This window comes from Anastrepha ludens, chromosome 2 (genome assembly GCF_028408465.1).
Source record: "Anastrepha ludens isolate Willacy chromosome 2, idAnaLude1.1, whole genome shotgun sequence".
Taxonomy (NCBI): Eukaryota; Metazoa; Arthropoda; class Insecta; order Diptera; family Tephritidae; genus Anastrepha; species Anastrepha ludens.
In genome coordinates this window covers 36,691,730-36,980,087 of record NC_071498.1, presented here as the reverse complement: position 1 = coordinate 36,980,087, position 288,358 = coordinate 36,691,730, and the positions used below count along the sequence as shown (strand labels likewise).

The following is a 288,358-nucleotide window of genomic DNA, read 5'->3' as shown; positions in this document are numbered from 1 at the left end:
ATTTCGAAAAATAATTTCCTTGAAGCAAAACTAGGAGGAAATTCGCCTCAAAATTTGTTTTTTTTTTAAGTACCTTATTCCGCGAATTTTTTTCCATTTTTTTTTTGGTTCATATACAAATTATGATATTAATAAACAAAAAAAATTTTGGATTTTTTATTCATGTCACTGACGCCGGTGCTACAATGCCCGCCGATTGAGAAGCCCCTCTGCGACCTTCCTGGAAGAATTGACATCCGCCATCTTAATTGATTAAAATAAAAAAAAAAATTAATATACATTATTTTGATGTATAAATAAACTTTATGCTAATTTTGAAAAAATATATTGACTTCTTCATTTTAAATAATTTTAATAAAAATCAGGGAAAATATGGCCGTTTACAGGTACCTGTTCCCTTAAGCAAAATGGTGCTTAGTATAGAGGAATTAGCCATCAAGTCAATTGATCGGAAAAGGTTATGAGACATTTTTTTAAACAAGAGGAGAAATATGGCATTTTTCCCAAAAAATGTAAGAGTAATACAAATGAACTCGGGAAATATATATATAGCTTTTAGTTGATGTATATAAATATATATATAATTGGCGCTTACACACTTTTTGATATTTGGCCGAATTCTTCGTCCTCATTGACATTTTCAACAGGACAGTGCCAGTATCTACGTTTTCAGAAAGTCAGGGAGGTTATTTTTTCCCGATCAATACCCCTGCTTGACTGGCAGGCCTGAAGTCTGGACCTAAGCTTCCATTGCAAATATTTAGGACATAATTGCAAGGGTAACAGTATTCAACGGTACGAGAACTAAACACCTCAATTCTGTAAAAAATTCACTGCGGAAATTAATTCACCTACTACCAAATATAACTTTTCAGATTGTAAATAACAATGTAGAAATAAGGTTCGATAACACATAACATACTGTAGGTTCATATCATATATAACTACATAGTAGGCACAATATATGCATATTTTCTATCTAAACGTGTTGTAGCTAGGTAGGTAGGTAGATAGGTATAGTGGTTGTCGTTCTATAGTCTCTTCTTCTTCAATGCCGTTACAGCTTCTGCAATAGTCGTTATAGGGCGCTCCCAGTCTAATGGCATGCCTGCCAATCATGCAATGCCCGGTTAGGACCCCGAGAAGATTTCTCATGTTTTTCCTGTTTAGTTTCAACAGTCGATTTGTGCGGCCCATGTTCCATTCCGGTCATGCCATTCTACTAGTTGCATGGTCAGGGACTGAGACCATAGCCTGTTGGCAGCACTGATAGTGTGTTTATCTATAAGCATCTTGCAAGTTGCTAAAGGTATAGGTATGTTCGCTTTATCTGGTTGGATCGGTAATGTGGTACCCAATCTCGCCAGTTGTGTTTTAGCTAATTTCGCGCACAACCGATTACGTAATTTTTGTTTCTCTTCCTCTAATTAATCTCAAATTGTATATTAAGATAAGTAATTGACTGTTCAAGAAATATTGAAAAATATAAGAGCAAGAAAAAGCAGAATGTTTGTTTGCCTATCCAAAGAATTGCATCAAAGAGTTCTAACTGTTAAGCCAAAGAAAATTCTATCGACAGTATATTCTTTATCACAAGAACAATCCGGATGTATAACTAGTCAAGCACTGTCACTTTGAAGTCCCAAGAATGTATTGGAAATATTTGATGTTATAACAAAAACGACAATTCTAATGCCAATTTATTCTTCTATCCACTGCACAACACAAGCTGGCTGAGCCACACTATAAGTTCATACGTCTGCGCAGAATTACCTTGAGCTTCACCAGCTATAAAAAAATTTGCCGACGCTCCCAAAGGCAAGAAATGATTTTCTTATGAAATCTTCAATTTCAACTCTTTCAATACTAGTGCGGATCTATTGCTTTTGCCTGCAGGGTATTACCTCGTAGGCATTTATATAAGTATACATGTATGCGTACTATGCACACTGCGTAAGTACTCGAGAGCTTATGTTCGTTTTTATCAACATGTGTTAGCCATGTTACCGTTGCGCTGATGTACATATGTAAATATATGTCTGGCATGTCGCACAAGTCAATGCAATTTACATGCATGCACACGCACGTGCATACTTAAGTGCATAGGCAAATATGTAATTAAATGTTAAAGAATGAGCGCACACACACATACAGGGTATTAAAAAGACAACATAAAATATTTAAGGATGTAATACTTTCTCCTTTGATATTCGCAGTCGGCTAAAGTTTTATGAAACTATTTCTGTTGAATTCGCAAAAAAAAATCATCCGTCATCAGGCACACCCGCCATCAGTAAGAGTTTTGAGTAGTTCTTCTAGTTTCACTGTCCGAAGAATTACTTCAAATTCCACAATTTGCCAATTGGATCTTTCTGAGGCAAATTCAGCTCATTTTTCGATTACCGCTAGATAACATTTACACCAAATTTCTCCGGGGGGTTGTATATGAAGGACGGACCTGTATTAAGGCCTGCATGATCGCCTGACTTAAACCACTTTAATTTCCTTTTTTGATAATATTATATTTTATATTATATTATATTATATTTGAAAAAATTAATCGTGGATTATCCGGTAAATTGCCTTGCAGCGCAGAAGCTACAAATCACTCAAAAAGCTGTGCAAATCGGAGTCGTTGAGGGAATTTAAGAAAGAGTTCGAATATCCTACAGCCAAAAATTTCATGCCTTCATGCAATTTGAAGAAATACACTGTTTTGGTTTTGCTTTGTTTGTTCTTACACAGGCTTTTTTGGTTCGTTTGTTCCCTACTACGAGTATATAATTGGCGCTTGCAACCTTTTTGCGTGTTTGGCCGAGCTCCTCCTCCTATTTGTGGTCTGCGTCTTGATGTTGTTCCACAAATGGAGGGATCTACAGTTTCAAGCCGACTCTTAACGGCAGATATTTTTATGAGGAACTTTTTCATGCCAGAAATACACTCGGAGGTTTGCCAGTGCCTGCCGCGGGCGACCGCTATTAGAAAAATGTTTTTCTTAATTTGGTGTTTCACCGCGATTCCAACCAACGTTCTCTCAGTGAATTCCGAATGGTAGTCACGCACCAACCCATTCGGCTATGGCGGCCGCAAGTATAAGTATGTATTAGCTTCTTAAATTTTTAACATTATTTTTTTAACACCCTTTACAATTCGAATGTAATGCTTATATCCATATGTGCATTTGAGTCCACAAGTAAGTAAATATAAATTCGCGTAAAATAATTTTGCACTCCGTATAAGAAATTAGCATTTGGCAGGGGGATTATACCCAGAGAACAAAAAACTACAAAAAATCACTAAAAAGGAAATGCATGACCTTAAAACCATACCAAACGCATTACATTTGGAACTTTCTAAAAGGAGACATCGAAATTTTCTTCGCGTTCGCAAAATTTACTGTAATGCCCCTAAAATTTAGCAGCTATGCAGATTAGACCTCCGACCAGCAAAGAAATGTGAAATGTTGTTTTGAGAGATAATATTTAATAGGAGGTAGGTATTTCGATGAATGATCAAAAAATGGTTTTTGCTTGACACTTTTGTTTTTATTTTTTTCCATCCTCCACTATTTGTTGAAACATATTCTTTAAATTAAATATTTGTTTCTTCAGTGGTACATAAGTCCTACCAAACTAGGCTCTGAATTTCCCCCCTTATCACAAGTCAACTCATAGCCGGGAAGTGGTTGAGCTCTTATTTTCTTACAAGACGGGATCAAATTTAGTTGGAATGTCCTGGATGACACTTAAGCTTTATTCTTATTTATTCAATAATTTCTTACAAACTAGATTCAAAAAGTTAGAGATCTCAAGGAGTAACTTTTTGTTTCTAGGATGGCAAAGTAAATTACAAACTAAAAGATGGCAATGAAAACCTGAAGTAGGCCAAATGACTAATTACTTCTACAGGACCTACTAATGTTAAACACAAATAACTTTTGCAATAATGATTTATTTTGGTTAATTGTTTTTATACATTGAATCTATTTTATGGAAATTCTGTATGAAACATTACATCAGACAAATCTCCACCATTTTTCTCGATACAAAGATAGGCTATTTTTAACGAGTTTTCCATTACACCACATAATGTTTCTGGGAGAAGGCTCAGTATTTCGTCTCGAATATTTTGCTTCAGCTGTCTAATAGTCTCTGATTTATTAAGAAATATAAAAGAAGTCGGGCGTAGTCAAGTCTGGTGAACGAGGTGGCCAAGGGAAATCTGAATTTTTGGAAATCAAACGTTCGCCAAAAATTTCACCCAGCAGGCCCATAGTTTGCCTAGCAGCATGCGCATGCAGGATACTGCTCCGCCATTGACCGCAAAGAGTTTTCAATAAATGTTCTGTAAGAAGCCCCTGAAATCGATACCGGCGTTTCATCCTCATTTTCGAAGAAATATGGACCGATAACTCTAGTGGCCATAACACCGCACCAAATAATACATTTAGATGGGTGCAACTGATGTTGGTGTGTTGCCCTTGGATTTTCAGAGCCCCACAATCTACAGCTTTGTTTGTTGACATAACCATTTAAATGGAATTGCGCTTCATCCGACATATGCCAATATTGACGCTGCGTTAAAACAATTGATCGTTGACAAGAATAGAAAACTTAATAATTTTAACGCCTTGTGTTGTACTGTAGGGTTCCATAATAAATTTCCAGCAATTCATTTATAACCTATAAAAAGAGAAAAATAGATATGTCAAAAAATAAAAAAAGTTATTTGTGCTTACATTAGTAGGTTTTATTTAGCCCACCCTGTACTTTGAATTTTAGCACAGCGACTTTCAGTCCGATGCATACTTTAAGCGTCTTTTTCTTTATAAAGGGTTTTTGAATAAGGGCGGGTAGATGTTGAAATCGTCAATCGTGGCGTTTGCTGTGTGGCACATAGCGCCGTCCTGCTGGAACCACATGTCATCTAGGTCCATATGGTTCAATATGGGCAATAAGAAATTGGTTATCATCGTTGTGTAGCGCTCGCTGTTGACGGTGACCGCCTCACCAACGTCGTTTTCAAAAAAGTACGGACCAATGACGCCGCCGGCCCAAAATCCACACCAAACGGTAACTTTTTGAGGATGCATTATCACCTGGTGAACCTCGTGTGGATTGGTGTCGTCCCATATCCCGACGCAAAATTCGCCAAGTTGAAGTCTGCGAAAGGCCAAGTTTTTGTGCACGGGGAGGAATAGACTGCCTCGGGTTCTGCTGTACACTTTCACGGATCGCGGCAATGTTCTCGGCTGATCTTGCGTTTCTTGAACGTACGGGTGTTGGCTGATTGTTTACTGACCCGGTCGTCTCAAATTTGGCCACCAAACGTTGAAGAGTCGACTTTGAAGGGCCACCACGTCTACCGAAAAATGGGCGCAATGCGCGTTACGTTTGCGTTAGTGAACACTCATTTTGATAATAAAGTTTTATGATTTGAACGTGCTGTTCAATCGTCTAACTTGCCATGATGATTTGGCATAAACAACTGAATAATAAACAAAAGATTTGACAGATGTCACCAAAACAAAATGGCTGGCACAGGGCGCCAAAATCGACCCGCGCCAATTGAAAAACCCTTTACTATATTCCCTGAGTCGACGCTGTTCAAAGCTTAAACAAATTGTAACCAATTGAGTGGAAATTTTCACTCTCATTTTCATAGTGCACGTAGGTACGGGCGGTTTATTTGATATATTATCTAGTTTTAGGTCGTGTAAAGTTTTTGATTTTTTCCTTAATTACAAAGTTCAAAAACTTTGTTTAAGTGCAAATCTCGATGTACCAAGGATATTTTTCTAATCTTTTGTGGAAGCTGTTTTCAAACGATTTTTGTTTTTTGAAAACTTAAGTCTTTTCACAGCTTTTTATAGAGGATTTTCTACCGATTTTTTTTATTTTGAAGGTTTTTAAAACTCACCATTTTAACCGAAAACAATATATCACTTTTCAGACGATTCGTTTTTTTTTTTTTTTTATTATTTAATTTTCAGATTTTACAAAACTGATATATCAATAAAAATGTATATTATATTTCAAAGCTCTTGTTCTAAAAATTTTTCGAATTATTATTTTTATTTTTCGGTATGAAACTATAATTTTTTTTAAATCCTATTTAGGAAAACTCGATGTTTAAATAAAACTATATGTTTCAAAATTCGTGTATTTAAGTTCTGTTTTATTTATTTAATTTTTGGTATGCGAATTTTAAGTTTTTGAGTGCAATATAAGGGCAATAGAAGAATGTATTGTGTTTGTCGTAAATTAATAATTATATGATGTTGAAGCAGACATTCAGAGCAAAACAGACATTTGTGCAGCGTCATATTCGTTTTTATTAGTTTGACAAAAAAAAACAATAACAGCCTCTGAAATTTAGTAGATACAGTAAATGAGTATTTTCATAATTTTAATTCCTTTGGCTTCTCCATTGCAGGAAATTTGTGAACAATGCTACCGCTAGAGTGGTTTACACAATGAAAAAGTTCCTACACAATGAAAAAGTAACCAATATATCGTCCCCTTAGTATAACAATAGCCTATGTGCTCATAGGCTATTATTTTTTTATTGAATATTTGGATTCTCCATCGTCGACTTTATATGTGGTCAAAATTTTGTCAAATTCTAGTTCCACAAAGTGGGTCAAAACGTCAGTCAAAAAATAATAAATATTTACAGACAAAGAGATTTGAGTGAGAGCTACTTTCGAGAAAAAGTTTGAAATTCATTTTCTCAAAACATCAAAAAATGTATAGGCTATTTTAATACTAAGGGGACGATATAACCCCACGATTTCCATTATTTATCGATTTGATTTTCAAAATTGACCTACGAGAGCGTGCCTTGTCGTGAGCGTCGATATTACCAGGCCATTACTTTGCTGTAGCTTTCGATATTATAATATGTTGGGTTTGTAAAAACGGCGAATTTTTTGGTCGCCTGATTAGACATTCCCACTTTGTAGCGGTACTGAAAATATACACCGAATTATTACTTTTTTTAACTAAGGACAAAAAATGTTCACTTTTTTACTTTAACTGAAGCATAAAGTCGGCTTCAAATAATGCGATATAACTTACTAACTCACCATTTGTGGAACAACATCAAGACGCACACCACAAATAGAAGGAGGAGCTCGGCCAAACACCTAACAGAAGTGTACGCGCCAATTATTTATTTTTATTTAACTCACTAAAGACATTGAACGGATAATGGTTAGATATTTTTACTTCAGCATCACTTACATATTGGCATAATGCTGGTTCGCTGTGATTAAGGGAATTCATCAACATGCATTTGATCGCATTCGGCCGCAATTGGTATGAATATGACTACCACCATCCAGAGCCAAACTTATGGATGTACGAGCATGTTAAAGCAGGGAAGAAAGTGATGGGGATATTTATGGAAATTAAAGTATACCAAAAAAACTTGATATATATATTATACTGGGCATATTCTATGTAAGAGAGTTTAGCTTTAATAGGAAGGCACAATTTGTGGTATCCAGGGACTTGACAGAATTTTTAATAAAATTTGGTTGAAGAGCCAAATAACAGAGGTCTATGATTTTCCCAAAGAAATATGAGTGTTTAATCAGTAGATAGCCTTAGTTAGTGCCTTTTTTCTTTTAACACAAATATTTATAATTTGTACTTGTAATTGCATTACATTTGAAAATAAAATAAATAATTAAAAACTATGAAATGTTGTAACCTTTGCCTTGTTATTTGTCTCAAATTTGGGTCAATCTTGTTATGATGCGACTGAATTCGTCGAGTACCAGTTTTCATCGTCGAAATCTAAAATGTGGTTAAATATATCAAAATAAAAAAACGTAGGGGTTTTCCACCAGTTCTGCTTTAAGGGAAGGACACACTTTTTTTATTCAAGAATATCTAATTCAACTCTTCTTTGAATAATAACAAACATTTTGTTTTTTTAAATTTGCACTTTATCCGTCCATAAGTTCTGCCAGAGTAGCTTTTAAAATTTTCATGCTAACTATTGACAATAATCGAATAAAACCATATCAGCATGCGCTGAGTATGGACGCTTATGAAACATTTTGTATATTGGCAATATTTTGTAATAGAATTTGACATATTTTGTTTGAAATATGTAGTGATTAAACTATTGCGCAGCGTGCGAGCCTAGTTTAGTGTGGAAAATCTGTGAGCTTAGCGGTTTATCTGCAAGCGGAAAATAGTTTTAAATATGAGCCATACATGTTTTTATATGTATTTGTTGGCATACATATTTATGTATAGTGGTAGATATAACAATTTAACAGGCACATAGTTAATGTGCAGTGGATGACCATGCAATGCCTAATACTTTTTCTGGGTATAAATGGAGGTCTTAAACTCTAATTAAATTAAATAATTTTATAGGTTTTAACTAAAAGTCCTAATGGATTAAGTGAAAAAATGCTAAGTCATCAAAATACACCGAAAGCAATAAGATGCACTATTCTTACACCGCGAACGGAAATTTCGGAGTGTTTTTTGGAAAAACCTGGAATAAGCAGAAAAATAGGTGCAGAACGAAAATGAAGCAGAATTAACGAAGTAGGCTTATTTGCGCGAAAACCTGCCTAAAAGCCACATTCTTCACTTGGAATGGACGAAAAAGTGTGCAATTAAACGGAATGCAACTTTAGAAAGGCGGCTGTTGTCGTCGTTCTCATTGTTGTTGGTGTTGGTGATGCTACTGCTGTCGTTACTTTTGTTGTTGGTAATGATTACGACGATGTTGATGACCAAGGTGTTGTTGTTATTGCCGTTTTTGTTGTTAAAGTATTCATAGTCTTTATATATTTTTATGGATTGTGACTGAAAAGCAGAGCGACTTCAAAAAAAGTATCAAATGAAAATTCAATTTGCTTGAATTCCGATGGAAAAGCATGTAGTGAACACTTTTTGAATTTTTTTGGAATTGAGTTAGAAGAACTATTAGAGAGTTGGAGTTCGATATGCAGCCGTATGATATACATAGCTATGACGTGACGATGAAGACTGGCAAACGGGACTGTTTTCAAAAATATTTTAGGTAACCATCTAATTTAATTAATAGAAGAGTTTCAGTGCCGAACTTATATTGCAATTTTCGAAATGATTAGGTGCTCTTAATTTCTTTGCTTTTAGTCTATTAGGCAATCAGACACTATAATAATTAAATAAAATATCTATTTAGTGTTTTTCTAGTGCAGGAATTTTTTAGCAGAGGTCAGCATTTCTACGACAGACTCAGCGCATGATAACTCTAATATAAACCCTATCAAGACATGTTGCCATATCACAAAAATGCAGATAACGATGTAGGCACCCAACTGCCTTGCTAAGACAAGGTGATCAAAGATGGAAAAATTACGCTACTGCTTTACAAAAATTTTATCCATAGAGTGTTGAAATTCAAGCGTTCATTAAAAGGAAATAGACCGCAAAAAGTATTGAATGCTAAATAAAAAACTATTGCTTAAATATATGAATATGTATGTACGCTCATAATAATTATGTTTAATAACTCAAAATAATTTAATAAAAAATATTGCTGAAATTGTAATTAAAAAAAAATTTTTTTTTCTCATACTGATAAATTCTGCAGAATTTATGTTGTATTATTAATGTTTTAACGTAGTAGTGTTTCAACAGTAGTTATTGTCTTTAACATTAACATATATTTTCAATATTTTTTAAGTTTTAGCATAAATATTTTTATTTGGAAAATAACAGAAATCGTGATTTTTCACAGCTATTAACATTTTTATGCTTGCCTCTGAATTATTACCAATTTTGCTGCGCTTATTTCATTTTAATAGTAAAGGGTGGTTAAATTTCAAGGACCGATGTTGAATGTGAACCACACCTAAACGTAAAACGACACCGTTGGACTTCTTTCTTTGGGGTTATTTGAAAGAAAAGGTGTACGTCGATAAGCCAGCAACAATTCAAGAACTAAAAGATGAGATAATTCGGCACATTAAAGGCATAGAACCCCAATTATACCTCAGCGTCATCGAAAATTTTGACCGTCGGATGAAGGTGTGACGCCAAGGCCGCAGCGGCCATTTGGCCGATAGTTCGTTCCATACGTAATTGAGCCATACCAATATTATCATAATGAAGAGAAATGACAATAGTTTCGTAAAAGCATTGTATTTTATTCAAAATCAACACCGGCCCTTAAAACTTAACCACCCTTTATATGTGTGCGCATATTTTTTCCACACATAAATTTTGAAAACAAATTGGCATGCGTTGCTGCTAATGCCCGCCAGGTACAACACGTTTGGCGTGTTTGCGGCAAGTGGCGCTTGTAGTGAGGCTGCGCGATATTTTATCGAACTGCATAGATGTGGATACGTATGTACATATGTAGGCCTTTAACAAGCAGAACAAAACAAAACCAAAAAAACAGTTTGGTACTTTATGAGCCAAGCGCTTGTGAATGTAAGAATATCAGAAAAAAAAAATTAAAAAGTTGTTGAAAAATGTTTCGCTTTGATTTTTGTTTTTTCCGCATTTTTTTTTTTTTTTTTTTGTTTTGTTTTTGCTTGCAACGTGCTGACAACCAAAGTTATGTTACTCATACATATGCGCGCTGAAATTTTTAACATGAAAACATCTTTTTTGATATTTATATGTTCAAACATACATATTTATATGTTAGGGTGGTGCACAAAATTTCGAAATAGTGAATTTTTATTGCGTATCGCTCCAAAATTGTTCTGTATTGAAAAAGATACATTCATTTTTTAACTGTCGACTTAGTAATATGAAGGAGCAGCAAAGCTCTAAAGTAGTTATGTATTTTATATTTAATATAATTTTGTAAAAAATAATATGGTAGAACATATTTTTTCTTTAGACACAATAGAACTTTGACGTACTAATAACTGTTATTGAGGAAATTATTTTAAATATTTTTTCAAGTTATACAAAGGCTTCGTAAAACATGAATCCATTTTTTTTTAATAATTTTTTTTTAGAATTCTTGTATTCGTTGTTAAACAACAACAACTTCTTGTTTGTCATTGTTTATTTAATACATAATTCATTGTTGTTATTCACAAACAAAAAAAAAAAAAAATTTTCTCGCGTCTGAAGAAGCATATCCTTGGTTGGTTGGTTTAAGGGTGACCCCGCATCGGAGTACCACATAGACCGCAAGTTGGGTCCGTTGTGTTGCCCTAGAGCTCATTATTTTAAATGATTTCCCCACCTAACCGAGATTTTTATTGTAGATTTTGATCAAAGATATTAATTCGTTTCGAAAATTTGATGAGAGATTCGATTTTCAGGTCCGAGAGTACTGAAAGATTGTCAATTGTTGGAGAGCCTAGAAGAGCGAGTCGACTTCTGGCTAGACCCGGACAACTGCACAGCAAATGTCTGCTCGATACTTCCTCATCTTCGTCCTCGCAGTATCTGCACAGGCCGTTCTGAGGAACCCCGAGCCGACGTGCGTGAGTGCCCAAAAGGCAGTGGCCGGTGATAAGAGATGTTATATGCCTTAGTTCGTGTTTCGAAAGACTTATAAGGGTTTTTGTCTGTTTCAGATTGTAGGATGGCCAGATTTGTCTGGTCGTAACGCAAGTAGTTTCCACTCGCCACCTCCGATCAGCAATGCTGTGAAATTCTCGATCGATGAGCATTTTACATGTTGAGAGCGGAATGTGGATTGTGGGTAAGTCACTAACATTTGATTGCGCAGCTCCAGCTCTTGCGAGCTCATCAGCTTTGCAGTTCCCTTACTGGCCATATCCTTACTGGCCTAAAAATTAAAATTTTTTAATTAATATCGAATTTTTTGTTGTTGTTTTTTTTCAACACTGAGTTTTATTTACTAAATCGAGTGTAACTAAACACAAGCCTATCAATAAGTGTTTAAGCCTTAAGGAGTGGGGGGTCAAAAAAGAGTAGATTTTTGAGAATTTTTTTTTTAAGTAGAAATGATTATTCGAGGATCGGACAAAAAGCAATTTATTACATATGTTTTAAACTATGTTTGTGTAAATGTTTACTAAAAAATATTGAAAATTGGTATATTTATGTCAATAAAAGTAACGAGTTAAAAAAAAAATGACGTCTTCTGGTGGCAGCGACACAACAATGAATGATCATCTGAAATCAGAAACCCAAAAATTTTATTAATCTACACAATAGTGGCTATTTGTTCAAGCCGTTGTACGCAGCCGTTTCTTGTTTTTTTTTTTTTGTTTTGACAAATTGGTGGTGATTTGAATTTCGATGTGTGTTTTTTTTTATTTTCATCAGGCCCAAGAAAATAGTTATTTTCAAAATCTTGAAAATCGGGCTTGTTTTTGTCTGCGTATCTCTTCTTAATGCGGAGTGATACTTTCTTTGGAGTCGTGATATGCCAATTGTCCGTGTGAGAGCAGTAACAAAAGGGTTTGATTGGGTCTCTAATTTTTTCAGATATTTTTCTCACCTTTTTTTCAACTGAAGCCGCTATTTTGAGATCTCTATGGTACTCCTGATAAAGTTGTTAGCACCTTAGACGGCACCTATTTATGATATCGATGTTAAGGGAATGCCACAAAATTGTACACCATACATCCCTATTGGTCTCACAATGGCATTATGTAGCAGTTTTTGCTCTATTTTTCCTGTAAATTACCTGTTCTTTAACCAATAGGAGCTTCAAATTTTCGAATTTATTTGTACTTTTTTGGCAAAAATATATCGAATACTTTTTCTCAAATGACTTACATGATGCTTTGCTAAACTTTTAAATATCAACCGATTTAAAAAAAAAATGTCGTTTTCTTTTCAATATAAAAGCATTCTAGAGTCTGTGGTAATAAATACTACATTCAGTAGTTCGACTATGTACGCACCACCCTAGTATTTGTATATTTATAGTTACATGTATGTTCTTATGTTCGCATTAGTGTTCTTATGCTTGTAAAAGTTATATGAAAAGGCCATGATGAAGTGGCACATCCAATCATAATTCAACTTTGACAGTTTTCCAAACGACTTTGTAGCGTGCAATTTAGATTTTTTTATTTGTTGTTACATTTTTTTTGTTTTTTTAATTTTTTGCTTTATATTCGATTTTTGCGCAGCAAGGACACATGTGCTAAAGTAGATTTATAAATCATATGTACACATTTAAATGTAGCATCTACATACATATGGCTGTGTAACAAATGTAGCACAAGCTGCTCAACGCAAAAAGTTACTCATACGCCCTGTCGACTAGCCAGCAGCCGTAACAAATAATGGCAGTAGACCATGCAGATGCAAATACGCATTATCATTCGCCTATGAAATGAAATTATGTATAAATCATATTTGCAGGAAAAGTTTGGCGATAGCTCAGCCTAACTCATGCCAGCCCCAGCACGCTGCTACTTACAGCCTGAATGTCAGCTAAGCTAAGTTGGATGTGACACCCATTGTTAGAGTTTTTTTATTATTATTATTTCCTTGATGTTTTCCCATTTCATTTTTTTCGCTCCCCATAGACCGCTGTTTGATTTTTCGGCTTTTACTGTCAGAGTGTTGTGCGCAGAAAAAAATAAAAAATAATAAATTATAATCAAAAGAAGGTAGCAGAACCGTCGTCCACTTGGCGCTTTGGCATAGATGGCCAGTATAGAAAAGTAAAAATATTAATGTTACTGTTCTGTTGTATTTAGACCCAAAGGGTTGCCATATTTTACATGCTGTGCAGTTCACATGCTGGCATGCGTCGTTTTGGTTTGCTGCTCCTTTGCTAACCCTGCACATCGCAGCGTTTCACAACCTTTAATGTGTTTCAGCTACATCTCTGTATATATATATATATTTTTAATTTTTGGTAGCTGTTAAAGAAGACACCAATGGAGTTAGCGCCATGGAAACAGATACATACAAATAACCAAAATAATATATTTATGCAGCTCTTATTCCCATTTTCCACCAAATGCTTTGCGGTCGCATTTTTGGTTATTAAAAGCAAAAATGTGCAAGCTAAAAAATGTTAATCCTGCCGAGAAAAAAGCTAAATCTGTGGAAAAATGATTAATGGCTCCAGAAGTTAACAACGAAAAATGAATTATGAACGGTGACTGCTACAGAGCCTCGGTGCTTACTATTCTGCTCTGCTCATTTATTTACACCGGCACCTTTGTGTCACTAAACCAAGTACTTGACTTGTCTATTGTCCTTTATAACTGTTCTTTGCAGTTTCTCTCAGTTGTAGTCATTTTTCTAGGCACGCTGAAAGCTTTAGTCTTTTCACATTTTTTAAGCTTTGACTTAATTTTCCAATTATATTTTAGGTGTAAGATTTATTGAAGTCGTGGCGTTAAAGCTTAAATTGAAGATACGAAGTGGCTAAACTAAAATGCTTGTTGGCACAAGTGAGCCAATTTAAAAGATTTCTCTGAAGTTTTTTTCTTTTAATAAACTTTATTAAATTAAATACCAGCCATTTCTATTGAAGATTCTCTTTTATTTGCAAAGTCAGCAAATAACTCCTCAGTGTAGATGTTTTGGGCAGTTTTGCATGAAAAATTGATGCAATTGTGTTTTACTTGACTTCACTGAGTTCCACTATATTCTGTTCCAAAAGTTGTTCAGTAATCGAAGCTAAAATAGTCCAATGTGTGACAGAACCTATTCAAACTTAGTTAGATTCTGTCAGGTCATCAAAGTGATGGATAGTCTAGCATTGCCATAATGGAAAACGATGCTATTGCTGTTAGTTAATTCTCGCCATTTCAATGCAAGTTAAAGTTATAAATGTCAGCATAGGTTAGAGACAAGCATTTGGTCAAAGGGAAATTTGGCCAAGGGGCAATAATGCACTAAACATTACCAATCAGTCCCATTGCAGGAAACGAAATTTTAGATAAGATTGCCAAAAGCGCTGTTTACAGACAATTCGAACAAGAAAACAATATACTGAAACCTTTAAATACTTTATACAAAGGCATCGCTGCGGACATAAAAATACGGATAAATAGGAGGTAGAGTGCAGATAAATACGTCCCTATTCGTACTAGCTCTGTCTAGAAAAGAAAGCAGAACTATCGTAGGAATGCTGACAGGCCACAATTTGCTAGCGGCGCACGCATACATGGTAGGAATTACAAACAACGATAGCTGCAGATTTTGCAATGCACTAGAAGAGAGGGAAATGCTAGAACACCTTCCATGTTGTTGCCCTGCATTAGCTAGAACCAGATTAAAATGCTTAGGAGCTTTACAATATGAGAAGTTAGAGTACATCTCGGGGATAGAGCTCCAAAGTTTACTTAGATTCGGAAAAGACGCAGACGTTGTACAAGATGTCTACAACAAAGAAACGTAAAGGTCTAGCTCCATCTGGTAACACTAAGGATCAATAGGTCTATGTGATGGCTTTCAGCCAGCCAGGTCAACCTAACCTAAGCTAACCTAACTAATCAGCCCCACTAAGCACATAGTGAAGCATTCGATACATACTTTTCGAGCCTACTTCAATTTACCAGAGCAGCGCAGTACTAAATAACCCTGATGCAAATACGGGATCTCAGTAACTTTCTGTTAATTATTTTTTACTAATTCTGGAGTAATTTATTAATTGTTGAAAAATACATTTTTTCATTTCGCGTTTTTTCAAATAGAGAAAATGTCATTTGATACCATTTTAATAGCAATTTTTCCAAGAGGCTTATTTAAAAGTCACAGATCGAACCACGGTTCTGTGCTGTAAATCAACTGTTAAATGAGTCAAAATAAAGGCATTGAAATCAAAAAAATTATATATTAATAGTAGTGCACGAGATTGGTTATCTAAAACCAAGTAAAGAAGACGAACTGGTTAAAATAAAACAAACTCTAAAATTTCTTGAAAACTGTGGGAAACATTTCTGAATCCGTGGTGGGGGCGCAACAAATCTTTCAGGTCGCAGTGATAATCCCTTCATAATAATAATATATCTCAACAGTATGATTCGTTTGCCTGCAATTAATTTTTGGGCTCAAATAAAGTAGGTTTTTTTAGTAAATCAGTAGGAGTGCGCAATGTTGCCAAACAGAATATAAGCAATTTAAAGATATGCGCCATTCAGATTTATAATTCAGATTTATTTCATATTTATTTATCATTCTGATTTAATTTTTTAACTGAGTGATATTAAAAAGGAGTTGAACCTCATTCTGGTTTTAAATTTTTTTAACTTTAAATATTCCATTTCCATTATTCTCTTTTCTTTTATCTATCCCGGAAAATGTCTAAAAACTATTGTAATTTATGCCAACACCAAAGTTATTTTCCCCTATAGACTAAGCGACTTCTTTTGTTTTAAATAACGCGTAGTGCGCTGAATAATATTTATGAAACTAATTAGAAAAATGCAAATTAAACCCAAATATTAATTTGGTATTCTTCCATTTTCCTCTTTTGTCTTTGCAGGTAAGTTCAGCTGCTTTGTACTAAGTTCATTTGAGCTGCCACTAATATTTCGTAAGTATGCACACGTGCGGAAGTTTAAAGGAGCACATTCATATTCGTTCATTTCTTAGCACCGTTGCGCGAAAGCAAAGTGAATGACCACACTCACTTCCAGTGACAATTGATTTTTAAAAAATTTTTCCATTATCAACATTTTCAACCCCGCTGTCCATAATCATAGAAGCCGCAGACACAGAAATCACACCAAGAAAGCTGTACCGTCCAATCAAAGAGAGGCGAATAAATATAACTGCATCATACTTTCGAAAAGTATTTTAATAGAAATTCAATCATGCGCTTTTGATATATTATGTCTGTATACTCGAGAAAAAACTCGAGATATGTGTGTCTAGGTGGTGCTCGAGTCAGCACTGGGCGAAAACACTGATAGAAGAGATTGCGAAATTCGTCTGACCATAAATTATGAGTAGCAGTCGAGGGAACATCTAAGGCAATCCAAGCACCACATCTCGTTAGTGCTAGGAATTTTAGCTAGTCTCTGCTCCCAGAGTGAGTATCTTCTGCGGTAGTTGTCTGGTGGAAGATGAGCTGAAATCATATCATAATCTATTACTCTGCTTTGGCGAAATAAATAATTCGCAATATTTGAATTTTCTCACTATCGCGTAGCTTTTATTCGTTCACAACGTCTTATCGTGATCGCTTGATCGTATCCTTTGAACTTTTCTCTTTCCCCGCCCTCTTTCATGTTTAATTGTGTGATAATGGGTGGTATCCTGTTACTCGTCCATTTGAGTACTCAGCCAATATGACACTCAAGTAAGGGTGACAATACATGAAAATATAATGTCGACTTTCGAATACTCGCACCATTCAAAAAGTTGGTTGTGTGTCCTTTACTTTGGCTACGACATGAGGTCGAAGAACTATGAAGTTGTTAGATAGCCACAATCAATATAAATAGAAACATTTCAATTTGTCAAGTAAATGAACTTAAACTCTTGCATTTGTATGCTGCATATACTTGTGTATTATGTACTTGTATACTTGTACTCAATACGATACAGAATTACAAATGAGACTGAAACTGCTGCTGCAGTGCAATCAACTCGGAAGTAAAATGCGCAGGCAAAAAAAGCACTAAAAGTATTTCTAGAAATAATACAGAATGCAGAAAAACGAAAACTACTGCAAAGAGTATCCGAAAAATATATTAATAGAGTAGACATACCAAACAAAAGGAAATGTTGCCAATGTAAGCAGCGATTTTGTGCTGAAAGCAGCATGCAGCTGCTGCTGAGTCAAGTCCAGTAGAGTAATTCTGCTGAAGAATAGCGCTGAGGCATACTAAAATGCTACTACAAAAGCAATGGGAGCTTACTAAGCGTAAGAAGAATAGATTAAGAAAAGAAACGTACTTGTGCAATTGCAGCCAACTTCTCTTCCCTTTGTTATCTCAGAGCGCTTGGACTGTCAGAGTTTCCGACAAACTAATAATGAGCACCAAAAAGCTAATAGAAAGGACGTGTAAAAATTACATAAGTGAACGAGAATGAAAATGTGCAAGAGAAATGAAGAAGAGAAAAGCGAATGCACTGTAAAGGCTGGCAGTGGTCATACCAAATAGCGGAACGCAATGACAGGTACCAAAATTATTGGCTTTAAAGTGTTTGGATTTTTTACTGAGATTGGCTATAACCAATACGTAAAATTTAAACTGTAACAGTGTCACAATTATTCAATCAGTTATATGTAACTGTATATACATAGAAGTGTATATATATATGAACATACACCAATGTAGTGTAAAAGCATAAGAATCACCGTCTCTTTGCTGGATTTACACACACATTTAGCTTTGGCACAATTGCCCGTCGATACATTGACTATAGCTGCCGGAAGTCGACGAAAAATGCTGAAAGGAAGCGCAATGTAATGGCAAAAACGAAAAATACAAAATACGGATAACCAGCAATACAATCGTCGTAACGAGGTAGCCAGGCAACCTGCCAGCAAGAGGACTGAACGAAATAAAAATAAAGTACCGAAAGAAATCAAAGGACTGAAAAAAACTAGTGTTGAACGGGGACATGTACTCTTACATGATGAAAAAAAAAACAATCTTTTTTATTATGCTACCCCTTAAGTTTGTTCTGTGGCCTAACAAATTAGTCGCCTATAGTTTTATCTTTTTTTCATTTCGTGTTTCCTCCATGTCGGTAGCGCTTTGAAAACTACCAATGAATTTTCATAGCAGAAAAATGCACTTTCTAATAAATTTAGTCTAAAGTATTTTCAGATTAATATTATTTCATCAACTCTTTTAATTTCCCTTCAAAAAATACCAAAAGAAATAAAATAAACTGCAAATATTTTTTTTACTTAAACAATTTTTTTTTCATCGTTAGTGGTTTCAAAGTCACTATAAAATATTGTTAAATTTGAATTCCTTTTAAATTTTAAAGACTCGGGTATAGTTTTCTGAAATAAATAAAAGTTAGTTTTGAATTAAAGTAAAATATAAAAATATAATTAACTAATTTTTTTTGGTCGCAGAACAAATTTTAGGGGTAACATCCAGAAATAATATAATCATATACATACTACTTATAAAGGGTGGTTAAACTTCAAGAGCCGATGTTGAATGAGAACCACACCTAAACGCCAATGACACCGTTGGACTTCTGTCTTTGGGGTTATTTGAAAGAAAATGTGTACGTCGATAAGCCAGCAACAATTTAAGAGCTAAAGGAAGAGATAATTCGGCACTCCATCGGATGGAGATGTGCCACCGATGCCACGGCGGCCATTTGGGCGATATTTTGTCCCATATAATTGAGCCATACCAGTATTATCATAATAAAGATAAATGACAATAATTTCCTACAAAAATTGTATTTTATTCAAAATCAACACCGGCCCTTGAAACTTAACCAACTTAACTTATATTTTTGTTTTTTTTTTACGAGGAGGAAGCATCGAAAGTCTAACCCCGTCAGTGTGGGACTTTAACCAGAACTAAACCTCCTACCGATCCCCCCGGTACAACCGTTAAGTATTCGTCGGGAGGCGGTTTGAGCACTAAGCTCAATGTCCGTTATTGTCCTGATGCAGTACGTCGAAAGTAGCATCTGCTTGTTACCACCCACTGTTTAGGTCATCTGATGAGAGAGCCACCCCTGTCATAACAGTACTCCCCCACCCACCATGTCTCTGTCCATACCACAGAAACGTAAGTTTTTATGTCTGGTATCGTCAGTTTCCCTGCATCCAAATAAATTTATCTAGCAAGTGGTCCTACAGCACAACCATAAGTTACTAAATTTACTACTACAGGAAAAGTTACTACATCTACTACTACAGGAAAAGGTACTACATCTACTACTATGGAATTTCAGCTATTGCTACACTTTCGCTTTTTCGCCTTCTCTCCATTTGTCTCAAATCATTGAGTACGAACGCTAACAAATTTTTGATACCATGCCATACTTCTTTAGATTGTAGCATATGTGGAACAACTTTGTCCGGTGTTATTCTTCTGCTACTTGGTTCTCCAACAACTCTCGTTCTTTACTATATCTTTGGCAGTGAAAGAAAATATGCTCCGCATTTTCATTAGCCTTGGCACAAAATGAGCATATAACTCCATCATCATGGCCATATTTATGGAGGTACTCTCTAAAGCAACCATGTCCTGTCAGGAATTGCGTCATATAAAAGTCGACATTACCGTGTTTTCTATCAACCCATGCCTGCACATCACTAATGAGCCGGTGTGTCCATCTCCCTTTGGTTGTTATATCCCAGCGTCTTTGCCATTTAGATAGACTCTCGTATCTGATTTATTTGCGCTCCTCAGCTATTAACGACCTGCCAAGGCTTCGGCTTTTGTCATATATTCTCTTACTTTCCAGAGCCATTTATATCTGGGGGCATTATGCCAGAGATTACCCCAATAGCTTCATGGGATACAGTGCGAAAAGCGCTTGCGACTCTAATAGCGCTCAGTCGAAACAGAGATTTTGTACTCTTGGTTTATATATGTAGAGAGCGGTTTGATTTATATGTAACAATTTTATCCCATATTGATCCATGAATTCGGATTCTACATTTAATTGTAAGAAATACATCATCCTCAAAGGCTTACTCTCTTACTTGCTATTTTGCTCACTGCGACTGTGCTTCTGATATACCCGACATGCTTTTTGAGGTTTCTTCATAATAGACACTACTTTACTAGAGCTCCAACGATCGAGAATATATCCTACCTTCTCAGGGAATTCACTCGCAGTTAATGTTTGAGTGAAACTCTAGCACGTAATTTTCCATCTTTTACCAGTTTCTATGTGTGTAGCATCTTGCAAATAGTAGGCAATTCATTCTTTCCCCCTTAATAGTGTGCTTTGTAATAAATTACCTCCCAGTCTATCTCTCAATCTCACTATTTCTGTCTGGTCCGTCACAATAGTAAGACGAAAATTATCACGTATCGTGCTTAATTATCGGCGAAATGGCAATTGAATTGACATGATGAAAACTTTAGCTCAACAAACTTCAACTCTGTAAAGTAAAAGTTGATAAAAAAACGGGTCTTCGCTTCCAAGATATAAAAAAGTTACTAATATATATATTTTTTTTTTAGTTTTATTTTCGTTCTGCTCAGTACCTGTCTCGCCGTTTCACTATCCCACTGCTTTCGTTAGGGTGACAACATTTCCAGAATGCACAGCTGCATCAAATCCATTAAGGATGTGCGCAACATTTGAACATCGATGCAGCGAGTAGCTAGAAAACTATTAATATTCATAGACGCAAAGGCTGCAAGTGTGTCTGTAAGTCGTCTATTTATGCCCTTATGTGCCTATGTAGTATGTGTGTAGGCACAGATATATTCACAAGTATAGAATCCTCCATTTGAATTACAGCGTTCGCACAGCACTGCCCTTCGTATCCCATTTCGAATCCAAGTGCTTGGGTTAAATGGCCTATGCATTGTGTAATATGCGGCTGCTGTGCTTAAAAAACCTATATTGTTGAAGTTTTTACAATATACCTTCATTATAGTTTTTGTTATTGTTAGTCTGCTTTTTTATGCCATTACTGCAGGTTCATTTCTTCTCGCTGCTTTTTCACCCTCTTTTTTCTGCTTGATAATGGATATCGATTACTGGTTTGACTGCTCGACGACGAGTGGCTTTTATTATTGGCTGTAGAAAGTTTTTACCTACTTTTTGCCTTTGCTGCAACAATTGTGCAACTACGGCTAGGTCATGCCAGCAGCCTCTGCAAAGTGCCATTGTACGGTAGCCACCATTGGCTGTTTTGATTGCATTGATTTGACCTAATTGAAGGTAGCAATGAGATGAGCTGAAAAAAAATTATAAAATCAGTAGTTGTTATTGAGGTTAAATGAAATAATAGGAAATGTGAAAAAGAAAGAAAACTAAATTTAAGTAGGTTAAATAAAAGTATGGGTGAAATGGCAAAACAACGCTGAAGGTTAAAATTAATTTTAAATGCTGCCGTTAACGGCACTGTGCATTAAAAAGTTGGTCTTAGACTTAGTATATCTGTGCTTATCTAATATATATGCTCGTATATGCCGAAAAAATTTTGGAAGCGCAAAATTTAAGTTGTACGAAATTTCAATCTTCGAAAAACTGCAGCAAGGCTTTACAAGTTTCTTGTATTCCCGCAGTGAGCGGGATTTAGAAAAGTAAATTAAGGGTTATTCAGAACTGAACATATTTTTAATTATATTTTCTTTCCTTTTAATTATTGCCAAGAAATATAGTTTTTAAAAACTAACACGTCATATTAAGGGTATATTTTAAGAGATCACATATTTTTCATGCTTTTGTTTAAGAAGATATTTCTCCTTGCGCAAACAGCTGTTCAGATTATGAAGTATAGATTGGATGTTCGCGCGTGGTGCAATTTGGAGATTTCTGGTCCTTCAAAAGGTGCTGGTGGGTAATCTTCATAGTCGTAAACGTAGTCGTATGAATACCTGTATATGCTGGGAAGGGGCTGGATTTGGTGGAAAGGATTTGAAGCGATTTGAATTAATGCATTCGTAATTTTTTTCACTGTGGGTTTTTTGTTGCTATTTTTAATAGTTTAAAAATGTCGAATTTCATGAAAGAGTTTAATATGTGAATATATCTTCAAATTACACTGGGCACATAAGAATTCATTTGCACTTGGAAGTGAAGTCGAGAAAGAGAAAATTCACTAAATGGGATCTCATATGTGTGCTTATATTTTATAAAAATTCAATTAAACTAGGTAATTAACTTTTTATGAGCATTCATAATCACTTTCCACCCAAGCCCAAAGCCGAAAATATTTCAAAAACTTATAAAAAAAGCACGAGCTGGTGCGTCAACTGGCCCAAAAAGGCTTTGCATCACTGCATTTAGGAAGTTACCTCTCATTTGAAAATAATATACCAGTCTAATCTTTCTTATCATATTTTGAAAAAAAAAAAAATAGTTGCGTAACTGCTTGTCATATGCATTGAAGACTTATTTTGTTCCGAAATGTTAGGTAAGTAGATGAAATGGTTGAAATATGTTACTAGTCTGGCAGTCCCCAAGTAGCATTAAAGCAGCATTTTGATAATATTTCGAGACATCCAACGGGCAGATATCGATAGCCAACCAGAGCTGCTGATTTATTTAATGGAGAAGGTTGATGGTATTTAGGTTGGGCACTACCCCAGGCTGTCGATGAAAGGAGCACTCAGTGACTTTAATCGTCAAGCAGCCAAACGCGAACATTTACAGAGAAAGTACCCTATAGTCTTTTGATATGAAAGGTCGCCATGGCTCCTCTAAAGGTTATTCTGGAGATTCTTTTTCATGGATGCTATTTCCTTAACAACAGTGTAATTGATTTTGAATTTTTGATTTTTCGAACGCACGCGCGATGAATGGTAATTAGGATTCTCTCGATTCATCGGCCAAGATGTTCTTTTTTTCCGAGGGTATACAAATGTTAGATTAAAACAAAGTATCTGAAAAAAAAATATGAAATATCAATTTAACATTTTTTCTTCCGTTTGGTTTTAAATCATTGCTGCAAAATTACTCACCCTATCGGAAGATTTATAAATTTTGCAAATGGCGTCATACGTCAGTCATACCTTGAGGCTTATGAATTAGACAGCTGCGATATATAAACTGAGCGCGTGGTCAAAATAAAGATTCCCATCACTCAAAATAGTTTTGATACAAGCACCAAAAGTGTTAAAATTACCTCTCAACGGTTCAACCCAAGAATGATAGAATCAAGACTGCGCCCGTCAGAGAGTGCGTGACATCACATTTACCGAGTTGTGCAGTGTTGCCAACCATTTGCTCTTCGCAATAAATTGAGTGCTTTTTTGTACCCAAAATGCGAAAATTTATAAAACTTTATTAATAAATAAAAGAAGGTTAAAAAAGGTCACTCTGAGAAGATTTTAGTGCTAATGAAAATTTGATGATTCGTTTAAAATTTGATATTTGGAAGTGCAAACTGAATTTTTTTGCTCCTTTTGCGGTTAGGCAAAAATATTAGATTTTTTTCTTTCAACTCTTCTTAATATTGAACACCTTTTTACACATTTTAAAAAACGTTTTAACTTACTGAATGCGAATTAAAACCATAGTGGTGTAATCGTTTCTTCCAGTTCTCAATCCTTAGTGGGGCATAGGGCATCAAGAGGTGTATTCACAGTAAAAATAATCAACAAACTACCAGAAAATACTAAAGAAACCATATTGACATTTTTACAAACAGACTATCTTATCTAGTTACATAACTTCAAATATAGCAAAAAAGTCGTTCTCTTAACACAAAACTCATTAATTAAAATGCACATAACCATAACACATTTATTAAAAAAAACGCACATTTTAAAGGTATTTTGTCACGCATTCAAAATTCTTTAAGTAATTCAATAAAAATTTGGTATTTTATTTTCTTTAAATGGGCATTTTAGTGCGTTTTTAATTATATCCAAAGCTAGTCGACACTGCAGTAGCGAGAGAGAGATTTGACTGCTGAAAGGAGAAGAACACCAACAATAACCGCAATGCGGGGCAATGCGACCAGATGTTAAAAAAAGTACAATAAAGCTAAATAAAACAGAGTGAATTATTGAACTAATTATTAGAAAATGTATATTTCACAAAACTATAAGATTACATTTTAATTAGAGCAGGTTAGAAAAGTGTCATGAAGAAGGAACTAAATAACAAAAAAAGACTAAATGAAGTTACGAAAATGGTAATCTGGCCATACTGGTACTAAGACGACGTCACTCATTGTCAAATTCGCTGCGTGCAAAGTAACGATATCACGAAAGGCGTCATCTCATTATACTTTCCATCAAAGGTTCTACCTAACTTTACTTTTATCATACTGATTACTGTTTACTGAAAAAAAGTTTTTTCACTTGCCATGAAATTTTTTTTAAAAACTAATTTACTCGAAACTAATTTAATGGGCGATCTTAGTGCGCAAGTTGACAAATGGAACCTACGCCGCGAAAAAACGATGGGTGGCCACAGTTTAGGCACACTCAGGCAGAATGGCGAGATGTTCATCGAGCTTTGCTCGAGTAACAACCTAGTTATTGGCAAATTATTATTTGACCACAAACGCATACATAAATATCACAATACCGAAAACCAAATCGATAACATCGCTATTAGCAACAGGATGGATGTACGGAATAAGTGAGGGACTGACATAGCGAGCGACCACCATCTACTCATTGCAGAAGTATGACTTAAAATTGCTGCTGATCGCTAATTCCCAACTTAAAACACAACGGAGGTTCAACATAGAAAAACTGAAGGACGAAAGAACATCTATCAAATTCATCGAGGCATTGATATCATCCACAGCCCCAACTTCATCATCAACGGATGAATTGAAAAGAATTAAGCAGGTGTTCTTAAGCTCAGCAGAAAATCGTATAGGCTGCAAAGTTAAAACGTAAGTGCTGGATCTCAGACAATACTTGGAATTTGATAAACGAGCTTAAAACAATAAAAAATCAATTCATTTGTGCCACGCCCAGATCCTCTAAGGCAGTCCTGAAGCAGCGCTACAGCGAAGTTGATAGGCCAATTTAGAATATCGCGAGTACAGACAAAAGAATCTAGAATGCCAATCTTGCCAGCAATGCGCAATCAGTGGCGAAGACACATCGCACTCGTGAGGTCTACCACACAATACACAGCTTTACAAATACCTCACTTATAGCCACGAAACCGCTTAAGGCTGAAAATGGTGAGATTACGACATCTAAGGACAAACAAATTCACATATGGGAGAAATATTACAAGAAGCTGCTATCTTAAACATCTTCGCCACCCACTCAATACTGCGAATGTCCTCGGTATCTTGTAAGACGTGGCATTCGTATTTCCAGCCCTGATGAAAGCCGAATAATAGGCGCCATCGGAGCGCTTAAAGCCCACAAAGCCTCAGGGCCAGACAACATCAGTCCCGAATTCCGCGAAGCCGATCCTCAAGTAAGTGCACGATGTTTGCTTCCTCTGCTGCAAAATATTTGATACTCTGAAAATAATCCCACTGAGTTAAAGGAGGTCGTCATTACACTCTTAAAGAGAAAGGGTAACTTAGACGAATGCAAAAACTGGAGAGACATCACACTGCTCAGCATGGTGAACAAGATCATATCCCATATAATCAATAAAAAATTATCTGATGCACTGGTAGGTGGCCTGAGGAGCGAACAAGCAGGCTTTCGACCACGACCATGTATCAATCATACAAACACGCTTAGAGTGATTGTGGAATAGTCGAAAAAGCGTTTGATTCTATTAACCACGAAGCTATTTGGAAAGCCCTCGTTTGCAAAAGTGCACCTAACAGAATCCTCAATCTGATAAAAGAACTGTACACAGATGCCAGCTGTCGAGTGAGGCATGAAAACATCTTGAGCAGCGGCATCCAAGTGCACACAGGAGTAAGGCAAGGATGTGTGCTATCTCCACTCTTGTTTAACCTGGTCCCAAACATAATTATGCGGCAAGCTTCAGCTGATATAAGAGGCATCTTCTGCACTTGCATCATGGTTGGTTGGATGGTTAGAGTGGTGATTCATCCAGAATTTAACTAGCGCTTCCGCACTATTTTGTTGCCACATCCTCGTTACCAAATTGTTTAACAGTTATTTGCAGCATAACTCTATCCAGTCTGTGCGGTTTAGGAACCTTATTAGGTTTGACGTCTAAGCCAGACAGTTGCTCGAGAGTCTCGAACAGCGGTTTGCCCAGGGTTAACATTATGCCCTTCCATAGGGCAGGGCATTCACAGAGGAAATGGAATATTGTTTCTTTTTTCTCCGGTTGTTTACAACTATGACAGTATGTGTTGCGAGGGATGCCCATTTTGGCGGCTTGTTCTCCGATAGACCAAAAGCCAGTTACTTGCATCATAGGCAGAGATGAAGATGATGTGCATTAACACCACAGGAGCCACACCTTTTCGAATATGCGGTATTAACATCGAAGAAGTATAAAAATTTTGGTATGTTGGAGAAAGTATGGAGGTCATAAGCACTCGAAGCTCTGAATATTCGAGTCCAATGTCAAGCCACTATACGGATGCGAGACTTGAAACGCGTTTGTGCGAGACACACATGACTTACAAGTTTTTCCCAACCCCAGCCTTCGTAAGGATCATGCGCATTTTTTAGCCTAACACTTTCTCCAACCACAATCTCTAAGCTATGAAAAAACCAACGCCCATCCACCTTGAAATTCAGAGTCAGAAATGGAAATGGATTGGCCATATTTTACGAACACCCAACAGAGACATCACCAAAAAAGCTGTAGACTGGAACCCGCAAGGAAGTCGCAGATATGGCAGATCGTCGGCCACGTGGAGACGACTAGTCGAGGCAGAAGCGTTGCAAGCAGGCCGCTGATAGCGGCAAGTAAATTTCCCAGCATTACATAAATCTAGTTTTAAATTGATGCCCTATGTTCCATATAAATATATATATATATATATATATAAATGAGTCCAACGATATATTCGAGAAATTAACTTCCTTAAATAACTCTCTGATTCGTTGAGATGCCACCTCCGTGTTTGTATTTATTGGACTATTACGTATTTTTCATATGAAAAAGTACTTAATTTTTACTCAGAGTTGGCTTATATTGTAGTAGGCACGCATATAACATACAAACGCGTATAAATATGTATAAGCATGTTCATTTGCGACACATTAGCGCAAAATACTACATAAAAATATTGAAATTTAAGTGAGTTGAGTCGATTTGAAAATAGTACCCAACATTCCGACATTATAAGCAAACTTTATTTTTTAAACTAATTTTGCCAAAAGATCACCCTAGATAATAGAAGGGTATAAGCTTATAAACCTTCATAACATTTTTTAAAATTTTGTCAACAAAACCAAAGTACTGAGACTTTTTGAAATACTTCGAATTCGATCTTGCTGGCTTAAATGAAAATACTTTTCCGAAGCATTTTCGCTGAAATCTTAAAATATAAACAATTTTATTATGCCGATGGAAAACAAATACCAATTTAATTTTTATGTATGTATGTAGAGTGCTACACCCTAATGCACACATGTATGGCATAGTCAGCTGCGTAGGACTACTTCAAATGTCCTTAAACTATATAAATATGTATCTCACTCGCACGAGAATGCTCAAGCAAACATAAATTAGCAGTTATGAGCGAAACATTCAAATATGACACGAGTGCAAGTCTGCGAGCATATCACGCGCATACACTCACTCACACGAGCTGCTATAAGTATTCACTGGCAATGACACTTTCCTCTCATAAAGCCGTCTGCTATTGTTACGGTCTTATTTGCCCCCGCAGCTACTGCAACCCTCAACATTGATGCTGAGATGTAACACACTTGTGCTTATTGCCTCTGGCAATGCTGTTGCTCCATCGCTACTTTTCTCATTTTCATGGAAATTAACTTGTTGTTAGAGGTGTTGGGCGGTAATTTTATCTTCATACAAAATCTTATGTAAAACAATACTTAATCACAAGCCAAAGTAAATAGATAGTGCAGAAAGCTAAGGGAGCAAGAAGCTGTGCTAATGATGTCGCCGTTGAATGAGAATACGTGCATATATACATATTGTAAGTATGTACATACATCGCACATATTTATTTAGATACATACAAATATGATGATCCCATTTTTTATACGCCTTACAAGCCAATGACCGCTGTTGACACTAGTTACCAGAGTGGGGTCGCTGCTGAGCGTGGATGTTGCTGCAAATAGAAACTATAGCGACATGTCGCTTAGTAGAGAATTGATGTAGGTTGAACAGCATTAATGGTATAAGCAGCCAATGAAAGATTTAAAAATCGATTTAGTTCTCTCTTTACTCAGAAAGTGCTGTAAGCTTTTTTTTATTTTTTACGGTCATCTAAAATGCAAAATGCTATCGGGTGAAAAAAAACTAGCTCATTAATCATAATAAGCTGTAAGGACACTTCAAGGCAGGCTTACTTTGAAATGGCATTAAGGCCGCAAAAGAACCTTAGTCTCTTTGAGAGCAAGTCTAATGCGACACACTGCACCCTTCCACAAAAAACTTTCTAAATTTACGAAAGAAATTCGTTTTTACATTCGTTTAAAAATAAATTAGAGGTTTTCATAAGACGTGCTATTTGTCGCTTTTGTGTTACCTACTTTTGTTGTAAATTGTAAACCATTTAGCAAATAGTGCAAAGCAAATGTTTTTTTTTTCTTTGTTTCACGACTAAATTAGGATGATTCTCTACCTAATCTTTAATTACCAGACAATGGAATAAGTGCTCAAATGTCGGCCCCACTATTTCTATGATTTGCACAACATTTTTTAACTTTTAGACATATCGTTTGATGAAATATCACATAAAATTTTATTATTGAAACTAGCGTCGTTGAACTTTCACTTGGTTTTTCTTAAATCATTAAAATCATATTTATTAAGCAACCAGCGCTGTCAGGTTAGAGTTGATAACGTTTGCTTAAAGAAGTGTTTCAAGTGCACTACTCTTTCGGTTGTTCTTCAATAACATTGACAATCTGTTTCCATTGCCAATTTTCTACCAAACGCCAATGATCTAAATAGCGTGACCAAAGCTGCTGAAAAATGTATAGACCTTTGTGCGGTCACCGTAGCTGAATGGTGAATGGTAGTTTCAATATGGAAAAACTTCCAAAAAAGTATTAGAATAGATTTTGCAAGAAATAAATCAAATAAAAATAAGTATGCAATAGAAAAAAAGTCTTGTTCGACCCTTTGGAGTCAAACATACCTTCGGCTTACGCGATTTTGACCGATTTTATATGTAAATAACAGAACAAAACAGCAACAAAAAGTATATAGCAATCGAAGTACTTCAACTTTTGGCGAAACTCAACCAGCATCGGATGCTCTTCTCTTAAACGAGTAGAAAGCGAAAGTTGTACGGTTTGTGAAATGCTAATATAATAAAGTTTAAAGTGCGCTTTGACTGTTTGTGGTACCTCAAACGCCTGACAAATATAAAATTTGTTAGTTCCGATACCATATCGAAGCTTCGATGACACTCAATTTTTTCTTTTTTTTCAACTATTTCCAAGCAGCAAATGTTACTCTGCTTTTCTTTATTTACATGGCTGCCGTAGCCGAATAGGTTGGTGCGTGATTACCATTCGGAATTCACAGAGAGATTGTTGGTTCGAATCTCGGGGAAAGCAAAATTAATAAAAACATTTTTCTATTAGCGGTCGCCCCTCGGCAGGCAATGGCAAACCTCCGAGTGCATTTCTGCCATGAAAAAGCTCCTCATAAAAATATCTGCCGTTCGGAGTCGGCTTGAAACTGTAGGTCCCTCCAATTGTGGAACAACATCAACACACACACCATAAATAGGAGAAGGAGCTCGGCCAAGCACCTAACATAAGTGTACGCGCCAATTATTTATTTTTTTTTTAATTCACTTTTGCTCAGTGATCATTTAAAATAACCGCCTATAAATTACACATCTTTTAATATATCGCCCGAAAGATGTTAACAAGCTTTTGAGAAAATGAAACAATGTATCAATATGTCTTCATTACAAAACGAGTTTTACTGAAAGAAGTTAGTTGAAAAACAATTTTTAAAAGTCTCTCTTTATAAAAGACCTGCAAAAACCTATTCATAACGAATCATCTCGGCAACTTGACATAGACATGCATAGTTTCAATATCATCAACATCGTTTTTGCTACAATGGATGGCTGGCGTTTTATTCACATACACACACACATACATAGCTGACGTGCAAAGGACACTTCATTAATTAACTCATTAAGCGCAACGAATATCAAATGATAACAGAAAAGCAAGAAAGGAAAAACAAAAGCTCTGGTAACGAACTTGAGCAAGAAAAATCCCTAAAGGCGGAAATTTGACCAACAGTTACTCATCGGGCGGCAAATTTGAATCAAACTAGTGGCAGGCGACTATATCTTCTTCATTAACGATTCTGCGCGTGTATTTGTTAAAAACAAAATACGAAAAGCAAAATTATGCCCTCATTTTTCACCACGTTAGAGACCCAGAGGGAATCAAAACGAAATGAAATTTAATATTTACCTGAAATTCAATAAGAATCTGTTTGCAGGATGAATAAAAGAAAAGGTTCAGATTTAAGTTGTTTGAAGGCAATTATGTATTATACTTAGAAGTATATATGCACACATACCCTGTAGCGAAATGTATTACTACTGAGTTGCCCATATTCGACGGACCCATGTGTTTTTTTTTTAAATCAAAGAAAAACACAATTTTTTTGATGTTGACGATAACAATCATTTTATTTGGTTCAAGTAGATTTGTTGACATCACTTTTTCAATATGATATCTCTCAAATGGCCGCCTTGAGCGTATTGGCGTATTGTGCCCGTTTTGCAGCATTTTCCATAGTTTTAGCTAACATTTCGGCTGGAATAGCGGCTATTTCCTCACGGATGTTGTTCTTGAGCTCTTCTATGGTCTTCGGCTTATTAATATAAACCTTTGATTTTAAATATCCCCACAAGAAGAAGTCAGGTGGCGTTAAATCGGGCGAACGCGGTGGAGGAAACAATTTATTCAAAAAATCTATTCTGGCGCGAGCTGTGTGGTAGAGCGCCGTCTTGTTGAAACCAGAACTGTCTCATACGCTTTCGACGAATAATTGGCATCACAATTTCCTTGTTTTCTTCTTCTTTTCACAATTGACTTCTTTTGTTGAATGTAAATTTCAACAATTTGGGAGCGCTCGCGTGGCGTGTACTGTTCCATGGTAAAAATCTGCTTGGACTGACGCTTCCAACGCGGTATGTCAAAAGATACAGGGTTGCCAGATGGGCCGTCGAATATGGGCAACCCTGTATTATAGAAGAAACTATTTCAATAAGGAATTTGTCTAGTATTGAACGGGTTCGCTTATAACGAGTGTGGATTTTACACAGCAATGTTCTAGAAGATATCAATTCTTCGTCGCCGCTTCCTTTTACCGACAGTTTGGGACTGGTACTAAATGGCACAGATGAGGTGTAGTTCTCATTAGGCGTTTTTACGACAGTTTTGGACAACTTAGTATTAAATTTGGAAAATGATATCACATAGGGTCGTTTATTTGTATAGTTTTTTAGTGATCGAAATTATACAATAAATTGCGTTTCTAGAAACTAACATATTTTTGATAAAGGTAAAAAATATACTTGCAGTTCAGGTATAGTTTCTGGAACTACCTAACCGATTCTAAAAATTTTGGGTATTACAACTCATAACCTAAAATTTTATAATGATAATTTGAAAACTTTCATTTCAGGGGTTCCCCCTTCTTTTTTAATATCGTTAAATTTTAGTAAATTTAAAAGTTAAACCGCCGTATTTCAGAATGGCTATCGGGCGGAGAGTGTAAAAAAAATTGGTCCAGAAATATTTTGGACCCACTTTTATTTTGTCAATTCGATTATTCATGATTAATTAATTAAATATTTTAAGTGCAGTATTACAGTGTGATTACTAAGCAAAAAGTTGTAATATATTATTCCTTTGTAGCAGGGTTGCCACCTTATTTTGTCTTTATATTACACTTACATAAGCGACTAGTCAAATTGATCAAATAAGCATATCATTTCTATATCCACACTGGGTTGGTTTAGGGTTGCCACCTAAATTCAAACACAAATTTTATTCAATGTTTGGGGCAACTCACTAAAATGTGAGTTTCACATGAAAGGCTAAAAAAAATTACTCCAGAAATTTGTTTGAATACAGTTGCCATCTGTCTAAAACTAGTAAGCTTGCCTATAGCTTTATTGGAAATTGCAATTTGAAGGTACTCCTTTTTTTATTTATTACATTGGGGAAAACAAATTCATTATTTACTCGGTAGATGGCTGTATTGATCAATATCTCGTAAAGTAGTGATCAAACAATTTAAGGTTTACGCTCGTTGTCAAGGTGACATTTCACACTAATAAAATTCTTTTGCTGTTTTGTTTTTGTTTTTTTTTTTTTTTTGGTTTCATTCAGTTGTAAGTTACAGAGTGTTAACAGTGGAAGTCACCAAAAAGCTGCTCATAATGAGAATAAGACCAATTATTGACCAACACAAAGGGATCCCTGACCATCAATTTGGTTTCAGACAAAAACTCTCGACAATACAACAAATACACCGAGTATCACATAAAATATTAAGTGAGCTAGACGCAAAGAAATTCTGTGTTGGCATTTATTTGGATATAGAAAAAACATTAGACAAGGTTCGGCACAAAGGACTGATTACTTAGTTAAAACTAGTGTTTCCTAAGAATATATGCCAGCTACTGTAAAGTTACATAACGGATCGACATTTCTACGTTAAGTTTCACGATAATACCTCATCACTCCGAAAAATTACAGCAGGAATTCCACAGAGTAGCGTTCTCGGACCACTGCTTTACAATCTATACACTGCTGACATACTAGTGCCCACTGACGTAAATGCAATATTGGCTACATTCGCAGATGACACAGTTTTACCTTACAAACATAGAAGCTTAGCGAAAGCTACGAAGAAGATGCAACAGGTATTTAACAAAACCAAAGAATGGTTCGATTCGTGGAATATTAAAATAAAGTCTCTGAGAACGCAGCAGGTTATATACAAAAGAAAAAGGAACTTCATACCAAGAAACGTCACCATAAATAAAACTCTTATTCCTAAATCCTTATCTGCGAAATACCTATGTATACATTTGGACAGCAAACTACTTTGGAAGCATCACATTAAAAACAAGAAGGACCAAATCAAAAATAGATTCAAACAACTATACTGGCTGCTAAGCAAAAACTCAACTTTGTTCTTGTACAATAAAGTTTTAATGTACAATAAAGTTTTAATTTACAACAAACAGTTTTTTGATACAGACTAATATGTTAGCTAGGTTAGGTTAGGTTTGGCAGCCGCATCGCACATAGGGTCAGCGATGCCACTTGGACCACGAAATGAGTCCGCAGGGGCTGGGTTGGGCTACATTTGCCTTTCCAAATTGAACCATCCTGAGCTTTGGACAAATCGTAAAAGGTTGTTGATACCTCAAGTGTATAGGTTATCTATATTCATTAAGAAGTAGGATCTTAAATATCGGTTCCTGCTTCTGGCTAGATCCGGCCATGTGCAAAAAAGGTGTTGAATTGTTTCCAACTCCTCCTCATTCCTGCAGCTACGAAAGAAATCATGCATGTAAGCGCCTATCTCCGTGCATAATTTCCTATGAGGGCCCCTACTAAGGTCCTAATTTGAAGTCTACTTGATTTTATAATATTCTTGGATAGACGTGGATTTAGCCTTGGGGATGTTTGCCTGGCAATTTCACAGGTATTGGCACTAATCCAGCTTTGATTTACAGAATTGATTAGTGGGGCCGTGACAAGAAACTTGCAACATGCGCAAATGATTAATAATAAAATTTCAAAAAAAAATTATTTATGTTCGGCATACAGGTACCTTCTCTTGCAAGTTGGTTGGCCCTACACCTCCCTGGTATATCGCTGTGTCCTGGAATCCGGGATAGGATAATACAATACTGTTTAGCCATCTCATTAAGAGATTGAGGCAATGTAAGACACTCCTTGATGTTATTTGGAAAGCATCCAGAGCCCGTAGGGCAGCTTGGCCTCTAACCATCTTATGGCTTCTTCAATAGAGTTTATTTCCGTTTGAAAAACACTAAGTGATCCGATAGTTTAAAGGAGTCATTGATAAAAAGCTCTTTGCAATAAAAAATGCAACAACTAATTAACAGCGCTAGAAGGCATCGACTTTGAGGTGAACTTAATTTTATATTCATTTTTTATTTAATTTTTTTTCCTTATATATTAAAAATTTTTTAAATCTCTATTCTACTCATTTCACGAACTTACATGGTATGTGAGAAACAAAATGTAATGTTTTCAAACACCAGACACCCGCTTTGTACTCGCAGTCAAGTTGATAGCGAAGTGGTACTAGTGTTTTCACTAGTACAGGTTTTCCCTGCAGGGCTGGTTTAAGTATGTATATATTTCTATATACTTAAAAGTAGATGTATGTATGCATAAATGTATCCTATACATAGTATAATGAAAGGACGTTGCAAACACTCATCTATTTCCATAACGTAGCATGTACATGTTAGCTATCTTTTCACATTTTTTCTTGTTGTTTTATTTTTTTTTGATGCTTCTAAAACTTAGTTAGCCAAACACATATTCACGCATACATTCACGCACACAAACAAATGCGTAAAAACATTTTCAGACGCATATTAATTTCATTACCCAAACGCAGCTCGTGCTGTTTTACTGATATCGCTGTTACTGCCACTGCCACTGCCACCACTTTTTCTTGGCTATAATTTATTGCAGATGTTCGCTGTTGTCTTGAATGTCTCATCTGACTCATTTATTCTGACTACATAACTGATAAAGCATTACTGTAACATCTGTCAGTTGGATTCATATGTTACAATGTGTGTATGTGCTCATGAAGTCCGCTGAATTGCATGTTAAATTAACTCAAAAGTACGACTAATGAAGATCTTCCGGTGTTTGTTAGGCGTTTGTAATTTAATTAGTATTCAGTCAATTTGCTGGTAGTGAGGCTATTCTCACCAGCTGATAGTATGAGTGGGGGAAAAGGTTTGAAAAATATTTACTTAGAGCGTGAAGTGAATAATCTCAAAGCAAAAGGTTAACAAGTATTGAAGACGACGCAAATTCAAAAATGGAGAAGGGCAGCACGTGTTTGTACATATCCGATTTTTGTACATAAATTGCTTGACTAGGCTGAGCTGCTTCTTGTCAAGCCATTTTCCACACCATTTTTCAGGTCACCAATGTAAAAGCTGGCATACAAAGGCATCAGATAATATTTTAAAGGGAGCAAAATCTAACAGATATTTTCATATCGCAGGAACTGTGCGTAATACAAGTCAGCCAGAGTCAAACATTCCCCTCCAAGCGCTACAAGTATTCAGTCATAGTGAGGGGCAAACCAAACCTTTAGGATTTAGCGGCCAGCCAACATACAGTGGCCTGGAGTTGATAGAGGGAAACTTATTGGAATAAAGGCTAAATAGGACTTGCGTACCAAGAAATTTAAGCGGTGGGAGTTAGAAAAAATTTTACTTAATTAGTTTTAAGAAGACTTGGATAATTTTATGGATAGCATTAGAAAGCGGCAAGGAATGTTGAGTGGTTTGCGCTTTGACTAGAGAAGAAGAGGTGGTCTATTTATATATATATATATATGTAATTGGCGCGTACATCCTTTTTGGGTGCTTGGCCGAGCTCCTCATTCTTTTTGTGGTGTGAATGGACCTACAGTTTCAAGCCGACTCCGAGCGGCAGATATTTCTATGAGGATCTTTTTCATGGCAGAAATACACCCGGAGGTTTGCCATTGTCTGCCGAGGGGCGACCGCTATTCAAAAAATATTTTTCTTAATTTTGGTATTTCATCGAGATTCCGAACCTACGTTCTCTCTGAAAATTCCGAATGGTAGTCAAGCACCAACCCATTCGGCTACGGTGGCCGGCGGTGGTCTATTTGAGGTAAAGTTCAAAGAGTAAAACTCACGTAAAGTCAGGTATTGCTCACCGCGAGGATATATAGCTATTCTCCTGCTGCCGTTTCAAGCTGGAGTTCGTACATAAAGATAAGGACAAAATTTTTAAATTACCATATATGCATTGACAGGTTTCGACTACTACTTTATTAATGTAATCAGCTAGCTTATTGTAGTACTCGTGTCGTTCCACGTGATTCCGTATCCATTAAGGATGCCAACATTTTTAATTTTTAATATCCCGGTAATTTCGGGATCACGTTATTACAATATCGGCCCCTTCGGATTCAGATATTTCTTATTTTGCAACCACTTATCTCCAAAAAATTGCATCAATAAAATATGAGAAGATTCTCATCATATAATAAGTAATTGATTATTTGATTAGAGGATAATTAATTTTTAAATCAATTTGTTTTCCTTTGCGTAATATTTGGTTATTAATAAGTCAAATCAGCACTCACTCCTGTATGCTTTTCACATTTTAATTCCACGCCACCACATGGTGGCGGAGTTTTTGCTTTTTCCAGCAGCTACTTGTGGTTATGATTAATTAAATATTCTATTTGCAAAACACCTATGCAATTTACTTTGCCAGTTTTTTTTTTTTGAAAAACCATATTGTCATTGATTGATTTGCTTAATAATTACAATTTAGTATGCAAAAATATTCAAGTCATAGATTCTTTAATCGCCAACTAAGAGATAAAGTGAAATGCAAGAATGGAGAATTATATTAAATAATTTACAATAACATATAATAAATGGTGTCTATGTTAGGGCGGCCGCCGTAGCCGAATGGATTGGTGCAAAACTACCGTTTGGGAGTGCGTAGGTTTGAATCTCCTTGCATCAAGCAGCAAATTATTGAAAAAGTCTTTTCTAATATCGGTCGCCCCTCGGCAGGCAAGGGCAAACCTTCGAGTGTACTTCTGCCATGAAAAAGCACCTTATAAAAAATCTGCCGTTCGGAGTCGGTTTAAAACTATAGGTCCCTCCGCTTGACAACATCAAGACGCACGCCAAAAATAGGAGAAGGAGCCAAGCCAAACACCTAACAAGAGTGTACACACCAAGTTTTATTTATTTATTCTCTATGCTCTGTTACTCTTTTCAACATTGTTCCCAGCAGATTCGGGATTTAAATAGAATTATAAGAAAAAAAGTCAAAAGTTTAGGAAAAGCTACACGTGTGCTCACATTATTAAATCACTGAATCTTTTAACAACATGCGAAATATGTTTCAAACTGAATTTTTTTTTTGTTAATTTTTAACAAAAGTATGGTTCATTGCATAGCAAAAACCTCATAAAACAAAGTTAGAAACTATGTACAAAATTCACAAAAATTAAAAAAAGTTTAGGAAATTATCACAAAAATTAATCAAAATTACTAGACAGCTTTTAGGTACATAGTTTTGTAGCCCGTTTAATTTTATAATAATAAAGTGGATGTTTAAAGTTCTTTTGAAAAAAATGCTCTGATTTCTGACAATTTCCTTTTTTGCGCAGGATGTGGAGTATTTTCTTCCATATAAGGCACATATGCGGGAAGTCTTTTGAATAGAAGAAAATTCTCGACCTTGAAGGAAAAAAATTTGGTATCTAGTGGTGCTACAAAGTAAATGATATGCAATTTTTTTATACGCAAATCGAACTAACTATTTATTCAAAACTATTTAAAATAATTAATTTTTAGTAATTAGCGGAAGTCGAAAGTAAATAGAAAATTAAACATGGATCCAAAAAATAAATTTCTCGTACCAAAAATTTTCCAAATACAAATTTGTATTATAAAAAAAATTACATTCATAGTACTTTAGTAAATATTAATATAGTTCCATACTAACTTCGGAATAATTAAAGATATCTTTTTGACTGGCTCGTAATTGCTTCTTTTAATGTATGTAGCATCCGTCTGCTTCGAATCTGCCAGGAAGGATGTCGAAAAACCAAATTGACCCACCTTAATCTATATTCTGATAGTTTGTAATAATGAATTGTTCAGTTGACTATTCAAGTTTTCAAACATGTTGAGAGAGAAACTGACTTTTACATAAAAACTAAATATTACACATAGAATATATTCTTGGAGAAACAATTTAAAATTAATATTTTATTGGTAGCTTAGGAACTTAGATATGTGAATTAATTAATACCACAAATAATTCGTGATGCTTTCTTACTGGTGACGCTAAACTAATGCTTCAGATTTCAAAGAGTAAAAAAAAAATACTATCGGATTTAGCTACTACGATTTGCCAAAGATAAATAAGCTAATGGTGAAGCGTAGGATGATACTGATGAATTCAGTCATCATGCACCCGATAAGATCTATCACAACAATGAGAAACAGAAAAATAACAACACTCGATTTATCATTTTACTGTAGAATGAATGATATTGGTCATACTAAAAAAAAGGGGAGAGGGTCCTGGGAGAGAAAATTGATACATTTTGCTGCTTTTTATTTCTTTATTTTGAATGTAATCTTTCTCAAGTGCACACATCCTGATTGTAATGCATTTACGATACTCATAAACTATTCCTTAGATTTTGTCTTCATAGTGGTTTTCTACGGTCGCCTTCATCAAACTGTTGTCGGAAAATCTTCTTAACTTTTTCCTTATAGTTAAAAGGAAACAAAAACAAAACAGGAGATCAATAGTGTAGTTCTCAAGCCTATTCGTTTCTGAATATTTGTTTTCATATTAGTAGGCTCTAGTAGCATTGCGTTTGTTCGCAGCAGAATGGTATCAATTGTTTTGCGCAAGGGTAAATTTTTCTATGACCTAAGTAGAGCTGCAAGCTGCAAAGGAAATTGTTTATTGAGTTGCTCGGCTGTGGCTCGGCTTCTTTTAGGAACTGACAATGTCATCATAAAGCCATATACCTATGTACAAAAAGCTTGGCTAGTATTCATACATTAGTCCTTTTCCTTATTCGATATTCCTCTATCAGTTTGAATAAAAAGAAGAAGACAGACAATAAAAACTAATTTCAAACAAAAATGTATGGTGTTTTCAATCGTTCATCCTGTAGTAGTCAAGAAGTATTTTGCTAAATTTAAAAACAATTGGTCCAGTAGATTTTTAGTTATGGCGTACGCTGAAATTTTCAAAAAATTCTTTAAAGTAGAGCAGGTGGAGGTAATGGGCACTTAAATACTCATAACATAATCAGTTTTGATCGGAACAAGTTGACATTTTGGCAGAATATTTTTAAATATTTTATATTTAAAAACGAAAAATAAAGAAGAGAAAAGAGAAGAAAAACTTAAATAACTAAGTATCCCGCCATTAAGCTATGTTAGCGTTTTATATATTGTAGTATAGGCTATTGTAATTTTAGGAATTTCTTAATAAATATATGATTAAATAACAAGAAAATAACCATAATTTATGAATTAGCTATGTGTTCTTGACAAAACCGCTTGACAGGTATTATCAGCGAAGGTCTTATAAGTCTTAAAAAGTACCCTATCGGAAAGTTTATAATTTTTGCGAATGGCGTCGTACATCAATCATATTTGACACTAGCGAACTAGACAACTGCAGCATACAAACAGATAAACAATAAAGTGCGCAGAAGTCAAAATAAAGATTTGCATCACTCAAAATACTTTTTTTTATTTATTTACAATAGTAAAAACGATATTAAAAACCAATAAAGAGTCTCATCATTAAATATAAATATTTTTTTTTATTATTTATTAAAAAAGTTTGGTTATTCAAAAACAAAATTGAATGATTAATTTTGAGTCACCTTCTACAAAGTGACAGTATATAACATTTTGTACTTACCACTGGTAGTTCCTTCAAAGCATGGAAGGATATGTGGGCGTATCTTATTTTAAATTAAACTTTAGCTCTTATCAAACTTTCAACAAAGTAAAAAAGTAGCACGTAGCCACTGCGTGAACTTCCCAAAAGCCTTCGAGACATTTAGCTAACTAAAATGGAGATACAAACAAAGTTCAAACGCGGGTAACTACCACTAAATTACCCAGCATACATGCAACACAAACGAATACATTTTCCAAAACACACAAAGACAATGCAGGGTAGGAAGTGAGGAGGTAAAACTGGCATGTTCCCATTGCTACTCTTATACTCGTACACAGCTCAGATCTCAGACTTCATATGATATTGTTGTTATTGTTGCTGTTCTCCCATTCATTTGTTGGAGCAAGTTTGCCAAGCTAATACCTTGTGGGCGCTTTGAGTTTGAAAGCTTTGTTCATGTTCATGTTGCCCATACGACATATCGAAAGGAGCGATGTTGGGATCCGAAGTAGATACGAAAGAACTAATGACGGTAGAGGGAGAGATAAAATGGCGCATGCAAGTTGTGTGTAGTTTGGTCATGTAAATATGGTGTGTGTAGTTGTTTACTAAGAGACGCGCTAGAGCGTGTGCGCGTGAGTGTGTGCGGTAGTATGCAAACTGTTTTCTTAGGTGTCTGCTAGTTAGCCATAAATTTGCTAAGATTTTGATCTATGAGTTTGCCCGATACGCAAGCAAATAGTGAAGGTTATATGAGGAGAGAGTAAGACAAGTGGCTTTTCGTTTAAGAATAGCTAACCGAAAATTAGCAAAGTGTAAAATAAAACTAATATAATAAGATATGCGTGGGAGAAATTTCATCCATTCAGAATTTGCAGCTAAAATGTCAAAAAAATTAGTTTCATACATAAGTAACAATTTTTGTATTTGTTTAAATGAAATTACATTAAATTCCAGAAATTTATTTGCAGTTAATGCAGAAATAAATTCCAGTTTTAAGCTGAACACAAATATACTTTGCGGAAGCCCCAAGCGGGATACTCTTTTTGATCACTTTCTTTGTAAAGTTGGCACCTAGCAAAGGTAATCCATAGTACAAGTTTTTTGGTAACATGAGAGAGAGTTCTTATTGGTTGTTCGTTCTAGAGTTCTGCGTTCAATTTGAAATCGGACCAAGCCTAATCCGAATTTCCCGCAGATAAACAATTCTCCCCAATGTGGAAATCAATTTATACTGTCAATTCCAAACGGGTCGAAAGTGAGCAATGAGTATTGTCCGGTTTCCCTGCAATCCCTTGATTTAAAATAATCTCTTCTCATTAAAAGAGCCTCGTTTGTCTTGTGGCATAGTTTTATGAAAATAAATTTAAAATCACTTACCTCATTGCGTATTATACGCTCTAACGCAGTTTATCAGTGGACACGCATGCTTTTGGTCGTATATCCACCGTTTGAAGCTGGAAGCCAACCCTATTGCCCACACCACTCCAATACAATCAAAGATGTGGAGCATGTTATGCTCCAATCTGATCTAAGCCAATCGCCTCTGCAGCTAGCGCAGAAGTTAACACAAAGCTCAAAGACGTGAAGCTATTATAGCTTATACATTTTATTGAATATATTGCGTATAACAAAAATTATAAGCCCATGCAATGCAGTTTGTTAGCATTGATTTGCGCAAATGGTATCTTCGTTATGACGATCGCGCTTATGTCAGGTAGGGTGAACATTTCTTCCAATTAGTAGACCCTCCATATCTGCCTATCTCACTCTTTTTCAATCGCTCTTCTTTTAGTCCGCTTTAAATTAACCATGTAATTCGGTTTACAGCTGCTTATTGTTCTTTCTGCGAATTTACCGGTAAACCTGCATATTTATATTCCACTTTCTATTTTATATATTAAAAAAATGGGGTTACTTATCGAAACTTCCTTGCATTGGAACATCGTGATTTTCCCCTGCTAATAACCAATGGCATGCAAGTTCAACTTTATCTCGATTCTGTATATCGCCACACGCCTCCCTACCCATTCGTTTTGTTAATTTCTTTAAAGCCATCAATTATTTGGGTTTTCTCTCGAGTTAACATCTATCTTGCGGGTTTTAATTTTCATCCTATAGATTATCTCAAAATCTCCAAACCCAACACTTATACAAAAATTTTCTTTCCGACGCACTCATTTTCCCTGACAATCGCTGGCACTTTATTGCAATCGATTTTTTCGATTTCCAACGTTATTTATTGAGATTACACACTAATGACTCTTCAAATTTATTGTTGATACTTTTAAATTGCGCACACACTCGTAAGCAACCATATCGCGGGTTCTCTGCATTACTCGCACACATACGCACGCATACATTCAAGAAAATACTGCGGTCTTGATAGCTCCACCGCATTCAATCCAAAAGCTCCTTTACAGCTGTGGCTTACCCTCTTGTCTTGCCGCATATATGTCGCTGCCACTTTGGTGCGCGTGAGACTTTATTGATTGAGATTGTGTGGGTAATTGCTCACTTGACGCACATACACACACACATACACACAGCTGCCCAGTCAATGCTTTACTTTAGTGCCATATTACCAACATTACGGCTACTTTAAACCGGTGCCCTTTCCCATAGATTGTCACTCCTCCCATTTCTTACAATTACACAAACACGTTCTGATTGCGCATTCTCTCGCTGCTGTGTGGATAATCGATTGTTTATGTAGTTACGAGACTTCGACGCGCACGTTGTTAATCATACGACACGGTGCACCCAATAATGAAATGCAATTAATTCATTAATATATTAATTCAATCAATCAAAAAATTAAATAATACACAAATAAATGCATTGCATAAAAGGGAGACAAATGTAATTAGTGAAAATCAGCGGAAAATTACTTCGTTTATTTTATTTAAAATCATTTTAATGAATAAAGTGTTCGGATGTAATATAAAATATTTTTTTATTGACAAACTAGCAAGCAATTTAATATTTATTAAATTAGCAAAGATGGCCATTTATATACTTTTCTGCGTTCGATTGTGAATTTATTGTACAGCCCTGATGATACTGATGAAAGTTCAACAATATGAAAAGAATTTTTAGACAAATTTTTTATTATGCTGTTTTTAGCTCAATTGCTATAAAATCACATTGATTTCTTATAACTTTTGTTTTGTTGGTGTTGAGCATTTGTTCGAACTTAAAACGATGGAGTTGGGTTAAAAATTATGTGGAATTTTTATAAATTTTATTTAAAATTTTAAAGAGGATTTATTTAGTTTTTGTTAGACTCAACTTTTTACAGAAATAATTAACATTAACAAAAGAAGGAAAAATTGTGAAAATGTTGATGTGCTGCTGTGTTGTCGCTGGGTGTATGATTATCTTCAAAGCAGAGTTGCCAGTTACTTAGTTATATTAGCCGCCTAGTGGCACTTAATCAGGTGGTAGATTGCCTAGGGATTCAGCAAAAGTCAAGTAAGAGAAAGCCTCCTTTATTATAACTATTACTAGACCTACGACACAATAATCACTATAATTAAAGCCCTAGATAATGTGTGCCTGAATCTGAATGATCTGCTCCCTTGTTATTTACATGAGCCATCAGCCGTTTCTTTAAATCGGATGACAAAAGCTCGTGACTAATCTCTTCTTCCAACTAACCTGGTATCAAATGTTTACCTCCTTGCATAAAAGCTGTACTCTTCTGGTATTCAGGTATTTTGCACTTTATCATATCTCTCCCGCCGTATGACTTCGTTCTTACGAGAGCATTAAACAGCAACCAAACGTAATTGCTCTCACAAGCGTATCTGTGGTCTAGGTGCTATATCGTGGGGACAAATACTTCATTGTGAAGGGAATGAGGGACCGCGAGTATGTATCGAACACACGATGTTAAAAGAGCTATTCTCCGGAAATATCAAATATCGTTGTTTGAAAAATAAAGTACTGGAAGAGTGGGAACAGTGTCGAAGCTATCATAGTTTCGGCCTACTTACCCAACGACTCTTTACAGCCACCTCCTTCGAGGGAGCTAAGAGGAGTAGTCAAGTTTGCAGAATCCAATAATCTGGGGCTAATAGTGGGCTGTGATGCAAATTCACAGAACATTGTATGGGGAAGCAGCAAATGTAACCCCAGAGGTTTTAAGTTACTGGATTTTATCCTGCCATCTGATTTGGTCATTCAAAACACTGGTAATGAACCAACTTTTGTGACCCAAAGGAGACAAGAAGTGGTTGACTTAACACTTACCAATAGGTCAGTTAGAAATCAAATCAACCGATGGCGAGTTTTAGAAGAGGACTCCCTTTCTGATCATCGTCTTATCGAATTCCGACTGGTAATTTATGCAATATCAATGCCTTCCGGTAGGAATCCTTGAAATGTGGACAAGGACAGGTATGGTGAGCTTTAACCGGAGCGATTACCAAACCTGAAAAAACTCAAATCAATATAAATGATTAAAGATGCTACTGAGAAATTAAAAGGTACTTTAATCAATTGCTTTGAGGAAAAGCCAAAAGTAGACAGGGGAAAGTTTATCTTTGGTGGAACCCTGAACTGTCGAAGCTTCGTGTATGGTCCAGAAAACTTCTTAAAAATCCCTTAAAGAGCCAAACAGAGGAAGACTGGGCTAATCATCGACTTACACAGAGAGAATAGAAGAAAAAAGTACGGAAAGCCAAGAGTTTTAGACAAACCAGCTTGACATCGTTCGTGTTGAAAAGTCTAGAACGAGTCCACTTAGTAGAAATCAACAGGCTTACCAGAGTGGAAAATTATGTGAATCAGCCTAACACGATCTTGTTAGCAAGATTGCAGCCGGGCTGGAAGCTGACGAATGGGCGTGTTCATGGACATTGAGCGGGCTTTTGATAATACCACTCTCGGCTCAATATGTTCTTCTGCCGAAAGACACGGAGTTGATTAAACCATTGTAAAATGGATATATTCCAAGCTCTCTGAGAGGCTGTTAACCGCTGGTGAGAACAGTGACGAAACACCGTCAGGGCCAAGCAAAGATGTCCCCAAGGGGGCGTTTTTTCTCCGCTGCTGTGGTGCTTCGTCGTAGACTCTCTATTAGCGGGGATGCAGGAACTCGGTTTTCATGTCCAATCATATGCGAACGATGTCTGTGCGCTAACATCGGATAAATCCCTAAGGAGACTTTGCACGAAAGCGCAGAGGATTCTGGACAAAATCGATGATTAGTGCATGAAACAAGTTCTTTGCGTTAATCCGAACAAAACCACCATAGTCTTGTTTACGAGAAAACGGAAATTGGATAGACTCAGTCTTAAAACCCTCAAAGGTGTGACACTTGGTCTTTCCAACGAAGTTAAATATCTAGGAGTAATCTTGGATAAGAAGCTGACTTGGGAGACCCATGTTTCACTGAAGGTGAATCGCACATTGAGGATTTTTCAGCAATGCCGCAGAGCCTTTGGTAAAACCTGGGATCTGAAACCTGCTGTGGTCTTACGGATATACACAGCACTTATCAGACCAATCATCACTTACGCTTCTGTGGTCTGGTGACGACGGAGCATGGTTAAGTCCACAATCCGGAAACTATACAGGCTGCAAAGAAGTGTATGCTTATGCATCACGGGTGCCATGAGTACAACCTCTGGTGATGCCCTAAATGATATGCTTGATTTGCTCCCCCTGGATCTTAAGATACAACAGGAAGCAATAAAAGCAATGTGTAGACTCCATAAATATGGTTTCTGGCACGTAGACGGAACTTCGTGACACAGAGAAATCTTAATGGTGCTACCTGAGCAGTATCCACTGTTTTTGGCACCTAAAGACGACCTGATACCCACAGTTTCATTTGGAAGGAAATTTGATGTCATTGCGTGAGCAATGGAGCAATCCAGAATGCATGCAGGGAGGTTCGACAGATGTTTTCTTTACCGATGGATCCAAGACTGAAATAGGGTCCGCAGCCGGATGGTACTTAAACGATAGTAATAAGTATCACTATGCTATTGGGGAAATGGTAGCTGTTTTCCAAACGGAAGTTTTTGCGATCCTGAAAGTAGCCGAATGGATAATCGCGAGGAGATGAAGCGGAAAACAGGTCTGAGTTTTCAATGGCAGTCAGGCTGCACTAAAGACCCTGAAGAACGCGAAGCGAAATCGACGATGAATTGGCCAACCGTGGATCAGCGGTTCACCACATGGGCCACAGCCAATAATCGGAATCAGTTCCTCAGTAATCATAAATTGGATAAGCGATTATGTAGGCAATCTACATAAAGAGCGATGGTCGGGTCTAGAAACAAACTCAAACTTTCCAATAAAACTTGGAAGCAAAGACATTCGGTTGATGGTCGGTATCATTACAGAACACAACTCATGGGGTCAGCAAATGACCACCATTGGAATCATTGAGAACCCAATGTGCCTGTCGGGCTTGGAGGAGGCGTAGAGACTGAGCACTTTCTCTGTGAGTGTCCTGTCTTTGCTAGAGCATGGCTACGAGTTTTGGGTTCCGATATCGTGAGAATGAGTAATATTAGTTCTCTAAAACTGGAGGATATTTACAGATTTGCCAAGGAATCTGGAAAATTCTCACACGACTAACTACCTCTATCTCTGTCTCTATTCTTTCCTTTCTTTTTCCCTGATACTTTTCTACTTCCCTCCTTGACTATCTACCCTCTATCTAGAGCTCTAAATAAAAAAGGCTTTTGAGCCTGAGTCCGAGAATTTTGAACCATCGAAATGCTGTACTTTTCTCTATCCATACGACTCTGTCATAACCTGTAAATTAATCCTGTAAACCGATCAATAAAATGTTTCACATAACCTCTTCCCGCCCTACATATTGATTGCAATTTGAATTTGCCTTGGAAATCAAATATTTCACATAAAACAAAATCATGTAATCACTTTAAAACTAAACATAATTTTATGAAAAACTCTTGGCATGAAAACTTTTAAACACAGAACTACAATTTTCACTTGTTCACCCAGGTAAAGTGCGTCATGTTTGCTCTCACCCTAATCATTTATTATGAAATGTTTCAAGGACTTTATACATATAACTTCCAATTAAAGGCTAAGACTTAACTCATTTTAATTTCTATATCATTCGTTTTGTGCTAATTAAAATGAAAATTCCTAGAGCAGCACATGACAATTTTATAAATTGTTTCAGTTGCAATTATAACTTAAAAGAGATGACTGCTATAGAAAATTTTCGCAAGAAAAATAACCGCAGGCATTGAAATGTGTAAGTAGCAAAAGGGAAAGAAAACTGAAAAACTCAACATGGATAGAATCATAAAAAGTAATGACTATGAGCAGAATAGTTGTGTTGTTGTAAAAGTAGTAGCAGCAGCAGCAGCAGCACCAGCAGAGGCAGTTAGAATCTTGCTTCTGTGGAAATACAAAGCAGAGATTCGTTGAATCGCGGTTAGACAAATGAGAAAAAAGAGAAATGGGCAAATAGAACCAAGTGTACGAGTACTTTGCGTCTGCATCCTAATAACATCTTTTACAATTTCTTACTTTTTTGCAACTGCAAGTACATTAAATGTGCCAACCCTGGAATGTATATGCAAGTATGCGTATGTTTGTAAAGATGCTTGCACTAGTAGGTATGAGCCTTGGCGGCGAAGCAAAGGGAGCCTATGTTAATGTAAGTCATTAAGCGTAAAGCAAATCTCGGCGGTGTTGGTCTTAAAACTAAACTGCAATGCCACACCAGGAATGAAGTAAAAGAACGCACAAATATATGTACATAGGTTTTTCAGATATATATTAGGGAAGTCAATCTCGAGGATCCATTTTTGGGCATCCTCGGGGGATTAGTCAAATCAAATCCTGAGATTGTTGAGCATACATTTTTTACATCAAATGCAATTAGTAGAATTTGCATCACTTGTCGAAGGAAATTCATTGAGCGACTTCATCTCAAGTGATCCAAGTATTTTTGATATTGTCGCATCGTTTTATGAAATTTGATTTATTTCTAGTCTTAAGTATAACCATAAGTGAACTTAACAGATTACTAAATCTGTGATTTATTCGATTTTAAGAAGCTTGTTAGCAAGGGTTTTAAACCGAAATATATCCAGTTTTTACATATCTAAAAAAATTCATTTCAATCTTTTAGAGTAAAATATACTTTTTGCAACAACATTTTTTGTTTTGTTCAACATTTTTGGAACATTTTTATTTTATTTCGTATATCTTGAAAACCACTGGTTGGCTCGCTCTACGTGTTTAAATTTGACTCGAAAGCTTATGGGAATTCAGAAGACAAAAGGTACGGCTATTGGGCATCTTACATGTTCAAAATTACCATGGGAATCCTACAATGAAACATTCAGGTACCACTGAGCAACACCTGAGCTATTATGGAACAAGAAAAAAAATTTGAAGTGTTTTCCAAAAATGACAAAAAAAATATTTTCCCAATAATAAGAAATAAATTTTTTTAAGTATTTACATAAGAAACAAAAAATAATTAATTTAAAAAATTTTGAGAAAAATCGGAAATATTGCTCTTTAAAACTTTTAAGGAAATTTTTCTGATTTCCTAGAAATTATTATTATTATTTTCCGCATCTTTTTCATTTACGTCTCATTATACTTAAGCCCACAAATAAACCAATATTAAGAAAAATTTACGATAATGTCCAAAGACTTGGATCACTCGATATGGAATCGCTCAATTGCCGCACTAGTTCAACTTTAAGGATTTGCAATATCCTTTTTAGCAGAGTTTGAAGTTGGCCGAAGAAACTAAAGCCAAAAAATACTGACACGCACACACGCAGTTAACCTGAAGCATAAATTGCTCATGACTTTAACTAGCACTTCGCATATTAATAGAAATTCCTATGATATGTGATCAATTTTGATTCAGAAAATGTATACTTTTTTCACTTTACATATCCTTTTTTAATTTTCTTTAATTTTTTTATAAAAATATTGCTCATTCTACAGAAAATGTCATATAAATCAAAGTTACAAACTTTTTATATGATTTGTAAAATTTCTAAAAATTTTAATCAAAATTTCTAACTTTTTAATAAAATATGTATAATATAATCTAATATAATAAAGTGTAAGTTTGAAAGACATGAAAATCGTTGTTACTTTTGCATGTTTTTCTCTCGAGAATGTTGCCTATATTTTCTATGTGACGAATGGATCAAATTTTTGTATCGCGATTGTATTATTTTGACCATAAGTGCATATGCCATACTTTCTAACAAATAGTTTTAACAAAATCAAGAGTCAAAGAAGAAGATTCTGGAGACTCTGGAATTACTAAAATCCCGCAAATTGAAATTTCAAGTACGTATAGCGAATGGCAACGTGTTGCCAGTATTTGCCCTGCCATCAAGCGTATTAACTTCCGAACTTCTTCATTACATACTAAGTTTTCTTTGCAGCTGAAATAGCTCGTCTTCTTTTTCTAGCAACTCTGATTTTTACGATGTTCTCCTAAGTTCAAGTTTTTAGCCTCAGCGTCAGCATAATACGATTTAACAAACTAGTTTATAATGAACAAAAAAGCAGATGATTGACTCCATCAACATTTATTTATATTCGCCTTTATCCTCACTAAAAGCATCCTTAACATTTGAAGTATTTCTATATTTATATTGTATTTTATTTCTTTATTGTGGGGCATCACTCCTCTTATAACAAAAATCGGTGTTGTTTTTCCATCGGATATATAAAACAAATTATTTTTAAGACCTATTATATTTTAAGACTTTCGAAAAAATATTTGTTAAGAAATGGTAAAAAATAATGTAAAGCACAAGTTTTCCTTGTTAAAAATAGCATCAAAAACTTTCATCATCTGAGGTGGTTTTTGGACTGTTTTTTAACAATTTTTATGTAAAAAAAAATCAATATTTATAAATATTTTGTCAAAGGCCTTAAAATATAATAGATTTTATAATTCCCCCTGGAAATCTCGTAACTTTTTGTTTGATGAAACACCATAATATCTATATGGTAATAGAAGAATATTTGTTTTAGAGACACCTCCAATTGGTGCTTTTGCAACTGGTTTGATACTAGTTGCTGAACTAGAATTTTTGCTAACTAGTTTACTTTTCACTGCAGTCTCATTGTCTGACTGGATGGCATGCCAGACTCTACACAGAGGTACATATGTGTGTGTGTGCATGGGTAATATATATATGGATGATTGTGAGCACACAGACTGACGTTAAGAAAATATGTTAGGGTTGGCTGTGGAAGAAAGAATTAATTCATAGTTCGTAGTTTTTACGCTGGTTGGCGCATATAATTTTTGTTTTTGTAAATGGCATTGTTTTGAATTATTTTTGTGTCAATGATCTACTATTTATGTTCAAGGAATATTTAATTCAAATTTTAATTGCGCACCAGTACACATTAAGAAGTCATATTGGGAGACAGTTGCGCAATTCCCAGACAGTTAACTCCCACAGAACTTCTTCACTGGCACATTTACGTAGTTTTCACAATTTATCTATTTATTGCCATAAGTCTATGAGCTCGAATGTTGACAGAAATAATTAACTATGACTACTTGAAATAATTAAATAAATTATAATATAACATAGAACTCAAAAGAATCCAAAATGCAATCCTTGAAAGCGAAACAGGACAGAACGACAGCAATTTAATTCGCGAATAGATTGAGCAACGGCCCCTTACGTACTCGGTTTTAAAATTAACGCCATTGAAGGCGTAGGAGTTCTGAGTTAATGTTAAGAAAAAATGGGAAGAACCAGACTATACAATTTTGGGAATCCGCTAGCCAAAACTACATCACCTTTATCCAGAGTCTGCAAAACAAAACCTTTCGGAGCATAGTAAACGAGCCATACTACATAAGGAAGATCAATTTTTGCATACCTACTGTGACTGAATTAACGAGGCAACTTGCCGCAAATCACAACCAGCGGCTGAAAAATCATGCCAAGACAATTAAACTGCACAGCGGTAGCAGACCCTATGGGGAAGAGTAACGATTATATTGTAAAATGCTTCTTAAACTAAATTAAATTATCACATAAAAATTACTTATGTGATTACCATTCGGAATTCAGAGAGCACCTAGGTTCGAAACTCGGTGAAACACCAAAATGAAGAAAAAGTTTTTTCTAATAGCGGTCGCCCCTCGGCAGACAACGGCAACGCCATAAATAGGAGGAGGAGCTCATCCAAAAAGGATGTACGCGCCAATTATATTACATATTTTGGGTGCAATTGCACTACTAAAAATTAATCAAAATCGTTAATAGAAAATAAAACTAAAATAAACAAACTTGTATACGCAAACGAAACCTCGGGCACCAGCTAGTATATATAAAAAAGAGTCGCTGCCTTGCTAGGAATATATATATTTAGTAGATCTTAAGATGAAATAAGCCAAACAGAGTAGTGCATAATTGACTATAACATTTTCAAATGACTTCGCTCAAAACTATTCAATCCATTTAACGAGTTTACATCCAATTAAAAAATTAAAGTTTTTCCCCACAATATTACCTTGGACGGCTTAGGGCTCTACATTGTAAAAAAAGACCGGAGGTTCTTAGAAGGTTTGTAGAAAAATCTGAAAATCCTTTAATCTTCCTTCAGAATCTATAGCCCTTCACTGGAAGAATAAAGTTCTTTTTGTTAAAGGGTTTCTTGAGAATAAGCTGTAAGTTCGATTTTCATAACTCTTGTGTAGAATCGTCAAGTGCATATCAATTTAAGTTATTTATTATTTTCACAGCAAGACTAAAGTAAACTCTGCTTACCGTCCTCACTCCACCACCCAACTGAAATTTTTTGTTTCCCCTAATCTATAGTTTTCCACATTTAGGCCAGCTGCCATGGCATCCATTTGTGAAAAAAAAATACAAAAACGTGCCCCAGCGTAGAACTATTATTATATATAATTATAACTTCAGATCAAAGGAAAAACTTTAGCAAAAAATTTTGGTAGTGAAAGGTGTGAAGGGGATGCGGAGATATTTGTTCTTGTAACTTAAGTTATACAGCTTAGTGGGTGACGCCTACTCACATACTTAATAATACACACATACTCACGGGATATTTGCAGGTAAAAATATTCTTCACTTATAGTGTGTGAATGAAACAAGGGAAAATAGGCAGCAAGAAAGGTGCAAGAAGTAGCAAAAAAAGTAAAAGTAAAGAACAAAGAGAAGCAGAAAGAAAATACCCAAAATTGATGAAGGAAAACACGCGAAGACTACCGTTGTTTTCTGCTGCAAGTTATTTTGATGAAAGACGTGAAAAGCATATGAACGCAAGGCAGTACCTACTCATATATACATACAAACACCCAGAAGCAACTACCATCCAAAGGTGATGCTGTTATTTTATTTTTGTTTCTGTTATTACTCTTGCTGCTGCTGTTATTTTCCCTTTTTTATTGTTATTGTTGTGTTGGTTTTCATTACTTCACTTGCCTTAATATTCCTTCGTTGTAGTTGCTGGCCGTTCTTTGTTGTTACTGTTGCCATTAGCGATACTGAGCTGGCAAGCAAAGTTTAAAAATGTTTTTCCACTTCATAACCAAAAGACATAACATTCTTTTGGCAAATATGAGTGGTAAGAAAATGTTGAATAGGCAGTTAGTCTAAGGGCACAAGAAGGAGGAATAACTGGAACAGGAAAATTAAATGTTTTTATATCACATAAGGTTCAGGCAATATACTTGGTAGTAGAAACAGAAGTAAAATAGTATAGATGGAAATAGAGAGCGGAAATATATTTAGTTAAAAGCAAGTTTTTCAGTAAGAGCGCTTCAACTTTTTTTTGAATAAAACTCAAACGGTTTGACTTTTTTAACTAATTTTTATTTTATTATCGAGTTTGAACATATACATTTAAGTATGAAATTCGATTTCCTTTGCATGACCACTGCGTGCACGTTTTACGAAGTCCAATCGTTGAACCCAATTTTCGACCACTCTTTTGCATAAATCGGCCGAAATTCCAGCAATTTCGCGTTCAATATTGGCTCTGAGCTCACAAATCGTCGCCGGCTTGTTACTGTAGACCAATGACTTCACATAACCCCAAAGAAAATAGTCTAGAGGCGTCAAATCACACGAGCGCGGCGGCCATTCGACCGGTTCATTTCTGGAAATAATGCGCTCATCGAACTTACTCTTCAACAAATCAATTGTAGCGTGTGCTGTGTGCTGTGTGGCTTGTGGCCCCGTCCTGTTGAAACCACATGTCGTCTAAGTCCATACCATTCAATTGCGGCCAAAAATAATCGTTTATCATGTCGCGGTATCGATTTCCATTCACAGTAACGTGGCGATCGTTCTCGTCAACGAAAAAATTTGGGCCAATTACGCCGCCGGCATGTAAACCGCACCAAACAGTGATTTTTTCGCGATGCAACGGTGCCTCATGAATTACGTGTGGATTGCTTTCTGGCCAGTAACGCATATTTTGCTTGTTGACAAAGCAATTGAGCCAAAAGTGAGCCTCATCACTGAAGATGATTTTTTGGAAAAAAATTGTATTAAAGTAGCAGCAACAGAACGATTATTTTCATAAAAAATTTGCACGATTTGCAATCGTTGCTCAAGTGTGTAGCGTTCCATGATGAAATGTATACTAATGAAGTTTACAAATGAAAGCGAAAAATAAAAAATATTGCGTCGTTCGCCCTCCCTATCGGAAAAAAGTTGAAGCGCACCTATTGAAAAACGCCTTATGAACCTCCATTCGTCTAGATAGATATGTCTTCGCTAGAGGACCAATAAACGATATTTCATTGTCCATAAGAAGATCCATGCCTTGGCCAAATCAGTGAAATTCATTCGGTAAAATAGTCTTTTTATACTTTTATCTCCAGACGCAGAATTCAGTGGCTCCTTCCTACATCCCCGCTCAAACGAACGCCAGATCCAATCTGAACTTGAGCGAATAGTAGGAAAGGTTGACGAGTACGTGACACCAGTCTGCATAATCAATCTTCGACTAACTTAACACTAGAAAACGGGTGGTGGTCAATTGAAAATATGGTTGAACTTTGTAGAGTTTGTTGAATGATGGTGATCCTCTTTTTGGCATTATAGAAGAGTCGCTCAAATGCAAATTGCTTAAAATCCAGTCAAATCTTTCCACGGGCATTATTTTGGATATAGGTATAGCTATCGTTCTGTTCTGGGCGAGATGACCAGTAATCTCGATAACTGACCCGATGCCTTATTCCCATCAAAAAGTTGATTCCAATAAATGTATATATTTCTGCCACACTTTTTGGAATATATGACCTTCCAGATTGCTGGGCATACAAATTAGTTTGGAATACTATATGCTCAATCACAGCAAGTTTGATTCATCGAATACTTCAACTTCATCAACAATTGAATCGGTATCCGAAGGAATCTCTGCTAAATCAATTTTATCATCGAAAGCTTCCAATATTTTGCATATATCACCCTGCTTAAGTGTTTTAGTCATTGTCATTTACATACGTAATTACCGCGCGGTGGCATACTTTTTGAACCAGGAACTTTAAACACTCTCCACACTAAGTCTTTTGATTATTTTTATTCCATTGGCTGAGTAATTAATTCATAAACACTTTATTTTATTAAAATTGTAGGAAACCGATGCTGCGCGTTCTTTTATTTACAAAATATTATAAATTCTGAGTAACACTTTAATACTTCAATATTCTACTCATTTTGCGCATAAAAAACATATACATATATATTTATCTCTTTCAAACACTTTTTATATTTTTTTTTATTTTTTGGTAAATATAAGCTTAAGTTTGCCTGTATAAGTGGTAAAAGAATTATGCCGATGCGCATAAAATACAGGAAAAATATTTAAATAAGTGGTATAAATTATATACCAGAGCCCCGGAAAGAGTTTATTAGTGGATATAAGTAGAAATATAAACAATATAAATAATGTATAAAAATTATCTTTGCTAAATCTGATAAAAATTAGAATTTTATTGTTTTATTGGGAGAAACTCTTCCTATGATTTACAAATGTCCGATGAAATTTTTATGTTAATAATAAAGCAGAGCCTTCACTGCAGTATACGCCGTAAATGCCAGTATTCCCCATATTATTTCTTAATGCATTAACGCAATTTTGTGAAACCTAATTTCTGAAACTTAACAGAGCTCTTCGCTGCAATTAAGTTTGTGCTAAAAAACCCCATTAGTGAAAAATTTTGAAAATAAATTTTCTAGTCTTTCTAGTTGTTGCGGTCAACCGCGCCTTTAAAATATGTCTCTCTGCTGGCTTTTTTATTGCAAATGCAACAGAATCTTACCATGAGAGTCATGAGAACGACCAGCAGATTGATAATTATATTAGCCACGGACGACATTGTTGATAGAAAAGCAACGATAAGGTAAATTATATGGGTTCAAGTTAGAGTTTGAAAACCGTGTTTATTCGACTATATATACATATGGTATATACATAACACATGGGCTAAGAAGTCTCAGGCCTAACACAAAGATAAAAGTAGTTTTATTACATCCTCCTCAGTTACTACTAACCTTAAAACGACAGCTGTTACAATTTCATGATATTCTATTTATTAGTTCGTGAATCATTGTGCTACTTTTGTTATTTGTAAAACAATAGATCAAGAAGAATTTTCTGTTTTACTTTTATACTACAATACATCTTGATTTAGTTCAAGAGCAATGGCTTGAAAAGTGTTATTCGCTCGAATGAATAGGTTATCCTTGAAGCTAAGACCTATTTTGAGGCAAAAGATGCACGAATTATCAAAAGTGGCAAGTTGAAAGGTAAGAGCAGCGTTGCATTGATTCGGTTGTTCTTGATGGAAATTACATTGACGAATAAAGCTAATTTTGCACAAAAAAACTTGTTTTCTTTGTTAGGCTCGGGACTTTTAAGCCCATGTGTTATATATTACTTAAAGTGTCTCAATCTTTTGGAGACTCTTGCTAAGAGTCAACAAAACTTGATACCTAAGTAATGTAAAGAAATGCAAAGAACAGCAATTTTGACAGCAGAAACTTATCTTCAATTGACCTGTACTTGGCAACAGATGGCTGAGAAAATTATACCCGTCTGTCGTAGCATTGCTAAAAGAAGTTTACTGGTTTGATTCAAAGCCCGCATTTTAGCCCGCATTTTAGCCCTCATTGCACTGAGATTACTCAGCCACATATAAAAATATTATCAACGGGGCTCCTCCTGGATTATGCGTAGGAAATTTCGTATCTTTATTGGACTTGTCTGTAGAGTTTAGTCTGTACACAATAAGTTACCACTTTTACTGTGGAAAATTATGCCAGCTTCGAAGATATTTTACTTGAACCCAAAACTGTAAGAATTGTAAACTTTAAGATTGCAGACAGAGTGCAAGCGAGGAGGAAGACGAAGACGAAGACGTTGCGCAAGCGGTCAGCTTGAAACTGTGCGGTACTGCTTTCAAAGGCGAACCGTTTGCTATAGTGAAGTGGTCACGTTTCATTTACTTGTTTGCAACTGTGAAATAAGCACGCGTTACTTGTGAAAAATTTATTAATGACAATATAATTAATTAAAATAAACTGTCTTTGATTAAAAAAATACTGTGAATGCGTTTCTGTTTCATTATCAAATGGGTCACCAGGTGTCGTATAGAGGAGGGGCTACTTTTCTTAAACATGGGATTGTGCTTTTATGCGATTTAAGGTGTTACACCTCTTTCCCTCTCCTCCATGGGCAAAAAAGCAAACATTTCTTAATTGAATATCTACTTCCGAGTCACAAAAAATCTTCCAGCGGTCATGAGTAAAGCTTTATTGAAATTTGGCCATTGTTTTTCAAGAAATGGCTCAATTTTTTGACAAATTGTAATCAAACGTATCAATTGACGTTCTTGAGTGGTCGAAAATTTTCCGTTTGCCTTATCGTTCTCTTCATACAATTGGTGAAACTCTTTAGACATTTATTTCGTGAATTGATTTTTATTTGTTTGAGTTGTAGCATCAAAAACAAAGAATTTAAAACAATTTTCTTTGAATATTTAGTCTCTTGAAATTTTAAACTCTTTTAAAAATTAAATAAATGGAAGCTAAAACTAGGTATACAGCATTATATTTATACAAGGTGGCGCAAAAGTAACGTTGCGATGTTTTTTGGCTGTAATTTAAAAAAAATGAAAAACTTTGATTCTTCTTGTGGATTATTTTTATTTGGTCTTTTAATTTTTTTCACATCAAGTCGAGAATATGATGTCATGTAAATGGCCGCCGCCACAGTTGATTGCCATTTGAGCCCTTTTTAATGCATTTTCCATCACTTTGGCCAAAACTTCCGGTGATAGGTCCTCACATTCTTGACGGATATTGTCTTTAAAAGCTGCAAGAGTCTGAGGCTTGTTGACATAAACCCGCGACTTCAAAAAGCCCCCTAAAAAAAAGTCTGGAGCGGTCAAATCAGGCGATCTTGCTGGCCAGTGCAAATCGCCAAAACGGGAGATTAGGCGCCCGTCAAATGTATCCTTCAGCATATCGGTTGTGGAACGTGCAGTGTGTGCCGTTGCACCGTCCTGTTGGAACCACATGTTTTCCAATCCCAATTCATCAAGTTGCGGCAAAAAGAACTCGTTGATCATTGCTCTGTAGCGCTCACCATTCACAGTAACCGTTTGGCCCGCAACGTCTTCGAAGAAAAAAGGTCTGATGACTCCTCCAGCGAAAACAGCACACAATACAGTGACTTTGAGCGGGTTTAATGGCTCTTTGTGGGTTACACGCGGATTTTGAGTGCCCCAGAAGCGTAAATTTTGCTTATTTACGTACCCGCTAAGATGGAAATGGGCCTCATCACTCATGATTATTTTTTGATGAAAAATCATCTTCCTCTTGGTGGTGATTAAGGACGGCTTGAGCGTATGTTAGACGCGATTGGCGGTCAGCAGCTAACAGCTGATGCACCGTCTGGACTTTGTACGGAAACATCTTCAAATCTTGTACCAAAATTCGCTGTAAAGACCGTCGACTGATACCCATTTGCGTGACACGTCGTCTGGTCGATGTCGACGGCGCTTCCATGACATCCTCGGCTACAGCAGCAATATTCTCTGCAGAACGGCTACTCCGGGGTCTGCCACGCCTGGCAGCATCTCGTGTTGGGCCAGTCTCTTCGAGGCGAGTGGCTAAACGTCGCAGTGTTTCACCAGTAGGCGTTGGACGGCGAGGAAATCTGCGATGAAATTCACGTTGTGCCAAAGTCACCGACCGATTATTGGTCAAATAAATAGTCAGCAATATTCCGCGTTCTAGAGCAGTGTAGCGTAACATTGTTTATTAAAGTGTATTTCGCATGTGTTTACTACACAAATGTCAAAACAGAACTGACATTAGGATTACTTTAGCGCCACCTGTTATATAATTGGCGCGTACACCCTCTTTCGGTGTTTGGCCGAGCTCCTCCTCCCATTTATGGTGCGTGTCTTGATGTTGTTCCACAAATGGAGGGACCTACAGTTTCAAGCCGACTCCGAACGGCAGATATTTTTATGAGGAGCTCTTTCATGGCAGAAATACACTCGGAGGTTTGCCATTACCTGCCGAAGGGCGACCGCTCCTGTCCAAGTCCATCGAAGTATTGGGTATGCAGCATTACTACATAAAATATGTAGTTCTACCAGCACGAAATTTTCCTTGAATGACTTTTACTGGCACTCGATGTTGTCAACAAAATTTAAAAAAATCACTAACGGCTTAGCAGATACTACGAAATCGTTTGCATGACAAGAAGTTTATCAAATGGCTGTGGCTTAACGCTACGTAGAAATATGTACTTTATATTGTGTTAGCAAAACGTACATGTACTTGTTTTTAAGTATTTCTAACGAAACAACAAAAACAAAAATGGTAAAACGACATTTTGTATTTTTAACTGTTGCACTAAAAATCCAGCGATTTAACCTAATGTGCCGTACTGTCTATCCAAATAATTTCCCACCAGGAATTATGGTTTCACGAGTATGTTTCAGTGTACATATGTACGTATGTCTACACACACATGTCACAAGCGTATGACATGCAAATGTCATTTGAAGCCACAATGACAGTGTCAAAACACACCTTCGTACAAGCAAACCAATGCTGCTAAATTTTTTGTATGAAATTCTCAAACGCCACCACATGTCAGTAGCAGGCAACTTTCATGTAAAACATCGCATACAGACAGACACATACATATATGCTGACACTTTGATAAGCATATAAGCACATAAGCATATCATGCAACAGTTTGATGTTGGTGCAATGCAAATAAGCAAAAAAAATTACAAAAACACAAATGGAATGCAGAAGTTATATTAGATGGTTAATGTTCGTTGCAAGTAGATTTAGTAAAAAGTTGTGTGCGTTTGCCGCTAGTGGAATTTAGTGAGGCCAACTCACCATTTACACACTGACCCGAGTCATACTATACGGCAATTGAATGACAATTGACAAGTGATAAGTGACATTACGGCTGATTTTGTCATGTGGCAAAGCGAATGGTTTGGTGAACGCACGTAAAATTTGAATTGTAAGCGGCGCATGAACTCACCGGGCATATGTCGTTGCCATTTAAGACAAATTTAATTAGTTCATCGTCATTTGACATTTGTGTAATTTATACTTGAAAATTTGTATAATTTCAAATTGAAATTTGAATAGCCGAAATGTTTAATAATGCGGATTTTTAATTAGAGGATAGTCACAATGTGCTGTCGAGATATAACCTCCTTCGTTAGCGGCATTTTATAAGAAATTACTCCAAAGTTTTTAAGAAAATTATGTTTTTGCATATGTATTTACTCATACATATTTGCATTTATAGATTCACAGCAAACTTTCTGTAAAATAAGAACCCGTTTATTTTTGTGCTGTACAAAGTTAAAAATAAATTTTAATGCTGCCAGTCATCGTACATAACGCCAATTTTAAAATTGTTTTGAACACACAGCAGTTGCCAAAAAACTGTAGGGAATGAATTTCAATCAGGTCTTGCGCAACCCATATTTATGCTTACTTTAAAGGAGATACTATCCATTTGAAATGTCAAATTTGCAGTACCATGATAATCACAGAAATGACCAAAGAAGAGAAGCGACAAACAATGAGGAAATATTTCTCTAGATCAGAAATTCCAAATGAAAATGCCATTGATACCAGGGGAGCGCCGTAAAAGACAAATAGCTGATGCTTTGTTGTAGGATGAATTATTGAATAAACTCAAACTTATTTACCTTACTTCTAGGTATTTTTTTATTTAATTTAAAACTTTTTAATTCTGCAATATACAGGTAAAATTAAAAATTATTCTGGCTTCGTAAACATTTAAAAATATCATAAATTAAATTCTTTCACTTCATAAAATATTAAACTTAAAATTAATTCAGTTATTTTTCGTTTCATTTGCATTATCTGGCGTTCTTAATTCCAAAACATATTTTTTGTATTTGAAGGCAAGCTTCTTTTGTTTCATTCCCACCTTTCCTTTTTGTGTTGTCTTTTGTTTTCTACATTTACTTCCATTTTGCTTTCTTCTTTTATTTGCATTATTATTAGTTCCTCCTTTTTAGTTTTTACCAGCATTGGTTGTTTGTTTCTCCAAAGCTTTAATGCGCATATTCTGCGGACCTCAATAGTCATTATTGGCCAGGAATTTGATGATGACTCTACCAAATTTACATCTTGTTGTAAATGCACCACCTGGATCCATTCGGTGTAATTTTCTTTTTTATTTACCGCAGTTGCTCCCATATTGGCTCAGAATGAAGAGCCCGTAGGATTAAATGCTTCCTGCAGGTGAATAGGCTCATCCACAGCTCGCCCTAATGGCGGTAAACTTCACTGCATGTACGGTCCTCATCCTGTAACCTCTGTATATTATAATATATTATATTGAGACTTTATTGTCACATAAAATAAACAGTTCATTAAACTTTTGAGTATATCATTTTTAAGGTATTAGAGCATCTGCAATCTTGCAGTATTTTTTCTTCCTTTAACTTCTATAGTGGTCTAAATCCATAAGTGCGAAATTTCGTGACATTTTAAGAATAAATTATAACAGTTCAGAATCTTTTTGCAACATCATTATCATGCATTTCTAAGTGGCAACCAGAAGCAGTTCTTCATTAAGGAACAGGTACTCAAAACTGTTAAAACAACTGCGCTGTTAATCTGTTAATCTGTTAGCTAACAGCTTAGCAGAGAAATCAATCGTTTACTCTGTTTATTTTATATTAACAGTGATCCTGTTAAAACAATATATATCTGTTGCTTTTGAAAACGCAAGTGGAAACTGTTTCAATAATAGTGATCTTTGTTGGCATAAAAATACCAATGTTAACTATTAAATATGACTTGAAATAACAGGCAAGGCTCTGCAAAAATAGCAGACACTTATTTGCTCTCAGAACTAGAGTAATGCCTGTTGAAAAAGCAAATACAGCTAAATTTTCTTCAAAAAGCTTTACTTATTTATAAAGTTTATGAGATTATAAAATAAAATAAAAATTTAATTTAATAACTCATTGTTATATTATATTATTATTTTAACAATACAATTAATTCATTTTAAGTAAGATGAAGCATCAAACATTATATGCATACTAAAAGGAAAACTAATAAACTTATGAATTTTCTTTACAAAAAGTACCTTCGTATTTTGTTTATTAAGAAGGTTTAGTAGTGCTCATCAAAATAAAGAACTAATATTTGTGATAAAACGTTTTCTTTTTACACTTGTTCTATTTAACCCTCCGTTGGCCACCTTTTTTAAAACCTCCGGTTGGGCACCCGGGTCTGGACTTTTTTCATCCTGTTCGAGGATCCTTTTAAAAGGTTATATCCATAAATTTAATTTTAAGAAGCTACCTGGACGCTCAAGTCGTTAGCTATAATCAAAATATGTTAAATTCACGCCCAAAGTCGAAAAAGCCTGGCCAGACAAGTTTGGGCAGGCCCGGGTGTTCAACAGGGGGTTAAATCGATTGTTACGTATTCAATTTTATGGCATGTAACATCCATTTTCAAATTACTAAATATCTGTACCCAATTTCTTTCATAGAAATAACACTGTGTGACAATAAAAAAAATTAAATATACTTTTATGGAGACCTAGCACAACTTATGGCTATAGAAAAACTAAACAAAATGGTATGGAAGAAATTTCCAATACACCCCCAAAATCTCATTTTATGGCCATAAAACCGTTTTTCAGTAGGTTTATGTGAAGAACCACTCCTAACATCGCCAATTTCCATCCGATTTCGAATTTGTTTTTTTAGTTCGGAAGAACAAGAACAAGCCTTTTTGACAGTGTGTTGACAATTTTTCTGAAATGACAACTGACGAAACTGTAGACGGAAGTATTTGGAATTTTTTTACTTTTTCTCTATTTTTCAACTTTGACATAATTTTTCGGTTTATCCGATGTTGAGGATTTTTTTTAGTACACTACTGTTATAGTAAATTTAATTTTGCGTTGAATGAGTTATATTTGACTGTAATTGAATTAAAATTAATAGAATTGTGTGAGTTTTAAGATGTTATTTCTTTTTCTAAGATGTTATTTCTTTTTCTAAGTTAGGAGTGATTCTTCACATCAACCTACTGAAAAACGGTTTTATGGCCATAAAACGAGATTTTTGGGGTGTATTGGAAATTTCTCCTATACCACTTTTCTTAGTTTTACTATACCTAGAAGTTGTACTAGGTCTCCATAAAAGTATAAAATCACTGTCGCACAGTGTAAGCTAATTGACATTGAGCTGCAGTTGTAGAAAAATGTGTACGCGTTCTGAAGTTTTAACATGCAGTTTCTTTCAAGTGCTGACTACTTCACTAAATTGAAATTGTACAAATTTAGCATAAAAAAAAGTTAAAAGTTAGACCCAGTCATAGCTGAACGCAAGCAATTAGCATATTTAGTCACTTTTGAAGAAGCAAAGTACGATTATAGAGATGTAGAAAGAAACAAACGAGATAGCAAAAGTTTGTAGTCAAGCAAGGAAGCGCAACCGAAACTACTTACAATCCGCTCATCTCATTTGTGTGCATCATTTAGCAAAACGCTGCTGCCATTGTAAGTAAAAGTACCAAAAAATAAAACAATAATAATAACAGCAACACAACCAGCTGTAAAATGCAATGGCCCTGCACGTACTGCAAATAAAGGGCCGCAACCAGAAGATGTAAAATGCGAAACAATTTGAACATCGTGAAGCTACATTTACGAAGGAGAAAAATAAAATAAGGGATGTTTCGTAAAATGCAAACAAAATCTTTAAGAATTGTCTAGCAGTGTGCGCAGAATTTCCACATATTAAGAGGTGTATTATTGTTGGTTGGTTCACAGTATTTTTACATTTTATTTCCAAGTTTATTTCGTGGCAATGTGGCGAAAACAATTGAGCAAATTGTACATGCAATTCCGCGGCATGTCAGTGACATATTTGAAACTAATGGCATTCCAGTGCATTTAGCTGGGTGGCATGAAGGAAAATGAGATCCGAAAGGGGAACGAAATAAATGAAGTCAGGTGGTAAAATGTTTGCCGACATTAGGAAAGTTTACCAGAAATGAAAGGTAATACAAAATAATGCAAAGCTGTGTTATTTCTATACGAGGTATTTTCTTTTCAAATGTTATTAAACCATATCGTCATTTGCACTTAAATTTGTCTTTACTTGTGGTTGATGCTGTAAATACTTGAAGTGCTTCCAAATAAATTTTAGATTTTTATTATTTATTATTTTTAGATTTATGCACAACTAGACTGAGCGACTGAGCTTTGGCCAAAAATGGTCAAATATTTCTTAAATTTTTTTTCGTTCGAGTTAGTTTTTAAATACTTAGAATGAAACCTACATTTGCGATTAAAAAGTGGGTTAAAAATACCCAACTTCCCAGCCATCAAGTATTACTAGACAGAAATTGTTCAGAAATTGTAGGTCAGCTATATGCGCGTACACAATTCCGCTTGCTCGGCATAAATGCCTACAAGTTACTGTTTTTAACCAATAGAAGGTAGTCTCTGCCTACTAACAGCAGGGTCTCTAAAGCACTCTGGCCAAAACTGAATCTTTAAAGGACAAAATGTCTGCTTGGATTCAGCAAGTCAACTACCAGTGGCTTCACAGGAGTTATACAGGGTTACTGTGCTGTTGGCACCCTAGCCTGTAGAATGGATGTACTTCACAATGACTTCTGCAGGATCTGTGGAGATGAAGAAGGAATTGAGCCGGTACAACACCTCCTCTGTGAATGTCCTGCACTACAAAGAAGCCGTGTCAAATATCTTGGCGATTATTTCTTTGAAGACCTGGACAATTTGCAAAATGTCTCACTGGAGGTACTAATTACCTTCTCTAGGTGGTTTAAGCAACTTAGTTAGGGGATGGAAAACAAATGCAGGTATCACAATGGGCGTTAGGGCCACTAAGTGTCTTATATTAAACAAGCAGCCTGACTAACTTAACCTACTGTTTTTACAAAACAATATAAAATTACTACATTTTTAGTAAAAATTAATTACGGTAATGTTGTAAAAAATGCATTTTCACAATTGAAAGTGGATAAATCAAATGTGGCTGATATTTGGGGGTATTTCAAATTTTTGCTTATATTTTGTGTGTTACTAAAACGCCATAACAATTTTTTCATCTTCGTATTCTCATACCTGACGTAAAAATCAATTATCGATGCTTTGAGCCAAATTTCATCAAAACTCTGACGCATTGAAAAATTTGTGAGCTCATATTCGGGTTCAGCGGTTAACCCGCTATGAAACGCAGCTAACCACTTTCGAGGTATTATCGATTAACCCGTGTATGATTCAGTTTTCTGTTGATATTTTCAAGTATCAGCTGAAATTAGTAGATCAATTCATAATTAAATGGAAATAGTCAGGCATCATAACAACTGAATGTCTTCAAACATACGACACGATAACTTCCAAACGCTATGACGCATGACAGCCATTTTCATAGTAAGTTTCAATAATTTTAACGCGTTGTTCTATCGGAAAAAATTGTACACCTCTCTACATGACAAATGTCAAAGATGGCATAAAATAGGGTACCGCCTAGTAATTATTTCCTATTCACTATTTAAACAGCCTTTATCTGGAAAAACATGCCTATCTAAATGGTGGTTAAGTTTCAAGGGCCGGAGTTGATTTTGAATAAAATACAATTTTTTTAAGAAATTATTGTCATTTGTCTTTATTATAATAATATTGGTATGGCTTAATTACGTCTGGCATAAAATATTGGCCAACTGGCCACCACGGCCTCGGCGGCACACCTTCATCCGATGGTCCAAATTTTCGATGACGCTGAGACATAATTGAGGTTCTATGCCGTTAATGTGCCGAATTATTTCATCCTTTAGCTCTTGAATTGTTACTGGCTTATCGACGTACACCTTTTCCTTCAAATAACCTCAAAGAAACAAGTCCAACGGTGTCAAATCACATGATCTTGGCGGCCAATTGACATCGCCGCGGCGTGAGATTATTCGTCCATCAAATTTTTTATGCAAATAGCCATTGTTTCGTTAGCTGTGTGACAAGTGGCACCGTCCTGTTGAAACCACATATCGCCCACATCCATATCTTCCAATTCGGGGCATAAAAAGTTCGTTATCATCTCACGATAGTGAACATTATTCACAGTAACTGCCTGATCGGCCTCATTTTGGAAAAAATACGGCCCAATGATGCCGCCGGCCCATAAGCCGCACCAAACAGTCACTCTTTGTGGGTGAATTGGTTTTTCGGCAATCACACTTGGATTATCATTCGCCCAAATGCGGCAATTCTACTGACGAATTCATTGAGGCGAAAATGTGCGTCATCACTGAAAATTATTTTCTTCGAAAATTGGTCATTCACTGTTACCATTTCCTGCCACCATTCGGACCATTGACGACGCTTGAAATGGTAAAATGGTCCAAAGGCTTTAGTTCTTGAGTCAGTTGCACCTTTTAAGCGTGTAAATGCAAGTCTCTATGCATAATGTTCATCAACGACGAGCGTGAGAGGTGCAATTGTTGGGCATGACGACGAGTTGAGGTGGACGGCTCTTCAACCACACTATCGCGAACAGCAGCAATATTTTCTGCAGTACGAGCTCTACAAGCATGCACTGGTGTTTTCACATCTCCTATAGATCCGGTTTGCTCAAGCTTTTGCACAATTTTTCCGATTGTACGCACATTTGGACGATTAAATTGACAGAAAAAATCACGAAGTGCGCGATATGCATTTTGATTTGAACTCCCGTTTTCATAATAAACCTGAATAACTTTAACGCGTTGCTCGATTATGTATCTTCCCATGGTTCTAATTGAGTTAGTTTGAAATTGAAAAGTGTGAAATGAAATGTAGAAAAGCACTTAACGTTTAGGTGTGGTTTACACTCAATATCGGCCTTTGAAATTTAACCACCCTTTATATACGAAAAACCAGTAGGTTGTTTCCTTTAGAAGTTCCTAGTTCATCGGCTGCTCGTATATAATTATCAATAAGGCCTGATGCTCATTTCAATATGATAAGAAATTAATGGGCTTCAGCTGCAGACGAAATCGCCTTCCCTGACTACTTGTAGTACACCGTTGTGAACTTAAGGTCTCGCTCGTCAGACTATAGAATTTTAATATTAGCGTTTAAAGAAAAATTATGTCGAAATTAAAACAAAAAATTACAAAAAACAAAAATTTCTATAGTATCGTTTTCATTCTTTCTGATAAAAATTTTAGCAAAACATAAATCTTATGTTTTTTCAATACCTTCCAATAAAAAATTAAAACCAATTCGAGCATTATTATTTTTGGCAAAATTTGTATTTTAATTTTAATTTTAATTTTTTTTTTTTTCAAATGCCACACTTTTTGGACTTAGAAGGCTTCAACTTTTTCCTATTAAACCATAAATAACATTTTGTGGAAAGAAAAAATGTCACGCCCAAAAATTGTTGGAATTTTTTTTTATTTTTATCAAAAATAGTTATTTAAGTTTTTTGACCGACATTTATTTGGCTTACAATTCAAAGAGAAAATACTTTGACAAACAAGTTGTTTTTGCAATCAACTGTTAACAGCAATAAAGCAGCTAAGCATTTGAAGCTATCTTTTTGCCAAACATAAATACGCACATATAAACACACGCGAAATACGTAGCCACATGCAAATGCACTTGTGCACATTTCCTTGACAGCCGCCGCGCACTAAGCACTCTCTGTTACCGTTGTTACTGCGTCTGTTACATCCGCCACTCACCCATTATTGTCAACGTAAATTTCATTAAAACACAACTCGGTGGCAAGCGTTGCATTGTTTTGCTGCTGGTATTGCATTGTTTTGTGGCAAGTGTGAAAACGGAAAGCGCAAAGAGCTAAACACAGCCAGGCAGGCAAGCAGTCAGTCAGTCAGCTAGTCAGCTAACAAACCATAGAGCCAGCTTGAGCTCAAAAGCTTATGTAGCAATTCGTTTCTACACCTATTTCACTTGCAATGCTATTTGTTCGATGTTGCAATGGCAAAGCGGCTGCAAAAACAGCATTAGCAGCGACAAAGTCTCAAGCCTCATAACAATTTGTAGGTGGGTATTTTTGCATTTCGTAGTTTCACATTTCTTATGTGTTTGTACCTATATTGCGCGCATGGATGTGTGTAGGATTGCATTGCGCGCATATGTCCCTGCAGTCAAATCTACTATTTCTGAACCAAATTACCGAGAGTTGGCTTTTCAACTGCAATAGTTCGTTTTCTAACCTTTTTCAATGCTAGTAACTGGTATTTTTAACATGGAGAGGCCCTAAGCCAAACTGTCCAGTGTCAGTATTTGCATCAGCTTTATATGGTACTATTTGATGAACTAATTCATAACAGAAAAAAGGCTTAACATAGGAACTATTTTACCAGCCTGATTGTGATTAATTACTTTTTCGTAATTATTATAGTTTCTATGCACATTAATTCAATAAAATGTTAAGTCGCCACACACTCTAGAAAAGTACAAAAAATCCAAAACAATAACTTATAAATACAGGGTTTTTCAGTAAGAGCGCTTCAACTTTTGAACTTTTTCGAATAAAACACAAACGGTTTGACTTTTTTAACTAATTTTTTTTTATTATCGAGTTTGAACATATACATTTAAGTATGAAATTCGATTTCTTTTGCATGACCACCGCGTGCACGTTTTACGAAGTCCAATCGTTGAACCCAATTTTCGACCATTCTTTTGCATAAATCGGCCGAAATTCCAGCAATTTCACGTTAAATATTGGCTCTGAGCTCACAAATCGTCGCCGGCTAGTTACTGTAGACCAATGACTTCACATAACCCCAAAACGGGACGGCTTGTTAAATGGACCGTAAAATGGCCGTAATGCTCTTAAAGTAGCAGCAACAGAACGATTATTTTCATAAAAAATTTGCACGATTTGCAATCGTTGCTCAAGTGTGTAGTCATAGTTTCCCATGTCGATTTACCACAAGAATGAGCCAAAGGAAGAACACTTTGACCCGGACTGAAATAAAGCTACTCCACTAATATAATTTTCAGTATTATTTATCAGAATCTATTGAAGAAACCTTTGGAGTATTTTTTTTATTTTATTTTAATTTAACCCTGGAAATAACACCTCTCTATCCGTTTATCTGAAATTAGGGCTGACTATCCAAATTGAAGTAATTTTAAGCCACCATATGCATCCACAGGAAGTCAGAAAGAAATCTGCTTATTGTTTCAAAGCTTACCAGCACTTTTTAACTACCTCTTCTATGTTTTAACGCAAAATACTTTCTTTAGAAATGGCGTGAAAAGCTGAGCAGCTCAACATGACGTATGAGTGACTTTAATGAAACGCGCATAACTTAACGAAAAGTGCAAAAAATAAGAGTCCCGCACGAGAGAGGAGACATAGCGGCAACTAAGCTTAGAGTAATATCGCTGGCAATGTGAGCAGAAAGCAATTGGAAATAGCAGAAATGCAGCCACATACAAGCTGCGCAAAAAAGGAATGATCCAACTCTACAAAAACAAAAAAAATCGAAAGAAAAACCAAAAACACAAAAAATCGTGAAAGCAATTTCTGTATTTTACTATTATACAGTATATTTGTTTGCCTAGGCGTTTGTTTGCTTGCTTGACTACAAGAAATTCCACTTGAGCAAACAAATTGCATTTCGAAATTGCAAGCCAAGTGACGAAAGTTGAAGCCATAAATGGAGCAAAGGAGGGCAACGGAGGGATAACGGTCGTGTGGAGATGAATGAGCGACAAACGAGAGTTGCACAAACAAGCAAGCGGAAATGGCAATACCAACACCAATTCCGGCTGCCATTAAGTGCCTGCAGTGCTGCCAAATGTGGCATCCTACACAGTTGGTTGTGCATAAAACATTCGGGTGTGTGTGCGTGTGGGGGGCGTGTGTACATCATCAACATCAGCCCTGCTGCAGTATCATTTGACTTTGCTACATTAACTTTGATTTATTTTATGTTTACTCTACCCTCTCCACCACTCGAAAATTTGCAAATCTCTTTCACTCCACTTTACCGCCACCGGCACATTTGCATTACAGCACTCGTGCAGCTGCCAACTGCTGGCGTCTTTGACTTTACTGAGCACAAAAATGCTGTCGCTATTTATTTGCATTAGCGTAAATGTTGCACGACTGCAATGAACTCAAGCAGCACAGGCTGGCCGTCTTTAAGCCATTTTCGTCCTCGTATTACAGTCTGTGAATACCCATTAGAGTAATATTACCAGCAAAAGTCGCTTTGTATAATTTGCTTTGTTTGTTCACTTTGATTTTTATTTAGTTTATGTTTAAAGCTTACAAATCAGGTTGCCAGAAATATTTAATTCTTTTCACTTCGCTTAAGGGAAATTAAATCGCCGATGTGCTTGCCAGAAAGGGGTCGACAGAACCGGTTTCAGCTGTCCCCCGCTCAGACATCGGCGTCTCTTTGTCCGTTGTTAAAGAGAAACTACACTATTTTTTTCTAAAAAAAAGCGCAAGACAGATGGAGGTCTGTCTCATCGTGCGCTATTTCGAAAACACTATGGCCTCAATACGATAGAAACAGAACGCTTAAGGTGATGGGAATCCCCCGCCATTCAATTTCCAAACTCATTGCGGTGCTCACTGGTCACTGGGTGATCGGTACCCATGCGGAGAAGCTTGTAATCCTGTACAACCCCTATTGCAGAAGCTGTGAGGATCCTACAGAGAAAGAGACTGTTAATGTTCTCTGCAAATGTCCGGCTCTGGCAGCTAGATGCTTGAGATTCCTTAGCGTGTCCTTTGGGGACGACTTGAAGAAATTCTCCAGCCTAGATCCCTTTTCTCTCCTCCACTACATCAACAGCACTAGATGGCTGTAGACGGTTTTTTCACTTAATCTTTTCACAGTTGGTATCCAACGGCACGTAAGTGCTACTTGAAGTGTACCTGGGGTACTCTTGCCATCTTACCTACCTACCTACTTCCCTTAAAAAACAAATACAGGAAATAAAGATAAGTGGTCCTGGTAACGCGAGAATATTTTACTCCAAACTAAAACACCAAAGATCAGAATACATACATACCCAGACTTAACACATGTAAGGATGCGCAGGAGACGATGGAAATGTTCTCACAAGATAAAAAACTACTTTCAAAATCTTCTAAATAATTTTTTTTTTTTTATTTCCATTATAAATTACGATCTGTTAATATTAACAATAAGTAATTGGTGTTAGGGTTTGGAATTAAAATGTCCCTTCCCTTTGAAAGAGAACATTATTGTCCTTGGTGGTATTAAGTTACAATTTTACTAATACATAGTTTTCTATAATTTAATATTATTATATTTTATTTTATATTACAGTACGGGCAAGATCTGTGGGTGTTTTGCGCTTTACTCTTCTTGGTTTAAGTTCCATTTCCGGTATCAGTCTCATCTCATGGTTTTTGTGCTCTAATAGTCGCAAGATGTGCTTACTGCTGCTTCTTTTTACTGCTTCAGTGACAGTGTCTATGCCGAGGTCGCGGTGAATATCGTCATTTTTTATGTACCAATTTGCGTTTGTGATTGTCCTTAGCATCTTAGATTGACTTCTCTGAATGATTTGTAGGTTTGATTTACTGGCAGTCCCCCAAATTTCTAGTCCGTAGGTCCATGTCGGTCTGATTATTGATTTGTATATCATTTGTTTATTAAGTAAGCTTAGGGTTGATTGTTTTCCTAGTAGCCAGTAGAGTTTGTTTTTCATCTCGTTTCTCTTGTTTAGTATGTGTTTTTTCCATGTGAGTTTTGAGTCAATCGTTATGCCTAAGTATTTTGCACTTGAGTGTATTTTTATGTCTTCCCCGTTAATTTGGATTAGATATCTTGCAGATTTTTTCTTCGCGTATATTACATGTTGTGTTTTCTCTTTATTGACCTCAATGCCCCATTTTTCAAACCATTTTGTTGTAGCTGATAGCGTATCTTGCAGTGTTTTTGTTGCTGCTTCTTCATTGTGGTTAGCTGATATTAAAACTGTGTCGTCTGCAAATGTAGCTATCATTGATCCTCGAGCAGTTGGCGTTGGCATATCTGCTGTGCATACTAAGTATAGTATGGGGCCCTGTACGCTTCCTTGAGGTACTCCAGCAGACGCCGTCAAGATAACAGAGCACTCATCCTCATATTTTATGAAGAAGTGTCTATCAGTCATGTAGCTTTTAAGGATATTAAATATGTTAAGTGGTAAAATTGTTTTTAGTTTATATAGAAGTCCTTTGTGCCATACTCTGTCAAAAGCTTTCGCGATGTCCAAATACACGGCAATGCAATATTTCTTCTTATCGAAGTCGTCTGTAATTTTGTTGACTACTCTGTGAATCTGTTGAACCGAACTGGTGTAAGGGGATAGCGTCTTTTTGTTTTAGAATCGGGGCAATTCTGTCAAGCAGTATTTTTTCAAACAATTTAGAGAGGATGGGCAGCAAGCTAAATGGTCTGTACGAGCTAGCAACAGTGGCGTTCTTGTTTGGCTTGGGGATCGCTATAACTTGTGCAACCTTCCATGCTTTTGGGAAGTATTGTAACCTAATTATTCCGTTGAAGAGGTCTCGTATGTATTTTATTATAGTATCGGGTAGTTCCTTTAGTATTTTCCCATTTATTTGGTCATATCCCGGTGTCTTTTTGTCTTTAAGTTTCTTTATATAATATTTGATTTCTTCTTTTGTCGTGTTTTGTATTGTGTGGTCTGCATTCTCAATTGTGCTCGGCAGATCAATGTCTTTATTATCCATGCTATTTGTAAATATTGTTTTAAAGTGGTCAGCTAATGTTTCAGCCTTTTCTTTGCTTGTTCTAGCCCATGTGTTGGAGTTTGTTTTTATTGGAGGCTTGTGTATGGTTGTTTTAGCGAGTTTTTTAGTTGCTTTCCATAGGGAATAGTTGGTAGCTGTAGTTGTTTCGAGGCTGCTAAGGTACTTCTTCAGTTGATTGTCATTATGTTCTTGGAGAATTTTTTTGAGTTCGTTTGATGATTTGTTTAGTTTAGCTTTATCGGCTGGGTGCTTGGAGCGTTGCCAGTCTTTCCTGAGTTTGCGTTTTTGTTTGATTTTGTCTAAAATAAAAGCAGGGATTTTCTTTGTTATTAAGGTGTCTAATATTGGTGTCGATTGTGTTACTGCTTTTATTATGTTATCGTTTAAGTATACGATTGCATTGGCCAGTTCGGAGGAGGATTTCAAAGAGACTCGAGTTTCCATGTTTTCTTTTATGACATCACGAAATATATTCCAGTTCGTCTTATGGTTATATAGCGAGGTGGTTATTATTAATGGTGAGTGGTCTGATGATAAGTCAAGGCATGATTTTATTGCAATGTTTTCGTGCGTCAGGTTTTTCGTAATACAGAAGTCGATTAAGTCAGGAAGTTTTTTAGTGTCAGTTGGCCAATACGTCGGTTCTCCTGTGCTTCATATGCTGTTGTTATTTGCCTTAATGGCCTCATATAGGTGTCTTCCTTTCGTGGTGGTTATCCTAGATCCCCATGTTACGTGCTTAGCATTGTAGTCTCCCCCTGCTAGGTATCGATTTCCAACTGATTTAAGATAATCAAGGTATTGGTGTGTTGTATTATTATACTTGGGTGGACAATAAACAGCTGATATATTTATTGGACCAGTCAAAGTGTTGATACAGACTGTAGTCGCCTGTATATGTTCTGCTTTATAGCCATCCATTTTTACGCATTTTATTGCTTTTTTTATTATGATAGCTGTGCCTCCATGAGCTTTGTTGTCAAGGTGATTTGTATAGTAAATATCGAAGTTTGGTATGTTTATAGAGGTCTTCTCAGTGGCATGGGTTTCGGAAAGGAGCATGATATCAGTTTCATTCTCGGTTAAAAATATTTTCAATTCTAGTAAGTGGCGGTATAGTCCGTTAGCATTCCAAATAGCGATTATTAATTTATTGTTCTAAATAATAAAAGGGATGACATTAATAGCAACAGCACTCAATTTAATGCAATTCAATCGGCAGAACCACCCACAATTGATGAAACTAGCCTTGCGATAAATAAACTAAAAAATGGCAAAGCAAGTGGGGAAGATGGCAAAATTGCCGAGCTCATCACAAATGCATCAACCGAACTGCAGAACGCCTTAAAGAATAGCAGGCTAGCATAATTGTAGCAACCTACAAAAAAGGTGACAGATGCGACTGCAACAATTATCGCGGAATTGCGTTGGTAAGTTGAACGTATAGCATTCTCACGAACGTTCTACACCACAGGTTGACTGATTATGCCGAACAAATATTAAGCTAGTACCAATGAGGTTTTAGGAATGGAAGTTCGACGACCGACCAAAACTTTGTGGTTTATCACATATTTGAAAAGTGTTATGAGTAAAAAATCAACCCGCATGCCCTCTTTATAGATTTTCTTAAATCGTTCGATAGTATTAAAAGAGACAAAATTGAATACGTGCTACGCGTGCAAGGTGTACTGAAATTAGCTTTGTGAGTAAGTCTAACCCTCGCTGGAACCTATTCAAAAGTGCTTAGACAAGGTAAAGCATCTGATTTTTTCAAAGTTGAGTCAAGAGTAAAACAGAGAGATGCGCTATTTACGCTTGTATTCAATTTGATTCTACACCATATAATTAAAGAAGTTGATCCATCAGGCATCATATTCAACAAAGCTTCGCAAATATGTGGCTTTGTTGATGACCTATTCATCTTCACCAGATATATAAATGTTCTGAGAGAAGTATTTCAAGCACTCCGATCAAAAGCAAAATTTTTCCGTTTAAAGATCAACGAAGTATCTCGCAAGGCGTGGAGGAAAGGGCCAGATCTTAGAATTGGCGATCACGAATTTGAAAGTGTGGATGAAATCAAATACCTCGGACTGCTTCTCAATAGAACAGATGATAAAACTATTGCTATCCAAGACTGTGCACAGGCTGCAAACAGAACATATTTTGCCCAGCTATTAAAAAGCAAACTCTTGAGTAGGAAAACGAAAATCAAAATATATAAAACACTAATTCGACCAGTGGCAACATACGGATGAGAAACGTGAACATTGGAAGCAAATACAATTAAACACACAATCTGGAAAGAAGAATACTGAGCAGAATACTGGGTCTAGTACGAGAAGAACTTGGGGTATATCGCATCAGATATAACAGCAATTTAGAAGAATTCCTACAAGGCGAAAACGTTGTGCGGTTTGCCAAATCGCAACGCATCCGATCTCTAGGGCACGTTTGCATAATGCAAGATGGAAGAATAAGTCGCAAAGTTCTAGATGCGCGCATGCTTGGCGAAAAGCGAAGAGGACGGCCGCGGCAACGGTGGTTAGGCGACGTTGAGGATGACCTAGGAAGCATAGGAGAGACCACCTATAGTAGTCTGGCTATGGACCGAGATGCGGAGAAAAATTATTCCTTATTGAAGGACTTGCGAATGGTGCCGTACGTCAGTCGTATTTGACACTTGTGAACTACACAGCTTCAGTATAAAAACAGACATGGAGCGAATAAAGGTCAAAATAAAGACTTCCATACTTCAAAATCGTATTTTTTGTTTTTTAGTTAATGGGCTATTCAAAACCACTATGCGATGATTAATTTTGTGCCACCTATAATACAATTGTGTATGTCGTAGTAAGGAATGTGCAATTATGGATAAGCTTCAACCGTTTGTGTGTTTACGCACATATAAATAAATATTGACATGACCTAACCTATGCATTCATTTTATATTTTATATTTGGTTTGCTCTCTGCATATTCAGCAGATTATGAAAATGTATCCAATTTATAAAACATTGAAATTAATTGGCATATTCACCATGGGTTTTAGTGTAATCAAATTTGTTTTATTTACTTTTTATAGAAAATCTAATTAATTTATTGCTGCACTAAACTTAGTTAAGAGAGATGAAAAAATGTAAAAAATTAAGTAAAAAAAAATAAAAGAATGTATAGCTCAAATGCAAAAAGTTATCTATCATTTGATGGCTCTCAGGTGCGAGGCGAAAATCCCCATTTGCCATAATTTAGCTGCATACAACTGTTCGCAGAAACATATTTGGGTAAAACTCCGTCAGAACATATGAGATTTGCAAGTGGTCTTTCGATTTCGCTCCATACACATGCAAATATGTAAATGGGTAAGACTCCGTCAGAAAATATGAGATTTGCAAGTGGTCTTTCGATTTCTTTGAAACTTTGGGAAATATTAGTTCTAGGTAAGATACATTGGAGCCTAAAAGGATTTTGAAAAATTTTCAAAATTGAGTCATCTACGCCATGTTGAAAATCGGGACCGTGTTTTTTTCAAAAATCAATATTTCTTGAACCGTTGGATGGATTTCAATGCAATTTACAGACAATATAGAAACAAATAAGTAGTTTAAATTAGTATTATGTTAAAAAAAAAATTTCGAAATTTTAACCAAAAAAAAGTCAAAAAAATTTTGTTAATCAATTTTTAGTTGATTTGGCCAGTTTTTTAGATTTTCTGTTATACACGTAACGATTCCTTATGATTTAACCTTTATTTTGAAAAAAAAAATTTTATGGTGTCTATAATAGTTCTCGAGATATTGCGATTTTAGTGGAAGCGCGCACGCACGGTTTAGGTAACAGGTGTGCAATGCGCGCTGCGTTATGTGTTCCTGTATGAAGTGCCTGGAGCAGACTGCTGCAGGTCTGTGCGCGTTTTTCTACTCCCGCGCTGCGTAACCGCGAACTTCACGGTGCGCGCTTCCACTAAAATCGCAATATCTCGAGAACTATTATAGACACCATAAAATTTTTTTTTTCAAAATAAAGGTTAAATCATAAGGAATCGTTACGTGTATAACAGAAAATCTAAAAAACTGGCCAAATCAACTAAAAATTGATTCAAAAAATTTTTTTGACTTTTTTTTGGTCAAAATTTCGAAATTTTTTTTTTAACATAATACTAATTTAAACTACTTATTTGTTTCTATATTGTCTGTAAATTACATTGAAATCCATCCAACGGTTCAAGAAATATTGATTTTTGAAAAAAACACGGTCCCGATTTTCAACATGGCGTAGATGACTCAATTTTGAAAATTTTTCAAAATCCTTTTAGGCTCGAATGTATCTTACCTAGAACTAATATTTCCCAAAGTTTCAAAGAAATCGAAAGACCACTTGCAAATCTCATATTTTCTGACGGAGTCTTACCCATTTACATATTTGCATGTGTATGGAGCGTTTTTGAAAAAGTAAATTGTACTTCGACTTACTTCTTTATTCCTTGAATTGGTGGCACCGTCACAAATAAAATAAAACGCGTGTTGATTTTCTTTTTATCGAAGCCATTTATTTTCTTATTTTTCCAAAGTCGCCCCAGAAAATACAAGTGGGACAAGTTTTCTACCAGCTTACGGTATTGGATATCGAAATGTCGATTCGGCGTCATTCTCAGCTTGTTGGTATTTATTCTTTGAGTACATGGAAAACTTTATCTAAGGATCTTGGCTATGTGCTCATAAAATACAACTCGTGCAATAATTCAGGCCAAATGACCATCGATTGCGTCGCGTCTTTGCTTATTGGGCTCATTAAGCTTTATTTTGCAGCTTGTATGAAAGAAGTAGTCAAAAATCAGGCTGATCAAATGGATCATGTCACTTGTAGCCGCGGCGAACATAAGCCGGATATCGTATCCCAGAAAAATGCCAAGAAAGCATTTACCAGATTATATAAAAAAAAACTTATTCTCACAATTCTAATTCTATTCTAGTTTCTATTATAACTCTAAGTTCTCAAGCTCTTACAAAAACACGCGATAAATGTTTTAGAAGGCTTGAGCGGGAACAAAAAATGTTTATAAATTTGATATATTGCTAGATCAGAGATATTCAATATGAACTCAGTGCATTGTAGAAGGATTCTACTTTTACTCGCCTTTAAGTTCGATACTATTTGTGATGTTCTAGACTAACCTATGCTAAGGAAAAGGGTTCAATTCCTCGCTCCCCAAAGAAATCTATGAACCACTGATTGCACTCAATTGAGAAATTAGGCCCCAATCCTTAGAGCTTTGAGAGAATCCAATCAGTCCTTAAGCTCTTTAGATACAAACTTATCCATGGATGAGGCTAAACGCAAATCGTTATTGAATGAATTCTTAACTTAGATTGCATTGGGATTTATTTAAAATTTAGTATATAGTTTTTAGGAAATACTGTATTTCATAGTTTACTATTAAGGAAGAAATAAATAAATAGTTAGCTTTAGGTGACTTTATGCTTTTCGTGATCTTTAAAATTACGAATTACAAGACTAACTAAGTATATGAACAATCAAATTTAATCACTATTTAACTCCAAGAGGTCTCAAAGAACTACAACTATATGGGTTTTAGACTTTTGAAATATATAAATAAACAATAAAAATATTGCTGCAATTTCCGTGAGTGCTGCTGAAAACCGGAATTTGTCGATTTCAAGGCATTCCTAACAGAGAACTCTATCTTTCAGTACAACCTGGTTTTAAGAAAAGATTGGGGCTTACATTCCTACAATACTTCTTTTAACTCCAGGGCATAACATACCGAATTTGCTGATTTTGCTGGAATAGCTTCAAAATTATAAGATGCCCTCAAAGAAGTTAACGCCACCCAGACTTAACACTACTGGATTATAATCCAGTAATTACTTATATGAAATCATTTATTATAATTCGTTAAAGGAAATACTAAAAAATTTGTATTTCATGCGGCCCATGAAAACGATTCGCTGTATTATTGCTATAAAAAAGTGTGTAATAATAACACAAAGCATGCAGATAATTACCATCGGTTTGTTACAAGACAAGGCACTGCCCGAAACAATACCGGACAACAACCTCACTTGACGTATGAGACACATGCGCCAACTAAGTGGGAAAAGTGCTCAGAAATGGGGTGCATCGGATTGAGTTCATTTCTGGATATAAGCTATGGAGGCCATTTGAATGAGGGCAGCACTCAGACATTGATTAAGTCTATTGTACTCGTACTACATTTGGATTCCCTTTTTATTTTCTTTAACTCTGCCGATCTCCGCAGAAATCTGAGTGGATCTAGAGCCAAGGTGGTCGCTTCTTAACACATCAGTGCCAAAGACCTCAAACCTGATTCGAGCGCAAGCGGGGCAGACGCGCAGGAAGTGGTCCGCCGTCTTATCCTCCTCTTCACAAGCTGGGCAGAGTACACTGTGTGAGATGCCCTCCCTTTCCACAGAAAGTGGCCCGTCACCAGTCCAACCAGCCGTCTGCACTCCCTTCTGCTTAATGACAGGAGTGTGTGCGACAGCCGATCGGTTATGACAGGTAACATCAGTATAGTCCATCTGCAGCATCTCTCATCCTGCTAAGCTCGCTTGTGGCTTGTAATAACCCATTTGCTAGCCGTCGCTTCGATGGCTGCAGAAGGGAGTGGCAAAACTGGCTCTGGGCGGAAGAAGTTGGCCTCAGAGCCTATCTAAGCTATGGAATTAGAGGTCTCGTTTCCCACGATACCCACGTGTCCCGGGACCCATGTTAGCATCAGGCTGTTATGTGTACCGACATAGTTCAGCCTAGATTTACAGGACTCGATTACCCCTGATGTGGTTGGGGGGGCAGTCTAAGGTCATGAGTGCAGCTTGGCTGTCGCTGCAGACACATATAGATCTGCCTCTCCATCGGTTTTCCACAACAAAGTTCATCGCTTCTTGAATTGCATACACCTCCACTTGAAACACAGATGCATGCATTCCAAGAGCAAAGTGCAGTTTTGTCCTGCTGGGTTCCACGTAGACCCCAGAGCCGGAGCCATGCTCGGTCCTGGAGACATCCGTGAAAATGCGAAAACAGTGTTTTCCCCGGCTCATTTTCAGAGTTTGAAAAAAAAAACTTTGTTGTACGTGTGTATAAGGTGTATTTTTCAAAATTTATGTGTGTATTTTTTAAGAAATAATGTTATGTTAAAGGCCCTCGCCTCATTTGAAATAGGGCATTGGAGGTTATAACTTCTTGATCGAACCATGTATGGCAAAAAAAAAATATTTTTGTTTTTAACAATAGACCAAACAATAAAATACTCGAAACAAAAATACAAAATCTTTTTTCGTTTCCATTTTTCACGCTTTTAAAGAAACACCAAAAAAAACACCATTTTAAATGAGGCGATCGCCTTAACAGGAAACTATTTGTCTATAAGCAACTATGGTATTTGTTCATCAAAAATCTAAATTTCAAAATTAAACAAATTTTAGCACAACTCAATAACAAATTTGTAGCACAACTCAATAACAAAATGTTAGTTTCCAAAGGAATTATCACAAAACAAAAATGTTTAAAAAAAAAAAACGAACGCAAAAAACAATTTTTAGTTGCCCATATTCATTCTATTTGCTAACTGAATATCAATTTACTCAATTTTATTTGCACTAATGGGATTTGTTGCCTCAACATAGCCTAGAGTGTTTACTTAGAAACCTGAAACATTTGATTGCTGCTTTTTACTAACAAAAACAATGCAACAAAAGCAACCCACAGCCACAAAATCAATGAATGCAAGTTTAAGTTATTTTTAGGTTTTCCCCCTCGCACTGTTCAAATAAAAGTGCTCGCACCAATATGGGCTATCAGTTGTACAGACTGATATTAGAATTGATTGGAGCACTACCACACATGCGTTGTGCATACATAAATATGTGCGTTGAAAACGAGTTGTATACAAATTGCCAATAGAAGCATAGTTTAAGTGTGAAATTACAATGCTTTCGTTTGTACTCCTACTTTTATAAATAAAGAAAGTTGCTACATTTTGATAGCTGCTGCTTTTATGGCAACACTCCCAGGCGCCTATTGCACTCACATAAGGGTGTGGATTTGAATTAGGGTACGATTTTTCACCAAATTTTTTAAAATATTACACTACTAAACTACATGAAATTAAAATTAATATTAAAATTAAATCATATTAAAATTACCGCCAAAATTGATGGTAAAACTATTAAGATTTACAGAAGCCGGAAACATTTTGAAAATGTCTCTAATATCGAGGTTTATAAATAAATAAATTTTTGTTTTTCCAAAAATTATCTTAAATGATATTTGTGCTTAAGCTAAAAGGTCTGCATAAAAAAAAATAAAAATTGTATGAGCGGAATCAAACTAATGAGATTTTCGATAGTATTTTTCACTTTTTGGAAGATAGTTAGAAAAAATTTGAATGACAACCAAATTTTGACCAATTTAGACTTCCAAAGTATCATTGCATTTTTAGATCATTTTCATTGCCTGGAAAATTTAGTCACTGATGTCATACATTATTATTCGCAGTAGTCACTATTTTGATTCCATTGATAAAATAAACTTTTCTGGAAGCTCTTTTTGGCTGAAACTTTTCATACGCGATGGAAATATGTGAATTTGGAAAAGTATTTTTAAGAACTAAATGAAATTTAAAACGAACTACCGAAATACAATATTTTGACGAAAGTTTTGAAGCAAAGAAGATATTTTACATATTTTTTTCTTATTGCGAGTGATGCACCCTAATGTGCATATGTGTGTGAATATAAAGTGCAATATTTGCTTTTCACCGCATTTTTGTGTTGCTGATTTTTTCATGGCCTCTTGCAAATGCATTTTAAGCTTTTAGACAAGTTTTATGTTTACTTTGCAACATCAACTGCAACCAAGAAGCCACCAATCACACTTGTACACTAAGCAACTAAGCTGATGTTCGTTGCGGGTCTACTCGTATGTACTGAGTGCAGGGTGAGTGAGTGGCAAGGTCCGAAGGAACTTTTTACACTAAACGCTTTCATCGGAAAGTCTGTAAAGTAAATATGCATACATACACATACACCTACACACATCAGCTATAAACTTGCATGTTGCTCTAAATGTCTAAAGTATATTGGTATGCACAAAACCACCAATTGCATGTTGCTGCCACTTTTGTTGCTGGCACTTTTTCACAAAAGTTTCGTGCAAAGATTTTACGTGTCAGCATTGCATACTTTTTAGCATAAACTTTTTATGTTTATTTGCTCTCGGCAACGTGGAATGCCTAACCACGATTGTTGCCTACGCTTAAGTGCTCATATTGCACACACCCATAAATGGATGTGTATGTTTATGTGCATGTATATGTGGTGCGTATGCCAGCACTCACACATGCACACGTGTCTTAGTCTACTCCTGTGCCACTTTTCACTTTCCTTAGCCTTTTGTGTCCTGGTACACCAGTACGTATACGCAATATCAACTATTTCAACTAAATTTGTATTATGCACACTTTGCTACGTTTTAAAAAGTGTACACATGTGTGCACTTAAAAGGTTTTGTGGTGCTGGCGTTAGAATGCACTTTTAAAATTGGCTTTTTGTTATGGTTGCAACAGCAAAAAAAGAAAAAAAAATTGGAAAATTTTAAAATAGTTTTCAAACTTTTGCGGTTTATGTCAAAATTTAGAATTTAGTTTAAATATTTCATTTTAAAGAATATGACAGCTTATGCGCAGATGTATGCTCACTTATTGTTGCAATTGGAGTTTACAAAATTTATTATATTTTTACTTGAAATGATGTCATCAAAATTTGCACACACAAGGTAATGGTGCAATACGCAGCTAGGTATGGAACAAGGTGCAAGGTAGTTCATTTCACTTTTGTGGAGTTTTCAATATTTTTTAATAAAAATTTACATCAACATAGTTTAATACATATAAAATAAATTGCCTTTTGTCCGATCCTCGAATAATCCTTCCTACTTACAAAAAAAAATTCCCAAAAATCGACTATTTTTTGACCCCCCACAGTGGCGTTCCCCCTTAATGAATTGGAAGACATCTCAGCAGCGGGTTGGAAATGTATCCTTAAATTCGCATAAACTGAAAATAGGCACCATGCGGGTGGACTATTTCAAAACGCATAGCTACTGAACCCAATTTGGTAGCGTTATGGAGCAAACAGGTCTATGCGTGACATAATTTAACCTAATGATTTTTACTAATGTTTTTCAGATGGATTTTGGTGCATTAATCCATACAAAAAAGAGTTTCTCATGGAACACGATCTAAACAATTTTTTTGAGAAATCAACAAAATTTTTATAAATTACACTTTTTATATGAAGATAAACCACAAGAACGGTAAGCACTCACCATGCACTCAGTTATGCTCGCGAGCGCATACATATATTTATATATATTTATACATACATATATGCTTGTATATGTCATATAATCGAAGTGCTTGAATTTTATCCTCCAAAGTGCGTGAGCTTCAGCTACATGGAAAGCGTTTTCTTAAAACATTAGTGCAAATCACCCCAAAAGTATGTTTGATAACGAGCGTATTCGCCTGAATGCGTACCCAACTCTCGAAAGTCGCCAATACAATTTTACTTTAAAAGTTGCAAGCAAAAAAAAAAGAAAAACAATAAACAATGAAAAACGGAAAACGAAAAACGAAAAATATCTCAATTCCAGATTCTCTACAAGCAGCACAGTGGAAATTTCCGACTTTAGTTCTACACGTTGTTGCTCAGGGCACACAAATGCAGGCGCGCCCAACAGCGCATCCAAAGATACCATATGCACAAATACATATATATGTAATTGCAGCACACACTTAGGTACACATAAATTTATATACGCCTTTTGCCAGATATGCCTTTAGCCCTCAGGCAGTCAAGCGGCAAAGATTAAGAGCCAACATTTGGCAATGTCGGAAATAGTTTTGACAGTCTTTTGCGCGCTGCCAATGAACGTTCGGTCACCCACTTGCTGCCAGTGGAAATGCACATACATACATCCAAACATGGTACGTAGAAAGCATTAAAGCGCTTGCATTTATCTGGATTTGTGTGCGGGGTGTGGCGAAATTTACGACTTGATAAATTTTAACTACAGTTAAACCTATAAGCGCCGATGGAGGGACCCACAGTCGTGCATAAATGCACTACTCAGCACTTTGCTCATACATACACACACGCAGACGAACACATGCATTCTGGGAGGAGCATTCAGCACACAGGCACTCATACATATATACATGCATAGCTATACATAGCAGCGGAGAGCACACACTTAGTTGTGTGTGTGCATACAAACTTTAAGGCATCTGCGTATAGGCATAGAAGTTTGTACATGGAAATGTGTGCCTTTGGTTGAGTTCGCTGTCATCGACCTTTGAAAATGCACAAAATAGCTCGTTAAATGATATTAAACTTACTTTTCCAGTACTTGGCGTAGTCAAATAAAATTCCAAACTGCAGCTTTTGTATTGAAAATCTATAGCACTAAAAGTGCTGCTTTTTAGGGCTTTTCTACTTAAGCCTAAAATTATGCTAATATGTTTTGCAAGTGTTCAAGTTGTAACTGCATTTTGAGGGTTATGGGTTCGAAAAACAAAACATGTATCTGAATGGCAGTTGAGAACGGGAAAGTTGAAAAGGAAATTGCACCGTCTCGGCATTGTAAAATCTATGACCAGTTGTGCATTTGTAGAAGTAACAACTTTAGCAAGATTAGTGTTGATATGAAAGCTTCTACGCATATTGTGTTTCGTACACTTAACTTGTAGAAAATGGGATTTATTTTAATGTCATGGTTGTACTATGGCAAAATATATCGTAAAATAGAAACATAAATATGAAAACTTTTATAAATTTCCAAAATTGAATATTTGAAATTTGAAATTGGTAATGGGGCTATTTTAACTGTATTTTTGGATGTCTTTAAAGCTTATAAATTTCTACCATAAGCAGGAAACCAAAGTTTGACTCTTTCGGTTACTTCGATCAACGAAACGTGAGAAATGGCTGTTGTTAAAGAAAAAAGAAGAAACATAGCTCGCAACCTGATGAAAGAAAAAAATTGATAGAAAAAAAAACCGATATTTATAAAAAAACTGTTAATAAAAGAAACTGATTAATTGCAAAAACAAATAAATATTAAAAAATTAATCGATACATAAAATATGGCTAAGAGAAATATGATAATAAGTTGACATTAAACATATTTGAATAGAAAACCAACACATCGATATTAAAAAAAAACATCGATAGTAAAAACACAGATTATACACCAAAAATTAATAAGTAATAAAAAATATATGCACACTAAAGCAAAGATTCGGTAGCATAAATATATCGATAGCAAAATAAATAGGTGCAATAAAGCCAATCGAAATAAAATACTGAATCAATAACAAAATCAATGAGTTGATATTAAGAAAGATATGACTAATAAACACAAAGACGTGCAAACGCCCAATAAAGGGTTTAGCACCTATTATTTATTTATTTTTTTAAAGAACAGATTGTTAACAAGAATAAATCGATATCAAAGTTTACTTACTGCTCTCTCTTCTCCCAGTGAGGTACAGGGCCCTTAGCGAAAATAAATTTATACAAACAAATTTCAGAAAATTAACAATCAAAGGCCGATTTTAAATACAATTTCAATAATAAAACCAATAACTCAACAGAAAAAATGAATCGTTATTAAAAAATTAAAATCTTATAAAAGGGTGGCCGCGTATCAATAATGAACCGATGATATCGATATCGATAATAAGATTAGAGATTGGAAAGCATAAATAAATGGGTAGGAAAATATATTTGTGTAAAGAACGAATCGATATTAAAGAATGTATCAATAATAACAGTAAAAATATAGATCGGTGTTACAAAATATCGATTATAAAGACAATAGAATTATAGAAAAAAAACCGATATTAAAAAATGTTTCTTTAATAAAGCCCGTAATTCGGTTTCAAAAATAAATCGATATTTTATAGTACATCGATAATCAGCCTATAAATCGGTGCTAAAGATATGTCGGTCTTACAAAATATACCCTAACATAATAACAAAATTAAATCGATAAAAACTCAATACTGCTTTTTTCACTTTGTAAAGGGTAATCAGATTGGATATACTTTTTCCAATAGGGGTTTTCTGACAAATCACGCGTGACTACTGTCCATCTAAATATGTACATAATTTTTTCCAGCATTCATTGACATTTCATCATGGAGAGACTTACACCTGAAAACCGTTTACAAATCGTACAATTGTATTATTATGTATGTATATTAAGAAAATCGAAGCTCTGGGAAAAGTGGTGCACATAACCGTCCTACCGAAGACACTATTCGGTAAGCCATCGGCAAAATTTGCGAATGATTTTACTTTACTTGATGAAACTCGACCAATTAAACCATGTACAGCCCGAAGTAGTGAGAATATTGCGACTTTAAATGAGAGTTTTGCGGAAGTTCCGTAAGAATCGATTAGGCGCCTATCTCAACAACTTGGCCTATCATATATTACTACTTGGGAGATTCTACGCAAAGATAGCAAGATATAGCAAATCCAAGATTTGTAGCCGGCCGATTTTCTCAAGCGTCATAATTTCAGTCGCTGGGCTCTTGAAAAACTCGCCGAAGATCCGGATTTTGGAATCCGAATTTAGTTCAAGGACTAGGTCAATTTTTGGCTTAATGCCTACGGCAATAAACAAAATTGACAAAGACGTTCTATAACAATCATTTAATATTGAAAACAACCCTTTTGGTGCGGTCTATGGGCTGGAGGAATCATCAGCCCATATTTCTTCGAAGACGGGGCTGGCGCCAATGTTACATAAATGGTGAACTCTTTGCTATTGATTTACGACTTTTTGAAGTTCAAGCCTGTGATCTCCACCAAATTTGCTTCTAAAAAGACGGCGGACGACGCTACTTTCCATATAAGCCGTGAAACAATGCATTTACTTCGTCGTCGTTTTGGTGAGAAATTTAACTCTCGTCTCGAAGTAGTGGATTGGCCACCAAGATCGTGTGGTATCACACTTTTGCACTTTTGTTTGTGGGGCTATGTGAAGTTTAAGTTAAGTTATTTTAAGTTTAAGTTATTTACGACATAGCGAGCGCAGTTCTCCAACGAGTCATTAAAAATTGATGTTTACCGATGGTCGAATTACGGCACAGTTACTGCCAACATTTGAAAAGGATTATTTAAAAAAAATAAATGGCATGAATTATACACAAAAAAATAATCAAAATTGCCCAATCAATGCGAATTTTCGTTGATTTATTTAAATTTAAAATTCGATATCCCTAAATTGATCACGAACAACAATTAGTGAGAAAGTTGTGGTAGGAAATGCTCCTACAGCGGTAAAAAACTCTTTACTTTGTATAAAGCTAATTTTATATACCTAACTTTCGATATACCTAACTTTCATTCTTCACTTGTTAATCTACTAAAATATTTCAAATTCATAGTAGTTAAGAGGCACTTAGAAACACTGAAATGGGAAGTCTTATTTCACCCTCCTTGTCCTTATCCTTCAAACACTGTTTCTGCCTACTAGCATTTATTTCGATCGATGACACATTCTCTGGCTGATTAACATTTTCATTTTGTGAAGAAGCCAAAAAATGGATCGCCTTAAAAGATGAGAAGATGGGAAGAGTTAGTGGCAACCAAGGAACAGTACTTCGAAGCTTAAATATGTGGTCACTTTTTTTAAATAACGCCGCAAATTTTGCAGAAAAAGTGAAGGAGGAGTTGCGCACCTATACATCTGAGTTTCCTACTTATTATTTTCATATTTACAACCGTCTGAGTGTTTTGATTATTTGAAGAAGCGATTTTTCAAGTCAAATGCCCTCCCAAGATATCTTTGAAATATTTTATTATCTATCTTAGTGAAGCCGTGCCCATACATACACGTATAGAAGTACATTTAAATACATACACATAATAACTGCAACTTACTCAATAAGCTTTACTAATAATTTTCTTCAATTTACTTTCTTTCTTTCATAGGGGTGGACCTGGCCTAAGATGGGGAGCGTGCTATTCACAGCTGTGTTCATAGCGTTACATTTTGCCACCGGCGGCCTGGCCAACCCAGATGCAAAACGTTTATACGACGATCTCTTAAGCAATTACAATCGTTTAATAAGGCCTGTGGGCAATAATTCCGATCGTCTAACGGTCAAAATGGGACTACGGCTATCGCAGTTAATAGATGTTGTAAGTACGCTAACTATTTAACCACTTGAATATACAGCAGGTGAATACTACATATATACACATAAAAAATATAAAAAGTAGTAAATAAAATAAAAGTGAAAAAAATGCATTCAAAAATTGCTGCAAAATTAGCAGCAAAAACCGAATTGTGGGCTAATAATCCACTTAGAGAGCCCTAACTTTGTAATTTGATAACCTCAAAGAAAATCATATCATTAAGCTTTACTCCTATAATTAAAATATAAAAGCTTTTAATTTCTGAATTTGCAAGCCATCGCAACTTTCATAGCCGTGAACTGCTGTGGTGGGGTTGCATATTTAAACGCAAACGAAAATAAAACCGAAAATGATGCTAGACGGTTTGAGTCCACTCATAGCGAGAGCACTAATGAAAAGCGTTCTTTTTCTCGATTTTGTAAATACCAGTTCATGAGTAGAGGCTTTTCGATGTATCTTGCATGACTGTACCGAAACCCCTACTCACAATATCAAGTAAGCTCGCACAGCTATGATTGTTGATTTTATATTTTGCGCTCAATAATGAAAGCGCAGTCAAATAATAATGAAAATGGCTTTATTCTTTTTTCAAATATTCTGCTTGGAAATCGATAGACTTTTGCCAAAGCAATTTCCTAAGCACTTTTGCCACTTAGAAGTGGATACCTGAAAAACGAGCTGCATATAGGCTTCAACTGCTTCTTCAGATGTTGAAAAACGTTGACGTCGCATTTTATTTTTGATGTTTTCCAAATCAGTTCTCAAAGTCTGATGAGCCATTAATTCGAACTTTCGAAATTTCAAAAGCTTTCTTGTGTGAACTGATACGTGACAGCTCACATTGTCTAGGAATCAGTTGATCTGTCTTCGGCGGCTGATTTCCTTCTTCTATTTTATGAAAGCTTCTGACAAACAAATTGTTGTGTATCACTCAGAATTGAATGAGTTGCGACATACCCGGATTTTTCGAAAGTCAGGCGACGATTTGCTTTGCGCTGTTCCTTTTGCGAATAACTTTTATTGGATTAAGTTCATCTTGAACCACTCACACGGTCAATTGTTGTTCGGTTTTCGGTTTGTGTGCATAGATCCAAGGTTTGCTATCTGTTGTGATATCATAGAAGTGATTTCAACCATCGGAGCTGAATTTCTTCAACATTTCTTTATACCAATTGACACGAATTGTTTTTTGGCCAATTATCAAATTATATCCAATGAGAATAAATATTCTTCCTCCTGTTCATGCAACTTTGAACGCACAACCGTGATTAGAAATGCATCTCGCAAGGATCGCCAGCCACGTTGGAACTCGTTGTACCAGCGTTTCACAGTGGCTAAATGTTCAACCCCAAAGTCGAAGTATGTTGATCGATACACGATAATAAAATATTAAAAAAATTGAAAAGAACACGAAAAGTCGTAAGTGAAACCTTTTATATAAGTTTTTGCAACAAAGTACCAAAGTTTTCGATTAAAAAATCAGTTTCATTCAGCTCGTCACACGCAGTGTTGCAAAGGTGCAAAACATAAAAAGCAACCCATTTATTGTTGACGAATCCTTCAACTTAATAAATGGGGCAAAGAACGTATTGTGGTATGTCCGAAAAAAGTCGAATTTACTGAAAACAAATTTTTAAAAAAGTTTTATAAATATAAATACAATACAAAAGTACATACAAGGTGAGTGCGTTAAAAGTTATATCGTTAGCTGACTTCCAGTGAAAGCTTGGTGACATTCGGTTTAGTGGAACCGAAGTTATTGCGTCTAAAGTGTCAGTATATATATGCCATCGGTACAAAAATGAGTTTCGAATAAAGAGCTGGTTTTGTTTCAAAATATGTAAAACGATTACAGAAACATTTGAATTGATAAAAAAAGTTTATGGCGATGATTATCTTTCTCGTGTCAGAGTTCATGAGTGGCTTACACGTATCAGAGATGGTTGTGAGGACATAAATAACAATAAACATACGGCCATCCAAACTAAGTAATCACCGGAAACTCCATTGAAACTCTTCGTAAATTTATGAAAAATGAACCGAAAACATCGTTGAAATTCATGGAATCGAAGTTGAGTATTTAAAAACATCGATTTATCGCATTTTATCTGGTCACTTGGGCTTACGAAAGGTCTGTGTACAACTGAGGACCAAAAATTGCTCAGAGTACAACTTTCGAAAGATCTCATTAAAGGGGCGAGTAACACTAGAACTTCTTTTAAAACATTGTAACTGGTTATGAAACGTGGTCTTTTCAACATGAACCTGAAACTAAGCGTCAAAGTGCCGACTGGAATGCCCCAGACGAGCCGGCACCGAAAAAATCACGTTTGGAGAAGTCAAAAATCAAGTCGATGCTTATTTGTTTCTATCATACGATTCCAAGGGAATTGTCCAGAAGAAGTTCGTGCCAACGGGCCAAACCGTTAATGCAATTGTCTATCTTGACGTTTTGAAGCGTTTGTTGCATCGCATTCGTCGGATTCGCTCTGAATACCGCGAAGGAGGAAACTGACGTTTATTGCATGACTATGCACCATCTTGTCAATCCACTCTTGTGACTGATTTTTTAACCATCAATCACTAACCGTATTCGCCTGATATGACTCCCTGTGACTTCTACCTATTCGGAAAATTGCACTTGGCCATGGAAGGAAAGCGTTTTGGGTCCGTAGTGGCCATCCAAAAGGCTTGTACCGACATCCTAAAGGACATTCCGGTCAATGACCTGAAACACTCTTTAAAATAAATTAACTCGAAGTTATCAGAACAGAACTGCTGTCGTTTTTATTTTAGCTCAGTCTAGTTTATTTTGGTCTTCATCTTGTATATGCATGAGCGTAACTAGGGAGAGTTGTGATAAATTAGGTTTTCATTTAAAACTATCATTGAGCGAAGAGGATTTTTTGGCAATCGATTTCTTGAAACATAATTAAATTATTGGCAAACACATTTTTTTACGACTCTTAAAAGAAATTTGAAACAAAAACAAACGGGAAATGTTGGCCTTTATCAACTCAGAGGGCTGCATTTAAGAAGTACCATATCACACAAGCTGTAGAAAGTGGATAGCAAATCTTTATACAGATATCTATAGAAACTCAAACTTTTACAGTAGAAAGAATTTTGGAGAAATTTGACGTAAACAAGCGACACGTCGAAATCAAATTTAAGTTTTTCTTAATTCTCACGCTGAGAATAGTCTTTATTGGTTCCTTTAAATGCAGATAAATATTGTATATTATATACAGGGTTTCATTGAAAAGTAATGAGCCTTCCCGCGCGGAGCGTCTGCCAAGCGATCAACCGAATCGGCTGGTGGAGGAAAATGATCTTTGGACCTTCCCCTTCCACTAGAAACCGGTCCCAGTTCACTGGCAACAGTGGTGCAGTCAACATCGCTGCGCGCGTGAAAGTTGTTTTAAAAGTGTTAGGATTTTGCAGGGGCGAAAATGCAGCGATTGTTGGAGCAACTTTACTCGATCAAATTTTGCGTAAAGCTAAACAAAACAAGTACCGAAACCTTTGGGTTACTCAAGGAGGCTTACGGGGACGAATCTCTGTCCAGTGCCCAGGTAAAACGATGGCACAAGTCGTTCAAGGAAGGCCGGGAGGACATCGAAGACGAACAGCGATCTGGAAGGCTTTCGACGACGCAAACAGACGAAGATGTGAACCGGGTTCGTGAATTTTTGAACATTGACCGTGGTGCTGGTCTGAAAAACCGCGTCGCTCGGGTTCGGCCCGATCTCGTCAACAATTGGACCCTTCATCACGACAATTCGCCGGCGCACACCGCCTTTCTCTGCACCTCTGCATTATCTAAGATGGGGGTTCCGGTGCTTCTCCACCCTCCCTACAGCCCAGACCTTTCCTCTCCGGACTTCTTCTTGTTCCCGCACCTGAAAAGAAAGTTGAAGGGGAGGCGTTTCGACTCCATCGTGGCGATCCAAAAAACTGTGACAGCCGAATTGAACGCGATTCCGGTGGATGAGTTTAAAAAATGTTTCCTGCAGTGGAAGGACCGCTACCAGCGGTGTATTGACGCTCAAGGGTCCTATTTTGAAGAATATTAGTTGTATAAGCCAAAAAATTTAATAAAACTACTTTAAAAAAATAAGGCTCATTACTTTTCAATCAAACCCTTTAAATAATTCGAAAACCAGCAAAAAATGCAGTTCAGGAACTTCGGTCAAATGAAAAATGTTATTTTTACTTTTTTAACCTTATAACGGGTCAAATTGGGATCTTGAATAAAAAAGCTTGTTATTATTATTTTTTTTTTTTTTTGTTTTGTTTTGTTTGTGTAAGAGGGAACAAAAAAGAACAAAGAAGCCATTATCCACTGCTTTTTGATTTTTTATGCCTAGAATTGAAAAAAAATGATGTCTGCTTCAAGGCAACCGTGCCGGTTTAGGCCAATAAAAACAAACCGAAAAATAGTCATATGTATGCTACCTTTAAAATTGAAAACAAATTTACAGTGATTTCGAATAAATGTTTTTTTATATCTAATGGTTGTAATAACACTACAAGTTTTGCTTGCATTTGGAGTAAATGAATGGTACATCTGAAGTTAAGAAAAGAACATTTTTTTTTTGCATATTTGGAAAGTCAGGCAGGAAAATGATTGTACAAATCTCGAGTCGCACATATGCAATGGGATGCTCAGCTATTTTCCCAAACGTAAGTTCTTTATCACATGCGCTAACTGTGGACGACCCACAGAACAATTGTTAGCAGAAGTCACAAAATCAGGAGCCCAGAACTCAGGCAAGTTCAATAATTTTGTTTCTTCCGCCAACTAATTTCAGTCATTTAGTTTTGCCGTATGAGGTCGCTGGTCTAATGGTGGTAATAAAAAAAACAATTTTTAAAACACTACAAATTTTGCTTGCATTTGGGGCAAATGAATGGTACATCTGAAGGTAAGAAAATAATATTTTTGTTTTGCACATTTGGAAAGTCAGGCAGGAAATCAGGAGCCCAGAACTCAGACAAATTCAACAATTTTTCTTCTTCTGCCAACTTATTTGAGCCACTTAGTTTTCCCGAATGAGGGCGCTGACACAAAATGTATGTATTTGCCACATATGGTAAAATGGTAAAAATTAGCTTTGTATTTCCATGCAATTCTTGGACAATCAATATCTACATATAAATGTGCTGTTTTACTTTTTGATCGTAGCGGTATATTTAATCAGTTTGCTTATTTTCGTTTGCTCTTTCAAGTTCTTGACCCCATAATAAGTTGATGCCAATCGACATGGTTTTATTGCCCTTCCACAACATCGTACTCACAACTAGCTTCATAAGAAGAAATACATATGAAACTTGTTCCTGTAAATCCACTAAAAGAAGGGATGTCAGAAGGACCAGCGTTTTGAAGAGACGGGGATTAAGAAAGCGATATTTTTGTAGGTTTTACTGCTGAAGTAGATGCCTCACTGTTGAAGTAGATGCCTTAATCCTGCCTAATATTTATGGAGTATTCAGCCGTTGGAATAAATGAGCTGGACCTTTCGTTCATTTCCCGCAGGTATACTGAGATTTTATTTTCGTCATACGAAGGCATTTCTTCTGGCTTCTAGTTTGGGTCTTCCAACTCACCAACGACTATGAACAACTTCATTATCTTCATTTAACTCAACTGATTCCATTAACTTTAGTAAATCTTCTTCGCTCAATTCAATTGAATTAAATTTTCTGCTATTAGCGTAACATAAACTGGCAAGGCTGTCTACAGACGGTCTAAAAGTATTTGTTTCTAAAGCTTAAATTAACTTTTTTTCTTCTTCAAACGATATACACATATAAATTCACTTGTTTTTCCGCAGAAAAATGTCCACTCTCGACTAACAATTTAAATACTAATAATACTCGGTTTAAAAAAACAGAACTTTCAGAGAGATTCTTTCGGGCTTTCACGTTAACATTTTCCAATCTACTGGCAATCAAAGTAAAACTAAACGCCGTGGTACACTTGGTGCTTCTGCCAAAATAAATGTGGATATATAAGTAACTAGCTTTAACCCGCGGCCCCGCTCGCGTAGGAGTAGTTTTGAGGGACTTAGGATATGTATATAAAAGAATTACAAACAATAATTTCATAGAAAATAATTTTTTATTAATAACCATAATATTACAATACCCGGCATCCGTTGCTATGCCTCGTTGAACAAAATCAAAACAACCAACCAGAAAAATATCAAGCAAAATTATCTTATTAATTTTCTATCCCAAACCGTTTATGAACTTTGGGTTTGGGTCATGGTTGAACAGCTTATGCGGATTATGAAGTCTAGAGTTTGCTGTAAATAGTGGGGAATAGGAAAAACTAAGATTTTTTAGATTAAATCTAAGCAAATATTCGATTATTGGTGACGAATGAGAGTGGTGGCGCGGCCTGGGGGTGTGGGAAGGGAGTTCCATCATAAAAACATACCTATAACCACGTACAGACATTCACCTTTATAGTATAGAAAAATTTCTAATGTTTCCTTAACCAATTTGAAGCAAACTTTATTTTTCTTTGAAAATAGAGTCGAATATGTCATAGCGGACTTGCCTGTTTGAGGGTTAAATGTCGCCCTGGGCCTAGAAACTTTCATCAGATTAAATATGCTAATTTACTCCTTCTTCTTCCTTGGCCCAAAACTCTATTACGAGTCGAGAAAGTCGGGAAAATAAATCGTATTCAGGTATCCTTTAATCTCGTTTTCCTGAGTTCCCGCCCATTAATTATTCTTGTGGGATGACAGCAAATTACATAACAAAACAAATAAGCGCATTTCTCATTGAGAAAAATCAGAGCAGCGCTCTCAAAACGTTTACTATTAGCACCAGAGCGCTGCATTTCTCTCACTACACAAGTGTTATTATGCGAATAATTGAAATGATTAAATATTAGCTGCCAACTGCGGAGTTCATGTAAAATACTGATCAGCCCTTTGGATTCAGGGTGTATGATACGTAAATTTACAAAATTACTCAAAAATTAATAGACTTAATTTTTAAAAATAAACTTTTATTTGGCTCATTACTTTCCTATGCTTAAAGTACTTGACCATTGAATTATGATCGATGATAAAAATTACATATTTATGGCTTTGAGAGTGAAAAGTTTACATATTTGTTTTTATTTAAAGCTTCTTGACATTTTTGCATTCAAGATATTTATTTCAAACTGATATTTCGTGGCTCCTTTGCTGTTAAGACGGCCGCAATTCGTTGCGGCATACTGGCTACGTACTGTGTTATCTTCATCTTAAGAGTTTGGTCATTTTACCACACATCTTCGATGTTTTCCTTAAGCTGTTGTATTGTGGTATTATTCCGCTGGTATCCTGCCGATTTGAGGTATGCCCAATAATTTTCGATGGGGTTAAAGTCCGGTGAATTGCTAGGCCATGGCAAACCCATTATTTCCATTGAATTCATACAATTCAATGCTTATTCTGGATGTGTGACATAGAGCTGCATCTTGCATAAAGGTGTATGTCTCTCGGACACTTCAGGGTTTCTAAATATGGCAGCAAAACGTTTTCCAGCACCTCCACGTACTGGACAGAGCGCATTGTTCCCTCAACAAAATGTAGTGGGACTGGTCCCTCTGAGGTTATACAGCCCCAAACCATAACACTGGGGGGGTGTTTGACCCTTGGAAGCACACAATCTTCAGAATATCGTTCTCTGGCTCTTCTGCAAACAAAACTTGCTATTTTTGTGACGCTTCCAATTGGCATTATTCGCTGAAGATGATCTATAAGAAGAAAAACAAAACCACAAAAAAACGGGAATATTCACATCTTCTTACTGCTATTTGACAAACGAAAAAACTGTTTTTTTTAACTTACTTTTTTCCAATATTCCGCGTCGAAGTCTCTGTGAAGTGGTGCCCAAGTTTCCGCCGATTTCGCATACACGGTAGTGTATGCTGGTCATCTGCAAAAAAGTTCATTTTCGTATAAGCGTCGTCGTAACGTTCTTTCCGAAATATTTACTCCAGATTCGTGAACCTCTCTTAAAATTCTCCAACTTGAAGCATTTCTGTTCCAGAGAATTGTTTGGACGATTTTTCGATCCTGCCAGGTTGAGGTGATGCGTTCTCGGCGACAATTTTGGCGATTGTTTGAAGTTACCGCTAAAACATTGTTGGTATTTCTCAACTTTTTGGCAACATTTACCACAGACGCCTTGGATATTTCAACGGTTCTTGCTATGTCTGCGTAGCTCAGGTTCTTGGCTTTCAAAAGAACTGCAATTTGTTGCTTTTGTCCCGATGTCAGATCCGACTTTCGGCCCATTTTCTAAAAAAAAAAAACTGGTTAAATTGAAAAAAAGGATAATCCACGTGACAAATTCAAAAGATATGTATATTTTGTACTTAAAAATAAATAAAAAATAATTGGCGCGTACACTTCTGTTAGGTGTTTGGCCGAGCTCCTCCTCCTATTTGTGGTGTGCGTTTTGATGTTGTTCGCAAATGGAGGGACCTACAGTTTCAAGCCGACTCCGAACGGCAAATATTTTTATGAGGAGCTTTTTCATGGCAGAAATGCACTCGAAGGTTTGCCATTGCCTGCCTAGGGGCGACCGCTATTAGAAAAATGTTTTTATCAATTTTGCTTTCACCGAGACTCGAACCAACGACCTCTCTGTGAATTCCGAATGGTAATCACCATCCAACCCATTCGGCTACGGCGGCCGCACTTGTACTTACTGTTGTTATATTTTAAATATATGAATATTCACTATTAAATTCTCTCAGTTTTCAGACGATCTCAATTCGTTTTTTTATGCTCTTCCCATAAGATCGAATTAATTTGCACTGGCACTAGCACACTTAACTTTTCACTTATCAGCAAAAAACTAATCCTTTTCTAATCGTAGCAGGCCAATTGACAGGAAATTCTTAAAAACATCTAAGAACAGTATAAAAAAACTCTTAATACCATTTTTTATTTGGAAAAGTCCAAATTAGATTGAAAATGTTACCTGATATTTGAAATTTTCAGAAAAAAATACCATCGGTCATAATTCAATGACCAGGTAATGTATATTAACTATCGCGTTTATGTACAGGTATGCATTATTTTTGAACTATTGGAAAAATGATAAAGAGGAAAGCAATTACATTTTTATAGAACACCGCTGTGCTAAATTCACTAGTTAGATATGTTATTTACACATACACGCACATACTCATCAGGTTTATTTGCACATGAACACAATTAATTCCGCAAACAGTAAACAATAATACAATACAATCTCAATTCACAAATGTGTAGCGTCAATGGCAACACCAAAATGATTTTGCAGCTGCAATAAAGCGAAAACGCTTCGAACTCCACTAACTGAAATGACCGAATATGTTTGCGCATCTACATATGCATTCTCAGCGTGTATGTGTAGATGGTCAAATTTGTGTTGTGTTATGTGCGCATACTGCTCATAGCTCATAAATTTGTTGGTGTTTGAGCTGCTGTTGGCAAATATGGTTGAACTTAAATGAATTTTGAACAGTGAATAATATATATGGATGAGTGCGTTTGAGCGTATGAGTGCCGCGGTTCATTTAGTCTCATTAATTATTATTAATTCTAACGCAGCAAATTAAGTGGATTGGTTTTGGCAAACCTACTATAAATTCGCCATTTCTCTCAAAGATATGGTATAGAAAATTATTCGGATTAGAAGCTTTTTGCGCAGTATTCCAGTCACTAAATTCGAAACTGAATATACGAAATTGAGGTGACAATAATTTTTTTGTTGTAAATGAACACAATGCTGCGGCCATTTCTATGATTTACATACATATTTAAAAATTTCTGAGTGAAAAAGGCTTGCCGGCGTGTTTTATTTAACCCTCTGCGACTGATGTGACTTAATTTTCACAATTCCACTGACATGGTAGTATATCAGACACCATTTCGACGACTTGCCTTTACCAAGTTCCGGCTTGTAAAGTGGGTGAAACTATTTTAATTTTCTGCCTAAAGACTTATATTTTTATTTATTAACATATTTATTGAACTTAAAATGGCAGTTCATGTTAAACAGGTTTTGTTCTGATTTCACAAATTAAATCTTAAAATCTATTAATTATATCTAACCAAACCAACGAAAAATATTCTATATACAATTTTTTTTCAACAAATGTTTTACATTTGCTTTTGTTTAAACTTAAACTCAACGATATATTAAAGAAAAAGATAAATTCAGTGGTTAAGTTAGAAATAATTTCATGTTGAACATTACTTAAAAATTCGTCCTCCAAAAGTTATGTATTTAAAAAAAACAATATTACATTCATTCATTCATTCATTAAAAAATTTTTTTTTCATTATTTATTAAGCTTAAACTTATCAGTCTAGTAGAAAGAGATCATATGAATCGTGCAATAAAAAGTTACAAATTTTGTTGGCAGGTCTCGCAAAGTGGCTTAGAGCATTGGAGGCAAATTGGAGGCTTTAAGCAAATTAACGAACAGTATCTAGTTACTCTATTTATTTTTGGTGGACGAATATTGCAAAGTTTTTTTCCCCTCGATGAGTTAGATCGAATGGTTGGTGGGGGAGGGGGAAAATCTTTACCGAGAACCCTGTTTATCATCATTCTTAGTTCTCTTGGCAATCTTTCATTACACACCCGAAATTTCATGTGATCTAACGCCAATTCTCTTGCCAGATTGAGTAAAAAAGTGTTTCCCCTCATTTTATCATCACTGTTTGAACACATTTGATTCAAAACAAAGCTATTAATACCAATCATATCTATTAGTCTTTGGAAAACTACCATAGGCCAACGACGAGTTTTACGGCTGCTTGAATATATCGAACATTTTTTGTCAACTTCGTCGACTCCTCCTTTGGTATGGTTGTAATCTGCTATCATAACTGGTTTTTTTGTGTCAGCATCCATTTCTTGATTGTAAGTACGTTGTTGCTTAGCCATGGACCTGACTTGATTTGAAACAATAAGTTCTTCATCTGCTTCATCATTTGAAACTTCGTCGTTTTCTAAAAGTTCAGTTTCTGGCTGAAAATTTGAGTCAGTGCCTTCGTCATCAAAATCGCTGAACTCATGCTCGATTTCTTCCTCCAACCACTATTGTATCAGATCATCACGGCTGTTAAAAGTTCCAGATGATGTTCTCTTGGAAGAGTGTATCCTCTGATTTGTATTTAACTGCTCCATCAAATCAAAACCGAAAAAAATATAAGGTAATGAAACAATTTCACTGATACGTTGTTCAGGAGACACTAAGAAAATATAAAAAAATACTGAGGTGGTTGTTTCTCAGACACCTACGTCAATACTGATGCGGTTGACTTGTAGACACTTTTTCACTCACACCAACGCGTGTGCTCGCTTCAACTGCCTTTTATACGCTAACGTACTCATGAGAACGTAATAAGAAGCTACTAAAAATTCGAGAGTATCTGCTTATAAAGGAACAGAGCAAAATAGTGTTTGTAGTATTTGGTGTCTGTTATATACCACATCAGTTGCAAAGGGTTAAAATAAGCGGTCCAGCAAATTTAGGCGTTTCTGAAAATCTATTTTTATTACATGGTGAAGTAAAAAGTTCTGGGCTTTTTCATCTAAATATCTTCCCTGGGTAACTGTAGTTCCGAAGTACGCATTGAGACCATTCAAAGAGCGTATCAAAATAAAGGTACACAAAATTGTGAAGTCGAAGTACAAATCGGCGATATAAATAAAACTATGTGAAATTTAAGTAACACAATTTATTGAAAATAATTGGAAAATAGACAGAAAATTCGATAAACTTTTCAATATCACTACATCTAAGAAGAAGTACAGAACTAGGCGTTCGCAAAAGAGTGAACTCTTTATGAGCCCAATAACATACATTATCAAGTGCAAAATATAAGCAATAATTCCATTCTGGTAATCCAATTGTCGAAAATTTTGGTAAAATCATGAAAACATGGTTGGCATGTGGGCACTTAATTCATTACCGAAGAACTAAAGATAATAAAAGGATAGTTAAGTTTCGAGGGCCGGTGTTGATTTTGAATAAAATACAAGTTTTTAGGAAATTATTATCATTTCTCTTTATTATGATAATACTACTATAGCTCAATTACGTATGAAATAAAATATTGGCCAAATGGCCGCCGCGGCTTCGGCGGCACACCTCCATCCCATAATCCAAATTTTCGACGACGCTGAGGCATAATTGAGGTTCTATGCCGTTAATGTGCCGAATTATCTCATCCTTTAGCTCTTGAATTGTTTCTGGCCTATCAGCGTACACCTTTTCTTTCAAACAAGCCCAAAGAAAGAAGTCCAACGGTGTCAAATCACGTGATCTTGGCGGCCAATTGACATCGCCGCGACGTGAGAATATTCGGCCATCAAATTTTTCGCGCAAAAGAGCCATTGTTTCGTTAGCTGTGTGACAAGTGGCACCGTCCTGTTGAAACCGCATATCGTCCACATTCATATCTTCCAATTCGGGCCATAAAAAGTTCGTTATCATCTCACGATAGCGAAAAAATACGGCCCAATGATGCCGCCGGCCTATAAACCGCACCAAACAGTCACTCTTTGTGGGTGCATTGGTTTTTCGGCAATCACTCTTGGATTATCATTCGCCCAAATGCGGCAATTCTGCTTATTGACGAGTCCACTGAGGTGAAAATGTGCCTCATCACTGAAGATGATTTCCTTCACGAAGTGCGCGATATGCATTTTGATTTGAACGCCCGTTTTCATAATAAGCTTGAATAAATTTAACGCGTAGCTCGATTGTGTATCTTCCCATGGTTCAAATTGAGTTTGTCTAGAATTGCAAAATGTCAAATCAAATGCAGAAAAAAGCTTGACGTTTAGGTGTGGTTTACATTCAATATCGGCCTTTAAAATTTAACCACCTTATATAAAATTGTTTGGTGCCATTTGCACAAAGCTGGTCTCAAACAGAAGCTCGATACCTAAGTGCCACTCGAATTGATTCAAGATAATCGAATCGAATCGAGACCTGAAACTATTTGTTGAAATATAAGGAAGTCGACCCATATTTGAAGCGAATGGTAACTTTGCCGGGTGCCGTAAAAGCCAGACCAAATTTTCTTCATTTACATATTTTAGGTTGCACTGAAAAAGACTATTTATTTTTACTTGCGTAGATAAAATATACCTAAAAAAACAAATTTTTTAGTATAAATTATAATTTAAAATGAATAATGTTTTTTTTTAGAAAAAAATTTGAAATTGGAAAAAAAAATTAATTTTTTTTGGAGAAAAGTTTAATTTTGTTGGTACACAATTTTAGGTGGACACAAATTTGCTTGTCATATTAGGAAAACAACAGAAGAACAGATTTTATTCTGCGTACCGATGTACGTAGCGACGGCTCAATAGATTTTCAAATGCGCTAAATGTATGAATGCGTATTCTAGTTCCTCGTTGAACTAATATTTTACACTAATTGCTGAGTGTATAGGCTCATCTTGGAAAGAAATCAAAATAAGTGCGTTTTTGAAAATGATAAGAAAACTTCCCAAAAATGTTGATCGAAAACAAAACTGCTTGTAAAAAAATTTTTTTAAGTAATATATATTTTATTTTAATATTATTTTTATTTTTTATTATTATTTTATTAAAAAAATATTTTTTTAATGTTAAGAAGAATCGAAGATATTCCACTTTAAATAACTCGATATAAAAATTGTCAAGAACGAATAAGTCTCAAAATGATAAATTTGAATTCTTATTATACTAGGCCTAACAATTCATTTGTTAGAAAAATTGACGACAATGTCCATAGCACTACGATCACTTGACATGGAATTGCTCAAATAAGAGATTCAAAAAAATAGATCCTCTGAAAATTCGATTAACTGAGTTCGCCCTACGATACCAGTGAAATAAATAGCCAGATTTTGGAAAAATCTCGATAATTTTTTTTAAGTTTAATTCTCATGCTAAACCACCTTAAAAGCCATATATACAGTTGCGAGATGCGTAAGTTGCTCTACAGCAATGGACTACTAAAAATTCAGTGAATCTGTCTATACAAGAGTCTTATAAAACTCCCCAGTTGAATATATGGAAGAGAAAAACAAGCAAGGAACAGTTCAGGGCTTCGAATTGCCTAGAGGGTCACTATGTAGTCAAATACACGTTGAAATCCTGACAAGGAATATATATGCGTACTGCAAGCACGTATACAGGAATATGTTATTGTAAGCCAACAACAATGCTTCCCAAAAATCATTAATGTGTCAATGGAGCGTCAGACCATTGGTGCCACAGTTGATTGAATGCTCGCACAGTTCTGCTCAACTGCATTTAGTTTCAGTCCATTACAGTTGAATTCATTTTGTGGGTGACAAATAACTGTATGTACGTACATACAAACTTGCTGCGCAGAGTGCAAGTTAGAGCAGTGTACTTCCACACCAGTGTCATTGTACGAGTATGTATTGTACCAGTAACTTTTCTAGCCGCCCATAATTTTTTTCATCCATTATTGCAACTTTCAACAGCAATCGTTACAATTTCAACATTTTCCTTTTGGCTCCATCGCCCAATTGACTTTTGCCGCCTTCGCAGCTGATTGCTCTGCTTATGCAAGTCTCTACGTTCAACTATCATACTACTCCCAATGCAGATCTGCTGTTTCTATTGGAAATTCGCAATGTGTTGCCATTTTCGTATTCCGCACTTTTTTTTTTTTTGATATTTTTCGCAGTGGTCAGCAGCAGAATAACTACTGAGAACTTTTTGTAGTGGCAGATTTCTCTGTTTGCTAAACTTCTCCTCTTCCCCTTCCTCTTTCTCGTCCAATTGTGTGTTGACTAGTGTTGAAAGAAATTTCATTTGGGTGAACTCAAAATGACGCTGAGCGATTAGAGAGTGATTTTTGTTGGTCTAGTCGATTTGGTCGATTTTCTCAATTCCTATTATGCTTTTTCTTCACTTGTGATTGATTTTGTTGCAACTCTAAAGTAAAATTTTAGATGCGGTTTTGTAGTGCATGCGCAAGCGATTGTGATTAAAATTTTATGTAAATATTTAATATATTTAGATTTACATTCCTTTCAGTTGATTGAATTAGACGATTGATTAACTTTTGCAAGCAAATAGGTGTAGACTTCAATTTGGGATAGTATACATTATTCAATCCAGAAACATATAGTTACGTGAACTCTGTGATGTACAAGGCGGCGAAAAATATATAACACTAGCGGAAGATACTACATTTTGTCAAATGGCGGCAAATATCAACTCCGTTTTGACATTCGTGAAATGAACAGATAAAAATTCACTGGCTCTTAAAATAATTTGCAGTATGGGCAAATTAGGCAGAATAGGCAAACCAGGCTTCCACTTGGCTTTCCTATTATGACTGATTTGATACCTGTCAAGTAATATCTCATTTATTGAAATTGGGAATGGTAAATCTCATACATTTATGTCAAATTCTGGAGTACTACGAAGTGGTATTCTTGGTCCTATCTTGTTTATACTTTTCATTAATGACGTTGGTCGCTGCTTCAAGTATTCTAAATATTTACTCTAATCAGACGATTTGAGACTTTTCCGCATTGCTATTACAGGATGACTTGAATGCTTTGAATGATGAGGCTCTGCAAAATAAACTGATGATGAGGCTAAACAATTAAACTAGTCGGTGTTATCACATGACATTTTCCAAGTCCGTGAACCCTCTTTTCTTAACTTATTATATTTCAAATGTTGCTCTTGTCTTAATCAAAGAAATTTGCAATATCGATGTTATTTTTGACTGCAGCGTTAAATCTCGTTATCCATATAAACTCTATTATTTCGAAAGCATATGTTAACTTAGCTTTCTTGCAACTTTTTTTTGCGCGACTTTAAAGACCCTTACACTAAAACATGTTATATAGTGCTTTAGTCCATTCGAGGTTGCAGTAAACCTCTATTTTGTGGAGTCCAGTGTAATCCGCACATTCTCATTGAAGTGAAAGAGCTCAATGCACGTAAGTTTTGTTTTCACACTCTTCACTTTGATAGCCCCTTGTCACCTAGAGTGCTAGATGCATGTTTATCAATGTTTTACCACCTGAGATTAGACGACTTATTGAAAGCCTAATGTTTATGTACAGTAAAATATTCGGGGCCATTGACTGTTCAGATCTGGTTGACTAATTAAGTTTTAATGCTCGTAATAGAGTACCGCATTCTAATAATCCATTTTATATTGAAGTTCTCAAATCAAATTACTTCAATTTCGTCCCTTTAGAAACGGCCTTGAAGAGTATTTTTTGATGTCAAAGTTTCTGTTAAAGTCACTTATTGAATCCGATTATTTGTCAAATAAACTATCGATTTAATTTAATATAGTTTTTACGTTATTGTTAAGTAATCCTATAAATATAGTCAATAATATTGTTACTATTGACTTAAAAAGTGAAATAAAGAAAGAAAGAATAGTCTTCATAAGATTTCCTTTTTTTTAATTATATCAAGTAGGATATACTTAGTGAATAATAATTTTTAACTATCAGAGTTCAGTGAAAATATTATTAAATATTTTTATTAATTGGTCACTAAGAGCACAAATTAACTAAAAATACACAAAAAATACAAAAAAAAATATATATTTTTACATAATCTAAAAAATTGAATATTTCAAAAACGCTTAAGTTTGGAACATCATGTCACAAAACCAAATTAATCAGAAATTATTTAAGTAATAATGTCCTAAAGTATCTTGGGAGAGTTTTCCAATAACTCTGTTCATATATGTATGTATAGCAGAACCGTGTGCACGGGGGATTTTGGGGATCGAACCCCCCCCTGGGGGCAAATGCAAATCACATAGTCAGTTTTGTGCTGCATTTAAAATATTTCATATGAAAAATTTTTATTCAAATTATTTTATATTTGAAGCTGTCGTTGTGATTTGTAATCAATACAAGTTTCCAATTGAAAACCCAAGAATTCCTCGAAGGCAGACGCAACGCTGCAACATCATGACCGACACCGTTGAAAATTAGCATCTACATCCCATACATGGATCAGTTCACTACACATCTACAAGATCGATTTTTGAAGCATCGGAACATCTTGGCGAATTTCGCTTGTCTTTTGCTCAAAAGAACACCAACTTTCGATGAAGCGTCTCGTAAAGATCTGTTCCAATCGTATGCTCCAATTTTGCAAGATACATTCTTGGAAACATGGATAAGTGAAGTTCAAATTTGGAGGGAACGAATCGCAGGTACAGACATCCATAGTCCGCTTGAAGCCCTAGACATTTGCAAAAAAGACGCCTTTCCAAATGTCACCAAGTTTTTCGGATAATTGCGGTTATGCCCGTTACCACGGCAGAAAACGAAAGGTCTTTTTCCACGCTGCGACGCTTGAAATCTTACTTGAGGTCTACAATGAGAGAAGATCGTTTGAGTGGACTTGCTTCTACTTGGTATAGAAAGAATTTTTTCCGTAGCTCAAAGACTCGCAAATTTATCGGCACATTGATCAGCATTGGGAAAAGTGCATGCAGTCATTAGACTTGGAATGAAACTATGATAAAATATTTTTAATAAGATTGAAATTAAAATATAATGACCTAAACCACTTCTTGAAGGTATGCGAGCATCAGAAAGATTTGGCGAAGTTACTTTTCATTCCAAAATATTTTTAATGTATATTTCTCTAATATATTCATTGTATAAAACAGAACCGAAAAAATATTTTATTTCTTTTTACATGTAATCCCTGCACACGATCCTTATTTACTCAACAAAAAGGGAATTTTTCTTTACTAACTCTTTTAACGTAGGTAAATGAAAAGAGGATAATCGCAATTATCCGATTTTATTTGTGAATGAAATTTAAATCCAGAACCCCTCCCCGTGGGCTGAGTCCTGCGCACGGCCCTGATGTGTAGCGTACCTCATATTATGGGACATTATAAATTGTACTGCTATCGTTTAAGTACTGCTACGAAAGATTTTAATGAAGAAAAACTTTCACCCTCCATTTGACGTATAAAGTAAATGTGCTTTGGGTAATCAGAAAATCCTTTCGCCACGACTCTCGCCGCGGCTAAAATTCAGTGTGAAGTTAGAAATTACGCTAAATGCCAAAGCAAGCAAAAAGCAGCAAAGCAAACGCAGAGAGAACAAAGAAAATTATACTATATTATCACCGTGAGCCATTATGTGGACGGGCGCAAATTGCATAATAAAGCAGAACGAATCTTGATTAAGAAACCACGACGACCAATACAGAGATTAGTAGGCGGCACACATACTACTTTATATCTCTTTGAAATTTTAGTTGGCAAAAATATCACTATATTGCAATTAAATACCGTCCACCAGTAAAGCAAAAGTGTCGCATGTGGGCGTACAGGAAGGCCAGTGTTAGGGTATTAGTGACTGCTTTAAGGTGCGCTTGAATGTATGTGTGCTGGTCTTTTATTTTTTTGGCTTGTCCGTTTGCCAAACAATCATATATCCTTCTTCGCTCGTATCTTTGCGGTTTACGACTTTCACACTTTGGTTATTTCCGTTTTGGCATGCAACCTTAGATAAAGCCGCACATGCACACGCACACATACGAACACGAAGAAATATGGTACTTTTATGGCAATCACTACATCTAAAAAAACGACAGAAAAAAACAAATCAAGTCACTGGCAATGCCAGTAGACAAACAGGAAAAAGCCGCCACACACAAATGTACAAATGACGAAGACAACAAATAGCGTTAAAGCAATAATAGCTGCAATAACAAGTATAATAACAACAGAAGGCAAACACCAACAAAAAGAATTATACATCTGGGTAGGTGCTGGTGAAAATTTATGACCACAAATGGTATTTACCGGCTTAACGTGTAGTTGAAGTTTCCTTTTAATTTAAAATTTTAATTGGCCATTTCCTTCTCAGTCTTTCCAGGCAGACCGACAGGCAGGCGGGCACGTACATACCAACATGAAAGCCACTGAGATAAGCTCAGAAACAGATACACCCATACACTCCAAAGTTGTTTTTTTTTTGTTGGAGAGGAATTCAGGGAAGTGGCAAAAGAGTGCCAAGCTGTGCGGTGCCTGCTATGTACTGTCTGCCACTTAGCAAAATCTCTCGTGCATCTGCTGGCGTGTTTGTGACTTTCCTTTGATTTACAACTGTCACCAGCAGACAACCATCAACACCTCGAATTTTCTCATGGCTATCGGCTGCGTATAAAAGATGCAGGCGACAGCGTAGTTATTTTTCAATGCTTATCAACTTTGTTAAGTCAAACCAAAAGGAAGTAGTGGAAAGTGTGTTAAAAATGTGTACAAAGGCGTGTCCTATTAAAAAAGCGCTAAGCAGCATAAATGTCACTCTTTTCTTTAGCATCGAAGAGACTTTCACGCTTCTGCTTTGGTGATTAAACTTTTTTCTTTACGTTTTATTAAAAAATACTGCTTTTATTTAAGCAAAAAGCTTCCTTAAACGGAATACGTAAATAGTTAAAGAGTCACAAAAAATTCCGTAATATATGAACGTTACTTTTTACATTTTGCATCCATTAATGAATACCTACACTTCTGCATTCGAATGAAAATATTTTCAATGCATTTTGTCACCCAGACGTGGATATCTCCAAAACCAGCTGTTTAAAGGCTCCAACAGCTTCTATAGATTTTGTTTTTGATGTTCGGGAACAAAAAGAAATCGGTAGCCGCCAAGTCAAGGCTGTAAGGCGGCTGATTCATTGGTTAGATCCTTTGAATGCTCAAAAACTCTCTTGTGTGAGCCGCTAAGTGCCTTAGTGAAGGGCGATATGTCTTCGATGCGTTGTATGTGTTTTTAACCAGCGGTTGAGTTCTTTCCAAGGGCAATAAGCGACGTCAAAAATCGTTTGTGTAGCGCTACGAATCGAGCCTATTTTGAAGGCGGGAGAATAAATTTTGATGATTTAACAATTTTTTTGCATTTTATTGAACTCACTGAAAAAAAAAAACAAGTACTAGTATACTAGTATAGCTCGTAAGTCCAAAGCATTACATGCAAGTTTGTGCTAAAAAATACCAAGCTCTGAAATGGCAAATGATACTAATTTTGTTTTCCTGCCTGACCATAAAAAACAAATTTTCTAGTCTACGTCCTTTAGTAGCTAAACTGAAATTTCGATTATTCGATACTATGTTAGCGTCGAATGTAAGGGATTTCCAAAAACTGAAAGAAGTGTTTATAAAATGTGTAGAATACCAAAAAAAAAAGATGAAGAGTCGGAGAAAAAGTTTGAAACGGTTTCTTGCTTGTTGAGTTTGTTTGCATAAGGTTTGAGATCATGCGACCGATTTTCTTGCCTTGGGTATTTAACACCCCCACAGGGGAAAAAATTTATTTAAGAGTTTATGCTCAAAAACCCAATCGATTTTGTATGAGAAATCTGTTTTTTTTTATATTTTCGCCCACTTCTTCTTTATCGCTGATAGCATTAACATCGCCTGTTGGCGTAATTATGATATTTATTTTATCCGCGCAATATGCTCCTCGGTGCTCCAACTGTTCACTTCTGCTTGCAGTCAAAAATTGCCGCTCACTTAATTTTTTTAAATTTATGAATTGTTAAGATCTTTTTCTAAAATACTAGCAAACTCGGCTATACTTCGCTGCGGATCAATCCGATATAAAATTTATTAAAAAAACAAATACCAACACACATACTTAACTGTAATGGAAAAGCACAAGATAACCTGCTGTTTAATGATTACGGGAATTGCAATGCAGGGGCGGATCAAATGTTCCCTTCAAATGGCGCATATATGTAATATGACCAAACAATGACGTTGGACCGTCACTAAGTATTTGAATTCCAGAAGGGTGGTTAAATTTTAAGGGCCGATGTTGAACGCGAACCACACCTAAACGTCAAGCCTTCTCTGCATTTTATTTGACATATTTCAATTCCAGACCAACTCAATTTGAACCATGGAAAGATACACAATCGAGCAAGGCGTTAAAGTTATTCAGGCTTATTATGAAAACGGGTGTTCAAATCGAAATACATATCGCGCACTTCGTGAAGAAAATCATCTTCAGTGATGAGGCACATTTTCACCTCAGTGGATTCGTCAATAAGCAGAATTGCCGCATTTGGACTAATGATAATCCAAGAGTGATTGCCGAAAAACCAATGTACCCAAAATGAGTGACTGTTTATGGGCCGGTGGCATCATTGGGCCGTATTTTTTTCCAAAATGAGGCCGGTCAGGCAGTTACTGTGAGTAGTGTTCGCTATCGTGAGATGATAACGAACTTTTTATGGACCGAATTGGAAGATATAGATGTGGACGATATGTGGTTTCAACAGGACGGTGCCACTTGTCACACAGCTAACGAAACAATGGGTCTTTTGCGCGAAAAATTTGATTGCCGAATAATCTCACGTCGCGGCAATGTCAATTGGCCGCCAAGATCATGTGATTTGACACCGTTGGACTTCTTTCTTTGGGGTTATTTGAAAGAAAAGGTATACGTAGATAAGTCAGCAACAATTCAAAACCTAAAGAATGAGATAATTCGGCACATTAACGGCATAGAACCTCAATTATGCCTCAGCGTCATCGAAAATGTAGACCATCGGATGGAGGTTTGCCGCCGAGGTTGCACCCCTTGATTGTGCGTCTTGATATATCCCAGCAAATGGTAGAATCTACACTTTTATGCCGACTCCAAACGGCTGATGGTTTTCTATGAGGAGATTTTTGAATGCAGAAATACACTCGTACGTTTGCCATTGCCTGCGGAGGATCGACCGCTATTAGAAAAAACGTTTTCTATCATTTTATATTTTATGCCGAATAGCAGTAACCCACCAGCCCATTTGGCTACGATAGCCGCACACATCACTTCGTATACTTTAAATTTAAAAGTAGATAACAGCTCTCAGCAGACTGTCTGTCGTTAATGTCTTTGATTTTTCAGGCGCGTTGTGAGGAGAACATCGTTGAAGCATCGCAGCCAACTCCAGAAGCTTGGCATGTTTGCATAAGATATATTGTATTTATACCTAATAGTGTATATAGGAAATTAAAAAAATTTTTTGGCTATGCTAAGGGATATTAATATATATTTTTACCTAGAAAATATTAAGCTCAACTATTTATTTATAATTGAACAATGCGAACGTATGAATTTATTTTGAATAAGAACCAGATCAGAACATAAGTACGATGTTAAAAAATATGCCAATTCCAATGCAACTTAGGCTGCAATTTTTTTTTTACTAAATTTTAATTACTAACATTGAAACATTTAGCAAGCGACGTTCTTCGTATTCTAGTTGGCACTCCCGCAGATGTGCCGAGCACTAATGTAAGTGATCTTGAGAAGTCTACAATTTAGTATGAGATCAAATGTTAGGTGAAGTAAAAAGTTATTAAAAGTTTTTCGCCCTTTGATTTGACGAAAATATGAACGCTCGAATTCTCTCTCGGTCTTTTTTACTCCGAATAAGGATGGCCCAATGGTTCGCAGTCATTTCAGCAAGTACAAAACAAATCGCAATTCAATGGATTTCTTGTTTCTGTAAATAACGTCACCAGCTTTAAAATTATTAATTAATTGTTAATTGAAAATCATGCAGCAGATTATTTGGGAGTATAGAACTAAAACAGCAAACATAGCGCTATATATCTGCAAAGGAGTACTAAGTAAAATCTACACCTTAAATGTCAAGTCGTTGCCATTCACAGCAAAATCTTCTTGCAACGACCATTATTTTCTAACATCACCACGCACTCCTTAATATCGAGCTGTCGCTTGACAAAAAAATTCTCTTTGGTATTTCCATCCAAAGCGAAGTTGAGAAAGAGGCGAATCTTCAGAGATTTTGATGCAGAAATCTACACCGACGGGCCCAAGATGAACTACCGCCTAGGAGAAACATTCTACTATAAATTCTTTCTACTGTCCAAGGCAAAGCAGACAGAATTGGTAGCCATCAGGAAAAAATGCAAAGCCATCTCCGAAGTCATGCAAGTTGGAGCCAGGATAGCTATCTTCAGATATAGTCAGACTGCTATAGAAGCGGTAAATTCAATCATCGTAACTTCCACACTTGCAATGTAGTATATAGAGGAACTCAGCATGCTCAGTCAATGGCTCAATGGTATAGATATTATGGGTTTCAGTCCAAAGGAACATCATGGCGGATAAGCTTTTTAGGCTAGGCTCCTCTTAAGTTCCACCAAACTGGAGACAGCACAAGTTATTTTCAACCGGATTAAAGCAAAACTAGAGAATCATTATTACAGCATTGCAAGTCGATGATAGAAGAGCTGTGCAATGTCCAGGAAGATATGGCTTGACCATAGCGCAGTAAGGGGGAGCCTGGTTTATGAGGTCTAAAATTGCATCTCTTTGCGATTTTTTTTTTTAAGGAAAAAATTAATTTAGATGATGAAAATTAATTTAGATGGAAAAAATTAATTTTAATGAACATTTAAAAAGTATAAAAAATTTTTGTACTGGTTAAAATAAGTTTAAAAAAATGTTTAACATAGAAATTAGTAGAGTGTTTGATTGCATTAAAGTAGCGCATTACATTTCTCTTTACATTCTCTAATTACTTGTACTACTTTTGTTTTTTTCTTTTTCTTTTCTAAATCCTTCTTTTCTTTTCCTACTGCTTTTTTTTTTCTTCTTATTATTATAGTTAAGTTAAATATATTGGATTGATTTGTAAATGAACTGGTGTAAAATTTAGATTAAGAAACTTGTATGTTGTATGTACATTCCAGTTTTTTTATAATATTGTTGAAGTACTATCAAAAGACCTTAGTCTTACTATGTACTATTTGTATAAATAAATAAATAAATAAATAGAGCGCTGCAACGCTGGAGTTTCCAACTGTGGATTTCTAATTATCATGATTTTTTATTCTAGATGAACTAAGAAAACTGAGAGAAATTCCAAAATTTCAACTTTTTGGAGGTTTTAAAGAAAAAATGCCTTTCTATAAAAAAAAATTCACTTCAACTTGGTATAAAAATCTTGAAATTTTTTTTTTATCTATTTTGTTAGTTCAAATAGAAGAGAATTTAATACTGAAGGGAACAAGCTATGATTCATTTCAAAAGGTTCATTAGTTTTTTTTTCATTCAAGTACGCCAATTCAAAGAAATCATAATAATTTAAAGTCGAGAAAAGAAGATAAAGTTTGTACTATAGCTGTCCGGTTACAGCGTAACTACCTAACGCTCGCCTACCTTTGGCTTTGTATCTACGGAAATATTGAGAATTAGGCTCTGTAACTTTGTGTGAATATTCTGAAATATATTAGGAATCGCTTAAAACGAAAAAACAAAAATTGATTTGTTTGACCCTATAAACCAGGCTCCCCCCTTAAAGATTAGTTGCTTGGGCATGATAGACATTTCAAAACTATCCTTAGTTCTCACAGGGCAGTGAAAGGTGAGGGAGCACGCGTTGAGATTGGACGTAGCGCATAACAACATATGACGTAGTTTTCACTATCTTTGCAATTATCCGTGGAGAAATTTTAAGATCGGAATTAAAGGTGTCTTCTCTTCTTTCGAGACACAACGAAGTGCCTCTAGGAAATGATACTCTTTGAAATCTTCATGAAGCCTTCTAAACTATTTTCGGACTAATCTGTAATTCATAAGCAAAGAAATAATTATTTGCACGCCGCTCCAGCTGGACGATTTTTTTATATTTACCAAAATAGTTGTTATTCCCTGCCAATACCTTTTAGCAGTCGGTGGCAGTTATATATCAAATTTACTACAGCAACTGTTTCAGTTTCCTTTTCCCACCATGAAAATTCACCATGAAAATTCAATCCACACATGAAGTGAAATTATTTCATTCAAAAGATGTAAAAACTGAGAGTTCAGGCGGATGTTAATCTGTGAGCTTAAAGAACGCAAACAACATTTTATTCAATTTTGCGCGGTTTTTAAATTAAAATTTATATGCTTTGTAGGTATTTATATGCTTGAGTGAAATAATAACAGCACCACTTTCACAAATGTTGACTTTAAAATTTAGCATCCCCAAAACTAGACAAAGGTAGTAAGCCTTAAGAGAAATGGCATAAAAAATTGATACAAGACATTTCGGTGATGCAGAAATAATAGAGAGCCAGTGGAAAGCCAGCCAGGGCTTAAGTGGGAAAGCATATTAAGTACATACATCCTATTTAAAATCTATTCATACAGGCGAGTCTACAGAACGAAGTGGTGGGTATAAAACTAGCTAAGTGCCACAAATACTTTGTGGGAGTATTTAAGCGAATAAGTAAATATGAGCGAGTGTATTTTTAAGTAAATATATGCATATGTTTGTGTGATAAAAAATGTTCGCGGTAAACGAGCTAGAACTTTTATGCAGATTTATACGATTTTGTGTTGAAAGGACACAGAAGAAGATTAGGATGAGTGAGGCAACATTTGCATATATTTATACCATTAGAATGAATGAATGTATGTGTGTGTGGACATGAGTGTACACAAAGAAATAAACATAGTTAGATATAGAGAAACCCCTCAAAAAGTCGTGGGCTTGCGGCCCGAAAGAACTACTTCCTTATTGTGCTTTACGTAACTAGTTCTGAATTATTGCCACGTGGGTACTCTGTGGCGCAGCTTGGACTCGTTATTGTGCCTAAAAAGAATTGTGCAGCCCTATATAAAAATTAATTATAACAAGTAATTGAATTGTTTTTTTGACTTTACATTAATCTGTTAAAATTTTTTTTAAACTAAAATGTGTTGGCTTATTAAATATTGACGAGGCATTAAAGAAAGTGATTTAAGCTATGTGAGTTAATACTGTTCCAAACTTCGGCGATAACTCAGGCGCAATAAAATTTTTGACAAAGAACCAGATTACATTTTCCGCAAGTTTTTCTTGATTACAATCTTAAACTGCTTAATTTGTTCCTTTTTGTCCTTTCTAATACTACTCAGTCTACATATATAGATTTCTTCGACACGATTTCTCCAAACACTATAAATACAATATACGAGACCAAACAAGATTTGTTTTTTGACGCATGAAAATTGATTTAGAATCAGCAGAGTTATACTTATCTATCTTACAACTTAAAAAAAATATCCCAAGATATTTTGTAAACAAAAATCGTATTTTTTGAACTTTAAAGCAGGAGTATCTCGGAAACCGTGCCTATTCTGAGGTTTTTCCTGATTTGTTGATTCTTTAACTGCTTCCGTATTAGCAGATTCGGATTCAGCACATTAAATACCTTCGGAAAAGTGTAGTCGCGTTCTCGGTTCTGAAGGTTAATCGAATTTTATCAGCCTCAGAAAATCTATTAATATTATGAGTCGCCTGCGATATCAAAGCTGCTCGAAGGAACTTCGTCATCGAATTGCCAATCGCGGTTTTTAATATATTTCATAGTTTCCGGTGATCCATTAAATAAATGAGATCTTTAACTTCGCAGAAGACAAACAAATTTATAAATTTGAACTCAATATTGGTTACGTTGGCTTTTGTTTAAGGAACTCAGAATTACGCCGAGTCATTTTTGCAACAGCTGTCTGGAGGATGAGTTGGAATCATCTCAGCGCCTTATCATCAGTTGTTTAGCTCTTTCGCTACTACTATGAAGACATCTTGATTCCGATTGATATATTAAAGGGCTAGATATTAACCACCTGATGCATTTCATCAGTGCCGCAAAGCAGTAAGCACAACTATGTTTATTCATCGCTTGGTCCTTTATTTGCTTATTGTCATCAAACTCCATCCAGGCCCTTCCTTCCTCCCTTTCTCTTTTTTCTTCTCTATTTCTACTGCAATAATAATGACTTTTCAGGCGGCCGCCGTAGCCGAATGGGTTGGTGCGTGACTACCATTCGCAATTTACAGAGAGAACGTTGGTTCGAATCTCGGTGAAAGTAAAATTAATAAAAACATTTTTCTCACAGCGGTCGCCCCTCGGCAGGCAATGGCAAACCTCCGAGTGTATTTCTGCCATGATAAAGCTCCTCATAAAAAATATCTGCCGTTCGGAGTCGGCTTGAAACTGTAGGTCCCTCCATTTGTGGAACAACATCAAGACGCACACCACAAATAGGACCAGGAGCTCGGCCAAACACCCAAAAAGAGTGTACGCGCCAATTATATATATATATATATATACAGTGGTGGTCACGATTTTAGCACACTATAATGCAGTAACATTCATTTTGCGTTTATTGCTTATATTCAAATAATCTAGCGGCAATATTTATCCCTGGCGCGTCTTTGTAGAAAGGAGAAAGAGTGGCCTTATAACCAGAACCTTGTTTTTTTCTCCTTACTTATTAAAACTGGTTTAAATACAAGCACCCTATAATAATGGAGGACACGAATTTAGCACACATATGGATAATTCTCATTTATTTTCAAAGAACAACACATTAGTGAAAGAAAAACTTAATATTTAGTTGGATATCCACCACTCTTGAGAACAGCATCGCATCGGCGTGGTAGACTTTCCACTAGGGCAGCACATCTCGTCTGGGGTATTCCATACCAAGCAGTCTTAATCTCCGACCACAAATCGTTCAAATTCCTCGGTTGCACGGCTCGAATATGCTTTTCGACATCATTCCATAAATTCTCAATCGGATTGAGATCCGGTGATTGAGCTCGCCACTTCAAAACACTAATTTTGTGATCCTCCAAGCAACTCTTCACCAATCGTGAAGTGTGCTTAGGATCATTGGCATGCATGAAACGCCATATTAAGGGCATATTTTCCTCCGCATAAGGAATCATGACATCAGTTAGTATGTTTTCGTAAACATATTGATCCATACGCGAATCTATTTTGTGTATGGGTCCAACACCTCACCAGGAAAATGATGCCCAAACCATGACGCTTCCACCACCATGCTTCACCGTTTTTCATGTGTAGCGAGGATCATGTTCCTTATTTTGCGGTCTCCAAACATATTATTTCCCGTCAGATCCGAGACGACAGAACTTCGATTCATCGCTCCATAAAATATATTTCCAGAAATTTATTGGTTTATGGATATGTTCCCTTGCAAAGTTCAGCCTGGCCTCCAAATTTTTTTTTGACACCAAAGGTTTGTGTTGAGCTATGCACCCATGCAACCCGTTTTCATTTAAACGCCTTCTAATGGTTTTGGAAGAAACATTTATTCCATATTCCGATAATATTGCGATTTCATGGCATTAGAACTCTTAAAAGGGTCTGTTCGCGAGGCTTTGCATATTAGTAAATCCTCCCTAGCTGTTGTCTTTCGGCGTCGTGGGCGTTGTTTTACCTTCTTAAATGTCTTAAGGCGCTTAATATGAGCCAGAGCATCATAAATCATTTTGCGTGAACACCTTAGAAGTCGGGATATCTCAGACACAGAGCTCCCAGAAGTATTCATACGTTGAATTACTTCCCGCTGCGCTTCGGAGCACCAAGAACCTTTCGCCATGTCTAACATATTTTTTTTCACATTAATTACAATCAACATAATAGCTAAAATATAAAAACTTACCATAAAGTTCAAATACTTAGAAAAAATTTAGTGGGAGGAATTATTTATTGATATGTGCTAACTTCGTGTCCAGCTCAAACAAGCAGCTCTTGCACTCAACTGAATTTTAAGAAAAAAATTGCAAAACAAATGCTACGGATTATAACGGTTCTTGTTATTTTAATTGTAAACAACACCCAGAGAAAAATATTCGTAGTGAATTGTCGAAAAGCAAAGAGGAAAGTGGGACAGTGTCAAGGTTGTGTATAGTGTGCTAAAATCGTGACCACCACTGTATATACATATATTAGGCCGGGTCGATTTGTGGGGAGGCAAAAACATCGCCCCTTCCTCTGTGAAAATCATATTCTAGAGATCAAAATAAGAAACTTTGCCGAAGGAACCATACCTCTAAAACGAATTCTGATGTCCCCCATTTCAAAATATCACCATTTTTGGCCTTTACATGAAAAAATCAGCTAAATGGCTATGTTTTTTCTTTATTTTTATTTATTTATTTATAATATTATCTATTTTTTCTCTTAAGAAATTTATTTAGTCAGAACATATGTAAATGAAAAAATTATATTAATTTAAGTGAATTATAGAAAAGAAACTAAAAAGTTCGACCCAAATCGGCAAAGTTTCTTATTTTGATCCCTAGAATATGATTTTCACAGAGCAATGGACGATTTTTTTTCCTCCCCACAAAAGACACTAAAATTTCAACCCAAATGGGGGGGCATCAGAATCCGTTTTAGAGGTATGGTTCCTTCGGCAAAGTTTCTTATTTTAATCCCTAGAATAAGATTTTCACAGAGCAATGAGCGAGTTTTAAATCGACCCGCCCTAATATATATAATAATGATTTTTCATCCACGTGAGCCCTCCCACAGGCAATCATGTAACCCAACCGAGGCCAACCTGTGGTCGTTTAGACGGGCTACTCTCAGCGTCCCAACGATATGACCAAAAAGGTCAAAGATAAAGATACACCCGGCTGTAACGCACTACGCTCTTGCTGTGCCTCTTTTGGCTAATATCAACCAACGATACTGCACCTAAAATCTAGACGGCCTTGAGGAAGTGGTTGCACAGTAACAGTAAACGCTGGATGTAAGATACAAGAAGAACCTGAATTTGTATCCCGCCAAGATTATTTATTTCAGCAGCATGATTCCCCCCAGGAACTGCGGAAAAATATATATACAGGGTGCGCCATCTTTTATTTCGGTAGATAAACGCTGAATAACTTTGTCATTTACCAACCGATCGACTTCAACATACATGTTTTCGATACGACAGTTCCGTAAAATTCATACCGGCATAAAAGATGGCGCACCCTGTATATATATACTTCTAAGGCAATATATTCAGAGAATATTTCAAGCTGTTACATGAATAATAACAACAATGAAATATCTCTCTTCTTCATACCGACTGCTCGGACAACCAGTTTTATGCACGACTCCGAAAAGGTCAGTCATATGGTCAATATTCCATCGGCCCTTAAGTATTCCCGTGAATGATCAAAGTAGATCAAAACCTCATTCTGAAGTCACCCACACCACACGTCTTCACCACTCTTAACTTTCCAAACCACTATGTCCCGAGGCCTAGTACAAATTAGCGCTGCTCTGTTGAAGAGATTTTAGGGATCTGCGACATCTGTGAGCGTATTTTAGATCGGTTGTTATGGCTCTAAAAGCCTTAAGTGCAGCCTGGGTGTACATGCAGAAGGGTGTGTTTTTCTAAGACGAGACACATCAAAGATATCATCTTCCCTGGCATAATAAAGGAATAGGTTTTGGGTAAAAAAAACTGTGCAATTAGCTATAAGTAAGAGAGTTGTTTAGTAAATACCTCAGATTCTGTTCGGCTGCCTATTTTTGAACGTATGTGAAGATTCGATGCACCCAAACGTTTACAACTATATCACATTCCCAAATTCTATCTTAGAATCAATTAAGCTGCTAAATTATGCTGTAGAGGCTTATACAACTGATAAAAATTGGCACACGATTATACCTTCTGCTCAATTATGAACGAGACTTTATCAATAAAACGCGGATGACATATGGCAAAAATAAATTTTTTGTTGAATGGTTGGACTGTTATAAGCTTACATGGCAAATTTCAGCGTGATATGTCACATAGTTTGTTTTCTGTGCTACTGTAAACAAGTCAAGCTCGAGTGTGTTCTTCGAATTTAACGATGGAAATTCAAGTTGAACAAAGAATTTGTTTGAAATTTTGTTATTCCAACAAAATTTTGGCTTCAGACGCCTTAAAAATGTTGCAGACAACCTATGGGGACACTGCTCTATCGCGTGCACGTATTTTCCAGTGGTACAAATCGTTCAAAGAGGGCCATACATCGGTTGAAAACTTGCCTCATGAACGTCGTCCAGCAACATCAGTAAACGACGAAAACATCGGAAAAGTAAAGGAAATTGTGCTTGAAAATCGCACAAATCGCAAACTCGGTTAACGCTGAATATTATTTAGACGCTTTAAAGCGTTTCCGCGAGAACATTCGTCTTAAAAGGAAGGAATTGTGGGACAACAAGTCATGGTTCTTGCATCACGATAATGCACCAGCTCACACATCACGTCTTGCTCGCGATTATTTGAACAAAAATAATGCTAATATCGTTCCGCAAGCACCGTATTCGCCTGATATGGCTCCATGTGGCTTGTTCCTGTTTCCCAAGCTCAAGTTGCCGCTCCGTGGAAAACATTTTGAGGCAATTGAAGTCATAAAAGAGAATTCGAAGATGGAACTGAAATCCATACCGAAATCGGCCTTCCAGAAATGCTATGATGATTGGAAAAAACGTTAGCATATGTGTATCGCCTCCAATGGTGATTACTTTGAAGGAGATAAAATAAAAATTGAACAATAATTAACCGTTTGTGTTTTATTAAATCAGTCTCGTTCATATTTGAGCAGAAGGTACATACTTTAACTTCCTATTTCAACAAAATATATGAAAAAGTATAAAAAAATAACTGAAGCAGAGTTTTAAAAGCTCGAAGAATATTAGAAAATACAAAAGTGTACAAAGTAGTTTTCTTTTTTGCCCTTACCTATTCATTCTTTTTTGTCAGTTATTTGTGAAAAGTAGAGCCGATAGAAGTCATCACGAATTTACGATATTCTGTATTCTTGGACAGAGGTGTATTACAATGAATTAAAAAGTATGAAGGAAGTGTAAAATGTATGATTTATTGCGCTGAGATCATATGGTATACCAACAACAAATAGCTAACTACAAAATTCATCAGAGACCAGTTTATAAACAAAAATGTTAACTATCAATAAATAGTTTTTTGCATAGAAGTGCGACCAAACACTCATAATAGTTTCCTTTATAATTTTAGAAGACATCAGAGCTAGCTAAAAGGCATAACCGGTAGCTTTCGCCAATGAAAACAAACAATTGGGAGCCTTTCCTAAGGAGTTAGCGTAAACTAGTATTGCACCGAATTGGCCTAGTCGCGCCTCAGCCAGCAATAGCAGTTCGCTGAACTGGGCCACATGCTAATCAAAGTTGTACTTTCACTTACAAAAAGTAAAAGGCGGGCAACATTCAACAAAACTTGCTCACATATTTTCAGATTAGAGTGAAACACTCCCCATACAAAAAAATAGTATCCGATCAAATTATAAAACGTATTATATTGTATTTTACGACTTCTACCAAAATAATTAGGAGAAATAGTAGCTGGATGAATTTCAACGAGCCTTCTAGAATCGAGTTTTTTATAAAGTATGATAAATAAAATTAGTTTTTAAAAATATGTTTTCCACAAAATCAACTAAGGGGATGCAACAGTTGGCCTTAAAAGGTCTACATTAAAATTTAATAATTATAATAACGAAATAGAAATGCTACCTAATGTATTTAAAAACGAATTTTTCAAAAACTAGTGTTATTTATATTATAAAAAAAGTCGATTGCTTGACCTTTTTTTAAATCCGGTCAGTTCATGAAATTGTTTGCGAAATATTTTATCGAAATCTTAAAATATCAAAATTGTGCGAAATATTTCGTGGAAGTCTTCTAATATAATAGATTTTATAATTCGGAATGAAAAAACCGCAACTTGCAGAGCGGCACCCTAATGTACACACGAACCTTTCTAACATCCCCTTTTAATGCTAGATGGCTCATTCGACCGATGCCGTTTTTCTAGAGCTTTATGGATTATAATTTTTTTCTAAATAGAATTTGGTGCTTGCGTATTGATGTATAATAAATAAGGTTGAAATCCTCCATAGGGAACACTTGCATATTATAGGGGATCCACCTGGCGTATACGTAACCTGATTTCAATGTTGGCTTTTACAACATATTTTTCTCAGTTTCACTAGCATTATTTTAACTTCTTTCGCGTAACTTATACGACACTTATTTATTTCCTTCAACATTTTCGTAAAAAATGCAAATTAAAAATTGAATATATTTACATACACAGATGCGAACGAAATCAATGAACTCAGTGAACGATATGATATTGAAATGTGATATTGCCGAAAAGCCAATATTTTCATATGCAGATAAGCTTGTATTCAAAGCATAAATAACACATTAGGAGGGTGCATATATATTCGTTTTTCTCATAAATTCGCATTCAAGAAATTCCGAGAATATTTGTAAGTGCGCCTGCAGGCTTCTATTCAGCCAATTGTGTTTGACTGCCCTGTTATGGGTCGAAGAGCATGAGAATCATAACGGAATGTTCACATCTGCTCAGAATGTGCACGCAGCTGATGCAAATAGCATCTACATATGTGGGTGTGTATATGGCGTAAGTTTGTGTGCAGAAACACGTTCGTAGAGTTGCTGGCAAGATGTACACACGTCGTGCAAAAATTCATAAGCGTGAGCAGTTTTCAACAGCTATTAATAAACAAACACTTTTAACGAAGCGATAGAAATGACAGGAATGAAATTCTTAACGGAAGCGGATCTACGAACGTATGGCTTGCATTCAAATGACTCTAAAACAATTCTTTTTTAATTGGTGTACAGCTTTGCTTCCGCAGTTGTTTAGTAAATGGCTAGATTGGAAAGCGCTAGTTAAGTAGACGGACCTAACATATAGTATATACGTTTATTAGACACGAAGTTTTGAGATCTTTGTGTATAAGTACATTTTATTAGTGAGATTGTGTTCCTTCGTGAATTTACTGTAGACATGAAACATCAAATTATAGAATTGGTTGGGTTGCCTCCGCTTGGCAAAGACAAATCTGTGAACCTGCCATCAGAAGGCTGCTCATTCTTTGCCCTTGGGAGTTAACCTAAAACTATAGACATTTCCAATAGTAAAATCACTTGAAAAATCATATCAAATTTATAGAAGCTTAACAAAAAATCGAATAAAGGATGTATTGAGCTTGCCTTGAAGATTTCACTCAGCGGATGAGTTTCCTATCTTGCTGAACAGTGTTAAATCTGTAAAGCTTGACTCTTAAGGGGGTAGTATGGTATTTTTTTTTTTTTCATTTATTTTTTTTAAATTATTCTATAACATCTTAAGATTATTGTGTGAAAGTTTGAATTGCATTAGAGTAAAATTGACAAAGACACAAAGGATTAAGTATCTACCTCTCCAACCGGATTTCACGCTGCCGAAAATCTTTAAACGCGTTTTTCTCACACTTGCCTTTTTTACGGTCGGTGTCCACTGTAGATTCATATCTACTGCACCGATTCTTTTCAAATTTGGTTTTTTTGTTTCTTTACTTTATTCACGAGGTAATGACGTCGAGCTTTTTTTTTTTAAATTTTGTCATATTTTAAAACAACAAAGTTTTCAAGTTTTTTTTATGAAAAATCGGTGTTTTGACTTCAAAGCGCTTTAAAAAATTAAAAAAAAAAAAAAAAAAAAAAAAAAAAATCGACGTTGTTACCTGCGAAACTTTATTAGCTGATGAAATCAATTTGGTTTTTTGATTTTAGTTGATCCAGTAATGAGTTCTGAGGGACACCGCAATAAAACTTTTTTATGAGACGTCCGCGAAGATTCGCTGCCACCAACTCATTTCTTCATAAAAATCAATGAAAATTTCACACAATATTCTTTAAATATGACTTTATAATGAAGTAATTTTAAAATTTTGAATAAATCAACTGTGTCGACAAAAAAAATTTTGAAAAATATGCTTGTTTTACACCGAATTAACCATACTACCCCCTTAATACACTCTGCTTTTCCTGACTCAGAGCAAAAATTATTCCTACGCCATGCTGACTTCGCCTCTCGTGCCGTTTAAGTGGATGGTGAGCTATTCACTCTTCTAAATCCACCAAAAGCTCATCACTCTGGTACGAGGTATTTTCTTTGCGGGTTCACATCAATTGACAAGTCATTTATAAATACAGAAATATATGCACACATATACGTGTTTTTCAACCTTTTCGCAGTAGTTTTTTCTTTCTCCATCTTGCAGTTATCTACTTCTTCCACTTTTAATTCCCCTTCGACGTCACTGCCTTTCTAATTTCATTCACCATTCAGAATTAATGAGCAGAAGCGACACAAATTCAACTTGAGCAGCAGCGTAAAAAGCAAAACCAAAAGCAAACTTCATTGAAATAAGGCATTAAAAAGGCTGAAGTGGTAAAGTAGCGCAAGCAAATGAGGGATAAGATGGCAGGGCGGGCAGCGAATGCCTTAAAGTGGCACGCAGCAGACAGGTGTGCAGCTCTCCGGCGAAGCTTTGCAAATGCGCAACAAAAAAATAGTCTGACTGGCTCACATTGTTTAACCGAGTTGCGTTGGTGATATTAGTGGTTGTTTTTGCGATTTCTCTTAGCAAACACTGTTCAAATGTACGCTTTAATTAATGGTTGCTCATACGATACGACGTTCAAGAAAGCTTAAGTTCTCAGACATACTGAAATGGGAGATGATTAGACCACAGCTGAATTGATAAAAACAGCTCAGCGAAAATTGATGATTTCGTCTTTAAACTTTGTCATACCTTTTCTCCGTATTGGCATTTCTTTTTGTAGGAATTTTAGCTATTTTTCCATTAATGCTTTCATTTTATCGCTCCCCGGTGTGTATTCAATGGCATTTTTATTGTTGTTGCTAGCTAATGGTATAAGTACTAAATCTAAAGCAGTCTTTTTCATCATAGCTACATATTGTTATTGCTGTTTTGCACTGAGCAATGCTGCTGCAGGCGTCTTTCCTAACCAGCTAACCAAAGTAAATCGACTTAACGAGAAACCCAATTTATGTAGGATTTTATTACTCGCTCACTGGCTTCAGCTCATTTCGATCACATCTCCCACAGGACTCACACACATAACGAATTCAACACCAGTGTGGAATATAATTATCAGTTTTGCTGATAATTAAATTTTTTCACTGCTATTTGACCTGCCTAATTCACTCATGCAACCCACTTCACTTAACTCCAGCCCATTTAATCAAGCTCAGCAACTTTGGCATCTCTGGCTTTTTTGCTGCAACGATATTCCCTCGACGTGACGGCATCATTTTATCGTTTTCTAATTTTTTATGTCTTTTTCCATTTATCTATAATGAAATTCGCTAATGCTTCGGCCTCATTAAATTGATTGATTGATTGCAATGAAAAGGATTATGACATACTTATGATTATGCTTCTTCTTATGCGTTTGTATTCAACTCGAAATGTGTTAGTCTGCTTAATTAAACTTCGGCTCCTTTCGAAGCCATACTTTTATAGTCAAAAACCCATAAAACGATAAAAGCTATTAAGGGTAAATGATCTCATTGAAGGAATTGAATTTGTTAAAAGTTGAATTAAAAAAGAGTTTCTAGTAGTTTGTACTTCAAAAAGCACAGCACAAATTTTCAGAAGCCTTTTTATCTTCCAAAAATCCATTTAAACCATACAATTAGTTAACGAAAAAAGTTTCTCTTGAGCAGGATTGCTAAATTAAGTGTAGCTGTGGAATAAAATAAAGAAATCTTGCACGCTTATTTTTAAGTGGTTTTTGTAACTGAATACATTTGGGTAATTTAAGTATTACACTGTGCATCAGCCAAAAAAGACAACATTGATTTGAATAGCGTTAGAAACATATTCATTTTGTGCATTTTCCCGTTATCACACACTGTTTTTACCTAAGAAAAAAGCTAATAAAATTGTTTGGGAAATATTTTTGTGGAACATTTTAACCCTTCATCGAGCCTGAAAACCAAATAGTTTTCTCACATGACCCACTGATTTCTTTCCCGTTAGAGTGTTTCAAAAAATATGCCTCATTAAATTTTATTAAATAAATTGTTTACTTAAAAAACAATAATTTAGATCGACCTGAGACCAAATTAGAAACATTTCAGTCACTGTAAAAACAATGTTGCCTGATATTTTCTCTTCTTCTTCCATAATACTCTGGGTAAAAGTAATTTTTTTTCATTGTCCAGGAAAACTAGCATATGCACGTAAAATTATAGGTTTTAGGTGGTAATTCTGTATTCAGTTTTTCATTTTCTTTTCGATTTATTAGGGGCGCAACTAAGTTTCGCTGTTTTTCAATAGATGTTTAAACGTCATAAACCAAGCTTAGACATATGGTAAACAAACTGCTTTGACATATTAGTGATTTTGTTTTGGTATCATATACTTTTGGTTTTACGAAAATGTCTGATTTTGTGCCGAATAATCGTCATTTGCGGGAAGTGTTGATGTCCTTCTTTCATTCGAAGAAAAAACGGCGGCTGAATCGTATCAAGAGCTACAAAAAGTTTATGGAGATGCTGCTTTAAGTGAAACAACGTGCCGAGATTGGTTCCGTCGCTTCAAAGACCGTGATTTTAATGTTGACGACCGCCGCGTGAAGGAAGGCCAAAAACCTTCGAAGACGCTGAATTGGAGTCATTGTTCAATGAGGATCATGCTTTGGGAATGATTCAGAAACAGGGGACTTGGGTTCTTTATGAATTAAAACCAAGGGATGTTGATCGTCGTTTTTTCGCCTGTGAACAACTGCTTCAGCGGCAAAAAAGAAAGGGTTTTCTTCATCGCATCGTAACGGGTGATGAAAGATGGATTCATTACAGCAATCCAAAGAAAAAAAGTCATAGAGACTACCCGGTTATTCTTCTACGCAATCTCCTCTGCCGTATATTCACGCTTCGAAGGTTATGCTATGTATTTGGTTGTTGGTTGTTGGTAGTTGGTGTTATTTATTATGAACTGCTAAAAACAAGCAAATCCACTGGGGATCGGTATCAACCGCAATTGATGCGATTGAGCCGAGCACTGTGCGCGAAGCGGCCGCAATACGCGGAGAGGCATGAAAAAGTGATTGTACAGCATGACAACGCTCGGCCTCACGTTGCCAAACCCGTTAAATCCTACCTGGATCAGTGAAATGGGAAATCCTACCCCACCCGCCATATTCTCCAGATATTGCGCCGTCCGATTATCACCTGTTTCGATCGATGGCAAATGGTCTAGCTGACCAGCAGTTCCATTCATATGAAGACATCAAAAAATGGCTTGATCCGTGGATAGCCTCAAAAGATGAACAGTTTTACCGCGACGGTATACGAAAAGTACCAGAAAGATTGGAAAAAATAGTAGCCAGTGATGGGCACAACTTTCAATGCTTCACTTGTAACCATTTTTTTAGAATAAAATTGTATTTTCGTCAAAAAAACAGCAAGAACTTAGTTGCGTACTTAAAGAACTTTCAAATTTTGAAGGAAAACCGTACATAGATGTATCGACTGCGTCAACTTTATTTCATAGGGGACAGTTAAAATATTTTACAACAATTTTTTAAAACAGAAGAAAGAAGGAAGTGTATTTTTATTCTGTTTCCTCTCTTTTTGTATTGACTCCATTATTTACAGCTTCTGTTCATTAACATTTACAAAATTTGAAAAAAATATTTTAAAATAATATTAGTTTAATCGTAGCTTAAATAAAAAATAATATATGTATACACATGTAAATTCTGGCTATGATCTGGTATCGCTATAGACCACAGAGGGCTCTACGTGGCTACGGCCAGCCTGTACAACCTAACATAGCCTACAACGAAATTTCTTATTATTAACTTGTGCGGATGCACCCAGTGATGCGACCGCCAACAAAAATATTTTATAAGTATAAGCCCAATAGAGTAATTCGATTGGGGTTTGAAGCCAACTCCAAGCGGCAGATAGTTTTCTTTATGAGGAGCTTTTTCATGGAGGAGCGAAATACGTTCAGAGGTTTGCCATTGCTTGCCCTGAGACCACCGGTATTAGCAAAAACTTTACTATCATTTGGAGTTTCTTTCCCGAAGTTTCCAACCTGGGCACTGCTGACTGGTAGTCGCGTACCTACCCATTCGGCTTCGGCGGCCGCTTTACTTTAACTGCATTACGTCATCAAAGAAAGTTTGAAAAATGAAGTCATACAAATCTAGTAGTATAGTGCACTTTTATACTAAGAAATGCAGAAAAAAAATAATAAACTTAAAAAACAAACTTTCTGCAAAAGCGCTAGTAGTTAAATAAAGGAAATATTGGAAAGTTTACGGAATGTCTTAAGTTGCAACAGCCAAATTGATATGACGCAACCGGAGTTGAATATTGAAGTAAACAATTGAAGTTGTTGTAAGTAAATAATGATAACGAAAAATTCACTGTTGAAATGAAAAGACGCACACAAAAACAACTACACATGCACGGGAGCTTGCGCGTGCATTTTTTGCTCATATTTCCATCAATTCCTTTCCCTCAGCTGAAACTCGAAAACTTTTCTTCAACTATGTGTTTGCCTGCAAAACTATCCAGCTAAAACTAAAGCAAGGCAGTTGTAAATGCAATTTTTCAGGAATTTTAGTTGTAATGGAAAACTTTCGGTAGCACACTTTTTGCTCATTCATCTATTTTTCATTTTTTTCGCATTCTATTACTCGGTTTTCTTTAATTCAATATTTGTGCATTTTTCTCAGCAATATTCGTACTTAACTCTTTTAACATACTTAAGTTTGATTATCAAATTTCAGTTGAAGTAAACTATTTCGTAATTTCAATGCATCGCTCATCATCCGACGCTCGTTTTGTGATTTATTCAGTCTTAGACCCTACTATACATATGTAAGTGCATTCGATTATTTTATTTGTAAAGGCTTTGACTTTAACGGGAAAAAAAAACAGATCAACAACAGTACAGCAACGGCATAGGAGTTGATTTTCGTCAAAACTTTAAATATCATACAACTCAATTACATACTTGCACACATTTATTTACTCATTCGATAAATAAGAAACACCAAATTGCACAGACAGTGATGTATTCTTTCGTTGAACTGAACATTTGCATATTCGATAATACTAAAGTGATAAATAATGCCTTTTAAAATTATAAAATTATTGCTGAAGGCAATGAAAAGAAATTGGTTGGGTTCCCTTGGGTAAGTTATATCTTAAGTATAGCATACATAGCTTGCCTTTCCGTGGGGAAATAAAGTCATTGTGAATTACGTTGTTCACTCCCTCAATTGCTGCTGCCAGTTGCCCTGCTTACACGTAATTCTGTGTGACAGTTGTCTTGTTTCTATTCTTGATCTTTTTCTTGTTCTTGTTGTGTTTCTTTGAAATTACAGTTTGCTAGCAATGAAATCACTTCACAAGCATTTTTGTTACTTTTACAATCTGGATGATAATTACAACTTATAAAAAAAAGCCTTCGACTCATCTATTAGTAGGTTTCAAAGAAATAAAAATCAGCCTAGTGACAATCTAGCCTCTAGTAAGAAAAATTTGAAAGTTCTTCAATAAAAATATCTGCAAATAAACATAATTTTTAAGATTTGTTTTCAAAACTCTATTTTTCGAGGTAGGTATTAATTCCATCCATGAGGAAGGTGCAGTTGCTTTAAGAGACAAACAGTTTCTCCGTCATAAGTTTGACTCTCCCAGCAATTTCCATTTCCATGCTATAAACTTATCACACACTAAAACCTGATCAATGTGCAAATTCAATTTTTATTTGGCCATGAAGAATTTCAGAAGGCGGAATTTTTGAATGTGTAGAATTTGCATGTTAGAACACGCAGCGTAGAAATGGAGCATTAGAACACAGGATGTATTGAAGAGCATACTCGGTATTTGTCAGCTATTTTTATTTTAGTATTTTATTTAGTATTTTACTGTTTCGAAAATTCCTGTGCCCAGGAACCCAGATAAGGGAAATGTTTCCTGCACGTTCGAGACGTTTGAGTTCCTCCTTACAGGAGTTCACCAGAAGAGAGTTCACGACAGGAGCTCACGACAGAGCCTCGCACCTTGACTATCGGAAAAAATATTAATGTCCCCCTCCTAACAGCGATCCCGAAGCATTCTGCATGCCTGTAGGATCGCGAAGACCTCTGCTTGAAAAACGCTGCTTGCTTCCAGCAGTTTAAAAGAGACCGAAATGCTGGCTGATTTAGAGTAAGCCCCCGGTCCCATTCCAAACTCCATTTTGGATCCATCAGTGAAAACACAAGCATCTATATCCGTACCGACTCTCCCCTCTTTCCAATCTTGCCTGCTCGGAAAGATAGCCCTAGCACAACCCTCAAAGCACAGTTTGCGGATGGAGAGATCAGTGCGAGTCACAGAGAAGTAAGGGCAGATCTTCTTCAAGATGCTACTATGTCCTACAGGAAGTTGTCTGCAATAGCCAATCTCCTTCAATCTAATAGCACTCTGAGCAGCAATGGATTTGAACTGCAGATCCACAGGAAGTAAGTGCAGAATAAGGTTGAGCGCCGCAGTGGGACATGTTCTACAAGCACCAGTGATAGTTTAGTGGTGTTGTAGCCCTTCTGAAGAACTCCCCACCAAACTAGGCAACCGATTGTGAAAATTGGCAGAACCACGAAGTTGTACATCCAAAATACGACACGTGCTTGAAACCCCATTTTTTGCCGAATATAGATTTACAGACGTAGAAGGCTATACTGGCCCTCTTAACTCGATTTTCAATGTGCAGCTTCCAGTGGAGCTTGGGGTCAAGTATTACACCAACATACCTGACTTCCGATGAGAGAGTAAGCCACTTGTTGTTAAGTCTTGGAAGCTTAAAAGGTGGAGGCATGTATTTTCTGGTGAATAGCATCAACTCCGTTTTGTCAGAGTTGACTCTGAGACCGCAACTGGCAGCCCATCTACTTAGTATGGAAAGGTATAGTGAAAAATCTGCATGTATCTTCTCGACCGTTCAGCGTGCCCCAAAATATAGAAAAATAAAACAATTAATAACAATAAATGGCAAAATTATCAAATGTCGACGAATATAAGACATATCGCGAAACTGTAAAAAAGAATAATACACGATCCGTTAGTATGTCATCCATTGCCATCCGGAGTAAAAAATATCGCGAGAAATTAAATAAAAAAACAGGAAAGATTTTATGTAGCATCGAATAAATTAAAACATTTATGAACCGCAAATTTTATGAAAATACTTTAAACTCAATTTGCGATGTGTGTGATAGTTTGTAATGGACGCCTGAAACTTTTAAGGTGGAAAGGACGAAAGGCATTAGGATTTTTTGAACAGTTTAATACAAATAAAAGTCTGAATCTTATAACGAATCTAAAAGTTGTTTTTCCAATGGCAAGAAAATGAATGTACCTGCAATCACTAAAACTAACAATTTTGTATATCCCGAAGAACCGAGCCATTTGAAGCTCTCGATCCTATCGCGGAACGGAGAATTGTGATTTTGATATTTTAAATGCTTTTTTGGCAGATATGAAACATATATTATCAAAATCTTGTTATTGAAGAAGCGGATATTTGGTACAAGGCAATAAAAGTAGGAAAAATTTAATCAAGAGATTTCATTTTATTCAATAGAAGGGCAACTGAAGTTTGAAAAGTCGAGCCAAGAAGCAGTGAGAGATTTGGTAACTTCAAAAACTCTTACGATAAAAAGCTCATGATATTTAAAGCTCTGGAAAGTGAAAACATAGATAGTCAAGGAGGAAAGGAGACAAGTAACAGAAAGTAAAATATAGGGTAGAATAAAGGAATATAGGACTTGTAAGAATATTCCATATTCTTGGTAAATCTGAAAATATCCTCCAATTTGAGAGAACGAATTTTACTGATGCTCGTGACATCGGAATTCAAAGTTAGCAGCCTTACTCTAGCAAATGCAGGACACTCACAAAGAAAATACTCAGTGCTACCCGCCCCCTCTAAGCAAGATAAGCAAATCGGGTTCTCAATAATTCGAATGGAGATCATATGTTAACCCCATGGGTTGTGTTCTATAATGATACTGACCATCAATCGATCGTCTTTTCCTCCAAGTTTTAGAGGAAAGTCCGACAATTACCTGTTTCCGCTTATTGGATCTGATCCCTATGGGGTAAATGCTGATCCACAGTTAGCCATCGGCAATTTCATTCCCTTGATCCCCGATGTGTAGTGGAACCCATATAAGATCATGCTTATTCTGTCTTGCAACAGAATTATTTACATTCTAGAACAATCTTCGAGGTTTGCTTCGCGTTCTCTAAGGCCTTCAGTGACAAACACTATGAATACGGGCTAGATGTTCACTGCCTGTTCATGGATTCAAACAAGCCTTCGACAGTGTTAAAAGAGATAGGATCCAGCCATATTGCTTATTCTTGGAATACCTGCCAAACTAATAATGCTCGTTAGCACAACGCTCACAAATACACAAGAAAAAGTGTTCATTCAAGGGAAGCTCACAGAGTCGTTCCCTATTGAAACAGGTGTAAAACAAGGTGATGCCTTATCAACAGTCATATTCAATTTGATGCTGCACTTTATCGTAAGGGAAGTCAACAAAGGTGGTACCTTGTTTGGGTTATATGTGCTTATGCAGATGACATCGCTATTCTTTCAAGAAATGGGAATGACTTAAAAGAAATTTTCTTAAAAATTAACAAAATTGCGAACGATATTGGCCTTTTTGTAAACGAGTGCAAAACCATATATCTGTTGAAATCGAGGCGGCCTGCACAGATGCCAAATTTCCATGTGCGAGCCTATACTTTTGAAGCAGTATACCTAGTAGTTATGTTCGCATGTAGCGGTGATTCAACTTCCGCCGACAGGAATTGCATCTACGCCACCAACAAAGTGTATTACGTCCACCTTAACTTGTTCAAGTCCCGACTTTTGTCTAAAGCTACAAAGTTCACTATGTACAAGACTCTTATTCGACCAAACCTAGCATATGGTTGTGAGGTATGGACCCTTAAAGTTGATGATTGTGCTCAGATTGCTCGCATGGAAAGATAAATTTTAATAAAGATCTTTGGCCCAATAAGAATGGATGATGGTACCTACAGAATCCGATTGAACTCGGAACTGAACGATCTAACTCAGAACGAGACAGCTGTGCGTTTTGTTAAAGCGCAGCGCATAAGATCGCTAGGCCATGTGATCCGTATGCCTGTTGACTGTACCGTGAAGAAAGCCTTGAATAGGAAAGCTAATGGGCGTGAAGGTAAAGGCAGACCGAGGAGCCGTTGGATAGACGCTGTGGCACACGATCTTAAGAAGCTGGGAATACGTAACTTCGAAGCAACAGCTCAAGATAGACCGCTTTGGAGGAGCATTTTGAAGGAAGCTTTGACGCACACCGCGTTGTAACGCTATGAAAGAAGAAGAGAGCCTTCAGTGCAGCTGACTGTCAGTGAAAACTTCAATCTGTTTTCTGCTCTACCTCCTCTCCATTATCCATTTTGCTACTTTCAGAATGGCGAAAATTTCCGTTTCGAAAACAGTTGTCATTTCTCCCATAGTGTTATGATACTTATTATTATCGTTTAAGTACCATCCGGCTCCAGAACCTTTTTCATTCTTGGGCCCATCAGTAACGAAAATATCCGTCAAACCTCTTTGAATACACTCTGGAGTACTCCATTGCTCAGGCTTGAAAATTTGTCATCAAATTTTCTTTCAAATGAAACGATGGGTATCAGGTCGTCTTTAGGTGCCAAAAAAAAGTTGTTACTGCTCAGATAGCATTCTAAAGATCTCTCTGTGTTCCGAAGTTCCGTCTTCGAGCCAGAAACCATATTTATGGCGCCTACACATTGCACTTCTTTGCAGCCTGTACAGTTCCCGAAGTGTGGACTTAACCATAGTCCGACCCCACTTAACCACAGGGGCATAAGTGATGATTGATCTGATAAGCGTTGCGCCTGCAGTCGTTGACTTTATCCAGAATTTTCCACACTTTCAAGCAAAGCCTTCGTAGTGATTCATCCGATGTTAGCGCACAGACGCCATCCGCATATGCTGGCACATGAAATCCTAGCCTATTAAGTAATCCCTTCCCCTAAAGGCATATTTAGAAACCGTTCAGAAACCTAATCAGTTGTGAATCAGTTTATGTAAATTTTCCGAAAAAAAGACTTTTGTTTTTTTTATATTTATATTGGGCAGCGTGCCAGGAAATGTGCTGTATTTTCAAGCCCGCCTAAATAACGCATCGAGCAACTTTTATTTTCTGTGTCAAATCTGTTGGTATTTAAAACTACTATGCTCTAGCTCTCGATATGTACATGCTTGACTCTAAGTCATATTTTTTTAAATAAACCAGATCTTTTGACAAGTCTAATTCCAGATATAGCCTATTATCTGTAGTACTTAAGGCTTTTTGTATATACCTTTGCCTGTTAATGGTTTGTTAGAAGCAATTTGGCATGTTCTATTCACCTTCCTGCCGTATGTTATCTATTATGGCATCTTTCTTTATAAAAATCGTTTTATTCAATAGAACTACAAAAAAGCCATTTAAATTTTCGTACATTGGAAACATGTTCGGCATTTGTGTTAGTGATTCGAAAAGCTTTGCCGCAAAAACAATTATGCATAACATTGACGAAACATAGGGTTCCCATTTTTTTACCAACTATTTAATATAATTGGCACGCAGAAAGACTGATTTGATTAAGATTTTATTCTAAGATTTTATCGATGACTTATGTAAATTCTCTACAAAACGCAATAAATTCAAGGATAACCTGGTATTACAAAATATTCAATTGGATAAAGTTGAGGGTCTTTTGGAAAACCTGCGTACTAAGCACATCACAGGCTCGAGTGTTTATATGAGCAATACAAAACCAAATGTATTCGGTATAAGACTTTTCACTACTCAAGTCCTGCCAACTGTTATCGAGCTTAAAAATGGTTGAAAGTAAATGGAAACAACGCGTTGAGTATTAGAAAGTTTACTGCTTTCAAAATAAATAAATACGGCATTACTTATCTCTCGATTTCTTAGATATTTCTACATTCCGCTAAAAGGTATTGGCATTGGAAAACCTAAACACAGATATCTGACATCTGAGTAGGTCCAACCATCCAAATAATTGAAAACGTCTAATGATGATGAAAGCAGGGTCGATGAAAGCGGTAACGAAAATACTGAAAATCAATTTCAAAAATTCAAAAGTACTGTAACGCCTTTCAAATCTTAAAATAAAAATAAAATAAAAAGTTAGTTTTTTGTTTGTCTTTTAAATTTTATGGACTTATAGCTGGGAATATCAGTTCCAATGACAAAGACGTTTGCGTGTTCGCAAAAATTATGAATTAATTTTCTTATTTGTATTCCTATTCCTATTTGTTTTTTTTTCAAGGTTTAACTTGATTCAAAGCTATAAATTGTGAATCTATTGCGCATGCAGGGTTGTGGCCTCTGCCTTTACTAAGCTTCATTTTTTCTTTGCAGTAGTTTTTTTTTTATACGTGTAAAATTTTTAATGCATTTTATTTCAGCCTTCAATTAAGAAGCATTTAGTCGAAATTTAGTGAAAGAGGGAGCTCTTTCTTCCTACCAATCTAAAATATATTGATCTCACTCTCACCTAAAGCTAAACATCTCACTAACTTACAATTACTTTTGGGTTTCTTCTCTTTACAGAATTTAAAAAATCAAATCATGACGACGAACGTGTGGGTAGAGCAGGTAAGTGCTGGCGCTAAAGTTGCACTTTCAGCATTAAATTAGGTTTCTTAAGTTTAAGTTAAAAGCCGCTTTGCCGTGAGATAAAGTTGTGCTTAATGTATATACTAATACACATATACATGTATACAGTCGCGTCCATAAAATTGGATGCATTTAATAAGCTTGCATTTAAAAAGTTATAGGTCCAGTTTATAAGACCTGGAAGCTATTTTTTGAGCGTGAATTTAAACAAATTTTTAAGATTTTCTAGGATTAAAACTCTATCTATCTACGAAATTTGTATATAATATATTTTTTAAGGGAAAATCAAACCGGTTGAGTAGTACACTCCAGTACACATCGTTACGTACGAGTTTTCTGTTAGCGAGATTTTCGAAGTTTTTTAATTGGTATGAAAAAAATTCTATTAATATCACAATTGCGATAAACAAAATGTACCTTGTATGGAAAAAAAGGTTTGACACCTCTGCGAAAGAAAATAATCACATGAAACGTCCACTTTTTATATTAAAATTCACTGGACTATACAACTGCAATACAAATATAAATTGTAAAAATTGTGGTTGTGTTCTGGAGCTGTTCACAATTCATATGAGATGTGGGTAATACCCAGAGTGTGCACTTAGTGACTGCGGGCCTACCACAAGCAGCTGTCATTGAAACAAAGAAGCTTCTGGATTCCATAATCACCCTGAGCAGGCGTCTGTGTGCACGTCTGTGAAAAGCGAACGGAAGCAAGGAGTTGAAAACTGTAAAACTATGAACAATCAAAATCAACGACCAGTCAACAAAAGCCATCAAGAAGAGTAACAGTAGTATATATATCCTACATATTTGGTACGACTCCTAACCAACATCCAAAAAAGTTACAAAAGGCTCAGCTAAAGGAAAAGGCAACAATCAAGTCAACTGGGATCAAAATACCAGATAACAGCTGGAGAAGAGAAGTCGCTGTCAACGTCTTGCTGCTACTTCACGAAACTCAGGGAATCGGTGACGTTAACAGGGAGCTCGAAGCTTTGAGGCGACTCAGAAGATGAAAACGCCAAACATGTACGGGCATCGTGGTCAGCATTGATGCATAAGCGGGATAAACACCTAAGGAAACATACACCACCAGATGAGGAAATAAAAGTCAACAAAATATGAAAAATACTAACATTTATTGAGAAAGTACAACTCAGAGAATTTATCTGAATCCCTAATGGGGTTTTCAGGTCACAATTCTAAACTCTAAATACTCTTTAAACAGCCACCATGAAAGTTATATAGTATAATATAATCGTATAGTTAAAAATAATACTATGAACTAAACAAGGTATGCTTAATAAAATTTTAAACGAAAAACCACACCAAGTGGCATTCTCATGGTTCTCAAAACGTCCTTAGTTCTTATTGTATCTACAATATAGGCGAAACATATTTCGAAATGGATCTTGTTCAGAGTCTGTAGTTCTTGTAGAACTTTAAATTTAGATCTATTTACAAGGTACAAAATACACGGACCTCTCTTTTTACGTGATTAACATGGTTCTGAAATAACACAGTTCATTAATAAATGTTTTTACAAGAAATTGGCGTTTTTGCACGAGTTTCGAAGAAAAAAAATTAAATGGTTAAATAACCAAACATAAATTCCTAAAAGAATGCCTTATTAAGTAAACATGGGGGTCTAGAGCTCGAAAATTTAAGGTATTTTCTAGATATTTTTTTACAATAAAAAAAATTAAAAACGATATTTTACTTTTTTTGACCTTTTAATACAAATATGGAATTTTTTTTTTTTTTTTAACTTTAATAATGTTAAAATTCGACCTGGACGGTGTTGTCCATTTTGGCTCTTCTATTTATCTGAAACACAAAAACCAAAAAAAAAATATTAATCAGTATAACTGTAGCTCTATCCTTAGAATAAAAAAAGAAAATTTGACAAAATGACGCGGTTTTGAATTTGGCTCCCTAAAAATCGTTTTTTTCAGTGTTTTTAATAAAAAAATACGAAATATTTGAAATAATAATATGAGCATTGATATTAATTGTGAACATAATAAAATTTCAAACGATTCGGTAAAATAGTTTTTTTTTTTTTTTTTTTTTTTTTTGAAAACACCAGGCCAAACAGGCGATTCGAGATAACTGAGTTTAAAGTTTGCGGTACAGGAGCGCGCGGACCGCTCTCTACCTAGTTAATGGGCTGTAGAAACTATAATATTGGGAATTTCCGCTTGAAAATTTCACAGTATATTCCTAAGATTCTATTCTCTTGAAATATCGAAAAAACAAAAAATTGATTTTTTGAAATTTCTAAACTACCAGACCCCTTAAATATAGATACATGCATAGGTGCATATGTTCTTTAAAGAAGGGCACAATAAATACATTTTAGAACTAACCAAGTCTGATTGTGCGTTAAAATTTCAATGTAATACTTAGATCGCGTATAGTTGCATAAAAGGTATTGTGTAAGGGGCGCAAAATTAATCATCCATTTTAATTTTTGAATAACTATTTTACTGAATAAAATAAATAATTTTGACTTCTACGCACTCCATTGCTTATCTGTTTGTATACTATAGCTGTACAGTTCGCAAGTGTCAAATAGGACTGACGTACGTCCTATTGCAAAATTATAAGTTTTTGGTGGGATGATTATTTTTATGCCACCTTGTATAAACAACTCGAGAAAGCAAAAAAACAGCCGCTCACAACAGACTTTCTTACAATGTAAAAAGCCAACAGAAGGGTGTTTAAATTTCAAGGGTAAACGTCAACGACACCGTTGGACTTCTTTCTTTGGGGTTATTTGAAAGAAAAGGTGTACGTCGTTAAGCCAACAGTAATTCAAGAGCTAAAGGATGTGATAATTTGGCACATTAACGGCATAGAACCTCAATTATGCCTCAGAGTCATCGAAAATTTGGACCATCGGATGGAGATGAGCCGCCAAGGCCGCGGTGGCCATTTGGCCAATATTTTGTTCCATACGTAATTAAACTGTACCAGTATTATCATAATAAAGATAAATGACAATAATTTCGTACAAAAATTCTATTTTATTCCAAATCAACACCAGCCCTTAAAACTTAACCACCCTTTAGATAAGGAACTATTTGCATTTGGTGGTCTTTGGAGGTGTGCCGCCGAGGCCGAGGCGACCATTTTGCCGATATTTTGTTCCATGCGTAATTGAACCATATCAGTAATATCATAATAAAGAGAAATGATAATAATTTTCTAAAAACATTCTATTTTATTCAAAATCAACACCGGCCCTTAAAATTTAACCACCCTTTATTATAATTTGAATAAATCCCATCAGATGGGCTAGGCATATTTTACATTCTATCTGGCATATCAACTGATTATAGAATGTTTAAAGAGTTGCAATATAAATTTTTTTTAATTACAGTATGAATTTTTATATTTTTTTCATATGGATTGAATATGCACTGTACACTAATTAAATTTTTTTTTAGTACAAATAAATTGGTTTTGTTTTATAAATAGTTATGCCATTTTTATTGATTCTTTTGCACGGTTTCTTTGGAAAATATTTAGGGTTCTTCATCTTACACGATTTTCAAAGTTGTGGAACATATTCCCAAATTTACCATAATTCGCAAAATATTTTTTAAAACACTTTTTTCACGCTCTACTACGGAACGTATCTACCGTTAGGTGTACTTACTTGTTGAAAGCTTTAAAATGATTCCCAACCTCAGTGAATGCAAGTCTACCGAAACTACTGAATTAAAACAATTACTACCGAAATCCATAAGCCGGATTCTGACCTAAGATTTTGAAACACGGATCTTTAAATGAAATGACGGGAATTTACTGCTGTGATTTAAAAGAAAAAATTTTAGGAGAATTTACAGTCATTTGCGAGATCGCGGAGAGAAACCCAGCACGGTTTATAAAGTCGGAAAACCAACATTGGTATGGATACGTTCCAAGAATTAGTAAGAAAAGAATGACCAAAAAATCTTTGAATAGAAACAAGAAGGTGCGAGAAAGAGAGGTCAATCGCGACGAAAATAGTGATGCCTTCCCAAAAAAGTTACTTTAAAATAATAAAAAGCACCAATAAAAACAATAAAAAACGCCATCACTTGATGTAAGGGATATTTGAGAATCCAACTCGACGGCAATCGATTCGCAGCCCACTCGAAATACTCGTGCAAAACGCCACTTGAAAAAAATTATTTCTAGTGATGGAAAATATTTTTTTCTAATAGCAGTTGCCCCTCGTCACGCTTTTGAAAAACCTGCGAATGTATTTTTACCATGGAAAAGCTCCTCATAAAAAACGAACTGGCGTTCGTAGGTGGCATAAATCTGTAGGTGTCACCTTTTGTGGAAAACATCGAGACGAACGCCACAAATAGAAGTAGGAGCTCGCCTAAACACCCGAAAAGATATTTGTATGAATTTTGCAACTTTCTTCAATCATATTGGCACAGTGCCACTTTCGGATGCCAATTGATTTACAGCACTCCAAATCGATAAATTTTTGTTACTTACGAAGCCACTTGATGAGAAATTAGATTCATGATTCATGAAGCTGGTGATCTACCTGAATAATTGGCGGAAAATGCACTGATAACTAATAAATTTGGACAAATTTAGCAAAGCGTTATTAAGTCCTTTAACGCTCTATAATTATACGTCAAGACTAAGTAGATAGTCCCGTTCAGTATTGAAGCTTTAGCTTTGCCAAGACGACAACTGAACTTACATTGTGTTAAAATTTGGACGAACTTATTGATAAACCCTATATATATACAATTTATAGATATAATTGGCAACTATACCCTTTATTTGGTGTTTGGCCGAGCTTCTCTTGCAATTTGTGCTGTGAAATACACTCAAAGATACCCTGGATGTAGGTACATTTTGCAGAGCTATCAATTTAAAATAATATTATCGCAATATTTACATAAAAGAAAGTACTGCAAAAACAATTGCATTTTTTTTTTGTTGGTGTGACTATTTGTATGCCCACAACTGTATTTAATGTATATCGCTACTTCTCAACCGCATAGTGTGTATTAGCAGTTCGCAATGTTTTAGCTCAAAAGCTGGCTCGCTGTACTTCCATTCCATTCACTCAACCTTAAGTAGTTACTTTACTCGTCGACGAAAATCGTTGCTAAATCACACAATTCGCTTGCAAGGCACGTAGATTTAGCGACGGCTTTGACCATTAAATGCATTCTGCGGCGTTGCATTAGTTAGAAGAGACCAGCCGGTCAGATGAAGAGTAAGACGAGGAAATCGTAGCTTGTGCGGGTGCTTGCATTAGTTGCCGCAATCGCTACTGTTGTTGCTAGCACTCGCGTACAACTTTACCAAAATATATTGACAAATTTATGTCCAAAGTGGTTATTTGTATTGCAGTGGCGGCAGCTTGCGCTTTATCGCAATGGATTAAATGTGAAAATGCTTTAAATGTTGATACAAATAACTAAAATTGACTATCGGTGATATATGCCGTGAAGATAAAGAAACTACGCATGGATTAAAATTTGTATAATCACTCCATCGAGCTTCACGAACTTATCACCAAATTCGGATCATAATTTGGTCATCGATTGAAAAGTTTTTTAGAAAGTTTGTATTTTAGTAATAAAGAAGTAATCGGCTTCTTGTCAGCTAATTTGATCAGATTTTCTTTTAAAATTTAATTCATCCCTTTATAAGTAAAGACTTTTATTAACTTAGTTATTAAAATAAAAAAAACACCAGTCTAACGGTTAGACGCGATAGAAGTGAAACCTTCCGTAAAACAAACTGAGAGAGAATAAGACGAAAGCAGCATTAGGAGCAAGATAATTATAGGTTCATTATAATATTGCTATAAAGTTCATATTTTATTTTCTTCATTTTATTATTATTCATCCTCAATGTTTTCAATTTCAACAAATGATACGAGTGGCTTATGATAGCTAAAATATGATACAAATGCTTTGGTTTCGATGTTGTCAACATAGCTTTGAAATACCGCGTCAATGGTTGTTTTTGATCGTGTTATCGATTCAGTGCGATTGTTACACATTTTTAAATTGAATGTTGTATTGAGAACGTCAATTAAAGGAACCGCTGTGTCCAATGCAAAATGTACGTTAAAATCGCCACTTAAAATCATTGGAACTTTATCGTAATCTTTTCTAAGTATCCGCGATACTTCTGGTGTATACTTTATTAAATTTTCGTGAATGAATTCCGTGATGCTATTTATAGATTTTTTTTTCTGTCGATATTCACGACACTTTTCTGCATTATTTTTCGGCATAATTGCGGTAAATATTTAAAAATGAAAATATTTACGAATATAAAAATACACACGCGGTTGCTATTATGAGCGTCCCCAGCAAAAAATGCGTGACCGAAACTCTAACACAATTACATTTTTTTGAATGTTACAAACACATATGCACGCAGGTTTTGCTGGGGCGTGACCGAAACTCTAACACAATTACACATATGCACTCGTATTTGTTTGAAAATCGACTTTTTTTTTTGGTTCTCCGTCACCTTTGGGAAATGTGAAGGTTAGGTTAGGTTAGGTTGAAGCGGTTGTCTTGTGGGACACACTCAGGCTCATAGCCCATTGTGATACCGCGTGGGGGAGCTTTCCCTATTTTTCCTAAAACCATTGTGCGCTTTTCAAAAATTTTAGAAGATCTCCTATTTCTGTGGAACTGAGATCTTCCAATTCGTTAAAAAATTGTTTGCCTAGAATAGCAAATCTCCGTCTGGATAGAGCAGGACAATGGCACAGAAGGTGCAGGATTGTCTCCTCCTCTTCCTCATCAAGACAACTTCTACAGAAGTCGTGTGCTTGCACACCCATTCTTTGGGCGTGCCTACCTATTAGGCAATGTCCCGTTATGACTGAAACCAGTGTGCTAAGATTGTGTTTATTTTGGCTTAGCAAAGATTCTGTGCGTTTAGCACTAAGAGTCGGCCACAGTTGATGGGCGATTTTGCAGGTGGCTTCATTGCGCCATCTTGCGTTTGCTTTCCTTACGATAGCTTACATGTTTGTAAGGGAATGCCTGTGTCATTGTCTATGCACTCATCGGTCAACTTGGTGCCGAGTCTCGCTAGTTCATCGGCTCTACAGTTACCCTCAATGTCGCGATGGCCAGGAACCCATATTATCCTTAGGCGAAATGACTCAGTCATCTCGTTAAGAGATGTGCGGCATTTCATGGCTACCTTGGAGGTTGTCGACTGTTTTGTGAGGGATTTTATCGCCGCCTGGCTGTCAGTGAAAATGTAGATGTCATTTCCAGATATCGCATCAGATATCGAAAACTGAAGGAGATCCCCAGATGCTCGGAGTATACACCTCCGCCCACCCTTCCCTCGAGCTTTGAGCCATCTGTGTATACATGGATAGACTCGCCCTGTCTTACATCGTCCCGTTCTCACTCTTCCCTTGAGGGTAGGAGGGTCGTGAACGATGTAATGGCAAGTGTGGGCGGGAGTGCATAGTCCACCAATCCGGGAATCTCCGAAGTGACAGCCAGGATTTTGCCGTGACCGTAGCTCTTATTTGACCACTTGCTTAGAGTGTTCAGCCTTATTGCCGTGCTGCGCGCGATATATTTTGCCTGCAAATCTACTGGCAGGAAGTTTAATGTCGCATATAATGCTTTCGATGGTGTAGTTGACATCGCGCCAGTTATGAGAACAGATGCTAGTCTCTGAACCTTGTCAAGTTTTTTGATGTTCACCCCCTTCTCAAGGGCATTCCACCATATTACAATGCCATAGTAGAGAATAGGCCTAACCACTGCTGTGTACAGCCAGTGTACCATTCTGGGTTCCAATCCCCATCTCTTTCCAATTAGCCTTCCGCAGGAGTACAGCGCCATCATAGATTTGCGTACTCTATCTGCGACTGTGAGCCCCCAATTTAGCTTCCTATCCAGTATAAGGAATAGATATTTCGCCTTTTCTGTTACTCGAAGTGGTTTCCCTCCTAGGAATATGTGTTTAAGAGCAGGTGTTTTGTGTTTTCTGCTAAATAGCGTCAGATCCGTTTTTTCCGGATTTACTTCAAGTCCTCGACTTTTGCACCAGAGTGGAAGTCTATTGAGGGATCTTTGTTGAAGATCGCATAAAGTTGGAAGGTGCTTCCCCGAGATTGCTATAACAATATCATCGGCATATGAGATTATTTTCCTTCCCATTTTTTCAAGTTCTTGAAGAAGATTATTGACAGTTAAGTTCCACAGAAGTGGAGATATTACCCCTCCTTGGGGTGTACCCCTGATCAGGAATTTCTTGGTGGATGTGTCACCCAAACTTGCGATTATTGTTCGCCCAGTTAGCATTCGTTCTATAAACGAGACTAGTGCCCTGTTTACACCCATTTCCGTTAGCGAACTTGTAATAGCCTCCGGATAAATATTATTGAAGGCACCCTCGATGTCTAGAAAGGCAGCGAGGGTGTATTCCTTATAGTGAAGTGATTTCTCAACCGTGTCAACTAGCGCGTGGAGCGCTGTTTCCACTGATTTGCCTTTGCTGTATGCGTGTTGGGACGGTGATAGCTTATTGCCAATTTCTCCTTTGATATGCATATCTAGTAAACGCTCTAGGGCTTTTAACAGAAAGGACGATAGGCTAATCGGTCTGAAGTCCTTCGGTTTCGTGTGTGTGGTTTTCCCTCCCTTGGGAATGAATACCACTTTTACTTCCGCCCATTTTTTGGGGATATAATTGAGTTGTATTCGCCGCCTTGAAGATTAAGGCGAGTATAGGTGCGATCATATCTCTTGTATGTTGCAGATCAGCGGGGATGATTCCGTCTGGACCTGGCGATTTGAAAGGTCTGAAGCTGCCAATGGCAAAGTTAATGTTATCCTCCGTTATGAAGTCTGTTGGGGGATTCCCGTTGTGAACTATAGTTTGAGTTCTACTGTCTTTGTTGCAGAGACAACCTGGAAAGTGTGTCTGCATTAGTAATTCTAGTGTTTCTGCACTGCTGGTTGTCCAGTTGCCGTTCTCTTTTATGAGGTAGCTAGGGTTGCTTGGGCTCGTTGATAGGACTTTCCGGAGCCTACTAGTCTCCGAAACACTTTCTATCTTTTGACAGAAATCTCTCCAAGACGCTGTTTTTGCTGCCCTTATGGCATACTTAAATCTACGTTGACATTCTTTGTATCTATCCCACGAGTTAGTTCTCTTCGCTTCGTTATACATAGTTCTACACTCCTTTCTAAGGTCTGCTATGTCAGTGGACCACCAAGGGGGTTTCGGTTTGCCTCTTCTTGTTCTCTGAGGACATGCTGCTTTCGCAGCTTGTTGAAATGCTGAGGTTATCTCGTCAACCGCTGTGTCGAGCTGTAGCTCGGAGTCAATTTGGTATGTCGCGCCAGGGAGTTTGCTGGCCAGTGTGGTTTCAAACACGCCCCAGTTTGTGCGTCTGCGGTTTATGACCGACTTGCACTTCTTAGTTGGTAATGAAATATTGTACATTAGGTACCTATGATCTGAGAAGGAGTTGTCTTTAGACACTCTCCATTCTTGTAAGATTTGCGCCCCTTGTTCATTGACACACGTGATGTCTAGAACTTCCCTTCTTGTAGTAGTTACAAAGGTAGGGGTATTGCCTATATTGCTAATATAAAGATTGTTGCACATAATGAATTCAAAAATGTACTCACCGCGTGCATTTGTGCCTGAACTGCCCCAGACATGATGATGTGCATTTGCATCTATGAGGAGGCAAGCCATATCGTCCTTCCGCAGGACTCCACCGATATGATGACGTTATCCGCATCGCTAAATTGTATCAGTAAATATACATTAATACATTTCTTTGCTAGTATACACGACCTGGGTTTACCTTTGTCAGTGACATAGATCAATTTGTATTCTTTGTTGCTCAAACCGCAAACCTGATCTTTTACGACCCATGGTTCTTGGATGAGCACTATATCCTCTTCTCTTTCTGCGAGACGGAGGATGAGTGCGGCCGATGCCGCTTTACTGTGGTGAAGATTGATTTGACAACCCTCACCATCGCTTGTATGCGTTATTGAAGGGCAACCAACCACGGTTTGGTCGGCGTTCTCTTCATCGGATGTAGGGGGGAGAGACTCCTCATCCTCCATAGCGGAGAGATCAGAGTACTCCCCCATATCCTCTAAGGTAACCCTCTCAAAGAGTTCACCAACCATGCCGGAGTTGGATGCCACCTCATCGTTGTCTGTGACAACTTCGTTCGCCTCTGCAGATGTGGTCGTATTTTCTGTGGAGGTGTTTTTATTAGCTACATCCTGTCTGTAGACATGGAGAGTTAGTGATTGGAAGCCATAGTTTATCTTCCATTTGCTTTTGGCGAGTGGGTCTAGTGATTCCTCGTTTAGGATTATCTCTGCTAGTCTTCTCTGCCGTCCACTTCACCAATCTTTGCTACCTTCCAGACGCTGGAAGGTAGCTCAGGGTTGCCTAGTTTGATCAGTTCCAGTACTTCCTCTGTGTCAGTATGGAAGTCTGGTATCCAGGCTCTCGATCTTGGCCGGTTGGGAATGTCTTCTCGAGGGACGACATCAAGGCGAGCCCCCGGCCAAGGTTTCCCTGTGCGATTAATCGCCAGGGTGTAAAGGTCCACGGATCGCTGATCAGCGCACCTTATTAGTTTGACGCGGGATTGAAACCATCCCGCATCCAACCAGCTGGGTGGAGGTCCTGGATTCTCTTTCAGGATGTCCCTGTACACCTTCCAAAGACTCCTGTTTATCAGGTCCCAGTTTTCTTGAGAGATCGCACCATCATGGGAACTGCGATCAATCACCGCCCGTATGTAACTTTCTTTCGCTATATCCGCGAAGGACTTTTTTGCCGTAACATTTATCGTCTGAGTTCTTTTGGCTACAGCAGATGCCCCTTCACTCGAACGTTTGCGTTTTCCTTGCGCAGAGTCTATTTTGGCCTTCTCCCGGTGTTCGGTGATGAAAGCTTCAGCCCACGCCTTGGAGTCTGACTGTTCCTCAGTCAGGTCCTCTAGTCTGATGTCCTTCAGTCTCTCCAGGATTCTGAAGGCGGATCGCCTGGTACGATAGTACCTTTCTGAGGCACTTATTTGCTTCCGGGGGTGGGTACTACCCGGGGCAGTGATAGTGTCAGAAGGGCAGGCACCAGGAGCCATTGACTGAGCCATGTGGTCCGGTGCTGCCGACGTTGCTGGGGGTGTTTCTCCTCCCGGAGCTCCCGTGTCACCTGGAGTGACAGGGACAGCAAGATCCGCTTGTCTTTTGACAGGACAGATTTTGCTTCCCAAGAGTTGTGTTGCGAGGGGGGGTCTACTACTGGCACCAGACGTGGATGGAGTGTTGTCCCCAACTTGTCTTATGACAGGGTTGGGGTTGTTGGTATGGAGGCCAGCAAGAGACCTCGCTGCCGTGGAGGCAGTCCCTGAAGGGACGGAGCGGGAACTAGGCCCTGGCTTAGCCAAAGGCTTCACTCCGCTTGTGTGAGTGGTCTTTTTTGTCGAAAGACCTGACCTTCCCGAGGGATTAGGTTTTTGTTTTGTTGTGCCTTGGTTTTCCGAGGCTAGGTGTTTTTTGTTCATTTTACATTTCATAATCGTCCGCACTGCTCGACGTGGCAAGCTTGGCGGACTAAGTTTTTTAGGGGGGAAAGGGGAAACGTCGACCATGGCAGTCCCCTCTACCATGGCAAGGTCATTCTACCTCCTGAGGTGACCCAGTTTCAGGAGGGCGCCGTTAGAATACAGCCGGATACCCCTGGCTGCAAACCATCCATTGGGCACGGTGACGCGTAACACCGTGGATTAGGGGGGGGCAGGGGAAGGAAATGATAGGATACCAGGCTAAGGAGTGACAATGGGATCGTCGGTACGGTAATCTCCGCATGGTGACTGAAGGGCCACCGCCACCATTTAACGGATGGGTGGCTAGCCAATACCCATAGGGAGCTTCCCTCTTAGTTCGTGGTGGTTTACCCTCCATGAATATGGGAGTTAAACCAACACTTAAGCCTCATCCCCGCGGCAAGGAGACCAACATGATGAGGGGGAAATGTGTAAACAGTAAGCAAACTTTATTCATATATTTTTCCTCATTTTTGCATCAGTAAAATTAAACAAACGCCGTAGCCGAATGGGTTGGTGCGTGACTACTATTCAGAATTCACAGAGAGAACGTCAGTTCGAATCTCGGTGAAAACACCAAAATTAAAGAAAACTATTTTTCTAATAGCGCTCACCCCTCAGCAGGCAATGGCAAAACACCGAGTGTATTTCTGCCATGAAAAAAAGCTCCTCATAAACATATCATAAAATAAAAAAATAAAATAACTGTATAAAAAAAATTTTTTTCTTGTGATTCGAACCAAGGATTTTGGATCGGAAGCTCACATTGCTAGCCGCTCGGCTATCGCGCCATGCTGTCGGCGCTGGCCTAAAAGTTATTTAGTTCGTCGCTACGTGTATATGTAATATTCGTAGCCAAGAGTGTCGCTTTTTTCTTTTTCTCAAATCACTCCTAACGATTCTAAAGAAGTTTTCACTTCAAAAAATAAATGGCAGCCCTGCTAAAATATGCTGTAAAATACTCTGAGTATAACGAATACCATCCAAATTGTACTGAATTAATATAAGACCTTTCGAAATATAGCGAAAAGGCACTTTTCTGCTGCTCTGCTGTGCCCGGAGTTTCGAACCAGTACACTTCAGAAAGGTAGTCACGCACCAACCCATTCGGCTACGGCGGGTGTAGGGTATAAGGATAGGCAATTTCCAATCATTAACACGTTCACACCGGCGCTGTTATTCATGGTCTTCGCCTACAGACGGCAATGTTTACATCTTTTCGCTCTATCGGACGGGAACGATTGCAGGTCATGAAACGAAATTTGTTCGTAAGGGTAGTCGTTTATGGCATCTCATGTCATAGGTACCGTCTTATAAAGTACCATTGGTGGTACGCGCTGCCAGATGATGCAATCTTGTACGGGCCACCGGTGGTACGCGCCGCCCCATAAAGCAGACTTGTGCGGGCCACCGGTGGTACGCGCCGGCGTGAACGTGTTAAGAAAAGTATGTGAATAAAAAGATTTATTTTATATCCAAATCAGACGCCATCACAAAATTTCCTGTAACAAAAAGCGCTGGTGTTACAATCTTTATCGGTGACCAGCTTACATACTGCTTAGCTTTCACAACAGAAGCAGCTGCACTGCCTGTAACGTTAATATTTGCCTGTTGTATGCAGCTACAGAAATCTTTTATTCAAGCATTGTAGAACCCAAAAAGCGATATGCTACTCATCAATAGATATGTACGAAAACAAAGACCCAATAAAAGTTATGTGAATTTCTGATCATGCTGGAATTAAAGACAACGAAGTCGCCGATGAGCGTACAAATATGTTGTAGCACGGATAAACGAATGTATGCGTAAAATTACTTAGCTCGCAAGCACGGGAACAATTGCAACACCTTCCAACACCACTACAAATTATAAGTAAATAGTATTTTTGGAAATAAATCAATTTTTCCATCAGACTCTAATTGCACAGGTATCAGAGTCTTTGTCCTACTAAGAATTGGGCATTCAGTGCCCATAAATAGTTATTTACTAAAAGTAGTCTGGAAAACGCCATGCTCATACTGCAATAGATCAGATTTGTCAGTGCCACATCTTCAGGACTTAACCAGCTCCGAACAACAGTTTTCCACAGCATCAAACCCTCTGACCATCTGAAATGCGAAAACTCGGATAGTATTAACGCTTTCCTAAAATTTCTAATCTTATCTAAACCTAATATGTAAATTTATGGTTACGTTTCATCCGACATATCACCAAATTGTACCGTCTTAATGTAAATTATCTCTAAAATAGCCTTATAAATATAAATCTCGAGCCAGAGGCCTGAGTAGCCAGTGCTCTTGTTAAATTTTCGTGCATTGGTTATTTATGATTACTACTCTTACAAATAAAGAAAAAAAAAAACAGATTGATTATAAATTGTCCCAAGAGGAAGTACAAACGCTGGACAGTTTTCAATTATAATGGTTCCTGGTTGATCAACATCGATTTGTGAAGAAGATTTAAAAGAAAACATTCCCTTGATCGAATTTTCAGATTAATATGAAAAAATCAAAAAAAAAGACTCTTGAAAGAAAGGAAATAAAAACCAAATACTTCAGAGAAAAAGTCAGTTAATTCCCACCTCATCGAAAAAAAAACTAAGATAAGTCGACCGAAAAGTAATTAAGTTACAGCGGCTTTAGTTTTTTAGACTTCATTAAATTCCAAAACGAGAGTGGTTAAGCTTTAATATTCACTTCAGATTTCAGTTTTTCATAATGTAAGTGTTGATTTCTTACCTGCACTTAAAAATGGGTGCAATCAGCACTGGTCGAGAGAAGCTAAAAATATTTTATTTGCTATGTAAAAGAAATTGTCTATCAAAACATCAACTGAAACAGCGACTCGCTTGCAGAACTTAAAAGTTAGCAACCACAAACAGATTTGATGGCTATTTTAAATTTATGCAACCTTTCATTCGCATAGAATATCACTAAATATGGATGTATGTACCTACTTTGAGCGCAAAGTAAACGATTTGCTGGGCAGTAAATTGTAGCACAGTAACGCTCATAAATATGCATGGCCGTTCAAATAGGCTCAATTGGCATTTTCCATGCCGGTTAGTGTTGCACTAAGCCGCAAACCAATGGATTTCGCAATTTAGCGATATAATGGCACCGCAATGGCTACGAGCCTAAAAGCACGATGCTTTGCTAGGCGAATATGCACAAATATTAGTCGCTAAGTGAAAAAGAGCATACTTTTAGGCGAAAAAGCATAATTTATGCAGCTTATAGAGTAAATTGTTGCTATTTGCAAACGAAAAATGGCAAAATAACAAAAATATGCAGAAAGACGTAGAAATAGAGGTGAAAAAAAATGATAAAGAACATTGGAGCTAGCAAAGGTTGGGTGCTGTGAGTAGTGAGAAGTGAAAATGTGCTATGGGATGACGCACTTTAAAAGTCAATGAATTTGTGGCTAACTGAGCTAAGCGCAACCAACAAAGTAGCTGCCGCAACTCTTACAGACCACCATCACTACCAGCACCAATGGGCGTATCCAGTTTGCAGCGGAAGTGGCCTGTTTGCTCTAGCCAACTCTGCTACAGGCATTTGTTGCATGCAACAATTGCGATAGTTGCGTGTGAATGTATGGGTGTGGACTTGAACGGGATTGCTTTTGTGCAGCAAAGCAGCATGCAAATATTTTTATGTTGCATGCAAATCAATTCCACCCCTCGCCCCAAACACGAAATTGCACTGTTGTAAAACTTATTTTTGCATACTCGTACTACTTTTTAAAATTGCAAAAGAAAATAAGCTGCTATTAAAATATTGTTGAGGCAAAGTTTTCCGCTTGCGCTTGCGGCCAAAGATGTTTGCATAATATTTCGCTAAATTCTTTTAAATGTCACTTCAAATATCAATAAACTACAACTTGCGCTCTCTTGGTGTTGTCCTCAGTTGTTGTGGTGCACAACTACAACACATTATATGGAGCATATACTAATACATTTCTCTTCTTGCTTCCCCTACCAGTTTCTCCCCACAAATATGAAATAAGGTTGTTGTTGCTTATTGCGAAAGTTCTTGCATGAAGTGTGGCAAAATTGTATAAAAGTCGCATTTTAAATTTGTTTATGAAGTTTGTTTACTTTAGTTTTATTATAAGGTTGAACATAATCAAAAAGTTGTTGTTTTATACTTAGATATTCACATAAAAAATAAGAAAACTACAAACTCCAAACTTGCAACTCATCTGCTGTCGATTGAGCAGTGTAAAGATATTCGCCAACAAATCAAAAAATGTAATATCGACTTAATAGTATTTTAAAACAATATCCAACACGCACCTGCTAAAAAAGCTACCCAGCATTAGATACGAGGTGACTGAAATTTGGAAAAGGAATCTGCAGTGGGTAGAAGAAGTCATGTGAATATTGCTAGTCAGGCCCTGCGTTGGAACCCCTTCTAACAAGTTGGCTGATCAGTGGGTAGGTCACGAACTCTCTTGATGTTACGATGAATGAGTTAGCATATATAGCTCAAAACGGCGTCTGTTGGTGAAGAGGCGTAGTTGACGCCCTATGGCCCAGTAGGAGTTCAAGGAAAAATATATATTAAACCTATTAGCGAGAGGTATGATTTAAAAATCATTTCTAAATAAATAAAGAATCTGCTTTTATATGTAAAGTAAAATTCTTTAAAGATATAATTTGGAATTTAACAAGACTTTTTCGGGTTACTGTAATTCATCTATTATCATTCATCATCAGGCAGAAAAAATTATATAAGAATAACTACATAAGCTCGAGAAAATATAGATTTTATATCGGAGATTTTTTTAGCTGCATGAGAGCTATCGCTGTCTGTAACTATGATTTGAAGGCGTACCACTAGAATGGAAAACTGTGTTGAGCCTTCTGTTCAGTAAGGTTTGGCTAGTCATAATCAATCGTTTAGTACCAGAACAAGACATTCAAATTGGGGAAAGTTACCTAGAAAAAGAGAAATCTGTTCGCCAAGTTCATGGAGCACTGGTGGTATCATCAGTCCTTATTTCTTTCGAAATGAGAAAGGACCGCTATGGAACCATGCTCACAGAATTTCTGTGTCGAAAAAGATGGCGCAACTCGCCATACAGCGCATTTAACAATCGATTTACTGTACTCATCTAATGGACCATGTAACTCGTAAGCGCAGCGGATATATGCCGGATATCAGATTCAATAAATAAATCCCATGAAATTATCTACCAGATTATAATAAAAAAAATGTATTCCAATAATATTCCTTTTTTTCATTTTAAATGCTCAAGATCATGTAATAAATACCCGAGATAAGAAGATGCATACTGAATTTTTCATCTTCTCGACTTTAAAGAGATTTAACGTTTCAAAGATTTAAATCTGAAAAAACTGGTTGTAAATATATAACACTTATACTCATTCTATCATATTAATATGAATACAAAGCAAAATTTTGTCGTCGTAAAAAAAAATGTATCATAGAATATCCTTGAAATTTCTTAATGAAATATTTTGAAATATATATGTTAACGGCCTTACACATAGATGGCACTAGTTTTACTGCATTCACCTATTTTTCAGTTAATACTAACCTTTAAAAAACAGCTGCTAAAATTGCATTATTTTCTATTCATTAATTCGTGAGTGATTGTGCTAAGAGTGACGCTACTTTTGCTATTATCAAAACAATGGATCAAAAGTAGTTCGTGTTTGATTTTACACTGTTTCTTGATGGGGAAAAATGTCGCTCAAGCGAAGCAATGACTTGCAAAGTGTTATCGGACTCCGTTTCATTAGAAACAACAACAAAACGATGGTTCTCTGACCTCAAAAGCGGTCGTAGAGACGCGGAAGATGCACAACGCAGTGAACGTCCAAATAAGATGGTAACACCAGAAAATATCAAAAAATACACAAAGTCGTTCGAAAGATGAAAATCTTAAATTGCGTGAGTTAGCTAACATTGTAAAGATATCAAAAGAACGTGTTGACTTTATATTCCACGAGCATTCGACTATGAGAAACTCTGTTCAAAATAGGTGCCACATTTGCTTACATCAACTGGTGAGCTTCGCCCAAAACGCCGAAAAGCACACCGATCGGGTGGAAAGTTCCGGTAGTTTGGGATGTGCGTGGTGCGATATTCATCGACTATCTTAAGAAGGGAAATACCGTCAACGGCAAAAATTATTTCGCGTTACTGGAGCGTTTGAAGGCCGGAATTGCAAAGAAACGTCTGCATATGGTGAAGAAAAAAATTATGCTTCATCAAAACAATGTATCACAAGTCAATCAAAACAATGGCAAAACTACATGAATTAAACTTAGAATTGCTCCCAACCAATACGGTGGATATTCGACAGATTTGGCTCCCAACGACTATTGGCTGTTCGCAGACCTGAAAAATTCTCGCCGGTAAGAAATTTCGCTCTAACGAAGAGGTTGTCGCTGAAACTGAGGCAGAAGATAAATCGTTTTACAAACGTGGTACTGAAATGTTAGAGCGGCGCTGGAATGATTCGGTTGTGCTTGATGGAAATTAAGTTGATAAATAAAGCTAATTATAAACAAACAGAAAACGTGTTTTCTTGTTGTCCCGGGACCTTTCAGCCCATGTATTAATAGATACTATTAAACATCTAAATTTATCTTGTCAAAACAGTAAACAAAAAAAATGTATGGATTGCTATATCCTCTTTCGTCTTATATCCACACTATCATAGAATATTTAAAAATATTTATTTAGATCTTTGAAACCTTAAAGTCCTTTAAGAAATTAAATTGATTAAAAGACAAAAACCGAATGTGCCTCATTACAATTGTTAAGAGCAGCGCCTGATTTGCAGGATATAGTTTAATTATATATATAATATTTTAATATTCATTCCCTTATTGCATCTAGTCACCTCGATCCTTGTCCTTGTACTTGCATTATATTAGGTGTGCAACTAAGTTCCCGCTGTTTGTCAATAGATGCCGCCAGCAGTGAATCGACTAGTCAAACATAACCTAAACGTCATAAACTAAGCTTAGATATATGGTAAACAAACTGCTTCGACACATTAGTGGTTTTGTTTTGGTATCATATACTTTTGGTTTTGTGAAAATGTTTGGTTTTGTGCCGAATAATCGTCATTTGCGGAAACTGTTGATATTCCTCTTTCATTCGAAAAAAACGGCGGCTGAAGCGCATCGAGAGCTACAAAAAGTTTATGGAGAGATTGGTTCCGTCGCTTCAAAAACGATGATTTTAATGTTGACGGCCGACCGCGTGAAGGAAGACCAAAACCCTTCGAACACGCTGAATTGGAGGCATTGCTCAATGATCATCCGTGTCAAAAGCAAGAAGAGTTTGCTTCAGTATTGGGAGTTACCCGCCAATCCATTGCCAAGCGAGTGCATGCTTTGGGAATGATTCAAAAACAGGGGACTTGGGATCCTTATGAGTTACAACTAAGGAATGTTGATCGGCGTTTTTTTGCCTGTGAACAACTGCTCTAGCGGCAAAAAGGAAGGGTTTTCTTCGACGCATCGTGACGGGTGATGAAAAATGGATTCGTTACAGCAATCCAAAGAAAAGAAAGTCATGGGGACTGCCCGGTCATGCTTCTACGTCATCGCCTCCGCCGAATATTCACGTTGCGAAGGTTATGCTATGTATTTGGTGGGACCAAGTTGGTGTTACTTATTATGAACTGTTAATACCTAGCGAAACCATCACTGGGGATCGGTATCGACATCAGTTGATGCGATTGAGCCAAGTATTACGCGAGAAGCGGCTGAAATACGCGGAGAGGTATGAAAAAGATATTCTACAGCATCACAACGCTCGGCCTCACGTTGCGAAACCCATTAAATCCTACCTAGAACAGTGAAATGGGAAATCCTACCCCACCCGTCATATTCTCCAGATATTGCGCCATCCGATTATCACCTCTTCCGATCGATGGCACATGATCTAGCTGACCAGACATCAAAAAATGGCTTGATCCGTGGATAGCTTCAAAAGATGAACAATTTTACCGCGACGGTATACGAGATCTACCAGAAAGATGGGAAAAAATAGTAGCCAGCGATGGGCAATACTTTCAATGATTCACTTGTAACCAAACGACAGATATTTTTATGAGGAACTTTTTCATGACAGAAATACACTCGGAGGTTTGCCATTGCCTGCCGAGGGGCGGCCGCTATTAGAAAAAACGTTTTCTTTATTTTGGTGTTGCACCGAGATTCAAACCTACGTTCTCTCTGAATTCCTAGTAGTAGTCACGCACCAACTCGTTCGGCTATGGCGGCCGCTTCATATATGTACATATACAGGTATTATAAGTATATAAATTGCGCTAAGCAAATTTTTTGATACTCGAATTGCGACATCACCTGGGACCGGTAAAATTAAGAAATTGTAAATAGCAAGCACGCGACCACGTAAACTGTGAATTATTAAATAAATTATAAAGTTTATGAAAATAAAAGTATCTTAAGTTAATTTTAAAAATAATAACTGCCAAAAAAGCTTAGTAGTTGAACAACTACTATATATAAGATATATAGTTTCAGTTCTTACGATATGATTTCCAGATACGTTAAGGTACACTTTGTTATATTCCTTATGTAGTAACCTCCTCTTTTATACTCTGTGCGAATCTTCCATTGCCTGTATGAAGTGGAGAAGCCTTCTTCTCTTTCAGGCAGATTTCAACTTAGTAAACAGTAGAAGTTGCACGGCGCAAGATACTTCGATTAAGATGGATGGATCTATGGCAGGTCTCTTTTCCTAGAAATCTCTTGACAGATAACTCAAAATGCTGCTTCTCTTGCTATATTGCTACCACTAACACTTCTCTGGTGAAGCAAAAATACAAATATAGTGCGAACGAATGCTGTAGCTTTTTTCATTTCTTTACAAAAGCGAAAGGCACTGCCTTGACAAGAGAAGGCTTCGCGATAAGCAGCTGGTGGTCGCTGGTGTCGTATATAATTGGTTCTTCTTTTTTCAAATTCCAGTCTAGAACTAATTTCTGTGAATATCGCAGCATTCTCGGTTATACAAATATGCAAAGAAATTCAATTTCAAACTGCATTACGCGCAACAACAAAGCATTTTCCGCATTTGGCATTTCAAGTGCGCAGGCTTTACTCTCCGAACCAGAATTAATAAGTAAATCAAATTAGTATGGAGAAAATCTAAATTGTGCGTTTATATTATGTGTTAGTATGTATACAAATACATACAAAGCATGTATGTATGAGTTAATATACAAAATGACGTAGTATCGCAAATAAGTACCTCAGCGGCACCCAGCAGTGTGCAATTCATCAAATGTAACAAATTGTAACTAAAATACAGTGTAAGAAAATTAAGTGGAATTAAATGAAATGAATTGAGTCGAGTCGAGTTGGAAGTGAAGTGGAAGTAGAAGTGCAGTGAACTGTGCCGAGCGAATCGAGGCGAAAAACAGTAATAATTATTGTTTTTTTTTTGTCAATTATTTAGTAATTTGCATGCAACAAGTTTAATTGTAGTACAGCAAAATGATGAAATTTAAAAACAAAGCGAAAAAAATAAGTCATAAAATGTAGCGAAAACACGAGAAGCGCTGAACTACACTAAAGGGAATTAACCGGAAAATTGAAGTGTGCTGCGAAAAAGTTGCTAAGTGCATAGATGTGTGTGTGCACATATACAATATAAGTACGTCTATACATGGATAAATATGTAAGCATAGAAATAGATGAAACATTATTGCCCATAACAATTTCCGTTTCCGTTGTTTTTTTTTTTTATGTGCAACATAGGCATGTAGGTGTTATTGTTTTTTCTGTATTTCTGTTACGCACGACCCAAGTACATTCGTACGTATTTTGTTGGGAAACTACCAAAAGTGGAATCACGGTTGACCCAAATGGTTTGGGTAGAGAAGTTGGCAGCCGTTGTTGAGTGTTAGAGATAGAAAAGCAGGCTAAATAAAATATATTGCCTGATGCGATTCATATGCCATTTACAGGGCGGGCCATGTAAAATTTGCTTTTTGAACAGGCTATAAAAAACAACTAATCAATATTTTTTCAAACTTTTTTTTTTTTATTTGGAAGATTGAATATTGTCATTTATGAATGAGAAATAATATCATTCAAATGACTGCCACGACTGGCTTTACAGTAGGCTATTCGATCAACCCAATTTTTAAGCACATTTTCGATTGTTTGGGCTCCAATTTCATGAACGGCAACTTCGATTTCGTGTTTTAACAGGTTGGCTGCCACGTCGCACGTTTTCATTCGACACCTAAATGTTACCCTGAGGCCACGTCACACATTTTTGTCCATTTTAATATGGAATTTTACATAGAATTTGGATTCTTTGACCCATGTTGAACATTTTGGTGTATTTCCCATGGCCGTTGTGTATTTTTAATGGTATTTTTTTGGATAATAAAAAAGTTGTAAATTAAAATTTGTCTTTTTATTAATTCTTTTAAAACTTAATTCATTTATGAACAAAACAAATATAAAAATTTATATGCATGTAAATTCAAATGGAAATCAGTAGAAAAATAATAAACTTAAAATTAAAAATTCAATTTTTTAATGGAGATCAGTGCAAAAATTAATTTTTCTGGTGGGAATATTTAGGAAAACATTCTACACATAGTTGCGGTTTATTGGGCAGTAGGTGGTGGTCCTTTTCAAGCTCTTTCCGGATGTTACTCTATCAGCAGATTTTCATAACACAAGTACGCCTTATTGTTTTTCCGTTGTCGTCCTTTCTTTTTTCAATAAAATGTTTTCCTTTTGTTATGGGTTCTGGAGACATGAAGTCCAACAAAGCATTTGAAGTCTCCTGCCGGAACTTGATAATTGAAATTTGTTTGTTTGTAGCCTTTTTATATATTATAAAGGCATTTACAATAGACATTCCTAGTAACAGTTCAAAAGCCATTTTGCGGTACCACTTAACACCTCTTCTGAGAGTGGTGGCGTAGGCGGTCATTTGATCGGATATATCAACACCTAATTCGGCTTTGTTGTAATCAATAACAGCAAGAGGTTTTTCAAAAGCTCGTTGCCTTCGCTTCCTGGTGAAAAACTAAGTAAAATAAACCAAAAATATCAAATACAACTCAAAAACTTCAAAAAATTACTGTCGCACATTTTCGTGCCACGTGGCCCCACAACATGTTTTATGATCTCCCAGGCTATGTCGCACGAAAACGTGCGACACAATAAAACCATTATAACTACAAAATTAGCGACCAAAATAAAGTCGCCAGTAGTTAAAACTTATTTTTAGGCACTAAGAAACAAAAAAAAACATAAATAAGTTGTTGGCCTCAGGTGACTAAAACCAGACTAAAAACCGCACCAAATCCGACAATTTTGCTTATTGACGTAGCCACCGATGTGAAAATGAGCCTAATCAGAAAAGAAGAAGAAGAAGATTCACCAATATGGAAATAGGTTTTCAATATTTCCCAATTATGTTCATGTAGCGTCCCATTTCGTAAATGTCAAACCTTTAAGTAAATTATGAACACATTTGACATGTCATTTGTGTTACCATTCTCAAAAAAATAGGTGCTTCAAAAAGCAAACGCTAGTTTTGCGAGTCTTGCGGTCGCGAGCATCCATTAGGACTGTTAGGACTGTTTTTTTTGTAGCAGTAATCAAGCAAGCGTTGGCACATTTCTAATTGCCTGTTAAACGGTTGCCTTGTTCGAAAGACTTTGTACCGTGTAACTTTTAACTGTTTACTGCGGACAAATCTGCATTTAGGAGATTGAAGCTCTGTTAAAAAACGCGAGAAGCATTGTGAAGGAGCGACGAATAATAGAAGATTCGCATGGAGCGTTGCAGAGATAGGCAAAAAATTAAAGTAATTGTGATTATAAGTCTGAATATGTATTTATGAAAACTAAATTGAAATTGTGGTTATTAAGGACGGTAGAAAATCTACCTCAAATAAGAAGTTATAAACTAAATTTTGTATACAATTATTAATATGTATAATTTAATGAATTGCTGGATCCTACTGCTACCCAGCAGGGAGATATTTCGATGAAACTTCCTTTTCTATAGGGTCCGCCATATAACTTTACGGAATTAAAAATGCTATAAAAAAGAAACTACTCAATATTTTTCCAAACTGTTTTTTTTATTTTGAAGTACAATCCTACCGGTTAATGATGGAACACAACTTCATTCATATGGCTGCCTCGGCTAGCCATGCACCATCCCATACGATCGGTCCAATTTTTCAACACATTTTCGATTGTATGCGGCTGTATTTCAGCTATGACATCGCGTATGTTGGTCTTCAGTGCATCAATTGTTGCTGGTTTGTTGGCATAACACTGGTCTTTGACGGCACCCCATAGATAATAATTGGTTTGTCAATAAGCAACCCAGTTTCTCTTACTTTTTTTCGCAAAGTAACGCACATTCGCTTCATTCGGTGATTTTCTTCTTCCCATTGCCGTACGTAATTTTCGTACACATTCTGCAACATTACCATGATTTTCAAAGTAATGTCGCAATATTTCCCAGCGTTCTTTGAGCGTATACACAACCATTTTCGTTCAGCGGAAGAATAAAACTAATTTTCTGTCAAATCAGATGACAGCTAAGTGTTACCATTCTTCAAATAATACCTAGTTCAAATCCGTAACGATAGATGGCGAGCCGTGTATTTATTAAGAGGTTAAAACATATTTGCTAGGTAGTACTTAAGCATCTGCTTTAAGAACTTTGAATCAAACTATGGTATAATATTTGCGTGTAGTTCTGTATATCATTCAGATTGTTGTTGTTTATTTGGACAAGTTTGAATGGTCCTTCAAGTAGGTGGTTGAATAACTTTTGCGGTTCGATAAGAAAAACACAATTTTATGGTTTAAAACACACTTTTATATTCCGTATCTGAATAAAAATACAGTTTTTTCGATGAGAATCCAATTTAGGAATTCCAGCAATGAAGTGGGAATCTAGGAGCGCTACAAAATACGCTTACACAGCTGTTATGACCTCATCATTTGATTAAAAACGCTTCCCACGTATGAATTTTGCTAGGTTGGGAAACAGATGAAAGTCGCTGGTGGCTAAATACGTTGGATGCTTCAATAATTCGAACTTCATGGATTTTAGCCATTGTCAAAATGCTCTCGTGATGAGGTGCATTGCCCTGATGAATTTTTTTTTTCTCTTTTGCAAATTGGATATCTTTTCACGTATTTTTTCCTTCCGCTGATCTAAAAGGTTACAATAACATTCAGATTTTATTGTTTTGCCAGTTTAAAAGTAATCTACAGACAAAATTCCTTTCGCATCACAAAAAACTGATGCTAACACCTTCTTGGCCTATTTCCGGACACGAACTCGTTTCGAAGCTGAAAACCCAAGTTTACACCACTCTTTAGTTTCTTAGGTTGATTTAGGATCATGGTGAAGTATCACCCAGAGTGATGAATCGACGCACAAATTTTACTTCATTTTTCCGAAAACGCTCGAAATGTTGCTGAAAAAGTCGTATTCTAATGTGCTTTTGATCCGTTGTTAGCGAATGCGGCACCCATTGTGCACACCCAATACTTCAGTGAAAATATTACTTACACTGCCCAATCAGATCCTTAGAGCTTCTTCTAAATACTTTTTAGTCACTCGAAGAATTTCCATACGATATCTCATTTTTCTACGATATCAGGTCGCACTTGTTACGTTAAAGCGTAACAACTCAAAATCTGAACAATTTCAGTAGAGACGAAAAACTGTTTCCGTAAATATTAATAATATAGGTATTACAAGGGAAAAAATATGTACAATAATTGCACGAAAATATCATTAAAAACAATCTAACGGTTGTTTCATTCTTATTTGTTTAGTAGTTGCGCTAAAATAACAAATTTTTGAGTTGTTACTCTTTTCCTTTTCTTTTTGAGTTGTTACGCTTTAACGTAACAAGTGCGAGGTGTTATAGCTTCTTTGGGACGTCCTTGACGTGGAACGTCTTCACGGCTTTTACGGCCACGTTTAAATTCAGCAACCCATCTTTCTACTGTACTGATTGTTGGCGAAAAGTGCTATTCTTTTTCAATATTCGTTCATAAATTTACCGTTGCTTTATACCTACCAAAAATAGAAATTCAGTCACTGCACGATACCTGCTTTTTTCCGTTGCAGAAAATACTGTGACGCGTCGATACTTAATGGGTCGATACAAAGAATGAAAAGACATATTTAAATGAAACTTCGCATACGTTTATATGAAAGGCGTACCAACATAAAAAACAAATGTGGGCTAGTAGCAACGCCCTCTCTTATCAAGCCCAAAACGTATCGAACAAAATAGCCAAAATGGTTTGATCTCGTGATAGGATTAGCATTGTGACTAAAAATAAAAAAAAAAAAAGTATCGCTACTCATGATTGGAAGCACTTGCCCAAACATGTCGCTTCTGAGCTAAGCGGTTAAAAACCAAAGCCATTGAATACAAAAAAAATTCGCTTGGCGAGCAGAAGAAGCCCCTAGTGAGCTGAGAAGTGATGAGTCGAAAGCAGCTACCATATTAAGCTCAACTCGGCTCTGCAAGGAAAATGACGAAAAAAATAAAAATGCAAATATTAAACCAAAAATCGATATAAATTTAAAACAAAGGATTTTAAAACCACAAAAAACAAATTAAAGGTACGACATATTTCTCATTTTTATTGCTGGTCTAAGTTCGATTTTGTATTATTTTATTGTCGTTTCAAGTTCTTTGAACACAAAGCGTATACAGTAAAAACTCCCATAGACGGAAGCTCTTATAAAGGGACACATTTTTTGAAAATGAAAACGGACTTTTTCATAAGCATAGCAAAGCGATTCAGTATCTACAAAACGCAAAAAGTTTTGATTATAAAAATCAAAGAAAATATCAAATGTCAGTGGCAAAGTGGACTAAATCAGAATATAAAAGAAAATTTGCGCAAAGTGTTGGTCTAAAGATTAATGAGTTATCTGTGAAATGGTTTCCAAAGGCAAGGAACCTTTAGATTCCAAAAGTTATGATTAAAAACCAGAGCAGTAAAAAAACTACACATTTAAGGCGTCTGACTGGTGGCTGCAAAAATCGCTCATGCGACACAATCATTTATTGGTGTAAATGTGTATTATTTGAATTTAAATTTTAGTAATATTTTTTACTTATAAACTTAATAGTATCTCTCAAAAATTTTTCCACCAATCAATGTCCACTTATGAGCGATTTCACTGTATGCTTATACTTCTGCGTATAATAAGCGATATAATACATTTTATACAAATAATTGGTTGTTTATGCTAATTATATTCAATTATTTAATTAGATTTAATTCGAAAACAACGAAACTATGTATATATTTCAATTTGAAGACAATGAAGCATAATTAATTGGGCAATAAGTAGTGCGAATTTCCGTTTGAAGTGAAATCAAAAAGTCAAAATCGAATAGTCGAAACAAATTTAACATTTATTATATGCATGAAAGCAGCAAAACAACTCAATTAGATACATAAATGATTACACTCTGAAACACAATTTGTTAAATTTGTTTTTTTTTTTTTAAATCATTGGGAAGTAATCAGTCGCATTTGATAGCATGTGCGCCATTCAATTCAATTGCGCTTAAAATTTTTTTACATGCCTTTTTAAATGAGATTTTACATGTTTATAAATGAGACACTTTTTAAAGTTTCAGCCCCTATAACAGACTCATTTCTTTCGTTCGTAACATATGTTAGTTTACAGCTTTATGTTAAAAAATGCTGTTAACCACATCGGGTGCCACGTGTGAACAAATTTTAACTAAGTGTGAGCAACACAGCAAAGTTTTAGCTTGTATTTTGAAATTTACGTATATAATACATAAAATGATCAGTAAAATACTAATAAAAAAAAACCAAAAATTATGAAAAAATTTCCAAATTGCATTTTGTGATCAAACTTTAACTAACGACGAGTATAAAATTACCTCAAAGGTATTCGAATTTCCCGCATCAAAATCTATCGAAATCAATTAGCCTCCAGGTAAAAAACTCAATGCTACATAGTGTTATTATTTTTATGCAGCAGGTAGTAAAATATCAGATCAGTCCATAAGTACGTGCGTATTTTACCCGTAATTTCACTTTTGTACGATTTTTGCATACAAAAAATTATTCGCGGAATATAACGGAACTGTTTATATTTTCTTTGATATATTGTGCATTCAACAAGTGATTTTAATCGCGGATAGAAGCACGCGTTGTTAAAAAATAAAATGGAATCTTCGAACGCGTCTAAGAGGCATATTTTGTATTTTTTTTATAAAAGTGGTAAAAATACAACAACTGCTGCTGCACAAATAAACACTGTTCACAGAGAGGATACCGTGAGTGTAAGGACTGCGCAAAAGTGGTTTTCAAAATTCCGAAGTGGTAACTGTGACGTGGAGGATGCCCGGAGTCGTCCTGAAGTCCTTAACTCCGACGCCTTGCTCGAACTCGTAGAAGCTGAGCCAAATCCGACGGTCGATATGATAGCTCAGACATTACATTCATCGCATGGAACAGTTCACAGGCACCTGGTTCAGTTGGGAAAGGTTTCAAAGCTGGGAAAATGGGTTCCGCATAAACTTTCCGTCGCCAACCTTTAACAGAGAGTGAATATGTTTTTTTAACAATATCGTTATTTGTGATGAAAATTGGGTCCTTTACAATAATCCTGTTCGCAAACGCCAATGGTAAGATAAAGATGAAACACCAGAACCGACCCCTAGAGATGGCCTTCACCCCAAGAAAATCCTCTTATATGAAAATTTCAAATTGCGATATCTCTGCGAAAAAAAATGATATTTGAGCAAACAAAACGCCATTTGAAAGAAGAAGACTTGTACTTAAAGATGCCAGCCTATTTTTTGGTGAAAGAAAACATCTGCAAGCCTATATAACCTGAAATATGGGCAAAAACGGTGTTTTTTGCACTTTTAGCTTAGGATATATCGAAAACCAGAGCTGATAGAGCAATTTTGAGGCCAGATTTCGATTCATCGCATCAAAATCCTTTGAAAATATATATTCCGGTTTTTGGGTCTGAGATGCTGTCGGCCTGTGTTATTATTATTCCCATCAGCTATCAAACCTGAATGAGGCACTTAAAAAAAATCGACCGCCTTTAGTGAATAGACGCAAAGTTTTGTTTCACCACGACAACGCAAGACATGATACCGCAAGGCAAATATTAGGCAACCTGAAGGAGCTCGGATGGGAGCTTATGCCGCATCCACCATACTCTCCGGATATTGCATCTTGTGATTATCACCTTTTCCGTGGACTTCAATCCCATATGAGTAACAAGAACTACACCTCAAAGGAAGCTATAAAAAGGGATATCAAAGCGTAGTTTGGCTCCAAGGACTAACAATTTTTTGAGCAGGGAATTAAAAGTTTGCCTAAACGTTCGGAAGACATCGTAAATAATGAAGGAAAGCATATTATTGATTAATAAATACTTTAAACATCTTTTTGATTAATTTTGAAATCCACCTTCAAAAAACGCACGAACTTATGGACTGACCTGATACTTTCACATTATAAATACGTAGAAAATAATTTTAAAACAAAAAGCACAAATTCCACGCAATTTATTTTCACCTTCCGCCTCTTCATTATTAATAATTAAGGCCTGTCAGTATTTACAAGTGTACAGGCTAATTCACAGCCACAAATGCTCATGTATGCGTGTGCGTAAAGACAAGTTCCACGAACTAAGCGTGCACGCGTATGTATGTGCGTTGTGTGCCAATTTTCCTCATTAATTTCCTGTCATTGATAATCATATTTGTGGGTTTTGCTTTTGCTTTTGTTTGTATTTCAGCTGTTATCTGTGCGTCTGTCTAATATTTATTTCAATGTTTACTGTATTGTTCTTTGTTTTTGCTGCAGGAATGGAATGACTACAAATTGAAATGGAATCCAGACGATTATGGCGGTGTGGATACGTTACACGTGCCATCCGAACACATTTGGCTGCCGGATATTGTGCTCTATAATAAGTAAGTACAACAAATTATTGGCTAAATTTGGATATAAAGCAAATAAGAAAAAATTGTTAAACCATGAAAATTAAGTGCATATAAAAATTAAATATGTAAATCCGGATTTTTTAGCATTTAAAAATTATTCAAAATACACGCAAAAATGTCTCGATTATGAAGCATTGAGTAAAAATAATACACACATACATATGTATGTGTATTCTTGTACATACAGAAGGCATGTTCCCAGCGGCTACTATTTGGCGGATTTAGTGTTCGAAATACACTGTAGAAATATATGTGAAAAAAACATCGAATAATAAAATCAAAAAGTTTTTCTAACATCTGCCACCTTTTGTCAGGCATTGGCAGACCTAAGAGTGCATGTATGCTATGAAAAACTTTCAAATAAAACCATCTGTCATTTGGAGGCTGTCCAAAACTATTGTTTTATAGTTTAGCGACGAGCCGAATTCTACAAATTGAAGGACCACTTACTTAGCGAAAGATGTATGCGCCAATTTTATGTTCAAGTATCATACGAATGCTACTTAATGTATAGGGTGTTTTTTTTAGAGGTTAGGTTTTCAAGTTGAAATAAAACGTATATAATTTAATGTTATGGCCAAGAATTTAGCTTTATTATAAAGATAAGGGTTTGCCATTATGTTTTAAAAATGATTTCGGGCAAGTGGCCGCCGCGGCTGGCTCGAATAAATTCCAGCCGAGAGGCCCAATTTTCGACCACTTTTTGCAGCAATTGGGGCCGTATGTCAGCAATAACGCGCCGAATATTTTCTTCCAAGACGTCAATCGTCTCGGGCTTATCTGCGTAGACAAGCGACTTCTCATAGCCCCACAAGAAATAGTCCAGCGGTGTTATATCGCACGATCTTGGAGGCCACGCCACAGGTACACGGCGCGAGATAATGCGCTCACCAAAAGTTTCCTTCAATAAATCGATTGTTGCGTTGGCTGTATGGCATGTAGCGCCGTCTTGTTGGGACCAAAGGTCGTCCACATCAACATCGTCCAATTCAGGCACGAAAAAGTCATTAATCATGGCTCTATAGCGCTCACTAGCACTAGCACTAGCGCACTACTCGTAACACCCAAATAATGCTCCTCGTTAAAAGTTTTTTCAGGTGAATAAAATGCTTAATGCAACACATCACGAAAATCGAAAAAAATTGTTAGCAGATATTTAAAAATAGCATTACACTACAAACATAGTTATTTAGCAGCTCTTCAGTTTCGTGAAGTTAGTTGATCATTACAGTGTTAATTAAAGAGAAAATTCAGTACATTCTTCAATACAATCTAGGAGGAAATTCAAAGCATATGCGCAAAAAATGTGTGTTGTCTATTGACTCAATAAAACACATTTTTTCGGGACTAGCCAAGAGGCATAACTTCATTAAAAAATACTACTACAACCAAGATGAAAAGTCGGCCCAAGCGAGCAAATAAATATTTATGCTGTTCATGGACCCAGCACAATATGGGTTTTCGCGATATTTTAATGAAGTGTCAAAATTGGGAACTATTCCCAAGGCATAACTTCAAAAAAGTACAATAAGTCTTTAAACAATTTTAAAATATTTAAAGCTAACATCTCGTTTAAAAAAATTTGTTTCTTTTTAATTCTTTGTGTGGCGCAACTCGGAACTGGCGAGCAAATAATATATGTGGGGTATGGACCTAATGCATTGCATTATTTGCAATCCTGAAATTTCTGCATTAGTCTTGGGCTGAACTTCAGTAAAAATACGGCAAGGCTTCATGAAATCGATATTTTTGTATAACATTTTGCGATTTTAATCCTATACATCTGCTATGACTACTTGCATTTTTAGAAGTACTACACAATTTTTTTTAATTTTGTTGCAATAAATGATTTTCAGCATTTTCCGCTAGATGCCTTTAGTTAGCCGCATCTTACAATATACGAGGTGTGTTCAAAAAGTATCGCGAATTTTGAATTTTCGCAGGTTTCGTATATTCGAATTTCGATTTTTTTGTGACGATATGTTTGTACTCATGTCTCTCACTCATGCCGACGAGTTCGGCCATTTTGAATGTTCAGTTAATTGTTGACAGCTGCTTTGCTAGCACGCATTCCGAATGTTGACTGTGTCATACGTAGAAGCTACTTTGGACCAAAGCAATATCTATCGGTGGTACAAAATGTTCTCAGAAGGCCGAGAAGATGTGAATGACGAAAAGCGTGCCGGATGCCCGAGCACTTCAACAACAGACGAAAAAATGTATGAAGTGAAGAAAATGGTATTGACCAATTGTCAAATCACCGTTAGAGAAGTTGCTGAGGATCTAGACATAACAATTGGCTTGTGTCATTCGATTGTTTTTTTTTTCAATTATTTGGGTCGCCGCAAAATTCGTACCAAAACTGCTTAATTTCGACCAAAAGCAGCATCGCATGAACATTGCTAATGAGATGTTGGAATCTGTCCGCAACGACTCAAATTTGCTCCAGAGGCAGAGGGTAATAACTGGTGACGAATCGTGAGTTTATGGTTACGACGTGGAAACCAAAGATCAATCATCTCATTGGAAGTTGCCGCACGAACCAGGACCGAAAAAAGTGCGCCAAGTTCGGTCGAATGTAAAAGTTTTGCTTACCGTTTTCTTCGATTGCAGTGGCGTTGTGCATAATGAGTTCTTGCCACAGGGTAAAACGGTCAATAAGGAATATTACCTGCAAGTTATACGCAATTTGAGCGAAGCAATCCGACAGAAACGCCCGGTTTTGTGGAAGAACAAAAATTGGCTCTTGCATCACGATAACGCCCTTGCTCACACATCATTGGTTGTTTGCGACTTTTTGGCCAAAAACTACACACTAATGATGCCACAGCCACCGTATTCCCCAGATCTGGCCCCTATGACACTTGGTACACTTGAATAAAGTCACAGAAACTGAAGAGGAGGAATCACGGAGAAGAAAGGCAAAGGGATTATTGAATGAGGTAGATAGAGCCACGCTGCGATCGGGCGCAACGCGAGCCATGTGGGATCGCTACAGAGAGCTGAAAAAGGAAGAGAGACGTATTATCCGACAGAAGAAACGAGAGGCCGAAATACGTGAGTGCGAAGAGCTTGAGATGCTGGCCAACTGGAACAACGCCCGAAAATTCTACCAGAAAGTTCGGCGGCTTACAGAAGGTTTTAAGACCGGGGCGTTTTCCTGTAAGAACAAAGACGGCGAACTGGTGACCGACGTACAGAGCAATCTTAAATTATGGAGGGAACACTTCTCGAACCTATTAAACAGTGACAGCTGCGCATGTCACCGAGAAAGTGAAGATCCCGATACCCCAATCGTTGACAACGGAATTGTCGTTCCGCTACCCGATCATGACGAGGTGAGAATAGCGATAACGCGGCTAAAGAACAACAAAGCCGCGGGCGCCGACGGACTGCCGGCTGAGCTATTCAAACATGGCGGCGAGGAGCTGGTAAGGTGCATGCATCAGCTCCTATGCAAAATATGGTCGGATGAAAGCATGCCTGCCGATTGGAATTTAAGTGTGCTCTGCCCAATCCATAAGAAGGGCGATCCTGCAATTTGTGCCAATTACCGCGGGATTAGTCTTCTAAATATCGCCTATAAGGTTCTAGCGAGCGTATTGTGTGAAAGGCTGAAGCCCACCGTCAACCAACTGATTGGACCTTATCAGTGTGGCTTCAGACCTGGAAAGTCTACCATCGACCAAATATTCTCAATACGCCAAATCTTGGAAAAGACCCATGAAAGGAGAATCGACACACACCATCTTTTCGTCGACTTCAAAGCTGCATTCGACAGTACGGAAAGGAGTTACCTGTATGCCGCGATGTCTGAATTTGGTATCCCCGCAAAACTAATACGGCTATGTAAGATGACGTTGCTCAACACCAACAGCGCCGTCAGAATTGGAAAGGACCTCTCCGAGCCGTTTGATACCAAACGAGGTTTCAGACAGGGTGACTCCCTGTCGTGTGACTTCTTTAACCTGATGTTGGAGAGCATCGTGCGAGCCGCAGAACTTAATCGCTCAGGCACAATTTTTTATAAGAGCGTACAATTACTGGCGTATGCCGATGATATTGACATCATCGGCCTTAACAACCGCGCTGTTAGTTCTGCCTTCTCCAAACTGGATAAAGAGGCAAAGCGAATGGGTCTGGTGGTGAACGAGGACAAAACGAAGTACCTCCTGTCTTCAAACAAACAGTCGGCGCACTCGCGTATCGGCACCCACGTCACTGTTGACAGTTATAATTTTGAGGTTGTAAAAGACTTCGTCTATTTAGGAACCAGCATTAACACCGATAACAATGTCAGCCTTGAAATCCAACGTAGAATCTCTCTTGCCAACAAGTGCTACTTTGGACTAAGTAGGCAACTGAGCAGTAAAGTCCTCTCTCGACAAACAAAACTAACACTCTACAAGACTCTCATCATGCCCGTCCTAACGTATGGCGCAGAAGCGTGGACGATGACAACATCCGATGAAGCGACGCTTGGAGTGTTCGAGAGAAAGATTCTGCGTAAGATTTTTGGACCTTTGCACGTTGGCAACAGCGAATATCGTAGACGATGGAACGATGAGCTGTATGAGCTTTACGACGACATAGACATAGCGCAGCGAATAAAGATCCAGCGGCTACGTTGGCTGGGTCATGTCGTCCGAATGGATACAAACGCTCCGGCTTTGAAAGTATTCGATGCGGTACCAGCTGGTGGTAGCAGAGGAAGAGGGCGGCCTCCTCTGCGTTGGAAAGATCAGGTGGAGAAGGACTTGGCTTCACTTGGTGTGTCCAACTGGCGCCGGTTAGCACGAGAAAGAAACGACTGGCGCGCTTTGTTAAACTCGGCCAAAATCGCGTAAGCGGTTATAGCGCCAATTAAGAAGAAGAGAGAGATATTCGTAAGTCTTTCTTGCTTAATCTTAATGCAAAATAAATACTGTCGAGGCTTTAATGTGGAGTATTTAATTCAGATCACCTATTTGGGACTTGACAAGAGGGTAATTTTGCTAAAGTAAAGATGTTATAAAAATCTATGTAGTCAAAGTATGCAGAAAAGAGTCATTTTGACGAAATTTTCGTACTAGTTCAAATTGTAAAAGGTCCGATAAAGTCCATAAGGTCGATTAAATAAGGACTGTCTGGAGAACAATGTAAGAAGGTAGAAGTTGTAGACAAACAAATAAACAAGAGATAGCAAACATATTTTATCGGCAATGCTGAAAATTGTTGGCAACTTGTCTGGCAGCAAATGCTGATATCGCACCAATCAAAAACTCCCCTAGCATCGTCTTAAATGATTTAAAATAACAAATGATATTAAATTATAATTTTTGACTAACTCAGTTCAGTCACAAAACCAAAAAAAATACAGCTCTGAACTCAATAAATACTACATTCAAACATAGAAAGGGTAAACAACATTTTCGTCTGATTTAATCCTCCTGAAGCCTGAGTTATTCTACATACTGCAATGTAGAACTAAATCTCTTCACAAGCTAAAAGTAATTGAAATTAGAGCTTTTATTATTATTATTATGTTAGTTAATGCACTCAATTTACGTATCTAATTTATCGAATTAATGCCAACTCAAATTTACTGTTCACTTGAGCAGCAAATTTAGCTTCCATCAACAACCACTCACTCAGCCTTTTCCGCTCGCGCAAAAGCTGCTTGGTAATAATATCTGTGCCAAATTTGTTTAACTCACGCGCATTACTAACGCAATCCTTGAATGTGGAATTGAAGAAAATAATATGCAATCAGTGTATTCGTATGTATGTGTGTGCATAGGCGCCTTATTAAACTACAGATATTTCTGACGTTTGATAGGCAATTTCGCGCAATATTAAACAAAATAAAATAAAAAGAGGAGTGTAATTGTTGAAAATGACGGGAATTTGGTTTCAGCGCCCATTAAGTGGAATAACTACATAATCACAGGCGGCAGTAACATAATCATTAGATTAATACGCTTTTTGGTGGTGATTGCAGATGCATTCGCGGTGGCCACTGAAATTACCGCTGATGGGAGATACTAGCGGCAGTTAGTGTTAAAAAGGAAGAAAAAAATATCAAGGCGCAAAACAAAAATTAAAAGTCCAGCAATTATTTTTGATTAAGTTGAAGCATCTAAAAGGCAGACAATTATACGTAAGTACAGTTGCGGTCAAAATAATAAGAGTGCACCAAAGAAATTACCAAAATATTGTATTTTTTTATAACTTTAAAGGTATATTATCAAATTAGTCCTATTTTCATTCCCTTCACGGAGTTCTTAACCTAAGGTTTCAAAATAAAAATATTAATATACAGGGTGCGTACGGAATTTGAGGACATCTTGAGAGTAAACCAATTAGCTTTTATTTTGAACACAGTTTAGTCAAACTTTTACGAATTTTGTACACAACTTTGCGGAATTCACTCGACTAATTATAAATCTATAAAGTCATTCAATAAAATTTCCTTCACCTGCAATAACCTCCGCGATTCGGGTCCGGAAATGATTGCATGTTCGAATTACAGGGTTTGATTGAAAAGCAATGAGCCTTATTTTTTTTTAAGCAGTTTTATTAAACCTTTTGGCTTATACAACTAATATTCTTTAAAATAGGACCCTTGAGCGTAAATACACCGCTGGTAGCGGTCCTTCCACTGCCCCTCCTTGAGTAGTCCAATGGTTTCGGTACTCGTTTTGTATAGCTTTACGCAAAATTTGATCGAGTAACGTTGCTCCAACGATCGCTGTATTTTCGCACTGCAAAATCCTAACACACTTTTAAAACAGCTATCACGCGCTTAGCGATGTTGACTGCACCGCTGTTGCCAGCGAACTGGGGCCGGTTTCTAGTGGTAGGGGAAGGTCCAACAATCAAGTTCCTTCACCAGCCGATTCGATTGATCGCTTGGCAGAGGCACCGCGCGGGAAAGCTCATTACTTTTCAATCAAACCCTGTAAGTGCTCTGCATTCATATGGCCCATAACGGTATTAATTGCAACCTTCAGAGAAAAATGTTTTTGTAGGATTTTTTTTTTTGGTTTCACGCTCAACTACGCCCCATACGTGGTAATCCAGGGGCTTAAGGTCTAGGGAGTTAGGCGGCCATAAGCTCGTTGTTATGTAGTCATTGGAATTTTAGCCATCCAATCATGTGTTGCCATTGCTTTGTGTGAAAGAGCAGAGTCTTATTCAAGTATATATGGGCTTCACAACTGTCTACAGAGCCTCAATAAAAGCAGCGGAATTCACTCGAAATCGTTGAACAAAGGAGTGTGGTGTCATGACCATAACCACAACAGAAACTGGAAACTTCTTGTGCATGACAACAGGAACATAGCATCGGTCATTCTGTTACTCACTTTGTTTTTCATCAGAAGAAAACCATAATATCTCAGGCGCTTCAGGGTGTACTATTCTATTCTATAGTATACGATATAAAATGTCTTCTGCGCATAACATAGGATTTATACTGGAGTTCTTCATGAACAACTAGACAGTTAAGACTCCCAGAAATATTAAACTTCCCTACAAAGACTGTCATTGATTTCGAAGGGTAGTCATCTGTGATCGCTGGCACTTATTGAATAAATTCTACATATCGGACAGTGTCACAATGTTCCTAGTGGTTTCCAATTTCCGGCGAACCTTATGAACGAATAAGCCGGTGCACTTAAGAAAATTAGAGATTTCTAAATCGGTGTGATTCGTACATATAACGAGAACTGTATGCCTCTTTATTTCTTGAGTTAAGTTGTAGTCCTCCAGGTTTTATCTGAAAAGGGCAAAAAGAAAAATAATTGTTTCAGGAAGTTCACTATGAAGTAAAGCAAAAACAACTGCACACTGTAGAAATACCTAAATCGGCTTTTTCACATCAAACTCAAACTTTATGTTTTTAAAAACTGCATCTCAGCAAAAAAATTTAACCAAATGTTTGGGCTACTGCTATTTAAAAAAAATCTACGAGGAGGTTAACAACGAGTTTAGGTAAGATAAAAATGACGACAACAAATGATTTGTAATTAAAAATTAAAATTCATAAATTCTTAAATAATCCATTAGCAGAGGTGCTGATTTATGGATTGCTTGCTGAATGATACCATTGTACGTTTATATTTGAGCAACACGAACCATGCCAGCTTTTCCAATACAGACATTTGTAGCATTACCCATCAGCCGTTTCTCTAGGGCCATATTGTTTTTGCCGATGATAACCACGGTACCAATTTCTAAGTTGACTTTGAATTTGAACTGTTTGGCATTGGCTTGGAGCTCGAGAAGGTAGTATCTGCGGATCGCAGACCAATATTACCATTATAGGCATGCGATACGCTGGTATCTTTCTGCTTTTATAGTCGGCTCGGTGCAATCAGTAGGTGTGTGGAAGTTACTACTTGTCTGTCTCTGGGATCCGTCGGCATTGATGACAACAAGGATGACGACAAGGTTTTTATAGTCATAAAGTCAGTAAAGTCATTACGGCCACCAAAATGAGAGGCGGTAGGTAGAATAAACTCGAATGTAACGCCTTTTTCTGGGACAAAATTCAGAACCTGCCTCCTGTTGACCTCTTTGAAGAACACATCGTTCAGTTCTTTTAATTTGGTGCTCGCTCACTCGAAATTTGTTGCGCTTTTGCAGATGAACTTCTACGGTAAGCCTCTCCTTCCTATTAACCTTTTAAAACCAGAAATAAACGAATGAGTGGTCAAATCAGAAACTGCCTCGATATGAACAGCTTTGAACCGCAAATAAGCAAATATGGCTACATGAATTTTGTAAGACATCCCACCACGAATTCTATATATGTATATATATATAGATTGGTCGCCAAAAGTCAACACCGATTGCCAAAAATAGTCTTCGTGACAAGAAATAATCTATCAGCAAATTGCCCAAGAATTGTATCAGCAGTTTGAGTTTGTACCTGAAACAGTAAGTGCATTTACGTAATATTTTTCTCGCGATTTATCTGTCGCCAGGTAAGAGCAAAATCTCCGACTAAATTTCTACTATGAAAAAGTTCCTCCTAAAACACATCTGTCATTAGGAAGTCCGATCTATTTGGTCGCTCAATTTTCAAAAAACAAAAAAAAAAAAAAACAAAAAAAAACACCACAAATAGGAGAAAGAGCTCCATCCAACACCCAATAGATATAAGTTTGTAGCGTATATTTATACATGTCGATACCCCGGCAGCAGTATTGGGTGCTTTGCGTCATGTGCCAACGACGAGTTTCGTGGACGATCGTAATAATGTGAAACTCCGTTCGTTTCTTGGTACTCTTTTGGAAGGGTTTCCGTTTTTAAATCTGCTTTTTCATCAAGGACAAATTCGTTAAACATTCAATTTCATCTTCAAATACTTCTTGCGGTACTCGGTCGACTACTTTTGAAAGTGATATTTCAAGTTATTGTCAATGACTTGAGGCTCTTCTGTAAATGGGATGAAAAATCTATAAATATAATCAAGTATTCTTGCAGCTTTTAGGTATGTGGATACAGTTTTTATGATTCTGTGTATTTTGCAATACTGCTTAGATGCAGAAAGTACTACTGGCTTGGCTTTACGAGCCTATACCCGACTAGAAATACAATGAGGCATGCCGAAGAATCAGTTAGGCCCGAATTAGGCAGGCCTTACTGAGGCACGCCTCACTATTACCTTACCAGGCCCACGTAAGGCAAGGCAAAGATTGGCATGCCAGAACAATACCAAATTTGGTTGTGGTCACGAAAATCTGTGGCAGTCACTTAGGCATAAATTGGAATCCCTAACTGATTTGTAGAAGGGCATCCGGAGTATTACCGAAGTTCGGTTTTTCGAACCTGCGCCTAATGAGGCAAATGTGTGGAGATACCTTTCGGGACTTGGGCCTAGTTTGGCTGCCTTATGAGGCGCCTAATCACCACCTTACCAAAATTTCCATTCGTGTAGTTCTTTCATATCTTCTGATGGTTGGAAATATGGGTTATTTCGTAAATTTACATCGAAAAAAACCTTGAAAAGTTCTCTTAAAAAAAATAGCTCATAAACTTCACTACAGTGGAGTAAAAAATGAATAATAAATGAAAAATGAAAAGATGAATAATAAATGAAATGAAAACAAAACTTTTTTTTTTTTTAATATAATCCGAGTTAACATAAATATTATATAAAAATATTATATAAAAACAATCCAAAATATTTTGAGAAAACGAAAATTTTTAATAAATGCACTTTAAGGATTTACAAAATTTTGCCTTTGTTCCATATTTTCTTCTTGATTACCTAAAGCAGTCTCACATGCGAATAGACACCAGATTAGTTAATTTGAGAATAGTAAAAAAACTCACTATTTTTGGTTCTTTTAAAAGCCTGTTTTTCTTGCAACCTGCGTATATAATATATCACAACCCTTTGCTCAATCGCGATTATCCGAATACCATAGCAAATTTCTATTGAAGTGGCTTGAGCTTTGAGCTTTTGTACGAACACCAAAACATCCCAATTGGTATCAAAATTTATTGACACCACGCTCGATCTTTTAGCATGCCAAGAATATCGCTGTAAGTTTCATGTTTAAGAAGCTTTATTGAAAAAGTTTTTCATTATTTTTCAGTTTATAAGTTAGTAAATACGTCAATGTTGTTATTCCCAAAATATTATCACTATAGCCTTTCTGAAATAATGAAAATTCTATTTGTCTATTTTCTTTTCTTACTGAGCTGCCAATTTATTACGCAAGTAGATGATTCGTTGAAAGCCCACCAACAAATGGTCCATAACCGCCGAGCTGCCTTGCATAATTTATTTCAATACCCAGTAATGCTGAAGCCTCTTCCATACATTTTAAGCTCAGGCTGTAGCTATCTGCCAATTCGCTTGGCCGCTATTTTCCCGTTTTTCTCATTTTCGCTAGCAGCCAACAAACAAAAGTAAGTACCATTTAATGCAGGCAACAATCAGAATCACCAACAGCAGCATCTACGCTGCCGTACCCCCACAGTTTAAAAGCAGCAGTAATTTCATAACAACTACATGCGCACGTGGAAGTTTAGTTGGGCGTGGCCGCTGCCACACTTTAGGATTTAATATGATAATTGAGGGATTCTTGTCACAGTGCTTTCGATTTGTGGAAGGGACATTTCGCGTGTCTAACACACTAAAAAGCCGTACCCTCCTCCACCCGCGGCTCAGCCTCTTCTTTTTTGCAACACTCGATTTGCATATTACTTAGTGCTCACATTGGCCAGCCATACTGATGATGTGGAAACCTCTACTACTACTACATTACTTATACACGAGAAGACATACCGCAGTTTTTTTCTTTTGCCTTTATACGCACCGTGATCCTTCTGCTCAATGCCGCAACATTCACTTCGTGGCTCTGATTTCCTTTTATGCGTATAATTGAATTTAGCGAAGCATTAAATATACTTTATGCTTTTAAAATTAGCAAATAAAATTTGAATAACAAAATGGATGTTTGTGAGTATGTTGGAGGACGGGATTGAAAGAAATTGGAATTAAGAATGAGGTAAATCGGTAGTTGCATAAATCTTAACACCAATGTATGTAACTAAATGTATGTATAATGGAAATCTGTTAATTGATGTCCAGAATAGACATAAGATATGGAGGCAGCACTCTATTCACGGAGACGAATGCTTGATAATCTGTTAAAAGCCGATGACGAAAACCTGATAGCGCACACGTACCAAATACTAAGCAAAATTTGGTTTGCTGAATGCATGCCTGAAGATTCATAACGAAGTTTATTTCATCCAATTCTTAATAGAAGTGCTTCCCAATTTTACCTACAGAGTCTTATCGAAGCTCGATGTTACTGGCACTATTAGCAGCTACAGCTCTGATACTTTCAAGGACTTTATCTAACATTAGATCCAGCACGAGTACCACAAACACTGGCGATTTGGAAATCAATAAATACAAGCCCCGTGCCGGCAATTAAAGGCAAGGGAGAATAACTCCACCCAAGATCTAAATAGTGGGTACCAAAGAAGATGGAGCGATGAACTTTAGCGTACGAACAGGCGTTGACGCTTCGGTGAAAATTTCCTTCTGCTCGGCGTCATCCATGGGTGGACAGTGAAGCACAAACAAAGTAGAGTAGAAAAAAGTTGCAAAAGTCCATCCCTGTATTTAAAGCTTATCTTGAGGGGCTTCGACAACATACAAAAATTGTTTTGATCCTTTGAAGTGTTAAAACTTTTTGATTTACTTTCCATGGATTTTAAAGTACTTTCTTTTCATGAACAAAAAGAATATCGAAAAGTGGTGCAACTCTGGGTAACTGACCCAACTTCGTGAAAACCATTTCGAAGCGCAAAAGTTTATCAGAATGAAATATGGAACTCCTTAAAGCTGAAATAATGGCATATCGCTTTTGAAAATGGGATGTCAATTGGCCGAGTTACAATGAAAACCCATTTCGGCGGTTTTTAGATAGATCAAAAAAAAATTGTTTGGGCCAAAATCCAATAAATAAGTAAATAATAAATAATTTTACAATGTCCCGCTTTCAATTTCGAGTTTTTGATGATACCGAATTGCGAAATTCCGAGATCAACAATTATCGTCTCTATGCAATTAGATTACTTTTTGTGAATGTTACTCATACGCCATGTAGATATTTTTTTTAATTATTGATTTGTTTATTATAAACGAGAAATAATCATATAATTAATATTACACGAAAAAAAGAGGAGCGCTGTCTGGGAAGACCATCAGCTCACTGATTTCATGAAGATTAAAAAGTATTTTCGGCTTTCCGATGCACATTAGGTCAAATGACCGTTTTTGATGTGCAAAAGTGATAAGAGTGAAAGTGCCGTTTTAGTTTTGTTGCTGTTGTTTTCTAATTAAACATACTTTAAAACAAAGGTGTATAGATTTTATTTTCACTTAATAAAAAACACCGTCACACAGGCACGCGGCAAAGTCAATCTACGTAATTTTTAGTATAAATTTGTTTGCGAGTTCAACAGTGATTGGTGAACTTTGAGTCCGCGTTTCTCGAATTGTGTTGAAAATAATTCATTAGTGTAAAATGGAAAATAAAGAGACATGTAAGTATTTATATGTATTTAATTAAAACGCTTTATATTAATGTTTCTATATTTGAAAATAACTTATTAGCCTACATAACCTTGAAGAAATACAAGTTATCTTCCACATTGACTTTCTAGAAGCCCTATAAAATTTTCACCCCATTTGACCTCTTTCAAATTAGAAAAAATAGATGGAATTTTATTTAGTAAGTTATTGCCAGTTTATTTCAAATTGCGATTTTTTGCATTTTAAGAGTAATTCCACCTTTTTTTTGGGCATCCTCGGTATAAAAAAGCGATATGTTTGAGATGGCGAAAAAAAAATTGTATGCCGTTTTTAATCATGCTCTTGGAAAAATTAAGAACATTAATATTTCTGGTGGACTGAAGAAGGATTTAATGCAAAAAATACATTTTTTACTGTAAAATTAACGCAAAAGTGGAAAAAATACCACAGAAAGATAAACGCCTTTGAGGATCAAAATCATGCGTGGCTAAATTCGGAGTTAAAGTTGGTGGTAAATAGCATTCCCAAAAAAGCAACTAGTACAATTGTTAGTCGTCCACGTGTACCATTCAACGAAAAACTAGGATTTGGCAATAGAAAAGAAGCCGCAGACCTTTCAACTGAGAAAGCATATACTAATCTTCTTGTTCGGGCAGCAGCAACATCGGCTCGTAAGCAAGGAGATATCGTATGGAAAGCCCAACAAGGCCTCCAAAGATGGGTATTCAAGCTACCAAATCACCAATTCAACTTTTTGCAGATAAGGCGTTGGTTCTCCTTCTTGAAAATAATTTTTCAATAGAGCAGTACAACGCAATACATTACAAAAGTAAGTTAAGAGATTGCGACATTTATCCACACTACTCTTAAATTACAGCCGCTAAATTCAAATTCCGAAGTCAGGGTATAGAAGCAAAAGTTACCCTTGTAAAAGATTCATTGCTTTCTATTTTAGAGCATATGGCTGAAAGCATTGCTGAGATGCAAAAAGAAGTTTTTCAAGCAGTAATGGAAGAAGAGGGCACGGAGTCTGTTAGACGTATTTAATAGAGTTGTCGATATAATTTCCATACTATTCTTTAATAGAAGCTTACAAAAGCGTAAACCTTCCACATTTCCTTCAGAAGTAATTGAACTATTATGTTGCGAAGAATTTAGAATTTAAAAGAAAGTGAAGATTTTATATTTAAATCTACAACATGAATTAAAAAAAAATAAAAGAGTTGTCACGTTTACATTAATTGTTGCAAAAGGGTTAATTTTAATTTGTGGTCGTTAGCGGGTTAGATTCCATTTTTTTTTAAGACTTATTCTTACTAGTGAATTGCTGACTAGTTTTGGTTTGAATATCATGATTTTCTAGCTGTAAACAATTTTGTACAGAAAAAGTTGTCATTTGACCTAAAGTGCGATGTTGGTGAGATGTATTCAGTTGGCATATTAAAGGTATTTCGCAATGCATTTAAGCGATTTTTAATTTTTTTCAACTTCAGACCTCACCTTAGCTATTTCAAGATTTTTATGTGTATTTTTTGTTAACGGCATATCCTCATACGCCCGCCCATATGCAGAACATATCATTATATTACACAGAACTTGACAATTCAACTCGAAACCCAACAGGTTAATACCACAAATCCCAACTTGCAATAGTATTCTGCATCTCAATTGCACACCCTTTTTCTTTAAAAAATAATTTAATTAACAGATACTTTTTTCACAAACAGATTAATATGAGGACCTGTATTATGTATTTTTCACAAAGAAAATCAAGGAAATTTAATTAATATGACAAACAAAAAAGTGTCAATAAATATTTAAGACCAAAAACAGTTAACACGAAAATGTTAACTATTTCCTGGTCATAAATGAATGAAATGGTCGAAAACATATGTATAGGCATGCAAAAATGTATGTGTGAACAATAGCCATCGATGCAAATATAAAATAATTCCATACCAAAAATATTTTCATAAACAAAGAGGTTAAACAAATAAACGATGAGCACAAAGGCGACAAAATTTTTTATGAATAAATATCTGAATTGAATATGAAGCAAATCGACAGCAACAGCAGCAAAATATGCATTTATTCAATAAATGTATTGTATATTCAATTTGTATGTTTGTGTCATAGAAGCCCAGAAAAGCGCTTGCAAGCTCTACAACAACATTCATGTATTCGAATTTCACAAAAGTACTTAGTATCAGTATTTGTATTTATTCAGTTATTCGATGAATATTTTGAATTTAGCATCATGAGCTGCGTGAATTATGCCGTGGCAATCATTGTAAGCGCCAAGCAAATTGCCAAAGTATTTAATACCGTTACATTCCCGGAAACACAAAAGCGGATGTTAACACAAATACACAATTTATCTATGGGTATGTGCATGTAAATTTGTAGCTTATTTATATAGGTGGTGAATTTGTACAGTGAGTGTCATTAAACATCGTACACCAAATTTATTTCGCGGTAGGTTTGAAATTTGCTTACAGTTAATCCTTCAGTTTTTTGTTAATTTATTAAAAGGTATTGATTAATACTCCGAAGAAGCAGTATAATTAGAATACTCAAATTTTTAAAAAGCATTACAAAAAATTAAATTATTATGGAGGGAACACTTCTCGAACCTATTAAACAGTGACAGCTGTGCATGTCACCCGGAATGTGAAGATCCCGATACCCCAATCGTTGACGACGGAATTGTCGTTCCACTACCCGATCATGACGAGATGAGAATAGCAATATCACGGCTAAAGAACAACAAAGCCGCGGGCGCCAACGGACTGCCGGCTGAGCTATTCAAACATGATGCGAGGAGCTGGTAAGGTGTATGCATCAGCTTCTATGCAAAATAGTCTTCCAAATATCGCCTATAAGGTTCTAGCGAACGTATTATGTGAAAGGCTGAAGCCCACCGTCAACCAACTGATTGGACCTTATCAGTGTGGCTTCAGGCCAGGAAAGTCTACCATCGACCAAATATTCACAATACGCCAAATCTTTGAAAAGACCTATGAAAGGAGAATCGACACACACCATCTTTTCGTCGACTTCAAAGCTGCATTCGACAGTACGAAAAGGAGTTACCTGTATGCCGCGATGTCTGAATTTGGTATCCCCGCAAAACTAATACGGCTATGGAAGATGAAGTTGCTCAACACCAGCAGCGCCGTCAGAATGGGAAAGGACCTCTCCGAGCCGTTTGATACCAAACGAGGTTTCAGACAGGGTGACTCGCTGTCGTGTGACTTCTTTAACCTGATGTTGGAGAGCATCGTACGAGCCGCAGAACTTAATCGCTCAGGCACAATTTTTTATAAGAGCGTACAATTGCTGGCGTATGCCGATGATATTGACATCATCGGCCTTAACAACCACGCTGTTAGTTCTGCCTTCTCCAAACTAGATAAAGAGAGCGAATGGGGCTGGTGGTGAACGAGGACAAAACGAAGTACCTCCTGTCTTCAAACAAACAGTCGGCGCACTCGCGTTAAGCACCCACGTCACTGTTGACAGTTATAATTTTGAGGTTGTAAAAGACTTCGTGTATTTAGGAACCAGCATTAACACCGATAACAATGTCAACCTTGAAATCCAACGCAGAATGTCTCTTGCCAACAAGTGCTACTTTGGACTAAGTAGGCAACTGAGCAGTAAAGTCCTCTCTCGACGAACAAAACTAACACTCTACAAGACTCTCATCATGCCCGTCCTAACGTATGGCGCAGAAGCTTGGACGATGACAACATACGATGAAGCGACGCTTGGAGTGTTCGCGAGAAAGATTCTGCGTCAGATTTTTGGACCTTTGCACGTTGGCAACGGCGAATATCGCAGACGATGAATCGATGAGCTGTATGAGCTTTACGACGACATAGACATAGCCCAGCGAATAAAGATCCAGCGACTACGTTGGCTGGGTCATGTCGTCCGAATGGATACAAACGCTCCGGCTCTGAAAGTATTCGATGCGGTACCAGCTGGTGGTAGTAGGGGAAGAGAAAGGCCTGCTCTGCGTTGGAAAGATCAGGTGGAGAAGGACTTGGCTTCACTTGGTGTGTCCAATTCGCGCCGGCTAGCACGAGAAAGAAACGACTGGCGCGCTTTGTTAATCTCGGCCAAAATCGCGTAAGCGGTTATCGCGCCAATTAAGAAGAAGAAGAATATACTTCTAGTCGTCTGATAGATTTGCTGTTGTCTTACAAGATACATAAGGCTATTTTAAGAATATAATAGTAACGATGACAACATCAGATATAACGGATATCCTTAAATATATATTTTTTATTTATGATCTTGTTATTGCACAGGAATCGTGATTAAATTGATTTTAAAAATTATCAAACCGATTTTTGCCTAATAGATTTTCAAAAACAAAACTAAAATTTTTTTATACATATATATATGTTGTGGATTGAAAACAACCGCAATAACTTTGTAATTAAAATCAGGTGGGAACGATATAAAAAAAAAAAAAATTAATTAAGAAGGCACCTTTAACCTCTTCAGGGACGAATTTTTCAAAGTTGAAAAACGTTAATTTTATTTGTCCTTTTTATCACTAGTTATTCAGCTTGCATTTATAACAATTCAGTAAGATAAAAAAATAGAAAATAGTGATTTTTACAAAAAAAATAATGTCCACATATGTGGCCATTTAGCGTAGAGTTCATCTATGAATGGAAAGATTTCATGCACTCAGGCATACGGATTCTTTACACTTTTCACATATATGTAAGTACCTATAGCGAGTTCGTCTCGCACAATTTTTATCATGACACCGCGGGAGTTTCACCGGTAATTTTAATTTCAAAGCACTCACAAAAGATGGTGGCGTACTAGAAAATTCATTATCCTTCTCAGTGTACCGTTGGTGTTGTCTAATATCTTCCTCGTCACTAGTCTCACTTTCTAAAATACGTCTACGTTTTCTGGAGTTGCGAAAATAAATACTTCCATCGGAGTCGGTATAGTCTTCCTCATTCATAAAAGATCTTTCTGGGTTCTGGGGCTCAATGGTCAAATCTTCTTCTAACTCTTCAGCATCTGAGCGAACATTATTTTGTCTTTCTGCAATGATTTGCTCCTTATTGTATCCTCTTTTTACCTTCATTGTAACCTGGGTATAAAATTGAGTCCATCAGAACAAGAATTTATTGTTTATAATAGACTTTCACAAACATAATCACGATCCTGGGAGAAATTTTACTCGAAACGATTTTCACAGGAAATACTACTTCAACCGATAACTGTACACATATGTGTACGTTTATATTTGACTTATAATATATTACAAATTACGATTTTTAAACTTATACAATCATTGAAAGGGATTATATTTTAATTACCTGATATTTGACTCGGGAAGTAATAATGATAGTTTTTGAATAAAGGGAAACACTTTACGCACAAGAAGTTATCGTTCCAATGCTGTAGAAATACCATGAATAAAGCAGAATTTTCCGTTATCCGTTCCGTAATACTTAACGATTTGTTTTTCTTTAGTTGAGAGATTCTGTAGTGAAATATTCACTAATAAAATTTTACTTCATTTCTCTTGAAATAACTAAAATAAAAAAAACCTAACGTTCACATATGTGCCGATGTCCCTGAAGAGGTTCATTGCATTTAGCATGGTACATATCCATATTCATACGCTTACTGCAGCCCTGAAACTCGTTGCAATTAAGTGGCAGCACCGCAAAAATAAAATTTGTATGCTAAACATTGGAGCACATTCCTTTGATACTCTTAAATATATGTATATTTATTTGCATTTTCTAATTAAATGCTTATAAAAGATAAGGTGGCAGGGCCATTACAAAAAACAAATTCTTTGTATCCTACTTTAACACATTTTGCTTAATACCATATTCTAAGGATCTCGTATTTCGTATTATAAGGGAAAATTATGTTTTGTAATTACATTATTTTGTACAATTATATTTAAAATTAAGTGGCAATGCCAATGGAAAATATTTTCGAATTACATCCCTCTAAAATCCTTTCTCTTTGATAACCATATCTCATTGTTTGAACTTAATAAATTTTTTTTCTTCCATTAAAAACTAGGTGGCAATGCCATTTAAAATATCCATACCCATAGCTAATTATTTACTTACATTTTTTTATGATTTTCGCTTTTTTGATGATTTTCTCTTTTTCTATTAATAATTAGGTAGCAACGACCTTCAAATTCAACTTTTTTTCGATTTTAATTCGTAATTATGTTACACTAAACATAGATGGCAACTCCATTTAAAGTTATTATAGAGGTCAATCTTTTACGGTTTTCAGTGGCACTTACTGTACTCATATTTATGCGTGTGTAAATTCCATTATGCCAGACATTTATCGAACTTGACTGCTCTTCGTGGCATTTTAGCGCCGCTTAACGCTCTGTTTCCGTGTGTATTGCATACTTTTTGGAGCTTCAAATTTATTCCCGCTACCATGACAAATGTTCGGGCATTATAATAGCATACAAACAATATGACTGCCAATGTACAAAAAATATATAAACAAAAAATACAAGAGTGGAGACAAAAAAGAATGGCAGGAAAATATCCATTGGCATAAAAAAGTGTGTGAAGAACAAAAGCTGTTGATTGAATGAAATTAATTTTTAGAAGTTGGATTATTGTGTGTCGCGAGCGCAAAAAGCGCTAAGCTGACAAAAATTAAAGCATAAATATTGCATGAAGAATGCAAAATAAGGCAAAAAATGCCTATAAATGATTGTATTTATGTACCATAAAAGCGGATAAATGAAGGATAGTAGAAAAACAGACTAGGCTGCAATAACGTAATCAATTATTAATAAATAAATGCAATTTGCACATTAGCAAATAATTTTAATTCGAGTGAATATGAAAAAAATAGTAATGAGTTGTAAATTTATGAACAATTATGGCCATATAACAGTGTATAACAAAGGTGCAAACAAATCGCTATTTTGGTAAATATAGTAAAATTCATGGATTTTTTTAATTATAAATGACGATGTCAGTGAAAAAAAAAATATGTTAATGTAAGAAGTTGGAAAACGGCCGTAGCAAGTGTAAACAACTCTAATATAACTTTAACAATCAAACTTCGTACACATGAATTTGATTTAATTATTAAACACATTCTTTAAAATTCCACCCGCCAATAACATCTTTGGAACGCAAAACAACGTGAGTAGAATAATTTTATATAGCAGTGCAGTTAGAGTCCAGCAAGTCACAGCTTTGTTTTTTTACAGTGAGAAAATGCTTATAAGTTGGTTTCTGAACTATTAATTCCAATATTCTATAAGAGAATTTCAATATCAAAGCTGGTGCTGGCATGTCTTTATGAGCTGAATATCTTAGGATAAGCCAACCAGGTAAGTATCCTATGGATTCCAAGGCAAATAGGAATTATTCAAAACGAAATGGCAAATAATCTAGTCAGCCTATTCAGTCCATGAAAGCTTAAGATCTCCTTTCTTATTTAGGGAACGGAGGAAAGACAAGCAAGGTAAAAAAATTTGATTTAACAACAGTTTTCACTGATAGTCAGGCTGCACTGAGGGTCCTGGAGAACGCGAAGTAAACCTCAAAGATTGTTCAAGAATGTAAGAAGAAGCTTAATTCTGTCGCAAGACCAAACAGGCTTGTACCTATATGGGTTCCAGGACACTCCGATGTTCAAGGAAACGAAATTGCCGCTGAATTGGCCAACCGTGGATCAGCGGCTCCCCCACAAGGGCCAGAGCCAATAATCGGAATCAGTTCTGCAAGAATTATGAATTGGATCAGCGATTATGTAGGAAATCTACATAAAGAGCAATGGTCCGGTCTGGAACGCTGCAGAACTGCAAAGTGTTTTGTGACAAATCCAAACAGAAAACTGTCAAACTTTCCACTAAAATTTGGAAGGAAAGGCGTTCGGTTGATGGTCGGTATCATTACAGGACACAACCCATGGGGTCAGCAAATGACCACCATTGGAATCATTGAGAACCCAATGTGCCTGTCGTGCTTGGAGGAGGCGGATAGCACTGAGCACTTTCTCTGTGAGCGTCCTGCCTTTGCTAGATCATGACTACCAGTTTTGGGTTCCGATGGCACAAGAATGAGTAATATTTGTTCTCAAAAACTGGAAGATATTTACAGATTTGCCAAAGAATCTGGAAAATTCTCACGGGACTAACTATCTCTATCTCTGTCTCTATTCTTTCCCATCTCTTCCTCTGAGACTTTTCTCCTTCCCTCCTTGACTATCTACTCTCTTTCCAGAGTTTTAAATACAATGTGATCTTTAGCCTGAGTGTTTTAGGAGCCAACAAATCTCCTGGTGCTCCTTGGCTCGACCTTTTCAACTTTGAATTTCAATTTCAAACAACAAACTCAGACATGAATCTCCGACCCTACGCCTGATTAGAAAAACTTTGCATCTTTGCCCATCATTTTCAATAGTTCTGGCCCAGCGTCTCTGACTTGAAGTCCATCCTCTGCAAACCAGAATCACGAGACTCTGCACCCTTTATTTCCACGAAAACATCGCTTCAAGAGTACCCTCCTGAGCCAACTCAACAGATATTTAGTGTCCTAAAATATTATATGTCCCGTAACGTTTTGTGTGTGTGCTAATAAAATGAAACAAATTCTTGTCTCGGGCTATTCAGCGAATCGGGGCGTACCAGCAAACACATATTTTTTAAGTCAAGGCGTCCACAAACATAATAAACAACGGCTGCTCTTACTTCGTAAGCTTTAATTTAAGTTTGATTGATAGTTCCTGGTGAAAGACCTCAGCGCTAACCTTTCCATGCAACTGCTTGTCATCCTAGAACAAGTTCCTAGACTCTGTTTGTGGAGTATCTAATCCTATCTGGAGCGATTAAGTATTCAAAAGGATTGCTTTGGGCCCAACATCTATGTGATATGTGCTCAGGCCGGTATCGATGAAAGTAGCCTGTACTGCCTAACCTCGAACGTTATAATATATGCTAGTCTATTTTTAATTGAGTTCAGCAGCTCAGTAGTAGTTACCACATCCCATTTCAATTCCCTTCAGTGCCGAATTATATCATTCGTTCACTTTCATTTTCAATTTGTTTTTGCTTATATTTTGCATGCGTCTACAATTCGAGCAAAAAACATATAAACTCAGAAAACTGTGAATTTGCCGCGCCACCGAATTCCGCATTGAATATTTGCATACGCATAAAAGAATCGCTCGCACATTTACATTTACCGCAAATACATATGCAAATGTTTAATGAAATGCAAATTGAACAAAGTACAAAATAGGTAAACGAAAGTCCAGCAAAGCGAACAATTGATAGAGTCGCGCTACGGGATGAAATACCCTAAAAACAAAAAAACTATTTGTGCCAATGCAAATGTGAGAGTTTTTCGTGCAAATACAACAAGCGAATTGGTGCGTATGCGCTCCCCGCCAACAGTTTTGTGTAATCTCGCAGTTTTTGTGTAATTTTCATGTCAATACAAAGTAAAGAAATATTTGGATACACATCCATATATACCCAGAAATAGAAATGGATGTACATTTGCTTGCGAATGCTCTTATCGTTGATTTCGTTGGTAAAATTGGCGTAACTAAAAATTTTTGGTTTGCTGTGGGAGTGCCAGAATCGAATTCATGAATTCAGAAACTTGCCCAAGGGCCATTATTGTCAGGCACAGAAGCGGACTCCGAGGGCTTATATGCTTTCAGAATTAAACCCCGATCAGCCAAGGCAGCTGTAGGTATTGTTACTATGTCGGACCTAACTGACAACATTTCTGAATTGCAATAGCTTTGCAAAATATGAAGCACAGAAGAGTGTGCTTGTACGAATGCCATTGCGGAAGCCAGCCAAAAACGTTTTTGTCTCTCTAAAAACAAAAATCTTACACAAAATTTAGTAGTACAGGGTACTCTTTCTTAAGCGGGCACCTCCCATAGGCGGACAACAAAGGGGTACACTGTACTTAAAACCTAAAACACATTCAAGAATAACGAAGATCTTTATAATCATTTTGATAAAATTATTAACGTTTATCAATCTATACGAGGTCCCAGAACGCAGTGGCGCTTCGGAACCCATTCATAAGAAAGGCGACTTAGAAAATTATGTGCGGGCTTGCAAGCCTCACTAAATGTTCTGTTTCCGCAAGTTGATAAGACGGCTAAAGAAGCTACTAGCACCAACTTGAGCAATTTGGGCAAATTTAGAGTATCGAATTGGCTAACATTCAACGGAATTCACTGAGTCTTGCGAGAAAGCAGTCATGGAAATATAACTGGCACAATGAAAATAATATGCAATGCATATGAGTCGGCGATTCGAAATCTCACATAACAATTTCTTTTAGACCTAGAGAGTTGAAGAGGTAAAATATATACATTAGAGTGTCTTCGAATGACTCGCATTAAGAATCATGTACTTAAGTTTTTTGGAGACCCACTCCTATGAAGATCTACATGGCTTAGAACTTTCGGAATTATTATTCTCTGTGTGTACAGGGTCCGGCACTCGAAGTGTAATCAACTTCACACAGCTCGCGCAAACTTAGTTAGTTGGCTAAATGACAGTCCAGAGTATTGTTTACAAGTGCGTGGAAGCATTTTGCCGAGAGTAAACGCGAAAAAAGAAAATCAGTAATAGATTTCAAACGTAAAAGAGTTATTGCATTATATTTGGCTGTAGAATCATAACCAGCGATTGTTCGTGAGCTCGAGCAACTTAAATTAAATAAACCTTTTGTTTATCGCACCAATACTCGTTACAATGATACTGATAGTATCTCGAAACGTCATGGAGGTGGTCATCAAAAGACTGCAACGTCACGTGAAATGGTTCAAAAAGTGAAGAAGCGACTTGAGCGAAATCCCCGACGAAGTGCCAATCAAATCGCGAAAGAACTGAAAATGTCTGTCGATAGCATTAGCCGTGTACTGAAAAATGATCTCAAAGTCAAGCCTTACAAGATCCAAAAGGCGCATGCTCTCACACCAAAGCAGCAACAAGTCAGACTTAAGAGAGCGAAGAAGTTCAATTTCCAAACATTGTGTTTTCTGACGAGACTTTTTTTTCAAATTGAGCAATTCGTAAACTCCCAAAACGATAGGGTTTTTTTGACTGACCGTTCTTGCTGCCTCAAAATAATGCGCCACAAATAATGGTTTGGGCCACTGTAACAGCTGATGGGTGCTCTCCAATCGTTTTCATCGAGCCTGGCATGAAGGTAAATGCGAAATATTATCGAGAAAGTACTATGGAGGTTGCTTTGAAGCTGTAGGCAGACAAACATTTCAGTGACAGAACATGCACGTTTCAACAGGACTCGGTACCATCTCACAAAGCTCAAGTGATCCAAGAATGACTCAAAAACATTGTCTGAACTTCATAACGTCCACACAATGAACAATTGCTAATGGCGGGAGATCATTCGCGCATAAAAATATTCGTAACAAAACTAACAAGTCAATGATCAAATATAGTAAATCGATCAAAAAACTTAGAAATCGATTAGTTTACTATTTATCAAAAAATAATAAGATTCTAATAAAAACCATGGATCGATGGAATTGGCACTGAAATAAAAAAGTCGATCATAAAATGATTCAGACGGTGATAAAAATATGAAAACTGATAACACAACACAAGTTAAATGATCAATAATCTGTGAAAAACATAATAACCTAAGCGTTAATGTAGGAAATCGATAAAAAATAGAAAAAAAGTAGCAATGAAAAAAACTGGGTATGCGCAGGAAAAGATTATCAAGTCGATATAGATTATCAATATAGTAAAATTGATGCGAAAAATAATAATTCAGTTATAAAGGTAAATCGATATATGGTAAATAGATAAATAGGTAATTAAATAATCAATCGAAAATAATCAAATCATTAACAGTTATTAAAATTTTCAAATCCATGCCAAAAATAGTAAATTGATATATATATATAATAAATATTATGAAAATGTCAGTTAATAAAGTTAATAAATATAATGAGCTGAGAATAAATATAAATCAAAATATATCGACGATGCCTTAACCAATTACCCGATTCTTAAGACAAATCCATAATATAATGAAATAATAAAGCGACAATAAAATGATTGAACTGTTAATTCTTAAAATTTTCATCTCGGTACCAAACACAATAATTCGATTACAAAGGTAAATCGATAAATATGTAGGTATAATATTTGTGATGAAATAAGAAATTATCAAATCGGTGGGAAAAATCATGACTTGAGAATAAATACAACTCGACATATTCAAATTTTTAATTTTAAATCGATAATGAATTTTTCAATTTGATGCTAAAATACAATATAAATATTCATTTAATTCTTCCTTTCACCACATTTGTTGAATCTATGATCATGTAAATCTTAAGGAATCCCGGTGGTCTAGAGCTTGAAAATTTATGGTATTTTTAAGAATTTTTCAATAAAAAAAATTAAAAACTATATTTAAATTTTTTAAGCTTTTTATTTAACTTCTTTTACATACAAAAATGAAAACAACATTTATTTCTAATTTTAATAATTTAAAAAATGGCGCTGAAGTTGACCCTCCCGAAAATTTCGACCTGGGAGGTGTTGCCCATTTTGGCACTTCTATTTATCTGAAACACAAAAAATTATTAATCAGTATGACTATGGCTATGTCCCGTACTGGAAAATAAATTGACAAAATGGCGCGATTTTGAAATCGTAACTCTAAAATTGGGTTTTTTTCAGTTTCTTAATAAAAAAAATATGAAATAATTCAAGTAATAAAATAATTCTAGTACTTACGATAGCCATTAATGTTGTGAACAACATATTAAAATTTCGTACAATTTGGTTGAATAATTTTTTTTTTTTTTGACAACACCAAGCCGAACAAAGTCGTTTCGAGATAAATGAGTTTAAAGTTTGCGGTACAAAAGCGCACAGACCGCTCTCTACCTGGTTAATGGGCAGTAGAGGCTATAATATTGGGAACTCCCGCATTTGAATTTCACACTATAAGAAGAAGGTACCATACTTTCGAATTATCGAAAAAGCAAAAAATCGATTTCTTGAAATCTCTAGACCACCGGGTCCCCTTAAATACTATTCTAACAAATTAACTATAAGGAAATTAATAAAATAATAATTTAATAAAAAATAAGAGTATAAAGAATCAAGCATTTAATGAGAGCTCTTGCAATAGGTTCACAAAATGATAATTAGCTTTAATGAGCTTTACGTGAAATGGAAACTGCAAGCATAGTGCTTGTTGCGGAAGATTGGAGCTTATGACCTCCGGCAGTTCTGGGTAATTGACGAGACCAGATGTGACGTCATGGACAAACAACATCAATTGAATGGTTATTCTCGATTTAAATGACTTCATTCTTAAGAGCATGCAACTAGCAGTATAAGATGGCAAAGGATCAGCTAATAAAGATAAATTTATTGCAAATGTAATACTAAATCGATATCCCCAAGAAATGGGCAGAAGTAAAAGTGGTATTCATTCCCAAATGGGGGAAAACCACTCATACGAAACCGAAGGACTTCAGGCCAATTAGCCTATCATCCTTTTTGTTAAAATCTTTAGAGCGGTTGCTAGATGTGCATATCAAAGGAAGGATTAGCGACAAACTATCACCTTCCCAACATGCATACAGCAAAGGCAAATCAGTGGAAACAGCGCTCCATGAGCTAGTTCACACAGTCGAGAAATCACTTCACTACAAAGAATTTACCCTCGCTGCCTTTCTAGACATCGAGGGTGCTTTCAATAACATATATCCGGAAGCAATTACCACTTCGCTAACGGAAATGGGAGTAAGCAACGAAATAGTCTCGTTTATAGAACGTATGCTAACTGGGCGAACGATAAACGCAAATTTGGGTGACACATTTGTTAAAAAATTTCCGATCAGGGGTACACCCCAAGGTGGGGTAATTTCTCCACTTCTGTGGAACCTAACTGTCAACAATCTTCTACAAGAACTGGAAAAAATTGGAGGTAAAATAATATCATATGCCGATGATATTGTAATAGCAATCTCGGGGAAACACCTTCCAACAATATGTGACCTCCAACAAAGATCTCTCAACAGACTATCACTTTGGAGTAAAAGTCGAGGACTAGAGGTAAATCCGGAAAAAACGGATCTGATACTTTTTAGTAGGAAACACAAAACACCTACTCTTCAACAAATATTCCTAGGAGGGAAACCACTTAGAGTAACAGAAAGGGCAAAATATCTAGGACTTATACTAGATAGGAAGCTAAATTGGGGGCTCACAGTCGCAGACAGAGCACGAAAAGCTATGACCGCAATGTACTCCTGCGGAAGGCTTATTGGGAAGAAATGGGGATTGGAACCCGGAATGATATATTGGCTCTACACAGCAGTGGTTAGGCCAATTCTCTACTACGGTATAGTAATATGGTGGGATGCCCTTCAGAAGGGTGTGAACATCAAGAAACTTGACAAAGTGCAAAGACTGGCATCTGTTCTGATAACTGGCGCCATGTCAACCACACCATCGAAAGCATTATATGCGACACTAAACCTCCTTCCGGTAGATCTGCAGGCAATATATAACGCACGCAGTGCGGCAATAAGGCTGAACACTCTAAACAAGTGGTCAAACACGGATTATGGCCACGGTAAAATCCTGGCTGGCCCTTTGGGGCTTCCCGGACTGGTGGACTATGCACTCCCGCCTATACATGCCATTACATCGTTTACGACCCTCCTACCCTCAAGGGAAGAGTGGGAACGGGACGACGTGAGACAGGGCGAGTCCGTCCATGTTTACACAGATGGCTCAAAGCTCGAGGGCAGGGTGGGCGGAGGTGTATATTCTGAACATCTGGGGATCTCCTTCAGTTTTCGGCTCCCCGACTACTGTAGTGTCTTTCAGGCTGAACTGATGGCAATAATAAAAGCCGCGACACTGATACAGTGTGATGCGATATCCGGAAATGATATCTACATTTTCACTGATAGCCAAGCGGCGATAAAATCCCTCACAAAACAGTCGACAACCTCCAAGGTAGCCATGAAATGCCGCACATCTCTTAACGAGATGGCTGAGTCATTTCACCTAAAGGTAACATGGGTTCCTGGCCATCGCGACATTGAGGGTAACTGTAAAGCCGATGAACTAGCAAGACTCGGCACTAAATTGTCTGACGAGCACATAGATAATGACATAGGGATACCCTTACAAACATGTAAGCTACACATCCTTGAAGAAATTGCAAAGAAAGCAAACGAAAGATGGCGAAATGAAGCAACCTGCAAAATCGCCCGTCAACTTTGGCCGACTCTAAATGCTAAACGCACAGAATCTCTGCTAAGCCAAAATAAACACAGTCTTAGTACATTGATCTCAGTCATAACGGGGCACTGCCTAATAGGCAGACTCGCCCTAAGGATGGGTGTGCAAACACATGACTTCTGTAGAAGTTGTCTAGATGAGGACGAGGAAGAGACAATCTCGCACCTACTGTGTCACTGCCCTGCTCTATCCAGACGCAGGCTTACTATTCTGGGTAGACAATTTTTTAATGAGCTAGAAGACCTCAGTACTATAGAAATCAGAGATATTTTAAAATTTTTGAAAAACACACACTGGTTTTAGGAGAGATAGGGACAAGCTCCCCACGCGGCATCACAATGGGCTATGAGCCTGAGTGTGTCCCACAGGACAACCGCTTCAACCTAACCTAACCTAACCTAATAGACAAATTATCGAATAGATGGCAAAGACACGAAATGTGGAAAAATAATAAATCGAAAATAACAGGAAATCAAAAAAATAAAAAATCTAGAATATGCACATATAATATATATATTTTCGATTTCAATTTATTAACGATTTATTATTTATTATATTAAAAAAAATATAGTTGAAATTAATAGACTGCTTCTATAATAGTAAAGTTAGTATTTGGAATATTTTTGGAAAATTAAAAAAAAAAAAATTAATTAACTCATTTGGTGCTTATAATTTGCAAATTTCCATGGAGTACTCATGACATGCCAGCGGCAGTAGTCGACTTAGGAATCAAACTCTAGCTTATGCCAAAAAGATGGTGCTAAAACTGACCCCGTGCATGTTGTTTGGGACGCAGTCGAGGTAGCTACGTGACCCATTACTAAATTACATAAGACTTTCAAATTGATGTCGGCAAAATACTCGAATTTTCGTAAACTTTCTTCTTTTTTTATTAGAAAAAAAATTTGTAATACTTATTAAATATTAATTGAACCTAGTACTTTTATATATCTGATATGCCAGTGAGCAAGCACACTCGAAATAAAGGGTGATCAGATTGTAAGTAATATACTTTTTTGAATAACGTTTTTTTGACAGATCTCGCGTGACTACTGTCGAACTAAACATATAATTTTTAGTATTCACTGCCATTTCATCATGGAAAAACTGACGTCTCAAAAACGTTTACAAATCGTACAACTGTACTACGAAAAAAGACGCATTGTGCAAAGTACCTAATTTTGTGCAGCGATGAGGACCGCTTTCGGCTTAATGGCTACGTCAATAAGCAAAATTGTCATATTTGGGCTGAAGATCAACCCAAAGCCATTCAAGAACAGCCTTTATATCCATTGAAAGCAATCGTTTGGTGCGGCCTATGGGCTGGAGGAATCATCGGCCCATATTTCTTCAAAGATGAAGCTGACCCCAGTCTAACAGTATATGGTCAACTCTTCGCCATTGATATACGAATTTTTGAAATTGAAGCCCGTGATCTACACTACATTTGTTTGCTACACAACGACGGCATACTTGCCACACAGCCCGTGAAACAATGGATTTACTGCTTCATCATTTCGATTTCGTTCGTCATTATCTCTCGTTTCGAACCAGTGGATTGGCCTCCATGATCGTGTGATATCACACCTTTGGATTTTTATTTCTGGAGGCATGTAAAGCCCAAATGCTTCGATTGAAGCATTGGGAGCCAACATAACTAAAGTTATTCCCGAGATACCAACCGAAGTCCTAAAGCGAGTCATTGTAAATTGACGAAGCAGTTACGGCCAACATTTAAAAGGGACTAGCTTTAAAAAATAAATTTCGTGAATGGTTCTACACAAAAATAATAAAGTTTACCCAATAAATTTGAATTTTCGATCATTTATTTAAATTTAAAATCCGATACCTCTAATTCTTATATCTCACCCTTTATAATACAAAAGATTAACTTTCTGCTTCTCAGCACACATCGCTCAAACTGTAATATAATTCCGTTGCTTTTCAAAGCATTCCACCAGATACCATACATCCATCGATTTTTGTGGTACGCGTCATTATATGCACTTGGCTATGAAAAATTTCCCTGTCAAAAATGAGGATTTTCGTACGGAATTTCAATAAAAGAGAGTGCATCTATTCAATAACTTTTAGTAGAATGTTTTGCTCAAAATTATTTGATAACTTCATAGGGCGAGCTATTTCACTAATACATACATACATAAACTTGCTACTAGAAAATATTTTTCCTTCCATTTAGTGTTTCATGACCAGGATTTCGAACCTTTGCACTTCCGAAAGGTAGGACTCTCCAACTTCGTTGGCTACGGCGGCCTTGAAATTTTACGTTTTATATAAAAATATCCAAATAGTTCTTTAATTAAAAAATTGGGCCTTAAGAGTCGAAAAAGGTTTGCTAATAACTCATAGATTCCGTTAACTAGCGGTACTAAAGAAAATGCTGCAGGAGTACATTTTTTGTTTTACTTTTTCTCTCCTTGTAAAATAACAAAATTACTAGTTACGCCCTTTCTTTCCGAAATTGCCAATATATAAAGTATGCACTCACACACACGCACACATGTCCTCCGCGCATTTCACCAGTTAACGCAGGCATGCATGCTTTGAAGCAAATTCTCAAAGAGTTCCTAGTTTTTTGGTTATTTGCATCTACATCTGCGGGTATTTGCTTTGCAGCCAGATTTCGTTAGCTCTGAAAATATCCAAGCAAAGGCGGTTACCCTGCATCGCTACTGACGCGCACAACCAGCATTAGACTCGTTTTTGGTGGAGCAACTCGGTTGAACTGCTAACAATATGGCATTTGTGATTGTATTAGTGCACGAAAATTGACAATTTTAGTTTTTATCAGAGCAGCAATTGCCTCGGGGGAGCGGAAATGCGTGACGGCAGCGTTGGTAGCGGTGGCCTCATAAACAACACAAAAATGTGTAAAATTGTATGCGCGTTGGCATATTTATGTGTATAGTATGTGTGTGTGTGTGTGCGCACTTGTTTGCTCGACCAGCAGCATTTCGTTAACGCGTTCTCATTGAAAGTTTTGCAATTTACGAGCGTTCGCTCCGTACCGCAACACACTGCACCGCACAACCCATTGCCAATGTGTGGTTATGTTAGCATACTTTTAGGCGTGAATGCGCCTTGTTTGCGCTAATTGTTCGGCAAATGCTCGGCTATGCAAATGCGTGTGGGAATGTTGACGTTAACAAATGTAACACACATACATATGCACTCATTCACACATTTGCTTTTACAGGGTGGGCCATATAGCGTTTACTTTTTGAACTACCTATTTTTTTGAGAATGGTAAGACAAATTACATGTCAAATATGTTCATAATTCACTTCAAGTTTTGACATTTACGAAATGGGACGCTATACGCTGGAACAAAATTGGGAAATATTGAAAACTTATTTCCAAAGTGGTGAGTCTTCTTCTTCTTCTCTGATTTTCACATCGGGGGTACGTCAATAAGCAAAATTGTCGGATTTGGGGCTCAGAAAATCCACACGTTACTGTAGAGAAGCAAATGCATCCGCAACGAGTCACTGTTTGGTGCGGTTTTTGGTCTGGCGGCATCATCTGGCCATTTTTTTTTCGAAAATGAGCGAGGAGCCGCGGTAACAGTAAATGGCGAGCGTTACCGTGACATGCTCAACGAGTTGTTTCCGAAAATTGAAGAGGATAACATGGACGTCATTTGGTTTCAACAGGACGGTGCAACTTGTCACACTGACAAAGTTACACTCGAAGTTTTGGCTACCGTTTTTGAAAACCGAATAATCAGCCGAAATTCCGATATCAATTGGCCGCCTCGGAGCTGTGATTTAAGCCCGTTGGACTATTTTTTGTGGGGAGCCGTTAAGGGCAAATGCTATGCAAACCATCCAGAGACGATTGATGCTTTAAAACACGAAATCGAAGTTGCCATTCATGAAATTGGAGCCCAAACAATCGAAAATGTGCTTAAAAATTGGGTTGATCGAATGGCCTACTGTAAAGCCAGTCGTGGCAGTCAGTTGAACGATATTATTTTGTATTCATAAATGACAGTGTTCAATCTTCAAAATAAAAAAAAAATTAAGAAATATTGATTATTTTTTTTTTATAGCCGATTCAAAAAGCAAATTTTACATGGGCCACCCTATAAATGGAATGCCGATATAAGAATGTATTGTGTTTGTAAATGTACGTACATATGTGTGTATGCCACTTTTTCGGGCATTTAATCTCCCTTTTATGCATTGCATCTGAAGTGTTTGTGTAGTAATCTGCATTTGTTTAGATATATGCGTACGTAAATATTGGGATATCTAAAGACTAGTGCAGAAGCGGGAAAAACTCTGAAAGCACATCAAGTGGCAGTACCATATATGTATAATAAGCCCATAGGCCGACATCCATCCATAGATTAACCAGCTAAGGAGGAATCATTTCATCACTCTGCTAGAAAACAGCAGTGGCATAGTTCAAAGGGCAATTGAAGGAAATTTATCTGAGTTCCGGGTAAGACGAAATCAAATAACGGGAATTTGGCTGAGTTTAATAAAGCGGTACAATCGCTTCTTTCGCGTGCTAACCGGCGCCAGTTGTAAACACCAAGTGAAGCCTAGTCCCTCTCCACCTGATCTTTCTAACGCAGAGGAGGCCTTCCTCTTTCTCTGCTACCACCAGTTGGTACCACATCGAATACTTTCATAGCTGGAGCGTTTGTATCCATTCGGACGACATGACCCAGCCAACAGAGCCTCTGTAGCTTTATTCGCTGCGCTATGTCGTCGTAAAGCTCACACAGCTGATTGCTCCATTGTCCACGATACTTGCGTTTGCTAATGTGCAAGGGTCCAAAAATCATCCGCAGAATCTTTCTCTCGAACACTCCAAGTGACGCCTTATCGAATATTGTCATCGTCCAAGTTTCTGCGGAATACGTTAGGACAGGCATGATAAGAGCCTCGTAGAGTATTAGTTTTGTTCGTCGAGAGAGGACTTTACTACTCAATTGCCTACTTAGTTCTAAGATGCACTTGCTAGTAAGGGAGACTCTCCGTTGGATTTAATAGCTCTAGAATAGCACTAGAGAGACTAAAAGTAAAATAAGGACAGCACCTTTTTTTTTGTCATCGTTGACATTTGTCAAGTAAAGGGGGTTAAGTTTCAAGGGCCGGTGTTGATTTTGAATAAAATATAATTTTTTTAGGAAATTATTGTCATTTCTCTTTATTATGATATGGTATGGCTCAATTACATATTGAACAAAATATTGGCCAAATTGCCTCCGCGACCTCGGCGGTACACCTCCATCCGATGGTCTACATTTTCGATGACGCTGAGGCATAATTGAGGTTCTATGCCGTTAATATGCCGAATTATCTCATCCTTTAGCTCTTCAATTGTTGCTGATTTATCGACGTACACCTTTTCTTTCAAATAACCCCAAAGAAAGAAGTCCAACGGTGTCAAATCACATGATCTAGGCGACCAATTGACATCGCTGCGACGTGAGATTATTTGGCCATCAAATTTTTCACGCAAAAGAGCCCTTGTTTCGTTAGCCGTGTGCCAATTGGCACCGTCCTGTTGAAACCACATATCGTTCACATCCATATCTTCCAATTCGGGCCATAAAAAGTTCGTTATCATCTCACGATAGCGAACACTATTCACAGTAACTGTCTGACCGACCTCAGTTTCGAAAAAATGCTGCCGCCGGCCCATAAACCGCACCAAACAGTCACTCTTTGTGGATGCATTGGTTTTTCGGCAATAATCCAAGAGTGATCATTCGCCCAAATGCGGCAATTCTGCTTATTGACGAATCCACTGAGGGAAAAATGTGGCTCATCACTGAAGATGATTTTCTTCACGAAGTACGCGATATGCATTTTGATTTGAACACCCGTTTTCATAATAAGCCTAAATAACTTTAACGCCTTGCTCGATTGTGTGTCTTTCCGTGGTTCAAATTGAATTAGTCTGAGATTGAAAAGTGTTAAATGAAATACAGAAAAAAACTTGACGAGCAGCTGTGGTTTATATTCAACATCGGCCCTTAAAATTTAACCACCCTTTAGAAAGATGCCCGGCAGACACGATAGCTCGTTGTTCTATTATTGGAATTATTGAAAGCTAAAATGAAAATGGTTGAACTTTAAGAATAACATAGAGCAAATTCGTGGTCTATTTGATGGCCTGGCATACCAAAAACTAGACATTCTGTTGAGAATATTGCTGTAGTAGTGCAGAGTGTTGCTGAAGAGCCTTCAACATCGATATCTCCACGTCCGCAACAATTAGGCATCCATGAATCGACTGTTTGGCGGATTTTACCTGGCACAAAAATGTTTAGAGCAGTATTTTGAAAAAAAAGAGAAACCTGAATGAATTTAAATTTTTACATATATTACAATACTAGCAATCCCGGCCCCCTTCGCTGGGCACACTAAAATAGAATAGATATGGTTTAGAACAGAAAATATGTGATTTTCATATTATTTATTTCTTTATTCTTTATTCAAGCGCTTTGGGATAAACAATATTTTTTGTTTTTCTATTTGTGTTTGATTAAATATAAAATATAAATTGAAAATCAGGAAAAAAGAAGATTGTTTTTAAATTTCAAATCAATGCATATGAATAAACAATCGTCTTTTTCCTGATCATCCATGAATTTTTCGTTTCAATTTATATGTTTTATTAAGCATTGGAGCTTTTTTAACCATTATCCATTTATATTTTTCAAAAAAAAAAACGAAAAAAAATTTTTTTTCCACGAAGACATAATTTCATTCGGATTTCACATTAAATTCTCAAATTTCGTAAGAAATTATTCACTGTTCCAAAATCCACTCCAAAAAAATTCACAAACAATTTTTACATGTTGCACTTACGTTTTTTCCTTATGGCATCCAAATCAGAAAGAAATATTGACACATTGTAACTCACACTGTCAATTTGACAGTTCAGTTCCGCCCCAAGCGTTAAAAAAGTAAGCGACATTATGGCTGGTTCAAAAGAACGCTGTACCCGTTGCCAGTGCTCCGAATTACAACCAAACTTTACGAAACCCATTTTCAATACTTACTTAACAATGTGCGTAAGTTTGGTTTAATTCGGTGCAAAGACACGGCTGGTCCACGTTTTGGCATATATTTCGAGACCCTAGTCATCAATAGGTATGAAAATTACCCGTATTAAAGCATTCACCAACAGCTTCCATTTGATACCCATATTATAATTATATACACATCCGAAGGTTACCCGGGTCCACGTTTTGACCTATATCTCGAGCCCTATTTCCAAAATAAAATATAATCCATGTTACTCGTGGATGATGTAGCTTTCGAATGGTGAAAGAATTTTTAAAATCGGTCCAGTAGTTTTTGAGCCTATTCATTACAACCAAACAAACAAAGTTTTCCTCTTTATAATATTAGTGTAGATTTGAAAACAACATCTAGGCGCGTCTTTTGAAATACCCTTTAAAAAGAAACACTGAAAAATATCCAGCAAGTCGTACAATGCACGAATAAGCATTCTATCATTTCCAACTGATAAAAGGGAAATGCCCACCATGGCCAACAATGGCAGAATATCGGAATTATAAAAGGATATAAAATGCGGAAGATCTTCTGTGATTTGTTGAAATTTAAATTGTCTAAACCAATAATATCACAAAAAAAAAAAAATTCGTTGGCTCAATTCATTCAATCAGTTCATTCACTTATTTAACAGCCAGTGTTAATATGGGCGGACAGACTCGTCAAGTGGGTGAAACTACTAGCTGGTTGGTCACAGGCTTAATGAGCCCTGTAATGATGGCAACATCAGATGATAGGAAAAAATATTCCTACATATATCGATAGCTCTTCCCAGCTGATGCAGAACCACCGATTACTTCTCTGCCATGGAAAAGCTTTTATAAGAATCATCTGCCATTCTAAAATGGCATAAAATTGTAGTTTCCTTAATTTATAGACACGCACCACAGAGTTGAGTTCTGGGGAGACGGAATTCGTCACCACTTAAAAAAAACCAGATCCGACTTCTACCAAAGCGCGACCGAAGACGGTCAAAAAAGAATAATGCTCAGAAATTTTGTGAATAGTGTGGCTTAAGCTGGTAATACGATGGGTATTCATTAGGGCGGGCTGATTTAAAAATCGCTCATTTCTCTGTGAAAATCGTATTCTAGAGATCAGAATAAGAAACTTTGCCGAAGGAACCATACCTCTAAAACGAATTCTGATGTCCCCCAATTTGGGTCGAACGAGAAATCCCACTTTGACCCATTTAGAGTGCTCCAATCGAGTTAAAATGTATGACCGACCCCCACTAACTTTGCACGGCCGATCCACCCATGCCAGTGGCATACCCCCTGGAACTCCCCTGGGGGGTTCCCTATACAATCATTTCAAAATATCACCATTTTTGGCCTTTATATGAGAAAAGAAACTAAAAAGTTGGACCCAAATTGCGGGACATCAGAATTCGTTTTAGCGGTATGGTTCCTTCGGCAAAGTTTCTTATTTTGATCCCTAGAATATGATTTTCATAGAGCAATGGGCGATTTTTTTGCCTCCCCACAAATCGACCCGGCCTGGTATTCATGTATTTCGCTATTGGAATTAATCACCGTAATAAGATGGCCACAATTTTTTTGACAGTTTTTGACGCTTAGCGTTATTGAGCAATCCTTGGAGAAGGGAATGATTACCCCCTTTGCTAGTAATTGCAATATTTTTTATTTGTGATCCATTGTAGACATCAACAACCATCCGCGTCGAGCGGACTTTATGTCTGGATTAACAAAATATAAAGATGGCGCCCTTCTCGTACCACTGCTCTGCTCTCACTGAGTTTAACAGAATCACTGTATGTGTGACATCACAATTATGCAATTTATTCGTAGTTTTTTGTGTAATTTATTATTTTTCTTCTTCAATTTTTTTTATTAGCATTTCATTTTTCTCACGCCACTGCACCAGTGTGACAACACGATCCTGTGATGGGCACAATCAAATATTCTATCATTTTTCATTAAATATATGACGGCAGTGTTTATTTTTAATAGCGTTTGCACTTCGGCGGTCAAGTTATGATGAGTCATAAAAACGCTTTTCGAATAAATCTAAAATTATAGATATGCAACTCCATTTGTAGAACAGCGCAAAAAACTTGAATAAATTTAAGGCAGAATTCTTGACAATCATAACAGCTAATGGAACAGCTTTTATAGGGCTCAAGAGATAATGGAAAGTTTAATTTATTAAATTTACATTTCTATTTTTCCACTTTTTTTACATTTTTTGTTTATTTTTTTGGCTTTAAGCCAACTAAAACTATTTAATTTATTTTATGGTCTCTCTTAATCATTTTTGTGTGCAAAGCTAAGTCTGAAATCCTTATGAATCTCTTAATGTGCACCCGATTACAAAGTTCCGTTGGGAGCATTTAATTGGTTTCGTCTGTCAGTCGACTATTGGCTGCTATTTAACTCCTGCAACAACCCGTCAAACATCAGCACGTACATAGAGACGAACAGGAAAAAGCACTTTGTTGGACAAAAGAAATAGCGAGTGGTGGCTCGTCTGGCGGCATTAGCAATCACACTTAGAAGCACACAAGGCGCAACTACGTGGCACACTCAACTTCGTAGGCAAGTACCCTGCTAGGAAATTCTTTGATGCTAAACTGCTGCACAGCTAGGAAATTTCCGATCATGAACTATTTCGCTTTCCTTTTATATAGTTTTTCATATAAGCAGTTGGTGGATTATTACGCATTGATATCTTAGGAAGACTCATTTATTTACCGCTGCATCCTATTACGAAAGTTCGGAGCAAGTACTAAATGCGATAGATGAAATTTAGTATCCACTGCATGACTTTCCTTCTAAGAGAGGCAAACCTATCACGCACCGCTTGTACATCTAGTGCAATTTTTGTAGAGTATTGACCTGCCCCTTAGGAAGAAAGGAAATCTAGGATTCTAGAAAAGGATGTTTTCTTGACTGAACTTCCTAACTTATAAACGGTCCAGTAACTTATGGCGGAGTTATCCGACATCTACTGGTCGAGTCAGACCAACCCAACCAAATTTTCTCAGCAATAGACCGAATTTTTCGCGAACACTGACAATTTGTACGAGGGTTGTCATCTTAACTTATTATAGGGATCGTCCGATGCTGGCGAGAAAGTGGCAGTCCGAACCCGACATTCTGTTTTGGACACTACCAATATTTTTGCACACTCAACATGTTCAGTTTTATTATCTGGAAGAGTATGCAATCTCTTTAAGTAGACTTTCTTGAACCCTCTAGTCACATTTTTATAGCCTAAGTAAATTATAAATTCCTTCAATCCTTTTTTGTTTTTCGGAAATTGTGAAAACATGGTTAAAAGAACTATCTGAGACGAAAAGCCCAGCTCGGACAAACAGATAATATTTTTGTAGAACTTTTTAAATCATTGTCTCTTACGAATGAATCAAACTCGAGCTTTCTTTATAAAATTTTTAAATATTTTGAACTCGAAATATTCTAGGGAATTTCACAAATATATTTAAAATTTATTTATTGAGTTTCATAAAAAATTATTAGTTTAAAGTTATTAATTCTTGAAATTCTTCTTGAGCACCTGACGTTTCTTTTTCGTTTGTACCATCAGTCCTCTATCGACAAGTAGTAAAACTAAGGATAGAATTAAATTTTCATATCATTTAATGGTGAAAAATTCAAGTTATACAAAAATAATATTCTTATTCAAACAGATTTTTATTCGAAATAAACATAAACTATCTTAGCTTCATAAAAAATGTACGGAATCTACTGATTTTCAGTATGATAAGTGGCAAAGCAATTCATGCAAAGTGGTATATTACATTGCTGACAAATTTGTTTTGTTCTTGTTTGCTTTTTTCTAGCGCACATTTGAAGCAACGTTTGCGAGTTTGAATTGGCACCGGCAAATGTAAAGATACGTTTCCCAGCTGTCTCTGACGTTTAGATAAACGACCTGATGATTGGGATCTGCGGACGGCTGCAGTTTTCTTACCTTCTGCCATTAATGACTCAGTTAATATTATTAGAAATTCGACGGAAGGAAGTTTTTCTCTTCTAAGGCCGCAGTAAATTATCCAGGAATTTACTGCGGAAAACATTAGTAGACGCTAGAAACCCTTTTTCTACCATTTTGTAGACTTCATATCGTATTCGTAAATTCCTGCCATTTGGTCGGCGCGATCTACTCCTCCCATTGCTTCTCGGTAAAACTTTATAGATTCAGGGCATGATACTGATATTTTTTTCCATCTCTCAACGTTTTATTAACTGTTGTCATTGTGGGCGTATGACAGTTGCTTAGCAACATAACTTCCTTTGTATCTTGCCACTTAACGCAAAGAAGGCCAGATGTGCTGACCCTGAATGAAGACTCGCTTCTTCTTAATTTCTCATCCAATACTGGTAGATTTTTTCTGTTTCGCATTCATGTTCCTAAAGCTGGGCACTCTAGAGTCGCAAGTGGATGCACAGCAGTAAAAAATCTATCGAAACATACCGTCACATCACGTTCTCTAATTGTACTTACTATGCTTTTAACCACACGTTCTCCCAAAGTACCATCGCACTGATTTTGCTCCCTTCCATTATATATATTAAAATCATATGTATACCCGGTCTCAGAGTCGCATCGCAGCCACATTTTTATACCACGTTTTACTGGATTGAGTGGCATATATTGTCTTAAGGATTTTCTGCTTGAAATTCATTAATGCGCTCATTTGTGCATTGTACGATATACATGCATAGGCTACGAAGAAACAGCTTATGAAAAATTTCGATTGCCGAAGAAGTACGGGGGATTCCTGGATTTATATTACACTCACGATAATCACTCACAAAATTCTTAGGAAAATAATTTCCTTCAGTAGAATACCATAACCTTCCTTGTTGCTGATGGGGTTCTTCTAATTCATCCATCGAAACGGTGCTTTCAACTTCTGGCAGCTCACTTTTCGTGTCACGTGTCAGAAACCTTCGCTATTTCACTCAAAACTGTGCACGATACGAGAGAGAAAATGAATTAATGTTTCCATATACCATTAGATAACATAAAAAACCTGCTTTGGTATATTTTATATTGAGTTTTGCATCGATTTTTGGGATTTAGATCTTTATAAACATTTAGTGGTGCATATGGTGTACTAGGAGGTTCGAAAGGGTTAAGGAAAAAATTTCTGTTTTTTTTTTTAATTATTTTAGTTTATTTTATAGCTTGGCTTTATTTTCTGGAATTTATAAATTTTAAAAATTATTATTTTTATTTTTTTTTATACAAGTAATTTGAGGAAAAATATATCACCTTCCAGCCAGAGTTAAATCCGCGACTAATTGTGTCTGGCTGTACTGCCATCATTGGTCGTCTCAAAAATTTGTTTTAGAAGAACAGTGACAATGAACAGCTAGAGACAGTGCCAAATAGACTAACACAGAGAAAACGGACCTTATACTTCTAAGCAAGGAGTACATCCCGTTGGAAGTTAGCATGCAAACTTGCTCAAATACGATAACCACTAACTTCTTGAGGCCAACTTCTTTGACCCAGAGTCAGTTTTGACACTCCCTTCTGCGGTCATCAAAGCCACGGTTAGCAAATGGGAAACTGCAACCCACAAGCGAGCTTGGCAGGCTGAGAAAGACTGCAGATGGACTAAAGTTATGTTACCTGTCATGTCCGATCGACTGTCCCAATTCCTTCTGTCATTAAGCAGACGGATGACGGGCCACTTTCTGTGGGCACATGGAAAGGTTGGGCATCTCAGACAGTGTAAACTGCCCAGCTTGTGAAGAGGAGGATGAGACAGCGGACCACATCCTGTGCATATGCCCCGCCTTCGCTCGAATTAGATTTGGCACTGATGTGTTAAGAAACGACCATCTTGGCTCCTTGGCACCACAAGATCTACTCAGATTTCTTCGGAGACCGGGTAGATTTAAAGAAAATTAAATGGGAATCCAAGTATAGTACAATGGGCTTAATTATTGTCTGAGTGCTGCACTTGCTAGTTGTCCTGACAAAAAAAAAATCAGGACCAGCTGTTGAAGTAATAAACGGTTTAATACCGATAGACTCACGAGCCTTTGAGAGGAAAAAGCTGTGGGTGTTAAAGAAAGAGGTAATGGAAGAAGGAGTCAGCAAAAATGCAGCGCGCGAGTTATAGGATAAAACGCTAAGGCTATGGCAAAACCGCTGGAGAAACGAAACACGCGGCAGATGGATGGCAGGCTAGTCAAATACGTCGCTACATGATACAGCAGGAACTTCGGTGAAGTCAATTTTTATACAACCCAAATGCTTTCAAAGCGCGGGTACTTCCAGAAATACCTACTCAAAATAGGGAAATGCTGACGACGCTGAACACATCTTTTTCCAATGCATGCTTTGATAACTAGAATATCAAGCGCTGGAGAATGCAGTGGGTCATATAACCACTGGAAATGTAGTCGACCAGCTAACTAAGTAGTGAAGAAGCGTGGGTATCATCCGTGATTTGGCAAAAAAAGTATCCGGTTGAAAAATCGGGAGATGGACGCAGACACACAAGCATAGAACTTGTAATGAAATATATGGAATGCCACTCTGAGGTAATGCGAAAGCTGTTCCAGTGTGAGCAATGGGTGCAAATGAGGCAGAATATTTTGGTCTCTGTACATACCATTGCTGCGACGGCAGTTTTGATGATGCATTAGGCAATTCAAACCCCCATATCGGCAAAAAATAAATATAAATTTAATCAGATAAAAAATGTGCGCGTCCAGTGAAATTTATATATTGCTAAAACTAAATTTAATTTAAGTCTCTTAACTATAATCTGAAATACACGAAGTTCATTAAAATTTTGAAAAGTATTGTAATTCGAAATCGGTACTTTGACTACTGCCATTGAAATCACTAACACCACCAATGCAAGCAATGAAGTATGTTTACTTTCCGATTTTGATACAGCCGCACTCAGAGGACCGATTTCGCTAACGATGCCAAAGGTAGCAAATTGGTCCGTTATTGCTGAAATCGTACTAATTCTGAACTAATATAGTACTTGAACTAGAAGTTTGTTTCACTCGATTTGGTTTTCCTCAAAGGGTTTGTTTGTTGGCAAACACATTGACACTAAATTCTACGTATATAAATACATACATATTTATGCATGCATCTACACTCACATAAACACATCCAGTAAGTAAGCATGTAAATCTACTTAGCCACCATAATCCACCAACCCGTTTGATGCGGCACAAAATTACGCACAGGCAAACACTTAGCCATAGTAGAATTTATGAACGTGTAAATGTATGAATATGCACACTCACACACATTCATGCACTTGCATGCATACGTTCACAAGCGCGCCCTTCACTTTTCATTGGCAGCCAGACACCCTTTACTTTAGTTCTCTTAGCTTTGCTTTGGCATTTCCGAGCTTAGGTTGCTCATTACTTACTACTTAACTGGTTGCAAGATGGCGAGTATGCATATGTGTGTGTGTGTTTGTATGTGAATATGGCAAAGTGACACTCATATGTGTGCATACATATGTATGAGTGGCTGAGTGTACGCCCTTTGCGCTGCTTGGCGTCTGATTCCATATTTTACCTACTGTCTGGATGTCTCATTATGCTTACCCAGTCTTCCTTCCTTCCCTCGTGCCTTTGTTGGTTGCCATTTCTAGTAGCGTGTAATTCCATCAATTAATTTTCATGATGATCCGAGAAATTAAAATCACTCAAATTGCGGCAAAGAAAGTAACAAAATATGTACATATGTGAGTTTATGTGTGTGTGTGTGTGGGTATGGGTGTAAGTATATGAAAGGCATGTGGACACAAAGTCGTTGTAGAGAATGGGTGCTGACACCAAACCTCGTTCCACTAATTTCACTCATTTCACTGCGTAATCCATTCAACGTCGACGACAGTCAACTATGTAGCAGCAGTTTAACACCCCCAGCTATGCATAGCAATCGCATTAGATACATAAAGTCCTTTGAATGCGCCGGTGCGTCCAAAGTAAGTAGGTCGTAGGCGTCCTTTTATCAGCAGCAATGTGCCACTTAGTGATTTGTGTCAAATGTGTGTTGAAAAGGCTGCGTTGCGTTGTGCTTTAAGCGTGACTTCTCTGCCATGCACTCATCTATATTTTAGCTCTACTGACAACCATCCGCTGTGTAGTTAGTTGAACTACTGTTGTGCGTATTTTTGCGCGTTTGCTAACAAAACTGGAAGGCTGAAACTCGGTACACAAGCTTTTAAAGGCACTCAAACTTCCTCATGCTTCATACTTCCATACTTTTTCATACTCCAGGTTAAATATTTAACTTTTTATGATTGGAAACACACAAACTTTGTTATAGTACAAACGGCGAACTGATGACCTGATGGATGACTCCTAACGGTGACAAAAAATTCATTGCAAAAACAAAGTGGTATTATTTAAATAAATTTAGTACTGTTTTAGAACTAATTTAAATAAAGCTAAGTCAAACAACGACTGTCAGTTCTACGTTACCGGAATTATCTTGATTTTTATAGGACAAAAGGCTGTAGCATTCTAAGAGATGTTCCAACAACAACAAAAATAGCTTCAAGGGATCTGTAAAATATGGAATTTAAATACATATTTAGTAATAACAACAGAAATCCCGGCTGCTTCGTGTCAGGTTGCTCAGGGCGTTAAACTTAGTACGAAAGATGATTTGACTTTTTGTTGTACTGCCGTGTGTAAGGGGAATTTCTGTATTGTAATTATCGATATCCTAGATGAACTGAAAAACTTCTTTACTGTCAACCAGGCGTGCATTTATGATCAGAAACAATTTCTCGGGGCTTCAGTAAGCTCATGAAAATGGCGCAAGAAAATTATGATGCGGAGTATGATATGCCACTAGTACCGCCGGAGCACGCTGGCGTGAGTTATTAAGTGGAAGTAAGTTACAAAAATTTGATTTCTACAATCCTTCCAAAAGTATCTGGCACATCTTGTTGAGGTAATTTAAAAGGCAAGCAAATTTCGCATTTTAAAACGCCTGCAAAATCGACAATTAAAACTCAAAGGAATCTGCTTGGAAAAAATATGTCTCAAGTAGCGTAAATCTTACAGCCTCACTGTCACTATCCTTTAAAGTGAAAAATTGTATTGGAATCACTGAAAAGCCACAATGCCAGAAATTTTATTGAACAATTTTTCTCCCAAAACGGCATGGATCTTATAATGGAAAGTAGTGCCACTTACGCAGGACAAAGCAGCAGACACATTTTTTATAATATTCAGTTTCAATAACAGATCCGGCTGATGGTTCAACTGGCAAGCAAAAAATTGTAGATAGTGAACTCGAAAATTTTAAAATTTATTTAAACCGCAAATAGTTCAGAAAAGGCCTAAATATTAATTAATAATTAAATTAATCGTGCTTCGTGTTACGAAGAGATTTGTGCAGAATAAATTGAAAATTCTCAGCATCGGCTCAATAATTTTTTCTGAATCATGTGAACCAGGTAGTAAAACGTTGTTATGAGAAAAAAAGGCATTTAAGTTTCAAATGCTCTTTCTGAGTGTTTCAGATGCTTACGTTGTTTTGCCTTCTCAAGCTGTTCTTAAATTTCTTACCAACACAGCATTTTCAATAACAATCCCACAAATATTTACTATGAGATTTTGCGTGTTTTAAAAAATAATTTTTCTTTCAATTTCTTGGATGGTAAACCCTTATAGTAACGAAAAAGCGAAATTTTGCGCAAGTTTAGTGGAAACTTAACGCTCATAGTGAAAATAAAAAAGCAGGAAAAAAAACATATACAGTCTGTGATCAAAAATATAGCCCTGCAATATTTTGTCTCGTTTTGAATATTTATTTATTTTTTTTTTTAGTCTGAGCTATTTTTTATAAAGGCCATATTAATATAGATTTCACACTTCGTAGAAGATTTATAAAAATTCCTAAAATTTTAATGGAGATTTCAGAGTTTTTCATTAAACTTTAGTAAAAAGAAAGATCCAATTTTAGGTGGCCCTAAATTTTTGTTGATTTGTGATAATATTTTCCTCTGAAACAAATTGCCGGGGTTTTTTTTATAAGAAGGATATGCGCAATACCGTCAAAAAAAAAGGATTATAAAAAAACAAGGGGTTCCCCTATTTTGTAAAAACTCCTATGTGTGTAAAAATCTTATGGTGCTATACTTTTTTCGCGAGCTGCAGATATCAAACCGAAATTTTGTTTTTAATTTGCCGTTAATTATCTAGAAACAAAAATATATACTTAGATTCTAATGAAATATGTGGGCTTGTAAAGGCTGGTTAAGTTTTAAGGGCCGGTATTGAAAGTACAATTATTTTAGAAAATTATTGTCATTTCTCTTTACTATAATAATATTGGTATAATTCAATTACGAATGAAAGAAAATATCGGTCAAACAGCCGCCGTGGCCCCGGCAGCACACCTCCATCCGAAGATCCAAATTTTCGATGATGCTGAGGCATAATTGAGGTTCTATGCCGTTAATGTGCCGAATTATTTCATCCTTTAGCTCTTGAATTGTTGCTGGCTTATCGACGTACACCTTTTCTTTCAAATAACCCCAAAGAAACAAGTCCAACGGTGTCAAATCACATGATCTTGGCGGCCAATTGACATCGCCGCGACGTGCGATTATTCGGCCATCAAATTTTTCGCGCAAAAACGCCATTGTTTCGTTAGCTGTGTGACAAGTGGCACCGTCCTGTTGAAACCACATATCGTCCACATCCATATATATCTTCCAATTCGGGCCATAAAAAGTTCGTTATCATCCCACGATAGCGAACACTATTCACAGTAACTGCCTGACCGGCCTCATTTCGGAAAAAATACGGCCCAATGATGCCTCCGGCCCATAAAACGCACCAAACAGTCACTCCGGGTGCATTGGTTTTTCGACAATCAGTTTTCGATTATCATTCGCCCAAATGTGGCAATTCTGCTTATTGACGAATCCACTGAGGTGAAAATGTGCCTCATCACTGAAGATGATTTTCTTCACGAAGTGCGCGATATGCATTTTGATTTGAACGCCCGTTTTCATAATAAGCCTGAATAACTTTAACGTTACTCGATTGTGTATCTTTCCAGTGTTCAAATTGAGTTAGTCTGAAAATGAAAAATACCAAATGAAGTGCAAAAGAAAACTTGACGTTTAGGTGTGGTTTACATTCAACATCGGCCCTTAGAGTTTAACCACCCTTTATTTTAATCTTTCACTCAGTACACTCACTGGGTGGCCTCGTGTGGTTGTAATTCACTATGAGCTCGGGTGCCATCATTATGAATAGGTTTAGCTGATTGAAGAGATTGAACTGCATTTTGTATTGGAAACTAACAATTTTCATGGTTTAAAGATCTGAATATGAAAATTGTATTTGATCTATCATACTGAGGCAAAAGATATGGGCGAAGTGTTACATGCGAGTGAATTTATTGAGTAATCCATTGGACTTAAAAAATGATTAGCTCATATCTTCTCTCAATTCCGAAGAAATCACGGTTTTTGCTGCTATATTCTTAGGGCATTGACTTCTCAATACAAGTTGATGTTTGCTTTCTTTAATAAATATGATTAATCAGACCATAATAAATTTGACCTGCTTATCCGGCTCGTATCTATCACATTGGCACAATAAATCAAATACGAGTTACAGAGCAGCAGAGTTATGAGCACAGTCGTATAAATCTCGATAAATAATTACAGCTACTTATTGCACGTGGTAGTGCGGTATTAAAGCCATGATAGATGTATGTATTTGTATATGTTTGTGTATATTTGTAGATATATATATATATTGTGTATAAGGAATTGGCAACTAAATGAATGGATGTTGTAAATACTCGTATGGGAATCACGCACAAGTATTTGTGGGAGTATGTGCATACATATACAGGAAATAAATGAATGTTGGGCTGCACGTGCATGTAAGTGTGTATGTAGTGGAAGTTTCATATGACCGACAACTCTCGCATATCAGCAGTTGTATTGCTTCCCTGCGTTGAGTGTAATAAATTGAACTTTTGCTGCTCTGGCAAGGAGAGAAACTTCCACACGAAAGAGTTCTTCGAAATATGCCGGTCTCTGGCTTCATAAAGGGTTTTCCAATAAAATTTGTTATTTTGATATCCAATCAATGGTTTCGTTGCTTCTCAACAGATCAATACCATCCAATTCCAGCCATAAAAAATCATTAATCATCTCTCGATTGCGCAATCCATTCTGTGTAACAGTTACTCCAGCTTTATTTTCGAAAAAGTAAGGTCCAATAATTCCGCCAGATCATAAACCGCACCAACCAGTCACACGTTGAGGAAAGAGAGGCTTTTTAGCAATAATTCTTGGCTTTTCTAAGCGCCAGATGCGACAATTTTGCTTGTTGACGAAGCCACCGAGGTGGAAATGGGCCTCATCACTCAAGATGATTTTTCGATGGAATTCCGGACACGACGTTGTTGATGATCGGCGGCTTGACTTCTTGTGTTAACTGGACTTTATAAGCCTTAAGACCCAAATCTTTATGCAAAATACGGTATAATGACATTTGTGGAATGCCTAATTCCAAAGAACGACGAGGAATGGACAAACCTGGGTTTTCTTCAACACTTTCGGCTACAACAGCAACATTTTTGGCTGTTCTTGAGCGACGTGCACGGGTTTTATTCTTCACATCACTAACTTGTCCCAGCAGTTCGAATTCTTTCACTAATTTCGCAATACAGATAAGGTGTTTCACGATGACCCAAAAATGTTCGAGTTTAACGAACCATCTCTGCCAAATTTTCACATTTTTATAGTGAATTTTAATTATTTCAATGCGTTGTTTAAGCGTGAATCGCCACTTTTATTAATGGCGTAGTTTCTACTTGTCAAATATCAAAAAATGACAGCTTCAAAAGTGACATCTACTGAAATAGCGGGCTATTCAAAATAACATCTGTTATTGGAAAACCCTTTGGAATACAATCGTCTTGCGGTTCACAGAAATGTACAAGTGACTGAGGTAAGTACCTGCGTTAAACTAATTAAGTTGCGTATTTATTTTTTTTTTATATAATTCTTATTTTTTTTTTTAATTCTTTTATTATAAGTATGCTACGCGATAAAAATTATTGTGTTAGCACTCTAACTCCTCAATAGATATACTTAGGAGTCAATCCTTTGAGGGGAGGTGCCAAAAGTACATATAACAGAAAGACATAGCGGGTTAAAGTATAGCAGAACTAAAGGGCTTTCCAATAACAGGTGTTACAGCTGAATGGATTGCGCTATCGAGAGATGATTAACGATTTTTTATGGCCAAAATTTTATGATATTGATCTGGACAACGTTTATTTTCAACAAGACGGCGCTACGTGCCACACAAGCAACGCAACCATTGATCTTTTACTGGAAAAGTTTCCGGACCATGTTATCTCTCGAAGAGGTGATCAAAATTGGCCACCGAGATCTTATGATTTAACACCTTGTGACTTTTTTCTTTGAGACCAACAGCCCAGGGTCGATTCAAAACCTCAAAGATGGAATTCGCGAGGCTATCGAGGACATAGGGCAGCCACTGTGCAATTCGGTTATGGAAAATTTCATGTAAAGAATATTGTCCTGTTAACGTAGTCGTGGTGGTCATTTGTCATTATATTAAAAAATAGCATTTTTCTTTGAATATCACAATAACACCTATTGGGAAAACCCTTTATTTTTATTATAAAATTTACTACGAGTCTTTTGATACACGAAAGCACAAAATTCAACTTAAAAGCCAGAAACAAGTCATACTGGAAAACTTGCATTGTAACTTACTTACATATATTGGTAACAATATTTTTCAATACACACGAACGAAATTAATCCTTTTTTTGTGTTACACAATGTAATTTTTACACCAATACGACGTCCCAGATCATAGCGTTATCACTTTACTTCACCGTGGAATGGGTGCACATAATTTCGCTGATTCTCTGCACGTCTTTGAGTATAACTGGGAAAATTATGGACTCCCATTATGAGTCTCGAATGGATTATTGGTGAATATTGAGAGAAATCATGTTCTAAAATTAGGTAAATAGACAGTTAGTCTACTATAATATTATAAAAGTGCACCAGTTTCAGATTTCAAGTAAATGTTTTAAATTCTTCAGTGCTGCTATATACTTAGACTTTGAAATTCGTTGAAAATCACATTCGTATTTAATTTTTTTATTTATTTATTCATTATTTATTATTAATTAACTTCTAATTATTATTGTTTTTGTTTTTTTTATTATCATATTTGAATTACAACAATAATTATAAGCCTTTCTTTTACGTTTTTTATTCAAAAGATACCAATTTTCAAGTTATAATTTCCATGTTGACTCGAAGTTATGTCCAACTTATAATTCTTACAAATGTTAGTACTTGGGGTTCTACTAAGTAGTCATTAGCTAGCATTAATATTTAAATGGCTATTTTGTTCCCTAGAGCGTATAAAATAAGGAGTTTATGCGACTTGTAGTAACTTTTTTAAATCAAATAAAAAATTGTGCTGTTAGAGGCTGTTTTTGTGCTGATTGAAAACCTGAAGTCGGGTTTGTTTTTCTTGTAATGCCTGCAGTAATATCTTTAGACTAAATTTTCTTTCTTATTCAAAAATTATTTATTTTAAATTGCTTTTATTTTTTTAATGTTTTAAAGATTCTTAAATATTTTACTTTAATATTTAAAATTTGTTTTTAAGTGTTTTTAAATTGTCGTAATCAGCGACCCTAAAAATTGCTTTGTACAATGTTTTATTAAATTCGGCAGATTTAATTTTCAAATACCCCAAAAACCTCCCTATCCGGAATTTAATTGAAATTGGAGGATTATTTTTAAACGTCATCCGTCGTATTGAATCCGTCACTGAATTTTGAAAATTTGAATTAGAAAAATGAATTTTTAGTCAACTGTCTAAAAAAAGTCCAGTTTAATTGTAATCGGCCAATGAAATGAAATTCTCTATTAATTCTCTTGTTCGGTTGTTTCCAAAATGAATAAACCATTCAAATCAGTGGAGGAGCTTACGAAATATTTGCTGGAATATAATAGCGACGAAAGTGAAGAAGAGAATGGCTTTGACGACGATATAGAGGACCTAGACTTTGCTCCGACTGATCTGGCACATTCTGATGATGATACAGAAATAGATGCAATCACGGAGCCTCCTTTAGCTCCGCGTCCGTCATTGGAATGTAATTTGGAAAAGAAAAATCTACAATTAAATGAAGATCAAAATTATTATTAAGTTTAGAGACTCCATACCAGTTTTTTTGTTACTTTTTTACTGATGAACTAATTATGAACAATGTGGAGCAGACAAATTTGTACAGTGTACAAAAGAATTCAGAGAAACATAACAAATATGCTCCGTCCGATATAAAAAAGTACATTGCCATTGTAGTGTACATGTCTATTGTACATGCGCCGAGTATTAGATCTTATTGGAGTGATAAACTGGGCATTTCTTTTGTAAAATACATAATGCCACTCAACGCCTTTGAAAAATTGCGGCAGAATATACACTTCAATGATGATTTTTCTTTCATACCACGTGGTCAAGAAGGACATGATCGGTTATACAAAATAAGGCCTCTTGAAGTAGGTCGTTGTCTCAGCCAAATGAAAGTGGGAACAAAACGTGGCAGACCAAGTAGCATAGAACCAGCAATTCAAATGAAGAAGAAAAGAGGTCCTGCTCAACATGTTCCTCCCAAGGATATTCGCAGAGATGAAACTGGACACTGGCCCGAGCACACGGAAACTAAAATGCGCTGCAAATATCCTGAATGTAAGGCCTTCAGTCGCGTTAAATGTGAAAAATGTGGCATTGCTCTGTGTTTTAACAACAAAAATAATTGTTTTAAACTTTTTCATATAAATTAATATATCATTTACATATCTTTGAACAATTTAAATTGAATAAAATAATTTTTTCTCCTTGCATTTTCGATTTGTTTCAGTCCTGACAATTTTCACTATATCGCTTTAATAACACATGGTGTAGCCATTTGGCAACAAACCCTTATCCTTAAGAAAAAAAGGACAATTTTTACCACTAAAATTTTTTTTATTATTTTTTCATGACTTTATAAGCAGTTATCTCTCGTTTAAAAAAAAAAAATCAAATCGGAGATGTCATGCATTTAAGGGTTAATTGAAAAAAAGTATTCGAAGAAACACCTTCAAGCAAATGGTGGACTGTTTTTCGGAAAATTTGGTTATATCGCAACTAGAGAAACATAAAATAGTAAATTCCGAGTGGTACACAACCATTTGCTTGACAGAACTTTTCGGAGAACTAAGGAAAGCAATCGCTGAAGACAAATCATTTTTCAAGGCAATGCAAGTTCTCACATATCGACTCACACAAGAGAGTTTTGAAAACTCAAAATATCGAATTAAAACCCTGATTTGGCACCTAATGGTTGGACACCATTGTTCTCGAATATCACGAATAAAATGCGAGTCTAACGATTTTTAAAATCTGAAGAAGTTGTTGAAGCCTTTAAACAGCCCATTTTAAAGGTATCCAACTCTGAGTAGCAAATGTGCTTTGAAAATTGGTTCAAGCGAATCCTGACGTATATTAGCTCCCAAGGAGAATATTTTGAAAAAACAATAAAGATATTTACATTATTATTTTACTCTGTTTTCATTACTGGTCCAGAAATATAAAAGGCAACCCTCGTAATATAAACTAAATATAATATGTATGTCTGCAATTATATTTTAATTACTAGGATAATAATTTAATAAAAATAAATAAATAATTGGCGCGTACACTTCTGTTAGGTGTTTGGCCGAGCTCCTCCTCCTATTTGTGGTGTGCGTCTTGATGTTGTTCCACAAATGGATAATAATTTACTTACGCAAAATGACGTTGAAAGTTATCAAATGTAACACTTACCAGTATAAATATTTTAATAAATTTGTCCATACGAACACCACAAACTAATTGCACAAAAATCCTTCTTCTCTTTCCAGTGCTGATGGCAATTACGAAGTGACAATAATGACAAAAGCAATTCTACACCACACCGGCAAAGTGGTGTGGAAACCGCCCGCCATTTATAAATCATTTTGCGAAATCGATGTCGAATATTTTCCATTCGATGAGCAAACGTGTTTCATGAAATTCGGCTCATGGACGTACGATGGCTATATGGTGAGTTACACACACATACTTAAATACACACATTCGAGTATAATGAAAACCCAAAACTAAAATACAATTATTCAAATTTGAGGATACTGGGTATTGCAGTGGACTTTATATATTTCAAGTGGAAAATACATAGTAACGGTATTGTGTCACTTGACAAGAGTACTCCTGGTATTATCAAAAAATGTGTTGGTTACATCTACTTACTACCGATTTACTACTGCCCTGTCACAATCTTCTGTTAACACAGTATGACACAATTACTGTTTGTTCCAACCGCACTGAATGGTGAGCTAGAAGTTGACTTTGACAGTTGCTAATATACTTGTATGCTTCCTGTACGCATGTATGCGTGCGTATATATGATATACCAGCACACAACTGCAGTAAAAGCGTGGCTACAAAAACGACTTTTTGAAAAATGCCCAGCTGTCAAGAAATGAACAAGCATCAAATTCATATGAAATGAACCGAGCAAAGCAAGCAAATAAAGCCAAGTTAATATGAAAAGAAAGACAAATGATGCAGGCAGTGAGGAGCAAAATTAAGCAAACAAAAGTAAGCAAATAAAGAAAATGCAATAAGGCAAGTGTCAATGGTATCTGGCAGTCGAAGTTTAAAGAGGGCGAAAAATGATAAAGTGAAATGAAATGAGATGGAGTGAAGCGAAAAAGTTGTAGGCCATGTAAAAGTGTGGCTTATGTCGTGTGGCATGTGGCAGCTAGTGAAAAGCAACAATAAGAAAACGGTAGAATGAGAGAAAAAATGTGATTTACGTTGAATTTTTAACAAAATAAGCAGAGGGTGGAATACGCTGTAGAGGGCGCAATTGTTGTGTTGATGAAAAATTGCAATTACAATCTCTAGGTCGTAAAAAAAGTTAGGCAGGCAGTAAACGCAATAACAATAACAGCAGTAGTATAAAAGTAGCACCAAAAAAATCTATGAAATTATTAGCAGTAATAAAAATTAAAACCTGATAATACTGATATAAAAAAAATATCTTTTGTGTTGCAAACATTTTTTATTTACTGAAAGTTATGTTGTTGTATGTAGTTGTAAAACAGTCTTATGCGGTCTCCTTCGCTTTTATTTGTTTAGCAAAAATTTCAGAGTCGGGCTAAAATTAACTTCTTGATGGACTAGAGATTTGGAGTTTTTAGCTTAGGTCAGATCTCGAAAGCATTTTGACCTTTAAGAAGTAAACCAAGCTACGCTTCCAAAACAAGGTCAGGGAAAGCTTTGTCAGGGAAAAACCTATCAAAAATCAACGAAAGCTTTTAAGCTACTCAAACTTGCAGTTTTTCATTTCAAATTGAATGGCCCATAAAACTGCTTACCCAAATTTTTTTTAGAAATTCTGTTTAAAATTTTGGTGCACATTTTATTTCTATTTTTAATTTTTACTTTTATGACTCTTGAACAAAATTTGAAGCTTGAATTATTTTGACCTTTGCTATGGAATGAACAGCATAACCGTATGGAGCGCAGTTGGGTGTGAAACCAATAAGCAGTAGCATTGGGGCGGGTCGATTTAAAAATCGCTCATTGCTCTGTGAAAATCGTATTCTAGGGATCAAAACAAGAAACTTTGCCGAAGGAACCATACCTCTAAAACGAATTCTGATGTCCCCCAATTTGGGTCGAACGAAAGATCCCACTTTGACCCATTTAGAGTGCTCCAATCGAGTCCAAATGTATGACCGACCCCCACTAACTTTGGACGACCGATCCACCTATGCCCATGGCACACCCGCTGGAACTCATTTGATTATTATAGTAATTATTATTATAGTAATTATTTTCGGTCCCGGATCGAAGAGGTTATCGTAGCTTGTGGAAAATTTGTTAAATAATTTTGTAGACATATAATAAGTTATTGTAAAAAAATAGTAGAGTTAGATTAAATTGTAAAAAAATTAAAAAATAGTTAGTTTCCCTCAAATATCGTACGCACCCAGGAATTTAAATTGAAGAATACTTAAGTAAATAATCAGAACTTGTCAATATGTATGGTAGTAGTGCATAATAATTTGTATACACCCCAACAATACTAACCTTTATACATCAGAAGAACAACCGTAGCTGAATGGCTTGGTGCACAGGCTCGATTCTCGGTGCATGAAAAAGCGAATGATAGAAAAGTTTTTTATAATAATTGTCGCCCCTCAGCTGGCAATGGCAAACCTCCGAGAGTATTTGCTAAAGACAATAGTTCACACCCAAGTATCCGCTATGACAGTGCATAGAGTACTCAGAAGAACCAGTTGCATAGGACGAAGAAGCCAGATGTATAGAAATGCGAGTATGTAAAGAAAAGCGATTATTATTCGCCAATACTTACAAAACAAAAAAAGTTTAGGTTTTGGAAAGCATGTTTAGGGAATACTGCTGGACTGGCGTCCTTGGTCTGATATAGATACGGGCCGTTCTGATCACGTAGAAACGACTGTCGTGAAAATGTCGAGCGGTCGTCGTATGGTACGGTGAAATTCAAATGAGGAGCTGCAAATCAAAAACCTTAAATCCACTGTAAAGCATGGCGGAAGTCCCGTCATGGTTTGGAGTTGCATGTGAGCTCTGGCTTTTAAGTTGAGCTGAATTATTTATATAGTATTAACCTTTCATTTTAATAATATTTGGAACAATTTATGAAAAAATTATTGTATGTAAAATTATTTAATTGTCTAATCATGCAAAATATTTCTGCCAGCCACTGTATACCTACATCTATCTCAATTTCTTTATGCTGCTATATGCAACTCTTTTGCAAAAAAAAACTATAATACCTTTGGGCACAAGTGCGCGGTTTAGAGACCTAAATGATTAAATTAAAGACGCCAAACTCCTAAATTCCTTAATCAAAGTGCTGTTTTTTCTGTTTTTGCTTTTGTACATCAACTAAATTGGCTATTGCGCGTTCATCTTCAATCAAATAAATTATACACACACGCGGCTCAATCAATTTACTATTAAAAGTGATTGGTGAGGCAATTCATTCGACTATCACAAACAACACAGGCAACAAAACCCCCGGAAAATTCAGTTAATATTCAGTTGAATTAGAGGGAGAAATTGGTAAGAAGTGTTGGGAAGAAATAAAGAAAACATTTGGAGAACTCAATAGAAAAAATTCAAAATAATTGAAACAACAACGCAAAATGGCAACAGTAATCAATAAAAAATAACAAAAAAGCACACAAACGATTGGCTGATGCGAAAATTTTCTATATGCCCAAAATTTAAGCAAAAGGGAAATGAACGTATGTTCTTGGAGTCACAAAAGGAGCAGAAATTTACTTTGACAAATTTTTGACATTACTGCACAGCTGCATGTGTACTTACAACAAAAAAATAAATAAAATAAAATAAATGTGTAACATAAAAACACATGCGCACATTTGTTGTTTCAGACCTGGATGAATGTTTGCAGATGGGTACGTGCGAAATTGAAAATGTTTGTGAACGATTTATGTGTGTGTATGTGCACAGGTGAATAGGGTATATTTGCTTTTAAGCGACAAATGATGCGTTACGCGCCGCATTTACATATGTTACGTTCGTTTGCAATTGCACAAGCGCGTGTGATAGCTTTAAAAAAATCTAGAAATGGGAAGTGATAAAAATAAATATGTATACAGGGTGATTCGATAAGGCAACAGGTATTATTTTATAAATAAAACAACAAAATTTAAAGAAGTTCTTTTTATTTATTAAATCATTATGTTTTTAATCTATGGCATTTATTTATGAAGCACAATTTCTTTTTGGCCCACCACCACTGCAGTGGTAACACAGGCTGCGCATGTAAAAATTTTCCATGACTTTTTGGCAAAGTTCGGATTGTAAAGGGTGGTTAAATTTCAGGGGCCGATGTTAAATGTGAACCACATCTAAACTTCAAGTTTTTTTCTGCATTTCATTTGACACTTTTCAATTTCAGACTAATTCAATTTGAACCATGGAAAGATACACAATGGAGCAACGCGTTAAAGTTATTCAGGCCCATTATGAAAACGGGAGTTCAAATCAAAATGCATATTGCGCACTTCGTGAAGAAAACCATCTTCAGTGATGAGGCACATTTTCACCTCAGTGGATTCGTCAATAAGCAGAAATGTCGCACTTGGGCGAATGATAATCCAAGAGTGATTGCCGAAAAACCAATGCACCCACAAAGAATGATTGTTTGGTGCGGTTTATGGGCCGGCGGCATCATTGGGCCATATTTTTTCCAAAATGAGGGCGATCAGGCAGTTACTGTGAATAGTGTTCGCTATCGTGAGATGATAATTAACTTTTTATGGCTCGAATTGGAAGATATGGATGTGGACGATATGTGGTTTCAACAGGACGGTGTCATTCGTTACATAGCTAACGCAACAATGACTCTTCTCCGCGTAAAATTTTATGACCGAATAATCTCACGTCGCGGCGATGTTAATTGGCCGCCAAGATCCTGTGATTTGACACCGGTGGACTTCTTTCTTTGGGGTTGAAAGAAAAGGTGTACGTCGATCAGCCAGCTATAATTCAAGAGCTAAAGAATGAGATGATTCGGCACATTAACGGCATAGAACCTCAATTATGCCTCAGCGTCATCGAAAATTTGGACCATCGGATGGAGTTGTGCCGCCGAGGCCGTGGTGGCCTTTTGGCCGATATTTTTACACCGATGCGTAATTCAGATACACGAGTATTATCATAATAAAGAGAAATGATAATAATTTCCAAACAAAACTGTATTTTGTTCAAAATCAACACCGGCCCCTGAAACGGCCCCGAACTACAGTCCGTGGACCCCAGCAGCCCATAAAACCACACCAAACGATAAACGGTTGTGGGAGCACAGTTTTTTTATAAATGATTTTCAGTGCCACTAATATGGCAGTTTTTTCGAACTCGTTTTTGTGAAACTGTGCCTCATCGCTCACAGCGCAGAACTCAAAGCGCATAAGACTGTTAAGAGCAAAAACTCAGCGATGCAAATTGGTTTTGTTTACTGCTATTTGTAATGCAGTAAATGTATAATGAAGTGTGCCCATCTAAAGGGTGATTTTTCAAGAGCTATAGAAAAGTTTTTCAAAAAAAATACACGTAAAATTCAGAAAAATTCATGAAATTTTTATTTAATCGATAGTACAGTCCATATAATTTAATGTTTGAAGATTATTTCATGCAAATGTTGACCGCGACTGCGCTTCAAATGGTCCATCCGCTTAGTCCAATTTTGGCATATTCTTTCCAATGTTTCGGCCGGTATCTCACATATAAATGCTTTAGTGTTGTCTTCCAATGCGTTAATTGAAGCAGGCTTGTCTGAATAGATATGAGCTTTAACATAGTCCTACAAAAAATAATCTAAGGGCGTTATATCGCACGATCTGGGTGGCCAATTGACAGGTCCCGAACGTGAGATAAAATATTCACCGAACTCGCCTCTCAACAAGTCCACTGTTACGCGTGTGGTGTGGCGTGGGGCACCGCCTTGCTGAAACCACATGTCATGCAAGTCAAGCTCCTGCATTTTGGGCAAACAAAAGTTGGATATCATGTCACGGTAGCGCTCACCATTCACAGTTACGTTACGATTCTCAGCATCTTTGAAGAAGTACGGTCCATAAACCGCACCAAACTGTGACCTTTTCTGGAAACATTGGTAGCTCTTGCAATTCTTCTGGCTGATCTTCACTCCAAAATCCGCAATTCTGCTTATTTACGTAAGTACCCATTGATCCAAAAATGAGCTTCGTCGCTGAACACAATTTTTCAATAAAAAAGTGAATCTTCGGCCAACTTTCCAAGAGCCCATTCACCAAAAATTCTGTGTTACGGTAGGTCGTTCGGCTTCAATTCCTGCGCCAACTGTATTTTGAAAGGCTTCACACTTAAATCCTTTCTCAAAATTTTCCACGTTGTTGAGTAACGGAGGTCCAATTGCTGCGAACGGCGACGAATCGATAATTGATGGTCATCATTAACACTGACCGATACAGCTGCGATATTTTTTCAGTTCGCACTCTACGTAAGCGAGTTGGTGGTTTGATATCCAATAATGTAAATTTGGTTCTAAATTTAGTCACAATAGTTCGAATAGCTGCTTCAGTGGGTCGATTAAACTGACCATAAAATGGAAGAAGCGCGCGATAAACTTTCTTAACAGAACACGCATTTTTATAATAAAATTCAATGGTTTGCAAGCGTTGTTCGTTCGTAAGACAATTCATGGATAAATTATAGACGAAACTGAAGATGTTTGACAGTGAGACAAAACACGAAACGTGCGTCAGCTGTTTAAACCAACTGTTTAAGGCCGGCGGGCCAATTAGATGTCCTAAATTCAGTAGTTTTCGCGAAGCGTTGTAGGATGAGAAAAAAAACATTTAGCCAAATGAAGTTTTGGGGATAGTTTAATATATATTTGAACTAAAAAAAAAAATGTATACAATCTCCAACAATATATTGTAAGCCGAGTTATCAATAGATTCCCAGAGCGCCTTGCCACTGAAGTATCCAACTTCTGTACAAGATACAACTTGCAATTTTCATCTGAAAACAAAAAAAAAAAAGATTATTAATTTTGATCTAATTATCTTCGATGTGAACTAAGAAAATTGGGAGAAACACGTAAAATTCGAATTTTTGGGGAAGGTAGAAAAAAAAGTGGGTTTTCAAGGAAAACAAAAACTCTTCAACCGGGCAAAAAAGTCGCTTAAAAAAGTTTTTGGATGTTTTTTTTAGTTCACATAGAAGAGAAAACAATACTGAAGATAACGCATTTTGAATGAAATGGATAGCTCGTTTAGTTTTTTTGCAATCGTGTACATAAATTAGGTAAAATCGTGAAAATGAAAAGCCGAGAAAACGCGCTTCAAACTACAACAATAAGCGCACGGTTGCTCGACGCCGCACTACGCTCGGCTCTGTAGCTCTGCAAATACTTGGAATTTAACTCTGAAAATTTGTGTCTCATGTTCTTGAATATCTAAGCTATTGATTTCAGGAAAAAAAATCGATTTTTTTGACCTTTTAATTGGCCCGCCGGCCTTAAAAAGATAATAGCTAAAAAAATCACCCGTTATAATGTAGTGTGCCCATCTATTATGCAGAACAACCATTTTTGTAAAACTTTTGGTTTTTTGACTAAGTTCACAAAAGCCCGTACTACAAATGGTCTAAAAACAGAATTAGCAAGTCACAAGTTATTCCTCTCAAAGATCTTCATCATCCTCACATACCTTCAGAGCGCACAAAATAGAATTACTACACGAAAATATTTCAAATTTCCTAAGCGAATCATAAAGCTTTGTACAAATGTTTTTTGATTTCTTCTTAAATTATTTCCGCTCAACGCAAAATATTAGCGGAGCAGGACCACGTTGAAAGTTTTTCAAGTTCTGTAGCGGTAAAGATCCCAAGAACAAATTCAAGCAGAGAAAGCTTAGCCACGCAGTGGGGCACAATTTGTTAAGACACCAGCAGTAAACATAGACGTGAACTTCATAAAAAATATGTAACCCCTAAAGAGCGCTAAAAGAGGCATGTTAGAGGAAAAGCCGAAACTCAAAGTAAATACAAGAAGGATAAACTGATTCATAAAAAAAGTACAAATAAACTTTTTATAACACAGAATCCAATACGCGATCTTTTGATCATGAAAAATCTATCTCTATAAATTTAGAGACTTAATTAAATTCAATTAAGGCCCTTGTAATAGGAGTATTTCGAGCATAAAAAGCTTTCGAGCGGCCAACGTAGAAAAGCTACGAACTTCGAAGAGCTTTGGCCAAAATATTAAAGACAATCCTCTCTAGAAGCACGGTACAGTCAACAGCACCATGAATCAAATCGAAAATGAGAGACAAAGAAAAGATTATTCTTTTGTTTTGCAAAGTTATTATTGTTCTGTTAGCTAATCAATAAGCATCGCGTTTCATAGCTGGAGCTAGGATCCGAGAAGCCTAAATTACGCAACGCGAAATGTAAAATTACGGCTTCGTTTAATTTTGGCAGCATCGCCCGTAAGCTCGTAATACGGAGACCAAATGAAGGATGCATACTCAAGTTCGGAATGTACAAACGCCGTATAGTGACGTATAGTGACTGAAAAATTGGATTTATGAACCTAAAAAAAGCAAGCAATGCGTGCAATTATTGTAGGTAATAATAAAATTTACAATGACTAGCAACAATTAGCTTCGAATCAAATATATAAAGGAATAAAATAAATATGCTTTCAAAATACTAATATATTAATTTTTAGAGAATTCTAAACCTCGATTCTTGAAAACTGTCACTGCAGTTTTTTCTACAAATTTCAGGGTTTCTTTTATTTGAAGAGTCCCATCTTTGCTGTCGAAACAAGGCAAAATGGCTTAAGAACAGGAAGGTTACACCAAAAACCTGATGAGAAGTGAAATCAATTGCTAAAAATAAATTTAGGTATTTCATTTGTATTCAACAGAATTTAGTAATGGGTTTGTTAAGGGGGCAACGAGTTTTTTAATAATTTTTTAGGAAAAACTGAGAGTATTTATTATCTTAAAATAAAATGTCTTAAAATAAATTACTTAAAATAAATTACATTAATGTTCATGTCCAAATGGATAAACTAAAATTTGTTTGAAGTAAAAAAAAAACAAAAAATTGCGACGCTACTGCAATTCAAACATGGCCGTGGAATGTATAGCCTTTTGTAATCAATTGAAATCAACCAGACAAACATTTTTTACTAAAATAAGCTACTCCGCTTTGCACGTATCTATTTTTAACAACAACCAAAACGGAGAAAATTAAAATTTGAAGTGAAAAAGAAAAAAACTACACTTTTTTTTATAAACAAATTGAACAAACCAATATTTTTAGTGATAATTAATATAAGATTTTAGGTACATGCAAAGGTCCATATATTAAGAAATATCCCTTTAAAATTTTAATTTGATATCTTGATTACTTTTTGAGTCATATTCAACAGCGCGGAAAAAAACGTGTGTCGAGAAAAACGCGATTAAAGTTTTCGTTCTTACTCATCCTTCGTTCGACGCTCATCAGTTCGCTGACTTTATATGTATTTTTAGAGTTTCTATTAAAACATTGAAAATATATTCTTTAGATTGTAAGTGAATTTTTAAGAAAAGATATTCTTTAGATTGCAAGTGAATTTGTAAAAGAGACAGCAGGGCTAGGATGAAGGAGGGAGTCGGATGTGTATTTATGGGAGACGACCAAACGATAACTGATTTACTGAGATGTTAGTCGCTTTGTATTTCTAATGAAGTTCATCAGGTTTTTAATAGCAATGCTTGCATATCAGCAAGTCTAGCACAGAGATGAGAGCCAAGATACTTAAATCTAAGGAAAAGGTGAGGAAATAATTCTACTTCATCCTCCATACAGCTGACGTAAAAAGGGCTCAAGGTAATGCCGAGACTCACCTGCATGTATACCTCGCGGGCAATGTGAGCTAAGGGCATGCACGAAATTCCAGAGCTGAGATTTTGTTAACCTCAAAGATCACTCGAGTGCCTCCGATCCACTAATCGCCAGAAAGATTTCGCGACTTTACAAGTTTGTGTACTTATCCAGCGCTCGCTAAGTTGACGCTAAGCCCTACTCTCTGCAGGAGCAGACAGCAGATAGTCAACGGGAGACCAATCCTCCCGTTTCTCGGGGTAACTACCTTACAAGTCCCCGTGTCCAACCAGTTCATCCGCCTGAACGTTTCCTGTAATGTCACTGTAACCAGGTCCCAGATGAGGTTTATTTCGAAGAGTTCGGATGCGATCGAAAGTGCAGCCAGGCATTCTCCAACTAGATTCGAGTGTACCATCATCGATCCCAGGGCCCTGATTGCCGCTTCGCTGTCGGTGTAAATATTAACCTCCGTGGCAATTGACACGAACAAAATCGTTATCCATGAAAGGTGTAAAAGATCAAATAAAAGTATCCAAGCCGCGAAACATCAATATAAACTTATATACATAACGTAACATAAACTGAACTTTTCTTATATTATCATGAAAACTACAACTAAAACGTAAACTTTAACTAATTAATCAATTTCTCGGAAATCATCGAAGAAATGTAGTTTATGGGAAAATATTTTTTAATTGCTATAATACGTATTAAGACTGTGTATCCTAACTAAATAGAAGCAATTTTTTGAATTGAATTGAATCGTGGAATCGGGTGCGCAAAACAAAAAACATAATTTGGAAATCAGTGTTATTATTATCCAAAGATTGTTTTGAGATTGTAGTTGCCATAGAAGAATTAACGAAAAATCAACTCTACTTTTGAAATAAGAACTGACCTGTGAACTCCAACACGATAGTTTAAACTTACATCGTTACTCAGCGTCAGAGCAATAACCACCTGCTGCTGTAATGCACACATACAAAAATATAGATATGTGTTCCTTCGTGATTTCAATGAAATGTGCGAACTGTATGAATATTAATTTCTACTCATATTGGCAGCTCCACAGCCATCATTCACTGTCTTACAGCAGCTTTCATTTCACACCTTTTTCATTGTAATATGCGAAACTTACATTCGCTTCGTCTCCTTGAGCGTACTTCCACCCTGATTATTCGCCCGTCTTCGTTTTATTCTTTTCCTGCTGACGATTGCCTTCATAGCAGTGAAAAATTACTACCGTCAAAAGATGATCGCCATGCCATATTTTTATACATGTACATACATATGTATGTACAAGGCAGCAATTGCCTGAAATCGCCACTATTGCTGGGCACTAGGCGCGCACACAAAGAGGTGCGTTTTGGGGTTCAAGTGTACCCCTGAAAATTGCATATGAATACAAGAATCAAATAGGAGTTACTTTTTATCACTTTTAGCGAAATAATACTGAGGAGAAAGCTGGGCCTTTATTAGATACCAAGCCTTGAGAGTTTATCGTATTGCGCTATATAAAATATTTAGTAGCCTACTTGCAGTAGCAAAAAATGGCAAACCTCCGAGTGTATTTCTGCCATGAAAAAGCTCCTCATAAAAAAATCATATGCCGTTCTTCGGCTTGAAGCTGCTAGATCCCTCCATTTGGGGAACAACATGAAGCCTGGGGAACAACATCAAGCCATTAGGAGGATGAACCCCCAAAAAGAGTAACACTTTTGAGCAAATGGTTTAAACTGTTTTATGGTCGATCTTTAGCTCTTGGGCTATGCCAAGACTACTAACATGCCGCTCAAATTCAATTATTTCTGTGTTTTTATCTACATTCCCGCATTTTCTTTAAAAATCAAAAATGCGTGAACAGAATCGATGAAGCTACAGTTGCACGTTATTTGATACTATAACAGTATCGGCACCACAAACATCATTCACAACTCCACCGGCCTGACTTGCAGTTTCGTTTTAACTAAGAAAAACTGTAAAATGCAACGAATTTTCTCTTTGTGGACTTCCATTGTTAACACCCTGTAACTCAGAACTGAATGAAGCAGACAAAAAAGAGAAATTAATGTCTTTAGTGTGCAATGTCACCTTGGCAACGAGCATAAACTTCAAAATATTTGATCGATACTTTCCGAAATATCGATCATTACAGCCAACTATCGAGCAAATAATGGACTTTTCTTTCCCCAAAAATACTAGAAAATATTTCCAATTATCATTCATCAGAATTTCGTTTAATTTGTCTTAAAAATGCTGATTCTCGAAGCGAGTCAGTACGTGAATTGTCATATAACTTAAAATGAAATCCAATATTAAGGGAATAATAGAATGGCCCACCAATATTTCCAACTCTCCATGAAATTTCACTAAGGCGTTTAGGTTAATGTTGCCTTAGTTACACTAGAGCCGAGGAACGGAGACAAATATTATGGATGCTCTTTTTATTCCGCTGTACTTGAAAGAAATTAATGACACCAATCATTTACTTAATATGTGGGAAATTTTAGTATTAGAACGATTTGTATTATAAAATTAAAACTTGAAATAAAATAAGTATAAATAAAAAATAAACCAGTTATGAAATTGAGTACACTTTAACATTGTTTTTATATAAACTTGTGCCTAATCGATACTTTTCAACGACATTTATTCGGGACTCGGTACTCTTTCTACATACCAGTGAGTAAATATATTGGCATTACACCGGTGCTGACATAAGTTTTTGATGCAATTCAAGCAGCAGTTAAAAGCTCTCCACCTGCGAATAAGAATTGTTTTTCATCAAATTTCTTCAAGAAAGGTCTACCTTTGCATACCCTCTTTTTTCACTCAAGGTGGTTCCAATGTACTATCAAAAAAAGATTTATTTGAAGCTTTATATAATACCTATATGAAATAACCAGCATGGTTTCAGGGCTGGCAGATCAGCCATCACTAATTTTAGTCCATAACTTTTTGACTTTTTAAGGTTTTGCGAAGTTTCACAATTTTTTTTTTTTTCGACTAACTAAAGTCGTAGCTTTCGTATCGCAGGTGTTTAGTTGTCGCTGATAATGTCTTTTCACATTCTTTCTGCACTTCTGCACTTCTTCACTCCAAATTTCAAAGTTTATTTTATGTACAAACGATTTCAAAATGAATAAATGAATTTCCAGACTTTCCTACTAATGTATGCTCCGGTCAAATCTCAACAAAAATACGGCTTGATGTGATAAAAATCGGCTTCCCCAACATTTCAGGATATATTTTCAGATATCATTATCTAAGTCTACTCAATTACTTGCTACCTGATATTTAATTAAGGAATCGCGAGTATCCGTTATACATGATGTTTAGTATCTGGGTATACTTTTGATACAAAATTTCTATATCTGAGTCAATTAAATTATGAGTATATAATTTCTAAGTCATATCCCACACTTGCCTTTATTCGACGCTTTGATTTAGACTTTACTGATCCATACTCACTAAAGTTACTATTTTCCTCACTTGCACGCTCTAAGTTGGAATATGCAGTCTTTATATGGAGTCCGCATCACCTTTGCCAGATTAATAGACTTGAATGAATGCAAATAAACTATCTTCGTTTCGATCATAGATCGGTTACTTTTGTTAATCCGATTCCTTCGTATGTTGCAAGAAGAGTCTTAATAAATTATAAGTATTTGCAAATGGAAGGAGTATTCTTTCATAGCCATATAGATTTTTAAGTTATATACCTATATACGCTTACATAAATAATTGGCGCTTACACCCAAAAAATAATAAATCATTTTATTCAGGAAGGTTGTCGTCATCATATGAACCAGAATCTTTGAAAAATAATTACATGCAATGAAATGGCAGTCCCTTTTTTTTACTTTGGTGGGCCATAAAAAATCGAAAATATTATTCGATTGTAATAATTCTAGTTCATATTACAGGGGCATAAATTACGAACAAAATGAGACCTTACACGTCCAAATCGGTAAATCACATTTTGATTTATCGTGGCTGAGGTGCGGCGACAACCCTTTTTTGTGGAGTCATATCTCCGCCATTTTTAAATATTTTAATTTTATTTTTTTATAAAGTTATACAATAAATATCAAACAATCTAAAGTAAAAAGAAAAAAATAGTTGAAGTTTTTTTTTCGTAAAAAAGAAATCCCGAACCTTTCCTTTTTTCGCACGCCGTTTATTAGAATGCATGGCTTAATGGCAGTAATACACTCCGAGGCTTGCCATTGCCTGCTTGGAGGCGACCAACATATGAAAAAGCATTTTTATTATTTCATGTTTCTTGTACACAGATGTTGGAGTTTGATGCAGAGAGATTCGAGATTTTAAAGTATAGAGAACTATGTAGAAAGTATAGTTCTAAAGTTTTTTAAGATGAAAAATAACAGTTTCCAAAGCCATCGGATTGTATCAAAAAGTTATAAAGCCAAACCGGTACAAGTATATTTCTCTGTTCTCACGTAAGAGCTTAAAAATGATAAGTTAATTTCTGTGAAGTTTTGGTTTTTTTTTTTTTCATTAGTAGAAATTTTAATTATACTGGTCAAAAAGCCTGTCCTATGACAAAATTACCCCATTTTGAGCAGAAGTTTTATTAAAAATTATTAAGTAGATGTAGTCACTGTGAATTCCATATGAAGGAGCAGATTTATTGCAGAAAGATACTCCAAGTCAAGTGCTCTCAATGTCATGTAAAAAAACTCGAAGGCTGTAATGTAATTACATAACAACTTGGCCGATATGTGCTGAGAAGCAAGACGTTTTTCTTTTATAAATTATACTAACTAATATCTATTTGCACCAAGATTGACAATTTTTATTAATAAAGTACCAAATAATTTTTCAAAAGTTTAAAAAATTCAAATAGTTCTCCAGTAAACTGTGATTTAAGACTTATCATTCTTGTACTCGTACCTGACACCACAGATTTAATATATTTAATCTTCTTGAAAAATTTTGAAAACGAAAGATTATTTTCATTACATCATCGACTCAAACAACTTTCAGCAGTCATAAAATCCTCTCCAAAAAACTTTCCCAGTGTGCGCCTGCTTTGCGCACACAGAATAATAAATATCCATAAACACATTTACATGTATGCTTGTGGTGTATGGATGTACTTGTGTTGGTGTACTTATGTATTTATATACCTGCAACGTTGCATGACAATGCAGTATTCGCCACCACGAAGAATACCATGAAAATTGAAACAAATAAGTTGTGGGCTTAAAAAAATGCCGACAGTCCGTCAACAGTCAGCCAAAACTCTATGGTGGTTGTGAGATATTACTAGCACTTAAGTTGGGTTGGAAAAAAGAAGAAGAATAAAAATAATAAGAAGAACGGATGGAAAAGTAGACACATATGGAATTTATGAGTTAAATGGCGTGGGAGTATCTTAAAATGGTGTGCAACAGTTTGATGCAACAGTCAAGAAGAGAGGAGCAGAGAAAATAACACATTTTCAGCGGTACAAAAAATGATGATCATCAAAATATGAATTTGAAAATAAAATAAAAAACAACAGCGTATTTTCAGTATGATAGCATGGGCTTCAGGTATTTTATTTTTTTATGTTTTCTATTTGTATTCTTTGTTTTCACTTTCTATTGTTCTCGAAGATAAGCGCTGATTTGTAGCTAATGAAAGTTTATGGTTCTTAAGTGAGTACAGTGAAATTCCATATGTGGGAAAAGAATATATGGCGTGCTTTATTGCAACATTCACGCAAAACTTATAGAAATGTAATGTAGAATACTTTAGTTGTGAGAAAAACAAATCGAAAAAATTCGCTGCCTTGAAAAATTAAAGCAGCATTCAAATTTTAGGCCTGACATTGTAATGCACTTTCTCTTTTACAATAAAAACTCGTATGCTGCTCATTACTTTACGTTCATTACCGGGGTAGGAATGAAGGATAGGAACTGTAGCATAAATATATTTAGCCATCAATTTGGTTACTGAAAGCGTAGTTTAATTTCGTGTCTCTACTTCTATTGAAGAAACTGTGGTTTCTGATGATAAGTCCAAGATAAGCTGTCTTGCGACGTTTTATTCTTTGTAGACGTTCAAGTTCCCGATTAACTCGTCCTATAATTTCTAAGTTAGAAACCAGATCGGACCACGGAATTTTCAAAATTCGCCTAAAATTCACATTACGAGAGCCTCGAGTTTGTCCATGTCAAAGACTTTAAGTGTCCAACATTCGATGCCATATAAGAGCACAGACTACACATAGCACTTCACAGAACGAATTTTAAGATTCATATCGAAGTCATGGCAGCTTAAGATCTTAAGATCTAATAGCCATTTGTAAAGTGTAGTTAAGTTTCAAGGGCCGGTATTGATTTTGGATAAAATACAATTTTTCTTTTAACTATTGGCATTTCTCTTCATTGTGATAATATTGGTATGGCTCAATTACGTATGGGACAAAATATCGGCCGAATGGCCGCCGCGGTCTCGGCGGCACACCTCCATCCGATGGTCCAAATTTTCGATGACGCTGAGGCATAACTGAGGTTCTATGCCGTTAATGTGCAGAATTATCTCATCCTTTAGCTCTTGAATTATTGCTGGCTTATCGACGTACACCTTTTCTTTCAAATAACCTCAAAGAAAAAGTCCAACGGTGTCAAATCACATGATCTTGGCGGCCAATTGATATCGCCGTGACGTGAGATTATTCGGCCATCAACTTTTTCGCGCAAAAGAGCCATTGATTTGTTAGCTGTGTGACAAGTGGCACCATCCTATTGAAACCACATATCGTATACATCCATATCTTCCAATTCGGGCCATAAAAAGTTCGTTATCATCTCACGATAGCGAACACTATTCACAGTAACTGCCTAACCGACCTCATTTTGAAAAAAATACGGCCAATGATGCCGCCGGCCCATAAACCGCACCAAACAGTCACTCTTTGTGGGTGCATTGGTTTTTCGGCAATGACTCTTGGATTATTATTCGCCCAAATGCGGCAATTCTGCTTATTGACGAATCCACTGAGGTGAAAATGTGCCTCATCACTGAAGTGCGCAATATGCATTTTGATTTGATTGCCCGTTTTCATAATAAGCCTGAATAACTTTAACGCCTTGCCCGATTATGTATCTTTCCTTGGTTCAAAGTGAGTTAGTCTGAAATTGAAAAATGTCAAATAAAATGCAGGAAAATCTTGACGTTTAGGTGTGGTTCACAATCAAAATCGGCCCTTCAAATTTAACCACCGTTTATTATGGTTATTATATCGGCTGATGTGTCCCAATTTTCATCCAACCAGCATCCAAGATATTTGAAATTTGAAACTGTTTCTATTTTTACATTATGAACCAACAGTGTTTGATTAGTGCCTGCTCCTGCGTGACTCCTGCTGACATTCATAAATTTCCTTGTATTATTGTTAATTTTAAGACCGTAGTTTTCGCTGTGATGAACAGCTTTATTTAATATGAATATCGTTCAAGTTATTTGCTAAAAGTGTGGTGTCGTCGGCGAATCTAATGTTATTCATAAGCACATCATTAACTTTAATGCCTTCTTGTGAATCCCAAAGAGCTTCTTGCAAGATTTTCTCAGCGTAGATGTTGATAAGAATGGGTGATAATATACATCCTTGGCTAACGCCTTTAAGAAAGCGGATTTCCCTTGATTTTTCATTGCCAACATTAATTACGGCAATCTGGTTCCAATAAAAGTTTCTTAAGCAACGCAGCTCTTTTGTGGCAATATCGAGTGATGCTAGGATGCTAAAGAGCTTGTCCTGTTGCACTGCGACGAATGCTTTTTCATAGTCTAGAAAACACATGAATACATCCTTTTGTACACAGCTTGGCAATTTTGGACAAAACATGGAAACAAAACAGCGTCTCACGAGTTCCCATGCAATTTCTATTACCGAATTGCGTAGGGCCCATGGCTTCTTCAAATTTTTTATAAATTCTATTGTGTATAGTTAAAAACAAAAATGTTTAATGAGTGATTCATGAGACTTATGAGCCTATGTTCCTCGCACTTCTTTGAGTTGGATTTTCTTGGTAATGTTATGAGAACAGATTTTAACCAATCCTGTGGAAACTGTCCGGTATCGTAGATGTGATTAAAAATGTGCAGAAGTATCTGTAAACCTTCTTCGTCAATCCATTTTAAAATTTCTGCAGGCATTTGGTCCGGACCTGTTACTTTGTTATCCTTTGAGGAACGTACAGCCTTTTCTATTTCGTCTAATGTAATGCTGTAACAAGTGACGTCTTTTGGTTGGTTAAAAGGTGGTCGATTGTCATTAAATAGATTTCTTCCCAAAGAACTATTTTTTCGTTTGTGTCTGACCACATTCTTTTCGTCAAGTAGCAAAGGTGTCTTCTCTTTAGGGTGAATTCCGCAAGTTCTTTTGATCATTTTGTGAAGATTGAAATCATAAGGTGCAGCCTCTCTATTACATCGCATTGATTTTTTAGCCACTTAGTTTTCGCAACCCGCAATTTTCGACGAATTTCTTGATTTAATTGCTTGTAGGTTTCAAAGCCTCTATTTTTATGAGTTCCGCTTTCAATCTTATTATTTCATTTGTCATCCATTCGGTTTTGTATTCTTTTTGAGCTTAGTGCATTTGTTGTAAGTGTAGGTAGTGAGAATTGTACTCTTTTCCACATTTCAAATGGTTCTGTACTTTTTGACGAGATCTCTTTGGATAGTGTTGTTGATTTGAAATGCCAGCGGCGATTTTACAGCCTCGTCAGTTTTCAGCAATCTTGTGTTAATTCTTTTCTTATTATTACCTTTTTGTTCTTGCATGTGGCAGATAGCTTTAGTTTGAACTTTGCTAGTAGGACGATATATCGGCACTAGGATATGTGGTAGCTTTGGAAATTGCGGAACCAAATCTTTCTATAAAATCAATGTGATTCCTTACAATATTACCATTTTTATCTTGTGGTGTCTTCCATTTGTACAGTCGTCTTTTCTGTAACTGAAACCAGGTTTTGCAAACTGTTTGAGTCTGTCACCTCCTTTGTTTCTAGCCCCGAGTCCGAAGCCTCCTTCTATTCCATCAACATATAAGGAGCCTATTTTAGCGCTAAAATCACCTTGGATTATAGAAATTTCGTAGGGTTTAGTGAACTTCGAAAGTTCTTCTATTTTAGTGTAGAAGCCCTCGAGCTCGTCGCTTGTTTTGTCAGCTGTTGGCGCATAAACTTGTAAGATATTGATATTCTGTGGTTTTGATCAACATTGATCTATCGGATTTAGGGACAAAGCTCACTATGCTGCGCGCTATCGACTTTTTCATAATAATAGAGACACCTCTCCTGTTATTTCTGTCTTGATTACCAGAATAGTATATTTTCATATCATCAGATATGAGTTCACCACTATGCGGCCACCATGTTTCGCTAGCACCTAACCCTTTCCGACCTATGGCAAATCTAGCCAACCAATTGGTATGCATTTTTGGTCCCTATCACTTTGGTCAGTGTAGAAAATAGGTAAAAAGTTTATTTCGCCGAATCTTCTGTGTATCCTTTATTTCCAGGATACGCACAATTGTTGCGTTTCGGCCTGAATACAAATAAAAATCTATAAATAAATATAAATGCACGTTGCTAGAAATGTTAATTTATTTTATTTTTATTAGGCACTTTTATTATTTTTCTGTATGATATTTCGCAAAACAATTTTGTCTTTTATTTAAACACAAATAAACTTTACATTTGGTACAAAATAAACGTGTACGGGATTTACAACCAACACGCCTGCAACATCTTGCTGATGACAAACCATGGTCCTCTGGTATATGATTGTACCTATCAAGCCTCTTATCAATGCATGGCTGTTCAGATGGTCGATATTTTTTAGATACACTTCGAGTTTCTTCTTCTTTGGTATCGGAGATATACTCTTCACGTAGCCTTTTCGCAACAGCTATAAGTTGCTCCGCTAATGCTAATCTAAAACTTAGTAATTCATGAGAATCCGCTCGAGATTTCGAATTTATTTTGCAAGGTTCTCTGTACTGTAGCCAAGAGTTGCAGCATGCAAGATCAATAAAATGAATGAAAACTTTCAACGTCCACTTACGAGTTTTGAAAAACGAACAATATGCCTACATTAATTGATCACATATATCTACCCCTCCCATAGACTTGTTGTTTTCTCGCACTATCCTTGGAGCCGGTACTTCAGCATACCTCTTTTCCTTTTTTCCCCAGCGTTTTACATTGGAAACGAGCCCGCAACCATAAGCTGATGATGACAAGATTACCGCTTTGGAATCCTTCCACTGGACCACGACAATATTATCCTCGCTATGACAAAATCCTTCCATATCACCCCTTTTCATTTGCCTTTCCTTGGTAAGGTGGATGTTTTTTATTCTGTTCCTCATTATAGTCCCTGTAGCATAAATACCACGGTTTAGTAAAGCCTGAAGGAGTGGTATTGTCGTAAAGTATCGGTCAAACCTTCTGGAAGTGTTTCAACCAAACGTAAAACGAAGGCTGGACCTACACTTAAGTTCGTATTGGAAAGTGGTGTCGTCTTTCCTTGGCAGATTTCAAAATCGAGTACCAGCCCTTCAGATGTCGTTAATACTTCATTTTTTAATCCCACTCCTCTAGGTTTGTTAGGAAGGCTTTGTCTCACGGGGCAACGACCAGTAAATGGGATCATTAGCTCATCTATGGAATAATTATCTCTTGGCTTTCTAGGATTGCTCCGACATGCCGATCTTACAGCTTGAATTAATGGATTAATCCTCCAAAAAACATTTGATTGTTTCCCTGCGTCTGTCACTTCATTTTCGTCCATAACATGGAGGCACATTCGCAAAAGATAAAAGCGATCACGGGACATTGTATCAGCAACAATTGGAAGCCTCGTTTTAGTCTTCCAGTACATGCGCAATCTTGAATAACGTATGCAGTGGTTTTCCTTTCGAAAACATATGGTATCTGTTTGTGTATTCCGCAACGCGTTTGAAAAAGTCTTCATTAAAATATTTATAAAAATAGTATTTAGGGGACTCCACATCTATGTTAACTTCCACAGAAATGGAAGCACTCTCTTCCGGATTTATTTGAAATGGTCTTTTCCTCCAAATTTCGCGGCGATTGCTGTTTTCATTTGGTGGTTCCTCAGTACCTTCGCCAAAGTCCTCCAAATCTGAGTCTAATACTGCACCCAATATTTCGTCTTCAGTCAATTGCTCTGATTGAAAAAAAAAACAAATATTTCGTTAAACAAGTCCTAACACGCACAATTGTGTCACTTCAAACTAAACTGGCTGTACATTAGATAACGTCACAAAAATACACTTAATTTCATTTTTTATTTAAAACTTCTTTTGTTATTATTGTGATAACACATTTTTTAAACATAAATTTCTCGGTTTATACAATTTAAATAATTTTTCTAACTTCCTCTTTCGATTCATTTTTGCAAATGATTGAAATGCAACATCAAAATAGCGAAATTCGCGAAAAATAACGGACACCAATAACTGTTCGTTGTGTTTTTATTAAGAAAATAGCTCGCACAATTGTGTATATCACGTTAAATTGCACTAGAGCAGATATTTTCGGAAATATTAGGATTTAAACTTACACGCACAATTGTGCATACACGGTCGGAAAGGGCTAATATGTCTATCTTCAATCTGTCCATTTCTATTGTTGCATTTTTAAGCTTACCAGCTTCGAATAAACTGCGAACGTTCCAAGTTCCAATATTAAGTGTTTCTTTGGGTTTTACCTCCGGGATTCTTAGCACCCTCGTATTGCCTGTGACTGAGGGCCATTTTGCAATTGTGCATCCCTTAAATTTGTAACTCACCATTGTATGATTTTCGTGGGAGTTTACTTTAGTTGTTTCTCGTTGCCCCCTAAAGGGCTTAGAGTTTTCCTTCTTCAAAGGACAGCCGCTCATTCTGAGTCAGACATCAGACTTGACATCAAGAAAACAAAAATTTCAGTGGTTACTTTTTCAATCCTCTTTTCCTCAATTAACAATACACCCTTCCTTATTATGTAAACAGAGCGGATCTATTTCCAAAACAAAGATTTTCAAACGTTTTACCTACTCAATATTAAAGTCCCGTAATTAGACGTTAAAACTTTGATAGAAGAATATTTTCAATATCCATAACTTCACTCTTTTCAAAGTCTCAGTTCTCAAAGACTCTTGACACTCTAAAAATAGTTTTTTTATATTCCCGTATCAATAGGGGACATGTGACAGACGGCATCCAAGTCCTTTGCTGAACTTAATCTGATAACTGTATTAATCACAACGCAGTTCAATAGCTTTGGAGTTAACTACAAAACCATAAAGATTAGGGCTCCAGATATGTGGGTAAAAAGCAGTGCGAGCGATACTCGCTCGAAACTCATTCATTACTTAACTGCTCAAATATTTATTTGAAATTTTCGAAATTTGAACAATTTAAGCAACTTAACAAAAATGTTGCTTTTTATTTCTGTTCATCCTAACAGGTAATCTTTTTTATATCACAAATGCACAAATTCATCGTGATCTCAAAGTACCAACAATACTTGAAGAACTAAGAAAATATGCCACATCACACAACACCCGCCTCACATTCTTGTCTCAGAAATAGTTGCAAATCCCATAACCTTCACCAGACTAAAGAGAAATTCTACAAAAGACCTCATATGATAATAAATTTGTAAAAATCATTATTTTTCATAAAATTAGTAAATGGCTGCACTACTGTATGTATTCCATAAATGTTTTGCCTCTTAAATGAATCAAAAAGCTTTAAGAAAAAATGTTTTTTAATGTTTAATTAAAATAAAAATAAAATATTTGCTATAATTTCTCTGGTTTTCGAATGATATTTAAATAGTCTCTAGTGCAACACTGCCCATGCGTGACAACTAAATAGTCCAGTTCATATGTGTATGCCTTCAAACAAATCTCCAGACTAATACAACAAGTGAAATTTTCCTTTCCTTCAACAGGTGGACTTGCGTCATCTAAAGCAAACAGCCGATTCGGACAACATCGAAGTGGGCATCGATCTGCAGGACTACTACATCTCGGTGGAGTGGGACATAATGCGTGTGCCTGCCGTGCGAAATGAAAAATTCTACAGTTGTTGCGAGGAGCCCTATCTGGATATCGTTTTTAATCTGACGCTGCGTCGCAAAACACTCTTCTACACTGTCAATCTGATCATTCCATGTGTGGGTATCTCATTCCTATCGGTGTTGGTCTTCTATTTGCCCAGCGACTCCGGCGAGAAGATCTCACTTTGTATCAGCATTTTGCTATCGTTGACTGTGTTTTTTCTCCTGCTCGCCGAAATTATTCCGCCAACATCGCTGACGGTGCCGCTGTTGGGCAAATATTTGCTCTTCACCATGATGTTGGTGACGCTGTCGGTTGTGGTCACCATTGCGGTGCTTAATGTTAACTTTAGGTAAGTACCTGTATGAGAAATAATAAGATTAAAAAGTGCATAAATTGAATTGCTATTGGCCTATGCTCCGCAGTTTTTTTATTTAAGGCTTTTATATTAATGAGGGTATTTTTGTTTTTTATTTGCCTCTTCCTTGTAGATCGCCTGTGACGCATAAAATGGCGCCATGGGTGCAACGTTTATTTATACAAATTTTACCTAAACTCCTTTGCATCGAACGACCGAAAAAGGATGACGCCAATGAGGACGACCAACCGCACGAAGTGCTAACCGATGTGTTCCATTTGCCACCCGATGTGGATAAATTTGTGAATTACGATTCTAAGCGATTTAGTGGCGACTACGGTATACCAGGTAAGATGGGCTTATCAATTGGGCGAGAAATAAAGCAAGCAAATATTTAATATTTAAAAATGTGGAAACTTAAAATGTATGAAACTACGGAGAAGGTATTTAAACATGCTATTGGATCCAATCTGCTAAGGGAACTTTGAATTTGAAAAATTCTTTCAGAACCAAAACGTTTACTCAGGCAGGAAAGTATGTAACCACAAGCACAAAAACGTGCATGGTATTTTGAAATAATCCAAAAAAATGCAATTCCAAATTTATAGATTCGGACACATTTGAAGCTAAATCGACATATCGAATCATTTCACTACTTGCAAATATTTTTCGAAATATATAAGTGGATATGGAGATATACAAAATTATTTCGTTTTTAATACTTTTCTAGATTTTCACACTCAAGAATAAATTATTTATTGATTTAATAACTATTCACTCCAAGTATAAAAGTTAATTTCGATCTTAGTACATAGTTCTTTAATATATCGGTATGTAGTCCTCAGCTTCAGTCAATATCCGAGTTAGGGCTTCTACCATAAGCTTTACTTTAACTTAGCTGGTCAACAATGATTCCACGTACTATTCCTAAGTGTTGACCATATGGACCCATAGGCTTCTGAGCTCATTCGTAGTACTATACTGTTTCGCCAGCTTTGGTAGTAACTTTTGCATTATACGAGCGAATCATGATTTTTGCAATGCTCCGAATATTAGTCCATCTTATTTGCCTCTAGTAGCAGCGTAAAACTTCACTTGGAAAGCACTGTAGTAAGCGATCGAGTTCTGAATAGACTGCAGCTGTTGCAACTCCTAAAAGAGGATTTATCTCTTTGTCGATTTCAACGTTGTTTTCGACGGCACAAAAACTAGTTTCCTTTATGCCGTAACGTCTGAATTAGGTATCACCACGGAACTAAGATGGCTGTGCAAAAAACTTTGGGCAATAGCAGCAGCTCTAGGAATTGGAAAGGATCCCTCCGAGCCAAACGAGGCTTAAGATAGAAAAGGACTCTGTCGTGTGATTTGATGTAGAAAAAGATTGTGCGAGTCGAAGAACTTAATCCCTCAGGCAGCAGAGACCGTGCAATTGCTGGCGTACGCCGATTATATTGGTATCATCGGTCCTAAGCACCGAGCTATTAGTTCTCCCTTTTCTAAACTGGATGAAGAAGAAGGTCGAATGAGTAGGGTGGTGAACGAGGGCAAGACGAAGTACCTCTTGTCAACAAACAGTCAACACACACACGACTCTGTTGACAATTGTGGTTTCGAAGTAGTAAGAGCCTTCGTTTATTTAGAAACCACCATTAACACTGAGAATAGTTGTCAGCCTTGAAACCCACTGGAGAATACATCTTGCCAATCTTCTCTCATCATGCTCGTTCGATGAAGTGGTCTTGGAAGTGTTTGAGAAAAAGACTTGGCGGGAGATCGGATGCTAATATTGCAGACGTTGGAAGAATGAGCTTCATGAGCTTTACGGTCACATAGTCACATCATCATTAGCATTACAGTCTTGTGCAGACCATTGCTTCCACAACTACGGTTCTCCACTCCGATCGATTCTCTACTACTCCTTTCCAGTTTGTGATACCCATTTTCTGCAGGTCGGCTGTGACCTCATCTACCCAGCGTTTGTTTGGTCTCCCTCGACATCTCCATCCAATTGGTTGTCTATGGAACGCTATATTGGCAGCTCTCCATTTGGGCATTCGGTACATGTGCCCCAGCCATCTGATTCGTTGACTTTTTATAAAGCGTATTGCGTTTCCATTACGTATCAATGTGTCTAGCTCATGATTGTATCTTATCCGATACGTTCCGTCATCTCGCCGGGAAGGACCATATATTGTTCGCAGTATCTTTCTTTCAAACCTTAGTATTTGGTCCATGTCTTTTGTTTTAAGTACCCATACCTCACTGCTGTATGTTAGTATGGGTCTTATAAGCGCTTTATACATTGCTATCTTTTGATCTCTTGATAGCAATCGGGACTTGAATAATTTTATGTGAGCAAAGAATGCTTTATTTGCCGCACTTACTCGGTCATTTATTGCCACGGAAGTGTCAGAATTACTGCTGATGAAAAAACCTAAGTATTTAAATTTGTCGACCTTCTGTATGCATTCACCATCTATTTCAATGTGTGCATCTTCACTCGGTTTCTTTGCGAAGTCACATAGTCACAGTGCAGCGAATAGTCAAATAGTCCAAACGGATACAAATCCTCCAGCTCTCAAAGTGTTCTCTGCGGTACCAGCTGTTGGTAGTAGAGGAAGAGGATCTTTTACGTTAGGAAGATCCGTTGAGAAGGACTTGACTTCATTTGGTGTGTCAAATTGACGCCGGTTAACACAAGAACGAAACGATTAACGCGCCTAGTTAAACCCTGTCGAAATCAATTAAGCGGTTGTCTCGCCATGGATGAAGCAGAAGAAAATGAGATGTTTAGTTTAGAAGACGAGCTGTATATCTGATACAAGGAAACCTAATGCTCCGATCGCCTTGTAATTCTAGTAACGAGTCTCAGTGTATGAGTACCGTTTGTAGTACTCACTGGAACATTAAATTCGTGTAACTGAATACAAATTCGTTCATTCTGCTGTTGGGTTGAATGCATTTTTTTCCACGTCAGCTTGCGCTCATTCATACACGCATCTACTTACAGAATGCAAAATCTTACTTTCCAACAACTTTTTTCCACATATCTATTTTTTGCTGTTTGGTGTTGAATATCGCCTCGTGTCTTTGAGAAAACTGTGCTTTAGCTGCAATTTTTCAATTATTACCTAAGTATACAGTTGCAGACATAAAAATCCGGTCACCACAGGGATTGTAATTTGTGGTACACTATTTTTTTATATAAATGCTTTAATTTGTTTGAGTGTTAATATGTAGCCACAGCTCACGACAAACGATGGCAGGTCAATACTTTGGCCAGTTTTTACTATATTTGTTTTCTATAGAAATATAGTAAGTAAATTGTATAGGCAGGTAGGTGAAATGATTGAAGTACCAGTCTCGCCCTCCGCAAGTACCACTAAAGCGCGGTTCTTATAAGTGAATTGCATAAAAAAGTAAAAAAACCCCACAAACTTTTACTCACAATTTCGCAGATTGTTCTTTAATTTCTGCAAACAAATTTTGGTATATAGTTTTGTAGCCTATTAAATTTTAGTGAAATAAAGTGAAAGTTTTGAAATTAAAAAAAAAAAAAAATTTTTTTTCTTCGAGAGAGTTGAGCATTACCCCTTATATTTTTGATGCATTGTGAAGTATCTTCTTTTCATATTCTTTTCTTCTCACAACTCTCCAATAAATATGAGGTGAAGAACTTATGACATCACACTTTTCACTCAGCAGTACTAGGTAGGTAGGTAGGTAGGGTGGTTGTCATAAGACACACTTAGACCTTCCGCAGGTCCATTGTGATACCACTGGAGCTTATCCTTACCCTACGTGTTCCTTTTCAAACCATCCGGTAACTTTAATAAACGAGCAGAGCTTCGTTAGTTTTAGATGGGCTATGTCCGCTACATCGGTTAAAAATGCTGTATCAAGAGTGCGCAGCCTTCTCATAGCTAAGCTTTCACACTCACATGAAAGTTGTCTGACTGTTTCCTCTTCTTCTGTATTAAGACAGCTTCTACAGAAATCGAAGTACGGGAGTCCTAACCTTCTAGCGTGGCTGCCTATTAAACAATGACCAGTTAATACCCCTATCATTTTTCTTATAGCTTCTCTCTTAAATCTTAGTAAGATCTTCGATCGACCGCTGTTCCAATTCGGCCATGTCTGTCTGCTTAGTTCGCATGTTGTGAGTTTTTGCCAGCTTGTTTTACCCTTACTCGTATTTTGATGGTTTCCCTGTCTATAAGTAATTTACAAGTGGCTACAGGCATGGGTATCAGTGCCTTATCCGATTTGAGATCGAGCGTTGTACCGGTTCGAGCAAGTTTCCTGCTATATTCCTGTGGTCTGGCACCCAGATAAGGTGCACTTTGTAGCACTTAGATACATTATTTGCCAATTACCGCGGGATTAGTCTTCTAAATATCGCCTATAAGGTTCTAGCGAGCGTATTGTGTGAAAGGCTGAAGCCCACCGTCAACCAACTGACTGGACCTTATCAGTGTGGCTTCAGACCTGGAAAGTCTACCATCGACCAAATATTCTCAATACGCCAAATCTTCGAAAAGACCCATGAAAGGAGAATCGACACACACCATCTTTTCGTCGACTTCAAAGCTGCATTCGACAGTACGGAAAGAAGTTACCTGTATGCCGCGATGTCTGAATTTGGTATCCCCGCAAAACTAATACGGCTATGTAAGATGACGTTGCTCAACACCAGCAGCGCCGTCAGAATTGGGAAGGACCTGTCCGAGCCGTTTGATACCATCGAGGTTTCAGACAGGGTGACTCACTGTCGTGTGACTTCTTTAACTTGATGTTGGAGAGCATCGTACGAGCCGCAGAACTTAATCGCTCAGGCACAATTTTTTATAAGAGCGTACAATTGCTCGCGTATGTCGATGATATTGACATCATCGGCCTTAACAACCGCGCTGTTAGTTCTGCCTTCTCCAAACTGGATAAAGAGGCAAAGTGAATGGGTCTGGTGGTGAACGAGGACAAAACGAAGTATCTCCTGTCTTCAAACAAACAGTCGGCGCACTAGCGTATTGGCACCCACGTCACTGTAGACAGTTATAATTTCGAGGTTGTAAAAGACTTCGTCTATTTAGGAACCAGCATTAACACCGATAACAATGTCAGCCTGGAAATCCAACGCAGAATCTCTCTTGCCAACAAATGCTACTTTGGACTAAGTAGGCAACTGAGCAGTAAAGTCCTCTCTCGACGAACAAAACTAACACTCTACAAGACTCTCACCATGCCCGTCCTAACGTATGGCGCAGAAGCTTGGACGATGACAACACCCGATGAAGCGACGCTTGGAGTGTTCGAGAGAAAAATTCTGCGTAAGATTTTTGGACCTTTGCACGTTGGCAATGGCGAATATCGCAGACGATGGAACGATGAGCTGTATGAGCTTTACGACGACATAGATATAGCGCAGCGAATAAAGATCCAGCGGCTACGTTCGCTGGGACATGTCGTCCGAATGGATACAAACGCTCCGGCTTTGAAAGTATTCGATGCGGTACCAGCTGGTGGTAGCAGAGGAAGAGGGCGGCCTCCTCTGCGTTGGAAAGATCAGGTGGAGAAGGACTTGGCTTCACTTGGTGTGTCCAACTGGCGCCGGTTAGCACGAGAAAGAAACGACTGGCGCGCTTTGTTAAACTCGGCCAAAATCGCGTAAGCGGTTATAGCGCCAATTAAGAAGAAGAAGAAGATACATCATTTAGTAGTTTAAAACATTCCAAAACTGTTTTTGACGAGTGTGTTTTAGATTCAAGCGCTTTTATTGCCGCTTGACTGTCCAAGTAAATGAAGACTTCATTTGTGATACTCTCGTTTTTATTACCGTAAATCCCTCTTTTATGGCAGTGACTTCTTACTACCATTGCAACATCGTCCGCATATGCTACGACGAGTTTTCCTCTCTCCTCTAGGCTCTTTAGCAAGGAGTTTAATGCCAGCACCCATAGGAGACGGGACAGCACATCGCCTTGAGGTGTTCCTCTGCTAACTTTTTTCTTGATCTTTGTGGTCCTTAGGGTTGCAATCACAAATCTGCTCAAGAGCATGTTTTTAATGAACTCAACCAGAGCGCCAGAGATCCCGAAATCCGTCAGTGCCTTTATTATGGTATTCCGTAGGATGTTGTTGAACGCGCCCTCGATATCAAGGAAGGCTACCAGTGTGAATTATTTATTATAAATTGACTTCTCGATTTCTGTAACAAGTGAGTTAAGTGTTGTTTCAGGGGATTTCCCTTTACAGTACACATTTTCGCAGCAGTACTAAAATTTACAATAGTTACTTTTATTTTCGGTAATATCCTTAAATTCATCGCACTTAATGGTTTTAAGGTATACATATTTGTAATTGAAAGAAGCTTATCAACTGATAAAGTAGCTACCGCTGTTCCTGTGGCTTAGATCTCCTTTTTTTCTCTTTGTTTTTTGTGTGAAACATCAAAAGCCTATGGCCGAGGCCGGGGTGTGGGGCTTAAGCCCAACTACACTCCTCCCTCATGTCCGACGGCAGGCCTACAGGAACCTCACCGCTCATCGGGAGTCCTTTACTAGTATTATTATTACTCAATCGCCGTCAATACATTGCATTAACGTGCTGTTTCTACGGATCAGCGAGCATATTCCGAGTACTGAAAAATGTTCGTAATAATTGCGGCCACTGCACTGATGTTTTGTAGATAACTGCGTTTTCGCACATATAGGGTTGCCAATATTCGACGTACCCATCTGGCAACCCTGCATCTTTTGACAGAGACGTCAGATCGCTTAATGACATACCGCGGAACATACCATGGAACAGTACACGCCACGCGAGCGCTTCCAAATTGTTGAAATTTACATTTAACAAAAGAAGTTAATTGTGAAAACTCAACGTGCGTATAATAATATAAATAATGTGAAAAGTGCGCCTTCTAAGAACACCACTAAACGTTCGTACGAAAGGTTTTCGACTGGTGATGCTCTTTCTAATCCAAAGAGGCCAAATTTCTCTTGTACGGGCCAGTGTTGAGACGTCGCCAAGGATATCCCAAAATCGCCGTTCTCAGCAGTTGGGCATTGCTCGGACCACTTTATAACAAATTATCCGCATTTATTCCAGTATAAGATTCAATTGACGCAAAGATTGTTGTCTGCGGACAAGCCTCGTCGATTGGAATGGGCCCAAAGAGTCATCGAAATCCGTCGGGTCCATCGAATATGGGCAACCCTGTATGTGGGATAAGATTTCACTAAGTTAATTTTTCACCAAATGCTCTCTTAAGCATATTTCGCGCATTAAAGAACCGTGGATATTGAAAAAAGATATGGCTCGCCGTTTCGTGTTTTTCGGGGGAATGCGGGCAGTACGAGTCGTTCTCAAGATGTATCCTGTGTAGGTATGCTTTGAACCAACCATGTCTAGCAAGCAACTGTCTGATACAAAAATAAATTGCTCCGTGTTTTCGCTCAAGTCTTCCGATCTTTCGCGGACTACTCCTGTCGTTCTGTAATTGCTCGCAGTCTTTTTGCGCTGCGCTCGACGGTCTCTTCGAAAAGTGTTATATAACCGATCCATCTCAACCGCGAGAAGGTCGATAGACATCATTCGCGTAATTACATGGATTGCGTCATCTGACGTAAAGGTGAACCGTGATTATGAAGACGGTTCCTCCACATAGAGACTAGATAATGTGGTTTGAATCTCACTTCATCGAGCCTTGCCAAGATATTTTTTTGTTAGCTAAACTTGTGGGATTTCTGGCCCAACTAATATATTCCGGTTCAACGAAAGCTGATCTAAGCCAGATTTTGCATAATGATGGGGGACTGCAGAGTTGGGTTGGATTTACTGGGCATAGCTGGATTCCCCTTCTTCCTTAGCTGCTTATCTGCGGCTTCTCAGAAATATCTCTGCATACGGAGAATCATACCGCATTCGTGACATTCTTCACAGGCAGCTTATTCAAGGAGCTATTCTACTTGTACCTACTTCACTCTTTAGCTATTTAACCAGCCTACGGGCTGGTGTTTCGGTACTGAGTCTGCTCAAACTCACATATATTTTGTATGGAACTTATACTTGTATATGAGTATATGTTAAGGTAATGAAATTTCAGAGTTTCTATTAGAAATTTATTTATACAAATATATAATTTTTATCGAGCAACTCGCAACCAAACTTATTCCAACTCTCTATATTTCTATGGCAGCAGCTGTTTTTATTTTTAAAATATCTTTTACTGTAAGTTTGCTTCATAAATTTGCTCGACAATCATTTTTCATGTTACAATGCACTTAAGCACTTTGCCACTTACCATCCCCGACAATAGCATACAGCCAGCGTTGCCGCATCACGAACTCTCCACTTCTCCGTCTCGAAAATACTAGCAAGGCTAAAGACTTCTTTATATCCTGTAAATCTTGAAAATCCGTTTAACAAGCAGCATTTTTGTGCTGTTGCTCATTCGACTACTACTCAACTCCGCTCCACTTCACTTCACTCCACTCCTCTCGAGCCGTTATGATATAATATCTTTGTGCATCATTGTATCAGCTCATCCATTCGTGAGTGTGTATGTGTGCGTATATTTATGTGATCGGATAGTTTCAGTTGCTTTTTCCACTACAGTTTTCGGCTCGCTAGAAACTTCGACAACTATTGTCGCTGCCTCCTCCGCTACTTCTGCATTTGCTGCTGCTGCTACCACCGCTGCGGCTGTCACAAACTTTTGTCACATTTCATTGCTGACAGCCGCGTGTTCGGCTCCGCCCTCAAATGCTTTAACAACGGATGCAGTGTTATGTAAAATCTTCAGCTCTAATTCTTCTCTTCACATTTTATTACATTTTATTCCATCTCTCTTATTTCAACTCATTTAATTTGACTTATTTTTGTTTGCCACATATTTTATTGCTACATTTCTTTACCGATTTTAATCTGGCATGAATTTATGAAACTTTTGCCTCTCTACTTTACATTTGCATACATATGTATCTCCTTATCATCGTTTCACGCTTGGATTTCTGCTTCTTCTTTTTTGTTGTCTCTTAACTGAGCGGAATTTAAATTAAGTGCGAATTCATAGAAGTCGCTTAGTGCCATGTTGGCTTTGTTGGATTTCTTGTTGTTTTCGTGAAACTATTTAACTTTTTATAAATTTTTTATTTCCTTTCATAAGCGAAAGTTTCTTTTGCCAAATGTTTCCGGTTTTGTAGTTTGCAGCGATTTTTATCTATTAATGCACGTTGTCAAATTAATTGCGTGCCACTAAAAGTTTGCCTCTGGCTAAAACTTTTGTTTTTTTCACATATTTCAGAATTTCACATAATTGTGAGATATTCCTTTTACATATTTTTTACACTTCAACTAAGAAAAAAATTAAGGGGAATTTCTTCAAAAGTGACAAATGGAGTTGAAGTGAGCTTACATTTAAATTAATTAAACAATTTGAAGAAAATGGGAAGACAGTTACACACCAATCGCTAGCTAAGCTGATAGTTACTTTAATTTTCAAGCAGCTGATTGCAGTCAACTAATTTGAAGCCGTTATTTCTTCCATTTCATTAGCTTTCTAAATACCTTCGTACGGACTTACGTGCAAAGTCACACAGGCTAGTGAAGTCAAGAAAAATAGCTGAGTTCACTGATCCAAATATTTTCGAAACTGGGGGGCCCAGTCTTCTAAAAACTGGTTTCAGACCTGAAAAATTGTTTATATTTGAAATTTTGGTGCATAGCTTTGATACTTTTCAACATCTGTATAAGTTTTTTTTAAGTATAAACGATCACAAAACAAACTATGTGAGAAAAAACACACATTCTGGCTTAAAATTTGAGAAATTATTATTATTTATTTTTTAAAAACAGCTCTTCAGATTTGGTTTTTATTTTTGTACTAATAGCTTAGGTAGACTATGCTCAGTAGTCCCAGCAAATCTCTTAATATGATTCTTATACCTTTTCGAGTCATAATGAAATACGTACAGCAAATCGGTACAAAATACTGCTGTAGCAAAACGCTACCATAAATATAATATAATAGTCCGGGAGCCAGGGGTCATTTTGACCTCATAATTTCATACCGACTGATTTTAATACTGAAGGCAGACGCCATCCAATTGATGACGAGACCAACCGTCACCTGGTCCAGTAGCGGTGGGTACGTGCGTGGGATGCTGCGAAACGTGTCGAAAAAAAATGTTTAACAACTCATTTAATACCGGATGAATTTTTTTTTGTGTATTGTTGACATTTAGTAGAATGAAAAAATAATCAGCTGCGCCGTAGAAGGGGGAAAATACGTCAGCTGAACGCAATGATACATTCTTGCTTCGGCTGATGGTCTTCCCACCGCTATAAACGCAGCTGATTATTATATTTTCATATGTGTCCAAAATTATGTAAAAAAATTTCTATAGGCATGAAGTAGTTTTACTTTTTAATTTATTTTTCAAGTTAATCTGTTCAGCTGACGTGTTTTCCCCCCTCTACCGCGCAGCTGACTATTTTTTTTATTTTTTTATTCTACTAAATTTCAACAATACATGAAAAAAATTTCAGCCGGTATAAAATGAGTTGATAGAAATTTTTTTTCGACACGTTTCGTACCCTCCCACAATCACACCCACTGCGAGGGCGCCAGCTGACGCTCATTTCCGTTATTCATGAAAGCTAAATGACAAGTATAGTCAAGAATTTAACGGTATAAATCGCAGTCCAAAATCGACCCCTGGCTCCCGGACTATAACTGCATGTACGTAATGACGCTTCGATCGATTTGAAAGCGGGCTCTTCGGGTATCTCCTGCTCAATAATTACAAAAAAAATTTATTTCCAAAAATTTTTAACAAAAAAACTTAGTTTTCAAAAAGTACAGGGTGCGCCATCTTTTATGTCGGTAGGTAAACGCTGAATAACTTTGTCATTTACCAACTGATCGACTTTAACATGTTTCAACGTGTTTCGATACGTCAATTCAGTACAATTTCAAGCATGGATCGCTTTACACCTAAACAACACGAAATCGGCGCTATAAAACCCGAAATGCTTGACAAGGTGTTGACAAACGCAGACAAAATATCGCAGTTTGTGATGTTAATAAAGGTGACCACTTGATTGTATTCAAAAAAATAGTTTCAATAAATTCTAAATAACCAAACCAAATAAAAATATCTCACTTATACAAATTAGTTTGTCTTTCTTAAGTTATTCAATGTTTTCATACCGGCAAAAAGATGGCGCACCCTGTACATTTGTCAAAAAACTTTTTTTTTTATTTGGATAAAAATTATGAAAAGAAACGAATATATTTAACATCAAATTTAAAAAACCCTGCACCAGAATTTTCGCCAATTGTTGATGGCATAGGTTAGGTTAGGTTAGCCTGGTTATAGATATTTACGAATTGTGCTTTCAGACTCTGCGACATATCACACAGCCAAAGAAACAAGTATTTGATTAAAAACGAAATTCCGAGGAAACATTATTTCATGATATTCTGCAAGGATTTCACAACCAGATTCACACGATTTAATGCTTTTGAACTATTTTCAGTGGAGCTATCTCAGAGATAGAGTTCATGCGAAGAAACCAGAAGCAGCTGGAATTTTTAGAAATAACATTTGGCGCGAAAATTCCAAAATAAAACAAGAATTCTGACATTTGCTGCATTTTCTTCTTAGCTGAATTATTAAAGATGCGAAAAAAAATATTTAAAAACTTCATGAAATTTGTGGAAAAAAATTTCAAAAAGTATCTCACCAAACAAAAATATTAAAAACTTAAAAGTTCATTTTTAACCCATTTAGTTTTCTGTAGAGTTTACGGATTACCGATTTTCACATTTCTTGCGACGGACCAAGTTCAACCTATATATAATACTTTTGATATTCTGAATATAGGGCTGAAAATAGATATCCGCCTCTGGTCACTTTTATATGTACATCAATTCTTTGACGTAAAATTGTTGATTATTAATATTATTTATATTACACATACGACTCTAAAAAATTTCACTACTAAGCTACTCGAGCTGATGGGATAATCCCTGCACAACGACAACGACCATTGGGCAACATTATGAAATGATAACCATACTTAGAGCAACATTACGACTAAATTACGTCCCCCTAAGGTGGAGGGAAGTCAGGGTGGTTTTCATACCAAAAACTGCTAGGAGCTCGCATACGAAACCTAAAGACTTGAGACTTATTAGCCTTTCCTTATTTCTATTAAAGACGTTAGAGCGATTAATAGACGCCTTTATAAGGGAAAACTTGACACCTTCGCTACTCGCGAGATCACAACATGCAATACTCTAAATATAGATCCACAGAGACAGCATTAAATTCACTAGTTTCAGAAATATAGAAATCAATAGAGAATAAAGAGTATTCCCTGGTAGCCTTCCTAGACATAGAGGGCGCTTTTAGCAACATCCTACCGGAGGCCATAACAAGCGCAATGACTGATTTGAGTGTCGCCGAGGGCCTTGTGAAACTTACAGAACAATTGCTTCTAGGCAGGTTCGTAATTTCGACGCTGGGCCCCTCGACGATACTCAGATCCGTCCAGAGGGGCACCCCTCAGCGCGGCGTACTTTCTCCTCTGCTATGGATTATGGCAATGAATCAATTGTTGAAGAATCTAAAGGAAAGGAGGATATACGTAGTGGCCTACGCAGACCATGTTGCACTATTAATAAGGGGGAAATTCCCAGATACCCTCTGCAACATAATGCAAAATGCTTTGAACGATGTAAGCTGGTGGACTGCATCGAGTGGTATTGGGATAAATCCCAACAAAACAGATCTAGTCATGTTCACCAGAAAATACAGGATACCTGTTCTAAGCCCCCTACCCTTGAGGTAATCACACTATCAATTAGAGAAGATACGAGAAAGTATTCATAGGGGTGCTAGTATCTGCATAAGCGGGGCACTAACGACTACGCCCACGGCAGCGATGACTGTCATGCTGCACTTATTACCAATTGAGGCCTACAGCAAACAGCTGGCGGCGAAATCGGCACTTAGGTTAAGAGAATCTTCCAAGTTAGCCACTAACAGAAGAGGTGACTAGACGAATACCCCTTCCTACATCAAACGACAGACTTCTGTAGCTCAGTAGAGTTGCATTTAAACACAACCTTTACCACAACCTTCCAAACGAGAGAAGATTGGGACAATGGGGTAATGGACAATAGAAGCGGAATCAGCATCTATACTGACGGTTCCAAGCTGAATGATCAAGTAGATGGAGGCCTTCGCTCTGAAGGAATTAATGCCAACATCTCATTCCGGTTACCGGATCACTGCAGTATATTTCAAGCTAAAATATTGGCTATCAGGGAGGGCCTGCTAGCCCTTTATAAAAGTGTCCTCACAACAAGAGATATAAACATATATTCAGATAGTCAATCGGCCCTGAAAGCTTTAAAATCGCCTAATACTAACTCGAAGACAGTAAAAGAATGTATCGACGTTCTGACAGAACTGTCACAGTACTTTGTAATAAACCTGCTCTGGGTGCCGGGTCATAGAGACATAGAAGGCAACTGCAAAGCAGATGAACTAGCGAGATTGGCTACCACATTACCGATCCAACCAGACAAAGCGAACATACCTATGCCTTTAGCAACTTGTAAGATGCTTATAGATAAACACACTATCAGTGCCGCCAACAGGCTATGGTCTCAGTCCCTAACCTGTGAAACTAGCAGAATAACGTGGCCGGAATGGAAAAACATGAGACATCTTCTCGGGGTCCTAACAGGACATTATCTGATTGACAGGCATGCCAGCAGAATGAGAGGGCCCTATAACGACTATTGCAGACGCTGTAACGACATCAAAGAAGAAGAGACTATATAGAACACTTGCTATGCGGGGCCTTGGCTCTGGATAGAATAAGGTTTAATATTTTAGGAAAAAGTTCCCTGAATAACTTGATAAAAGTAGCCAATATAAAAATAACAAATCTTGTTAGATATATCAAAGCCACAGGTTGGTTCAATGAGGACATTGTAGAGTGAGGAGAGGGGACAGCCCCGGTGGCATCGCAAGGGGCCTACAACAGGCCTAGGTGTGTCAACGGGCAACCACTATACCTTCCTACCTACTCGATCTATCGAAAACAATTTTTCTAAACCTAAGCGAGCATAAATGGAGGCAGGTAATTCAACATGTAACTGTGCATATATTAAAAATTCATAACTTCTCAGTTAAGTTATTGTTATCTTTTAATTTACAGCTGCTTTCAATTGGACACAAATAAATAAATTGTTGACTAAAGTAAATTTCGTGAGCTGCACTTAGTTCAGTATCAGAAATAGTATGAAAGTTGTTAACATGCCACTGAAAATTCTGTTTCTCTATAATCATTTGAATTTCTTGCCGTCTAATCTCGGTGATTTTTCATCAAGATTTCCTAGGAAGACGAGATATAAAGAAAAAGATATTGGATACATGTCCGTTAAGTAATGTTGGTGAACGTTAGAAGAAACCTCCAAAATTTATAACAAAATAGAAGAATTTTTATAAAATTCCACTAATTTCATTGTGTCATCTTTAGTTCAATGGACTATTTTACATTAAATTGAATTGAATTAGAAAACAATTTGTGTGGGTAGTATTAATTAAGAACAATTCCGCGTCTATGAAACGTAAGTGAACTGTTCTGCCAGGTAGATAACTATGAAATGAGACTTTCAGCTATTAGTCCATAGATATCGCTAGGAGTACGGCATCCACAAATTGCCTGATGGCTATTATCTTGAAGATTAAATTTGTAACCATTTTTGTTAATAAACGTTTGAAATTGAAAAAAAGCCTCATTTCATAGGTATCTACCTGGTAGAAAAACGGTCATACACGGGTATATTTTTTTTGCACTTCACATGTACAACTATCCTGGAAATAGGGCTAAAAAAGTGGGGCCATATGTATCAGACGGTGCAATTTTCTGCGTTTGTCAAGAAAATGACGAAGAAAGACCTAAAACTTCCAGAGATATGGAATATTTAGCCCAGGCGCAATACATGGCATTTCCCTGCTTAGCATTTGAATGATTAGACTCCACCACACTGTCGAACAAACCAATGACTTCTTCGATGACTATAACTCGCACGTGGTTCATCAGGTGGCCTCATTGGTTTGCACTTCTTCGAAAAAACGTTACCTAATTTCTTTTGGTTTTCATTGAACAACGTGGGCATAGATAACAAATGACTCTAGCGGTACGTCGCTACGTGCCACTCTGCGAACGCTAAGATATAGTTATAAGAACATTCAGCATGAATGGTTTTAATCCGTAACCCCACTCTCCGTCTCACGTGCCTTTTCACTAGAATTTCTGTTGTAAAGGGTGATTAAGTTTCAAGTTTTTAGGAAATTATTGTCATTAATCTTTATTATGATAATACTGGTCCGGCTCAATTATGTATGGAGCAAAATATCGGCCAAATGGCCGCCGCGGCTTCGGCGGCACACCTCCATCTGATGGTTCAAATTTTCGATGACGCTGAGGCATAATTGAGGTTCTATGCCATTAATGTGCCGAATTATCTCATCTCTTGAATTGTTGCTGGCTTATCGACGTACACCTTTTCTTTCAAATAACCCCAAAGAAAGAAGTTCAACGGTGTCAAATCACATGATCTTGGCGACCAATTGACATCGCCACGACGTGAGATTATTCGGTCATCAAATTGTTCGCGCAAAAGAGCCATTGTTTCGTTAGCTGTGTGACAAGTGGCACCGTCCTGCTGAAATCACATATCGTCCACATACATATCTTCCAATTCGGGCCATAAAAAGTTCCTTATCATCTCACGATAGCGAATACTATTCACAGTAACTGCCTGACCGCCCTCATTTTGATAAAAATACGGCGCAATTATGCCGCCGGCCCATAAACCGCACCAAACAGTCACTCTTTGTGGGTGCATTGGTTTTTCGGCAATCACTCTTGTATTATCATTTGCCCAAATGCGGCAATTCTGCTTATTGACGAATCCACTGAGGCGAAAATGTGCCTCATCACTGAAGATGATTTTCTTCACGAAGTGCGCGATATGCATTTTGATTTGAACACCCGTTTTCATAATAAGCCTGAATAACTTTAACGCGTTGCTCGATTGTGTATCTTTCCAGTGTTCAAATTGAGTTAGTCCGAAATTGAAAAATGTCAAATGAAATGCAGAAAAAACGTGATAGTTAGATGTGGTTCACATGAAACATCGGCCCTGGAACTTTTATCGTAATGCAAGAGCATGACGGATATCTTTCATATGCATGTCTTGTATCGGCCTTTCAAATAAAAAAAAGATTATTTTATTCCGTTTTAACGTCGAGTTGCAGTTATTGAGAAACCCTTTACGTACTCGCATTCGCAACCATGTATACGTTCGCATGTAATTTACAAATACAATTTCCGCTTTAAATTTGTTATGACAGGACATTTCCTTTTGTGCCGCCTTATACTTGCACACACTGCTTTTTCCCGTTCACGCATTTCTTCACTTGCAGCGAAAATAAATCATAGCATATCCCACGCAGCGATTACATCTTACTTTGGCTACATACTTCAATTATAATTTTTTTTTTCAATTTCAGTTGATTTCATGTTGTTTTTTCTCCCTTTTTTTGAAGCAATTTTAGTTTCTATTACGCGCAGTGCCTTACTTTAGCCTTTAATAGCACTTAGATTGCCTGATTTGTTGTTGTTACTGGTGTTGCCACAAATCGTACTTTTTGCGTTGGAAAATTGCGAAATTTTCAATTCACTTGGTTTGCGCGCCAATTCTATTGCACACCCTTGCCTTACATCGCCTCGCATGTGAGCGCATGTAAGTAGTTCTATTGGCTTCCACCAAGTTTTCTGTACTTTCTCCGCTCCCCTATTCCTTCCACATCCTTTACACTGCTCTTTCACAACACTTCGTGCTTTCGTTACTTTCAAATGGTTGCACGTGTGTATATTTGCTATGAAAGTGATTCAATTCTTCTTTAATTCTTCAGCTACTGCAATTTGAAATATCCTTCGCGCGAGCATGTTGTATGCCAATCTTAATCCCTTAACACAGCAGCACGTGAATGTTGGCTGGTTCTCCGAATTGGCTACGAACAGCATGGCTACAAATAATATATGTATGTACATATACAGTAAGATCAATTTACAAAAAAAAAACGAATAGTGAAACCTTTTTTCGCCATTTCCGCCAAAGTGGCTGGGCTGCTGGGCTGCCACTTTGGCTAGGAAGATGGGTGATTTCTATTCAAAAAATAAGGGGACGCACCTAGTTGTTTCAAATTAAAAATTTAGACTCTTTCGGGTTTCACTATTTTTATTCAAAATATGGTTATTAGCAATATACCCCATGAGCAGGTCTACAGGTAAAATTTGCCAAACAGTTAATTCATGAACGCCAAATTATTGAGAACGTCGAGATATCGATGTTGAAGGTTGTTAACCAACATTTTGCGCTACAGCAGCAATATTCGCAACAGAGCTACAGTTTTTGGTCTGCTAGTCCTTTTCTATCCTCGACAAAACTGATTCTGTTGAAATTCTTCACCAACCTAAGAATTACCGACTCATTCGGATGATTATTTCTAACAATAAAATCACGAATTTTGCCATCTGTTGTTCTTAAAGTTCATTTTCATAGTAAATTTCAATAATTTTAACACGTTGTTCTATGTGTATGTGTCCATGGTTAAATTTGTAGACCAACTTTCTTAACGACGCTAGTATTATGGCCATCCTGGGATACGCACTGTGTTAGTTTCCAACATTTTGAAGATCGAAACTAAACTGCTGTGCTTTTACGTTTCTCCCCTCACTAAGGTACTAATATCGTGGATCAGGTGGTCAGTAACCTACTGAAGCTTAAGAAATAGTACTTCACTGGTAGAGTCCAAAGTATGCGTCCCCATATATTCAATTGTAAAAACCCCAGGGACCGGTTTTTTTCTAGCCTATGTGAGGTCAGCGTTAACTCGAGCTGGAATTTTGCAGCAAGCGGTCTAAGCTATGTGAGACCATACAGTGCATTTCGTTAAAGGAGCACAAAAAGATTCAAAGATCGACTTTTGAAAGTACTGTAAAAGTAGAAAATGTTGTTTGTTACCTTGGACAAGAAAAAACATGCCAAGTACTTGCTGAACAGAGAAGACTTTTTACTATTTTGCAGTCCCAAGTCGTCGTTTTGTTAGTTCCCTTTTGCCATTTCTATTATTATGAGGTGATTTAGCACTTTACAGCTTTAGCACGAAAGATCTGTTGAACCCTCTACATCGGTATTTGTTTATTGTGTTAGTTTCTGATCCTAAATAACTTTCCCCCACCCTACTCTCCTTCATTTCCACTCCCACAAACCGGGGAGTTATTGTTGCACTATCCGTAAGCTCTTTTAACTCTGAGCTAAAGTTTACTGTTCCAAGTATTTTGGACATGGCCTAACTTTTTTAAAATTTATTTATTTGAAAGCTTAAGTGTAGTAAGAAGTCAACTGAAATCGAAACAAAAATTGCTTTGAGATTTATTCAACATATTGGAATGGAGATTTTAAAAGTCAAATGTCTTGGGTTCAATTTAACATTTTTATAATTGGTTCTTGGTAATTTTTTTTACTTTTGGGAAACATTTTTTTTTTTATTTATTTTTTTGTTAAACTTTTTTGGGAAAAACATGTGTGTGTCGTGTATGAAAAATGCCACCATTCCCCTGATTTTTGAAGTGAAAACTTCTTTAGAATCGTTGGGAGTGATTTGAGACTGGATGAAACGAAAAAGCGACACCAAAAAGAAGAAGAAAAAAGATATACGTATATATATGTATGCATAGAAAATGCTTCATTACCAGGCACACAGAAGGATGGCATAAGCAAATTTAAATTTGTGAATTTATATATGTGTGTATATATGCGGATATATGTATATATGTTGTGTGTATGTACATATGTGCCTGGCCACAGCAAAACATACGGTAAAATTTCTCAAGAAGTCCAGCGCGCATTCATAGGCACAGCGCACATTCATAGGCACAGCATTGCATGTACAGTAGGGCGGGTCGATTTAAGAATCGCTCATTGCTCTATGAAAATCGTATTCTAGGGATCAAAATAAGAAACTTTGCCGAAGGAACCATACCTCTAAAACGAATTCTGATGTCCTCCAATTTCAAAATATCACCATTTTTGGCCTTTACATGAAAAAATCAGCTAAATGGCTATGTTGTTTCTTTATTTTTATTTATTTATAATATTATCTATTTTTCTCTTAAGAAATTTATTTAGTCAGAACATATGTAAATGAATGAATGTGAGTTATAGAAAAGAAACTAAAAAGTTCGACCCATATTGGGGGACATCAGAAATCGTTTTAGAGGTATGGTTCCTTCGGCAAAATTTCTTATTTCGATTTTTTTGCCTTCCCACAAATCGACCCGGCCTAATGTACAGTAACCTTGAACAGGCAGCTGCGGTTGTCGAGCATTTAGAAACATATATTTACATACATATATGGGTGCAAACATATTTACGGAGCCGCGGGCACTCGACTTGACAAAAATTGAATATTGGCAAATAATTCTACGCGAAATATTCCAATATTGACTATTTTCGAATTGTCGAGAAAATTAGCATATGGGCGGCTCGTTTTATGAATGAAAGTACTTGCTCTTAGAACTATGAGCTCGAATTTATAAATCAATTTTTTGATGATGAGTTTTTGTTGCACAGTACAATAGTTGAAACTGTTCGGCGCCGCCGCGACTGTTCAGCGCTATGGCAACTAGGATGATGGCCGCTACGCCTGCGCCTATTAATGCATTTTGTTCTTGTAGTCGCTAGGCATAGAATTTTAGCTTTGGACGACATACGCATTTACAGGAATAAAGTGAGTGGCCTGTGTGTGCGGTTGTATGTAGATGCATATGTGTATATTAATAAGCATTGTTTTGCTGGAAGTTCAGAACACAAATATGTATGTACGTACATAGGCTAGGCCATAGTATAGCATACATACATATGTATAAAAAATTCAAACCAAGCGTCCTACGAATGTTTGCGTGTATGTTAGTACGTCTGGGTATTATACGCGTTACGACGCTCATAATAGCAACCGCGTGTGCTGTATTGCCTCCGTACTTTTATATTCGTAAATATTTTCATTTTGAAATATTTACCGCAATTAGGCCGAAAAATAATGCAGAAAAGTGTCGTGAATATCGACAGAAAAAAAATCAATAAATAGCATCACGGAATTCATTCACGAAAATTTAATAAAGTATATGTACACCAGAAGTATCGCGGATACTTAGAAAAGATTACGATATAATTCCAATGATTTTAAGTGGCGATTTTAACGTAAATTTTGCATTGGACACAGCGGTTCCTTTAATTGACGTTCTCAATACAATATTCAATTTAAAAATGTGTAACAATCGCACTGAATCGACAACACAATCAAAAGCAACCATTGACGCGGTATTTCAAAGACATGTTGACAACATCGAAACCAAAGCATTTGTATCATATTTTAGCTATCAAAAGCCACTCGTATCATTTGTTGAAATTGAAAATATTGAGGATGAATAATAATAAAATGAAGAAAATAAAATATGAACTTTATAGCAATATTATAATGAACCTATAATTATCCCGCTCCTAATGCTGCTTTCGTCTCATTCTCTCTCAGTTTGTTTTACGGAAGGTTTCACTTCTATCGCGTCTAACCGTATTTTTTTTTCTAATTTGTTCATTAAAATCGGCCGCTGTAGCCAAATGATTAGTGCGTGACTACCATTCGTGTATGCGTAAGTTCAAGTCTCCGTGAAACATCAAAATGCAGAAAAAGTTTTCTCTTATAGCGTCGCCCCTCGGTAGGCAATGCAAAGCCTCCGAGTATATTTCTGCCATTAAAAATCTCCTCATAAAAAATATCGGCCTTTCGACGTCGGCTTAAAACTGTAGGCGCCTTCATTTGTCGAACAAATGCAGGAGCAACTCGGCCAAACACCCAGAAAGGGTGCAAGCACCAATATATAATAAATAAATTTATATATACAGGGTGGTTGATGAATTTTGCTACATTAAGAAACTCAAATAACTTTTTTTTTAGTGTATGGAATTCATTTATATTATTTTTTTTTCAAGTTGAAGGTCATTAAATTTTATTAAATGTAGCTTAACTAGTTTTAAAAATAATTTAATTTAAATGCCCCCCATGCTCGTTGACACAAGTGCGGCATCTTAGTAAAAAGTTGTTCATTGCTGCTTTGAGAGTTGCGACAGGAATAGCCGTAATTGTTGCCCGAATGGATTGTTTTAGTTCATCCAAATTTGTTGGCTTTGTTTTATAAACTTCTTGTTTACATAAACCCCACAAGAAAAAGTCAGGTGCAGTAAGGTCAGGCGACCTGGGGGGCCAACGAAATTCGGAGTTTCTTGAAATCAGTTTATTGGGAAATTTTCGTCGCAACTCTGTCATAACAGTCTGGGCTATGGGAGACGTTGCCCCATCTTGTTGAAACCACACAGAGTTGAAAGGAATTCTCTTTCGGCGTAGTTCTGGATAGAAAAATTCTTTCAGCATTTTCAAATAACGGTCTCCAGTAACCGTAACGGTGTGACCATTTTCTTCAAAAAAATAAGGCCCGACAATACAGCGTGAAGAAACCGCACACCACACTGTCACGCGAAGAGGATGCAATTCCGTCTCGTGGAGTATCTGTGGGTTAGAAGTACTCCATATTCGACAATTTTGTTTGTTCACATTGCCGTTTAAATCGAAATGGGCCTCATCAGACGTGAAAAGGCAGTTTAACATGTTTTGGTCTTCTTCCACCATTTGCAGGATCTTCTGGCAAAATTCCAAGCGAATCGGCAAGTCTGCTGCATTCAGTTTGTTAACCATTTGAATTTTGTAGGGAAATAAGTCTAAACCTTTGTGCATTAGTGTTTGCAAAGACTGTCGGCTGACACCAAGTTGAGCAGATAAGCTTCTTGTTGAAACCCTTGGATTGCTTTGTATAGCTGCAGCTACAGCAGCGATCGTTTCCTCCGTCCGAACTGGTGGGTTTCGATGATAAGGCCTTCTTGCGACTGTTCCTTGCTCAGCAAAATTATTCACCAGTCTCATTATGGTCCATCTGCTCGGGGGATCGCCGCCAAACATCCGCCTGTACTCTCTCTGTACCAAAACTACGGACTCCAGTGCGTGATAGCGGCGGACTATCCAAATTCTTGTTTGCGTGCCCCAGTTATCCATTTTAATAAATTTTAAAGATCAATCTGCAAATTAAAACAAAAATGGAACAGATAACTTAAAAAGAAAAAAGTTATTCAATTTTTTTTTGGTAGCGGCTTTCATCAGCCACCCTGTATATATATATATATGATCGCTGAGGGCTTTATGTGGTATTCCATCCACTTTTCGAATTATACTCACGGTATTTCACACTACTTCGCTGTGAGTATATTAATTGAATATAACTTCAAAAAGTGAATGGAAACCCACCTTAGTGATTACTGATCATAGTCTCAACAGATGCTTTCCATTTCGATTCAACCGGGCTATTCGATTTATCGGCACTTTTGTTTTTCGGCTCGAAACCGATTTTTTCAATTATATAGTTTTTTTTTTAATGCTCATAACATAGGCACAAATGAACACATTTTAATGATTCTGGGTTCAAAATGATCGTCATTACTTACACAAGCGACTTCATGTACAAACAATAGCAAAAAAGTAGTTGAAAATTTTTTATTGCTAGAAAATTGACTCGATTTCATGATGCAGTCTGACCGCGCTCATCATTTTCCTAAAAAACTTTCCGTGTTTGAAAATCCTATACCTATAAACTTAGGTATTTTTTGCGTATGCTTGTAAACAATAAAAGTTGACAGCCGATTGGCTTCAAATTTGGATGAGTTTGCTTTATAGCCGATTAGGAGAAACCCACGAATTTTCCGATAGGTGACACTGGGGCCCATATATAACTAAAATCGAATTTATGGTCCGATTTGGGTCGAATTCAAAACATACCTGCAACATTTATTAAGCTGCACGAAAGCATAACTAATAAAATGGAAATATTTACCATCTCGTTAATTTGTCCTTTGTTTAAGGGAGGAAACCGATTTAGGAGGCCAACATTTTTGTGTTTTTCGAGAATTTTTTGAACAAGAAGGTATAATCAGAAATTGTTTAAGTTTAGAGGATATTTTATTTATATTTTTAGGGACACTTTTAAATTTTTTTTAAGCTATTTCCGCGGGAGATAGTGGCGTTAGAGCGTGCTGTCCATGGACGATCGCCATTCGAGTGTCTTGGTGGTGGGAATTACTGAAGTTGCAATTTTTCTCTGAAATCAACAGCAATTTTTTTTTATTAGCAACATAGTTCCGCTTGAACACAAAGTAGTTTTTTTATACTATATTTTTTCATCTATTTTGCCTAAAAATCCATATTTTAAATAATAATATAATTCCAGAATTAGATTCATATAGATTAGAAATGAATAAAAAAAAGTATCCCGAAAAATTTTAGAGCGATTGGTCGATAACTTTTTAAGCTAGAATGCCCACCAGTTGAAAAAAAGTAGTTTCGAGAAAAACGCCGTTCTAACTAACGCGCGCTACGGTGCGGAACCGACGGGCAGTCACGTAAGTGCTCATAGAATCGGGAATAATGGGAATTTTGCTTTAAAATTTTTACCGCATATTCTTGAGTAATTATATTAACGATTTATGCAATAAAAAGATCGAAAAATACCCGCTTTATAATAATTATATAATAAATAATAGTGGCATAAAAATCATCATCGGAGTTTTTTGTTGCTATAATTGCAAGCATCATTTAAAAAGTTTATATTATTTTATCGGCGTACATTTAGCTGAAGCAATAAATCTAAATTTTTATGTCTCCGAAATCATGGATTGAAGATTTCCTGGCGAGTATTGTGCCATTTAAGTAACCCAGAAGAAGTTAGTCTGGGGCAGTCTGGCCAAACTCGCCTAATTGAGAAATCAAACGGCATGAAAAACTATTCCTCAAACTCTTAATGATGTAGCACCGACTCAACCAGTTTCGGTGTATTAAGAACTTATTCAACATCATCCTGTACTTTTCGTCAGTGACGCTTACAGAGCTTTCATTGCCGTCTTCCAAAACCAAAAAAAAAATAAGACATTAAAAACCGGGTCCTATCGTACTTTCTGAGTAAACCGCGCCCCATAGAGTGTTTGCAATTATGTCTCACGGAGAACACGAGAATTTGCTTTTGCTTAAAATTAGATAGTTTGTACATTTAGATACACTTACAAGTCCAGATGGAAATTTATTCTTAAGGAATTGCGAACATACAACCTCCAACCTACAAAATTAAATTGTTCAAATCAGAGTGTATTACCTTCTAGCTTGGTTCATATTTCTCAAAGCTCGAAAAATATATATAAATTAACATAATTTGCTTATTAATTTTTTTTAATAGTCGCAAAAATAAAAAAACCGTAAGTTTTTTTTCCAGGCTCAAGGGAATGAAGAAATTTTATATACACATTTTTTGGCATACTACTGTGGGCAAAAAGTAAGGTGACTTTGGTTGTAAAATGAAAAATCTTTATTTATTCTTGTAAATCAATTTCATCCCCTTCAAAATAATCCCTTCTCGATGAAATACACTTATGCCAACGATTTTTCCAATCCCCGAAACACGCCAAATAGTCCATTTCCGGTATAGCCATCAGCAACTTCTTCGATTCAGCTTTTATCTCCTCAATCGACTCGAGACGCGTTCCCCGGAGTGGTCTCTTGAGTTTTGGGAATAGCCAGAAGTCACACGGAGCCATATCAGGAGAATATGGTGGTTGCGGAACGATATGCGTTGAATTTTTGGCGAAATGGTCACGAAGAACGAGTGCAGTGTGAGACGGTGCATTATCGTGATGCAAAAACCAAGAGTTGTTGGCCCATAATTCTGGTCTTTTTAGCCGAATTGCTTCACGTAAACGACGCACAACGCTCAAATAATATTCCTTATTAACAGTTTGGCCAGATGAAAGGAATTCATAGTGCACCACACCACGAAAATCGAAAAAAACTGTCATCATGACCTTTATTTTTGAACGACTTTGACGTGCTCTTTTCGGTCTGGCCTCGCCTTTAGCACGATATTCGCTTGATTGGTCGGTTGTTCCAGGGTCGTAATGATGCATTTGAGCTTGTCCTGATATTCTGAAAGCATTGTTTCATACACATCAACGCGACGACTTTTTTCCAAGAAATTGAGAGTTTTCGGTACCAAACGAGATTTGACTTTTCGTAGGCCCAAATGGTCTTTCAAAATGGTTTTCACAGATCCTTCAGATATTTCGATCATATCAGTAAGGTCTTTAACAGTCAACCGACGATTTTTGAGCACTAACTCCTTCACTTTATTGACGTGTTGGTCATCTGTTGACGTCGATGGTTGTCCGGAGCGCTCCAAGTCATCTACACGTTCTCGACCCTCTTTGAAGTCTTTGTACCACTTATAAACATTTTTCTGCGACATGGTCGAATCATCAAATGCCTTCTGCAACATGCTAAACGTTTCCGCAACCGAAATTTCATTCCGCAAACAAAATTTGATGGCACTTCTCTGCTCAATCAAATCAGACATTGTAAAAATCGAAAAATGCACTCTTGGTCGTTTGGTAAACACAAGCGTAAATATATTACTGATAATTACATTGATTGACACATGAAAGCTGGCCCAGATGTTATTAGCAGTGCTGCCAACTCATGAAAAAAATAACTACAGCGAAATTTTAATCCCGCGAGGGTTGACAAATAAATTCACCTTACTTTTTGCCCACAGAGTACGTTATAATATCGGCCTTTGAGTGAACTAATACTTAGAATAACCTAATATGTCGTAAATATTTTTTCCTAAATGTTTTGCAAATGCATTTAAAATTCTGTTTATTAATTGTAAATGTTTTTTCTTGCTATTTTGAGTTTTCAAGATTTGTATATAGATTCGTAATCAACACGCCTAAAACTACAGACATACATAAGACATGATGGAATTAGAAAAAAATCACACCACAATATTTTGCAATTGTCAACTTCGGGTACAGTTTTGAAGTTTCCATTTTTTTTTTGAGGTTTGCGTAACTGTTTAGGGGTTAAGAAGTTGTTATTTTAGATTCTTATGATATTTTGGAAATTTTGTTTGATGCTTGCCTCCACTATAGGAAAAAAATGTCAGCTAAGTAAAAAAATAATTAAAAAAAAAAACAGAAATTCCTGCAGAAAGCAAGGCAAAGCAATAAAAAATGAAACTGCCTCGCTCACTCACACTTACGCTATGCGAGCAGATTCCCACTTCGGTAGCAAGTGGACAATAGTAAATAGCAAAAAGCCATATTTTGCCAATTTTCCGTTTCTTAGCACACTAACAACTAATTCCAAACAATAACTGAACTTTTTTTTACTTTAAAAAATTTAACACAAACTAGGTGATTGTATTATTAACTTTACTTCAGTGTAAAGGCGAACCTAAGCAACAAAATCGTTTTTAGTTGCCCTGCAGTAAGAAAAAAGTCTACAGTTAAACTTTTAAGACTTTCAGTCATATTTTCATAAGATCTTATTGTTTAAATTAAATTGTATTAATATTAAATTGTATTAATATCTTCCTTTTGTTTTTCTCTCTTCCTTGCAGCACTTCCTGCCTCGCATCGCTTCGACTTGGCCGCAGCGGGCGGCATTGCGACCTGTTTTGGTGATCCGCCCCTAGCCTCAGCACTGCCACTGCCCGGCGCCGATGATGACCTCTTCAGTCCATCGGGTAATGGGGATCTAAGTCCCGGTTGTTGTCATGCCGATCTGAGTCCGACCTTCGATAAGCCGTATATGCGGGAAATGGAGAAGACCATCGAGGGTTCGCGATTTATAGCGCAGCATGTGAAAAATAAAGATAAATTTGAGAGTGTAAGTACAAGGGGGGGAAATAATGTGGTTAAGTGCTTTGAGAAATATAAATATTTATTGGTGTATATGCATATAGAAGTGCATGTGGCGCCTGCGGTCGAAATAATGATGGAGTGCATACCGTGGCTAAGAAATTTGGATTTATGCTGTTGAATACTTTTTTTGTTGTCGATTTTATTTATGAAAGTAAACAGTGAAATGGTTAAAAAAAATAGGAGAATAATTCATTTTAATTTTATTAAATCTACATTTCATACGACAGTCAAAAAAATAGTGCTACGAAAGTTCTCATTTCATTAGATATACTCGTAGCGATAGAATAATAAAGTAATGATTTTAGTAGAATTTAAAAAGGTATGTATACGCATTTTCTCAAAGTTTCTTTGAAAGGTTTTTTTTTTGTTTTGTTTCGAGCTTATCACTTTTGCCAAATCTGAGTAATTTTTCTTCGTTTTTTTTCATTTTTTTTTTTTTTTCAAAATAATCGTTAGATAGGAGATGGGTGAGGTTATTAACCGATTTCGTCCATTTTTAATACTAAACTCCCTTGGACGAGGGTCTGGAGGACGTCTCAAAAGCAGATCCCCCAGCTCTACTCAGATTCGCCAAAAGTGCTGACATCTTACATAATGTCTACTTTCGGTATTCATAGAGGTCGGTCTCCGTCTGGTATCGCTAGCCAAAAGGTCTATGCGTGGCTTGTTGCCAACCACGCTAACCTAACCTACCTTGGACGAAGGACAATGTTTGCATCAAGTTTCATTGGATTATATTCATTTTTTCTCGAGTTATCGTGCAAACGGACAGACGGATATAACCACATCAACTTCTCTAATCATTGTGAGCATTTTGGTAAATTTATTACTGTATCTCTGTAAAATATCTCCTTATACTGAGCCTTCCCAGCTACCACCGTCCCTTATATAAGTGCTATACTACACTTAGCAGTTATGTAAATACTGTGATTGTGGAAATTGTTGTAGTTGGCATTTTTCAGCGTTTCTACTTTTCCACAAAAATTACTACCTTCAGTTTCATACCTTAGATTCTGTTTTGGCATATAATTCGACCTCGTAAGATGTGCATATCTGTGTATGTACATTTGGTTGAGTGAAAAATTTGTTCACCCTCTAATCAACGCAAAACTTGCATTGAAGCATACATTTAAGTGGCTTTTTATGAGAAATCTGCACATTACTGTACTATCTATGTACATGTGTAAGTATTCCATGACACTGAAGGCAGCACACAAATATGTCACTCATACGCCCCGTAGAACAGCAAAGTACTGCTGTTGATGACGGCAAGCTACATTCAGTAATAGATACATATGTATGTGTGCTTATTTGTTATTGTTGTATGCTTGTACATACGTAAGTACGTCTACACGTCATCCAAAATGGCAGCTGATGCAACGGCAATACCAGCAGTTGGCGTAAAATTGTCGAGCAGCTAAAAAAATTAACCATTGCCATTACTGATGCTTAGTCGCTGCTGTGGCAGCTGCACTACTGCGGCTGCTTACCATCATTGGCATTATTGATGATTGCGGCAAAGCTTGCTTAAATCGAATTTCTACCGCCACCACTGTCACATTCATAATCCATGCGGCTGATACTCCTCTCACGCTGTGTGGCACTTCCGTTGCCTGCTAGCCTTCCTGCCTGATTTCATTTGCCTCACTTGACTTATCGTCTGTACTGATTCGCAAATATGGCAACTCCGAGCGCCTGCATTTTACATTTGCATTTGAAATAGCGACAAATGGTAGACTACGAGTAAAGCTTCAAAGGCTCTTAGACCACTTGCCTTCAACACATATTTAAACCCATATGCCATTGCATCAAAGCAAAGCAGGGTGTACCCATGAATATGTGTAGAATTGTGAATTGAATTGTAGAAAAATTTAACTCTTCGATTTCGTTCAAAATCGAAATGCGGTTAGTACAATCTGTCTTTCTGTGTGGTAGCTAAAAAACTAAGCGCATATATATGCAGTATATCACCTAGAGATACCATTATTAGCAGAGATTGTTGATCCCGTAATTTCGGGGTATTTTTCATTAAAGTTCGGGATCCCGAAACTCGACCCGGAAGATAACTCTTAGGAAAAAATAACTTAGTAGAAATTCAATATTCGATTTGTTTAAACAAAAACAAAGCATTTTAACATACTATGTTATAACGAACGATGATTAGGTTTACGTGTATAGCTCATTTACCACACTAATACAATAATCCAACGTTGTTAACAAATATTGCAAGAATTTTTTACATAAGAGGGGAACTTGATTACTTTTGCAAATCCCATTTTATTTTTTTTTTTTTCTTATTTTGACACTATTGAAATAAATCAAATACAAAACAGTTTTTAAAGCAGAAAACGTGAAACTTTCTTTCCATTAGCAACATATTCTTCTTCTTAATGGGCGCGATAACCGCTTACGCGATTTTGGCCGAATTTAGCAAATCGCGCCAGTCGTTTCTTTCTCGTGCTAACCGGCGCCAATTGGGCACACCAAGTGAAGCCAAGTCCCAACGGAGAGGAGGCCTTCCTCTTCTTCTGCTACCACCAGCTGGTACCGCATCGAATACTTTCAAAGCCGAAGCGTTTGTATCCATTCGGACGACATGGCCCAGCCAACATAGCCGCTGGATCTTTATTCGCTGCGCTATGTCTATGTGGTCGTAAAGCTCATACAGCTCATCGTTCCATCACCTGCGACATTCGCCGTCGTCAGCGTGCAAAGGTCCAAAAATCTTGCGCAGAATCTTTTTCTCAAATACTCCAAGCGTCGCCTCATCGGATGTTGTCATCGTTCACGCTTCCGCGCCATACGTTAGGACGTTAGGACGGGCATGATAAGAGTCTTGTAGAGTGTTTGTTTTGTTCGTCGAGAGAGGACTTTACTACTCATTTGCCTACTTAGTCCAAAGTAGCACTTGTTGGCAAGAGAGATTCTGCGTTGGATTTCAAGGCTGACATTGTTATCGGTGTTAATGCTGGTTCCTTAATGAACGAAGTCTGACGTGGGTGCCGATGCGCGAGTACGCCGACTGTTTGTTTGATAATAGGAGATACTTCGTTTTGGCCTCGTTCACCACCAGACCCAATCGCTTTGCCTCTTTATCCAGTCGTTCTAATAAGCAACATATTACCTTAAAATAAATTAAGAAATTATATCGGAATTCATATTAACCAATCCCGATATTTTCATGAGGTGCCGAGGCTCATATTAAAAATTTCAGTATTTAGAATCTAATAAAATGTCAATATGACGAAATCCCTAGATTATAAGGTCCTGGGATCAACATACGTAATATCAACTATATATATGTATAAACTATTGAGAAATTAGAGCAAGGACGGTTTTAAAAATTGGCTCAAATGGAAGTTCAAGCATTCGAGCATTCGCTTACGGGTACACACACGCGTCCATAGGTACGTACGTATGTATGTAAGTGGTAACAATGATTTCAAATACTTTTTAACAAAAGCATCATTAGAGATATGAATGCACCACTGCTGTAGCATTTGAAAATGCAAAAAGTTGACCTTTTACGATCGGCTGCGCTCTGGCACAAATTCAAATACCGATTAGTAGCTATGAGTTCAAGCTGCGGCTGCTAAATTCCGTCTGTCACAGTTGTGCCAATAAACAAAATAATAGTCAATCAAGTCTAATTTATCCAGCATTAGCTTTAATTTAAACAGACAGATTACATTTTAAGCACTTTAATAAATGGTGAAATTTTAAATAACTAAAAATCGAAACACCAGTTGCAGAGTTCATCATTATAAATTTATTATTGCAGTAAATTTTCTCCTTACCTCGCAAACTCGCCAGACTTAGCATCAAAATGAATAACAACGATATAGTCCTTGTGATTAAAGAATGCTAAGGCAATAAGAGTTAGTGTCCAAGATGGAAAATTTTCTAAAATTGGTTGGCGCATGACTACCATTCGGCCATTCGGAATTCACAGAGAGAACGTAGGTTCGAAAGTTGTTTCTAATACCGGTCGCCCCTCGGCAGGCAATGGCAACCCTCCGAGTGTATTTATACCATGAAAAAGCTCCTCATAAAAATATCTGCCGTTCGCAGGCGGCTTGAAACTATAGGTTCCTCCATTTGTGGAACAACATCAAGACGCACACCACAAATAGGAGGAGGAGCTCGGGCAAACACCCAAAAAGGGTGTTTTTTTTTTTTGCTTAATGAGCAGCGGAGCTTTCTAGCGCGCAAAATCAAAAACGGCTGTTATACAGAAGATCAAGTAACTGGGTTCGCGAATAGATTCCAGTGGCTTTCCAGCATAACAGAGTGGAAATATATTCAATACGTTTTTTTTATGTACTACCCATCTTTGCTTATTACCCTTCAGAAAATAGATAGTTCAATTGCAATAAATGCGCATGCTTCAAAATTTAGCTGGACCAAAATTTCAAAAAACAGTTTTTAAATGTTTTAAAAAGAAAAAAAAAATGGGTTTATAAAATAAATTAAAAACCTCCATCATAATCTTCATCCATTTGAATACCCACATGATCTACCATAAATAGTTCTATAGCCTTATGAAAGTTGTTTGATCTCTTAGATTTTTACGCTGAAAATTTGGAGCTCTTTTAAAAACTTATCCCGGCGTGACCCAATATTTCGACTATATGAGGACAGGTGGGAAAAAGTTGATGTTGCTGGAGAAGACCTGATTAGCTAAGAGAAGGAAAAGTAGTGAATAAAAAGATTTCACTCAATTTGCTCGTCCTCTCTCTCTACTTATAGCACATTTCTAAGCAAACAATAGAACTACTCTAGCGGCGTTTGGCTGTAAACCATTCATAGCCCTGTGTTATTTTTTCAGCTCAAATCAATTCTGTTGGTGTCATGGATTTTTCATGGAAAGACGTTTGTCACACATCTTGAATTTTTTTCATTTTTCATGAATCTATGAAATGTAGATAGGTTGCCGAACAGGTCACCTTGGAGAGTAAAGAGAGATTTCATTGCATAAGATGATGTCGAAACATAAACCTTTTTGAGATATTCGATATTAAAGATTGCCTAGCAAACATTTTTTGTTGTTGGTTTTTTTTATATATTTTTATATAATTTTATCTATTTTTAGTCAATTAAAAAATACCCAAAAAATGTTTAGGCAAACCCTAACTACTGTCTGACTACTGTGTCGTTTTAGCCATTTAGCACATAATACCACATAAAACCTTGATCAAAAGTTCCCGGAATATATTCAAAAAAAATCGAAAGCAAGTTTATTCCTCCAAAGCGATATTATCGCCTTCAACGTACCCTACATCAGATAGAACGCACACATGCCAGGGTTTGATCCAGTTCTAGAAACATTTTTGGAACTATATTTTCGGTATAATCACCAGAGCCGTCTTCGAGTTTTCCTTTACTTCCTTTCGCCTATTAAATGGGCTTACCCTTAGTAGTTTTTTGACTCGGTGAATTAGATCGTATTCGTTTGATCCAAAATTCACTGATAATGATAGCACTGGGCGACGGTGCGTTATCATGGTGCAAAATCCACGAGCGCCTTTGACCTTAAGTACCTAGAACGACTTTCCCGTTAACCCGGAATATTTTTCGTGTTTTTCGAGCGGTTTTGGAAATATATGAGCGTAATTTGGATTTTCTTATTAATTTTTCGATTATAAACTTCTTACTTGATTTCGATTTTTTTGTACCCAACTTCATGCGGCTGAAACACTAAAGATTCAGATAAATAACGATTTTCCTACATATATACGGGCATACCCCGACATTCAAGTGAAATTAACGCAGTTTCCTGATATACCGTGGCATTTATAAATTCCAGAAAATATGCCACGCATTCACTTTGCTGAAAGTGTTTGGGAAATATATGGTAATTTGATAAGAATTTCCCATGAATGTCTGGAGCATACCCGTTAAAACATTATTCTCTGTGAGCTAAATAAAAAAAAACAGACTTACATTTTCACTCTTATATTTTCTTTTCAGGTGGAAGAAGATTGGAAATATGTTGCCATGGTATTGGATCGTCTATTCCTGTGGATCTTCGCGATTGCATGCGTGGTCGGCACGGCGCTGATTATCCTGCAAGCGCCCAGTTTGTACGATCAATCACAACCGATCGATATTTTATATTCGAAAATCGCTAAGAAGAAGTTCGAACTGCTGAAAATGGGCAGCGAGAATAGCTTATAGCGACCACTTGGGTTCGCATCGGGCTGGTGGAACTTAATCACCAGCTCGATGCGAACCCTCTTCGCCGCACGCGATGATGATCGCGGATAATACAACGATGCCATTGCAATGGTCGAACGTATTTTACAAAATTATATTGGTGCTGGCGAAGAAAACGAGAAACGAAATCAGACAGAAACAGGAGGCGGAAAAGTAAGCAAAATAGATGAACTAGTCAAACAAGTAGAAAAAGGTGAAGAAGCTGAAAAAGGGAAAGTAGAAGAAGTAACAAATAAGGATGACGCGCATATCGTCCTAATACAAACAAACCTAACAAATAATATGAATACGAAATTGAAAATAGTCAATAAACAGAATGAAGGTGAAGAGAAAGAAGAAGCGTTAAGTGGACGTGGGCGTGGGTTAGGTTATGAACGGTTTAAAATTGTTAGACGCACTGAAATAGTAGGAGAGAATACGACACGTGTTGTTGGAGAGCAATTGATCAAAATAAAATTGTTGCCATAAAGTAGTTGAGAATTAGTGAAACACCAAAAAATTAGGCAGAAAATGAACATAAAACCTGAGAACTGAAAACTGAACGAAACGCTCAAAATCAGTTCGTACATGCATACATATACACATATACCAAATACAATGTGTAGGTGCATATGTATGTGAAATAAGTGAGAGAGTTGCCAAGGTAAGCAAAAACAAAAACCAAAAAAAAACAAAAACAAAAACGCGTCACATTTTAGCGCGCAAATAAGCTTCAGAGAGCGCAAGTTGAGCGTAAGTTTTGAGCAAGTTGTAGTTGTAAATGTAGTGTTGTGCGAGTAAATGGCGTAATATAGGGGGAGATTACACATGACGAGAACTCACTCAGCCATCCAGGTATGATTAAAGTTTGGTAAAAAAATGAAAAAAAAAACAAAAACCAAAAACAATAAGAAAAGAAGAGTATTAATAAAATTTATTAATAACAAAAAGAGAGCTATGTATGAAAATCGAGTATTATGAAGGACTAATGTTTGTTTACTAATCAGCTGATATGAAACTACAACAGTAAACGAGTTTATATATCTGTAGGTATTTAAATATGTGTATGTATGACTAGGAGTATGAAATATTAAATTGTTGTAGTTGAACAATCATCAACAAATGCCACATTTTTTTCTACCGACGACAAGTTAAACGAATAACTTAGCATTTAAGTAAATAAGTGACAAAAAAATCAAAGAATAGAAAAGAAATAGTTAATATGCCTAATGGTACAGTTAGGCAGTTAGAACTGTGCAGGTTAAATGAGCGCTGGCGAAGGGAAAAGAGCGAGAGAGTGCAGTTGAGCAAATAAGTGCATCTTTTCCAAACTCTTTGCTCTTTCCCTTTCACACAACCAGCAAATATGAAGATCCCTTTGCGCTTACTATTGAGTTTAGCTCATTTGAGATGAACAAGATTAACGGAAAAATGTAGTTTCAAGCTCAAGTTGAGCGCAAAAAAGACAATTTATAAATTTCAAATGGATTTGTTTCATTCATTACAACAAACCACATCAAAGTCATAGATGTTTTTTTAACAAAATGTATTTAGTTTTTAAACCAAATTCAAATAAAAATATATAGCAATAATTGAGGTAAGTGCAAACAAATTTTATTCAACGACTGAATGTGCTTATGTCTATATATATATATGTATATATACATATATAGTATAAAATCATATGTGTGTGTACACAATTACGGTTTAAATAAACGCTAAATTAAGATAAAACGAAATGTCAATGCAAAAACAAAAAAATAAAACCATTGAAAACAAGCAGTGTAATTATAGAAAAGGGGTATATTTAAGAGAAAAAACACCTATTTTAATTTTTAAGTGCATACAATATTTTTAGCATTAACACTTGATATATGTATGTACATGAGTCAGACAAACTTACAAAGCATACAAGCAAATTAATACACTAAGTACGATTTGTTTCAACGTTTTTTTATTTCCATTTATGTAGTATATATCAACATTTGTTGTATGTGTGTAACAAACGTAATATACAAAGAGTATTTGTTGCCAACAAACAACAAATCGAAAGCGTAAATTCTGAAATTAATTTAGATAATTGACAAGCAAAAATCAATTGAAGCATACTGCATCAGCATCAGTAGCAGCAAATCACTAAAATGATCACACAATGCCAGCAAAAGGCAAAAAAATAAATAATTTTTTTTTGAAAATCACTAAATTCTTAGAGTAAGTCTATTGGATAAGTGTACATATATGCATACATGAAAAAATAAAAAATAAACTAACAAACCACAAAATGCAATAAAATTGAGTAAAATGGAAGCAAATAATATTGTATAAAGTAAAATTAAGCTACTTAAAAGAAATTAAAAGAAGTAAAAATAACATAAAGTGAAAAACTTAATAAAAAAAGTAATTAGCTTGAAATAAACTTATATTATACAATATAAAAACAGTTAACATAAAACAAATAAATTAATTCAAAAAAATAAAATGGAATTAAATAAAATTTAAAAGAAATTAAGAGAAAACAATGAAATGAAAGGGAAATAAAATTAAACTAAGTAAAATAATAAAATAAAAAATTGGGAGAAAAAAATTAAAGGAAAGCAAAACAAAATATCAAATAAATTAAAATAAAATAAACTGAAACACTTAATAAAGATATAATAAATAATTAGACTGAAATAAAATAAAATTAAATTAAATTAAATTAAGTAAATTAACATAAAACAAAATGAAATAATATAAAATGAAATGAAATAAAATAAGTAGTAAAAAGAAAAAAAAATTAAAAAAAAACACAATATATAAAAGAAAACTTTATAAAAATAAAATAATACTTTCAATTAACGTAAAACAAGATATAATAGAGAAAAATATAATGAATAGAAAATAAAAAAGTTAAATTATTAAAATTAAGTGTAACAAAATAAAGAATTAAAAACATTAAATAACAAAAGTAAAAAAAAAAACTAAAATTAAAAATTAGTTCATTAAAATAAATACTTCGATTCAAATAAAATTAAATCAAGTTAAATATGGTATATTAAAATAAAATAATAAATAATTAAAATAAACTAAAATAAATGAAAATAAATTTATATGAAATGAAATGAAGTAAATTTAAAAAAGTTTAGAGAAAAAATTATTAAAAAGAAAATAAAAATAAAAAGAATTAAAATGAATTAAATAATAAAACTTGATAAAAATAAAAGTAATAATCCGATTCAGGTAAAATGAAATGAAATGCTATTTTATTTCATTTCATTTTACCTTTTATTTCATTTCATTTTACCTGAATCGGATTATTACTTTTATTTTTATCAAGTTTTATTATTTAATTCAATTTTATTCTTTTTATTTTTAATTTCTTTTTAAATAAACTTAAATTAAATTAAATTAAAAATAAAATTAAATCAAAGTTAAGTAAAATAAATAAAGTATTAATTAAATTATTTATAAAATAATAAAATAATCTAAATTAAGTAAATATAAAGGGTGGCTAAGTTTCAAGGGCGGGTGTTGATTTTGAATAAAATACAATTCTTTTAAGATATTATTGCCATTAATCTTTATTATGATAATATTGGTATGGCTCAATTACGTATGGAAGAAAATATCGGCCAAATGGCCACCGCGGTCTCGGCGGCACACCTCCATCCGATGGTCCAAATTTTCAATGATGCTGAGGCATAATTCTAGTTCTATGCCGTTAATGTGCCGAAATATCTCTTCCTTTAGCTCTTAAATTGTTGCTGGCTTATCGACGTATACCTTTTCTTTCAAATAACCCCAAAGAAAGAAGTCCAACGGTGTCAAATCATATGATCTTGGCGGCCAATTGCCATCGCCGCGACGTGAGATTATTCGGCCATCAAATTTTTCGCGCAAAAGAGCCATTGTTTTGTTAGCTGTGTGACAAGTGGCACCGTCCTGTTGAAACCACATATCGTCCACATCCATATCTTCCAATTCGGGCCATAAAAAGTTCGTTATCGTCTCACGATAGCGAACACTATTCACAGTAACTGCCTGAATGGCCTCATTTTGGAAAAACTACGGCGCAATGATGCTGCCGGCCTATAAACCGCACCAAACAGTCACTCTTTGTGGGTGCATTGGTTTTTCGGCAATCACTCTTGGACTATCATTCACCCAAATGCGGCAATTCTGCCTATTGACGAATCCACTGAGGTGAAAATGTGCCTCATCACTGAAGATGATTTTCTTCACGAAGTGCGCAATGTGCATTTTGATTTGAACGCCCGTTTTCATAATAAGCCTGAATAACTTTAACGCGCTGTTCGATTGTATATATTTCCATGGTTCAAATTGAGTTAGTCTGAAATTGGAAAATGTCAAACGAAATGCAAAAAGGAACTTGACGTTTAGGTGTGGTTCACATTCAACATCGGCCCTTGAAATTTAACCACCCTTTATTATAAATATAAATGCATCAAAAATCTGTCAAAAGATAGTCTAACTACAAAATATTTCATACACATTTCAAAACCAGTTTATTTGTTGTTCTATGCACACCACAAACTTAACTTTCATTATTGCCGATTTGTTAATTATTTTTGAAGATTCCACACATTCCATAACTACCCTGCAATAAATTAAAGTAGCTTAGGGTCGCTGCTAAACTAAACCCCAAGGGCAAGCGATTTTTGCGCACTCAATCCTTACACAGTGCCTTCAACTGTTTTCTTCCTAGAAATGTCACTTCCCACTCGCAAAAAAAACTTTGAAAATTGTTGCGAATTGAAACGAACAAAAAACGATAGAATTTTTATTGCAGTTATTTCAAGTGCAATTGTCCAGCCCTAGCTAAAATCAGAGCAGGTTGTCTAGGTAAATACTTTATTAATTCTCCTACAGAACTGTCTAGCGTGGCTTTGGCATCAATACTACGTTTCATAAGAGCCACAAAATGGTTCCACGAGGGAAGATAAATGAGGTTCCCATGTAGCACAGCGGTATCACAACAGACCTGTAAGGTCTAAGTGATTTGGTCGTGCAGACCGACTACCACCATAACCTAATCTAACCTAGCCCATTTTAAAGTGAAACTTTTTTTTTTTGCATTTTTTAAATTTTCTTTATATTAATGGGAAGTTTAGTACGTGTCGCCGGAGAACGTTTAAGGGACAAAAGTACAGTTCTGGTCCATTGTACGTACTACCTACACCTACCTAACTTCCATCTTCATGCTAGGAATTAACTTCAATCCGTTTGGAATGAATCGTATCTTAAATGGCAGATTTCTTACATGAGTTCAACATTTTAAAAGTTCGGACCGAGTTAGCAATTTCCATACGTTTTTTTTTTTTTTTTTTTTCAAGAAACTAGTTTCAACATTATATACAATATATATATTTAATTGGCACGTACACCCTTTTTGGGTGTTTGGCCGAGCTGCTCTTCCTATTTGTGGTGTGCATCTTGATGTTGTTCCACAAATGGAGGGGCCTACAGTTTCAAGCCGACTCCGAACGGCAGATATTTTTATGTCTTTCTTAACGTTGGTGTTTTCACCGAGATTCGAACCAACGTTCTCTCTGTGAATTCCGAATGGTAGTCACGCACCAAGCCATTAGGCTACGGCGGCCGCCAGTTTCAACATTGGGAATGGGAATATACACTGATTATTTTTGCTGCAGTGAAATTTGAGGCCAGCAATAGAAGAGAGTTACTGAGTAGGCCATAATTAAAAAAATTATAAGTAGTTTCTCTTTTAGCCATAACGTGCATAAAATTAATTCATGCATATTTTATTGAAACCCAAAACCAAACAAGAATTTATTGCATTTCAATCCGAAAAATAACTTAATGCCTCTGTATTGATTCAAATTAGGAAGCGATCACAATGCTGTTTCCAAAATTAAGTGTGTTATTTTTTGTCGTTAGTTTTTGATTTCAGCGTGAGTAGAGCGGAGCATGGCGCTATTAATGCAAAACGGAGCAGAAATAGTGCCGATTTGCAGCCATTTTGAACTAGTTTGCAAGTAGTTACAACATAAATAGTACAGGTTCAGCCCTTAGGGGAATGTTACGATACTGTTGCAGTGAAGTAAATACACACACACACACACACACACACTTGCATACATGCCTAAGTTTGCTCGGCTTCATTCATATGCGCTTTTGTATAAATATTTATGTGCTGTCTAAAAGTGTCCTATTCAACGAAATTGAAAATTTGATTGCTAAATATTACAATACTTTATTTTCGTATAAAAAGTTAATATTTAAATTGCATAACATTTTTAAAAAATATGTCAAAAATAATAATTCAAAAATCAGAGGCAGATATCCACACACGCGCCTGTAGATTTAATTGCATTTTTATTCTTTGTGTTTTTTTTTTATAAATGTAATATTTACAAATTATTAATCTAAGTACGTGTTCAAATATAAAATAGTTTTTTACAGAAAAATTATTCAGAATTTCATATTAGCTAAATGGTTTTAGATATGGAAATTAACTGCCACTGCTTCTTTACAAAAAAAGTGAATAGAAATAAGCTCATCAACAAATTATAATTACAGAATAGTTAATATTTGCATAAAAAAGGACATAAACCAATGATATCCACAAGTTAAGGGTTAACCCATTCGACCCCAACGTTGCCTGCTACTATTTTATTTTATTTGTTTATTTCATTTTTTTATTTCATTTTATTTTTTACTTTTTTTTTTTATCTTTATGAATCCTGATGAAGTGCACGCATTAAGTGGGATCAAATAATAACTCATTTGTAAATCATCTAGCAAAGTAATTTTTTGAAAAACCTCAGCAGCGTTGCGTACAATTATTTCAGATTTCAGTAAGTCGTTTTTAAATACACAAATACTTCAGTAGTTATAACAAAATATATAGATGCATTTTTTCGAGCAAAATTTTATGCTAACATTGTCCAAATTTGTTCAGAAGTAAGTTTCCTTAGTGCCCAAAAAGAGGGCGTGGGGTGTAGATACTTTCAGAATAAATATAATACGATTAAGAGTAGAAAATGTTGAAGCCAAAGCAAAAACCATAGACGTCGAAAAGTTTAATTAGCTAGAATTTTCTTTACTCGTTTAATTTTTTTCAGAAACCTTCAAGACTCAGCTTAATTATTATTTGTGTTCCCTTATATTTCCCAGAAAATTTATTTTACAGGTTTCATAGTTAAATTAGGTTAAGTTGAAGTATTATAGCTGTCGATGGAAACAAGCATTACTGGATAAAGGGATATGAACATTGTTATTCCACATATAAAGGGTGGTTAAGCTTCAAGGCCCGGTATTGATTTTGAATAAAGTACAATTTTTTTAGGAAATTATTGTCATTTCTCTTTATTATGATAATAATTGTATGGCTCAATTACACCTGGGACAAAATATCGGCCAAATGACCGAAGCGGTCTTGGCGGCACACCTCCATCCGATGGCCCAAATTTTCGATGACGCTGAGGCATAATTGAGGTTCTATGTCGTTGATGTGCCGAATTATCTCATCCTTTAGCTCTTGAATTGTTGCTGGCTTATCGACGTACACCTTTTCTTTCAAATAACCCCAAAGAAAGAAGTCCAACGGTGTCAAATCACATGATCTTGGCGGCCAATTGCCATCGCCGCGACGTGAGATTATTCGGTCATCAAGTTTTTCGCGCAAAAGAGCCATTGTTTCGTTAGCTGTGTGACAAGTGGCAGCGTCCTGTTGAAACCACATATCGGCCACACCCACATCTTCCAATTCGCGTCATAAAAAGGTCGTTATCGTCTCACGATAGCGAACACTATTCACAGTAACTGCCATTATTCATACTCATTAGGGAAAAAATACGGCCCAATGATGCTGCCGTCCCATAAACCGCACCAAACAGTTACTCTTTGTGGATGCATTGGTTTTTCGGCAATCACTCTTGGATTATCATTCACCCAAATGCGGCAATTGTGCTTATTGACGAATCCACTGAGGTAAAAATGTGCCTCATCACTGAAGATGATAGTCTTCGCGAAGAGCGCGATATGCATTTTGATTTGATCGCCCGTTTTCATAATAACCCTGAATAACTTTAACGCGTTGCTTGATTATGTATCTTTCAAGAGTTCAAATTGAGTTAGTCTGAAATTGAAAAATGTCAAATGAGATGCAGAAAAGAACATGACGTTTAGTTGTGGTTCACATTCAACATCGGCCCTTGAAATTTAACCATCCTAAAAACAAGTTACTCAAGTCAAACTTGCTGTCAATGCTCTCTATAGAACCCTCGGTTCAACCACATAGTAGATAATTTTTGTTGGCCGTTCGTCTTTCCGAGCAAATTATTTGTTTGAAGAATGTTATTAGAATGATTCCAAATTCCACACAGAAAATTTACTGACGTATGGACAGAAAACTCTCACAATTCTCATTACTGAGATTGGCTCGGGTGTCAGTCATCTCAAGCTTCAGCTGAAGTAGCAGAAATGGCTGAGATTGATATGGCCAGTTTGATAGACGTATTGAAACGAGAAACTTATTGAGTGAATTTATTTAGGGTGATGCGGAATTCGAATATATAAATGAATCCAGGTATATTTGCTGTACTCGCCCCTTTTTAGAAATGAACCATTTCTATGGAATATTTATTTAATAATCTAATAACCTATTTCCAATAATAACTGTTAAACTTCGGAATATCAATTATTTCTACCCCTAAATAATTAATTCAAATAGCTATGAACCGATTTTAGTTTACATTTCAGGTTTGGGTTCATTTGAGCAAATTACATGTCTTTAGTGACATTCTTTCAATTGCTATTTCGCAATTATTATTATTATTTGGAGCATTTACGCCGCGTATTACAGAAAATAATTATTTATGCTAACACTAAATTAATATGTAATTTTCTGTAAGAAAATTCTAGCACACGAAACGAAAGTAATGTCTAAAGGCAACTAATAAACACAATTCACATTTTTAATTCTGATTTCACTGTAAGAATAACATTTTCTGTTACCATAACATTTTCTGTTAGGCCAACATATTCAGCAAACGACATTCAGAAAGTGATACCTCAATAATTTCACGGAAATTCGTTCATTTAAATGGGATGCTTGATTTTAGTTAAGCTTAAGTCGCATTTAGGGAGAGATGAAAATCTATTTCAAGTCTCGTGTAGCGAATGAAACATAATATGGGACTAGCCTTAGCTCAGCCATTAGAGGTTGTTGAGCTCTGTGGAGCGCAGCAGTAGGAGTCAGCTGTTTGGGTATTAACTTTATGAGTACAGAGGACAATCAATGACAAAAAGAAATTTGTGAACTTCAGTGAGATTTCGTGTTCACTATTGACATACAACTCGAGCTTAACTTCGCTGATAGTTTGTTATGAATTCCATTTGGTCTTATGAAAATATCCAGGATCCATTCTTACTTAATATTCATTCCTATCTGTGAAATATCCTACATGCATTTATTGCGACAAAAAAGTTGCAAAACCCCCCTTATTTAAAGCTTATGTTGAGATAATTTCGTCAGCATAAAAAAATAATTCTTTATTCTATGGTCGTTGACGCGCATCATTCTAACTTTACTCAAACTTTTCCAAAGTGCTCACACCATTTCGATAGAAATTTTCCATTTATTGAATGCATCCCGATATAACTTAATATGATTTAGATACCAAACGTAAGAGAAATGTAAAAACAAATTGAGTTTTCCTGTGAACTACTGTACAGCTAAGTCGGGTTTTATAAGACTTTCAAGCAAAGGTTTCAGATATTAGAAAATCATTTACTATGCAACTGAGAAGAACTACTTCAACATTTACTATGTAAACTAAGTTTTCAAATGTTGCAAATCTGTAACAAAGAGCTAATGGAGCTGCTTTCCAGAAAAGTCAAAGTACTTCTACAACTTTTCATTACTTTTAATTTTATTTTTCCCCAATCAGCCTTACCCTCTTTGCTCACGGTTCTTCCTAATTTTACGCAAATTTTATTCAGTTAAGTCCTTCCGACCATCACTGAAAAATTCAAATTAACTGCACTCAATTATAATTGAAACTTTTTGTCACTTATGTCGCTTGGTGTCGCAGTTGCTGGGAATGCGCACAAAAGTAGAAGAAATAACAATTTGACATGCAATTTAAGTTCTACTCCACAGCAGCACCACCAACCCATGATGATGAACGCTTTGATTATAAAAACAACAAAATAGTCGATAGTAACACGAGAGTAAACTTTGTTGTCAGCAGCTGAATTGGCGAAAAATTTAAGAGCGCTCAGGAAAAGAGTTGCCAAATTTGGTTCTGCCTAAAACGAAATAAAGAGTAATATTTGTAGAATAGAAATAATTTGTAGAAATAGGTCTTATAGGAATTGCTCAGACTGGAAAATATATGGTTTTGCAGCTTTCAATTGAAATACCAGTATAAAATACAGTGTTGGCAACCCTACCACTATGATTCTAAGTATGAGAGTCTTTTTAAGTTTCCTGTTTTCGCAAGTTGAGAAGCAGACTAAATCAGCTAATACACGTCACAGTGGACTAATCTGGGTATCTACAAGATATCGCGCTTACTTTGCCCAACACTCAATCAACAGGAAAGATAAGACTTACAGAGCCTCTCAAAACCGAGCGTACATCAACGCAAGGAAGAATCTACAGAGCACTTAAATATTGGGCATATGGCCGACAATTTCGAAGCCGGCCAAGGCGAATCTATTCAAGATAGTGGCATTCGAGCAATTTTTAAATTAGAAATGTCATGAGAAAAAGAACAAAAGAATGGAATGAATCACAAAGAAATCGAATTGTTTGTCGCGCATTCACAACAAAACAAACACTTTCCGTCATTCCATTTTACTGACATTTCTAAATTAAAGGCGAAATGAAGAAGAAGAAATCAATTACTCTAATCGACACGCCTTGAAACCGACCGTAGCACTTTCTCTAGGAGCTAATTGGATGAGAATGAGATAGTCTCTATTTAAGGTTTTCTCCGCAAGTACCAAACTGTTGGAAGAGTGCACTTTAGTAGAAAACAGAGTCATTTCTTCCTGAAAATATTCGATTTAGGCTCAGTCTCACGTGAAAGATTTCGGAAAAAGAGCGGGATGGCCTGAGGAGCATTAAGCATATAACCGTAGATATATTTCCTAGCCATCACAATGGGCCTCTGTAGAGATAACCGAGATCATTTTCTTTAAGAGCATCTTACTTTAAGTGGCTCTCAGCACTTGTTCCTAATATCTGTCTCTGCTGCTTTGAATTAGAGTGGTTAGCAAATAGGTAGCCAAAACAACTTGTTGCCTCGCTTCAACAGAGTTTGACCCCTTTTTGTGTTCCAATCGTGTTTCATAGTGACGGAAACAATTTTGCCATTAGGCAACCTATGCGACCATTTTTGCCACCATCCATCCTTCGCTTGGCATATCACTTTCGAGAAGCTCAAAAAAAAAATATAGCAAATTTGCTTGCTTGTCCTTTTCCGCTCGCAAATGCTCGGTGTCATTTCTTAAGCGCCTGGTGTCTTTTGCTGCTGCTGCTGCTACTATCAAGCGTTTTGTTGTTCTTCCAACAGCTGCTGCTGTTGTAGAGCTGGCAGTTTAAAGCTTACTCACTCAGTCACTCTTTGGTAATTGCAGTTATTTTATTTGCAAGTTTGCTTGCATGCGTGTGTGTGTGTGTGTGTTTGTGAAGTGGCAAAAGTTTAATTAAAATTCCTAATCAAAAATGCTGAACATTTGAATGAAAAATTAATTAAAATAGTTTTGTTTTCGCACGCAACAGCACTGTTCGCCTTGCAACAACAATCAACAACTAGGAAGCACAGCTCTCGTAGGCACAAAATGGCACTTTGTTGTTGCATGTAAACTACACATTTGCGAATATGTATAATATAAGTACGTGTGTATGTGCGTGCTTATGCAAATACATCATGCAGAATCCAATTTTTCACACGGTCACCTTCACCCGTCATCTAAGTTTATAATATGCGGTTCACGGACCAAATGAAAGCTTGATGTTGTAACCAAAATGATTACCGTTTGCCTCACTTTTCCACACAATAGAAAATTCGCCTACGCACTACATTCAAATGAATCTCCCTTTAGTGTCCTTTAGCGCTAACGTTTCACTTCAAGTTTATTTACTTCATATGTGTTGCTAATTATTATGTTTATAAATCGTAAATATGTATGTGTGTATGCATGTACCTATGTATGTGTTAAATATGCTTAATGTTTATATTGTAAAAAACGAGAAGGTGAAGGTGATAAATTTACGATCTGCACCACAAACTTAGGTTTGGTTTTTATATTTGGACAGACCACAAAGGCCCATGAGCATGAGTAATAAAGGAGAAATCCCTCACTGCTACTCCACTGTTCTATATATTTCGATTTCTGCAAATAAAATGACGGCAAGGCTTGTAAGAATTTTGGAGCTACAGGCTTCATGCCAACGAGCTGTGCGGTCGGTGACGACTAACCCTAAAATTTTCAAAAATGTTTAGGGCTTCATATTTTCGACAGCACAACATCAATGAAGCTAATAACAGTGCAAGGAGATGGTCTGTGATAGATCTGAATTTTTATTGCCACGGGTTGAGTTGATGACTGGAGTAACTGCTCGGTTAGGTTAGTTTGAGCTGGCTGCTGATAAGATATAGCGGTACAAATAGATGATAGGGTAAATTAGCTCAACATCACACGGAACAAGATTACATCTTATTCAATTAGCTATTAATGGCAAGTGACCCTAACTGGGCAATTAAAGAGTATGCCATGCATTTTGGAAAACCCGAGATGAACAAATATTTGCAACTTACAGGGGCCCTCAAAAACCTGGGCACAATGACACTTCAGGAACTGATTGGGCTCGCTTAAATATCTGGTAATGGGCTACGTAGCCTATTTTGATGCAATCCCACAAATGGAGCGCTGCAGCTTTACGCCTTTCTTAGAGGAAACCTTTTTATGCAAACACTCGAAGGCCTGCTGAGGAACAAACCTTTCCTAGCACAATTTTTTGTATATTTAATGTCCGCGGCGTGGATCGAAACCAGGTTTTAAAGAATTTAAGTGAATGCACGTATACAATATATCACGGCTACCAACGATATAGGTTTATTATATTCAGCAAATTTTTTTGTATTGGTCACTCAAGCCCGACCTTAATTTTTGCGACTTTTTCCAAAATCAATTTAAACTTTAAACTTTACATACTATATGAAATATTTATTTGTTTCTGTAGTATTGGGCCGACAGTTCGACCTCAAGCATCTTCTATCTCCGAAATATTTATTTAACTAAGGGTATGCTATTTCGGGACAAAATATTATAGATAACCGTTTGTTGATACGAGTATGAGCTAAAAATTAACCCATACTAGTCATTCTAGATTCAATCGCGCCTAAATTAGCCGTTACTGCTTGCACTCGTTCGCGGCTTAACTTAACTTTAATTTAGCTGAGCTTAATTTAACCTAACTTAACTTAATTCAACTTAACTTGGTTTAAATATGTATGACAAAAAACCAGATTGAAAGAAAAACGGTATGTTCTTTTCAACGTTTTATTACACACTAAACTAAAAATCCGTATAATTAAAAAGAAATGAAGGAAAAAAGAAGTTACGTAGGAATTAGGGTTTTCCACTACTTACAATTTCATTATTTAATTATACTTAACTTAACGTAACTTAACTTAATTCAACTTAATTTAACTTAACCTAACTTCAACTTGACATAACTTTTCTTAACAGAAATAAAATAACATTTTTTGTCAAGCAGCTACGAGAAAGTCAGGTCAGCAAGTGGTCAATATACAACTGAACTGAAAATGAATGTGGCTTACGGCCAGTTTATTAATTTTAAGAGTGAATTTATTTAATTGAGCGAACTGTTGAGACTTAGCGAACTATCAAATAGCTGGGAAAAAGCAAAAAATCGTTTGTAAAATTTATTTACGTAACGAACTCACTTGATAGGGCACCATAGGCGGCAAACTGTCAAATAGGAATTTGTAAAACAACAAAAGGAATGAAATGTCAGCGAAAAGGTTGACGCAGTGATGGTAAATGATTTTTTGAAAAATCCCTACACAGCCCAAAAAAATTCCCTACTTTTACCTACGCTTACAAAAAAGTTGCCCTATACAACTCCTTACATTTTTTCTTCAGTGTTTACACTATAATGAGGCACTTGCAACGTCGAAATTGAATTATTTGCTTAAGTTTTGGACTTGGTGCTATTTTGACACTTTATAATAAAAACAAGTTTTATTTTAAATATATATAAGTACACATATTTATTATATTATAAACATAAATGTAAAGAAAAATTCAGCAAAAAGACTAAAAATTAGACTTTTTCATTACATTCCGTTCTGTTTAAAGCAAGGCAGAGTTTTTATTTTTTCAGAATCCGGCACGGTTTCTTTTAAGAGTGGGATTAAATGGTTCACCACTTGCAGGGCGATATTATGCTCAGCAAAGAACCATTTGGTTTACTCGATTTTTTCTTAAAAAAATCTGTTTATTTTAGGTGTCTTTTTTATTGCCTGAACATCAAACTTGCCGCAGTTCAAAACTTTGTCACACGCAGCGCATTTTCATTTGAATGGTTCGTTAGCCATAGCTTCCAACCAGCCACTAAAATTGTCGTCGGCAAGCCACTTGTTATTGAACTTTTGTTTCCGATACTTGCATTAATTTTCGGGTGTTCCTCCGAAGAGTCAGTCGAAGAGGGGGAACTCATATATAAGTATATATGCATTTTAAATATAAAAAAAGCTAAAACTAAATTATTTGCAAACTTATTTCAAAGTGAAAAGCACCAGAAAACTAACAATTTTCGCGCGAAGAAAAAATCGCGTTAATGTTAACGAAAAAAAAACGGCAATGTTGCCGTATTAACGCTTTCAAAAGTATTCTGCCATAAAGAAAAAAAGTCTGACATGAAACCTTACTGCGGGTTTTTATTTGAAATGAACTTTTCTAATTTTTCAATTTCTATTTCAATTTTTTTTCGGTCATTCTTGAAAATTCCTTACTTTTACAGAATTTAACAAAATCTGTCCTTTTTTCCCCTACACCCACATTTTTCGACAAAAATCCCTACATATAGGGAATTTTCCCTACATTTACCATCACTGGGTTGACGTGCTGAGGAATCATTGCCAAACTTCCTGACTCAAGTGGAGTGAGATTAAGGGGTTATATACCTTGTGAGCCCGAAAAAATGAACGACTGTCATAATTTTTTTTAAATATGTTTTAGTACTTTTATTCAAATGATATACCATGTTTTACTACTTTTATTCTGTTTTACTAAATACTTTTATTATTTATTGTTGATATCGTCCCTACCCCAAAACTTCGTTTTTTAGAAGAGGCTTGCGGTAATCACAGTAGCGCATGAGCAGCTTTACGGAGATCAAAAAAAATATATCAAAAAAAAATCAAAATAATTAAATGATTATTGTAAAAAAATGTTTTTAGGGAATCTAAACGGTTTATTTACCCAAAAAAAAAATTTATCGATATGAAAACCGCTTTGCACCAAAAAAACAATTTTTGAGGGGTTGAAAAATTAAAAAAAAATTAATTCCAGCGAAATATGCAAATATTTATAAAAAGTGAACCTTTCAGATTCACGAGGTTGTAACTTTGAATAATTA

General features: G+C 36.5%; 1 protein-coding gene across 1 annotated transcript; it reads left to right on the top strand.

The window, feature by feature from the left end:
- Positions 1–87,705: 87,705 nt before the first annotated feature.
- LOC128868684 (acetylcholine receptor subunit alpha-like 1) lies at positions 87,706–272,710 on the top strand. The gene is made up of 8 exons (XM_054111065.1): positions 87,706–87,909; positions 134,330–134,374; positions 163,923–164,032; positions 216,475–216,655; positions 239,050–239,510; positions 239,650–239,864; positions 266,217–266,485; positions 272,491–272,710. The coding sequence occupies exons 1-8, from the start codon at positions 87,718–87,720 to the stop codon at positions 272,695–272,697; spliced, it is 1,680 nt and encodes a 559-aa protein (XP_053967040.1). The 5' UTR covers positions 87,706–87,717; the 3' UTR covers positions 272,698–272,710.
- The last annotated feature ends 15,648 nt before the right edge of the window (positions 272,711–288,358 follow it).

Excerpts from the sequence above, each read along its gene's own strand:
- LOC128868684 (XM_054111065.1), top strand. The coding sequence starts at position 87,718 with ATGGGGAGCGTGCTATTCACAGCTGTGTTCATAGCGTTACATTTTGCC. Across the intron at positions 239,511-239,649 it reads GTGCTTAATGTTAACTTTAG|ATCGCCTGTGACGCATAAAA; the intron begins GTAAGTACCTGT and ends TCTTCCTTGTAG. Across the intron at positions 239,865-266,216 it reads TGGCGACTACGGTATACCAG|CACTTCCTGCCTCGCATCGC; the intron begins GTAAGATGGGCT and ends TCTTCCTTGCAG.